General features: G+C 44.5%; 4 protein-coding genes across 8 annotated transcripts; 2 read left to right on the plus strand and 2 right to left on the minus strand.

Annotated features, from left to right (window-relative positions):
• Nucleotides 1-32,807: 32,807 nt before the first annotated feature.
• Nucleotides 32,808-39,359, minus strand: LOC120936245. The gene is made up of 6 exons (XM_040348459.1): nucleotides 38,964-39,359; nucleotides 36,504-36,878; nucleotides 35,342-35,716; nucleotides 34,274-34,660; nucleotides 33,332-33,521; nucleotides 32,808-33,177 (listed from the first exon to the last, which is right to left on the minus strand). Exons 1-6 carry the CDS (start codon nucleotides 39,010-39,012, stop codon nucleotides 33,000-33,002), a joined length of 1,554 nt encoding a protein of 517 aa, XP_040204393.1. The 5' UTR covers nucleotides 39,013-39,359; the 3' UTR covers nucleotides 32,808-32,999.
• Nucleotides 39,360-56,137: 16,778 nt separating this feature from the next.
• PLA2G7 (phospholipase A2 group VII) lies at nucleotides 56,138-168,467 on the minus strand. Of its 4 annotated transcripts, none has more exons than XM_040348464.1 (11): nucleotides 168,349-168,467; nucleotides 118,116-118,268; nucleotides 95,592-95,742; nucleotides 93,086-93,179; nucleotides 92,874-92,942; nucleotides 88,155-88,302; nucleotides 83,430-83,543; nucleotides 75,271-75,362; nucleotides 70,849-71,019; nucleotides 60,827-60,975; nucleotides 56,138-56,967 (listed from the first exon to the last, which is right to left on the minus strand). In XM_040348464.1, the coding sequence occupies exons 2-11, from the start codon at nucleotides 118,212-118,214 to the stop codon at nucleotides 56,855-56,857; spliced, it is 1,200 nt and encodes a 399-aa protein (XP_040204398.1). In that variant the 5' UTR covers nucleotides 118,215-118,268; nucleotides 168,349-168,467; the 3' UTR covers nucleotides 56,138-56,854. The 4 variants fall into 4 exon arrangements, with proteins under 4 accessions (XP_040204398.1, XP_040204395.1, XP_040204396.1 ...); XM_040348461.1 differs by lacking the exon at nucleotides 168,349-168,467 and adding an exon at nucleotides 153,281-153,496; XM_040348462.1 differs by lacking the exon at nucleotides 168,349-168,467 and adding an exon at nucleotides 128,339-128,442.
• Nucleotides 168,468-178,988: 10,521 nt separating this feature from the next.
• Nucleotides 178,989-203,071, plus strand: ANKRD66 (ankyrin repeat domain 66). The gene is made up of 4 exons (XM_040348465.1): nucleotides 178,989-179,141; nucleotides 194,130-194,288; nucleotides 194,733-194,961; nucleotides 202,800-203,071. Exons 2-4 carry the CDS (start codon nucleotides 194,141-194,143, stop codon nucleotides 203,047-203,049), a joined length of 627 nt encoding a protein of 208 aa, XP_040204399.1. The 5' UTR covers nucleotides 178,989-179,141; nucleotides 194,130-194,140; the 3' UTR covers nucleotides 203,050-203,071.
• A 23,505-nt stretch (nucleotides 203,072-226,576) lies between these two features.
• On the plus strand, nucleotides 226,577-268,191 carry MEP1A (meprin A subunit alpha). 2 transcript variants are annotated; one of them, XM_040348466.1, is made up of 14 exons: nucleotides 226,578-226,691; nucleotides 229,169-229,190; nucleotides 230,723-230,770; nucleotides 233,948-233,982; nucleotides 235,707-235,782; nucleotides 244,146-244,263; nucleotides 247,218-247,393; nucleotides 249,289-249,510; nucleotides 251,950-252,099; nucleotides 255,255-255,470; nucleotides 258,322-258,795; nucleotides 261,782-261,952; nucleotides 265,453-265,660; nucleotides 267,958-268,191. In XM_040348466.1, exons 1-14 carry the CDS (start codon nucleotides 226,623-226,625, stop codon nucleotides 268,103-268,105), a joined length of 2,133 nt encoding a protein of 710 aa, XP_040204400.1. In that variant the 5' UTR covers nucleotides 226,578-226,622; the 3' UTR covers nucleotides 268,106-268,191. The 2 variants fall into 2 exon arrangements, with proteins under 2 accessions (XP_040204401.1, XP_040204400.1); XM_040348467.1 differs by lacking the exon at nucleotides 255,255-255,470 and having other exon boundaries at nucleotides 226,577-226,691.
• The last annotated feature ends 7,092 nt before the right edge of the window (nucleotides 268,192-275,283 follow it).

Genomic DNA, 275,283 nt, shown 5'->3' on the forward strand with positions numbered 1-275,283 from the left:
TCTTGGAGCTCAGAGCTGCTCGACTAGCCCTCAGGGCTTGGACGTCAAAATTGCAGGGGTTCCCGGTGAGAATTCAATCAGACAATGCCACGGCCGTGGCATACATAAATCACCAAGGGGGAACCAGGAGTCAAGCCGCTCAGAGAGAGGTGAGCTTGATTCTCCTATGGGCAGAGGCTCATGTGCCCTGCATATCGGCAATATTCATTCCAGGAGTGGACAACTTTCAGGCGGACTTCTTAAGCCGCCAGACTCTATTGCCGGGGGAATGGTCTCTGCATCCACAAACCTTTCAAGCACTCTGCCAAAGATGGGGAGTGCCGGACGTGGATATCATGGCATCGAGACTCAACAAGAAGCTAGACAGGTTCATGTCCCGCTCAAGGGATCCGATGGCCTGCGGAACCGATGCGTTGGTTTGCCCTTGGCATCAGTTCAAACTTCTTTATGCGTTTCCCCCGCTCCAGTTACTACCCCGCCTGCTGCGCAGGATCCGGGTGGAGCACATACCAGTCATCCTGGTAGCTCCAGCATGGCCCAGAAGGGCATGGTACTCACTAATCTTAAGGATGGTAGTGGGAGACCCTTGGACTCTTCCTCTACGGCCAGACCTACTATCGCAAGGTCCGATCCTCCACCCTGCCTTACGGCATCTAAATTTGACGGCCTGGAAGCTGAATCCCTGATTCTCAGGGGTAGAGGTCTGTCTCAGAAAGTAATCTCTACCCTAATCAGAGCCAGGAAACCGGTCTCTAGGGTGATTTATTACAGGGTCTGGAAGGCCTATGTAGGCTGGTGTGAGTCCAAGCGATGGCTTTCTCGCAAATTCACCATTGATAGAGTTTTAAGTTTTCTCCAGCTAGGAGTGGATAAAGGATTGGCATTAAGCACAATCAAAGGACAGATTTCTGCTCTGTCAGTGTGGTTTCAGCGGCCGCTGGCCACCCACTCGCTGGTTAAGACCTTCCTTCAAGGGGTCTTACGTATTAAACCTCCAGTTAAATCCCCGCTTTGCCCGTGGGATTTAAACCTTGTTCTGTCAAGTTTACAGAAACAACCGTTTGAGCCGTTGGCTGAAATTCCTTTGGTTTTACTGACAAGGAAGTTAGTATTTTTGGTCGCCATAGTTTCCGCAAGAAGAGTATCGGAACTGGCGGCCTTATCCTGTAAGGAACCATATCTTATTTTTCACAAGGACAGGGTCGTTCTCCGCCCTCATCCTTCCTTCCTACCGAAGGTTGTATCCAGTTTTCATTTGAACCAGGATTTGGTATTACCATCCTTCTTCCCTAAACCTACTTCCAGAAAGGAAGGGTTGCTGCATACCTTGGATATCGTCAGGGCCATGAAGGCCTATCTTAAAGCTACAAAGAAGATCCGGAAAACAGATGTGCTGTTCATATTACCGGATGGGCCCAAGAAGGGGCAGGCAGCTGCAAAGTCCACCATTTCTAGGTGGATTAAGCAATTAATCACTCAGGCCTACGGCTTGAAAGGGTTGCCTCCTCCAGTATCATTAAAGGCTCATTCTACTAGGGCCATGGGCGCCTCCTGGGCAGCACACCACCAGATCTCTATGGCTCAAGTTTGCAAGGCGGCAACCTGGTCTTCTGTCCACACGTTTACAAAATTCTACCAGTTGGACGTAAGAAGGAATACTGATACAGCCTTTGGGCAGGCAGTGCTGCAGGCTGCAGTTTGAGACCCTCGGATTCCGGGGGCTCCTCTTTTTTGAGTTAAATTTAAAATTTAAGATTATTTTTCTCAACTAAGTTGGATTTATTATGATTTGAGTATTTCTCTAAATTAAATCCTTTTGTCTTGGAGATGTTCTCCCTCCCCTCATTGTGAGCATTGCTTTGGGACATCCCATATAGTAATGAATATGCCGCTCTGTGTCCCGTGATGTACGATAAAGAAAAAGGGATTTTTAATACAGCTTACCTGTAAAATCCTTTTCTTGGAGTACATCACGGGACACAGAGCTCCCACCCCTCTTTTTGGGGACCATTTTGGGAGGCATACTGCTTGCTACAAAACTGAGGTACTCCTCCTATGGGAGGGGGTTATATAGGGAGGGGCATTTCCTGTTTGAGATTGCCAGTGTCAACACCTGAAGGTACTCCATATAACCCATATAGTAATGAATATGCCGCTCTGTGTCCCGTGATGTACTCCAAGAAAAGGATTTTACAGGTAAGCTGTATTAAAAATCCCTTTATTTTTGCCACCCAACTGCATTATTTTAAATTGTTATACATTAAACTTCATTTGCCATGTATTTGCCCACCCTTTTAATTTGTTTAGATCTTTTTACAACTTTTCTACATCCTAGGGAGAAGTTATTGCCCTGCTTAGCTTAGTATCGTCCACAAATACAGAGATTGAACTGTTTACCCCAACCTCCAGGTAGTTTATGAACAAATTAAACAGGATTGGTCCCAGCAGAGAACCCTATTGGGACCCCTCTACCCATCCCTGACCATTCCGAGTACTCCCCATTTATCACCACCCTCTGAACTCACCCAGCCAGTTTTCAATCCATGTACTCACCCTATGGTCCATGCCAATGGACATCATTTTGCACAGTAAAAGTTTATGGGGAACTGTGTCAAATGCTTTTGCAAAATCCAGATACACGTCTACGGGCCTTCCTTTATCTAGATGGCAACTCACCCCCTCATAGAAGGTTAAAGCAAAGGTCCGTTTAAAAAAAAAAAAATTAAAAGTCAGCAGCTATTAACACTGTAGCTTCAGACTTTTAATAAGGAGACTTGCCTGTCCAGGGTGCCCGCGATGACGACAGCCGAGCAAACACCAAGTGTTACTGCAGCGCTGGTTTGACTGCGACCAGGATGTACTTGGCTGCTGGTGCTTGCCAGTTCACCGGAAGGATGAGCTACACTAGCACTGGCTCTCTGCTCCATACGAGAGCCCTGTGGTTCTTGCACCTCAACAATTGAAAAAAACTGATCGGGTACGCCTGATCTTAGCAGGCACCACTACTCCTTCGTCAGAGCTATCTGTCAAGGTGCTGCTGCTCTCTACCGGTTTGTACACTGAGCCTGATTCTGACAGTGAGGTAGCTTTCCCTTCACTCTCATCTGTCATGCTCAGCAACGTGTAGGCCTCTTCACTAGTGTACCTCTGTCTCGACATTTTGACCTCTAAATCTACTGGTACAACTAGTGTGACTCACAGGCAAAAGAGCACCTGGTTGTCAGCGACTGCTTCAATCGCTAATACATTTTTTTTCACTGTTGTGTTTTGTAAGTGGTAGTGATCAATTGATGCTACACTTTAGTGGGCTGGGTGGAGGGGCTAAATGCAGGTGCTAGCAGGTGTCTGGTCCCGCTAACGCTGCGTTTTTGGGAACAACTAAACTACTGTGGACGCTAATATAGTTCTGATCAAATCAAAGATATTGATCCGTGCATGGGTGCTGGCGCTACTGTCACTAATCTGACACTTCCTGTGACTGACGCAGACCCTAACCAACGCAAAAACCTATACGGGGGGGGGGGGGGTTAAACCTTTATTCTGTAATATATGGCAGGTACCCTGATCTGTACACTATATTAGTGACACTGGTGACAGGGGGGTTAATGGGGGGTACCCTAAAGCTACCTGGGTCTACTACTAACTGCCCTAACGCCGTGACACCAGTACAGTGATCAGTAAAAATCTGAAAACTGTACTTGGTGACAGGGAGTGAAGGGGTTAACGGGGGGGGGGGGTGACAAGTCTGCCTACGTGTACTGTGTCAGTGTAGTGTTGGTGCAATTCACTGTTGGGGTTCCACGAGGGGAGTGACATCACTTCCTCTGCCTGTTTTTACATTACACAGGCAGAGGACAGTCTCTCATTCGCCAGAACCGATCACCAGGTCCAGGCCAGAAATCATTGGCCTGGAGACTGATCGGTTCTGAAGCGAATCTGATAGCCGCAGGTGCACCCCCTAGGCGGCCACGCGCCCCACTTCCAATGATGGTGATTCGCTCAGGAGAACCAACTTGCCTCATTAAAACTGCGGCGGGCGGTCTGCAACTAGTTAAAGTGCTTTTATTTATCGCGAATGGGAGATGCCTTGTTTCCTTGCCAACTCTGCAGAAATTGTGATTCCAGTTTCTCAGGGCAAGGGTTCACCACAGTACTTGCTGCATGTGCCTGGTCTTATTTGTCAGGGCTGCTAATGAGGGGTGCCACCAGTTCTGTACAGGGCATGGGCTTTATCAATTCAGCAAATGGTACCCGGGCACCAGGAGGAAAGCAGATCATGGCCAGGAGGGGGTAATTGGTGTGGGGATTAACCACTTCAGCCCTGGACCATTTGGCGGCCTAAAGACCGGAAGACTTTTTACAATTTGGCACTGCGCTGTTTTAACTGATAATTGCACGGTCACGCAATGTTGTACCCAAACAAAATTTTTCAAAACAAATAGAGCTTTCTTTTGATGGTATTTGGTATTTGCTTGCCTCTGCGATATAAATGGAAAATACCAAAAATTTGGAAACCAAATTATATTTTCTACTTTTTGTTATAAGAAAAATCTAAAACTCAATTTTAGTCATACATTTAGGCCAATATGTATTCAGCCACGTCTTTGGTAAAAAAAAAATGTAAATAAGCGTATATTTGTTTACGCAAAAGTTATAGCGTCTACAAACTAGGGTACATTTTCTGGAATTTACACAGCTTTTAGTTTTATGATGCCTATCATTTCTTGAGGTGCTAAAATGGCAGGGCAGTACAAAACCCCTCCAAATGACCCCATTTTGGAAAGTAGACACCCCAAGGAAATGGCTGAGAGGCATGTTGAGCTCATTATATATATATATATATATATATATATATATATATATATATATATATATATTATTATTTTTTTGTCCCAAGTGATTGAATAATGACAAAAATATTTTTTTTTTTTACAAGTTGTCACTAAATGATCTATTGCTCACACGTGCCATGGTTATATGTGAAATTTCACCCCAAATACATTCTGTTGCTTCTCCTGAGTACAGGGATACCACGTGTGGGACTTTTTGGGAGCCTAGCCGCGTACAGGGCCCTGAAAACAAGCACCGCCTTCAGGCTTTCTAAGGGTGTACATTTTTGATTTTTCTCCTCACTTTCTATCAAAGTTTTGAAGGCCATAACATGCCTAAAACAACCCCCCCCCCCCCCCCCCAAATGACCCCGTTTTGTTAACTAGACACCCCAAGCTATTTGCTGAGAGGCATTGTGAGTATTTTGCAGCTCATTTGTTTTTGAAAATGAAGAAAGAAAACCATTTTTTTATTTTTTCAAATTTCAAAACTTTGTGACAAAAAGCGAGATCTGCAAATACTCGCCATACCTCTCAGCAAATAGCTTGGGGTGTCTATTTTCCAAAATGGGGTAATTTGGGGGGGGGGGGGTTGTGCCATCTGGGCATTCCATGGCCTCCAAAACTGTTATAGGCAGTGAGGAGTGAAAAATGTACACCCTTGGAAAGCCTAAAGGCACTGCTTGGTTTTTGTGGTCCCGTACGCTGCTAGGCTCCCAAAAAGTCTCACACGTGGTATCCCCGTACTCAGGAGAAGCAACAGAATGCATTTTGGGGTGTAATTCCACATATGCCCATGGCATGTTTGAGCAATATATAATTTAGTGACAACTTTGCGCAAAAAAAAAAAAATTGTCTTTTTCCCCGCAACTTGTGTCAAAATATAAAATATTCCATGTACTCGACATGCCTCTCGGCAAATAGCTTGGGGTGTCTACTTTCCAAAATGGGGTCATTTGGGGGGGTTTTGAACTGTCCTGGCATTTTATGCACAATATTTAGAAGCTTATGTCACACATCACCCACTCTTCTAACCACTTGAAGACAAAGCCCTTTCTGACACTTTTTTTGTCTACATGAAAACATTTTTTATTTTTTTTTGCAAGAAAATTAGGTTGAAGCCCCAAACATTATTATTTCCTCTTCCCTCAAAGCATGTGACCACACCAAGATCGGTGTGATAAAATGCTTTCCCAATTTCCCAATGGCGCTGTTTATATGCGGGGGGGACATTCCCTCCCAATGCTTGTAAAAGCAGTCTAGAGGCTAATTAGCCGCTAGGATTACTTTTAAATGAAAGCCGACTGCTGGCTGAAAAGAATGATACCAAGATGATACCTAAACCCCGCAGGCATCATTCTGGTATAACCATTCAAAGTCCAGCAACATACCAGTACGTTGTTGGACATGTATTGTAATCCTTCCTTTTTTTTTTTTTTTTTCATGCAAGCCTGTTGGCTGAACGAAAAAAAGAGATTGATCGGTGGGTATGCCCACCATTAGAATACCTCCCTTCATCCACCCACTTCTAATGATGGGCATACATGCACCATTTATATATGCCGAAGCATGGGGGCATCCTCCCGCAAAAAAGTTATGCCGCGTACACGGACTCAACTCTTACAACGGTCAACTTTTCCACGGGAAAGCCTCCGTCGGAATGTCGACCGTATGTACGCGGCATTAGGAGCAAAATCGCTCCTCCACCCCTAATGCCCCCATGCTTCGGCATATATGCTTTTTTTTTAAACTGTGGTGGTGAAATCGCCTCCTACAGCACTGGAGTCATGGCTTTATGTATCATGGGAGCAAACGATGTTGCTGTCAAGATAAATAAATCCGCGCAACAGCTGAATGGCGTACCTGAAAACACAGTAAAGTAAATTACATACCTGAAAAGCAAGCATGATAAAACATAACAAAACATTGTAGAATAGAATACAGTAAAAAAAAAAGAGCAGAACAATAGAGAGAATAGAGAGGGAGAGAACAATAAAATAACAACTATTTTTTTTTTTTAACACTTTTTTTTTGTAACTGTTCAACTTTTCGGTTCCAGGTTTGGGTCTCTCAAATGCGATGGCATCTTGGGAGACCCTGTGTAAGTGTGTCCTAGCCTGTGAAATGCTGTACCATACGCTAAAACTTCACTAGTGTGTGGTAGTGTTCAAAACATTTCCCAATGCAAAGACCAGGATTGTCAGGACAGAGTGGACAATAATAACGGGTGTCACGCCTATATCCGCGCTTTCTACAGACACAACATTTTCTTTGGGTGGCTTGTTGGGTAGGGGACTCTCGTCAAAAGGAAAATGCCTCTCATGCAGTTGGCATACTGCAATTGGTTGGGAATGGTGAGGTGCAGAACTGCCTGGATACAGGAGTTCTATGATGATCTCATCCTGGAATTGAAGGAAGGATCCAGTCCATCCTGAAGCTCTGTATATCACATGAGCGTTAAGCAAAGCCAATTGAAATAAGTATAGAGACACTTTTTTGTACCAGCGTCTCGCCTTACGGGCAATATGATATGCAACAACAACTGGTCGTTGAGGTCCACCCCTCCCTTATTTTGGTTATATTCGTGGACACAGAGGGGTTTCTCCACAACACCAGCCGCCGTACGAATTTGGACTGTCGTGTCTGCGTGAAGGGAGGTAAGAACGAAAACATTCCTATTGTCCCTCCACTTCACAGCGAGCAAATTATTACACCTTGAGCAGGCTCTCTCCCCCAGCCTAAGACAGGAATCTACAAACCTCTGGGGTAAGCCCCGGCGATTAGGTCGCACGGTGCCACATGTTCCAATCTGATGATCAAACAAGTGACTAAAAAGTGGCACGCTCGTGGTAATAATTGTCCACATACAAATGGTACCCCTTTCCGAATAAGGGTGACACCAAGTTCCACACTATCTTGCCAGCGCTCCCTGTAATCTGGGCAGTCTTCCGGCTCTACCTGACTATCTTTTAACTCATAAACCATAAAGCTCCATGTATAGCCTGTTGCCCTGTCACAGAGCTTATAGAGCTTGACCCCGTATCTGGCACGCTTGCTGGGAAGGTACTGTTTGAAAAGCAAGCATCGTGTACTGCACTTGGGTGGGTTGGGCGGAGGGGCAAAACGCAGGTGCTAGCTGGTACCTGGGCTCATCCCGCTAACCATGCGTTTTTGGGAACCCTAAACTGCTGGGTACGCTTTGCGCGTGGGTGTAAGCGTTATTGGCACTAACCTCTGACGCTGCCTGGGGCGACGCAGACCCTGACTGACGCTAAACTGTAATTGATATCACCCGCCGGGCGATCAGGGGGTTAAACCTTTATTGGGTTATATATGGCGGGTGCCCTGATGCTATTATAAAAAGCAAACTAACCAACCAGCGTCACCCGTAACGCTTATACGGTGATCACTGGTGAAAGGGTTAACTAGGGGGCAATCGGAGGGTTAAAACCTTTATTAGAATATATATGGGGGTACCTGGTGGCAAACCTAAAAAAAAATATCTGGCTACCTAGCAACACGAAAACAGCGATCAGAAAAACGATTGCTTAGTGACACTGGCGATGGGGGGCGAAAGGGTTAACTGGGGGGGGGGATCAAGGGGTTAAACCTTTATTAGGGGGGTAGGAGGCTACCCTGGACCTAAAGGGGCATAAGGCTAACTGCCCTAACACTTTTTACAGTCACAAATGACACTAAATGCAGTGATCAGTAAATAAATGATCATTGCAATCAGTGACACTGTGACTGGGGGTAATGGGGGGTGGATTGTGTGCTGGTGTCAGTGTAGTGCTTGTGCAACTTACTTGTGATGTCTTTTCTCCTCGAGCTCTGGTCAAAAAGAGCGCCTCGTGGAGCGTGACATCACTTCCTCCTGCCTGTGTTTACATTACACAGGCAGGGGAAGCATTTAATTCGCCAGGAACAATCGTGAGGGGGTGGCCAGAAACCAATGGCCGCCCCCCTCTTCCCAGATCGCTCCTGAAGGGAAACAGACCACTGGGGGGGGTCCGATCGGACCCGTGGGAAGGCAGGGACGTATATATACGTCCATTAGCCCACCTGTGCTATTCTGTTGACGCATATAGTCGTGCGGCGGTCCTTAAGTGGTTGAAGTTGCACCTCATCTGTTGGGGAGCTCTGCCTGTTTTGGGGTGAAGTTGTTTGTTTTTATTGATACTTTTCCCACCCCTCGTTTTTTTTACACTGCTTGGGGAAGTCCCATATGTCAAGATTTGTGAAGGCTGTGTCCGTCCATGGACGAAAAGAGAAAATAGGATTTTTTATACTCACCATAAAACCCTTTTCTCTGTCGTCCATGGACAGACACAGCACCTCCTTTTTAGGTTTGTACTGCTTGTTATGAGCTGCATGCTGCAGGGCAGAGGGTTATGTCCGGAGTAAAAAAGTAACATGTATTTAAATATCTAACATGTTCTGCCTAGCCCTCTATGAACAGGAACATAACCCATATGTCAAGATTTGTGAAGGCTGTGTCCATCCATGGACGACAGATAAAAGCATTTTCCGGTGAGTACAAAAAATTCTCTTTACAGTACCCAAACCAAACAGGGATGTCTGACCCATTTTGGATCTCAAGGGTCTGAATCGATTTCTAAACATCCGCTCCTTTCGCATGGAATCAATTTGGTCAGTGGTGTCCTACCTTCGGGGAGGGGAGTTCTTAACGTCATAGATCATCAAGGACGTGTATCTACATGTTCCAAGTTGTCCCTGCTCACCAAGAGTTCCTGCGATTCGTGGTAGAGCAGCGACACTTTCAGTTCATGGCCTTGTCCTTGGGGTTGGCCACCGCATCACAAGGGTTTACAAAGGTCCTGGCTCCGTTGTTAGCAAGACTAAGAGCCCAGGGGATAGTGGTAAAGGCTTACCTAGACGACCTATTGCTGATCGATTAGTACATAAAGGGTCTGGATCTGAGTATAACCAGCACGGACGGATATCTGTAACATCTGGGTTGGAGTATCAGGCTTAGAAAAATCATCCTTACGGTCAGTAAAAAGGCTGGAGTTCTTGGGTCTGGTAGTAGACCACAGCCTACAAGAAAGTGTTCTTACCCCAGGCAAAAGTTTGTGCGATAAGAGATCTGGTGCACACGGTCAGGACAAGGGAAGAGCCTCCCATCCGACTCTGATGAGACTGTCAGGGAAGATGGTAGCTTCATTCAAAGCAGTTCCCTATGCACAGTTACATTCAAGACTGGTTGGCAAAACAATATCCTGTCTGCCTGGAGCTGAAGAAGCCAGGGATTTGAATTGTCCCAATAGCGGTTGACTCCAAGGCGTTCGCCAAAGTCTCAAGTAGTGGCTACTAAATGAGAATTTGCAGAAGAGGTAAACCGTCATGTCGATCACTTGGAAAATGGTGAAAACCAATGGGCCAGCCGTTGTAGTTTGGGAGCAGTATCTAGAGAAAAGTACTGTTCAGGGAGAATGGTCAGAGTCCGAGAAGACCTTGCCCATCAACATTTTAGAAATTCGGGCAGTACGCTTGGCCCTAAGGGCCTGTTCAGGCAGACTGCAGGATACCTGTCAGGATTCAGTCTATATCAATCACCAGGGCGGCACCAAGAGTCAGGCAGGCCCAGAAAGGGGTAGACCAGACGTCTGTGGTGGGGCAAGGAACATGCTATATCTTACATGTTATATCTGCGGTGTTCATCCCAGGGGTAGAAAATTGTCAGGCAGACTTCTTAGAGCCGCCAGCCATTGCCCCCAGGGGAGTGGTCCCTACTGCTAGATGTCTTCTGGCCATTTGCCGGAGATGGGGGTACCCCCAACGTGATCTCTTTGCGTCCAGTTCAACACAAAACTGGACAAGTTTGTGTCCTGAACAAGGGACCTGCTCGCTTGCGGGACAGATGCATGCTCTCAAGAAGATTGACAACGATCGAACCGCTTAAGGCATTACGCATACTAGCGGTGAGGCAGGACCAGCCACCTATCTAGCCACCACAGGCTCTATGAACTTTTCCTCTGCCCCTACCTCTTTAAGTGACACAGCTCTGGGGCTATGCTATGAGGAAATCATGCTGAATGCTCACTCTCAATTCGCCTCTCTAGAGGAACTGTCCAAACCCCCGGAACCAAGTCTACTGGTTGCTGTGTGTCCTGGATACTAGCTGATGGCTGCACGTTGTACCCTCCAGCTGGAGGAGTTACCAGGAAATACACAAGCACCTGAATTGAATGCCGATCCCGGGACCTACGGACGGAAGACTGAGTGAGCTTGGTCGAGTTATATTGGGATGTTGTACTTGAACTTTTGGGAGGGTTTACAGATCTATGGTGCCTCCAGCTACCTTTTAGCTCTTCCCTAATTTGCTGTCCGTTACCCTCCACAATTGATTATCCTTGTGGAAGGATCAAGCTATCACAGCAGTGCTAATCCTTGGTCCCATCCTTGGGTTTCTATTGGTTGAACTGGACTTATTTATCCACTCAATGTTTTGTGGATAATACCTTAATGAACTGTCTGCATGTTTTTTCTGGCACTGCACCCATGACTATAGTCAATACAATTTGACCTCTTATTTTTCAAAAGTCCAAAATACATCTATGGACGTGCTTCAATTTCATTACTTGTCCCTGTAGGAAAGTGTGTGGTGAGTTGTATGATCGGTTGTGGTGGCCACCTGACCTCTTTTTTATCGTACATCACGGGACACAGAGTCTAGTAATTACTAAGTGGGTTATATTCCACCTTCAGGTGCTGGACACTGGTGTAATCAATTAGAACAGGAAGTTCCCTCCCTATATAACCCCTCCCATACTGTGAGCACCTCAGTTTTTTCACCAGTGTCTAAGTTGTGGTCGCGATGGGAACATGTGCTCTGAGAAGCTCTACTGGAGGGGATCCATGCTGGATTTAAAAAGCCTCCATAGAAATCCGGGATCCGTCCAAGGTGCTTCATAGCCAAAGTGGACGGTACCCGGGCCTCGGTGACGAAGAACAAGGTTTTGCCTATAATGCTTCTCTCTGAGAGCTAGACCCTGGGTTCCAGTACATTGGTCGATGCCGAAGACCAAATGTTTTTTCTGTTGCCAGGGTGCTATATAGGTCCAGGGGAGAGGTGACCTGCTATGGAACCCAGTCCCTAAAGGCCCACGGTGAGGGGTGAAGGCTGGGCCTCTTGCTTTGCAATACCCCAGCAGCGTGGAAAGGTAAGCGGAGGTACTACGGGACTTGGTCCGACAGTAGGTCTTCCTTTATGGGGGACTATGGGTCTTGCCTATTTTTATGCTTCTATGCATTGGCAACTTAACCACTATGTCTTCTGAGACAGGATGGCCCCTGGCACCCATATACCTCCCCTAGTTGGTTCTAGTCCTCTACTGAAGGGGCTATTGGGTCTTGCCTATAATGCATGTGTGCCTGGGGCTAAGAAACCACTATGTCTGTTGAGACAGGATGGCTGTAGTACCCATAGATCTCCCCTTCAGGAGGCTGGTACCCCTAAGTCCTATGCAAAGGATTGTCATGAGTAGCTGCATGTATTATCTGTTTTCCACCACTAAAGGCGGTAAAAAGACATGCCTGGTGCTTCGTTTACCATGCTTTCCAGGAACGGAAGCTCAAGGTTTGCTGATCTATGATGCGGCTTACTTCCTCCGCTTCAGGCTCTGCCACAAGGCGAGGGTCCCTCGTAGTCCGGGTCCACGGCGCTCCTTGGGGGATCTCCCTCTCCCCATGCCTCCACCATTCCCCTATGCGTGCGCGAGGGGGGGCGCGCTTGTAGGCGGGGGACGATGTGGTTGCCGCTGGCTCACGTGTTCGCCAGCTCATGGTGCAGACGCAGGGCGGCCCCTTCGAAAGGCCCAGACGTCAGAGCTCTGTAAAGCCAGGGGGACACAGTAGCTTGGGGCACGTAAGCACCTCATGGGAAGTTGAATACAGATTTATCTAAGATACCTACTCAGCATCTAGCTGTGCAGATTAGCAGGCATTATTTTGCTAGACTAAGTTCAGCTGTTGATGCTCCATGATGCTTGCATGATACTATCCTCCCCTGTAGAGACTTAAGACAGCTCACATAATGAGCTATCAGCCCTGTCAGGTGTTGCAGCCTCCCCCAACATTGCAGCACTCTGCATATGTTTTGTTGCATTGCATTTATGGGTCTATAAGAGGTTAACTGCTATATTCACAGCATACTCGCAAGCAGAAAACAGGGTGTGTCCCTTTTCCTGCTCTAAATCCTCAAACAAGGGGATTAAAAGACCTGAGGATGAAGGTTCACTGTCAGTGTCATGGTCTTACCTCCTTGCAGGCTTCTTATCACTGACATGTGCTGGCAGCCATCTTGCTTCCTGGGGTTCTTATCACACCCTGCAGCTCCTCCTTCCCACTGGGAGGAGCTGGATGCCTTGTATGTGTGTATGTATGTATATATATGTATATATATATATATATATATATATATATATATATATATGAGGGCTGCTGCTGCATTTCCTTGCTTGGGCCTCTTGTATACACATGCTCCTGAGATTGTGCTGCTGCTCTTGGTTACCGACCCGGCTCCCACGGACGATCCTTCTGGCTCCTGATCCCCGGCTTCGTTTCACCACCTCTCTTGTATATGGACTCCGGCTTGGCTGACTCTCATTCCTGGCTATCGACCCTGGCTCCGGTGGAAGACTCTGCTGACTGTTTGATCATCCGTTTGGACTTTAACCTTGCTGTTTGGTTTTTAATAAAGCCTTCCTATTTCATTTATCTGTTGTACGTCTGATTCATGCTTCCGTGACATTAGGCCCAAGCCATGAATTCTGACGGTACAGGGCCACCTTCGCTGCCTATGCTGGTTGCCAGACTGGATCAGCAGGATCACCTGCTGGGTCAGTTCGCTCAGACGTTGCAAACCCTGCTTGCACGCACGGCTCATCTCGCTCCCATTGCCGATAGGCCGGTTGTCGCTCCTGGGTCCGCTCCTACTGCCGCTCCGGTTGTTGCGCCAGAGTCTACCCCGACACCTGTTGTTGCGCCTGCGGTGTCTCGGGGTATGACCGGCTCTGCCCCCCTTCCGCAGCGCATTGGGGAAGAGCCAACTCAGTGCCGAGGTTTCCTTAACCAAGTGGGCATTTTTTTTCGAGTTGCTGCCTCATGCCTTTCCCACTGAGAGATCGAAGGTGGGCTTCCTGATCTCGCTGCTCTCGGACAAGGCCTTGGCCTGGGCAAGCCCCTTACGGGAGAACAACAATCCGGTGGTTGCCGAGTTTTCCGGTTTTGTTGCTTCTCTTCGGAAGGTGTTCGATGTACCGGCTCGCTCTGCCTCTGCTGCGAAGCTCCTTATGTCCGTCAGACAGGGTTCACGATCGGTAGCCGAATACGCCATTGAGTTTCGTACCCTGGCAGCAGAGGTGGGCTGGAATAATGAGGCTCTGGTCGCTGCTTTCTCCCATGGTCTCTCGGATGCCTTGAAGGATGAGGTTGCGGCGAAGGACCTACCAGTGGAGCTCGAGGCTCTTATTTTCTTTCCTGATATTGATATCCTCCCACGCCTCCTGGGATTGACTTGCCTGGGGGTGAGCCCATGCAGCTTTGGTTTGCTCGCCTGTCCGAGTGGGAGAGGGCATCCCGGAGACGCGAGGGTCGATGCATGTACTGTGGTCTCAGCGGGCATTTTCGGTTGTCATGTCCGAACCGTCCGGGAAACGCTCACACCTGAGATCCTGTCGGGGGCAGATCTTGGGTGGAGTCTCTTCGTCCCCGGTTTCCCGTGCTGATAAACCACTGATCACCGTTGTTCTCTCCTGGGTCGGGGGCTCAGTGACGACCCAGGCGTTGGTGGACTCCGCTGCCGCTAACTCCATTCCTCTGCAGGCTCGAGTTTCCCCGCTGGTTCTCGAGGCGATAGACGGCAGACCCCTCCAGCCGTCGCAGGTGACTCATGAAACCCTTCCAGTGGAGATAGCCATTGGGGCCGTTCACAGGGAGTCGGCCTGCCTTCAGGTCATTTCGTCTCCACACTACTCGGTGGTCCTGGCTCCAGAAGCATAATCCGACTTTCGATTGGAGATCGGCCGAGATCCTCTCGTGGTCACCACAGTGTGGGGCTAGTTGCATCCATGGGCCTGTCAAGTTGTTGTGTACCTCCTCGGACTCTGTGTTGCCTCCTGAATAAGCGGGGTACCGGGATGTATTCGATAAGGTGCGCGCTGGGTTCCTACCCCCGCATCGCCCTTACGATTGTGCCATAGATTTACAACCTGGTGCCGTTCCTCCTCGTGGCAGGGTCTATCCACTGTCGGTTGCAGAGAATGAGGCCATGGAGGAGTACGTGAAAGGAGGCACTTTCCCGGGGCACATTCACAAATCCTCTCTCCCCGGCAGGGGCTGGATTTTTCTTTGTAAAAAAGAAGGGCGGAGAATTGAGGCCTTGCATCGACTATAGGGGCCTAAATCGCATCACGATCAAGAACGCATACCCCGATTCTGTTGATTTCCGAGTTGTTTGATCGCCTGAAGGGGGCCACGGTCTTTACCAAACTCGATCTGAGGGCGGCATATAACCTTTTAAGGATCAAGGCTGGTGACGAGTGGAAGACCGTGTTCAACACCAGGACCGGTCATTATGAATCCCTGGTTATGCCTTTTGGGTTGTGCAATGCGCCCGCAGTCTTTCAGGAATTAATCAACAATGTTTTCCGTGACCTGTTGCAGCAGTGTGTGGTGGTCTATTTGGATGACATCTTGGTATATTCTGAATCCATGGAGGCCCACATTCTGGATGTCAAGCGAGTGTTGCAACGTTTACGAGAGAACAAGCTTTCCGGTAAGCTTGAGAAATGCGAATTTTACCGGTCCCAGGTAACCTTCTTAGGTTACATCATTTCCGCGGAGGGGTTCTCCATGGACCCTGAGAAGGTTTCGGCAGTCTTACAGTGGCCCCAGCCCAGTGGTCTTCATTCCCTGCAGCGCTTTTTGGGCTTCGCCAATTATTATCGGAAGTTCATCAGGGACTTCTCCATGCTGGCCAAGCCTCTCACGGATCTGACCAGGAAGGGCAGTAATTCCCATGTCTGGCCGGCCGAGGCCATCCGGGCTTTTGAGGCTCTAAAATCTGCCTTTGTGTCGGCTCCAATACTGTCTCATCCCAACCCTGGGTTGCCCTTTGTTCTCGAGGTGGACGCGTCTGAGACGGGAGTAGGCGCCCTTCTGTCTCAGCGTCGGACACCAGAGGGTCCTCTGCTTCCCTGTGGGTTTTACTCCTGGAAACTGTCTCCCGCGGAGTGCAACTACCAGATTGGTGACAGAGTTGTTGGCCATCGTGCAGGCTCTCAAAGAGTGGAGGCACTTGCTCGAGGGTTCGGTGGTTCCGGTTCTCATCCTGACGGACCATAAGAATCTGACTTACCTTTCAGAGGCTAAGAGATTGACACCCCGTCAGGCCAGATGGGCTCTGTTTCTGTCACGTTTTAATTATGTGGTCTCCTATTTACCCGGTTCCAAAAATGTCAGGGCGGATGCCTTATCACGTCAATACTCCGAGCTGTCCAGGGAGGAATCTATACCGACTTCGGTCATACCTCCAAATCAGATCCTGGCCACCATTCGCACCAGCCTGACCTCTCCCCTTGGAGAGCAGATTTTGGCGGCCCAATCTGGTGCTCCCTCTGGACACCCAACGGCAGATGTTTCGTGCCTGAGGAGTTGCGCACTCGGTTGTTGCGAACCTACCATAACTCCAAGACCGCGGGGCATCCTGGAAAGAATCAGCTGTCCTGGGCTGTTTCACGTTTGTTCTGGTGGCCTTCTCTACGTTCTGACATTGCCGCATATGTAGCGGCATGCTCTGTTTGTGCCCAGAGTAAGTCCCCTTGGCACCTTCCGTTGGGCCTTCTACAACCCATTACCACTGGGGAGCGCCCATGGTCACACCTTGAGATGGACTTCATTGTGGACCTTCCTGCATCCCGAGGCCATACGGTCATTCTCATGATTGTGGATCGGTTTTCCAAAATGTGCCACTGTGTTCCACTCAAGAAATTACCCTCTGCACAAGAGTTGGCCACGGTTTTTGCCAGGGAGGTCTTCCGGTTGCACGGTTTGCCAAAGGAGATAGTGTCGGATCAGGGAAGTCAGTTTGTGTCCAGGTTCTGGCGCGCCTTTTGCTCCCAGTTGGGGATTCGACTCTCCTTCTCGGCCTACCACCCTCAGTCCAATGGGGCCGCAGAACGGTCCAATCAGGCCCTGGAGCAATTTCTTCGTTGCTATGTCTCCGATCATCAAGACAATTGGGTTGACCTTCTGCCATGGGCTGAGTTTGCCAGGAACACGGCGGTTAACTCTTCCTCTGGGACATCTCCCTTCATGGCCAATTATGGGTTCCAACCTGCCGTGTTACCGGAGTCATTCTCTCCCCAAGATATTCCGGCTGTGGAGGATCACCTTTCTGCTCTACGTGCTTCTTGGGTACAGATCCAGAGGTCCCTCGAGGTCTCTGCGCAGCGCCAGAAACTCCATGCTGATCGCAGACGGGCGCCTGCTCCTTCCTACCAGGTCGGAGACCGTGTATGGTTGTCCACTCGCAACCTCAACCTTCGAGTGCCCACTCCTAAGCTGGCTCCTCGCTTTGTTGGTCCCTTCCGAGTGCTTTGCAGGGTAAACCCGGTTGCCTATGCCCTTGCGCTCCCACCTGGTATGCGGGTCTCCAATGTGTTTCACGTTTCCCTGTTGAAACCACTGGTGTGTAATCGCTTCACCTCCTCGGTTCCTCGGCCTCGTCCGGTCCAGGTGGGCGATCATGAAGAATATGAGGTGAGCGATATCCTGGACTCACGCTTGGTCCGCGGTCGGGTGCAGTTTTTGGTCCACTGGCGTGGTTATGGTCCAGAGGAGCGTTCCTGGGTTCCCTCCGCAGATGTCCATGCTCCTGTCTTGCTCCGAGCCTTCCACGCGCGCTTCCCCCAGAAACCGTTTTTTGCGCCGCGGAGGAGGGGCCCTTGAGGGGGAGGTACTGTCATGGTCTTACCTCCTTGCAGGCTTCTTATCACTGACATGTGCTGGCAGCCATCTTGCTTCCTGGGGTTCTTATAACTTACCACACCCTGCGGCGGCTCCTTCCCACTGGGAGGAGCTGGATGCCTTGTGTGTGTGTGTGTATATATATATATATATAGAGGGCTGCTGCTGCATTTCCTTGCTTGGGCCTCTTGTATACACATGCTCCTGAGATTGTGCTGCTGCTCTTGGTTACCGACCCGGCTCCCACGGACGATCCTTCTGGCTCCTGATCCCCGGCTTCGTTTCACCACCTCTCTCTTGTATACGGACTCCGGCTTGGCTGACTCTCATTCCTGGCTATCGACCCTGGCGCCGGTGGAAGACTCTGCTGACTGTTTGATCATCCGTTTGGACTTTAACCTTGCTGCTTGGTTTTTAATAAAGCCTTCCTATTTCATTTATCTGTTGTTGTACGTCTGATTCATGCTTCCGTGACACAGAGAACAGATAAACAGGTGCGGCCTAATGAGGAGAAACTATCAGAAGCCCCACAAGCTCTAGTTGCAGCTGCAGTCTTTTCAGAGATTCTAGCTGCATATAACTTCCCTCAGCCTAGACGGCCAGAGCCTCTGTCTCTATTAAAGGGTCACTAAAGGATTTTTTTTTTTTTTTAGCTAAATAGCTTCCTTTACGTCCTCATTGTTCGTTTTTGCTTTGATGTTGCTGTAATTCCTCTCTGTTCTGGACACTTCCTGGTTGTCTGTTTCCTAATAACCACAGTACTGGGAGATTTCTCACTGTGGTGACTAATCAAGGAGGTGTGATTACTGTGTGTCAGCACCAATCCAGTTTAGTTTTACAAACCTGATCTGCCCTCTATTGGCTCTCTGGCTCTGTTCATCAGAGAACCAGGAAACAACACCAAAAACGAAACGAAACTGTAGGTACATTATATGATTGTTTTTTTATCTATTTTTAATAATTTTTAAAAGGAATCGGTTAACTATTATGTCTCTATACCCTGTAAACAGTCATTTCAGCAAAAAAATTGTTTTCCTTTAGTGACCCTTGAAGTTCTCATCCTGGTGTTGGCTTCAGGCTAACCGTATGCACAATGGGGGATGCACAGTTGCTGCTGTGCACATGGCTAACGTCGCAGGTTTGCGGAGACGCACATCTGCACAGCAAAACTGCCTCTTTACCAGTCCGCATGTTTGCATGAAGTTTGGAATGTTCAAAATGCATGTGGGGTAAAAACAGGTAACAGAGCATGTTTTATTATGGATCACATAAATATACATGTTTTTTTGTTTGTATGATTTTACATGGTCACATAAGGGTGTTTTAATGACAGCAAAGTGCCTAAAATCGCATAAAAATGCTTAAAGTGCATAAAGATGCGGGATCACACTTGGTTACCTGATAACCCGAGTCCTTAATTATCCAAGGATATTTGGTCACACAGAGAGGCTTGTTTCCACAGGAATGCCTAAAATCGCATATAGTTTCTGGAGTGCATAGAAATGCGGGATCACACATGGTTACCTGATAACCCGAGTCCTTGATTATGAAGGATATTGGGTCACACAGAGAGGCTTGTTTCCACAGGAATGCCTGAAATCGCATAAAGATGCTGGAGTGCATAAAGATGCAGGATCACACATGGTTATCTGATCACCCGAGTCCTGAATTACTCAGGCACATTTGGTCACACAGGTTGTGTCCGTAGAAATGCCAAAAATCGCATTAAAATGCTTAATTGCATAAAAATGCTGGGTCGCACAGGGGTGCTCGAGCATACAAGAATCCTTGGTCACACAAGGGTACTTGTCCGCACGGGAGTGCTTAACCACTTAAGCCCCGGACCAATATGCAGCTAAATGCCCAGAGGTGTTTTTACAATTTGGCACTGCGCTGCTTTAACTGGTAATTGCGCGGTTATGCAATGTTGTAACGAAATTTGCATCCTTTTCTTCCCACAAATAGAGCTTTCTTTTGATGGTATTTGATTGCCTCTGCAATTTTTATTTTTGTGCTTTAAACAAAAATAGTGACAATTTTGAAAAAAATGCAATATTTTTTACTTTTTGCTATAATTAATATCCCCCAAAAATATATAAACATTTTTTTTCCTCAGTTTAGGCCGATACATATTCTTCTACATATTTTTGTTAAAAAAAATCGCAATAAGCGTTTATCGGTTGGTTTGCGTAAAATATATAGCGTTTACAAAATAGGGGATAGTTTTATTGCATTTTTATTATTTTTTTTACTACTAATGGCGGCGATCAGCGATTTTTTTCGTGACTGCGACATTATGGCGGACACTTCGCACAATTTTGACAAATTTTTGGGACCATTGTCATTTTCACAGCAAAAAATGCATTTAAAATGCATTCTTTATTGTGGAAATGACAGTTGCAGTTTGGGAGCTAACCACAGGGGGCGCTGAAGGGGTTATGTTTCACCGAGTGTGTGTGTTTACAACTGTAGGGGGGTGTGGCTGTAGGAGTGACGTCATCGATTGTGTCTCCCTATAAAGGGGATGACGCGATCGATGCAGCCGCCACAGGGAAGCCGTGTTTACACGCGGCTCTCCCCGTTCTTCAGTTCCGGGGACCGATCACGGGGCCCCAGTGGCAATCGGACCGGGGCGCGCGCCCGCGACCCACGGCTGGGTAGATGTAAAGGACGTACCGGTACGTCCATCTGCCCAGCCGTGCCATTCTGTGGACGTATATCTACAGGCGGCGGTCGTTAAGTGGTTAAGATGCATAGATGCTGAATCGCATAAGGATGCATGTTTGCCTAGATTTTGCGTTATGAGGCATGATAATTAGGTTTCCTTAATTATACAGGATTCCTTGACCTTGCATAGGAATACGTGTCTGCAGGGGTACGGGTTGCATAATGCTGCATAACACGTTCATAGCGCATACTTGCTTGCAAGATGCTTGTTCATAGCTCACATGCTACATGTATGCGTATATGCAGCACGCCCCCTGTTTTATGTTTTTTTTGCTGAAAACATATTTGTATGAATTCACGCTTCCATGAACACGCTTCCATAGAGGCATGTGGCTTTAAAGCTGGCCACATGCACATATGGGGAGTTTTTTGCATGTGCGTTTTATTTACAAGGCTGCTAGGGCCCGCCTCTAGCAGGTCTAAAGGCCCAGGGTATAGCAGCAATGGCATACCAAGGCAAAACTCCTGCTGACAGATCAGTCAGTAGCATGACTAGGCCTAGGGGAGTCCAGCATGGTTAAATATCTGGAACTCCTGGGTTAGGATCCCAGTCTGGAGGGAATATGCGGCTTCATTCAAACACAGTTCCCTATGCTCAGTTTTATTCAAAGCTGATATAAACACTATTCTGTCGGCCTGGAACGAATGGATCCTAACCTAGCATTATCCCAGGAGTCTGGTCCCAGGGATATGCTGGAATTTCAGTTGATGGTTCTTACCTGAATGATTAGCAGAAGGGAATATCCTTCATACCCGTTACCTGGGAGCAGGTTGCGAGGGCTGGCCTCTAGGGGTAGAATCCAGGCCTGGAAGAGACCACGGTGCAGGGAAGGTGGTCAAGCGCCAAGGGAGCCTTATCTGCTTGCTTTTTAGAGCCAAGGATGGAGCATCTGGCTTAAGGGCCTGAACGTTTAGGTTACAAGGTTGCTCTGGCTGGATACAATCTGACTATGCTTCTCTAGTGGTTTACCAGGGAGGAGCTTGGGCCTTACCTATTGTCAATTATCATTTCATGGAATACTAGATTGACATGCGATTCGCTGGAGCCGTCAACAATCGTGTCCGGGAGATTGACCTCTACACCCGACTTTTTTCTGACCAAATGTCACAGAAAAACGGTACCCTGTACATAAAGGGTGTTGACATCCAGGTTCAACAAGAAATTGAGCAACTTTGTGTCAAGGACAAAGGATCCACCCGCATGCGGGATAGATGTGTTAGTGATCCTGGGGGACCAGTTGTCGCCGGTTTATGTGTTTCTCCCCCCAGGGCCGCAACTTTCGTGGCTTCCATGCTACATCAGAAGAAAACGGAAGCTGGCCTAATTGCTCCGGCATAGCCCATACGACCTGACTGTGCAGGCAAAGCAGAGGTGATCGTAGAGGAACCAGGGGCCCTTACAGCTTGTCCAGGCCTGCTTCACAGGGTTACATCCTGTCTTGCATACAGGGGTATTAAGGGTCTGGCTGTTTTAGAGTCAGCACCTCGGGCTAATGCACCATAATTCCCTTCATCCTTCTAAGGAGGAAATTGGTGTTCTTGGTTGCGGTTGCCTCCGCAAGAGAGTATTGGCAACTTTCTTTGTTTAGAGCCATACTTAATTATTTTTTCAAGAAGGGTGATGTTAAATCCTCACCCAACCTTATTTACTAGTAGGATCTAGTGTTCATTTGAATCTAGATATTCTTACCTTCCTTTTCTTTTTTCAAGACCTTGGTCCGCGGAAGAAAAGGTTATTGCTTTCTCTCAATAAGATGAGAGCAGTTAAAAATCTATCTGAAGGCTTCAGATATAGAAACCTAACATTTTGATTTGCTGCCAGAAGACCCTAGATGTGGGCGAGCAGTGTTCGGATCAGCTATTAAAATGGCTACACGCTCTCTCGTTCGAGTAAGAGAGATCAAGACCTATCTGAAGCGGCTGCTCGGATATGGAAAACTGATGTTGTTGCTCTACCAGGAGGCCCCAGGAAAAGGCAGGCAGCGTCCAAATCAACTGTTGTCAAATGTTGATTCATCAGGTCGTTATTTAGGCATGTGGTTTAAAGAGAGTGCTTCCCCCTGTTTCTTTTGGGGTGCACCCTACCAGGATAGTAAGCACTTCATGCGTGGTGCATTACCAAGCCTTTATGACTCAGATTTACCAGGCCGCAACTTGGTCGTTTGTGCTTACGTTCACTAATCCCTATCGGGTGAACATAAGACGGCAGGAGGATGCACCTTTTTTGGCGCAGTATGCTGCAGGCAGCATTATAGGTCCTCATGTCTGATGGCAGTCTGCGTTGTTGGTGTCTCCCTTCCCTCAGTAAGCATTGCTTTAGGACATCCCACTTAGTAATTACTAGACTCTGTGTCCCATGATGTACGATAAAGAAAATAGGATTTTTATAACCGCTTACCTGTAAAATCCTTTTCTTGGAGTACATCCTAGGACACAGAGTTCCCACCCCTCTTGTTTGGGGACACTAAGACCCCTTTCACACTGACACGATTTTCAGGTGGTTCAGCGCTAAAAATAGCGCTGCTATACCGCCTGAAAAAATTGTGCCCTGCAGGCTTCAATGTGAAAGCCCGAAGGCTTTCACACTGAAGCAGTGCGCTAGCAGGACCGCTCCAAAAGTCCTGCTAGCTGCATCTTTGGAGCGGTATAGGAGCGGGGTGTTTACCGCTCCTATACCGCTCTTTCCCATTGAAATCAATGGGAAACCGTGGTAATACCGCCCGCAATGCGCCTCTACAGAGGCGCATTGCGGGCGGTATTAACCCTTTTTTGGCCGGTAGCGGGGGTTAAAACCGCACCGCTAGCGACCGAATATCGCGGTAAATACGACAGTATATCGGCGCTAAAAATCGCGCCGCTATACCGTCACCGCACCCCCCACTGCCCCATGTGAAAGGGGCCTTATTGCTTGTGACAAAAACTGAGGCGCTCCCAGTATGGGAGGGGTTATATAGGGAGGTAACTTCCTGTTCTAATTGATTACACCAGTGTCCAGCACCTGAAGGTGGAATATAACCCACTTAGTAATTCCTAGACTGTGTCCCGTGATGTACTCCAAGAAAAGGATTTTACAGGTAAGCTGTTATAAAAATCCTATTTTTAGACTAGTCTAATTTTGGAGAAACTTGTATTCTTCAGAATACATAGAATTTTTTTAAACGTGGATAACTAATTGAATACATTTGCAGTCTTAATCCGAATTCCATTCTAGTTCTTTTGAGACCTTCTCTCCCCCTTTTTTTCATATGCCGTAATAATTTAGAGGAACGGCTACAGTAGTTTAATCCAGTGATAGGTTTACTACTGAAAGCGAATATTTCTATAGTTAAGTGCGACACTTGCTGGATTGCATTTGTCGCCTACTCTATGACTGCGGAGGATGAGTCACAGGTACCTATATTTCTGCGATTTTCTATGTTCAGATGCTCTGGTAACCCCTTGGGATCCGTTTTCTCTGATTTATGCGTTCCCTCCAGTTCAGTTGCTCGTGCGTCAGCTGCACAGGATCAAAGGGGAACGGAAACGGGTGATCCTGGTGGCCCAGGAGGTCCTGGTATGCGGAGATTGTAAAGATGGCAGTGACAGATCCTTGGGTCCTATCAACCTGCCAGGATCTGCTGTTGCAAGGGCCGGTATTCCACTCTGAGGACCTTGTTCTAAAAGATCAGGGGCTTTCAGGCTCAGTGGTAACCACCCTGATTAATGCTAGGAAGCCGGCTTCTAGAGCTATCTACTATAGGGTCTGGAGAGATGGCATCCTCGCAAGTATAGCATAAGCAGGATTCTAGACTTTCTACAGTTGGGGGTAGAAATGAAACTAGCCTTGAGTACCATTAACCACTTAAGACCTGGACCTTTATGCAGCTAAAGGACCCAAGGTGTTTTCACAATTTGGCACTGCGCTGCTTTAACTGGTAATTGCGCGGTCATGCAATGTTGTACCGAAACAAAATTTGCGTCCTTTTCTTCCCACCAATAGAGCTTTCTTTTGATGGTATTTGATTGCCTCTGCAATTTATTTTTTATTTTTTGCGATATAAACGGAAAAAGAACGAAAATTTAAAAAAAAAATGATATTTTCTACTTTTTGTTATAAGAAAAATCGAATAAACTACGTTTTAGTCAAACATTTAGGCCAACATGTATTTAGCCACATGTCTTTAGTAAAAAAAAATCGCAATAAGCGTATATTTATTGGTTTTCGCAAAAGTTATAGCATCTACAAACTAGGGTACATTTTCTGGAATTTACACAGCTTTTAATTTATGACTGCCTATATCATTTCTTGAGGTGCTAAAATGGCAGAGCAGTACAAAACCCCCCCAAATGACCCCATTTTGGAAAGTAGACACCCCAAGGAAACTGCCAAGAGGCATGTTGAGTCTATTGAATATTTTTTTTTTTTTTGTCCCAAGTGATTGAATGACAACAAAAAAAACATGCCATGGTTATATGTGGAATTGCACCCCAAAATACATTCTGCTGCTTCTCCTGAGTTTCGAAGGCCATAAAATGCCAAAATAGCATAAAAACCAGTAGACACCCCAAGCTATTTGCTGAGAGGCATAGTGAGTATTTTACAGCTCATTTGTTTTTGAAAATAAAAATGTATTTCCAAAATGGGGTCATTTGGGGGGGGGGGGGGTTTTGTGCCATCTGGGCATTCCATGGCCTCCGAAACTGATAGGTAGTGAGGAGTGAAATCAAAATTTACACCCTTAGAAAGCCTGAAGGCGGTGATTGGTTTTTGGGGTCCCGTACGCGGCTAGGCTCCAGCAGCAGCAGAATGTATTTTGGGGTGTAATTCCACATATGGCCATGGCATGTTTGAGCAATATATCATTTAGTGACAACTTTGCGCAAAAAAAAAATATATATATATATTTTTCCCGCAACTTGTGTCAAAATATAAAATATTCCATGGACTCGACATGCCTCTCAGCAAATAGCTTGGGGTGTCTACTTTCCAAAATGGGGTCATTTGGGGGGGTTTTGAATTGTCCTGGCATTTTATGCACAACATTTAGAATGTCATACATCACCCGCTCTTCTAACCACTTGAAGACAAAGCCCTTTCTGGCATTGTTTGTTTACATAAAAACATATTTTTTTGCAAGAAAGTTAAATTGAACCCCCAAACATTGTATATTTTTTTAAAGCAAAGGCCCTACTGATTAAAATGGTGGGTGTTGCATTTTTTTTTTCACACAGTATTTGCGCAGCGATTTTTCAAATCCATTTTTTTGGGAAAAAATACACTTTTATTTTTATTTTAAAGCACTAAAACACACTATATTGCCCAAATTATTGATGAAATAAAAAAGATGATCTTAGTCCGAGTACATGGATACCAAACACGACATAATTAAAAATTGCGCACAAACGCGCAGTGGCGACAAACTACATACATTTTTAAAAGCCTTTACAGGTTACCACATTAGATTTACAGAGGAGGTCTATGGCTAAAATGACTGCCCTCGATCTGCCCTTCGTGGTGATACCTCGCATGCATGGTACATATGCTGTTTACATATGACTCCAGACCGACGCTTGCGTTCGCCTTTGCGCAAGAGCAGGTGCTTTTTTTATTTATTTTTTTATCTTTTTTTTTTTATTTGTAAACTGTTCCTTCCATTTTATTTATTTTTTACCATTTTTATTCTTATCTCAGGGAATGTAAATATCCCTTATGATAGCAATAGTTAGTGACAGGTACTCTTTTTTTTTTTTTTTTTTTTTAAATGGGGTCTATTAGACCCTAGATCTTTCCTCTGCCCTCAAAGCATCTGACCACACCAAGATCGGTGTGATAAAATGCTTTCCCAATTTCCCAATGGCGCTGTTTACATTAGGGGGGGGGACATTCCCTCCCACTGAATGTAAAAGCAGTCTAGAAGCTAATTAGCCGCTAGGACTACTTTTACATGAAAGCTGACCGCTGGCTGAAAAGAATGATACCTAAACCTGCAGGCATCATTCTGGTATAACCATTCAAAGTCCAGCAACATACCAGTACGTTGATGGTTCTTGTTGGACATGTATTGTAATCTTTTTTATCATGCAGCCTGTTGGGTGAACGAAAAAAGATTGATTGGTGGGTATGCCCACCATTAGAATACCTCCCTTCATCCACCCACTTCTAATGATGGTCATACATGCACCATTTATATATGCCGAAGCATGGGGGCATCCTCCCGCAAAAAAGTTATGCCGCGTACACACGGTTGGACTTTTCCACGGGCAAGCCTCCGTCGGAATTTCGACCGTATGTACGCGGCATAAAAAGTTATGCCGCGTACACACGGTCTGACTTTTCCAGGGGAAAGCCTCCGTAGGAATGTCGACCGTATGTACGACGCGGCATTAGGAGCAAAATTGCTCCTCCGCCCCTAATGCCCCCATGCTTCGGCATATACTCTTTTTTTTTTTTTTAACTGTGGTGGTGAAATCACCTCCTTCAGCGTTGGAGTCGTGGCTTTATATATCGTGGGAGCAAACGCTGTTGCTGTCACGCTTAATAAAGCCACGCTGCAACTGAATGGCGTACCTGCTAAGCAAATGATGGTTAACATTAAAACAAAGTAACATTACAGTATATCAGTAAGACCATACCATGCCTGCCAAGCAAATGCCAAAAAAAAAAAATAGTAAAGAATAAAAAAAATTTTAACGCAACCTGTGCCTAAAATATATATATATTTGCCGAAGCATGGGGGCATCCTCCCTCAAAAAGTCATGCCGCGTACACACAGTCGGACATTTCCACGGGAAAGCCTCCGTAGGAATGTTGACCGTATGTACGCGGCATTAGGAGCAAAATCGCTCCTCCGCCCCTAATGCCCCCATGCTTTGGCATATATGCTCTTTTTTAAACTGTGGTGGTGAAATCGCCTCCTACAGCACTGGAGTTGCGGCTTTATATATCGTGGGAGCAAACGCTGTTGCTGTCAAGATAAATAAGTCCACGCAACAGGTGAATGGCGTACCTGAAAACAGTAAAGTAAATTACATACCTGAAAAGCAAGCATGAAAAAACATAACAATAAAACTTTGCAGAATAGAATACAGTAAAAAAAGAGCAGAACAATAGAGAGGGAGAGAACAATAAAACGACAACTTTTTTTTTATATTTTTTTTGTGTTTTTTTTTTACCACTTTTTTTTGTAACTGTTCAACTTTTCGGTTCCAGGTTTGGGTCTCTCAAAATGCGATGGCATCTTGGAAGACCCTGTGTAAGTGTGCCTAGCCTGTGAAATGTTTTACCTTACGCTAATACTTCACTCGTGTGTGGAAGCGGTCAAAACATTCACCAATACAAAGACCAGGACAGCGGGGACAAAAATAACGCGTGTCACGCCTAAATCTGCGCTTCCTACAGACACGACATTTTCTTTGGGGGGTTCGTTGGGTAGGGGTACGCTCGAGGGCATACAAAAAATGCCTCTCATGTAGTCGGCTTACTGCATTTGGTAGGGGATAGAGAGGTACAGTACCGCCTGGATACAGGAGTTCTGTGATGATATCCTCCTGGAATTGAAGGAAGGATCCATTCCTTCCTGAAGCTTTGTATAAGACATAAGCATTCAGTAAAGTCAATTGAAATAAATATAGAGACACTTTTTTGTACCAGCGTCTCGCCTTACGGGCAATATGATACGGCGCCATCAACTGGTCGTTGAGGTCCACCCCTCCCATATTTTTGTTATATTCGTGGACACAGAGGGGTTTCTCCACAACACCAGTCGCCATACGAATTTGTACTGTCGTGTCTGCGTGAAGGGTGGTAAGAACGAAAACATTCTTATTGTCCCGCCACTTTACAGCGAGCAAATTATTACACCTGCAACAGGCTCTCGCCCCCAGCCTAAGACGGGAATCTACAAGCCGCTGGGGAAAGCCCCGGCGATTAGGTCGCACGGTGCCACATGCTCCAATCAAACAAGTGACTAAAAAGTGGCACGCTGCTGTAATAATTGTCCACATACAAGTGGTACCCCTTTCCGAATAAGGGTGACACCAAGTCCCACACGATCTTGCCAGCGCGCTCCCCATGTAATCTGGGCATCCTTCCGGCTCTACCTGACTATCTTTGCCCTCATAAACCCTAAAGCTCCATGTGTAGCCTGTTGCCTTGTCACAAAGCTTATAGAGCTTGACCCCGTAACTGGCACGCTTGCTGGGAAGGTACTGCTTGAAAGACAAGCGTCCAGAAAATTTCATTAGGGACTCGTCAACGCATACAACTTGCTGGGGATTAAACAAGGCTGCATAACGTTCGTTGAAATGGTTTATGAGGGGCCGAATTTTGTAGAGCTGGTCAAATTCAGGGCCTCCACGCGGACGACAAAGTGCATTGTCACTGAAATGCAAGAACCGCAGGATCGCCACATCAGAACGGGGTCGGGTACGCCTGGCCTTAGCAGGGACCACAACTTAGTCGTCAGAGCTATCTGGCATGGAGCCGCTGTCATAAATAGGATCGTATTCTGAGCCAGAATCTGACAGATGCGTGACCACCTCTTCATTATCTGTCATGCTCAGAATCCTGACGGCCTCTTCACCAGTGTACATTTGCTTTGCCATTTTGGGCTCTAAATTTAGTCGTACACTGGTGATGATTCACAGGTAAAAAAAGCACCTGACTGTAGAAAAGAAAATGTAGAAAACGCTTCCAAAAAAAACTGTTAGCGATCGCAGGGATCAGGCCTGTCTCTGCGAACGCTGCAGTTATGTGTGTTGTGTTTTTGAAGTGACAGTGATCGATCGATACTGCACTTGGGTGGGTTGGACTGGGCGGAGGGGCAAAACGCAGGTGCTAGCGGGTATCTGGGCTGATTCCGCTAACAATGCGTTTTTGGGTACCCTAAACTGCTGGGTACGCTAGTATAGATCTGATCAGATCAGGTATCGATCCGTTCAGATACTATACCACTAAGGGGGGTGTATGCTTTGCGCGTGGGTGTAAGCGTTACTGGCACTAACCTAACGCAGACCCTGACTGATGCTAAAATTTAATTGATATCACCCGCCGGGCGATCATGGGGTTAAACCTTTATTGGGTTATATACGGCGGGTGCCCTGATGCTATAAACAGCAAACTAACTAACCAGCGTCAACCGTAACACTTATACGGTGATCACTGGTGAAATGGTTAACTAGGGGGCAATCAGGGGGTTAAAACCTTTATTAGGTAATATATGGGGGTACCTGACGCTTTCTAAAAATCTGGCGGCGATCCTAAAATAACTAAATAACTAACTGGCTAACTTGCGTCACCAGTGACACTTATACAGTGATCACTGGTGACAGGGTTAACTCTAGGGGCAATCAGGGGTTAAAACCTTTATTTATGGGGGTACCTAACGCTATAGAAACCTGGCGGCGAACCTCCAAAAAAAAAAATAGCTACCTAGCGGCAACAGTGACACTAATACAGCGATCAGAAAACCGATCGCTTAGTGACACTGGCAATAGGGGGTTAACTAGGGCGGTGATCAAGGGGTTAAAGGCTTTATTGGGGGGGTATGGGGCTACCCTGGACCTAAAGGGGCCTAAAGCTAACTGCCCTAACACTTTTTTCTGTCACAAATGACACTAAATGCAGTGATCAGAAAAAAAATGATCACTGCAATCAGTGACAGGGGGCTGGGGGGGGGGTGATTTGTGTGCCTGTGTGTACTAGTGTTAGTGGTCTGTTGGTGCAACTTACTGTGAGATGTCTTCTCTCAAGCACCGGTCGAAAAGACCGACACGAGGAGAGATGACATCACTTTCCCCTGCCTGTGTTTACACTTACATAGGCAGGACGGGCAGAGGAGGAAGCTGATTCGCTGGGAGCGATCGCGAGGGGGTGGCTACAAACGAATAGCCGTCGCCTCATCCCGGATCGCTCCCAGACGATTACCGACCGCTGCATGTACCAGGGGGGGGGGTCCCGATCGGACCCACGTCTAGGCAGGGACGTATAGGCACGTCCATCTGCCTGTACGTGCCATTCTGCCGACGTATATTTACATGCGGCAGTCGTTAAGTGGTTAATGTTATCTCGGGAAATGTAAATATCCCCTATGGTAGTGACAGGTACTCTTTTTAAAAAAAAAATTGGGTCTATTAGGCCCCAGATCTCTCCTCTGCCCTCAAAGCATCTGACCACACCAAGATCGGTGTGATAAAATGCTTTCCCAATGGCGCTGTTTATATCCGGCGATATCCAAGTCATGAAATGCTTGTAACTTTCGGTTTCTTAGGCCATAGAGATGATTAGAGCCGTTCTGGTCTATGATCAGCTGGCGTAACCACCGGCTGCATTCTCAGGTTCCCTGATGGGACAGGAGAGCCAGAGAAAACCATGGAAGACTGTTCCCTCCCACTGTGCTTGTAAAAGCAGACTAGAGGCTAATTGGCTGCTAGGATTGCTTTTACATGAAAGCCGACCGCTGGCTGAAAAGAATGATACCTAAACCTGCAGGTATCATTCTGGTATAACCACTCAAAGTTCAGCAACATACCAATACAGTGCTGGTCCCTGTTGGGCATATATCGTGCCTGTGGGCAGAACAAAAAAAAAGATTGGGTGGGTATGCCCACCATTAGAATACCACCGCCCTTCATCCACCCACTTCTAATGATGGGCACAGATGCATCATTTATATATGCTGAAGCATGGGGGCATCCTCCCGCAAAAGTTAGGAGCAAATCGCTCCTCCGCCCCTGCTGCCCCCATTCTTCGGCATATATGCTCTTTCTTTTAACTGTGGTGGTGAAATCACCTCCTACAGCGTTGGAGTCATGGCTTTATGTATCGCGGTAGCAAACGCTGTTGCTGTGAAGATAAATAAATCCATGCTGCAGCTGAATGGCGTACCTGCTAAGCAAATGATGGTAACAATATAACAACATTACAGTAGAATGGCAATACATATACCATACCTGCAAAGCAAATACAATAAAACACAGTAAAAATGTAATTTTTTTTTTAATGCAATCTGTGCCTAAAAATATATATCCCGAAGCATGGGGGCAATCCGCCCCTAATATTAGGAGCAAATCGCTCCTCCACCACCTGCCCCCATGCTTTGGCATATATGCTCTTTTTTTTGTTTTTTAACTGTGGTGGTGAAATCACCTCTTACAGTGCTGGAGTCGCTTATTTTCTTATCGTGGGAGCAAACGTCCCCCCCCCCCCCCCGAAAATACACCTAAAACAATTCAGATGACTAAAAAAAAAAAAAAAACTAAGGTTGCCCAGGAGAAAGGGGCAGGACCAGATATATTAGCAGTGCTCTGCTGGTCCCAGCTCTAGAAAATTCACCTGCATCCCAACTACCCCAGCCTTCAACCTCCACTCCTCCCCATCTTGTCCTCACATATCCCCCTACTACTCCCCTACCCTGCCCTCACTTCCCCCTACCCCCCCACTCTGCCCTCTCTTACACCACTACTTCCCCCCTACATTGTCCTCACCTATCCTTTTACTCCCACCCACACCCTGCCCTTACCCCCTACTTTTCTCCCCACCCTGCCCTACTTCCCTACTCCCCCCGCCCTTCATCCTGGCCTAACGTACCCCCCCCCCCCCCCCCCCTAAAATACAACTAAAACAATTCAGGTGACTAAAAAAAACTAAGGTTGCCCAGGAGAAAGGGGTAGGACCAGATATATTGGCAGTGCTCTGCTGGTCCCAGGCTCCCAGCTCTAGAGAATCCACCTGCATGAGAAGCTGCATCCCAACTACCCCAGCCTTCAACCCCCACTCCTCCCCATCTTGTCCTCACGTATCCCCCTACTACTCCCCTACTCTGCCCTCACTTCCCCCTACCCCCCCACACCCTGCTCTCACTCCCCTCCCCCCCCCCACTTTGACCTCTCTAACACCACTACTCCCCCTCACCCACACCCTGTCCTCACTCCCCCTCCCCCCACTCTGCCCTCTCTTACACCACTACTCCCCCCCCCCACCCACACCCTGTCCTCACCTATCCTCTTACTCCCACCCACACCCTGCCTTTACCCCATACTTTTCTCCCCACCCTGCCCTCACTTACTTCCCTACTCCCCCCGCTCTTCATCCTGGCCTAACGTATCCCCCCCCCCTGAAATACAACTAAAACAATTCAGATATTAGCAGTGCTCTGCTGGTCCCAGGCTCCCAGCTCTAGAGGATCCACCTGCATGAGATGCTGCATCCCAACCACCCCAGCCTTGAACCCCCACTCCTCCCCACCATGCCCTCACCCCCCTACTCCCCTACCCTGCCCTCACTTGTCCCCCTACTTTCCCCCTGGAATACTTTTAAGTATTTTTTTTAATTTTACGCAGTCCCTCACTTTTGATCTTACTCGCTTGAGAACTCTTTGTCGTTCTTCAGCTGTCATTAATAGAGGTGGATCCGCCACCTTCACTTGGCTAGATGTAGGGATGGGGTTAGATCCTTCGTGCCAACTCTCTGCAGAGTTAGATCCTTCGTGCCGAGTTAGATCCTTCGTGCCAACTCTCTGCAGAGTTGGATTCTTTGTGCCAATTCTCAGGGATAGATACATAGGTTGTTGGCACTGGTAACCCACACTGTCTTCCCTCTTCCCTTTGTTTTACATCATCCACTGCCTTGTGCTTCAGCTGGCAATATCTACATCTGTGAAAATAGAAAAAGATAAGTTAGATAAGTGTGATTAGGGATTTGAGAAAGGGATGGGTTTGTCTCAATTTAAAATTGGCTCCACCCACCATCTATAGGTGGAAGGGGGAGCCCTGAACTGAGAGCTATAGGAAGTGCTAAATCAACTTACCCAAAGTAGAATATTAGTACCATGCTCAATAGTACTATGAGAAGCAGAACTCCTCCACAGATCTCCAGGATTAAGCTGTAATTGTCTTTTAACCCTTGGAGAACTTCTGCCGTCCTCATGAAGTCCAGATCTTCATTTTCACTGGCTTTCCGTGACTGGGATTCCTCATCATTCATTGGCTGATTAGGGTCTGTATGAAACACATCACAAAAGAAAAAACAGTTATTTTGCAAGGAACATTTACTTATCTGAAATATAAACAGTAGTTCTAAACAAAGCTATACACAAATCTAAATCTATTGTAGAGTCTTCTAGGTATTCAGGTTGTGAAGTCAGACTTTGGATCTGTTTTGTTATGTAGGAAAGCCAGCCTTCATAATTCTATCATCACTGATTTATTGTAAGGCTAGCTTCACACTTCACATGCATGTATTACCACAGTGCACAGTAGTGCACGATGTATGCATTAGGGCATTCATTTTAAACGAGACCTCCAACGTGCTATCACACCTGCATTGCAGTGCACTCTATGACAAGTTGGTGCCAGGGGGAAAACAATGCAGGTACGTTTTCTGGCCCATTGGCATGTAACAAATTAAGGCACTACAACAGAGCCCCGGCCAATCAAATTGCACTCAGGCAGGCAAGCCATCGGAGCTGACACGTTAGGGAACTGATTGCCAAAAGAAGGTCCAGAGCACTAAGGCCATCTACATTCTTGCTAGGATACAACACAAGCTGTCTAGGATACAGGCAGCTCATAGCACCTAGCAACCAATAATCAACATTTGCGCTATAAGCTTGTACGCACAAAACAAACGTTACAAAACATTTACATGCATCCAGCGATAACAATTTGCATCCAGCTTCTGTTAGCAAGATCCAGCATTGATAGGCATGTTTTATTACACTATTACTGTCTTTACAGGCTATAAAACTTACCAGTCTCCTTATCGCTTTGCTTGACGTAAATATTGACCCTTGTGTGGCCTGGGAACTCGTCTCCATTTATAGCAAGGTGGACCACATAGGTGCCGCTATCATTGAGATGAACTGGATTTATCCGAAGGGAACAAATTCCTTGGCGCACTCGTGGCACGTCCACACTTACAGTTCTGGTTGGGTGTTCTAATGGCAGGAGCTTGGTATCGTACACCTTAATGATTGGTTGAAATCTATCTTCTCCTATGGGCCTCATGCTCCATTTCAAGAGGACCAGATTATTGCTGAGGGGTTTATCCACATTGAAATGACATGGGATGATCAGTTGTTGTCCCACTGTAGTATTCAGTTCATGTTGGTAGGTCTGAACGCTTTTTATTTTTACACCTGGAGAAAGAAGGAAACAAAGATTAGATTCACTTTGGACAATTGTAAAGCACAAGTACGCATTTCTAATATTTTCTGCCCAGTATGCGACAGCGGCCGAAGAATCGTGTCATCAAGCATTTTTTAAATTTCCCCTCCCCAGCTATCAATCACTGCGACTGGTATAACAATATAACTTTCTGACAGTTAATAAAGCGAGAGGCAGCAGGGGGCTGACCAGTGTGACACATGTATACGCAGCCTAGAACCAGGACTGCCATTAGAAATCACGTGGGCCCCATACAGCCTACCTGATAGGGCCACCTATCTGGCGCCCTGCATGCAGATTTGGAGCTGGACACATGGTTGGCTGGGGGGCCCTAATGGACCTGCGGCCACTGCATATACTTGGAGCATTTCAATTGAACGTTTGTATGACACTATCGCCGTGGTATATTCGATAATGCCATCAGATATTTGAAAGCACTTAAAAAGCCCACATCATTGCTAGGATGCAGTCGGCACATGACTCCTAGCGACCAATGGTGCACATGCACTATAAGCTTGTATGTATGTAATCGTTGTTGAAACATTTACATACTTTTTGCCCAGGATCTGGCATCCAGCTTCTGGCAGCAAGATCCGGCATTGATGGGAATGTTTTATTACATTTACACTGTCTCTATAGGTTGTAATACTTACGGCTTCCCCTGATGTGAACATCGACTCTTGTGTCTCCTGGGAACACTTCTCCATTTATGGCAATGCGGAGATCGTACGTGCCGCCATCATCGCGATGAACCGGATCAATCGCAAGGGAGCAATCTCCTTGGCGCACATCTGTCCAGTGCATCCTTGCTCTACTGTTGATAGATTTTACTGTCAGCTGTGTGGTATCTTCAAACTGATAAATTGGTTGAAATTCATCTTTGCCTGGTGACTTCACACTCCATTCCAGTTTGATCCTATCACCTTCGAGGGGTTCATCCAATTGGAAATGACATGGGATCAGCAGCTGCTGTCCCACTGTAACATTCAGTTCATGGTGGTAGATCTGAATGCTTTTTATTTGTACACCTGGGGAAAGAAAAAAACATTGATTAGTTTCAGCTTACATTCTAAACTTCGGTCTATTGTAAAAAAAAAAGTACACATTTCTAAAATTTTCTGCCCAGTATATGACAGGGACTGGAGAATGGCGTTGTGAACCATGAGGAATCATTTTCTCAATCTCCCCTCCCCCAGTGATCACTCACTGCAACTGTTAGGCCTCATTTACATGATCCCAACACAACCGTAAACAATGTAATGGTCTTAAAAGCAAGGAACAAAAGTTCCTGGGTTTTGATCAATAAATAGATTAATTTTTTAATGCGTAAATAAACACCCTTTTTTAAAGCTTATTAGAGCCCCTTTATTGGAATCCATATATCTGGCACCCTGCATGCAGATTTGGAGCTGGATGCATGGATTGGGGGGGGGGGGGGGTGGTTGCAGCACCGATGTGCCCCTAATGGACCTGTAGCCACTGCAGATACTTGTAGCATTTCAATTGAACGTTTGTATGACACTATCATCGTGGTATATTTCGATAATGGCCTCAGAAACTTGAAGAAACTCCTTCGAAAGCACATAAAAAGCTCACATCGTTGCTAGGATGCAGTCGGCACATGACTCCTAGCGACCAATGGTGCACAAGCGCACTATAAGCTTGTACGTATTTAATGGTTGCAGAAACGTTTACATGCATGCAGAGTACATACATTTTGCCCAGGATCTTGCATCCAGCTTCTGGCAGCAAGATCCGGCATTGATAGGAATGTTTTATTACATTTACACTGTCTCTATAGGCTGTAATACTTACGGCTTTCCCTGATGTGAACATCGACTCTTGTGTCTTCTGGGAACTCTTCTCCGTTTATGGCAATGCGGAGATCGTACGTTCCGGCATCATCGCGATGAACTGGATCAATCACAAGGGAGCAATCTCCTTGGTGCACATCTGACAAGTGCATCATTGCTCTATTATTATTGAATTTTACTGTCAGCCGTGTGGTATCTTCAGTCTGATAGATTGGTCGAAATTCATCTTCATCTGGTGGCTTCACACTCCATGCCAGTTTGATCTTATTACCTCCGAGAGGTTCATCCAATTGGAAATGACATGGGATCAGCAGCTGCTGTCCCACTGTAACATTCAGTTCATGGTGGTAAGTCTGAATGCTTGTTATTTCTACACCTGGGGAAAGAAGAAAACATTGATTAGTTTCAGTTTATATTCCAAACTTCGGTCAATCATAAAGCACAAGTACACATTTCTAACATTTTCTGCCCGGTATATGACAGGGACTGGAGAATGGCGTTGTGAACCATGAGAAATCATTTTCTCAATCTCCCCTCCCCCAGTGATAACTCACTGCAACCGTTAGGCCTCACATGACCCCAACACAACTGTAAACAATGTAATGATCTTAAAAGCAAGGAACAAATGTTTCCGTGTTTTGATCAATAGATTCATTTTGGAATGTGTAAAAATTGTCATGTTCTTTTTTTCAATGGTGTGCATGTATAGCATGTCTTCAGATGCAGTTTTCTGGGTTTTGTGTTATGGATCTGAAGGCAATCCATTTTTATGCACCTGTGTGAATGCCTCCATTGAAAGTGTTAGAGCTGCATTCATATTTAAATTTAAAATTGTGTTTGCTTATAACATTTGATTTCTGAACTGAGAATGTGCCATCAGAGGTTGGTACTGAGGGTGGTTGAATCTATGGGCACCTGCATTGAGAATATATCAGTAGGGGTGGGTACCTGAGGGTGGTTGGATCTATGGGCATCTGCACTGAGAATATATCAGTAGAGATGGGTACCTGAAGGTGGTTGGATCTATGGGCACCTGCACTGAGAATATATCAGCAGAGGTGGGTACTGAGGGTGGTTGGATCTATCTACCATCCCTACTACACTCCGTACACACATCCCCCACTACACTCCATACACACATCCCTACTACACTCCGTACACACATCCCTATTACACTCCATACACACATCCCTATTACACTCCATACACACATCCCTACTACACTCCATACACACATCCCCCACTACACTCCATACACACATCCCTATTACACTCCATACACACATCCCTACTACACTCCATACACACATCCCCCACTACACTCCATACACACATCCCTATTACACTCCATACACACATCCCTACTACACTCCATACACACATCCCCCACTACACTCCATACACACATCCCTATTACACTCCATACACACATCCCTATTACACTCCATACACACATCCCTATTACACTCCATACACACATCCCTATTACACTCCATACACACATCCCTACTACACTCCATACACACATCCCCCACTACACTCCATACACACATCCCTATTACACTCCATACACACATCCCTATTACACTCCATACACACATCCCTATTACACTCCATACACACATCCCTACTACACTCCATACACACATCCCCCACTACACTCCATACACACATCCCTATTAAACTCCTTACACACATCCCTACTACACTCCATACACACATCCCCCACTACACTCCATACACACATCCCTACTACACTCCATACACACATCCCCCACTACACTCCATACACACATCCCTATTACACTCCATACACACATCCCTATTACACTCCATACACACATCCCTATTACACTCCATACACACATCCCTACTACACTCCATACACACATCCCCCACTACACTCCATACACATATCCCTACTACACTCCATACACACATCCCTACTACACTCCATACACACATCCCTACTACACTCCATACACACATCCCCAACTACACTCCATACACACATCCCTACTACACTCCATACACACATCCCTACTACACTCCATACACACATCCCTATTACACTCCATACACATATCCCTACTACACTCCATACACACATCCCTATTACACTCCATACACACATCCCTATTACACTCCATACACACATCCCTACTACACTCCATACACACATCCCTATTACACTCCATACACATATCCCTACTACACTCCATACACACATCCCTATTACACTCCATACACACATCCCTACTACACTCCATACACACATCCCTACTACACTCCATACACAAAGCATTTCCACAAGGGGAAGGATCTTTATATATCCATGTGACTGCAATGTTCTCATTTCATGAATAAGTGTCACTATCCAGTCCTGGAGAATAAGACTCCTTGTCCTGCGGTGATAGCTGTGTGATTTGTACAGTAAGGTGTAACACTGATCAGTACTTACTTGTCACAAGGTGCAGAAAAAGTAAGAAGATAAAAAGTCTGAAAATCATTCTTCTTCCTCGTCACTAAATGTCTTTACTGACTAAATAACCGAAACTCCTTCAAAATTGGTCTAATTATCTCAATCCGCGAAAAAAATCGATCTCTCTGAGGAGCAAATCAATTGCTGTCTTACTCTGAGAAAAACCAAGACCAACTGACAGCTGTTGGCTGCGAATCTATTTATAGACAGCTGTGTGCTGCAGCTGGTGTTCTGTTTATAGATACGATGATGTCACAGTGACTGTTGCTAGGGGAGCTCTGTCAGGTTTTTTTTCTCTGCTGTAGAAGGCTGCAAAACAAAAACACTTGTCTTTCATCAGGACAATATCAGTTCTGGTGCCTTTACACATGTTTTTGACATGTTCCTATGCATTTTTTCCCTGTGGTTTTTTTTATCTCGACACCTAAAAAATCTTTATTTTCACCAGGACAATGTCAATTTTGGTGCCTTTACACATGTTTTGGACACGTTCCTATGCATTTTTTTCCCTCTTTTTTTATTTTGACATTTGAAAATCTTTATTTTCATTAGAACAATGTGCAGTCTGGTGTGTTCACAGGCTTTTGATGGGTTTTTGACACATTCCTATGCATTTTTTTCCCTCTTTGATTTTGAAACTTGAAGAATCTTTATTTTCACAAGAACAATGTAAGTTTTGGTGCGTTTACACAAGTTTTTGACACTTTCCTGTGCATTCGTTCCTCCTTTTAATTTTTTTTTTATTTCTACAGTTGAAAAATCATTATTTCTATGTGAATTATGTGCAACCTGGTGCGTTTACACTCGTCTTTGAGGCGTTTTTGACACGTTCATGTGCATTTTTTCCTCTTTTTTTTTTTTATTTTGATGCTTGAAAAATCTTTATTTTCATTATTACAGTTTGCATACTGGTGCGTTTACACGCATTTTTGATGCAAGGTTTATGCATTCCTAAGCATTTTTACATCTTTTTTTTATTTTGTCAGTTGAAAAATCTTTATTTTATGTGTATACTTTTGATGTGTTCCTGTGCATTTTTTTTCCTTTTTTTTTTTTTTTTGACGGTTGAAAAATCTTTATTAGGACAATGTTCAATCTGGTGCATTTTGATGAATTTTCAATGCGTACAATGCATTATTTTTCCTCTTTTTCATTGGACACTTGAAAAATCTTTTTTTTTTTTCATCAGGACAAATTCTGGTATGAATAAACACAGGTTTGATAAATTCTAATGTGTTTTTTTTTTCCTCTTTTTTTTATTTTGACACTTGAAACATATTTATTTTTATTAGGACAATGTGCGATTAATCTGGTGCGTTTACACACAAGTTTGTGATGCATTTTCAATGTACTCACATATGGGTGTTTGTCTTTCTCTTTTTTTGACACTTGAAAAATCTTTATTTTCATTAGGACAGTGTGCATTCTGGTGCGTTTACACACATTTTGAAGTGTTCTAGACAAAAAAAATTGCAGCAGGTTGTACTTTTGTTAAAGGCTTTGGAACTTCATGCATTGTTACTGTGTTTTTATGTGGCTTTTTCCTCTCTTATTCTGACACTTGAAATTTTTTTATTTTCATCAGGATGATGTGCATTGTGGTGCGTTTACACGCATTTTTGGTACATTCCGGGCTAAAAAAAAATGCAGCAGGTTGTTCTTTTGTTGAAAGCATTAGTACTTGATTATAAGGGATCAGTTCTCTGTGCTTGCTATCTTGTTGCAGGGATCGCTGGCTTCTTTGATCAAGAATGCAGGGTGTCTCCCATGTGGCTGCCTCTGATTGCTCCACAGCAACTCTGGGATCTAAATTTGTCTCTGTTGGCCCTTTAAAAATCACCTTTTGTACCTTTTAGAAAAATACACCTTTCCACTCTCACAATGTTGCATTCCTTGTTGCTGTCCTCTCTGAGGTAAGTGTCTAAACTGGCGACCTTACCCTTTAACCACTTCAGCTCCTGAAGATTTACCCCCTTCATCACCATTACATTTTTTTGCGATTCAGCACTTCTTCAGTTTAATGACAATTGCGCAGTTGTGCGACGCTAAGTATGTTCCTTTTTTCTCACAAATAGAGCTTTCTTATAGTGGTATTTGATCACCTCTGCAGGTTTTTTTTAACCACTTGCCGACCAGTCACCAGTTTTACTGCGGCAGAATGGCTCGGATGGGCGAAACGACATTATGTTACGTCGCTTTGCCTTTTGGCCACTAGAGGCGCGCCCGCAGCTTGCCCATGGATAGAAGAAGATTCTGGACTGCCGCACTCCTTAAAACTATTTCTTTATTGTACAAATGAAATCCAAAAAAACAACCAAAGCGATGCAGTCAAAATGAAGTGAACAATACTTTACTGCATCCAGCTAGATGAGTATTATTCACAAGAACCCACGTGCATCCCATACTTTTTTTAAGTAAATGTGTTTTTTTCGTATGTGAAAGAAGTGAATGAAGTTTGGTATCATCTTGCATCTCTTCCGAATATGATATTCAACAGGTCTGTCATCACCTCCTGGCTTGTTGTTACCATCTCTGATCCAATTGGCTGTTTGGTCACTGGAGTATCTTGGGGGACCTGAGGGAAGTGTTCCATGGCTATATTAAGACCCCTTTCAAACGAAAGCAGTTTTCAGGCGTTTCAGCACTAACAAAAAGTCCCTGAAAACTGCTTCCCATTCATCTGAATGGGTTCTTTCACACTGGAGCGGTGTGCTTGCGGGGCGGTAGAAAAAGACCCGCAAGCAGCATCTTTGGAGCGCTGTAAAAAGCGCTCCAAAAACGCCCCTGCCCATTGAAGTGAACGCTTCCAAACGCCTTAAAAGTGCTGCGGTTCTTTTGAATGGCAAGAACGCGGTGACGTCATCGCGTACGACGAGCATGCGCTCGTCACATTCAATGCCATCGCTTCCATCTTGCTGCACCCTACCTATGCCTAGGAAGCTACCGCGTATGCGTCAGTCATTTCAAGCATGCGCCGGTTTCCACGGCAACAGTATATACACTCTCGTGTTTCTCAGCAGGAAAACACTGACGAGAAAACTGAAAGCCTCGTACGTACGCACGGTATACTCGGCAAGAAAGCTCTGCCAGCATTTTCTTGCTGGTTCTTGCCAAGTAAACCGAGCGTGTGTACGAGGCTTTACTCCTTGAGTATGTATTAGCCAACCTTGGTATGTGTGTGTAGCTGCTGTCCAGACCTTTGGTTTGTCTTTAACCACTTAAGACCCGGACCAAAATGCAGTTAAAGGACCTTGCCCATTTTTGCGATTCGGCACTGCTTTGCTTTAACTGACAGTTGCACGGTCGTGCGACGTGGCTCCCAAACAAAATTGGCGTCCTTTTTTTTCCACAAATAGAGCTTTCTTTTGGTGGTATTTGATCACCTCTGCGGTTTTTATTTTTTGCGCTATAAACAAAAATAGAGCGACTATTTCAATATTTTTTGCTTTAATAAATATCCCCCAAAAATATATAAAAAAAATATTTTTCCCTCCGTTTAGGCCGATACCTATCCTTCTACATACTTTTGGTAAAAAAAAAATCACAATAAGCGTTTGGTTGGTTTGCGCAAAATTCATAGCGTTTACAAAATAGGGGATAGTTTTATTGCATTTTTATAAAAAAAAAAATTTACTACTAATGGTGGCGATCAGCGATTTTTTTCGTGACTGCGACATTATGGCGGACACTTCGGACAATTTTGACACATTTTTGGGACCATTGTCATTTTCACAGCAAAAAATGCATTTAAAATGCATTGTTTACTGTGAAAATGACAACTGCAGTTTGGGAGTTAACCACAGGGGGCACTGTTGGGCTTATGTGTGACCTGAAGTGTGTTTACAACTGTAGGGGGGTGTGGCTGTAGGTGTGACTTCATCGATTGTGTCCCCCTATAAAAGGGATCACACGATCGATGACGCCGCCACAGTGAAGAACGGGGAAGCCGTGTTTACACACCGCTCTCCCCGTTCTTCAGCTCTGGGGACCGATCGCGGGACTCCAGCGTCGATCGGGTCCTGCGGTCGTGGAGCTTCGGACCGGACCGCGCGCGCCCGTGACCTACGGCTGGGTACTAGTACAGGATGTACCTACATGTGCCCAGCCGTGCCATTCTGCCAACGTAAATGTGCAGGAGGCGGTCCTTAAGTGGTTAATGACATTGATGTTGTTATTTTTTTATTATGGTGAAGGTGGTTTTCTAGCATTTACTGTGCCTAGAGAAGGACACTAATACAGTGGATTGGAAATATCTATCCTCAATGGCTTACTGGAGAAATTTACAGGATTGGAGATCTCTCTTGAATCCTCCAGCAGCTAAAGGTTGCAGAAAGGCAAAATCTTAGGAAGGGGTAATAACTCCTAGAAGCTGGGCCCTCCAGTTCTGTGTGATTAGTATCCACTCTTCCTGTAGTGGCCAATATAACCCATGGTAGAAGTGCTGTGCTCCTCAATGGACAAAGAAAAATTCTTATTTTCAGCAACTTTTAATAACCTACACAATTAAGTAATTGTATACAGTGGGGATCGAAAGTTTGGGCACCCCAGGTAAAAATTTGTATTAATGTGCATAACGAAGCCAAGGAAAGATGGAAAAATCTCCAAAAGGCATCAAATTACAGATTAGACATTCTTATATGTCAAAAAATTTAGATTTTATTTCGAAACCCAAACCCAAACTTTCGAAACCCACTGTATATCAGTGTTGTTAAAAGCAGGGGTCTCTAAGCTTTCTAAACAAAGGGCACTTTTACTGTCTTTAACCACTTACTGACCGCCCACTGTATATGTACGTCCTGTTTTTAAAGCTGGATATCTCGGTAACGGCAGCAGCTGCTGCCACAACCGAGGTATCCATCTTTACAGTGGGTGGCCGTGTAAACGATAATTGTGGTCTCCGCGGCGGATTCGCCACGAGATCGCAGTTATCGGTGGCGGGAGAGAGCCCTCCGCCGCTTACCGGAGCCGTCGGTAGCGGCGGAGGAGATCGGATGCTGCCGCCTGGTGTGTGAGGACTTGAGTGAGGGCAAGATGCCCCCCACCCGTCCTCATAGCTTTGCTGGGCGGAAGTGACGTCAAAACGTCAGTCCCGCCCAGCCTCTTAAAGAGACAATTTTTTTTGTTGTCATTTTTTTTAAATGACAAATTTTCCTTATTTTTTTTTTTTCTTGCATTTAAGTCTAAATATGAGATCTGAGGTCTTTTTGACCCCTGTCATGCTTTTTTCTATTACAAGGGATGTTTACATTCCTTGTAATTGGAATAAAAGTGATAATTTTTTTATTTTTTTTATTTCAGTGTAAAAAATAATAAAATCAATAAAAATAAATAAGAAAACAAAAAAAAAATTTTTTAAAGCGCCCCGTCCCGACGAGCTCACGTGCAGAAGCGAACGCATACGCGAGTAGCGCCCGCATATGAAAACGGTATTCAAACCACACAAGTGAGGTATCGCCGCGATCGTTAGAGCGAGAGCAATAATTATAGCCCTAGAGCTACTCTAGCTCAAAAAATGCAACCTATAGAATTTTTTAAACGTCGCCTATCAAGATTTTTAAGGGTAAAAGTTTGACGCCATGCCACGAGCGGGCGCAATTTTAAAGCGTGACATGTTGGGTATCATTTTACTCTGCGTAACATTATCTTTCACAATATATAAAAAAATTGGGCCAAATTTATTGTTGTCTTATTTTTTAATTAAAAAAAGTGAATTTTTTCCAAAAAAAGTGCGCTTGTAAGACCGCTCCGCAAATACGGTGTGACAAAAAGTATTGCGATGACCGCCATTTTATTTTCTAGGGTGTTAGAAAAAATATATATATAATTTTTGGGGGTTTTAAGTAATTTTCTAGCAAAAAAAACAGTTTTAGTCTTGTAAATGCCGAATCTGAAAAACACCTTCGGTCTGGAAGTGGTTAAGGGGGCCGGACTGTGGCCAGTGAGAGTAGAAAATGCCCTGGCATCAGTGGCAATAAACAATGCCCCGGCATCAGTGGCAATAAACAATGCCCCATCGGTATTTGTAGGAAGAATTTTGCCCCATTGTTGGTTTTAGGGGAAGGAATAATGCCTAATCATTGGTGTAAGTGGGAAGAATAGTGCCCTGTCATTGGTGTCAGTGGGAGGAATGGTGCCCTAGTGCTGGTATCAGTGACAAGAATTATGCCCTGTTTTTGGTGTTACTGGAATGAATAGTGTCCCAAGGGTTGGATAAAGCCAAGCAAAGGGCCACATCTGGCCACCACTGGTTTAAAGTCAACCACTTTGGCCACAGGCAAAGTAGCAGAAAAGTGTGTTGTAAGGATTCCTAGGAACATGTATTTTGACACTACCAATGGTTTTGCCACTAACTCCTTACCAGCAGATTTGAAAGGGATTCAACACATGGGTTTACCTTTAGAAGGAACTTTACCCTACCTATTGTAAATATTGAAAATCCTATCACTCGTGCCTATAAAAAAATAGGATTTTTTGTACTCACCGTAAAATCCTTTTCTCTGAAGTCCATGGACGGACACAGCTCCTTAAATCTTGACAAGTGGGTTATGTTCCCTGTTTACAGGAGAGGACTAGGCAGAAACATGTTAAATACATGTTACATTAACAGAGTTGAACAGCCCCGCCCAGGGGGCGGTCCCTCCAGACATAACCCTCCTCACTGCAGCATGCAGCCTCAGTTCGTAACAAGCAGTACAAACCTAAAAAGGAGGGGTGGGAGCTGTGTCCGTCCATGGACTTCAGAGAAAAGGATTTTACGGTGAGTACAAAAAATCCTATTTTCTCTTCTCTACACAGCTCCTTAAATCTTGACAAGTGGGACGTCCCCAAGCAGTGTCAAAAAACGAGGGGTGGGAAATATATCAGTAAAAACTATTTTTAACTTCACCCCAAAACAAGCAGAGCTCCTCAACGGAGGAGGTGCAACTTTAAACAGCCGCCGGCAAAAACTAGCGGCTGAAAAAAACATCATAAGATGCACTCACAGCAACCATGTAAATTCTGGAAAAAGCCTGAACGGACGAGCAAATCGCCGCCTCGCACACCTGTGAGACCGACGCATGATGTCGGAAAAAAAAAAAAAACCCCAGGAAGCACCAATTGCCCTGGTCGAAAGTGCCGTGACCGGAAAGGGGGGCCCGCCCCTTAGGAGCATAGGCCTGTATGACGGCCTGCCTGATCCACCGAGAAATGGTGGTCGACGAGACCGCCAGGCCCTTTTGTGGACCAGACACTGACACAAAAGAGAGTCAGACGCTCCGAAATGGAGCTGTAGTAGGCTGGCATACCCGCAAAGCGCGTACCACGCCTAAAGTATGAAAGGCCGAAACCTCCTTCGGAAGAAGGGAAGGTCGCGGGCGCACCATCACCTAATCCTTATGGGGGATCAAGCATGGCGGCTTGCAAGACAAGACCGCCAACTCAGAAACCCCTCTAACAGAGGTAAAGGCCACTAAAGGGGCCACCTTCTGAGATAGTGTCAAGAGAAAATCTCTCTGATGTTTCCAAAAGGAAGGTTCCTGAAGAACCGAGAGCACCAGAGTCAAAACTCATGGGGGAAGAGATGGGCCAAGAGGGGAAAGTATATGACAAACCCCTTGCACACAAAAAAAGGGGACCCACCAGGGAACGGGCCGCAAAAAGGCCACTAAAAGAACACAGCCAAGGCTGAAATCTGCCCCCAAACGGTGCTTTAAGCAATTTTTAGATCCAATCCAAGCTTTAAAAACAGCAGGACCCTGGACACCGAGAGTACGCCCGTGGACGTCACTCCATCCCTTCGCACCAAGAGAGGTGCGACGGTAGATCCTCCGGAAGAAGACTACAGTGCCCTGTTGAGATGACCGAGTCAGACAGACCCTGGTCACCTAAAGTCTGGCTTCCAATAACCATGTTGAGCAAGTCAGTGACTGTACAACAGGAGGAAGTATGGGACCTTGAGACAGGAACCTCCTGCCCTGGCAATCACCAGGGTGCCTCCGCTACCAGGCGCCCGATATCAGCGTACCAAGGACGCCAAGGTCAATCTGGAGCGATTAGAATCATCGGGATCTCCTCAGCATCCACTCTGTGGAGCGGCCGAGGAAGCAACTACCATGGAGGAATGGCAAAAAAATCACCGATACAGACAACACAGGGCCTCCAGCGCGACTGACGCGTCTGTACAAGATCACTAGACCTGGCCACTAACTTTGACACCCTTGCGGCGGAGACAAGCTGCCAGGAGATCCATGCCATGTGAGGCTCACCTCCTGCAAGGGAGCCGAAACACCCCAAGCACAAAGACCAGTCGCCCTGGTCCAGCATCTGGCGACTCCAGTAGTCCGCCTGCCGGCATACCTGATGGTAGACTGAAGCCACGACCGTGGCGTTGTCCGGCTGAAACCAGATCGGTCGACCACAAGGAGAAGCATAGCCTGATCGCCTAAAATAGTAGGACAATGAACAGTAGACAGCACCTGGTATTCCCAGGTGGTCTCCCACCAGGCACTAGCCAGGCCCGACCCTGGGTAGCTACCGAGACCAGACACATTCAAGGAGGTGTGGTCATAGGTCCACGCAAGTCCAGCGACTCAGGGCCGACTGGCCCCCCCAGTTTTGTGAACCTCCAGGTTCACAACCCGTGAGCTGGCATCCGTCGTAAACACCGACCACTGGAAGGAAGGAACAACTTCCCGGACCGAAGAGTCGGGAATCTGTCACCAACTCAGAGAGACTCTGACTAGGTGGCGCACAGGAATCTAATGATTTCAGACAGGAGATTTTTACCACCTGGACAGTAGTTCCCCTGGAAAACCAGGGTGTGGAACTGGGCATACAGTACCACCTTGAAGGAGGCTACCCACAGACCCCGAACCAGCAGGCGCCCGGAGAGAAGACCGATTGCGTGATGCCAATACCTTCACCGCAGACTGAAGAGTCTGCAATTTCTCCAGGGGAAGAAGGAACTTTGCCACTGAGGAGTCTGGATCAACACTGGATACTCCAACGCTGAGTCGGAACCTAGCATGCCCATGATTTGAACCCTGGGTCGCACACATGGAGGGCAGGTTTGCTGCCACTGAGCTACACTTTCTGGCCTAAACGTTTAACATCCACCCGAATCTTCGGAGGGTCTGAATGGGAATAACCCATCCACTAGGTCGGAGACAGAAGCTGCTCTCAGAAGAAAGTCGTCCAAGTAGCCAATGAGGCAAAGCCTCGCTGTCCCAACAAAATTCAAATAAGTGCGAGCTCCTAGCTGAAAACCCATGGTGCTGACGCCAGATCAAAAGGGAGGGCCACAGGCTGACAGAGACCCTTCTCTCATCACGAAGCACAGAAAAAAACACTGTGACATGTGCAAAACGGGACATGCATGTATGCGTCCCTGATGTCCGAGGACGTCAGGACATCCCCCGGATGAAGCGCAGCTACCACCAAACAAATGGATTCCATGCGGAACTACCCGACGTTCACAAAGGTATTTAGGGCCTGAGGCCCATAGAAAACCCCAAAACTCTCGTCCTGCAGGAAAGGTAAAATTACCTCACAGCTTAGCAAATCCCACACTGCCCAAGGCAGACCGACGGGCCGGGAGAGGAAGACACAAGGACAGAACTTTGTTCTGTGGATAGTACTAGTACTATCTAGTACTCCGAAGAGACCACCTCGCAGACCCACTAGTCGGAGAGCAGGGAGGTTTCACTGAATTGTGAACCTGCAAGCCGCCCCTCCCACCTAGAGACAGGGAGGGGAGGCTATATACATTGGCAGGATTTGGGTGCCGGCGTGATCGGCTTATGCACCCAGGGACAGATTAGTCCCCCAGCTGGGCCTTTGACGGCCTGGGAGGGTTGCCCCTAAATAATACACACACATAGTGTGTATGTATATTATGTAGGTGTATGCACACATGTCTTTGGAGGAAACCGGAGTACCCGGAGGAAACCCACGCAGACACAGGGAGCGACAATGCAAGCTCCAGGCAGATTGGCGTCAGTGTGCGGATTCGAACCAATGACTCTTTTGCTGCCAAGTAATGGAGTTAAGCACTACACCACCGTGTGCATAAAACCATTCTGAAACAGACACCCTGGATAACAAGGGCGCAGCATTCAATGAAGCATCACAGACCTATATGAGGCCCTGGACCAGCTGGTCCGCTAGGCTAATAACCTCAGGAGAGAGTCGGTGCTCCTCCAGTGTCTGGTGCAAAATGCTCACTCTGTGAGTTGTATACAGCACTAGGGGTCGGGACTACTCCAGGATGGCCGCCGAGCGTTCAGAACGCGGCCACAGGAAAATGGCCCGCACAATGTAAGCTGCGCCATAGCGCGGCTACGACAAAATGGGCGCCAATGGGAGTTTTCAATGTAATTGAAAAACCTCCCAAAAAATGGCGCCAGCGTCGACTGAGACCCCAGTGTAGTGGCCACAATAGGCCCGCAAGCCAGACCCCAGCATGGTAAACATGGAACGGGTCAGTACTTCGGATCTTCTATCAGTCAGATCCATACAAGCGGGGGTTACCGCCCGGCGGTGAGGGACTACAAAAGCCCTCAGCGGCTTTTCTCATTCCGCATCTCAGAAATTATCAAAGAAGGGCACAGAAGGAAAAAACCTACACAGCGGTCTGATTTGTGTGATCCAAAAAAGACCGAGCCCTCGGCGGAAACCCATCTGCACTATGCAGCTTAGGAGAGTCCCTTGCAGCAGTAAAAAGCGCACCCATAAATGCCTTATTCTGCCTTTTTTTTAACTAGGTACCTGGTCCATGGCTCCATAACAGAGCATTCCCCAGGGGATAACGGGGGAAGGGGGCACTCTTTTACCGCCCGCCCGCAGTCCACCCCCACCCTGGCACAAACTGTGTCCAGGACTAACAATAAAAACTCTGTGGGAATCCCAGGTGCTAACACCTGCTGCCACCACCAGCATGTGGGGAAGGACCCAGATACTGACTCCAATTTACATAGTGTGTATTATAATATGCACACCTGTCCATACAAATAGACAAAAGCTCCTAGAGCCCTATTCAGGGCCTCTCACCCACTTGCTGCGCTGACCAGGGGTAACCAGGGGACTCCCTCAGGAGGAGACTGCCTAGCGCTGCCTGTGAGGAAAAGAACCGAGGTAACTTTTGCAGGGACCTGTGTTTAAACAGGAAAAGCCTCCCAGGGCTGTTTTATTTAAGGATAAGACACAGATACAGCATAAAAAGCAAAACCGTTACAGGTGTCACCAATCAGTCAGCGTCTGCTGAAGTATAATCATAAACATCTGTGCTCATCACAGGGCTTTTTACCTCACAGGAAAGCCCAATACAAAAAAGAAAAAACACAGGCCAGATAACACAGTCCCCTCAGGAAGGCCCCCTCCCCCCTGACAGCGGCAATGTTAGCAATGCAGCAAGGGAAAGGAGCAGGGAAGTAAGGGGAAGGGACCCCCGAACCCCAGGAATGCCCAGCCGTACCAACCCACCGAAGCAGGAGGGACTGTACTTACCCGTCCAAGCGAGGACTCGCTGACGCATTCCTGACAGAACTACAACCGCAATGGAGGTAGCTGTCGGCCCGGTCCACTGTGAGTGAGACAACACCACAGCCCAGTCATATGTGGACCTCGGAGCAAAGCTCACCGGCCACCCCAGGAGTCATGGGGTATGGCGTGGCAGACCAAGCCTCTTTGCAAAGGTGTGCCCACGCTTGCTGGTCGGACTGAGTAGACTACAAGGATCTATATTATCCAGCCTGTCTCTCAGCCGACAGTTGAAAGAAGATTCTTCAAGAAAAAGTAAAATAAAATAACATTTCTCCTCAGGGCGCTGGGCCCAAAGGGAGCCATACGTCCTTCTCTTTGCTAGGCAGAACGAAACTGAGGCTGCATGCTGCAGTGAGGAGGGTTATGTCTGGAGGGACCGCCCCCTGGGCGGGGCTGTTCAACTCTGTTAATGTAACATGTATTTAACATGTTTCTGCCTAGTCCTCTCCTGTAAACAGGGAACATAACCCACTTGTCAAGATTTAAGGAGCTGTGTCCGTCCATGGACGATAAGAGAAATACATACTAGTCAATGGAGTCTTGCAAAGTCCCACTTACTGTGCTCTGCTACCACACCAACATATTGAAATGAAAACCAGCAAATGCAGCTGGCAGAGACCTGCTGAATATAAGCAAGATCCAAAGCATTGCCTCCTGAGGTATGTTATATAGACATCCAAGAAAGCAGCGGTGGCCTGCTAAATGAACATGAAAAAAGTGTATTTGAAGTGAAAAAAAAAGGCTGTCTCCTTGCTAGTGCCTTGTGTCGGGTGGCCATGCGCCAAGCATTGGTGCCCTCTCTGACAGCACTGCAAGTGTTTTAAGGCACCCAGGAAGAAGTGGCAAATGCTTGATCAGGAACTAAATAATGTACAAATAAAGTGATCTCTTTTTTAAATGGCACATATAGTTTGACACCATAAATGACCTTTTGCATAGAATCAAATTAAACCAATCATATTGTTACCTTTCAAAAAATACAAGGGCTGTCATTGCTGACCTCCTCCTACTTACCTGGCTATTGACCCAATTTCTTCTACACATTGTCATTACTCCAGAACAAGCATGCAGATCAGTTCAGCCTTCACATGCTGTGTGCTTATTCTGACCAGTGGCTCAGAGTATTGAGACTAGAGGTCGACCGATATATCGGCAGGCCGATATTTGTCCGTTTTATAGAAATCTGCATCGGCCGATTTTTATCCAAATTAGGCCGATATTTAACATGGCCACTAGCGGTGCCACGGATCCGGAGCTAGGCCGAAGCCGCAGCCTTTCCTGATGCTCTGACTGCGGCGGCAATTTGCGGATTGCCGCCACAGTCACAGCATCGGGAAAGGCCGCGGCATCGGCCTAGCTCCGGAGCCGCGGCCATCTTGGTACACCCAGCGCGGGGGCCCTCCTCTCTGTTTACACCCACAGAGGAGGAGGGGCCCGCGCTCGTGGGACACATACCACTCTGGTGTCTGTACTACGGGGGGCAGGGGGGGGTCTGTACTGAGGAGGGAGAGGGGGTCTGTACTGAGGGGGGGTGACACTTTTTTTTTGTGCCAGTGCCACTTGCCGTCCAGTGCCAATAAAAGTGCCACCATCTAGTGCCACCATCTAGTGCCACTTGCCGTCCAGTGCCATCTGCCAATGCCACCATCCAGTGCCAATATCAGTGCCAATTAGTGCCACCTTCCATCCAGTGCGAACTAAAGCCATCAGTGCCACCTGCCAACCAGTGCCACTTGCCAGTGTCACCTGTTAGGGCCACGTGCCAATCTGTGCTATCTGCCAGTGCCATCTGCCATCCAGTGCAACCTGCCAGTGCCAATAAGTGCCACCTGCCAAAAAAAAAAATCGACATCATATATTGGCCACCCCGATTTCTAAATATCGGCATCGGCTAGAGAAAAACCCATATCGGTCGACCTCTAATTGAGACTAGATAACAACCAGGCTTGCTATAAGCAATGTCAGCTTTCATAATTCTCCCATTACAGATTTCCATAAAAGAGGATTAAAAAGAAAGTGGAATTCCAGGCTCTAACTAAGCTTAAAACTGCTCCCATCCACATAACTCCTATTCTAACTACACTGTAGAAGGAAGATGCTTATACTTACCTTTTCTCAGGGCGCTTTGGTCCAGCCACGTGATCTCAACGGCCGGCTTCAGGGGAGAGGAGATATCTTAGACAACGCCTGAATTGCCTGGGTGGTGACATCAACCACTGGCTTACTATGGGGCATCCAATGTCAGTTGTTTCTACTCTCACCTGAAGTTAGCTGCTGGGGGATCACATGCCAGAACCAGAGCACCTTGAGAATAGTTAAGGATAAGCATCTTCCTTTTAAAGCAGGGGTCTCCAAACTGCGGCCCTTTGCTTGCCTATATCCAGCCCTTGGGACACTGTTTTTTCCACTGATATCAAGCACTATTCCTCCTGCTGACACCACTGATGACTATCGTCTTGAAAAAGTGCATGGTTAGATGCACGAAATGCATCAACGGAAAGGACGCTAGACCACCCCTGCTATGTAAGGACTTTTGAGACCTTGGAGCCACCGTACCTGAACAAATCAAACAGCTGAAACAAACCACCTCCACACTTAGCAGAGAAACTACTGACTGCTCTACACAGTTGGACATTGCAATTTGTTCCCCACTTCTGTATCGTCATCATTGCGGGAGGAAGAAAGCATACATAGGTAGCGGAGATCTCTGCACCTGTCAGTGGAAGGGTGAGAGCCTTCGGGCTGTAATTTTATACTTAACGCTCTCCTCCTTCTCCACTCTGCTACCGCAAATGCAGTGAACAGACGGGGAAAACCCTTAGGCCTCGTACACACGACCGAGAAACTCGACGGGGGAAACACATCGAGTTCCTTGTTAGGCTTGTCGAGGAAGCAGGGATTGGTAATAATGCTTCAATGGAGACACCTTTTTCATGATAAATCTTACAGTGAATTTCCCTTCCTCTCACTTCCTGTTGTCTCCCTCCGTTTGTAAGTAGGAGTTGTATCCAAGTCAGATATTTTCTAACTCGGGCACTGCCTGTATATAGTTTTTTTTTCTATTTGCACTCTGATAATTGCTGCAGGTAAAAGGCAGCGTTGATACATGGAGGTACCTATATTGGGTTGTTGGTAGAAAATGTTACTTTTAGGCCTTCTCCTGATAGATTGGGATCCATCAAACCTGGTAAAATAAGGTACCAAAACTTAAGTTCCAGGTCAAAGCTCTGACATCTCTCTGAATTCCATATCATAGTGCATTCCCCTTGCTGAACTATAGAGGGGAACATGTTTTGCATTATGGAAGCCAGGAGGGTGTTTGACCGGGCTCCCACTTTGAGATAAGGTGGCCGATTGCGTATGCAGTCAGTTGAAGACTAAAAGTGACAAAGACATTGGGGGTTATTTACAAAAGGCAAATTGACTTTGCACTACAAGTGCACTGAAAGTGCAGTCACTGTAGCTCTCAGGGGGACATGCAAGGAAAATAAAAAAACATAATTTTTGCTAGCACATGATTGGATGATAAAATCAGCAAAGCTTCCTCCAATTTCAAAAGCTTGCCCACAGATCTACAGCAATCTATAGCGACTGCACTTAAAAGTGCACTTGTAGTGCAAAGTGGCTTTCCCTTTAGTAAATCAACCCCGATGCGCAAACATTTTGATTTTATTCATTTTTTTTAAAGATATATTACAGAAGTAATTATAAAAAAATATCTTGTAATATCACCTGCTTGTGAAGTCAGGTACTGCAGCACAACCATACATATACTGCATATTAGATTTCTGTGAGCTGCACTGTATCTAAACAGAGATCATCTCACTAAGCACTATAACCAGGCCTGAGTATTGTTTACACAGAAGATGGAGATACAGAGCCAGCTATGCAGGTGCATTATGCATTTAAACTGAAAAACCCATCTGAGTTGGCAATGATCAGCCAGATAGACAGATATATACCTCATGTGACAATGATTGATTTACATACTGATTAATCATTAGGAGAATCCATAAGTACAAAGACTAAATCCATTCCCATATGTTTTCCTTTTGCATGCTCTACAACAAACCATTAGTCACCTAATCCATTTACATAAGTATGGCACTTCGACAAATTGATCCACATCTTCACTGTATTCTTATATAAAAAAAATATTTACACAAGCAGCAAGTCTTTATTTTCAAGATTGTAGTGTTGTTGCCGTTGGTTTCCACATTTTACAGTAATACTAAAAGTGTATGTTAAAGTGATTGTAAAGGCACGAGTTGTTTTACCATCATTCATTCTATACATGAAGGTAAATAACCTTCTGTGTGCAGCAGCCACTCCCTCTTGTACTTACCTGAGCCCCTTCTTGATCCAGCGATGTCCACAAGAGCCTTGGCTTTTGGCTGCTGCTGTCAGTCAGAGCAAGTGAGCCAATCGGGAGATGGAGAGGGAAGGGCTTACTATATTGCAGCTTACAAGTTTTTCAGGCCAAGTACATTTTTTTACAAGTACAAAATATATCTCTTGACCTAGCCAGACATCCTGTGTGCTTGCACCTTTTTTGTGCATTGTCATCAGCCTTCTCAGTTCTCTTTTGTGGACAACAAAACAACTTCCCTCTGTGTAACAGAGTTGAGGAGAAGGTGATTGTAGTTGAAATGAGAAATGCAGCCTAGGTTGGCAATGCTGCTTCTCCGCAGAGTACTGTGAAGTAAGTGTTGTTACCCTAGGACAGTGATGGCGAACCTTGGCACCCCAGATGTATTGGAATTGCATTTCCCATGTTGCTCAACTACACTGCAGAGTACATGAGCATCGTTGGAAATGTAGTTCCAAAACATCTGGGGTGCCAAGATTTGCCATCACTGCCCTAGGACAAGAAATGTGTTACTGACAGGATCACCAGACAACAATAAGGGGGGGAAAGCAAGATAAAAAGAAATCAAATGCAGCCACCAGATCTAAGGATTGGTAAGCTGCAGTATATCACTTTATGTTTTTAGGATTAGAAAGGCTTTAACGTGAAACTAAACACATTGGGTTTAACTTTTCAAGTCAGTTTCCTACTGCACATGCGCTAATTGCACTGCGCTCTGTGAATGGGCAAGCTATGGGGGGGCTGAACTTCCAAATCTTTTTGCCACAGCGAATTGAGCCGGAAGTGGGAGTGTGTACCTGTCAAAACCAAGTACATTCTCCTGGCAAGGAGGTGCCAAATGTGGCAGCGGTGGGGAGGAGGCAGACAAGCAGAGCTTCCCTTTTTGGGTGGAGCTCCGCTTTAAATCCCTAAACATGCCAATGTTGTTTTCAACAGGGCTTTCATTTATATACTAGTGCATGTGCAGTGTATGCTACATTTAAGGCATAACTCTCACAGATGCCAATGTCAGCTCTTAACTACATTTTCAAACCCTTAAATGGCTGGTGTCATAGCTGGTCATGTGTGCAGCACCACAGCAACTGCTGATCTAAATAATAGTTAAGATTGTGCTCTTTTTGGCTGCAAAAAGACAGAAGGGTTTTGTCCTGTATGAAATTGCAGTAATGACCCATTCGCCTAAACCAGGGGTCTCAAACTGGTGGCCCTCCAGCTGTTGTGAAACTACAAGTCCCATCATGCCTCTGCCTATGGGACTCATGCTTGTAACTGTTAGCCTCGCAATGTCCCATGGGACTTGTAGTTTCGCAACAGCTGTAGGGCCGCCAGTTTGAGACCGCTGCGCATAAACCCTTTTTGCAATGTAAAGCATTTGGCCAGAACTCATACAGCCAAGAGGACCACAAAACACGTGGGCTAAATTGAAGATAATGCCAGTTTAGTTTCTGTTGCTATGAATACCTGAGAGCTACAAGGGCAGTGTCCAGTTATTTCTTCATCTGAGTTCTGGTCATTTTTACTTTTACAATGCTAAGGAAGGCTGGAGGGAGTCCCAGGAGGACATGGTCTATGTATTCTTTAACTCTGGTGTGTGGAAAACAGCTCATATTTAATAAAAAGCACCATAGAATTATTTTAGGTGGTATAGTTCACACTGGTAAGGCAAAGCAGCATATGGTGTGCCAGCACAGGGCATGGTGCTTGTTGGCCTGTGATGTTGCTGAAAGGCATAATACACCCCTAAAAAGGAGTCCAACACTTACACCACAGCCATCATGTACAAAAGTTAAAATGTAAAAAACAAATGTCCTTCATAACACTAAATCAGACAGAAAGTCTCTCATTCCTGCACAGTAAGTAGTTAGTCACTAGTATTGGGTGTCCGATGGATGAGGCACAGCTCTCTCTGCCATCACAGAGTAGAATGCTCCCATGGTAGGGAGGAGGTAATAGGCTGCGGGTCACTTGTTATCACTGAAGGTCATTTAGAGTTCTCAGTCTGTGCTGGAGGTAGATCAAGGTTGGTTCCTGGGATGACAAATTCTCCTTCACCGTCAATGAGATGATCCCACTGATTGAAGTCCTTATGGAGACCTGTTTAGCAAACAGAAAATCAATAGAGGCCATAAAATTATGTTTTCGCTTCATAAAAAAAATGTGATCTTGTATATGAAAGGCTCTAATTAACCCGTCTATACTGCAATTATTTTATTTTTTCGGTGTCTCTACTGGAGGGATTCCCCACACTACTTTTCATGTTCACATGACTAACCTGAATGGGGTCCTAAACCTAATGCCTCGTACAACGTGATCGGTTGCTTTTCCCTGTGTACACACGGCCGGTTTTCCTGACAGAGAATTTCTTTTATTTGGAGAGGGTGGAAAATTGTTTTGGGATTTTTCCTTAATTTTTCCTTGCTGGCCCCTATTTGGAAAGATTGCCCATCTTGTCCACCTCTCTTACAACAAGAACGCAGATGGCAAAAAATGTTAAGAATCTCTAACCCTTCTCTACTCTATCCAAAACAAAAAATAGTGTCTGTCTGTCTCCAGCCAGAATATTTAAAGGATAATCACCTTTTGTTACATGTTACACCCATATTCAGGGGTCTTCAGAAAGACATGTATAAGAGAGTCAAAAAGAGTACGGAAACTTTTTATAGAACCTTCATATATGGGCAAAAAATGGGCATCCGCTGATTGACAGGGCTATGTACATTGAAATATACAAGGTCCGGCAGCCTTTGCAGATGTCAGCTTGTAGTTTTCAATGAACTACCACAGCGCTGTGGAGCACCATGGTAGTACATTCATGCTTCCTGTCATCTGCTTACCCGCACGGGCTGGACAGGCAAGCAGATACACTGGCAGATCTGCATGGCACCAGCCATTTCCTGATTGCTGGTGCAATGCTTTACAGGCTCCACAAATAAATAAATGTACATTTTTACTACCTGAAAACAAATTTGCATTTATAATTTTTTTCCCAAAAAGTGAACTTATCCTTTAAGAAACTTTAGTGCTGAAATTAAAGCCCATTTGAACCCCTCTGTTTAACTATCTCAGCTCTTTGGACGTACTACAACAGAATAGAAAATTATTATTTAAACATTACCATTCTAAGTCATACAGTGTTCATATTGAAATGTTTTAGAGACGGGGAACCCCAGAGGCTGTACCACTGCCCTTTATGTGGAGGCTCTCTGTGAAGAACACACAGGGCTTAGTGCATTAAGTTATACACCATGATATAATCTTCATCCCATCCATTTCCCTACTCTGGGAAAGGTGTTACCCAGAGACTAGGTCACATCTTTAGACCTGCAGAGTACTCTGCGAATAATTAACACAGGACAGAAGGGACTGGGAAGCACCCCAAGGAGAGCCCTGCTGCCAAAAGTTACGTCCCAGGCAAGCTTTTAATCTTAGATCCAGTGGGTTCCAGGTACAGTCTAAAAGGCTATTTCAAAGATTAATCAAACTTCATGCAGCGTGCTGACACCCGGAAAAAAAAATGCATGTTAAAGCAATAAAGTCGAAATGGGTCCTTGGGGGAAGGTGTGGGAGTGCACCAATGGTCTTTGCAATCAAAGTCAGCAAATAACTGAGCTATTTGGGTCATAACTGCAATAAAAGCCTTAGACCAGAGGGCAGAAAATCCAGCCAAGGGGGACTCACAAGGCCATTAACACTAAAAGCAGAGGGCAACATGACACCAGGCTGTAGACATCTGCAGCATTAGATGTGCTGCAAGTTCCCCCTGACCTGTGAGATGGGGCACCTGGTACAGTGGGGATTCAATAAAAATAAAAAAATCATAATTTCTTGAAAATATGTCTGGCAGTGGGAGGGAGTATACCCTGGGCTCATCTACATTTGGCTGCCAGTGTCCAATCCTCCTGTAGATGCAGTATAACCCAAAGTCCTGTGTCCCTCCGTGGATGCAACAAAAAAAATGTTTAAAACTGATCAAGCTTTTAGTCAAGTTAAAATAGTTTGGAACTTCCCAGCCCATTCCCGGGAACAAAATCGAGTTGGGCTGAGCGCTGCCCAGCCATTCACAGAGAGCTTTGTAGTCTATGAATGAATACAAAGCTTCCTGTGAAAGACAAAGTTGGAGATTGTGAGGTCATCTGCCCACCTCAGCCAATCAGCAGAAGCTCTGATTTTTTTTTTTCATAGAATACGAAGCTCCCTGTAAATGGTTCAGCAGAACTCAGACCAAATTAAATTTGTTTTGGGAGCGGGATGGAAATTTCCATCCTACTGAACGCTGAACACAACATTGTATATTGTATGTAGCTGAGGCTACAGTGCACACAGGGGGGCACATCTAGTAGTCAAGGTAATTTTTTGTTTGGACCAGCTTGGTCTAAACTAACTATTTAAACTTTCCCAAAAGCTGGAGATCGGCTTTAATGTTTTACAGGTAATTATCCCCTTAAAGCAAGCCACAGCATGAGTAGAAAATCCTTGCCTGTGGGGAAGCAGTGGTCTGCTGAATTAGACCTATAGCTCCACAATGCGCAAAGATCATGCTCCAAGCTGATTGGAGAGTTCTGGGTCTGACTCGGCAAGGGGCATGTCACACCTCTGCAGAGACCACTGCTTCCATATAGAGACCAAGGGTCCTTCTGTACAGCAAGCTCAAAGGGGTCATGCTTTTCTAGTCATTATGTGGCTAATTTATAAATAAAACAAACTATGAATGTGGCCATACAGGGATTAAAATGTGGCTGGTTCAGCAGGGATGTATGGGCAGGGTGGTTGTACAGAAGTCAATCTACCAATTCTTCTGTACAACCAGCCTGCCAGGTGTTTCCAGATTGATCAGTGCCGCCGACTATAGCCAGCAGCACTGATCAGTGTATTCTAATGGCGACAGTGTATCCCCGCCGCCAGAGTACAATGACACAGTAAGTGTGTGGATGAGGGAATTGGGTCATTTCTTTTTCGTTCAACCTGTTGCATAGTCTGGTTGAAAAAAGACACAAAGTCCATCTATTTCAACCAATAAAAAGGGGAACAAAACAAAAAATATTCTATATACATAATCCCATACCCACAGTTGATCCAGAGAAAAGCAAAAAAAAAAAAAAACTAGCAAAGCACGATTCAATTTGCTTCAGCAGGGGAAAAAAATCCTTCCTGATACCCCGAGAGGCAATCGGTTTATCCCGAGATACTGAGCTGGCCAGAACCAGGTCTTGAGGGAGTCTTTCCGTAGCCTTTCCATTGAACAAAAAAAATAATAATATAGATAATGTATGGCCAGCCTTAGACTTTGCATATATTTTGTCTGATGTACCTGGAATTTTTTTTTGCAAAATTAAACTAAACGTTCAGTTGGGATTCAACTAATCTTCAGAATATTGGCTTATTCATTTCAAATTAAAGGGGAGTTACACCCAAAAGTGGAACTTCCGCTTTAAGCACTCTTCGCCCCCCTTACATGTCACATTTGCAATGTCATTCCAAATGTGGGGTGGGTACCTGGTTTTGACAGGTACTTCCTGTCCCACTGCCTCCTTCCTTTTCTGGCCGCCTAGGCGACTCCTCCCCCCTAGGTGGCCCCTCCCTGCACAGGTCCCAGAAGATGGCCTGGTCACTAGGAGAGAACAGTGTTACTCGCACGTGCACAGTGCGCACCCGGCTATGAAACTGAAAGCTGTCACAGCCGGGTGCCCACAGTTCAAAGTCGGCGCTGTGGAGAGGAGCGAGCCTTCAGGTGGCCGCATCACTGGACCGTGGGACAGGTGCGTGTCTGTTTATACAAAGTCAGCAGCTATACTTTTTGTAGCTGCTGACTTTTAATAAACTGAAAAACGAGTGGCTTTAAGTCTATGTGAGCCACAGCAACAATCTGATCACAGCTCTTATTATCCAACTTCACACATGTATACAATAGATCATATATATGTACTGTATATATTGTTTCTCTGTGAATACTCACCAAGATGTCTTTGTAGGAAAGCTAAAGTCACGTTGATAATAATGTCCATCCCCACATATGGATCGATTTCTCCCTTTAACTTGAATATTTTCCCTATGAGGTAACCAGTGAGAAATGTGAAGTCGGGGAAGCTCTGGTGTACACTGCCTCTGTACAGGGAAATAGGACAATTCCATCAGACAAACTGAAAGGGAACATCACTGTAATCTGCATAGTATTGTTAAACTGCCCATATATGTAACAACCCGACTGTAAAATCCCTATTAGATTTACTGACAATTATGTAACACAAGGACCTGTCTTCGGAATTCCTTTGACTCCATAGGGCAGATCCCCTTAGTAAATAGTTGTTTGTAAATCTAACACAGATTGTAAAATCCAGAATGTGACATGGTCATTTTAAGGGAAACCTGTAATTAAGACTGTACTATGCTGGTTGCCTGGCACTCTGTTCCTATTACTTTCAGTGACCGAGAACAAGCAAGCAGCTGATAAGTCAGACTGAACTGCACATGATAAACTTTCAGCTTAATTGGTATCTGCCTGGTTACCAAATGGGCAGATACAGTATATGACTAAATCTCACGCCACCTGGCGACCGCACTAGAATAGTCTAAATGCATGGTTCAGTCCGCCATTTACATGCATCGTGAGAATAGACCCATCCAGTATAGCCTCATCTAACTCACAACATTCTGTATATGTCTTGGATAATATTGAATCAAAAGCTTTTTCATGGCCAGGTGTGGGCTACTCCTTCATTTCTTCATCAGTTAAGCAGGTAAAGGGTCTGGAGTTGATTCCAAAGCCTTGTACACACAAGACTTTTGTCCGAAGGCCGTGTGCCTGGATTTTGTCTTGCATACAAACGGCACGCAATTGTCGGCCAACACACGAACGTAGTGACATACTAGACGCATCCTTTGGGCACCTTCTGCTAATGTTGTGTTTGGTGAGCATTGATTCGGAGCATGCATGCTTGTACTTTGGACTTCGAAAATCCGATAACAGACCGTTGTCCACGGAAAATTTTAAAGCCTGCCATCTAACATTTGTCCGCAGAAAATCCAACAATTGTCCGATGGAGCGTACAAACGGTCGGATTTTCCAACAACAGTCTGTCAACACACAATTCCCACTGGAAAATCTGATCGTGTGTAAGAGGCTTAAGTGTGGAATTCACAGCCTCAATACTTTATTGAAGCACCTTTGGCACCAATTACAGCCTCGTCTTTTTTTAGTATGATGCTACAAGCTTGGCACACTTATATTTGGGCAGTTTTTCCCATTCTTCTTTGCAGGACCGCTCAAGCTCCATCAGGTTGGATGGGGAGCATCAATGCACAGCCATTTTTAGGTCTCTCCAGAAATATTCAATTGGTTTCAAGTCTGGGCTGGGCCACTCAAGAACATTCACAGAATCGTCCCATAACCACTCCTTTGTCATCTTGGCTGTGTGCTTAGGGTCGTTGTCCTGTTGGAAGATGAACCTTCGCCCCAGTCTGAGGTCCAGAGCGCTCTGGAGCAGATTTTCATCAAGGGTGTCTGTATATTGCTGCATTCATCTTTCCCTTTCATCCTGACTAGTCTCCCAGTTCCTGCCGCTGAAAATTATATTCATGACTTGGTTTGTGCGTTGACATGCACTGTTAAATGTGGGACCTTATATAGAAAGGTGTGTGCTTTTCCAAATCATGTCCAATCAACAGAATTTACCACAGGTGGACGCCAATAAAGTTGTAGAAACATCTCAAGGATGATCAGTGCAAACAGGATGCACCTGAGCTCAATTGTGATTGTTATGGCAAAGACTGACAACTTATGTACATGTCATTTTTTATTTTTACTAAATCTGCAAAAAAATAAATCTGCAAAGATTTTAACTGCTTTAGTCCCGGGCCATAGTAAAAAGACAGCCTCCAGGTAGCTCTATAAATCCGGGAGGCCGTCTTTTTACGGCCTCGGGTCCTCTGGCCACTGGGGGGCACGCGTCACAGAGATGCCGATGCGTGTGCCTGGCGGCCGCGATGTCCGCCAGGTACCCGCAATTGGCAGGGACGTGGAGCTCTGTGTGTAAACACAGAGCTCCACGTCCTGTCAGGGAGAGGAGACTAAAGCTGTGTCCCTTGTACATAGGGACACAGCATCGGTCACCTCCCTCAGTCAGTCCCCTCCCCCCACAGTAAGAATCACTCCCAGGATACACATTTAACCCCTTCCTCGCCCCCTAGTGTTAACCCCTTCCCTGCCAGTCACATTTATACAGTAATCAGTGCATTTTTTATAGCACTGTTCGCTGTATTAATGTGAATGGTTCCAAAAATGTGTCCGCCATAATATCGCAGTCCTGACAAAATTCGCAGATCGCCGTATTACTAGTAAAAAAAAAAAACAGAATTCTATCCCCTATTTTGTGGCCACTATAACTTTTGCACAAACCAATCACTATTCGCTTGCTTATTGCGATTTTTTTTTTTTTTTTTTTTTTTACCAAAAATATGTTGAATACATATCGGCCTAAACTGAGAAATTTTTTTTTTTTTTTTTTTTAAATGGGTTATTATAGCAAAAAGTAAAAAATATTGTGTTTTTTTCAAAATTGTCGCTCTTTTTTTGTTTATAGCGCGAAAAATAAAAACCGCAGAGGTGATCAAATACCACCAAAATAAAGCTCAATTTGTGGGGAAAAAAAGGCCAATTTTGTTTGGGAGCCACGTCGCACGACCACGCAATTTTAATTGAAAGCGACGCAGTGCCGAAAGCTGAAATTTCGCCTGGGCAGGAAAGGGGTATATGTGCCCAGTAAGCAAGTGGTTAAACAAACTTTTTCACGTTGTCATGATGGGGTATTGTTTGTAGAATTTGGAGTAAAATAATGAATTTAATACATTTTGGAATAAGGCTGTAACAACAAAATGTGGAAAAAGTGGAGGGATGTGAATACTTTCCGTATGCACTGTATACACACCCATATATAGAAACAAATCCAAGGATTGCTACACTTAAAACAATTTATTCAAGTATATTCACATACAGATACATTGCATATTGCATCAGTTACTGGAACAATATGCAATATATCTGTATGTAAATATACTTGAATAAATTATTTTAAGAGTAGCAATTAGGAAGGCCTGATTGCATGCATTGGAAAACTTCTGTAGTGCCATTCGCCTCATAAGCTTTACTTAATAAATATATATATATATATTGTAATGTTGGGGTGATTTAGCATCTGGGTAGAGCATACCAGTGAGCAGCAGAGTCCACGCCAGTTGTGCTTTTTAAGGGTTTGTTGACCCACTTTTATTAAAAGAAAGAAAAACGTCCATCCAGACTTTCCCACGCAGGGGGTTTCAAGTTTCTACAGCAATAAAGAAATGGTCAAACGAAAATGCCAAGCCACATGGCTCTCTTCAGAAATACAGCCCCTAGGCTTACACTTCAGCCCTCTTGGCCACGTACCAAAGTACCTGTACAATCACTGTACCTTCTCTCAGCTTCTGTGCTGCTCAGCCCACAGCTTTGGGTCCTCTGTCTATACCATGCAGACATGCATGCTTCTCCCTTGCTTGCCTGGACTCCTCGGGAGGGTGGAGCCCAGAACACTGGTCTTGATTCTACTATAAGCCCAGGACCCACCTGCTCAATCAACCAGCCAGACTCCTGGCTGTTTCCAAAACCCGGTCCCAGGATTGGAGATTCCTGCCTATTTGAGAGTCCTGGGCGACCATTACCAGGACAGGGAACTGGACTATCACATACCCCCCCCCCCCCTTTGTTTCGATCCAGAGGGAGGAACACCAGCACCCATCATCATGGTTGGGACACCTCTGTGCTGGCTGTCAGCCACATAGGCCCAACCTTTTTTCCGGGTGCGCTTCCAGGTACATCCCACCCTGGATCTTAACCAGCTATATTTCCCTACACTCAGCCTTCTCCCTCTTCTTTTGGGGTTCCATAAGCACTTCCTCTTTTGAAATTTAAACAGGGCACCCCTGGTCTTTCTACCAACCCTTCTGCCTCCACGCTTCAGGTTCCCAGGTTTCCCAATACCTTTGGACACCACACTGTCATGTACCTTTAACAAATTATTTGGTTCATCATTGATATACATATTCAAACCAACTTTACACCTCTCAATGTTGCAAAAGTCACCAATGCCTTTTTTCTCAGTATTTGCTAGGGCAGAGTCTGCAGAGGGCACACATACCAGAGGGTTGCCATCACCCACGGGAACCTCAGAGGACGTCACCTCCCCGGGGTTCACCCTCTCTGCAGGCAGCTGTCCTACCACTTGACTTGTTCTGATGCCATTTGTATTTTTATCCACCTGAAGAGACAAGTTCTCTTCTGATCCACATACAATTTTTACTGCACTTATCTGTTTGTCACCTAAACCAAACATTGGACTGGGGACCCCAGTCTCTTTAACCACCTTCGGTTGGGCCCCAGTTAGGATTTCTGCTGCTTTCTGGTCCACACTTGGCCCTTCCATCTCATGTGATGGTACCACTGGTACAGTATACACGCCCTTCACCGACAACTGACCAGTACTAACTTGAACCATAGCAGCAGAAATGCCTTCTACCTGGCTGTTAGGTGGTGAAACCTCAGGCACTTTCTTTTCGCCAAAGCCTCTCCCATAAACCTCTTGTACAGGAAGTAACCCATCAGCATACCTAGAGGCAACTTTTAACACTAGTAATACAGTCATAAATAAACCATTTTTGTCTTGTCTTCCTTTGTGCTGTACCACCTGCCACTCAGGGGTCCACCTAATGGTACTCCGCAGTACCAGACTGTCTGACTGTGGTGGAGACACCCCAGTATAGACTGGCTGTACATCCCAAAGTGTAAGCATCTCCTTTAACACTTTTGTTAGAAAGCATACCCTTGGCTTCGGATTGAAATCCTTCCTGGGGACTTTCCTGACACTGGGAATGCAGACAGACTCAATTGCTGAGACGCGAGAGGTTGCAAGGTTTAATGAAACCTTCTCCCAGCTGGAGAGGACCACAGCCTGGTGCTCTACCAGAGCGCTGCCAGGTGCTTGACTCACACTCAACTTCTCAGGTTCAGCACCAATGAACTGCTTCACATTACCATTGACAACATCACTTTGACACGCCACGTCAGCATCATTTTTGTAGGTTGCGGACAAAGTGTCTGCTGTGTGCTCGCCCTTATGTGGTCCATATTTCTCACGAGGGTTAACCCCTGCAGCAGCCACCGCGCCCTCAGGTATAAGCTGTTCTGCCATCCCTCCTGCTGGCACAGCAGAAACTTTGTCCACCTTACTTTTATGCATGAAAGCCTCATCTATCAGGGACATTAGATTTTTACCCCAACTATCCCAATCTGTTGTAGCTGTGCTCCATTCATCGGCGCTCCTTAGCCCTGATCCATCCGCCCAAGGACACACATTAGAACAGATGGGTTTAGTTGCAGATTCATTACCCAAATTACAAATCATGGCAGACTTCGGTAACACATGTTCTAGCACCACAGGTTGCAATACACCACAACCACCACCTTGCTCGGGTGGCGCTTCATAAGCCTCACACACCTTTGCATTTTTCACATGTTGTTTTAACCCACCATTTACCTGCACATTTTTAGTACTAGCAGCTTGCACTAACACATTACCATTACACGGTACAGTTCCACTCTGTCCCACCAGAGTGACATACCAGTTGTCCATGGCAACCTCCGACTTCAATACATGAAGTTCCCTGGAGATTTCTGGGGACAACTGTGCGGTCTTACCATCAGTTGCTACAGGCAACGGCCCATTTGTGACAACAGCTTTTGCTCTGAAAGAACCTGGGATTTTTCCAACAGCAGCAAACTTTTCATTAACAATAACACTTATAGCATTTTTCGTTTTTGCAGTCTGTCCTAGCCCACTGCCTACTTGAGACTGGCAGACATTAGACACAACACTTTTAGTCATCAATACAGGTTCTGTTTGGACTTTAACCCCTGCATTCCCACTTTGTAGGGAGAAGTAATCTTCAAGCACACATTTAGTGGCCCCACTAACTGGGGTCACTCTCACATCATCATGGACAGTCTCGTAACCAGTTCTTTTATACCTGCAATCAGCAGTCCCAGACATCATTTCATTAAAGACAGTCTTACCCACCGCAGTAGTTGGGATCACCATCTTCATTTGAGTACGTTGTCTTAAACAGTCCTCAGCCACACATTTACTGGCCAACTCCCCCTGGTGGCCACGGGATGAAATCGCACCCCCTGCAGACACAACAGAAAACTCCTCCTTGTTGCCAGGGGTGACGGCAAATATATTTTTACAGGAAACTGGCTCAACATCATTACCTCCAGGTGCACCCCAGAATCTAGGGCAAGACAACATTTCGTGCCCCAGCTGGCCACATTCCAGACATGGAACAGGGCGACTTTTCTCCAGTGCGTTTCTCTCCTGATGATTCCCAGCTGGCAAGAACGCACAGGGCTCTTTGTGGGGACGTTGAGGCAAATCTCTCCTGCAGCTCCTCTCTCCAGGCACAACTTCCACTCTTGTTGTTATGGGAGATCACACTCTCCCTGCAGAGCTTTGCTGGTTCTCGCCAACATGCTGTATTGACTCCTTCGGAAGCCACTTGTCACGACCCTTGCAGGCAAGCACACCCCATGGTCCACAGACAGCCCAACTGGCCTCCTCTGTGTTGCTATGGGCAACCACTCTCCGTCCTGGCTTTTGGTCAGCCTCTCTTCTGGCACATAACACAGGCTTTGCAGACCTTTGTTTTGCTAGGTAGCTTTGCATTGGAGCCAGGGACAAAGGGCACTTGGAGACTGCATGCCCCCACTCGCTGCACCGCAAACAGCGCACTTGGTTTGCTGTCTTGTCAGGGTTTCCCACACTGCATCTGTTGGACCCTGTCTCAAGCTGTGTCACTTTCACAATTTTCACAACAGCTGCTGGTTTAACTGCAGCAGTGTTGCCAGGGGCAACAACATCCCTCTCCCAGGCATGGACATTTGGCAGATGTCTCTTTTTATCAAAGGTTGGCTTCGCTTCCACTTTAGCTTGGTCCAATCCTGCCAGGTGTCGCTTGCACCAATCCACTGCAGATTCAAACGCTGGTGGATGCTCCACATTAGCCATCTGTGCACTCATTGCACCAGGGTTGCTAGGGACAACAGCAGCCCTCTTTTCCCTTGGAAAACTTTGTTCGGGTATGTATGGGGTTCGATCAGGCGGTAACAACCCCTCCAGCCTCAGAGCTCTATCTATCATCTCAGCCATCCTTGCTTCTTTTTGGCATCTTGATCGCCCCATACTCACAATCACTCCCAAAAGAATGTGCACAGTTCAGCAACAAATTAGAACACTGTCTCTTTAAGGCTAATCACCTTTCTCTTGCAGGTTCTCCTCACCTGCACACACTCAGATTATGCAGTTTCTGGCAATAGCTCACTGGTATTTGCAAGGATCTTCAGTCCATGCCCGCATTCGAGCACCAATTGTAATGTTGGGGTGATTTAGCATCTGGGTAGAGCATACCAGTGAGCAGCAGAGTCCACGCCAGTTGTGATTTTTAAGGGTTTGTTGACCCACTTTTATTAAAAGAAAGAAAAACGTCCATCCAGACTTTCCCACGCAGGGGGTTTCAAGTTTCTACAGCAATAAAAAAATGGTCAAACGAAAATGCCAAGCCACATGGCTCTCTTCAGAAATACAGCCCCCTAGGCTTACACTTCAGCCCTCTTGGCCACGTACCAAAGTACCTGTACAATCACTGTACCTTCTCTCAGCTTCTGTGCTGCTCAGCCCACAGCTTTGGGTCCTCTGTCTATACCATGCAGACATGCATGCTTCTCCCTTGCTTGCCTGGACTCCTCGGGAGGGTGGAGTCCAGAACACTGGTCTTGATTCTACTATAAGCCCAGGACCCACCTGTTCAATCAACCAGCCAGACTCCTGGCTGTTTCCAAAACCCGGTCCCAGGATTGGAGATTCCTGCCTATTGGAGAGTCCTGGGCGACCATTACCAGGACAGGGAACTGGACTATCACAATATATATATATATATATATATATATATTTCCAGTACATGGGCAGCATTAGTTGCCTGACTAACCCTGTGAATATCTTAAGCTATTAAAGAAAACTTGTATTTTAGCAAGGTGGAAGACAAAGAAAATAAAGGCTCCTCCACATATCACTCACATTGAATGACACTTCAGGGACAAAAGATTTGGGGATTTACAACTATCTGCTTTCTATTAGGCTGCATTCACACCTAGGCGTGCAAAATCGCGGCGTTTTGTCCCGCGAATTGCGGCGACAAATTGCGGCGTTTTGTCCCGCGATTTGCGGCGACTGTGAATGCAGCCTCACCCCCTCTATGGAGATGGTTCACATCTCCTATGCCGAACGCCGAAAGCCGCCTGAAAAAAAGGTTCAGGACTTTTTTTTCAGGCGGCAGGCGTGGAGATGTGAACCATCTCCATAGAGGGCAATGTGTTTTCATCCCTCCAGCGTCTCGGGGCTGCTGCGGCGTCACACTACAGGCGACAAAACGCCTAGGTGTGAATGGGGGCTTATACTCCACAGTATTACTCAATACTGAGGCCTGCATTTTGCATGTCGTTCACAAAATGCAGGCTGCGGTATTTAGCCCGAGTTAAAGGCTAGGTTCACCTTTATAAAAAAAAAATGCACGTTAATGCATGTCAGGCTCCTGCAAACTCTTCCTCTAGCTCTTTGCCCATTACCCCTGTATTGGTTGTCGGTTGGCGAGCTGGAGGAAGATAGTGAAAAAAAAATTGAATTTTTAACACAGCAAGCCCGTCATGTGACTGAGATATCACATGTGTCACATGACCAGGCTTTCATCCCCTTTTTTTTTTTAACTCCCAATTGTATTGCAATCTGTTGGATTCAGAAGTTAGTGGAGCACAATGTACATTTATGAGCACAACCCTGGGCTTTATACTATTATCATCAAGGTGCAGTGTATCTCTATATGTGTATTGTTAATCAACCAATACACTGTTCCTAATTTCCCAAATATTACATCAAATTATTTAGAACCTATGTGCTAGAAATTATTTGTAAATATAATTACACTCACATAGGTGGATGTAGTATCGATCTGATAGTGCATCGGTCCCCCTCTGCCTCTACAGTGAGAAGTGAGCAATCAAACACCGCTGATTGCTCAGTTCTCCCCTTCGCTCCGAGCAGAGAGCCGTGACTGTCAGGCCTCGTACACACGACCGAGAATCTCGTCGTAAATGAAACGTTGTTTTCCTCGACGAGTTTCTTGTCAGGCTTGTCGAGAATCTTGTCAAGCTTTCTTTGCGTACACACTGTCAAGACAAAATCTCGTTGTTCTCAAACGCGGTGACGTACAACACGTACGATGGCACTATAAAGGGGAAGTTTGATTCCACTGGCGCCGCCCTTGGGGCTGCTTTTGCTAATCTCATGTTACTGTGTGTTAGGTAAAAGTTTGGTGAGAGACGATTCGCGCTTTTCAGTCTGTTACAGCGTGACGAATGTGCTATCTCCATTACGAACGCTACTTTTACCGAAGGTGCGCTCCCGTCTCATACTTTATTCTAAGCATGTGTGCGTTTCCAAGCATACACACGAATCGTAAACCAGCCCGACGAGGAAATTGAGACTCCCGACGAGAAAAAAAGAGAACATGTTCTCTTTTTTTCTCGTCGAGATCCACGACAGTTTTCTCGATGAAAAACATACACACGACCATTTTCCTCTGCAAAAAAGCTCTGCCAGCATTTTTCATGATGGATTTTGTCGAGGAAAATGGTTGTGTGTACGAGGCCTCAGACTCATTTTGCACAATCACAATACGTATTTGATGAAGACAATTTTGGACTATATTGTTTTGCACATTATTAACACAAGGCATATTTATAGGAGATATTATTCACATACTGGGCTTTAGAACTGTGAAGCTCTTTTTTTGTGACATGACTAAATGCAGGTCAATACCTATCTGCAGTGATTGTCAACATACTTGATGGTAATCATCTTCCTCTCCACGCTGGTAGAATCCATTTTCTTCATTAGCATGACATTTTCCACCCACTGGAACTTCTCTGAGTTGACAAATAAAACTGGCTGATGGATTGTAGTGAAGATTTCATCTCGGAGAGAGAACATCCAGGAATCCAGAGCTACACCACATCTACAACAACAGACAGCAGACAAAATATCAACATGTCACCAGACAACTTCTTGCATTAGGGCCCTTTCACACGGGGCGGATAATGAAAAAAATGTTTTTGCAAACACATAAGAAACCTAGCTGAGCTGCTGTTTAAAACTAAGCAAAATATATAAAATAGTAAAAATAACCCATAAAAGCAAACACTGTATCGGTCATGTACTACAAACAGCGCTAATGTTGAGTGATATTAGGATGTGGCCAACTCCACACAAAAATCTTTAGATAGATGAGCCAAGTGGTAATTCAAACAGTGTCCATAGGTGATCCTAGAGTAATAATAGTGTGCACCTTCAACCGAAATCTCCAAATATACCACGTGAGAACACAGTCCCCTTAAGTGTATACACTCACCAGAACACAATGTATAACACAATGTATAACCAGCATTGAACAGGGAACACTCGTCTGAACCACGGACCACAGTCAGCATCAATCAAGGAGGCACATGGATGATAAAGGAAATGCACCGGGTGTGAAGGGTTTCAAGCGCCCACCGCCCAGTATTAGGGTGAAAGGGTCACAGCAGACATCACGTTGTCATAAAATATAATGTTACGCTGAGTAAACAGATAACCAACATGTCATACTTTAAAATTGAGCACCCTCGTGGAATGCCAACCCCTCCCGCTGCTTCTAAAAACGATCCAGCGGCTAATCAGCCACTCGGATCGCTTTTATGAGAAAGAATTGCCTGCTGGGAAAAAAATAAATAAAGGGTTATGGCCGATAGCTTCATCTCTGGTAAACTACGTATTGTGGTCTTAAAGTGGATAAGAAGACTTCAGTTCCACTTTAATACAAAGATGTTACCCTTCTAGTTGAGGGGCCTACAAGTGGCAAGAAAAATAGAAAAACTATGTGAATCCCTTGGAATTAACTGGCTTTCTGCAGTAATTTACCTTTAAAATGTGATCTGATCCTCATCTAGGTCACAACAATAGAAAAATACAACGTGCTTAAGCTGATAACACACAACCAATTCTAATTGCTTGTGTCTAATATATTCACAGTGCTGAAGATAAAAATAAGTGAACCCCTGAAGTTAATAGATGGCCGGTAGCACTGGATCAGATCTGCACTACATTCAGGAGATTTTTTTTACCATTCTTCTTTACAAAACTACTTCAATTCAGACACATTTGCAGGATGTCTGGTGTGAACGGCTCTCTTGAGGTCATTCCACAGCATCTCTATGGGGTTAAGGTCTGGGCCACTCCAAAAGGCACATTTTCTTTTTCTGAAGCTAGTGTGTTGTGGATTTACTTTGATGCTTGGAATCATTGTCCTGCTGCATCACCCAACTTCTACTAAGCTTCAGCAGGTATACAGACACCATGACATCCTATAGGATATTTTCTTAAACTTGGAAGTTAATTTTCCCCTCGATAATGGCAGGTGGTCCAGGCCCTGAGGCAGTGAAGCAATCACAAATGTTCCCTCCACCATACTTCACAGTTGGGATGATGTTTTGATGTTGGTAAGCTATACCTTTTTTGCTCCATACATAGTGCTGAGTATTCTTCCTGAACAATTCAACTCTTATTTCATCAGTCCACAAAACATTTTTCCAGTAACGGTGTAGTCGGCTAAGGTTCTCTATGGCAAACTTCAGGAGTGCAGCAATGTTTTTTTGGAGGGCAGGCACTTCTTTCGTGGTGTTCTGCGATGGGCACCCTGCCTGTTCAAAGACTTGCATATTGTAGACTCATGAACAGGGATGGTTACCAGTTCCAGTAATGACTTTAGGTCATTAGCTGTTACTCTTGGGTTCTTTTTTACCTCATTGAGGATTCTGCGTTAAGCCTTGGGAGTCATCTTGGCTGGGCGCCCACTTCTAGAAAGAGTACTCCTGATTGTATGAGCTTAAACACACTTACGAACTGATTTCATCATTTGGACTTCAGGTGTGCAAACTACTGACTCCAGTTAGCTTTGGCTGAAATAATTAGTCTATTGGTTCACTTACTTTTTCTTCAATCACTGTGAATGTTTAATGGGTGTGTTCCATAGTGACAAGAGACATTAGATCAACTTAAGCACATTGTGTTATTTTATTTTATTTTTTGTGATTAATTCGCATTTTATGGCAAACCAACCAATTATTGCCAAAGGGGTTCACATACTTTTCTTGCCAGCATTGTCTTAAATATTAAAACTATAAGCCAGCATCCTTCAAAGGGTAAAGTACACACTACCTAGGAATATGGCGCAAAAGGAAGGGCAATCCTATGAGAAGCCTAAAAGTAAAAAAAATTCTCCCAGTAGTTGGAAGTTTATGCCAAAGTGGGGTCTGTAACCAAGGACCTCTAGCCTGTAATCGAGACCGATGACCTAGGGGTGGGGCCTATTAAGGAGTAACCTCCTCCTAAGTATGGCCTATAGCAGTGGTTCTCACCCCTGTTCTCAAGTACCCCCGACAGGCCATGTTTTGGGAATTTCTCTTAGATAAAATAGCTTTCTAAAATACCAAGCCATTGACTCGGATTTAAAAGTCCTGTGCGAGATAAAGGAAAATATGCAAACATGGCCTGTTGGGGGTACTTGAGGATAAGGTTAAGAACCACTGGACTACAGCATCCCTCAAAGCCCTGACAAGTTCCATAAGTGCATAACCCCTCTGTTTCAGGGCCTTCAAAATTGAGGTTGTTAATTGAACATGTGTCACTTAAATCTGTAATTAAAAAAGTATAAAAGCAATACAAGCTTGAGGTTTTTCACTTATGGGGAAAAGTCTTTTGGCTTTGTGCATTTTAATAGCTATTCCTAAATATTAAAATGTGTGTGTGTTAAAGAATAACTTCCCTGAAATTCCAAGGACCAGTGAAGCGATTGCTGGTGTGCTATATGCTTTTTTTTTATCCTGTAGGGGGTGCTATATAATTGTAATACTGGACATATGGGTGGTGATTACTTCACACTACATTGTGCCAGAGTTAACCTAGCAGCTGACCCATACAAGTCCAATTTCAGCTGCCAATGGAGGCCCTGTTTTGTTTGCATTGAATTTGAATAGTTCTCTTCTGGCTGTTCCAATTTTCGTCTATAGCAAAATTTTCATTTTTACCTGCAAACTCTATATAAACATTCCCCAGCAGGATGCCCAACACTTTGTGTGGGTGGTGGTCCTCAGTTTGTGACTTCTTAGCACCATTCAGAGAATACCTTGCATTTTTCTAATGGATGCAAAGTGTTTGCTGATTGGATGAAGTGGAGAGGCAGGGACACTCTTTACCTTGTCTAATCAGAGAATGCTTTGCATTCATCGAGCAAATTCAAAGCGTCCTCTGAATGGTGCACGTGCCCAGCGGCAAACCTGTGTTCAGAGTGCAGCAGGGCAGATGTTCAGCATGAGGCCAGAAAGGCAGTAGAGATCACTGTACTAGTGGTGTCTACTACAGTGATTTCCTGCTTCTAGAGCGATCCCACATGTATGGCACATGCATAGTTACATTGGCCCAAGCTGGATCAGTGTAAATATGTAAACAATACCATACCTGGAATTCTTCTTTAAGACAAATAGAAGCCTGCAGGCTGCAGTGCAATATGTATTTAATGTGTAGTTGTTGGATACAATTATAGTATTAAAAAAATTGTTTTTTTTTTTTTTTATTGTTATACATTTGTCAGCCTGTAATAAAAATAAAGCAGGGTTTTAATGAAACAGAGTACCAGATACAATCCTTATTTTTCTAATTGAAACATGCATACAATGTGCAGCGAAAAAGAGAGAAAGCTAATTCAGTACAGGAAAGGAGCCTGTATAACTGTGCATGAAGGTAAGGTTGGAGTTGTATGCTAGGTACACATCTATGCGTTTTTGTGGGCCACGTCTATGCAGGCACGGCAGTCCATTCAAATAAATGGGCTGTTATGCCTGCGTTTCCACAAAAAAGGTGCATGCACCTTTTCAAAAACGCAGCCGCACGGAAATCGCATGGTATTTTTGACCATGCGATTTCCCTGTGGTTTTGCATATGTGGGGGTGCCATTCAGAATCAATGGCAGCCTTGCTCGTTTTCACTGCTGGTAGTTATGGGAATCTAGGCAATTTTAACATCGAAAGCTACACTCTGAAGTGTGAACCAAGCCTTAAACAACATCCCCCAATAAGTAATGGAGCTCATCTGATGATTGATGTATGTGTGTTCCCTTGTGTTTTTTTTTTAGTTAAAAAAAAAGAAAACTGATAAGACACAGTCATGCTCTTACCTGAATCGTGAATCCCTCCCAAGTGCTTTGATTGCTGTAGCTGCCCCAAAGGAGTGTCCCATTGCTGCCACCCTCTGCAAATCAATTGAATCCTTAAAACGAAAAAAGGTTAAACATAAATAGGGCAACCAGAAAGAATACCACTCTCACTATTGTCTTTATCATGTAGCTGAGGTTTCATCAACCAGCAGCTCTTCAGCTTTGTGGAAACAAGTCCATGTTTTCCCTGCCAGATCACCTATGCACAATGTGGAAGCAGCTTCAGCTACTTTTGGGTAAAAAAAATATGCGCCTAATGCCCTGTGCACGCAATCAGAGTTTCTGTCGGAATAAACTCAGACGGGTTTTTCCAACGGAATTCCGTTCAAGCTGTCTTGCATACACACGGACAAACCAAATTCCGACCGTCAACGCGGTGACGTACAACACTACCACGAGCCTAGAAATATTAAGTTCAATGCTTCCGAGCATGCGTGTTTTTTTCTTCGTCGGTGTTCCATACAGACGAACGGAATTTCCGATGGAATTTTTTCGTCGGATATTCCGACCGTGTGTATGCCTCAAAAAAAATTCTGTCTGACTTTTTCCACCGGAAATTCCGATCGCGTGTACGAGGCTTTAGCCTTATTTCTCACACTCCCCTGCAAAATTTCCAAAACATCACAGTAATGGAAGCTTTTGGCCAATCGTATAGGTTCTTATAGGGTGTGTGTGTGTCAAACTTTGTTTTAGATAAAAGTGTCCAAATCTGACTTGGAGGCCCTAATAACACTGTAATGTTTTTACAAAGCATACGTTTTATGTATTTTAGCGCACTTTAACCAGCTGTGGACGCTGGGTGTACTACACATGGTCAAATAAAAACTTACAGGGTGTGTGTAGTATGCCCTATCTTTTTCTCCCCCCTCCCAACCACACTTGTCTGCAAATCCAAAAACTGTCACAATGACAGCCAGGATTTGTTGTGTAATTACAGTAGCTGTCGATGAGGCCGATAGTTCAATGGGGCTGACGGTGAGGATACATTTTTCCATGTCATAATGCAAAGCATCATAGCATATGTACACCCGTCTGCAGACTTTGCAGTTAAAATGATTGTAAAGGGCATAGATGACGTGTCGTGGCCCGCTCGGTTTTCGGTTCTTCCTTTTCCCTCCCCCCACCCGTCCTTCCCTCCCTCTCCTCTCCCTTCCTTTCTTTTTTTTTTCTCTTCTCTCTCTTTCTCCTAATTTACTTTTTCTCCTTTCTTCCTTCCTAATGTTCAGATGTTGTTCTAATGATTTATTTTTCATCAGCCCTCCTTGTTTTTCCATATCACACATTGTTAGCCACCCGATATGGGAGGCAAACTTATTGGACCCGTGATGGGCTTCCGTTGTTCAGTGTCTTACACAGTTTATATTGATATGTATTATATTGTATTGTAGACATCTGTTAGTTATATGTGTTGTATCATTCTGTTGAAAAGCAATAAATACATATTTACCTCTAAAATTATTGTAAAGGTTATTTTTTTTTTTTAAATAACAAAAAAAATTCATACTTACCTGCTCTGTGCAAGGGTTTTGCACAGAGTGGCTCTGATCCTCCTTTTCTGGGGTCCCATGGCGCTCCTCTTCATCGAGTGCCCCTACGGACAGCCGCTTCCCATAGGGGCACTCATACGGGTGCGCTCCCGAGCCCTGCTGCGTCCATTGACACAATGGACACTGACAGCAAGACTCAACCTGCCCCCTGGCTCCCATGTCACTGGATTTGATTGACAGCAGTGGGAGCCGATTGTTCCTGCTCCCATCAATCTATCCAATGAGGACCCGAGACAGCAGCTGGAGCTGCTTGGCTCATCCTCGTCGCTGGAATGATTGGGCTTGGGTAAGAAAAAGGGTGGCTTTGGGGGGCTGCTGCAGAACAGAAGGGTTTTCACCTTAATGCATAGATGTGTTAAAGGGGTTGTAAAGGTTTGTTTTTTTATTTTCTAAATAGGTTCCTTTAAGCTAGTGCATTGTTGGTTCACTTACCTTTTCCTTTGAATTCCCTTCTAAATGTTTTTTTTCCTTTGTCGGAATTTCTCACTTCCTGTTCCTCCTCAGTAAGCTTGCCCCCATCATCCGAGCCTTTCTGGCTGGGGGTTAGTCAGCATGATCACCCCTCTCCCTGCAGGGATGTAGTCCCAATGGAGGGGGCGAGCATGCTGACAAACCCCTAGCCAGAACGGCTTGGATGACGGGGGCAAGCTTACTGAGGAGAAACAGGAAGTGAGAAATCAGACAAAGAAAAAAACATTTAGAAGGGAAATTCAAAGGAAAAGGTAAGTGAACCAACAATGCACTAGCTTAAAGCAGGGGTCTCCAAACAAAGGGCCGGTTTATTGTCCTTCAGACTCTTGGAGGGTCGGACTTTGGCCAGCGGGGGGTGGAAATTTTCCTGGCATCAGTGGGACTAAACATCTGGTATTAGGGGGAGGAATAGTGCCCCATCGTTGGTATCATAGGGAGGAATAGTGCCCCATTAGTGGTGTTACAGTGGGGATCGAAAGTTTGGGCACTCCAGGTAAAAATTTGTATTGATGTGCATAACGAAGCCAAGGAAAGATGGAAAAATCTCCAAAAGGCATCAAATTACAGATTAGACATTCTTATAATATGTCAAAAAAGTTAGATTTTATTTCCATCATTTACACTTTCAAAATTACAGAAAACAAAAAAATGGTGTCTGCAAAAGTTTGGGCACCCTGCAGAATTTATAGCATGCACTGCCCCCTTTGCAAAGCTGAGACCTGCCAGTGTCATGGATTGTTCTCAATCATCGTCTGGGAAGACCAGGTGATGTCAATATCAAAGGTTTTAAATGCCCAGACTCATCTGACCTTGCCCCAACAATCAGCACCATGGGCTCTTCTAAGCAGTTGTCTAGAAACCTGAAAATAGTTGACGCTCACAAAGCTGGAGAAGGCTATAAGAAGATAGCAAAGCGTTTTCAGACGTCAATATCCTCTGTTCGGAATGCGATTTTTTTTTTTTTTTTTTACCAAAAATATGCAGAAGAATACGTATCGGCCTAGACTGAACATTTTTTTTTTTTTAAATTGTGATATTTATTATAGCAACAAGTAAAAAATTTTGTATTTTTTTTTTCAAAATTGTGGCTCTTTTTTGTTTATAGCGCAAGAGGTGATCAAATACCACCAAAAGAAAGATCTACTTGTGGGGAAAAAAGGACGTCAATTTTAATTGGGAGCCATGTCGCACGACCGCGCAATTGTCAGTTAAAGCGACGCAGTGCCGGAAGCTGAAATTTCACCTGGGCAGGAGGGGGTATATGTGCCCAGTAAGTAAGTGGTTAAAGGAACCTATTTAAAAACACTGTTCAAACCCCAGATAGAGATGCAAAGTAACATGGTTACTTTTGTATCTACTCTGTTTCATTATCTACTGATCAAAGGGATGAGCTTCCATCTGCATATGATGTCAGGTAAAATAACCTGTGGCCACTACCCCTTATCTTGGCTTTCCTATATACTGACCACATATTAGGGTGTGTTTTGCCAATTTGGCGCCTCAGTAAATGGTCATCCTGGAACATTGTGCTGCCTTTTTTCTCAATGTTTGATTTGTGTGGTGTCACTGCTTAGCCGAGCACACACCCCTCAAAAAAGTGTTACATGAGGCCAGTGTGGTTTGCTTTTACGAATTACAAGTTAAAGAAACCTAAAATGTATTTGTTTATTTATTTTTTAATAAAATGTGTTCCTATGTAACCCCTTAGTTTACCCTAATAAGACTTAGTTGACTTGTTGTTCTCCTTCTCCCCTTAACTATTATTCTGCTGAAGATTTTTTTGTATTATTTCTATTTTCTAACCATTAATATGTTATTCTTTTTAGTTTGTATTTCTTTGTTTTTTTGTTTTGTTTTTTATCACATTAAAGCGGTAGTTCCCCCTCCAAAAAAATGTTACCCTTAGATTGATGCTCGTTTTGTCTAGGGGAATCGGCAAGTTGTTTTAAAATCGAAGCTTTACTTACCGTTGTAGAGGGCGATCTTCTCCGCCACTTCCGGGTATGGGTCTTTGGTTCTCGGCGTTCCTTATTGATTGACAGTCTTCCGAGAGGCTTCCGACGGTCACATCTATCGCGTCACGATTTTCCGAAAGTAGCCGAACGTCGGTGCGCAGGCGCCGTATAGAGCCGCACCGACGTTCGGCTACTCGTGACGCCATGGATGCGACCGTCGGAAGCTTGTCGGAAGCCTGTCAATCAAGAAGGAACACCCAGTCCCGAAGACCCATACCCGGAAGCGACGGAGAAGATCGCCCTCTACAACGGTAAGTAAAGCTTCGATTTTAAAACAACTAGCCGATTCCCCTAGACAAAACGAGCATCAATCTAAAGGTAACATTTTTTTGGAGGGGGAACTACCGCTTTAAAAATAAAACCACTAAATTGAAAAAAAAATGTATTTCATTTGTAACTTTGCAACTCTTTGTACCAAGTTCTAAATTGTAGTGTCATTTTAACTGTCTCCGGCCCGTCCTATAGACAAATGACGGCGGGGCGGCTCTTGTTCTGGGATGACATCATATGGTGCCCATTAGCCGCAATCGCACGCCTAAGGGAGTGTGCATCGCGGCGATTGCAGGCGTGCCGTGACCTTGGGCCGCAGCTCTTTACCCATGTGATCGGCTGTGTCCAATCACAGCCGATCAGATGTAAACAAGGAGATTCCGTTTATTGGCTCGCCTCACACTGACAGTGTGAGGCGAGAAGAGCCGATCAAAAGCATCTCCTCACAGGGAAGACATGTATAGGTAATCGGGGCACTGATCATCAGTGCCCTGATTACAGTGCAGCCCCAACAGTGTCCATTAGTGACGGCACTCTGTGTCCATTAGTGACGGCACTCTGTGTCCATCAGTGACGGCACTCTGTGTCCATCAGTGACGGCACTCTGTGTCCATCAGTGACGGCACTCTGTGTCCATCAGTGACGGCACTCTGTGTCCATCAGTGACGGCCCATCAGTGAGGCCCATCAGTGCTGCCTTTCAGTGCCAAATAGTGACACCTATCATTGAACATATGTGCCCACCAGCACTACCTATCAGTGCTGCATATTAGTACCTCCTCGTCAGTGCCACCCCATCAGTGCAGCTTCATCAACACATCAATGAAGGAGAAAAATTACTTATTTACAAACTAAGAAAAAGTTTTATTTTCCAAATTTTTTTTTTTTTTTTTTTTCATTTTTTTTTGCAAAAAATTAAAAACCCAGCAGTGATTAAAAACCACCAAAAGAAAGTTCTGTTTGTATAAAGAAAATGATAAAGAATTAATTTGGATACAGCATTGCCTGACCGCACACTTGTCATTCAAAGTGCGACAGCTCTGAAAGCTGAAAATTGGTCTGGGCAGGAAGGGGGTGAAAGTGCCCGGTATTGAGGTGGTTAAACTAAAATACAGAATAAGATTTATATGGTTTATCGACAGTAACTATATATTTTTTTTAATAATTACTAAAAAAATGTTAAGGTTTGTTTTTTCTTTTATCTACGGGTTGCATATAATAATACTTGTAAGATAATATGACCAGCCTTGTTGTCCTAAAAAAATTATCTATGTAGGGCACTGGATGGTGGATGATGTCAGTAGCTCAGAGGCTGGTGTCGTCAGCAGGGTAGTGGATGGTGCCAGTAGGGCAATGGACTTTGTTAATAGGGCAGAAGACAGTGTCAGTAGGGCAGTGAACGTAGCAGTAGGTCAGAAGTTGGTGTCAGTAGGGCAGTGGATAGTGTGAGTAGTTTTTTTATGAATGTTTTTATTATTTTAAAAAAAATCAGCCCTGTTAGGGGGCTTTGCCGTAATATAAGGGGTCTAAACAGACCCCCTGATGTCTCACTTTTGAGATAAAGAAAGAAGATTGAGGAAACGGCCCTCAGAGTCCATCTCCGCAGCCTCAGTCGTACAGAATGAACGCACAGTAATCGCTCTGAACAGAGCTTCCTGTCCGTTCACAAACTGAACCATTGTAAACACAGTTCCCAAATGATCTTTTGTGTATTATTTGAACTTTACATCATTTAATCGAACAGCAACCAGAACTGATTTGAAATTGTAGTTCATGAAGTTTTAAGGACTTGGTTCCTGTGATACAGAAACTATGAATGTATAAGCTAAAACAGTTCTGAAGTGAAGTGAACAAAAAACCCATAAACAGAGACTCTTATGCCGTCCAATGGACTTTTTTCATCGGAAAACCGATCGTAGAATTTTCCGATGAAAAAAAAAAAACGATGGTAAATTCCGATCGTCTGTGTGGAATCCCATCAGAGAAAAATCCATGCATGCTCAGAATCAAGTCGACGCATGCTCTGAAGCATTGAACTTCATTTTTTTTCGACTCGTCGTAGTGTTTTAATTCACTGCGTTTTGGCACGGTCGGAATTTAGTCTGATAGTGTGCATGCAAGACTGATGAAAGTCGGCTTCATCGGAATTCCGACAAAAAATTCCATCAGATTTGATCCCATCAGAAATCCGATCGTGTGTACACGGCATTTCTCTTCCAATACAGGGGGTGGTGCAGGTGGATGGCGCTGGCGGGGATTCGTAACAGAGGTATTTGCACAGGTAGGAGAAAACCCACCCCCCCCCGCTCAACAACTCTGATCCCCCCCCTCCCGCTCAACAACTTTGACCCCCCCCGCTCAACAACTTTGATCCCCCCCCTCTCAACAAGATGTCCCGCATTGGATTTATTAAATGTTGGGAGGTATGGTAATGTGGTCCAGTGCCCACTCCCCCCAAATACCCTGCTATAACAGTTCATGTTCATGGAATAAAGGGGGGGGTTTCAAAATTGGGACTTTAAATGAGGTAGTTAGTAAACCACCTCCATCCCTGGTTGTATAATAAAAAAGAAAGAGAGAGCGGGACTTTAAATGAAGCATGTGCGGGGATCAGATTACAATGGATAGGGGGAAAATAATAAATATGGAATAAGTTATTAATTTCAAGACTTTCAAATAATGCACCGTCCATGACTATATTGCATTATTAAAGAAATTTTGTAAACAATTATATATATACTTGACAGAAAAAGCTGGGGTATTTAATATAGAAAAAAGGGGGGTTTTTTTTGGGGCTATAAATTAGATGACAAACTCAAATAGAGGTGAAGCAATAAACATTTCTAACCAGGTTCCTCCTTACCATCCAATCAGCAAGCCAAGTACAACGGTCTAACTATACATATTAAAAGCAGAGGATTAGTCGCACACATTTGCAAATATATGTTTTAAGCTGCAGAGCCATCACCAAGGCTCCCTGCGATTCTGCAGTCCTAACTACACACTTTTTAAAGTCTCCTCAATGGAGGCATGTACAAACTGATGGGTGGATGAAGGACAGGTGATTGGGGGGGTGTGTCCCCACCTCACCTATGCCTGGTATGAAATGAAAAAACAAAACCACAAAAAGAAACTGCAGCAATAGCTAAAATCAATGCAGACACCTGATTTAAACAATCGAGTCCCACAACTCACATGCTTCCATCCCTCATTATTTTGGAATAAAGGGGGGGGTTTCAAAATTGGGACTTTAAATGAGGTAGTTAGTAAACCACCTCCATCCCTGGTTGTATAATAAAAAAGAAAGAGAGAGCGGGACTTTAAATGAAGCATGTGCGGGGATCAGATTACAATGGATAGGGGGAAAATAATAAATATGGAATAAGTTATTAATTTCAAGACTTTCAAATAATGCACCGTCCATGACTATATTGCATTATTAAAGAAATTTTGTAAACAATTATATATATACTTGACAGAAAAAGCTGGGGTATTTAATATAGAAAAAAGGGGGGTTTTTTTTGGGGCTTTTCTGATCCCCGCACATGCTTCATTTAAAGTCCCGCTCTCATAGTTCATGTTCATGTTCAGTTCATGTTCCCCAATACTTTTGGTAGTCTATTGAAATGCAAAAACAGCTTGAAGAAGGCAAAATGCAGGTCAGAATGAGGTCAACTACATGCCAAGTGTCGGTGAATAATCTCAAAAGATGTTAAAAGCAGCTGCATTTGTCCATCGAAGCTCATTGACACTGGCCCTAGGTAGGAAGGTGCTTGTACAATTCTTTGCGCAAGTGCCTATGACTTCAATGTACCCACCTTCAATAGAAGCCAGTCAAAATTGGATGGTAATGCGTTGGTTACTGGTTTGCCAGCATTGATATCCAGCACAAGGTCCAGAGCCCTGATGCATTCATCTGCCCTCTTCTGTACCTACAGATATGAAGCAGAGGATAACGATCCACATGAATTCATTTATAAAAGAACACAGCACAGTTATAAAGATATCAATTAGTAAATGATCCTCTCCCTTTCACATTGTAATATATGTAACATTAGCAATGCTCCCAGAAGTATTTAATATAAGTGCATCAATGTCAAATTACTGGCATGGTGTTCTATAACTTAATTTGTGAGGTTTGTCTATGATTGGCTGACTCCTCTCCATTTTACTGATGGCAAGCCAGTTTTTTTGGAACAGGAAGGAGTCGCCTTAAGTGTTCCTTTCACTGGAACTAAAGGGCCAAGCCCAACCCCTGATAAAAAACAACCCCACACCATAATCCCCCCTCCACCAAATGATTTGGACCAGTGCACAAAGCAAGGTCCATAAAGACATGGATGAGTGAGATTGGGGTGGAGGAACTTGACTGGCCTGCACAGAGTCGTGACCTCAACCCGATAGAACACATTTGGGATGAATCAGAGCAGAGACTGCGAGCCAGGCCTTCTTGTCCACATGAGTGCCTGACCTCACAAATGCTCTTCTGGTGTGCATGTGGTGTGAACTGGCCCTTAAAGTTCATGTTCCCCAATACTTTTGGTAATATAGTGATCCACCGCACTTATGCCATCATCTTCCTTTCTTTGTCATCAGGAGGTGGCTGTCTCCTCCTGGTTCTTCAGCCAGCCCCCTGATAACACACAACCAGGTCCTCTCTCCTGGAGAGGCTGTGTGATACCCCAGCTGATGCCCTCTTGAATATCTGATGTGGATATCCCAGGAAGCAGGAGAAGGGTGATATCATACTAGCCTAGACAATGGCAGGCAGGGGATGGGGTGGATTTTTTAGGTTAAAAGGTGACTTTCATCTTTTGTTACATACACGATGTAACATGGTAATGTGCTCCAGTGCCCACTCCCCCCAAATACCCTGCTATAACAGTGGACTGGAGATTCTCTCCCTGCACCCGCTGTCACAATTTTTAAAACAGTGCATCATTCATTCACACAGTTCTGTGAATGAATGAACTACAAGTCCTGTCCTCCACTGCAGCGGATGGCTGGTAGTTCTTAATGAATTTGTGAGGGCACTAATGAGCGCTCTCCTAGTTCATAGATTCTTTCTGCAAAACTGTCTGCTTGTACAGGCAGACTGCTATGAGTGTCTGCAGGAGCCTGACATTGCACCCCTGATCCGTTAATCTTGGGTGCAATGCTTTATTATTATTATTATTATTATACAGGATTTATATAGCGCCAACAGTTTACGCAGCGCTTTACAACATCAGGGAAGACATTATAGTTACAATACAATTTAATACAGGAATGATCAGAGGGCCCTGCTCGTTAGAGCTCACAATCTAGAAGGGAGGGTGAAGTGGATCAGAGGGTAGTAGATGTGGGGGGTGATCAGGTGGGCAAAGTTAAAATACAGTTGTTAGGTGTGGGTAGGATAGGCTTCTCTGAAGAGGAGGGTTTTCAGGGATCCTCGAAAAGCTAAAAGAGAAGGAGATAGACGGATAGTTTGGGGTAAGGAGTTCCATAGGCTTGGAGAGGCTCTGGAAAAGTCCTGTAGACGAGCATGGGAGGAGGTGATGAGAGAGCTAGAGAGCAGGAGGTCTTGAGAAGAACGAAGAGAGCGATTAGGTTGGTATTTGGAGACTAGGTCAGTGATGTAGCAGGGGGCAGAATTGTGGATGGCTTTGAAGGTCATAGTTAGTATTTTGAATTTAATTCGTTGGGCAAGCGGAAGCCAGTGGAGGGATTGACATAGAGGAGTAGCAGAGACAGAGCGGTTGGTAAGGTGGATAAGTCTGGCTGCAGCATTCATGATGGATTGAAGGGGGGTTAGAGTATGCAGCGGTAAGCCAATGAGAAGGGAATTGCAGTAATCAAGGCGAGAGATGACCAGGGAGTGAATTAAGAGCTTTGTGGCGTCATTGGTTAGAAAGGGGCGTACTTTACAAGCTGCATTGTAAAATAAATGCACATTTTTGTACCTGCAAATCATGTGCATTTATTTTTTTACAATGCTAGTTGTTGGCCTTATTCAATACTGTGCAGCTAATACACCAGATGAGGCCACACACACTGATGACGTCAAGCCATATAGTTTATTTAATCACACGCACATAGCCATAACCCTGTGCTGCATTTCACCCCTCTACAACTAAGTTCCATCGGGGGAGAAATGTGTCAAAGGGGTGTGGCTATGGGCAGTGACTGCGAAGATGCCACAGTGATTGAATAAACAATACAGTTTGACATCATTAGTGCCTCGTCTTCTGTATTAGACCCCTTTCACACTGGGGCGTTTTTCCAGGCGCTTTAGTGTTATAAAAAGCGCCTGAAAGAAGCTGCATCTGCAATCCCAATGTGAAAGCCCGAGTGCTTTCACACTGAGGCGCTGCGCTGGAAGGGCGTCAAAAAAAGTCCTGCAAGCGGCTTCTTTGCGGTGCCTTAGGAGCGTTGAATACACAGCTCCTAAAGCCCCCTTCCCAGGGAGCTTTTTTTAACGCCAACGCGCCTGAAAAACGCCCAGTGTGAAAGGGGTCTTAGCGGTGTTTAACTAGCGTTTTTCAGACGCTGGCAGTGTGAAAGGGGCTCTGAAAGCACTCGGGCTTTCACATTGGGATTGCAGATGAGGCTTCTTTGAGGCGCTTTACATGCTTTTTTTAACGCCAAAGCGCCTGAAAAACGCCCCAGTGTGAAAGGGGTCTTAGCTGAGGAGGGAGGAGGATTAATATCTAAAGGGGTATTTTGAAATGGATTTAAAGTTCAGTGTTGAGCCTTATTTAACCACTTCCTGCCGGCCGTACGACTTTGTATGGCCGCAGTGTGGATCCCAATTGCCGGGAGGCCGTCTATATACGGCCTCCAGCCACTGGGGGCGCGCGAGCGCCGACAGCAGCGCGCGGGTGCCCGCCGCATCACTGAGATGCCGATGCGCGTGCCTGGCCGATGCGATGTCCACCAGGCACCCGCGATCGGCGGTTACACAGACAAGGACATGGATCTGTGTGTGTAAACACTGAGATCCACGTCCTGTCAGGGAGAGAGGAGACCGATCTGTGTCCCTTGTACATAGGGACACAGATCGGTCACCTCCCCCAGTCAGTCCCCTTCCCCCACAGTTAGAAACACTATGCAGGGTACACATTTAACCCCTTCCTCACCCCCTAGTGTTAACCCCTTCCCTGCCAGTCACATTTATACAGTAATTAGTGCATATTTATAGCACTGATCGCAGTATAAATGTGAATGGTGCCAAAAAATGTGTCAAAAGTGTCCGATGTGTCCGCCATAATGTCGCAGTCCCAATAAAAATCACAGATTGCCGCCTATTTTGTAGGCGCTATAACTTTTGCGCAAACCAGTCGCTTATTGCGATTTTTTTTTTTTACCAATTTTTTTTTTAATTGGGCTATTTATTATAGCAACAAGTAAAAAATATTGATTTTATTTTCTAAATTGTTGCTCTTTTTTTGTTTATAGCGTAAATAATAAAAACCGCAGAGGTGATCAAATACCACCAAAAGAGAGCTCTACTTGTGGGGAAAAAAGGACGTCAATTTTGTTTGGGAGCCATGTCGCACGCAATTGTCAGTTAAAGCGACGCAGTGCCGGAAGCTGAAATTTCACCTGGGCATGAGGGGGGTATATGTGCCCAGTAAGCAAGTGGTTAAAAAAGCTATCCAGTCAGGTAGAAATTCGTTCCAATCAGCTGAATAACAGGGGTCTGAGGTAGGCAGAGCTTAGGGATTTTACTAAAACTGGAGAGTGCAAAATCTGGTGTAGCTGTGCATGGTAGCCAGCCAATCAGCTTCCAACTTTAGTTTGTTCAGTTAAGCTTTGACAAAAAAAAAATGGAAGCTGATTGATTTGTATGCAGAGCTGCACCAGATTTTGCACTTTACCAGTTTTAGTAAATTAACCCCTGGAGGGTTCCAGCTCACTGTCTTCAAGTTGAAAAACTCTCAAGCAGGCCATACATTATGCAATGTTCTTTTCTTCCACCATGGGTGGAAAGAAAGAAACTTGTTCAAATTCCCCCATCAACACATTCATCCCCCCCCCCATGCTATTGTGTTCTGCCAGCGGGGGAGCCTTCTCTGCTGGCAGAACACAATGATTAGTGTTGCTGACTTATAGCCTGTGGCACTAATTGGGAAAAACTCAACAGGCTGGTTGTACACAAGTTGATTGATTAATCGACTTGTGTACAATCAGGATGTCCATACATGCATCAAGATTAATCTGTTCCCTATGGAGCAGCCAAATTTCTATCCATGTATGGCTGGCTTTACATTTTGGAAAAAAGAAAGATCCTATGAGCTGAACATCACTGCAAGGCCATGCCCCCTGGAGCCAGGGTTGAGGCTATTATACGCACATACGTGGTAGTGATGTGCGGCTTGTAGGACCTTTGATTTTTGCCCATTTGACTATTGGAGCTAGGAACTCCTCTACCTGCACTCCCAGCGGCGTGTTGTAGGAAGAGGACCCAGTGGTGTCTTGGGCAGCACCTGCCATTCGGTTTCGGTCACGGCTTTAGATCTCAACTCTTCTGCATCCTTCTTTCCAACAATCCAATCTCTTACCTGCTCAAATCGGAGTGGGAATTCATCTGAGCCTGGCTTTGGAGCCTTGGTATAAATCCACACCTCCTCCAGAGGGTCACACTCCTCCTCACAAGCATCAGTAGAGGACCTTTCCCGGAGATAAAACGTTGCAGATGCAGACTCATCTCTGTTAAAGGGTAATCCATTCAAAGAAATTATTAATTCAGCAATCTATAATGCTCAGCTAATCTCACTGGCCCGGATTCAGGTAGATTTGCCCCTTATTTACGGAGGCGCAGGGCAGCGTTTTTGCCCTGCGCCCCCGCAAATTTACTGCGCTACCCGCGATTCACTGAGCAGTAGCTCCGTAAATTGCGTGTGCGCTGTGTAAACTTGCCCTGCGTAAGGGCGCCTAATGTAAATGATCCCGTAGGGGGCGGGAATCATTTAAATTAGGCGCGCTCCCGCGCCGAGCGTAGAGCGCATGCTTCGTCGGGAAACTTTCCCGACGTGAATTGTGGCAAATGACGTCGCAAGGACGCCATTTGCTTCAAAGGGAACGTGAATTGCGTCCAGCACCATTCACGAATCACTTACGCAAATTACATAAAATTCGAACGTCGCGACGCGGGAACGACGGGTATACTTTAGCATTGGCTGCCCCTGCTATTAGAAGGGGCAGCCTTACGCTAAACACGCCGTACGGAAACGACGTAAATTGCGTACGCAGGGCTCGCGCAACATTGTGAATCGGTGTTAGTATGCAATTTGCATACTATATGCTGACCACAATGGGAACGCCCCCTAGCGGTCATCGCAAGAATGCAGCCTAGATATGCGTGGCATAAGAGCCTTATGCCACGCAGATTTTAGGCTGCAGTCGGCGTTACGATGTTCCTGAATCAGGAGCATTCGTAACGCCGGGGCAAGTAAGCAATTGCGCTGTGTAACCTATGGTTACACAGGCGCAATTGCTACTTGAATCTGGGCCACTGTTATTTTTTTTTTGTTGCAAAGGCAATAAACACAGGATAATAAATCTAGATATATGTTTTGTGATTAGATACTCCAAGTGATGCTTCCAATGAGGATACGCTTCAAATTAAAAGCGCCAAAAAGTACAATATGAAACCCAATTACTAAAAATATACAGATATTCACCTTATTCACTAGAAGAATGGATTCCCCTGATTAATACCAATCTACTTCTTTATAAATGAATGTATAAGCTTATATAGAGTGTAAACAGTTTAATAAGATCTGGATACATTGATCTCCTCCCTCCACATGCTTCTCCCACTACACCCTGGTGATAAGTCCACGTAAATTTATGTCTTCCTTTTCATCTCTTGTAATGTAATGCACCCCTTTTAAAGACTAAAGGCCCGTACACACGATCCGATTTTCCGACGGGAATTGTGTGATGGCAGGATGTTATCAGATAATCCAACCATCTGTACGCTCCATCAGACAATTGTTGTGGGAATTTCCAACAATGGAGCCGGGTCACAAAGCTGCGTCCTGGATTTGGAAAGGGTCTTTGGCTCTAAATCAGGTGCGAATTCAGGCAGAAATTTGGGCCTGATTTGCACCTGGATCGGAGAACAGGGGCACACCAGGCCCCATACTATGAGCCGCCGCATGTCTGAACCCAGACTAAAGGTGGGTACACACCATAAAAAAAATTGGGTGAATGATCTTCCAGTGTTCCTTGATATTTTACAGCCAGAGTCAGAACCGAGGAAAGAAATAATGGGCTAGATTCAGCAACAACATACGGCGGCGTTTCTCCAGATACGCCGCCGTAATTTCAAATCTGCGCCGTCGTATCTTTACGCCAATTCTCAAAGGCAGATACGTTGAAAAAATAGGCTTCCTCCGCCGACGTAACTTGAATACGGCGGCGTATAACTGTGTGCAATTTTACGCTGGCCGCTAGGGGCGCTTCCGTTGTTTTCGGCGTAGAATATGCAAATGACCTAGATACGCCGATTCACAAACGTACGTACGCCCGGCGCAATTTAGTTACGTCGTTTACGTTAGGCTTTTTCGGCGTAAGGTTACTCCTGCTATTAGGAGGGGCAGCCAATGTTAAGTATGGACGTCGTTCCCGCTTCAAATTTTGAATTTTTTACGTCGTTCGCGAATAGGGCTGGACGTAATTTACATTCACGTCGAAAGCAATGACGATTTGCGGCGGAATTTCGAGCATGCGCACTGGGATTCTTTCACGAACGGCGCATGCGCGGGGTCACCATTAATTTAAATAAAACACGCCCCCCTCATCCTCATTTGAATTAGGCGCGCTTACCCCGGCCCCATTTACGATACGCCGCCGTAAGTTAGGAGGCAAGTGCTTTGTGAATACAGCACTTGCCTCTCTAACTTACGGCGGCGCAGCGTAAATACGATACGCTGAGCCGCCGTAACAATGCGCAAAGCTACCTGAATCTAGCCCAATGTATGAAAATGATCGTACAGCAGTCTTTTTTTGGTTGTTTATGTTTTTTAAAATCATGCGTAGTCTTCGTATCTGTTTTTCTTTTATGAAAATCGGATGAAAAACAGTACACATTACATGAAATTTGTTCGTTGTTTGATGTCGAAAGTTGTGTATGCACTATATGAAAATCGAGCAATCGTGCTTCGTACGAAATTTTTCTTCAAATTTTTTTATAGTGTGTATCCGCCTTAACTCCAGCTACCGATCTTGAAAATCAGGGGAGCAGCACACAGGAATCTAAAGGCTTAAGTGGCAGGGTCTCCCATTTTTTGTCTGATGTTTAGCTACTCTATACCAATGTAATTATGACAAAAAATGTGAGGCTTTAGTACTGCTTTAAAAAATGATCGCTTCTTCATTCATATAGCCATTGGTCAGCACATCCATTTTCTAACAATGAAAAATAAGAAAAGCTGCCCATAAAGACAGGTAACATATCAGACAGATTACTGCTATACGACTAACTGACCATCATATAGGTAACTCTGTTCCCTAATGACGTAAGCCTGTCTGACCAATCATTCTTCTGAGAGTAGGTGGACAGCAGATGTCTTATGCCGCGTACACACGATCGGTTCGTCTGATGAAAACGGTCTGATGGACCGTTTTCATCAGACAAACTGATCGTGTGTGGGCCCCATCGTTTTTTTTCCCCATCGGTGAAAAAACTTAGAACCCGTTTTAAAATTATCTGATGGTTAAAAAACCGATAAAAAAAACGATCGTCTGTGGGGAAATCCATCGGTTAAAAATCAACGCATGCTCAGAATCAAGTCGACGCATTCTCGGAAGCATTGAACTTCATTTTTCTCAGCACGTCGTTGTGTTTTACATCACCGCATTCTGACACGATCAGATTTTTAACCGATGGTGTGTAGGCAAGACTGATGAAAGTCAGCTTCATCGGGTATCTGATGAAAAAATCCATCGGACCGTTTCATCGGATGAACCGATTGTGTGTACAGGGCATTAGATTTCACAAAGTAAAAAACATTCGTATTTACCAAGTGCATAGCAAGTGTATTTAATTATTTAATCATTCTTTTCTTTTTTTCTTTTTTTTTTTACGTAGACCTAAAGTCAGATTTTTTTTATATTTTGGATACACCCCTTTTAATTTTTTCTGCCATCAGTTTCCCGATGGGGAGATTTCCCTTCACTTCCTGTCCCACAAATAGAGCTTTCTTTTGGTGGTATTTGATTACCTCTGCGGTTTTCATTTTTTGCGCTATAACCAAAAAAAGACCAATCATTTTGAAATAAAGACTAAAATAAAAAACAATATTTACTTTTTGCTATAATAAATATCCCCAAAAAAAGTCTTTATCAGTTTAGGCCAATATGTATTCTCAACATATTTTTGGTAAAAAAAAAAAAAAAAAATCCAATAAGCGTATATTTATTGGTTAGCGCAAAAGTTATCACGTCTACAAAATAGAGGATAGATTTATGGCATTTTTATTATAATTTTTTTTTTTTTTTACTAGTAATGGTGGTGATCAGCGATTTTTAACAAAACTGCAACATTGCGGTGGACAGATCGGACACTTTTTTGAGACCAGTGACATTTATACAGCAATCAGTGTTATAAAAATGCATCACTAGGAACAGACCATCTCTCTCTACTCCCTTGTCAGAATAGAGATCTGTTTGTTTACATTGACAGATCCCCGTTCTGACTCTCTGTGGAGTGCCCGCGGGTGGCCGGCAGACATTGTGGCCGCTGACCACGTGTATCCGCTTCCCCCCCGCCGTGCTGCCGCCTGCTATAGCTGTAAAACAGATTGACGTACAGCTACAGCGATTCGCGGGAACCTGCCGACCTGCCGGGAAGTCAGGAAAAACCCGTCTTTTGCCCGTGACATGTGGCCGGAAGTGGGTGCAAATACCTGTCTTTAGACAGGTATCTGCACCCCCCTCCCCCCTGAAAGGTGTCAAATGTGACACCGGAGGGGGGAGGGGGCCGATCAGCGCGACTTCACTTTAGGGTGGAGATCTGCTTTAAGGTTATAAAATAAAGTTTATCCCAGAAGGTTATGGTAAGGGGGGGGGGGGGATAACAGGTACCAAAAGCCCCCCATTAAACTAGTGCAAAGCACACTGGAGCCTTTTTAGAACAGAAAGTATTCACGTGTTTCTATCCATAAGAAGAAGGAAACTATTCCTGTAGGTTCAGAATATGCAATAGTCATAAACACTTTTTTCCAAAAGCTATTGTAATCCATCTATAGTACCTTCTAAGTGCATCCACTTACCTGTGTTCAACTGCGGCAACTATAAAGCCTTGCGATGCCAACCCGATACAGACAGCTGAATACAACGTTCTGTAAAGATAAACCAAATTTTAGTTGTTTTTATTAGTACAGACACCTTTTTTTAACAGAATTAACAGAAAAAATGTAATACAGTGAGTGTATAGTGTTACTAGATTTTCTACATGTTGATGATCTGATGTAGTGGAAGGTACCTGAAAGCTCCAAGCCCATGAGAGAATATAAGCAGGGGGTATCTTTCTCCTGGTTTGAATGGTGCGTTCAGCTTTGCCGGACATTTCACAGAACCTGCATATAAGGGACAAAGTACATCAATGCTATGTGACCATAAACAAAAAAATGGCCATTTTTGAAGTTTATTAAAAAAAAAAAAAGAGTACAAAAGATTAAGCACTAAATGTAAAAAGTGCATCAAGCAGTACGCAGGTTGCATTGCTTTATTGAATGAACCTTTATGTGCCAACTTCATTCACATTCATAGCGCACACTATTGATAAAGTACAATTTTACAGTACATTGTTAGATTTTATTATTCAGCCCATGGGCTGAATGGAGGCTCCACTATCCATGATTGAAATTAGGCCTGCCCCTGCTGAACCAGCCAAATTTCGATCAGTATATGGCCATTTTTAAGAGAGGTTTTATCAGAAAAAAGGTCTTTATTTTTCTACTGTGTGAGCCACATACTGCGATTTCACGATAGTATCTGCTATGCGTTTTTAGATGCATGGGGTGTGGGTGTCAAAAACTGCAAGAATGTATGGCAGCCACTCATGTTTTTAAAGAGCAGTGCGTTTTGGCTGCAGGTGGTTGCGGGTGCTGGAATAGGTGCGATCCCGCACCCCGCAATAGTATGCACCTAGGCTAAGACACATTTTTTGAAAAACTTGATCAACCACTTCAATACCGTGCTGCAGCTGGAAGACCGCTACAGCACAGCTCTGTTGTTTTGGAAGGGTGTCCATGGATGTCCTCCCAGAGCCACGCCCCCCTTGAGCATGCATCCAGCATGCTCTGTGAGCGCTGTTTATCACAGATCAAGGTCACAGTGGCCCTTTACCATGTGATCAGCTGTGTGCAATCACAGCTGATCACATGTAAACAAACTTGCCGGTTGTCAACATTCCTGTCCTCATGCGCTGTCACAGCACGAGGAAAGGATAGCCAGTAACCAGCAAGTGTCACAGGGGAAATTTACACTAACAATCAGGTTACTGATCATCGTGCCCTGATTATGAGTGCAACTTGTTGATGCAGATTATCAGTGCCACCTCATCAGTGCCCACCAGTGCAGCTCTTTAGTGTCCATCAATGCAGCTTCACCAGTGCCCTTCAGTGCAGCCTCACCAGTGCACCTCATCAGTGCACATCAGTGCAGCTTCATCAACGCACATCAGTGAAGAAGAAAAATGTCTTATTTGCTCAATTTTATAACAGAAACTAAGAAAAATAAATAAAACATTTCCGGTCTCTTGTTTAGCAAAAAATGAAAAACCCAGTGGTGATTAACCACTTCAATACCAGGCAACATATGAAATTTTGATAAAAAAAATTTCCCCACGAATAGATCTTTCTTTTGGTGGTATTTGATCACCTCTGCGGTTTTTATTTTTTGTGGTATAAACAAAAAAAGAGCGACAATTTTGAAAAAAAAAAATATATATATATATTTTTTACTTTTTTGGTATAATCCCATTAAAAAAAATGTTTTCCTCAATTTAGGCCAATATGTATTCTACATATTTTTGTTAACAAGCGTATATTGATTGGTTTGCGCCTACAAAATAGGGGATACATTTATGGCATTTTTACATTTTTTTTTCTAGTAATGGTGGCAATCTGTGATTTTTATTGCGACTGCGATATTGCAGCGAACACACCGGACACTTTTGACACTATTTTTGGACCATTCACATTTATACAGCGATCAGTGCTATAAAAATGCACCGATTACTGTGTAAATGTGACTGGCAGGGAAGGGGTTAACACTAGGGGAAGAGGAAGTGGTTAAATGTGTATCCTAGGGAGTAATTCTAACTGTAGGGGGGGGGACGACTCACAAGAGGAGGAGACCGATTGGTGTTCCACTGTATTGGGAACACACATCGGTCTCCTCTCCTCTGACAGGACGTTGATCTGTGTGTTTACAGTCCTGCTGTGTTCACGGGCAATCGCGGGTGCCCGGTGGACATCGCGGCTGCTGGGCACGTGCATCGGGTGCCGAGTTACGCGGCGCACACTCCCTAGAGGCTTGGAAAGTAAAAGACGTCATATGAGAGCAGCCTGGAGGGACAAAGGGTTCCTGCTGCCGTCATATGTCTATGTGTGGTAGGGAAGCAGTTAAATACTATCAAAAGAAAGCGCTATCTGTCTCCAAAAATTATAAAAAGGTCATTTTGGTACAGTGCTGCATGACCGTGCAATTGTCATGTAACGTACGACACCGCTGAAAGCAGAAAACTTGCCTGGGCAGGAAGGGGGTGAAAGTGCCTGGTACTGAAGTGGTTAAAGATATTACATATGGGGGCAGGTGCTTGTTTTTTCATTTTGGTTCAGAGATTTCCAATTCTGGACAGAGCTGTAAGGCCTCAGATATCTTTTTTTTACAGTGTAATGTTATGAGAACCTTCTTTGTATGAAAGTATTGCACAAGATTGTATCCTTTTGACACTTGAGTGTTGACTGTTCTTACACACTTACCAAAGTAATGGCTAAAAATGTAATCAATTAGAGTCCTATTCAGCTTCAGAGTGTCTGCGAGTCCTGAGTAATATTCTTTGCGGGGAATCCATACAGCGTCTGCATATTCCTCGCTATCCACACAAGGGTAGAAGAGTCGAAGAAAACTGCCCTGCACAGAAGAAAAACACTCATCAGTATAATACTGTATAGAACTATAAGGGGAGAGCACAGACAATGTTTATGTAAAACCTTTATCACAAAATAAAAAAAAACTGTTGCTGTAAATGCGCTGTGAGCTGGAGTGTGGCATCCATTTGTTAGTGTATCTAAATCTGCTAACACTCCCCTCAGACTTACAATGCTGCTGTCCAACGATGTCCCTTCTGTTTCCTCATCCAGAGTGGAGGCCTGAGTCACACCTATGCAATATTACTGCTTTTTGCATTTTGCAGATTTGCACTACAGTCCATTTAACATGGTTTCCTATAAAACACGTTGTGTAGTGCATATCTGAAAAATGCAAAAAGCAATAAAAATGCATAGGTGTGAATCAGGCCTAATACAGGGGGTGTGTTACTGGCCAGAATACCAGGTGAAAACAGAAGGAAAAAATAAATAAAAAAGAAAAACTAATACAGCCACCTCATTTATAGATTAAGGCCCAGATTCACGTAGGAGAGCGCATCTTTGTGCGGGCGCAACGTATCCTATTTACGTTACGCCTCTGCAACTTTGACAGGCAAGTGCTGTATTTACAAAGCAAAGTTGCGGCGGCGTAGCGTAAATAGGCTGGCGTAAGCCTAGTTCAAATGTGGAAGATGTGGGCGTGTGTTATGTAAATTTAATGTGACCCCACGTAAATGACGCTTTTTACAAACGGCGCATGCGCCGTCCGTGAAAGTATCCCAGTGCGCATGCTCCAAATTAACCCGCAAAAAGCCAATGCTTTCGACGTGAACGTAAATGACGCCCAGCCCTATTCGCTAACGACTTACGCAAACAACGTAAAACGTGAAAAATTGGTACGCCTCATAGAGCAGGGGTAACTTTACGCCGGGAAAAAACCTTACGTAAACGGCGTATCTGGACTGCGACGGCCTGGGCGTACGTTCGTGAATCGGCGTATCTAGCTGATTTACATATTTCTAGGCATAAATCAGCGTACACGCCCATAGCGGCCAGCGTAAATATGCAGTTAAGATATGACGGCGTAGGAGACTTACGCTGGTCGTATCTTATACAAATTCTGGCGTATCTGATTCTTTGAATCAGGCGCCAAGATATGACGCCTCAGACTCAGAGATATGATGGCGTATCTGGAGATACGCCATCGTATCTCCTACATGAATCTGGGCCTGCCATATATAAAATTTAGGGTTTTGTGTTTAATACCACTTTAATGTAGTTTGACTAGTCACTAATGTCTACAGGCCCCTTAACAAATTATATGGTGGACTGTGTTGTCAGTAATCCCTGGCATTTTGCCATGTACTTCAATATACACTATATTACCAAAAGTATTGGGACACCTGCCTTTACACACACAAACCTTAATGGCATCACAGTCTTAGTCTGTAGGGTCCAATATTTCATTGGCCCACCCTTTGCAGCTATAACAGCTTCAACTCTTCTGGGAAGGCTGTCCACAAGGTTTAACCACTTACCCCCCGGAACATATTGCTGCCTAAAGACCAGAGTACTTTTTGCGATTCGGGACTGCGTCGCTTTAACAGACAATTGCGCGGTCGTGCGACGTGGCTCCCAAACAAAATTGGCGTCCTTTTTTTCCCACAAATAGAGCTTTCTTTTGGTGGTATTTGATCACCTCTGCGTTTTTTATTTTTTGCGCTATAAACAAAAATAGAGCGACAATTTTGAAAAAAATGAATATTTTTTACTTTTTGCTGTAATAAATATCCCCCAAAAATATATAAAAAAACATTTTTTTTCCTCAGTTTAGGCCGATACGTATTCTTCTACATATTTTTCGTAAAAAAAATCGCAATAAGCGTTTATTGATTGGTTTGCGCAAAAGTTATAGCGTTTACAAAATAGGGGGTATTTTTATGGCATTTTTATTAATATTTTTTTTACTAGTAATGGCGGCGATCAGCGATTTTTTTTTTCGGTATTGCGACATTATGGCGGACACTTCGGACATGTTTGACACATTTTTGGGACCATTGGCATTTTTATAGCGATCAGTGCTATAAAAATGCATTAGATTACTATAAAAATGCCACTGGCAGTGAAGGGGTTAACACTAGGGGGCGGGGAAGGGGTTAAGTATGCCTGGGTGTGTTCTTACTGTGGGGGGGGGGGTGGCCTCACTAGGGGAAACACTGATTTTCTGTTCATACAGTGTATGAACAGAAAATCAGCATTTCCCCTGCTGACAGGAACGAGAGCTGTGTGTTTACACACACAGCTCCCGTTCCCCGCTCTGTACCGAGCGATCGCGTGTGCCCGGCGGCGATCGCGCCCGCCGGGCACACGCACGGGAGTCGGGGGCGAGCGGGGAGCGCGCGCGCGCGCCTCCGGCGGCGCGCGCGCGCCCCCTAGTGGCGGCTATACGATAGGACGTATAGCTACGGGCTCTCGCCCAGGAGAGCCGACCTGCCGCCGTATAATGACGGTGGCTGGTCGGCTACTAGTTAAGAGTGTCTATGGGAATGTTTGACCATTCTTCCAGAAGCACATTTGTGAGGTCAGGCACTGATGTTGGACAAGAAGACCTGGCTCACAGTCTCCAATCTAATTCATCCCAAAGGTGTTTTATGTGGTTGAGGCCGAGACTCTGTGAAGGCCAGTCAAGTTCCTCCACCCCAAACTCACTCATCCATGTCTTTATGGACTTTGCTTTGTGCACTGGTGCGCAGTCATGTTGGAACAGAAAGATGCCATCCCAAAACTGTTTGAAAAACAACCCCAAACCATAATCCTCCCGCCACCAAATGATTTGGACCAGTGCACAAAGCAAGGTTCATAAAGACATCGATGAGTGAGTTTGGGGTGGAGGAACTTGACTGGCCTGCACAAAGTCCTGACCTCAACCCGATAGAACACCTTTGGGATGAATTAGAATGGAAACTGCAAGATAACTTTTCCCGTCCAACACCAGTGCCTAACCTCACAAATGCGCTTCTGGAAGAATGGTAAAACATTCCCATAGACACACTCCTAAACCTTGTGGACAGCCTTCCAAGAAGAGTTGAAGCTGTTATAGCTGCAAAGGGTGAGCCAACTCAATATTGTACCCTACGGACTAAGACTGGGATGCCATTAAAGTTCATGTGCATGTAAAGGCAGGTTGTTCCATTACTTTTGACAATATAGTGTTTATCCTCCCTTTCAGAACTAGTAGCCAGTATATCATGCAGATTCTAGCTCTGAAACCCAGCTCTCTCAGACAGCTCGGGTCCCCACTAAGGATTGGGAACCAAATAGCGTGGTTCCTGATCCTGTGATCACTATGCCAGGTATGACATAATAATTACATGCAGGCTGGAGGCTTCAATGACAAATAAAGCCTTCAGCCTGCTGATGGCACTGCAGCCTGAAAATGGCAGTGTGCATCTGTGTATCTGTTTAATACTGTAATTTTGGGACACACTTACAGTATTAAAAAAAAACATTAAGCATTGTCAGCTTATAATAAAAAAACTGGGTTTTTATTGAAAAAAACAGCATACCAAATAAAAGACTTACGTCCTTAAACATGTATAATTTTAGGTATGCAAATTTGTCAGTTAAAGCGGAGTTCCACTTAACTTTACAAGGTGGTCTTAAACTAAAGACCACCCCTCATTTTTGGATATATTATTATTATTTTTTCCTACCGTTTCAGAAGTTTAAAGGTGTACTTCTGTCCCAGCCAGCCTCCTTCTCCACACCTGCCTTCTGGGACCTGTGTGTGCCTCAGAAGACGAGGTGGCCATTCAGAAAGTGCCGCACAACTTGAGCTCTGAGGAAGGGGGACTCGTCTCCCAAAACATGTCAGTTTCCAACTACAGTGATCTGGTATTTCTTCATTTTCCTAATTTTTTGTGAGTATATTTTTGGCTACGCAATAAAATGTTATGGCGTTGGAGGTAATGCACTGGGTGTTTGCGCCCTCCTTTTTTTCCTCACGGTGCTTTGAAGTTTCCCCGCTCGAGGAGGGCAGCATCGATTGGAATGTTACCTTTGTACTGTGGGATGTGAGCGCTGAGGCCTGACTGTTCTGGAGAATTTTCACTGAAAATTCTGCCCAGGGTCCAATCAATATTAAAGACGGCCCCAATCACAGGAAGTGTTATCATCCGTAACCAGTTCCCTTCTAGTAGAAAAGAAGAAACGGCTGCACATCCGTAGGTACCAATTGCCATTTAATGATCACCGTAGTGACAACGAAGACACCAGCATGCAGTCACGTAGACAGGTTTCTCACATCCATCTTCTGCTTAATCATAATTAAGCAGAAGATGTATTTGTGAAACGTGTCTAAGTGACTGAATGCTGGTGTCTTCGGTGTCCCTACGGGAGGGGTGTCAAACTCAATTTTATCATGGGCCGCATGAGCATTATAATTGCCCTCAAAAGGGCCAGTTGTATCTGTAAGATTAGATGTCCAGCGCATCCTCTCCCCATATCTTAGATGTCAAGAGCATCATCAGAAGTTGGGTCCCCAACTCTCCCTTACATCACAGTGCACCCCCCTTTCCCTATGCTGCTGCTGGGAAAAAGCTGGATGCATTGCTTAAAGGCAGAACGTAAGGGTCTGGAGAAGGACCAGAGGAGGGCTGGAGAACTCCTGCAGCTGCAGGAGAGGTGCAAGGGCAACATGAAATGGCCTGGAGGGCCGGATTTGGCCCGCGGGCCTTGTATTTGACACCTCTGTCCTACGGTGATCAATAAAAGGCAATTGGTACATATGGATGTGCAGCCGTTTCTTTTTTTACTTCAAGTTTACCATGGAGGTGGGCTGGGGCTGGCACTCCGAGAGAGGTTCCAACTTGGGTTTAATTCAAGCACCTGGAGCAGCGGGTTCTTCTTTCCTGGATTTTCCCTTCTAGTAGACTATAAAACACCATCCCTTGGAATTCTATGGCCGATAACCTTTGCAAATGCAATAGAGCCATCTCATTTAGAGAAACCCCCAACTAAAATCTTCTCCCGTTGGTACCTTACTCCCTCTAGAATACATTCTTTCTATCCCTCAGCCTCTCCTGCTTGTTACAGAGGCTGCCCAGAACATGGTACATTTTTACACATGTTTTGGAACTGCCCTCACCTTGACCAGATATGGCAGTTGGCTATCGACAGATTTGAGAAATCCTCTAAGCACAGAATAGTTCCCACTCCCCAAATCTGCCTTCTTTATGCTAAACTTCCCGACGTTCCATTTCCTTGCTCTAGACTTTTTCATTCGTTATGTAGCTTTATACAATGGATGGTAGCCTTTAATTGGAAATCTAAAAATGTTATATGGTCTCAGGTTCTGGATAGGATGGAGATGCTCAAACTTTCAGAAAGAATCTTCCACACCCTACAAGACCGCCTCCAGGTTTATAATGCTAAATGGTCCTACTGGAACCTCACTTAAAATGTTATACTATTAACAATAATGTAATAATGTTATGCCATTCCTATGTTCAAATTATTTATCCTTGCCTCCTGGGCCTTTATTTTTTTTCTTTTCACTATTTTTCATTTAAGGCTATACAGTATAGTATGCTACTGTACTACCTCATGTTCTTTGATGTAATGCCTATACTACCGCTGACTTAATGTCAAACCTTTCCTTAACCACTTTATGTAACTGACTGTTCGTACTTCCAATAAACGTTTGTAAACAAAAAAAATAAAACACCATCCCTCTCATCTTCATAACAGAGAGAGTAAGGCCCCATGCACACGAGAAGCAAATGCAAACTCATCTAAACACAAGTTTTCAAACGCAAAAACCGGCGTTTAAAACGCCCGTTTTTGCCGCAAATATTGCGGCGTTTTACCGCGATTTACCGCGTTTGCGTTTATAAGCATTTGGTTAAGAAACATCATAAGACCCTCCCTAAGCTCAAAAGACAATATTATTTAACCATTTCAGCTATTTTGTGAGACCAGAGCAGCTGAGAGAGCAGCAGTGTACGTGTATTTAGCGTGTCACTTGCCACGTCACCTGGCCACGTCACCTGCCACGTCACCTGGCCACGTCACCTGCCACAAGTTGTGGATTGTCCACTGGCCACGTCACCTGCCACATCAACTGGCCACGTCACCTGCCAAGTTGTGAATTGTCCACTTGCCACATCACCTGGCCACGCCACCTGCCACAAGTTGTGGATTGTCCACTGGCCACGTCACCTGGCTATGTCACCTGCCACGTCACCTGGCCACGTCACCTGGCCACGTCACCTGCCACAAGTTGTGGATTGTCCACTGGCCACGCCACCTGCCACGTCACCTGCCATGTCACCTGGCCACAAGTTGTGGATTGTCCACTTGCCATGTCACCTGGCCACGTCACCTGGCCACGTCACCTGCCACAAGTTGTGGATTGTCCACTGGCCACGTCACCTGCCACATCAACTGGCCATGTCACCTGCCAAGTTGTGAATTGTCCACTTGCCACATCACCTGGCCACGCCACCTGCCACAAGTTGTGGATTGTCCACTGGCCACGTCACCTGGCTATGTCACCTGCCACGTCACCTGGCCACGTCACCTGGCCACGTCACCTGCCACAAGTTGTGGATTGTCCACTGGCCACGCCACCTGCCACATCACCTGCCATGTCACCTGGCCATGTCACCTGGCCATGTCACCTGGCCACGTCACCTGGCCACGTCACCTGGCCACGTCACCTGCCACAAGTTGTGGATTGTCCACTGGCCACGTCACCTGCCACATCAACTGGCCACGTCACCTGCCAAGTTTTGAATTGTCCACTTGCCACGTCACCTGGCCACGTCACCTGCCACAAGTTGTGGATTGTCCACGTCACCTGGCCACGTCACCTGCCACAAGTTGTGGATTGTCCACTGGCCACGTCACCTGCCACATCAACTGGCCACGTCACCTGCCAAGTTGTGAATTGTCCACTTGCCACGTCACCTGGCCACGCCACCTGCCACAAGTTGTGGATTGTCCACTGGCCACACCACCTGCCACGTCACCTGCCATGTCACCTGGCCACGTCACCTGCCACAAGTTGTGGATTGTCCACTTGCCACGTCACCTGGCCACGCCACCTGCCACAAGTTGTGGATTGTCCACTGGCCACGCCACCTGCCACGTCACCTGGCCACGTCACCTGCCACAAGTTGTGGATTGTCCACTTGCCACGTCACCTGGCCACGCCACCTGCCACAAGTTGTGGATTGTCCACTGGCCACGCCACCTGCCACGTCACCTGCCATGTCACCTGGCCACGTCACCTGCCACAAGTTGTGGATTGTCCACCTGCCATGTCACCTGCCCACGTCACCTGCCACGTCACCTGGCCACATGACCTGCCACGTCACCTGGCCACGTCACCTGCCACAAGTTGTGGATTGTCCACTGGCCACGTCACCTGCCACATCAACTGGCCACGTCACCTGCCAAGTTGTGAATTGTCCACTTGCCACGTCACCTGGCCACGCCACCCTGCCACAAGTTGTGGATTGTCCACTGGCCACGGCACCTGGCCACGTCACCTGCCACATCACCTGGCCACGTCACCTACAACAAGTTGTGGATTGTCCACTTGCCACGTCACCTGCCTCAAGTTGTGTATTGTCCACTTGCCACGTCATCTGCCATGTCACCTGGCCACCCCACCTGCCACAAGTTGTGGATTGTCCACTTGCCATGTCACCTGGCCACGTCACCTGCCACAAGTTGTGGATTGTCCACTGGCCACGTCACCTGCCACGTTAACTGGCCACGTCACCTGCCACAAGTTGTGGATTGTCCACGTCACCAAGCCACGTCACCTGCCATGTCACCTGGCCACGTCACCTGCCACAAGTTGTGGATTGTCCACTTGCCATGTCACCTGGCTACGTCACCTGCCACGTCACCTGGCCACATCACCTGCCACGTCACCTGGCCACGTCACCTACCACAAGTTGTGGATTGTACACTTGCCACGTCACCTGCCACAAGTTGTGGATTGTCCACTGGCCACGTGACCTGGCCACGTCACCTGCCACATCACCTGGCCACGTCACCTACAACAAGTTGTGGGTTGTCCACTTGCCACGTCACCTGGCCATGTCACCTGCCACAAGTTGTGGATTGTCCACTGGCCACGTCACCTGCCACAAGTTGTGGATTGTCCACAATGCAATGCAAGCAATTAAATTTTTTATGGGTTTTTTTATGGTTTTTCATCATTTGCCATCATTTTTGAGATTTCTAATGTAAAAAAATAGGTCACCTTTAAAAACGCCTATAAACGAAATCGCGGCAAAACGCCGGTACCGCGATTTGCCGCGATTTGCGTCTAAAACGCAAAAGCTGAAAGCGTCTGAACCCAAAATTTTGGGTTTGGAAAAACGGCCCTAAACCCAACTGCTTTGAAACGCCAAAAAACGTGATTGTGTGCATGGACACATAGGATAACATTAAATGTGTTCAGGGGCAGTTGAAAAAAATGCCCAAATGCCTCTGAACTCGAGTTTAGCAGCGTCTCGTGTGCATGGGGCCTAAAACTTTTTCCGATTAGGTGGCTGCAGCTCATACGATAACTAGTGTATTCTGACAGCGTAGTCCCTCTATCAGAATACAATTGCACAGCAGGGAGGATTCCTCCATCCAACTTGCATGTGTGGATGGGGAATTCATTTGTTTTAATTCAGTCATCCCACATCTATGGCCAACCTTAACCACTTAACCCCCGGACCTTTAGGCAGCTAAATGCCCAGGCCAGGTTTTGCGATTCGGCACTGCGTCGCTTTAACAGACAATTGCGCGGTCGTGCGACGTGGCTCCCAAACAAAATTGGCGTCCTTTTTTCCCCACAAATAGAGCTTTCTTTTGGTGGTATTTGATCACCTCTGGGGTTTTATTTTTTTGCGCTATAAACAAAAATAGAGCGACAATTTTGAAAAAAAATGCAATATTTTTTACTTTTTGCTGCAATAAATATCCCCCAAAAACATATATAACATTTCTTTTCCCTCAGTTTAGGCCGATACGTATTCTTCTACCTATTTTTGGTAAAAAAAAAATCGCAATAAGCGTTTATCGATTGGTTTGCGCAAAATTTATAGCGTTTACAAAATAGGGGATATTTTTATTGCATTTTTATAAAAAAAATATTTTTTACTACTAATGGCGGCGATCAGCGATTTTTCGTGACTGCGACATTATGGCAGACACTTCGGACAATTTTGACAAATTTTTGGGACTATTGTCATTTTCACAGCAAAAAATGCATTTAAATTGCATTCTTTATTGTGAAAATGACAGTTGCAGTTTGGGAGTTAACCACAGGGGGCGCTGAACATGTTAGGCTTCACCTAGTGTGTGTTTACAACAGTAGGGGGGTGTGGCTGTAGGTCTGATGTCATCGATTGTGTCTCCCCTATAAAAGGGATCACACGATCGATGCGCCGCCACAGTGAAGCACGGGGAAGCCGTGTTTACATACGGCTCTCCCCGTTCTTCAGCTCCGGGAAGCGATCGCGACGGAGCAGCTATAAACGAATAGCCGCGCCGTCGTCCCGGATCGCTCCCCGAGGTAAGCCTCCCGCAGCGGAGGGGGTCCCGATCGGACCCCCGACCCGCGGAAAGGCAAGGACGTATATATACGCCCATCTGCCTGTCCGTGCCATTTTGCGGACGTAAATAGTCGTGCGGCGGGCGTTAAGTGGTTAATCAGAAGTTAGAGTGCATTTGTGAGTTTACAGGCACAATTTTCCAAATTAGCGCATTGTGATAATAAAGTTCTGAAACGTTGTCTGAGGCCCCGTACACACGGCCGAGGAACTCGACGTGCCAAGCACGTCGAGTTCCTCGTCGAGTTCTGGGATGAAGCCGCCGAGGAGCTCGGCGGGCCGCCTTCTCCCATTAATATAAATAGGGTAAACTCCTGCGCTGTCTGAAAAGTGAAGGGAAAGGACAAACTAAAAATACTGCTGCAAATATAAAAGTCTACCTCGATAGACTGAAGTGAAGCAGAAAGATTAAATTACAATACTTGCGCTGTAAGGTGTGGGACAGGGAGTATGTAATGGACAGTAATAATTTGTGAGTGACTGGTGAAAATATTATTAGTGAAAACAATATTATAAAACATATAACAGTGAAACCAATACAAGGACAGTCCTTGATGAGCAGGTCTACACTCCAGGAAGGTCCGGATCCAGTGCAGTTCTGCCGTGCAGTAATGTGCTCCAAACGGAGATAAATCCTAATCTCCAGTGTAAAAATAAAATTAAAAATAAAAATAAAAATGCAATCAAAAAGTAAATAAAGATACGAAAAATACACGGAAAACAGTCCTGAAGGAAGTATATATATGAGACCCTTAGATCCGTAATATAGGTGGGAATAGGATAGTTGAGCCAACACCAAAGTTATATGTAAACACCTTTGGTGAACCCAGCTGCTCACCTCGAGTTAGCCACAATATGTCCAGGTTAAAATGGTCTAGATGGTTACAATCCACAAATAACACATGTAAGTCTCCATCCGATGTTTAACATGAAAAAACAGAGTAAAAAAGACAAAAGAAAGGCTGATGGTGAAATACCGTCACAAAAAAGATATTAGCAAATGGGATCTTGACGAATGGAAATGCACTCACATGTGAGTGAGAGATCTCAGACTCATATCCACGAGTACCGCACTCGTCGGTCCCTCTATCTTTCCTCTGCTTTTTTTCCCCCTAATTCTCAGGGTTCAGATGCTGGCTGTTTAGATCTCCCCGGGGTTTCTCAATGTGTAACACTGTCTCAGCTGATGTGGGCTTGTAGTAACTCCTATCCCTCTCTCATTAGCTCAGATGCAGCGCTCAGATGGCGTTTGCAATGTGAAAAGGGGTGAGAGAAAACATACCCATAGTATAGCCCAGTCAGCAATATAAACCGAGTTTATTAAAAGCAACAGTTAAAACTCACATAACAATGCGGGAACTCAGCAACAATCCTTACGAGCGGCGAACTCGTATGTCCGTTCGTCAGATGTTTGTGGTGTGTCCTGCCTACCAATCCCGACGCGTATCGTCACAGTCACGTGACTTCATCAGGGACACATGGACAGACATTTATAGTCTGTGTTAATGAGCACCCGGCGGCCATTTTGTCGGAGCTCATAGAGAATGACTACGCTGCCTGTGTTCTAATCGCGCCATGCTGTGTAGTGCAAGCCGCGCTCGTGGACAAATCAGAGAACAGGGGTACAGATCGCACAGATGGCGTCTCATGCGATCGGATCAGCAATGGGATGTCACGATGGACAAACCAATATAAGGACATAAAAGCACAGAGGAGGGTCTGAGGCTATAAAAGCGACATATCCTGATACTATGTGGAGCCATGATAAAAACAGTCAAAATTATTAAAAAATATATATATGTATATGGCCCGAGTCTATATTATATTTATATACAGAAAAAATTATATAAGGGGATATTGGAGCTAATTAGAAGGGAAAAGGTGGTGGGTAAAGCAAAGGGAGGGGCGGAAGGGAATAGGGATATGGAGAATGTCTCCCTAGGTGAAACATCTTCAAAAATCCATATGTGCCAGATAGCCAGTTTAGAGAGAAGTGACCAAAATAATGTCAAGTATAAATATACTCAGACATGAGGGTATGTCAAGGGGTGTCGGACATAACGATGTGTGATATAAGATATGTATTCATGTAGCACTCATGCTGCATGGATACGGGTGATACAGTGACAGTGACTGCATATGCAGTCAGCAACTAAGCTCACAGCGGGGGGCCTAACTAGGGGGACCTGGTGGCGTGATAAGGAAGTGAAAAGAGATAGGGCATGTGGAATATATGTGCCAGTGGGTAAGTGGCCATACATATAAATGATGAAGTAACATTTACTGGTTGTATGGTAATGGTAGCTCTGTTACATAGGCCAATATATAAACAAATACTGTAATATAATTTTTAAAATTAAATTAAAAATTAAAAATTAGTTTGGAAGACGTGGAAGCTATAAGGGGGACATCCTCAGATGCCAGAAAAAACAAGACCGTATCGAAAAAGATGGGGCATGATGTACCACAACATATGACGTACAGCCAAATATCATCTATAACATATATAGTAAGAGAGACCATCTACAAAGTAAAACTAAAAGTTACTGAGAAAACAATTGAGGTCAAATTCTATATTTAAACCTTTGGGTGCAAAAGTGTCCATGGAGAATATGTACTTCGACTCTATTTGACTCAGTGTTCTGACTTTATGGCCGCCACGCCAAGGTCGGGAGTAGGGCACTATCCCCCAAAACCTTAAGTGTGTAGGATCTTTCTGATGTACTTCGGCGAAATGGCGGGATACACTGTGTTTTGGGAAGCCGCTTTCGATATTTTTAACGTGCTCTTTAATGCGGACTCTCAAGAGCCTTTTGGTGCGCCCAATGTATTGGAGGCCACAGCTGCACTCCAAACAATAGACTGCACCCTCAGTGTGGCACCCAATGAATTCTTTGACCTCATATTGACTCCCATTACTATTGGACTGAAACTTGGTTACTTTTAGGTTGGGTATACGGGTATGAGTGCATGAATAGCATCTCTTACAGGGATAAAACCCTTTTCCTGTAAAAAAGGAGAATGCTTTTTTCGGGGGGTCAATCACATTTTTGACCAGTTGGTCGCGCAAAGTAGGCGCACGTGTGTATATAAACCTTGGTTTATTGGGCAATATCTCCTTTAGACCCGAATCTGATTTTAGAATATGCCAGTGGCGTAGAATGATTTTCTCTATTTTTTTATGCTGTACATTAAACTCTAAAATAATGGGAACCTGGTCTTTCCTGCTAGCAGGCCTACGGGTTTCTAGAAGTTGACTTCTTTGTAACTCAGTTACTTCTCTTATTTTGTCTTGGATAAATGTTCCTTCATATCCCTTCTCTATAAACCTATCGCCTATTTTGTTGGCCTGAGTCTGAAATTCCTCAATGGTCGTGCAGTTCCGCCTTAGCCGTACCAGCTGCCCTTTGGGTATGTTAAACAGCCAATTCTTGTGGTGGCAGCTGGTGATGGGGAGGTAGCTATTACGGTCAACGTTTTTAAAAAATGTTCTCGTGCTGAACATATTGTTCGTCCGGCTGATTTCCAAGTCTAAGAATGGTATCACTTTCTCTTCGATTTTATCCAAGACAAAATAAGAGAAGTAACTGAGTTACAAAGAAGTCAACTTCTAGAAACCCGTAGGCCTGCTAGCAGGAAAGACCAGGTTCCCATTATTTTAGAGTTTAATGTACAGCATAAAAAAATAGAGAAAATCATTCTACGCCACTGGCATATTCTAAAATCAGATTCGGGTCTAAAGGAGATATTGCCCAATAAACCAAGGTTTATATACACACGTGCGCCTACTTTGCGCGACCAACTGGTCAAAAATGTGATTGACCCCCCGAAAAAAGCATTCTCCTTTTTTACGGGAAAAGGGTTTTATCCCTGTAAGAGATGCTATTCATGCACTCATACCCGTATACCCAACCTAAAAGTAACCAAGTTTCAGTCCAATAGTAATGGGAGTCAATATGAGGTCAAAGAATTCATTGGGTGCCACACTGAGGGTGCAGTCTATTGTTTGGAGTGCAGCTGTGGCCTCCAATACATTGGGCGCACCAAAAGGCTCTTGAGAGTCCGCATTAAAGAGCACGTTAAAAATATCGAAAGCGGCTTCCCAAAACACAGTGTATCCCGCCATTTCGCCGAAGTACATCAGAAAGACCCTACACACTTAAGGTTTTGGGGGATAGTGCCCTACTCCCGACCTTGGCGTGGCGGCCATAAAGTCAGAACACTGAGTCAAATAGAGTCGAAGTACATATTCTCCATGGACACTTTTGCACCCAAAGGTTTAAATATAGAATTTGACCTCAATTGTTTTCTCAGTAACTTTTAGTTTTACTTTGTAGATGGTCTCTCTTACTATATATGTTATAGATGATATTTGGCTGTACGTCATATGTTGTGGTACATCATGCCCCATCTTTTTCGATACGGTCTTGTTTTTTCTGGCATCTGAGGATGTCCCCCTTATAGCTTCCACGTCTTCCAAACTAATTTTTAATTTTTAATTTAATTTTAAAAATTATATTACAGTATTTGTTTATATATTGGCCTATGTAACAGAGCTACCATTACCATACAACCAGTAAATGTTACTTCATCATTTATATGTATGGCCACTTACCCACTGGCACATATATTCCACATGCCCTATCTCTTTTCACTTCCTTATCACGCCACCAGGTCCCCCTAGTTAGGCCCCCCGCTGTGAGCTTAGTTGCTGACTGCATATGCAGTCACTGTCACTGTATCACCCGTATCCATGCAGCATGAGTGCTACATGAATACATATCTTATATCACACATCGTTATGTCCGACACCCCTTGACATACCCTCATGTCTGAGTATATTTATACTTGACATTATTTTGGTCACTTCTCTCTAAACTGGCTATCTGGCACATATGGATTTTTGAAGATGTTTCACCTAGGGAGACATTCTCCATATCCCTATTCCCTTCCGCCCCTCCCTTTGCTTTACCCACCACCTTTTCCCTTCTAATTAGCTCCAATATCCCCTTATATAATTTTTTCTGTATATAAATATAATATAGACTCGGGCCATATACATATATATATTTTTTAATAATTTTGACTGTTTTTATCATGGCTCCACATAGTATCAGGATATGTCGCTTTTATAGCCTCAGACCCTCCTCTGTGCTTTTATGTCCTTATATTGGTTTGTCCATCGTGACATCCCATTGCTGATCCGATCGCATGAGACGCCATCTGTGCGATCTGTACCCCTGTTCTCTGATTTGTCCACGAGCGCGGCTTGCACTACACAGCATGGCGCGATTAGAACACAGGCAGCGTAGTCATTCTCTATGAGCTCCGACAAAATGGCCGCCGGGTGCTCATTAACACAGACTATAAATGTCTGTCCATGTGTCCCCTACATCATCCCCTGATGAAGTCACGTGACTGTGACGATACGCGTCGGGATTGGTAGGCAGGACACACCACAAACATCTGACGAACGGACATACGAGTTCGCCGCTCGTAAGGATTGTTGCTGAGTTCCCGCATTGTTATGTGAGTTTTAACTGTTGCTTTTAATAAACTCGGTTTATATTGCTGACTGGGCTATACTATGGGTATGTTTTCTCTCACCCCTTTTCACATTGCAAACGCCATCTGAGCGCTGCATCTGAGCTAATGAGAGAGGGATAGGAGTTACTACAAGCCCACATCAGCTGAGACAGTGTTACACATTGAGAAACCCCGGGGAGATCTAAACAGCCAGCATCTGAACCCTGAGAATTAGGGGGAAAAAAAGCAGAGGAAAGATAGAGGGACCGACGAGTGCGGTACTCGTGGATATGAGTCTGAGATCTCTCACTCACATGTGAGTGCATTTCCATTCGTCAAGATCCCATTTGCTAATATCTTTTTTGTGACGGTATTTCACCATCAGCCTTTCTTTTGTCTTTTTTACTCTGTTTTTTCATGTTAAACATCGGATGGAGACTTACATGTGTTATTTGTGGATTGTAACCATCTAGACCATTTTAACCTGGACATATTGTGGCTAACTCGAGGTGAGCAGCTGGGTTCACCAAAGGTGTTTACATATAACTTTGGTGTTGGCTCAACTATCCTATTCCCACCTATATTACGGATCTAAGGGTCTCATATATATACTTCCTTCAGGACTGTTTTCCGTGTATTTTTCGTATCTTTATTTACTTTTTGATTGCATTTTTATTTTTATTTTTAATTTTATTTTTACACTGGAGATTAGGATTTATCTCCGTTTGGAGCACATTACTGCACGGCAGAACTGCACTGGATCCGGACCTTCCTGGAGTGTAGACCTGCTCATCAAGGACTGTCCTTGTATTGGTTTCACTGTTATATGTTTTATAATATTGTTTTCACTAATAATATTTTCACCAGTCACTCACAAATTATTACTGTCCATTACATACTCCCTGTCCCACACCTTACAGCGCAAGTATTGTAATTTAATCTTTCTGCTTCACTTCAGTCTATCGAGGTAGACTTTTATATTTGCAGCAGTATTTTTAGTTTGTCCTTTCCCTTCACTTTTCAGACAGCGCAGGAGTTTACCCTATTTATATTTTACTCACCTTGTTTTATCACTCCAGCAGCAGTCATGGATCTCTTCACCTTTGTTGAACAGCGAGAAGTCGATTTAGACCTTGTGTTCAACGATGAAGACCCCCCCCCCAAAGACCCCAGCAATGTCCAACACTTGATACGCAAGTTGGGACATGGTCTGGAAAAGAAGATCAATACCTGGTGGGACATCACCACCTTTGACCGGTACATTAAAGCCAACATTGTGCCGAGACGTCTCAGGTGGGATGTACCCCCCAATGATGGTCTATGTGACCAGGAGTCAATTGACGAATGGTTTAGGTTTTTCAACCTTAAAGGGATGGAGCTTCTACATCTTTTATTGAAGAGGAAGCAAAAGAAGCTTCGCAAGATAGACGCTACACTAGCCACTTTGAAAACACAATTAGATACACATAAAGATACGGCAGAATTTACACGACTAACCACCCAATTAAACAAAGACCTAGTGACTAAGGACACGGAAGTCAAACTGAGAAAAAGTAAAAAATACACCAGAGACATCACTGATTACAAAAACGATGTAGTCTTCAAGTGGCAAAATAAGGCTAAACCACTGGAACCCACGGATCCTAGTTCCACCTTTTCCACACCAGAAAGGGGAGTTCCACCTCAAATAAGGCCACAGATGAATCCTATTCCACCACTTTTGGGAATAGACCATAGAGATAGGAGAGAAGAAAGATCAAGGGATGACTACCCTAGACACCAATATGGTGACGAAAGGAATGGATACCCAAGAAATATCTCCCCTCGTACCCCTTGGAGGCAACCACAACCGAATGGATATACACCACAACAAGGCTGGAAAAAACCCAAAAGAAAAAATAAAAACAAAAAACCATATAACAATTGGAATAAAACAAACCCAGGAGTAAGGGACGACAGAGAACCATCTGATGTACCCTACTACCATACTAGAAGTCCTGTGTATCCCAGTGGATACTATAACAACAGAGAACACAGAGGAGATTACCATTATGGAGATCAGCCATATAGGAGGACTCCAAATCATAGGCACGAACCACCACCCCAAATGAGGCCTAGGGAAAGAAGTCCGTTACATACTAACAACTACTATGCCCCCTTGAGGGATTTGCGTGATACCCATAGAGATGGAAGACGAGATTTAGATCTTCGTCAAGAACAAGGATATAATTATCCATCGGCTTTTTTAGATCGAGGAACAGTATATCATCCTCCAAGGAGACAGGAAGAATCGAAACAAAAAAGTCCCACAAGAAAAGAGGCTGCAGAGCAGGGAAGAGAAAACAGAAGAAGAGATTAATAGGGGAAGGGATCTTCAACCTCACTGACACACCACTCACAGCTGAAGAAATTGCAGTACTGGACAAAGGTTTGAAGTATGCACCAGTGAGGAATTTGGATAAATTCCAAACTTATATCGGCATACAAAAATATGTTCGCAAACTAAATATTAAAAAGTATATGTTAGAGAAACCCTTTGTGACCCAGACCTGCGATAATCAACAAGTGGTGCATAGTCATCTGAGGAATAGGTCTACCTTTAACCCCAAATTAAAAGATGGGAAACATATTGAGGTTTTTAAACAAATGGTAACTGAAGAAATCAAGAACCTGAATCTCAAAAAAGTGGAAGAACCTATTTCCATAAAAACTGGCATTAGTAGACTCACAAAAAGAAAAAATCTCGTAATAAGACCTTCGGATAAGGGAGGAGGGATCGTCATCCAAACAACTGAACAATATCATACTGGAATGATGAAACTATTAGAGGATTCTGATACATATAGTGTACTATCTAAAAATCCCATCCATAAATGGAAAAAGGATCTAGAACAGGTAGTCCAACTAGGCATTAGGAAAAATATCCTAGATAAAAGGGAGGCGAAATATCTTGTCCCAGAAGCCTGTAGGACGCCTATTATTTACGCACTGCCTAAAATACACAAGGATCCACTAACCCCACCTTTCCGCCCGATAGTGAACGGGATTGAATCTATTACTGCCAGACTTGGCCAATATATAGATCGATATCTGCAATCGGCCGTGCAGAAAACCCGTGCGTATCTGAAAGATACAAAAGAGATGCTGAAACTCCTGGATGGTACAGATATTAATGGTCCACTTTTGATGGCAACAGCAGACGTATCCTCTTTGTATACGATCATTCCCCACCATCTGGCATGTGATGCTACAAAGTGGGGCCTCCGTAAATACACTAAGCTCCCATGCCTCCAGAGGAAATATCTGGTTAAGTGTCTGGACTTCTGTCTGAAACACAGTCACTTTTGGTACGGGAACAAGTATTACTCACAACGAACTGGGGTTGCTATGGGGGCCAAGTTCGCACCTAGCGTAGCAGGACTCTTCATGTCCAAATGGGAAGAAGAGGTCGTCTTTCAAGATCCCCCATCAGATCTTCTATTGTACAAGAGGTACATAGACGATATTTTTGTTCTATGGAAAGGCGATTGCCAGTCGCTTATATCGTTTTTTGAAAAACTAAACGACAACTATGTTAATATCGTTCTGACTTGGCAAATCGAAGAGAAAGTGATACCATTCTTAGACTTGGAAATCAGCCGGACGAACAATATGTTCAGCACGAGAACATTTTTTAAAAACGTTGACCGTAATAGCTACCTCCCCATCACCAGCTGCCACCACAAGAATTGGCTGTTTAACATACCCAAAGGGCAGCTGGTACGGCTAAGGCGGAACTGCACGACCATTGAGGAATTTCAGACTCAGGCCAACAAAATAGGCGATAGGTTTATAGAGAAGGGATATGAAGGAACATTTATCCAAGACAAAATAAGAGAAGTAACTGAGTTACAAAGAAGTCAACTTCTAGAAACCCGTAGGCCTGCTAGCAGGAAAGACCAGGTTCCCATTATTTTAGAGTTTAATGTACAGCATAAAAAAATAGAGAAAATCATTCTACGCCACTGGCATATTCTAAAATCAGATTCGGGTCTAAAGGAGATATTGCCCAATAAACCAAGGTTTATATACACACGTGCGCCTACTTTGCGCGACCAACTGGTCAAAAATGTGATTGACCCCCCGAAAAAAGCATTCTCCTTTTTTACGGGAAAAGGGTTTTATCCCTGTAAGAGATGCTATTCATGCACTCATACCCGTATACCCAACCTAAAAGTAACCAAGTTTCAGTCCAATAGTAATGGGAGTCAATATGAGGTCAAAGAATTCATTGGGTGCCACACTGAGGGTGCAGTCTATTGTTTGGAGTGCAGCTGTGGCCTCCAATACATTGGGCGCACCAAAAGGCTCTTGAGAGTCCGCATTAAAGAGCACGTTAAAAATATCGAAAGCGGCTTCCCAAAACACAGTGTATCCCGCCATTTCGCCGAAGTACATCAGAAAGATCCTACACACTTAAGGTTTTGGGGGATAGTGCCCTACTCCCGACCTTGGCGTGGCGGCCATAAAGTCAGAACACTGAGTCAAATAGAGTCGAAGTACATATTCTCCATGGACACTTTTGCACCCAAAGGTTTAAATATAGAATTTGACCTCAATTGTTTTCTCAGTAACTTTTAGTTTTACTTTGTAGATGGTCTCTCTTACTATATATGTTATAGATGATATTTGGCTGTACGTCATATGTTGTGGTACATCATGCCCCATCTTTTTCGATACGGTCTTGTTTTTTCTGGCATCTGAGGATGTCCCCCTTATAGCTTCCACGTCTTCCAAACTAATTTTTAATTTTTAATTTAATTTTAAAAATTATATTACAGTATTTGTTTATATATTGGCCTATGTAACAGAGCTACCATTACCATACAACCAGTAAATGTTACTTCATCATTTATATGTATGGCCACTTACCCACTGGCACATATATTCCACATGCCCTATCTCTTTTCACTTCCTTATCACGCCACCAGGTCCCCCTAGTTAGGCCCCCCGCTGTGAGCTTAGTTGCTGACTGCATATGCAGTCACTGTCACTGTATCACCCGTATCCATGCAGCATGAGTGCTACATGAATACATATCTTATATCACACATCGTTATGTCCGACACCCCTTGACATACCCTCATGTCTGAGTATATTTATACTTGACATTATTTTGGTCACTTCTCTCTAAACTGGCTATCTGGCACATATGGATTTTTGAAGATGTTTCACCTAGGGAGACATTCTCCATATCCCTATTCCCTTCCGCCCCTCCCTTTGCTTTACCCACCACCTTTTCCCTTCTAATTAGCTCCAATATCCCCTTATATAATTTTTTCTGTATATAAATATAATATAGACTCGGGCCATATACATATATATATTTTTTAATAATTTTGACTGTTTTTATCATGGCTCCACATAGTATCAGGATATGTCGCTTTTATAGCCTCAGACCCTCCTCTGTGCTTTTATGTCCTTATATTGGTTTGTCCATCGTGACATCCCATTGCTGATCCGATCGCATGAGACGCCATCTGTGCGATCTGTACCCCTGTTCTCTGATTTGTCCACGAGCGCGGCTTGCACTACACAGCATGGCGCGATTAGAACACAGGCAGCGTAGTCATTCTCTATGAGCTCCGACAAAATGGCCGCCGGGTGCTCATTAACACAGACTATAAATGTCTGTCCATGTGTCCCCTACATCATCCCCTGATGAAGTCACGTGACTGTGACGATACGCGTCGGGATTGGTAGGCAGGACACACCACAAACATCTGACGAACGGACATACGAGTTCGCCGCTCGTAAGGATTGTTGCTGAGTTCCCGCATTGTTATGTGAGTTTTAACTGTTGCTTTTAATAAACTCGGTTTATATTGCTGACTGGGCTATACTATGGGTATGTTTTCTCTCACCCCTTTTCACATTGCAAACGCCATCTGAGCGCTGCATCTGAGCTAATGAGAGAGGGATAGGAGTTACTACAAGCCCACATCAGCTGAGACAGTGTTACACATTGAGAAACCCCGGGGAGATCTAAACAGCCAGCATCTGAACCCTGAGAATTAGGGGGAAAAAAAGCAGAGGAAAGATAGAGGGACCGACGAGTGCGGTACTCGTGGATATGAGTCTGAGATCTCTCACTCACATGTGAGTGCATTTCCATTCGTCAAGATCCCATTTGCTAATATCTTTTTTGTGACGGTATTTCACCATCAGCCTTTCTTTTGTCTTTTTTACTCTGTTTTTTCATGTTAAACATCGGATGGAGACTTACATGTGTTATTTGTGGATTGTAACCATCTAGACCATTTTAACCTGGACATATTGTGGCTAACTCGAGGTGAGCAGCTGGGTTCACCAAAGGTGTTTACATATAACTTTGGTGTTGGCTCAACTATCCTATTCCCACCTATATTACGGATCTAAGGGTCTCATATATATACTTCCTTCAGGACTGTTTTCCGTGTATTTTTCGTATCTTTATTTACTTTTTGATTGCATTTTTATTTTTATTTTTAATTTTATTTTTACACTGGAGATTAGGATTTATCTCCGTTTGGAGCACATTACTGCACGGCAGAACTGCACTGGATCCGGACCTTCCTGGAGTGTAGACCTGCTCATCAAGGACTGTCCTTGTATTGGTTTCACTGTTATATGTTTTATAATATTGTTTTCACTAATAATATTTTCACCAGTCACTCACAAATTATTACTGTCCATTACATACTCCCTGTCCCACACCTTACAGCGCAAGTATTGTAATTTAATCTTTCGCCTTCTCCCATTGAACAACGAGAAAATAGAGAACATGTTCTCTATTTTCTCGACGAGCTCCTCGGCGGCTCCATCGAGCCAAAAGTGTACAGACGACAGAGTTTCTCGGCAGAATCCGAGTTTTGACCGAGTTTCTCGGTGAATTCTGCCGAGAAACTCTGTCGTGTGTACGAGGCCTTATAGATCCCAAACATTCCCATATTTACAGGTTTATACTATTTGTTATACCTGAAGGGTTCCACATGTACTGGCACTTTAAGGCTGGCTCCACCCAGCAGTGATGACAAGGGGCATAGTAGCCATCTTGGAGAGCACATGTAGGAAGCAGATAAGATGTACTGTCCCGAGATGCATGTTGCAGTGTACAGATGACCTGAAATAAACATCCATTGTTCCAGACCAGAGTCTTGTGTCTCTCCCAACACAGAGGATACAACACTATTACAGGCTGATTTTTGTCTTTAACCATTTAGAAAGAAATATTCATAACAATGTTAAATACCTGAATGGTGTGATCACTCATCAGGTCCGTACAGCCCACTGCATGGGGTCCCTTCCCCTTTGGTATCCCGCAGAAATGGACACTACTGTTACTTCCCATCCTCACTACTGCTCTGGAGTCTTCCAAGTGTCTGACGGGAAAGCTCTTCAGAGCCTGCAACAAAACAAGAGACACATGAATATGTCTGCAGAGATAGACAAGTGAAAACATTTTAGCTTAAAGGGTATCTAAACCCCCCAAAAAAAAAATGTAATATATTTCAGTTTATCAGTCCTTAGATGTGGTGGCTGCATTCGTTTTATTTTTTCAACCATACATCTTCCTTTATTTCACCTGGTAACCCCATGAATAACACTTCCTATCCCGGGGGGTAACTACACTTACTCCTCCACTGCATCTATGGAAGGAGCCATAGTTTCCACCCAGGCTGGAGTTGAAATATGTCTGCCTTTGTCTCCATTAAATGGGGGATGGCGAGCGAGCTGCCTGCTAGGGGGGTACTTGTGCATGCTTGTCCATAAGACACACAAGACGGGGCTTGGCCCTGCCCGCTCCCTCCTCTCTGGCTGTGATTGACATTGGCACTTACTACTGTCTCTCAGTCAATGAGGAAGCAGATGACCCGGGAGAGCAGCTGCACTTGTGCACATCGTTGGATTGCGATCGGGCTCTGGTAAATATTAGGGGGTGGGCTGCGAGGGGAGCTGCACACAGAACCCTTTTTCCTAACTGCATAGAATGCATGAAGAACAAATAAAGTCCAACCACTTTAAACATAAAAAAAAAACATTATTGAAATTACTAGCTATGAAAAAATTTATGAAAATCCATTACCCCCCATGAAAGTTAAAGTGGATGTAAACCCACTCTCATCCTCCTGCATGTATCCTTACCTGTCAAATGTCTCCCCTCTGTCTGTTCTGAAAACTGAAAAACTGCAGATTCTGTGGTTGGGTCTGTTGTCTGGAGCTCGGTGGGTGGAGTCGTGATGTCAGTAGACTCCCCGCCCTCCTCTACACTCTCCTTGTCAACATGCATTTTTTCCTGTGTATTCCTTACACTAAATTCTGCTATGATCACTAACATCCAGTCAAAATCCAGAAAACGTAACTTACACACAGCCCTATTCAAGTACGACTTACGCAAACGACGTAAAAATATACGTTTGTTCAGACGTCCATACTTTGCATGGGCTGCGCCACCTAGATACCTGCTTTATCTTTACGCCGGCGTATGTCTTACGTAAACGGTGTAACTAAATGCGAGGGGCGCATGTACGTTCGTGAATCGGCGTATCTAGCTCATTTGCATATTCGATGCGGAAATCAACGAAAGCGCCACCTAGCGGCCAGCGTAAATATGCACCCAAGATACGACGGCGTAGGAGACTTACGCCGCTCGTATCTTGGCAGAGTTAATGCGTAACTGATTCTATGAATCAGGCACATACATACGACGGCGCTCATTCAGAGTTATACAGTATAACATGGGGTCATCTGGCATATGTAACATACAGTATAACATGGGGTCATCTGGCATATGTAACATACAGTATAACATGGGGTCATCTGGCATATGTAACATACAGTATAACATGGGGTCAGCTGGCATATGTAACATACAGTATAACATGGGGTCATCTGGCATATGTAACATACAGTATAACATGGGGTCAGCTGGCATATGTAACATACAGTATAACATGGGGTCATCTGGCATATGTAACATACAGTATAACATGGGGTCAGCTGGCATATGTAACATACAGTATAACATGGGGTCATCTGGCATATGTAACATACAGTATAACATGGGGTCATCTGGCATATGTAACATACAGTGAAAAGAGATCACAAGACTAAAGTATGTAATGTATAGCTTAGCATGGAGGGCTGTGGTCCATAGTATGTAACTTGTCCCCCAAGACATATGTCAAGCTTTGGTTCTAGCTATTGACCTACTGAGAGACAAACCTCTGGTCCAGGGCGTAGAGTGGTAGGAGCAGCCGGACCATCTTCTATCTAGACCATGGGTGTCTAACCTTCGACCCTCCAGCTGTTGTGGAACTACAAGTCCCATGAGGCATTGCAAGGCTAACATTTGCAAGCAGAACTCCCAAAGGCATGATGGGAGTTCCATAACAGCTTGAGGGCCACAGGTTGGACACTAATGATGTAGACGGTCCTCCATTCAGCAGAGTGTCAGTGGCTATGCAATCATTGTGGGCTCCATTATGTTATTTACCCCCTGTTGCCCATTCGTGTTGTGTTATAAAGCTTTGGTCTCACTTGACAGCCACAAGCCTAAGTAGCCATGTCCTGTCTTCACAGTAAGTTTTCTTGCAGAATCGGTATTTGCCATGTGGCACAATATATAGCAGTAAAATATAAGCATTAAAGTTAGGATCTCTCCAGAGCTTGGTAACATCAGCCGACAGCAGGCTAAAGTCCACAGTTGGCTGCAAAACGGGGTCACAGGACTGCAGAACTAAGTGCCCTCCTGTGTTCTCTTGGAGAAGCAGGGTCCAAAGAGCCTTGGCCCTACATGGTAAAACGTGTTTAAAGGCTCCAGTAAAATTTGTTTCATTTTCAGATCTGAACAGAGTGGAGCAGAGTTAAAAAATACTGTCAGATCTTTATTTCTGTCTGTTGCCTCACTTCTTACCCATGTGACTTGTCTACATAAAGCTCAGCTCACAGACCGCTGGTCTCAAGGACAGGCTGTACAGCAAAAAAAGCCAATCAAATACCCAGGGCTTTTTTTCAGGGGGAACTTGGTGGAACTCAGTTCCACCACCTTTGGCTCAGACCCTTTGGTGCCTGCTCACCACAATCACTTGTAAACACAGAAGTCTGGTTTCTGTTTTTACAAGTGACAGCTCTGCACTCGGTGTGCATCCCTCCTTAACTTTGCACTCTGTCTGTAATGCAATCCTGATATTTAATGCCCCTTTAAGACCCTCCTACTGTTTGTGAGGTGTGTGTGGGGGCAGATGTTTTGGGGGGGTTCGTGTTTGAGTTCCAGCACCTATTGTTTGAGAAGCAAAGCCCTGCAAATACCAATGCTTCCAATACTCAAACATTTTAGTAGATTTGTATTAAGAATTTACAATAGAAGGTTGTCCCTCCCCCTCAAGCTAGGTTTAGATGGCACGAGATGATGAGATGATACCCCAATTATCAGCGTCAGATTAGGGAATCCTACGTATATGACCTCAGTGATATCCTCTAAGGACAGACTCATTCAGCCTAAATAATATCACCAAATATATTATACACCTCGTTGTTTATCAAACGTAACCTCAGAGAATCTTCACTATGCTCTCGCCTCTGTGGCCTAGAGATGGAGCTTTACCATTGTGGCTTGGTCCTTGTATACACAGCCATCATGGTCACAAGTATAAACTCACCTTCACTATCAGAGGCTCCTCTAAACAATCCAATAACATATGGGGTCCTTGGAATAACTGCCTGTTTACTGTTTGATCCATCTTAGTTCCTCGTAGACGACGGCGTATATTTTATTTTGCATCTGCTTTCTTTTTCCCTTATTTATATCTTGTGAAGGTTTCTGTATGTAATACTCATACGTCACATATTACTTGGGATGCTGTTGTGATAACACAGCTTTATTGTACTTTTTTACATTGGAAAAGTTAATAAAAAGTATATTTTTACTTTATACACTAGGCTGTATTCCTCTATTAAAGCGTAGTTCCAGGCACGAGTCGCGCTGCGCTCTCGGAGTGGATCTTCTGGGATCTGTTACATGTCCCAGGAGATCGCCTAGAGGGAGGGGCCGCCTTGGTGGAGAGGAGGAGTCTACTAGGCGGCCCATAGGCGGAAGGAGGAAGTGGGACATTAAGCCCTACTCCTAATGAAGCCCCCACGCCCCCCCAAAAAAAATGACATGACAAATGTGGCATGTAAGGGGGAAAGGAGTGCTTAAAGCGGAAGTTTTACTTTTGGGTGGAACTCCGCTTTAAGCCTGCAAGCTGTATGAAAATGGTATCCTGCCTATGTGCATTTATAGCTCAGGGCTTTAACAAAGAGTCATACAATGTGGACTTTTATAGGCAAAGGAAACGTCAACTGTTCCTGTCTGCATATTTTTTCAAGCTGCCTTAGGATTATGTGAATAAATTCCTTTCTTTTCTAGAGTTCTGCTTTGCAGTAATAACAAACACCATTGTTCAGCTATACAGTGAAAAGCGAGCTGCCTATAGAGAAATACAAGCGTTCTTCCTAATAAAGCAAAACAGCCAGCTCACAGCATGTACAATATTTATACAAAAATATGCGGCTAGGTCTTCCTAATGTAATTAGAACTACAAGCTTATTTTGCATTCTATGTTAAATAACGGAAATCATGGAAAACTGACTTTACACAGGCTACGGTCCCAATGGATGCCCTTACATATTCATAAAATTTCCTGTCACAGACCCAGTAAGAATCCGTATTTATTCCCTGGAAAAATCTCTCATCCAGGGTTCCTTAGAAGCTTAGGGTTCCTCCAGTGGTTCCCATAGGATTGGGGTATTTAATTTAAATTCACAGAGGTCCGGTCTGTAAAAAATTCTTCCAGCAGAGGTCTGAATATCATGTTGGTACCTATGGCATATTTTTGCCTGTGCCAAACCGTATGTTGCTGGAGCACCATGTGGCTTGGTGCGGCGTGATTAAAAAAAAAAAGGGTCAAGGACTTCTTTCTCTGTGTTTCTTGCAGGTAGTGCAGCCCACTAAAATGGGCTGTCCTTCCCACAACATGTGCATCTAATACAAATGCACAGATCTGAACCCATTCTTACATCAGTGTCCTCGGTCCCCACTGCACATCAAAGTCCCCTCCCCCTTCACATCAAGATCCCCTCTTGATGAGTGTCCTCAGCTCCCCCTTTACATCACCCCCTCCCCCTTTCACAGTAGTGTTCTCACACTTCCTTGACATCAACCCCCCCCCCCCCCAACAGTACTGTCCTCTGCCCCTATTTACATCATTCCCCCACATTACTGTCCTCAGTTCCCCCACACATTAGTCGTCAGTCCTCACAATACAGTCCTCAGCCCCCTTAACATCACTGTCCCCAGCCTCTCACATCACAGTCCTCAGGCTCCTTTCAGTCCTCAGCTCCTTTTCAACCGCCCTCTACACTAGTGTCCTCAACCCCTTTAGACCCCTTTCACACTGGGGAATTTTTACAGGCGCTTTTATCCTAAAAAATATCACCTGTAAAGCACCTACCCTGCAGCCCCATTGTGAGAGCCTGAGTGCTTTTTCACAACGGGGCGGTGTGCTTGCAGGACTTTAGAAAAAGCAAAGGTTATACCGCCTCTGCCAATCAATGGGCACCGCTGCCGAAGTGCCCCGCTAGCATCCAAAAAGTGCCGCTATAACAGCGTTAAAGCGCCGCTAAAATTAGCAGCACTTTAGCGCTAAAGCTCCCCCCCCAGTATGAAACTAGTCTTAACTTTGCCCCCTCGCTGTCTTACCTTACACAGACAGATCGAAGAGAGGCACAACATATCTAGATCAAGGGTGGGAGTTGCAAGATAGTAATTGGTTGCTAGGACCATCATTCATTCTAGCAGCCAATCACCTGCTTGTTAACCTTGGGCAGCTCCTGTCCTCCATCCAGAACTGTCCTGCCTTCCGCTGTCAGCTCTGTGAGGATTACAAAGTGACGGCAGAGGGTAGAAAAGGCTCCTAAATGGCGGGACCACGAGAGTCTGAATGGGATGATCTCCTGCCTATGCTGGCAACTACTGTAAGGGATTACTTTTACAATCACCTCCAATGTAATGGGGTACAACCATTTTTACTGTCTGTTTCTTTTTTTGCCATTATGAATATTTGTTTCATTTTATAATTATTTAATAAATCCCATTCTTTATTCCCTTGACAACCTACTGATCACACTAATGTACCATGAGATGCAGGTCTAATAATTTTAGTGCGGGTTCCCTGAGGCATAATAACTATTCCAAGGGTTCCCCTGTGGCAGAAAGGTTGAGAAAGGCTGCCCCGGAAGGTGATAATTAATGAGCATTCATCAGCTATTTTTTAATTGTGTTATGGATTCAACTAATATTACCAGTAGCATTGCGCCTGCCCATGAAAATTGTTCTCTATATGCCTGTTACTGTTGATGCTCATTTTTCCAGGATAAAAACGATTTACGAGCCCAGTGAATCCTGCATTGTCCTTTCCTCACCACGCTTTTCCTCAGCACGTCCCTTTCTGCCATCTATGTTTTCCTTGTCATCAGGCGCCAAGTCTCTCTTCCTGCTTCTTGCATCTGACCCCCTGATGATGCTGCGCCACATCCCATACATACAGTACAATACCGGAGATCTGGCACCGTGACTTTTAGATCACTTGTTGCCACGGAGTCGGGAGATCTCGTAGGAGTTTACCACCTAAAACCCTACAGTCTTCTAGGGTGCGATACGCTGGGGGTGAAAAAACGGGCTACATCACCCTTGCCTGGGGGTGGAGGAAGAAGACCGCAAAATCAGGAGGAATAAAAAAAAAAAAAAAAAGAAGGTATTTCCTAAAAAAAAAAAAAATAATGATATGCAATTATTTAAAATGGAGGTGGAGGAAAGAAAGGGGACCGAGTTCTAAATTTAGTGAAAGGTCCGTTTTAAGGAACAGAAATGCCCTGCCTTCAAAGTTTAGTTTGCTGTACGATCTTCAGCACCCGTCACACCTCTGGGAGTGCTAGATGCCTGGTCCCTCCTCTGCAATCTATTGCCTTGTTTCCACTGCACGGAACGGTTCGGGTCAGTAAGAATGGAGCGGTTAGAATGGGACCGGTCTATTCTCGTGAGCGTTTCCACTGCAAATCGGACGGTCAGGGACGATTCAGGGTTTAGAAAAATGCCTAGCACGTCCACCAATCAGTGGAATGTATTGTATCTCCGCCCTAATGGAACCGTTCCATTTCCTATGGCCCCACATCTGAAGCAGGACCCAGAATGGTCCGGTACGGTTCGGTTTATCGGCACACTTTCATCATGGAAACACCCAAAATAGCGAACCGTACCGAACCGATCCGCTCAGTGGAAACGAGGCATATGGTTCCATTCACCGGCCATATGTCACTACCTGACACAGCTTTGAGGTATGGGCCTGTGGAAAGAACCACAGAGCGGGACCAGGCATCTAAACTTCTGGAAGAGTGTTGGATGCAGAAGATTCTACAGAAAGCTATATTTTGAAGGCAGGGCATTTCTGTTTCATAAAAAGCAACAGAGGCTCTTTAAAGCAGACCTTTCATTGAATGTAGAATGCTTTTCTTTCCTCCACCTCCCTCTAAAAGCAAAACTTCACCCAAAAGGTGAAGTTCCTCTTGTCGGCATCCTCCTCACCCTCCACTGCCACATTTGCCACTTTATGGGGGGAGTGGGTACCTGGTTTTGACAGGTACCCGCTCCCACTTCTGGTCAGATGAGCCGCAGTGATCTGAGTCAAAAGTTCAGCCCCTCCTTTCCCGTCAGCCTTCTAGAACCATTCACAAAGCACAGTGTAGCTCGCGGATGCACAGTAGGAAATCGGTGGTTTCCCTTGCGTACGATGCCGACGCCTGCACCAGAAACAGACTGAAGAATCGGCTCGGGTGAGGACATCTCTGGATCCCCGGACCGGTAAGTGTCCTAATATTAAAAGTCAGCAGCTACAGTATTTAAGAGGATCAAAGGCATAGGCGACCTGATTTTTTTTTTTTTTTTAAATAATAAAATAACCAAATACCTAAGCGCCAAAGGAAACCAAATATTGAAAAATAAGTGATACACCAAATGATTAGCAGCTGCAGTAATAAATGTGCTGTGCAAATAAATAAACAAATAAAATACAAAAAAAAAACACGCTCTGTGCTACAAGTGTATATAACCATAAATTATGTTGTGTTATGGAAACCTAAAAAGGACGCTACAATTACAAAGTCAAAAAAAATAATAAGATTCGTCTCCAATTAATTATACAAGACAATCACAGAAACTAAGTCCCAAATAAAGTGCTCTATGCAAAATGTTAATAACCCTATATATCTTTAATCCGGGACATCAGGCATTGAATGGGTTTAAAAACCAAAGAGGACCGTGAGCCCTCTAGGGGGAGATCCAATAAGTCAAGCCCCATATTTGTATCTACTGCATCAGTGTTTGGCAGTAAATACAGGTTTAGGAGCCATCTATTTTAGTATTATTTAGTAACTATTTTAGTTAATTCCACAAGTTTTTTCTGTCACATCTATCTATATGAGGAACACTTATCCCAGGAAACTCCAGTCTTAAAGAGATCCACAGGGCCTACCCCACATGCGTATCTGACCACAATAGAGATAGTTGGTCCACTCTGAGGGGTGAGTTTACATCTATGTGGGGGCACCTTGTCTGAGCACTTATAGAACATGGATTCTTGAACCGTGAAATGTTAAAGAACATTGCTTTCTATTGTGTCTGTTCACATACACCATATTATCAAAAGTATTGGGACACCTGCCTTTACACTAGGGCTGCAACTAACGATTATTTTCATAATCGATTAGTTGGCCGATTATTGTTTCGATTAATCGGATAATAGCCTTAAAAAAAAGGCCAATTTGTTGTTGGGCAGATTACAAAACACAAATTGCCGCAAAAACACATTACCGTATTTATCGGCGTATACCGCACACTTTTTTCCCCCTTAAAATCAGGGGAAAATCGTGGGTGCGTGATATACGCCGATGCAGATCTTCCCGAGCGCCGCCGAAATAGACAGTGCCGAGCCGAGTGTACTGCGCACTCGGGTATGCTCGGACACGCTCTTCTCCGTCCGCAGCCACGCGAGAGGAGCCGAGACAAGCCGAGAGCCGCAGCCTAGAGCCGAGCCGAGTGTACTGCGCACTCGGCTAGGCTCGGCCACACTAGGCTCCGCCCGCAGCCACGCGAGAGGAGCCGAACACACAGGAAATCCAGCTCCTCTCAGCTCGGCGCCTAATTCAAAAACAAACACCGCTGCAACCCCGGGCAAGGTGCGGATGGACTGGACAGACCCCGCGAGGAAGCTGCAGACGACACCTGGACGGACCCCGCGCAAGGAAGCCACAGACGGACACCCACAAGGCTGGACGGACCCAGCGCAAGGCCGCAGACGGACGCCGGACAAGGCCGCCGATGGACAAAAATGTAAGTTTTTTTTTTCCCTTAAACTACTTTTTTTCCTTAAACTACCTTCCTAAGTTTGGGGTGCGCGTTATACGCCGGCGCGCGGTATACCCCGATAAATACGGTACATGCTTTTCTGCAGCTTCTCCATTGAAGTATATTGAACCAAAAAAAAAAAGCACCAATAAACAGAGGTGTGACCCAGGCCTGAGAGGTTTAGTAACATAGTGGGGTTAAAAAAAAACAAAAATAAGTACAAAAAGAGCAAATAATCGCTACTGTAAGGGGTTCATTTTTTTTACTGTGGGACAGTGAAAGTAATATTTACAGTAGCGATTTGCTTTTTTGTACTATAAAGGGCTAATTTTAGTAGTTTTAATACCATTATGTTACTGGCCCATTAATCGATTATGAAAATTGTAATCGATTAATTTCATAATCGATTAGTTGTTTCGGCCCTACTTTACACACACATGAACTTTAATGGCATCCCAGTCTTAGTCAGTAGGGTTCAATATTGAGTTGGCCCCCCTTTGCAGCTATAACATCTTCAACTCTTCTGGGAAGGCTGTCCACAAGGTTTAGGAGTGTGTCTATGGGAATGTTTGACCATTCAAGTCAAGTCATGCTTTGTCATTCTACTACACGTGAGGACATACAGTAGAATTACATTTCTTATCTCACAGGGCCACGATGCTACATACAAATGAAACATAATTATAAATAATTATACAAAGAATAAAAACACAGTGGAAAAATAAATAAATAAAAGGACCTGATGTGAAAGAGAAAGCCTGGTATGCAGTCTCTGCTCTAATTTATTGGGTTGAGGTCAGAACTCTGTTCAGGCCAGTCAAGTTCCTCCACCCCAAATATGCTCATCCATGTCTTTATGTACAAGCTTATTTTTCACCATACATTTTTTTTTTTACACAACTTCAGAATGAGATCAGACAGGCATTGCATAACCTTCTAATTTTTTGTAAATAGTGGAGTATGTAAAATGAATTGAGTTGTGAAAGACCCTTTAATGCTACAGTACAAAGGTTAAAAGAAAAAAGCATTCTCACCCAATGCAGACAGTGGTTAAGACCAAACAAATGTCTCGAAAACCTTATGACAGGAGGCATCCCAGTCACTCTTCACCCAGCGTATGCTCACTGAGAGTGCTGAGATCAAGTATGAGTCCTTGTACTACAGAAACAAAGTCATGTATCAGTTATCATTGATTAGAACCATTATCATTGTTACAAAAAAAAGAAGAAATGTCAAACGCCAACTACTACTGCTGCTGCCAAACATGAGGGAGGGCGGATGAAAGTTTAAAGGGGCTGTAAAGGTACAATTTGTTTTTCCTAAATAGCTTCCTTTACCTTAGTGCAGTCCTCCTTCACTTACCTCATCCTTCCATTTTGCTTTTAAATGTCCTTATTTTTTCTGAGAAATCCTCACTTCCTGTTCTTCTGTCTGTAACTCCACACAGTAATGTGAGGCTTTCTCCCTGGTGTGGAGAAAGCCTCTTGACGGAGGAGGGGGCGAACAGGAGTGTCAGGACGCCCACTAACACACAGCTCTTTTCTCTATCTGAAAAGTAGAGTGTCCTGACACTCCTGCTCGCCCCCTCAAGAGGCTTTCTCTACACCAGGTAGAAAGCCTCCCATTACTGTGTGGAGTTACAGACAGAAGAACAGGAAGTGAGGATTTCTCAGAAGAAATAAGGACATTTAAAAGCAAAATGGAAGGATGAGGTAAGTGAAGGAGGACCGCACTAAGGTAAAGGAAGCTATTTAGGGGGAATTTTTTTTACCCTTACGACCCCTTTAGGTCAGAGAGCAAGCCATAAACATAACAAGAAGAGACACTTCATGCGAAGTATGAAACATTGCCTTCACATCCAACCAAGCTTCTCTTAAAAAGAAAACACCAATTAAAAGTGAAAATAATCTGTGATCTGCTAATGCAATCAAGCCAGACAGCCAATCCAATTTACTTTACAGTGAACCTGCGATTGCCCCATGCAAAGCAAAACACCAGGTTCAATCTTCTGAGAGAATAACGTACAAAGTGTAAAAAGTCACATCAATGTTGGACTCCAAAGTTGCACAGAAAGTCGCGTGACTTTGGAGCTGGGCTAGTGTAAAGTGAGCCTTGCAGCATGTTTGCTCTAGGTTTCTGACTCAAAAGTACTAAAGTCAGACACAGCCAGGCATCTAGCATTTTCAGAAGGAGCCCAGCAATGGCAGCCCCCACACTTTTCACAAGACAGGGTCACATTAATTATGCTCTCCCCCGCAGTACATACCATCTTTTGCTCCGCCGTTGCTACATTTGGCTGCCAAGGCTAGTCAACAGCGTACACAGGAACGCTCTTTATGGGACAGCACTGCGCCAATCACCAAGTACTGCCACATGAGAGGCATTGGAGTGAGCTACTTCTAGATGTAGTACTTCCCTAATCAAAGTGACTGCCAAACATGCGTTAGCAGCTTACAGAATGTGAGCAAGCATGCATTCATACTCGGCACTGGTATAGGCGCCAAAGGGTCTATACCAGGGCTGGGCAAACTACGGCCCGGCGGACCTTTTAATCCGGCCCCCGGGCGGATCGCTAGCAACAGCATTGTAGTGGATGGCCACCGGGCGCAACGTCTCCTCCTGTATAATGAGTGGCTGGGCCGGTCAGCAGCTAGTGGGGAGGTGGGAGGGGGGCAGGCCGTGGGCAGAGTACAGCTTGAGCCGTACGTGCTGGCGCAGACAGGGAGCTGACGTTGCGTCAGATGACGTCAACTTCTTTCCGCGCACCTGTGAGGAGCGGTCCATGCGGCGTGGATGGGAGCAGTGACTGGCCCTCCTAGGTGCAGGAAAGAGAATATAGTCTGCGAGCTGTCACTTGCAGGTTAGTGAAATCAGTTGAATGAATGAATGAATGAAAAACTTATATAGCGCGGCACATGCGAACTGAATCGCCTCTGGGCGCTGGTTGTTAGTGTCTCATGCCATCAGAATAGCAGGGTTTTGATCTGCCTTCTGAAAGACAGGTGGTTTTGCTCCAACCGAATGCTGGTTGGTAAAGCATTCCAAAGCCTGGGGCCCTGGAAAGCAAACCTTCTTTCTCCTTTGGACTTGTATTTGGTTTTTGGAACCATGACCAGATTTTGGTCGGTGGATCGCAGAATGCGGTTGCAATTGTGCGGTTTGATCTTGTCGCATAGATATCTTGGAGCCTTCCCATGGATGCACTTATGTGTCAAGCAGAGTGCTTTGAATGCAATTCTGTCTTTCACTGGCAACCAGTGAAGGGATCTCAATGAAGGTGAGATTGATTCCCAAGATTTTTTCCCAGTCACCAGTCTTGCGGCCGTATTCTGTACGACTTGAAGACGAGCGATTTGGTACTTGGGGAGCCCGAGGTAAAGGGCATTTGCATAGTCCAGTCTGGAATTCACGATTGTTCCCACCACGACTGCTACGTCTTCTTTGGGGATAAATGGAATAAGTCTGCGTAGTAGGCGCATCAAATGGTGCGCCCCGCTGACTACTGACCCTATTTGTGCGTCCATTGTCATGAAGGTGTCAAACGTGACTCCTAGACTTTTGACTTTGGAGCTAGGGGAGATGATTTGTCCCAGAATGGGCGATGGTGTCCAGTTTGTTGCCAGTTGACTCTTTCGACTGGCATCAAACATAAAGAGTTCTGTTTTCGCGCTATTGAGTTTAAGATAACTCTTAGTCATCCAGTTTTCTATTGAAGAGAGACAATTCTCTAATCTGAGATGATGATGCTTTTTGTGGCAGATGCGAAAATACAGCTGCGTATCGTCTGCATAAGAGTGATAGAGTAGTTTTTGGCTACTGATAATATCAAAGAGAGGACGAAGATAGATATTAAACAGCACCGGTGATAGGGGGGATCCTTGGGGGACCCCACATGGCACCGTGCGTTTTTCTGACGTGAAAGATCCCAGTTTCACTGTTTGTGATCGGTTTCCGAGAAAGGAGGAGAACCATGGTAAAGCATCTTCTGTGACTCCGGCGACTTCTGCTAGTCGTCTCAGTAGCAATTTATGGTCTACTGTGTCGAAGGCTGCGCTTAGGTCCAGCAGAACCAGGAGACACGATTCTCCTTCGTCTGCGGCCTCGAGCGCATCGTCCCATATTTTCAGTAAGGCCGTTTCTGTCCCGTGTCCGGGACGGAACCCGGATTGAAATGGATCCAGTAGGTTGTGGGTATCCAGATGCTGTTGCAGCTGTTTTACCACCACTTTCTCCATTATCTTGGACAGAGCATTTAGACCTGTTATGGGACGGCGGTGAGTTGGGTCCATAGGATCCAAATTAGGTTTTTTCAAGATCGGCAGGATTGTGCCCTCTTTCAGCAGGGAAGGGACTGTATTGATTGTTTTTTTTCTTTTCGTTCATGGTGATTGCAGGATATATGTTAAGCAATGATCAGATGGATTTACAATGTAAATCCATCTGATCATTGCTTAACATAGATCCTGCAATCACCATGAACGAAAAGAAAAAAAACAATTCAGAATCTTATCAACGTGTGCTCATCTTTTAAAGCCCCTTGTTTCTATATATAGTTGGTAATTTTTTTTTTGGACATGTGTACTATGCCCAGTATCCTCAACTAGTTAAAAAAATCCCACAATGTAAAATTTACATTGTGAGATTTTAACTAGTTGAGGATACTGGGCATAGTACACATGTCCAAAAAAATGTAATCAAAGTACACAGGTTGTGTCTGCCCTGTCCTGCTGCTGCTCACACCTCCCACTGGCAATTCTCCGCTCCCAAGTGTATTTTAAAAGCCATAAACACACTTCATTACAAGTACATATATAAATAAAAAACAGTTTATTGTGTATTGTCCCTCTCAGTTTATTAACTCTATATTAGGAGTAATATACTCAAAGTAGACCCCAGGGTCCCCTAAGCTTGGAGTTCTGTGTTAGGAAACCACTGAGATAAAATGTTTTTAATGAGCAATGATGCACAACTGTGTAAGGCACTGCAAAGTAGAAGCACAGCCTGTGTGTATAACAAACATGTCTCTCCCCCTCCCTCCCCTTGTCTCTCTCCCCCTCCCTCTCTCCCTCCCCCTCTCTCTCTCCCCCCTCCCCCTCTACCTCCCTCTCTCTCCCTCCCCCCTCCCTCCCCTTGTCTCTCTCCCTCCCCCCCCCTCCCTCTCTCTCCCTCCCCCCCTCCCTCCCTCTCTCTCCCTCCCCCCCCCCTCCCTCTCTCTCCCCTCCCTCCCTCTCTCTCCCCTCCCTCCCCTCCCTCTCTCCCCTCCCTCTCTCCCCTCCCTCTCTCCCTCCCTCTTCTGGAAGGATTAAGATTTTTTAATAGAAGTAATTTACAAATCCGTCTAACTTTCTGTCACCAGTTGAAAATAAATATTTTCCAGTTGACTACCCCTTTAAGATTTGGAGTGTCTTTGCATTATGTCTTGAGAATTCTAAGAACCTCTTTCCAACAGTAAATGAAACTCAAAATGTGTTTGAGTGAACGTGATTGGAAATTTTCACTAATACGAGTCACAAATAGTGAAAAATGTTCATTGTTTTGGGAAATTTTGTTTAATAAATTAACATTTTTTTCTTGTAAGGCAACCTCACTTTTTCATTGTTTAACTATAACAAGTACTCGTACCAGTTGTCCAACAATGATATTTACTGCTTTTTATAAAGAAATACAATTGATTTTATGCAGTATTGAGTTTAGCCTTTTGGCCCGGCCCTCCAAAATATTTTTAGTTTCTCATGTGGCCCCATCGAAAAAATAATTGCCCACCCCTGCTCTATACAGACTGCAGCCCTGCAGAGAGACATTGCTGAGTGCTTGTCAGCTAGTGTGTAATTACGTTCCACCTGACCTGCTAATTCTGCCTTCCTGTTTAAGATCGAGCTTGCCTTCTGATCTGCCTCTGAACTATCTGTTGACCTTGGCCTGCCTATTGAACTCTGCCTAGTGCCTTCTGTCTTGTACCTCTGCTGCCCGGCTGTCACTAACCTTGGCTTGTATCCTCAACGCTGTTTCTGCTTTCTGATTTGGTACCTCACTGCCCGGCTGTTACCCACCTCGGCTACTACCTTGGCTATGCTCCTGTCACCTGCTCTGGTATCACGGTATTCTTGCCTTTGGTTCCTGCCCGGTGGTCTAGAGTTGTTTCATCCACACACCCGACAAACACAGATCCGGTACTGCCTACAACACTAGAATTTGTGGCATCCCTCACATTACCGGTCACCGGGAGATACATAAAAAGCCCCCTCGTCAGCTTGGCCTCCACCACGTATGTGACAAGCAGCAGATGGGCCTACCACCACACTTCACCATGTTGCCTGGCTTTCTTCAGAAAAGAGAGGCCACCTTTAGAAATGTACTGGCTTTCTAAGCAGTTTGTGTTGTGCAGATACAAACCAGACTTGGAAATTCATTCAAAAGCAACTGGTCTCCAAAGAAGATCTAAGAAAATCAAGCCATTGTAAACAATGGTAGCCTGAGAACTATCTGTCAAGGTACACCCCCACCAATTAACATGGAAAGCCTCTTTAAAGGGGTGTTCCGGGCAAAAAAATAAATAAAGAATTAAAAGCCAGCAGCTACACATACTGCAGCTGCTGGCTTTTAATAAATGGAGACTTACCTGTCCAGGTGTCCCTCGATGTCGGCACCGCAGCTGATGTTTCCCACCAGCTGTCAGGTGCTGCCGACGCCATTGCGGGTAAGGAAACCCGGCAGTGTAGCCTTTCGGCTTCACGCTGGGAACCCTACTGCGCATGCGCGAGGCCCCGCTCCTCTCTCCAATTAGCCCGACGGCCAGGGGAGGAGGGAGCCCCACGGTGCCATCACGACCGTGGCCGAACTCCCGGAAGTGGGGAAGGATACCTGTTATTTTCTGGTATTCTGTACACCCTCCCCCAACCAAAAGGGGGTAGGGTTTTATCCGATGAGCGGAAATTCCACTTTAGGGTGGAACTCCGCTTTAAGTCTCATTTAGACCTCCATTGTTTAGTAACACACATCAAAGTGCCTACTGCTTTAACATGCATGTTTGATGATTTTCTGATGCTTTTTTGAAGCTTTAATGAAGCTTGGCATACCCCCTGTGTGTGTTAGTTTTCTGTTTTAAATGGATAAGTTCACCTTCTGGAGCATGTTACATGTTACACCCATATTTATGGAGTAACATGCTGCAGAGCTGCCCCCTCTCTTTGATAGTGTGCAGGGGATCCTCGTGTCACTGTTTGAAAACAGTACAGCTGTGCAAGGCTCCACCAACACAGCTGCGTCATTCATTCACAGGAATCTGTGAATAAGAAAACTACAAGTCTCATATTCCACTGAAGAGGATGGACTTGTAGCTTGAATGAGCCGCAAGAGTAATGATTAGTATGCTCGTAGTCCATTCATGCTCCCTCCAGGGGAAGTGATGTCAAATGAGAAGTGATGATGAGGAAGTTGTCAGATCTGAGACATGTTTAGGTGTAGGTGTAGTATTTGATCATTTTTATTTTTGGTGTATTTGATGGCTCAGTAGAACCCCTGCTCATCATTTTCCTGGCTTATTAGTACCTCCACTCAGCAGACCTCCAGTTTGTCAGTTTCCCGCCTCAGTAAATCCCCATGTCAGTAAAGCCACATTTTTGCCACTGCTTAACCGCCCACCCTGCTGCTGCTCACACAGCGGCCAGGGGTGTACACATGCCGTGGTCGCAATGTAATGCTTCACAGACGTGGCAGGATTTATAGCCCCTGTTGTGCATTCAAGTAAATTATGCTACAATGATTGTCCGATAATTAGGGGGTTAACGCAGACAGTGAGGAAACGCAACACCGCCTCACCGTCTGTCTATTGCGGCCAGAAAAGTGACCCAAAAGCGTATAACACTTCAGACAACAAAGCAAGTCTAAATGAGGCCACAGAGATGCTGCAAACCAGGATGAAGGGTGAGGCCTCGTACACACGACAGAGTTTCTCGGCAAAAACCAGCAAGAAACTTGCTGTTTTGTTTTTATTTGCAGAGGAAACCGGTCGTGTGTACACTTTTCGACGAGGAAACTGTCGAGGATCTTGTCGAGCCAAAAAGAGAGCATGTCTTCTTTTTCCTCGATGGCAATGGAGAAATTTGGCTCGCCGAGATCCTCGACAGCCTAACAAGGAACTCGACGAGCAAAACGATGTGTTTCGCCCGTCGAGTTTCTCGGTCGTGTGTACGAGGCTTCACATGGGCTATAAATTCTGAAGCAAAGCAAAAACAACAGTGTGTACAGGACTGTAACAAACGGATTTTACTTAAGCCGCATTCACACCTGAGCGTTTTGTCACCTGAAGCGTGAAGCTCCAAAACGCTAGAGGGGAAAAAATACATTATTCTCTATGGAGATGGTTCGATTGGACGGATTTGGGCGTTTTAGAACGTTTGTATTCCCATAGAAAGTAATGGAAACGCTCGATTCAATCGTCTAGCGCAACAATGAGCGTTTCTACGGGCGTTTTGTCGCTTAAATCAATAGAACATTTCACCCAGGCAGAAGATAAAAAAAATCTACAAACATAGCAACAAGTGATCATTTTTCCTATTGGCTAAAATAAAAAACGTTGAAGTTCAAAAACGTCAGACGACGCTGTATGTGAATACGCGCGACAAAACGCCAGAAAAAACGACCGTAAACGATACGCTCAGGTGTGAATGCAGCCTTAGAAAGAGCTGCTGTGATTGGCATTTAAAGTGCTTAAAAAAACTAAGGTCAAATACCACATTTTAAAACAAGTGGAAATAAGGCCCCCACACACACCCCCAGAGAATATAAACAAATGATTGCAGCGCTAGTGAAATATACATGAATTATAATTAGTGTCCACAAAATCTCTCTCTCTCTCAAGGTGGGGGGGTGCCGGAGCCGTTTGGGTCGCCGTTCGGAAAAACGCAGAAATATTCAGTTTCCGAGGTCAGCCGAGCTGTCCTCGGGCCTGCCTGTTTCCGAGGCTCTCCGGTGCCCCCCCCCCCACCTCTGGCTGCATGCGGTAATGCATGCCATTGAAGACAATGCAGAACAAATTATTTTTGTTTCCAGTGGCCCAGATTCAAGAAGCTATTGCGCCCGCGCAACCATAGGTTGCGCGGCGCAATAGCTGTTTTGCTCCCGCGTAGCGAATGCCCCTGATTCAGGAACATCGCTACGCTGACCGCAACCTAGGATATGACAGACATAAGCCTCCTTATGCCTTCATATCTCAGGCTGCATTCTTGCGTTGGCCGCTAGGGGGCGCGGCCATTGTGATCGGCGTATAGTATGCAAATTGCATACTACCACCGATTCACAAAAGTTGCGCGGGCCCTGCGCACACAAGGTACGGAGTTTCCGTACGGCGACTTTAGCGCAAGGCTGCTCCTGCTAATAGTAGGGGCAGCCAATGCTAAAGTATAGCTGCCCTTCACGCTCGTGAAATTTAAATTTCACGTCGTTTACGTAAGTGATTCGTGAATGGCGCTGGACGCCATTCACGTTCACTTAGAAGCAAATGACGTCCTTGCGACGTCATTTGACGCAATGCACGTCGGGAAAGTTTCCCGACGGAGCATGCGCTGTTCGCTCAGTGCGGGAGCGCGCCTAATTTAAATGATTCCCGCCCCCGGCGGGATCATTTACATTAGGCGCCCTTACGCCGGGCTAATTAGCATAGCGCCCGCGCAATTTACGGAGCTACTGCTCCGTGAATCGCGGGCAAATCGAAATATTTGCGTGGGGGCAGAGCAAAAATCGTTGCCCTTTGCCCACGCAAATATTGTGCGGATCTACCTGAATCTGGGCCATTGACTTTAATGGGGAAACTCGCTTTGATATCCAAGTACTTTGGTTTACAAGCATTCTCCTGGAACGGATTATGCTCGTAATCCGAGGTTCCACTGTATGATTATTTGTGGACAATTTTAATTCACGTATATTATATTGAGCATTACAATCATTTGTTTATATCATTTAAATAATGTTTATCTTATTGGCGTACATTTATTTTAATTTATTAAACACACACGGGGCTGGTATGTATTTAACACCCAATAAAATGATAGATCACACAAATGAAAACACCAATAAGACTGAGCTCTCATGGATAGGGTAAGCTCATCATAAAGCTGGAACTAAATGTAATTGTGCTTTGCCAGAAAGAACATTATAGACATCCAGCACAATCACAGTGATGTCTGCTTTGCATTCACACAGAACAAAACCCCCTGTACAGCTGAACAGCACAAAAGCTTTGAAAACAGGATGGGGAGCCGGCCGGCGCTGCGTGCTGGACCTCTTCAGCTCTTAGTGTCGCAAACATTCTCAGCAGAAAAAAAATCATTTAATCAATAACGTATAAGTATGTATCCATTTACTATAATAAGAATGGACCTAAACTCACAAGTGAGGCCGCGTACACACGGTCGTTCCAAACCGATGAGAATGGTCCGACGGGCCATTTCCATCGGTTCACCGCTGAAGTGGCCTGATGGTCTGATGTGCGTACACACCATCGTTCCAAAAACCGATCGTGTCAGAACGCGGTGACGTCAAACACACGACGTGCTGGATAAAACGAAGTTCAATGCTTCCAAGCATGCGTCGACTTGATTCTGAGCATGCGCGGGTTTTGAACCGATGCTTTATGTACTAACCATCGGTTTGGACCGATCATTTTTTTATGTCATTAAAAACGATCGTGTGTGGGCTCCGGAGCATTTTTCACGATCTAAAAAATGGGCACATTTTTTTTCAAACCTGCTCTATTTTTTTCACTACGTTTTTAATGTTGTCGTTTTTAATGTTGTAAAAAAAATGATCGTGTGTGGGCTTTAACAACGTGAAAAAAACGTGCATGCTCAGAAGCAAGTTATGAGATGGGAGCGCTCGTTCTGGTAAAACTAGCGTTCGTAATGGAGTAAGCACATTCATCACACTGTAACAGACAGAAAAGCGCAAATCGTCTTTTACTAACACAAAATCAGCTAAAGCAGCCCAAAGGGTGGCACCATCTGAATGGAACTTCCCCTATAATGCCGTTGTACGTCACCACGCTTTGCTAGAGCATTTTGTTTTCCACGATCGTGTGTAGGCAAGGCCGTTTTAATGAAAACGTAGTTTTTTCTAGAACCTTAAAAACTTAATTTTTTAGAACCCGAAAAACAGACATGTGTACGCGGCATAAGAGCCGGTTCACACACAGGCGGTACGACTTTGGGGGCGACTCGGCAAGGCGATCTCAAGGCGACTTGAGAGGCAACTTGCAAAATGACTTCTGTATTGAAGTCAATGCAAGTCGCCTCGAGTCGCCCCCAAAGTCATACAGGAACCTTTTTCTAAGTCGGAGCGACTTGCGTCACTCCTATTAGAACGGTTCCATTGAATAGAGCGGACCGCGACTTGTCAGGCGGCTGAGTCGCCTGACAGGTCGCCCCTGTGTGAACCGGCTCTAAAGGTGCTATTGACATGACAACCCATACAATCCATACATACAAAGAAACTAGGGTTGTCCCGATACCGATACTAGTATCAGTATCGGGACCAATACTGAGCATTTGCGCGAGTACTTGTACTTGCGCAAATGTTCCCGATGCTTCTGTCGATGCTTTTTTTTTTAGGTGACGAGCGGGCTGAGAAGGGGCGGAGAGCTAGCTGAGATCGTGCTAACTGCTAAGAGGGGCGGAGAGTGTGCTAAGAGTGGGCGCAGAGCGAGCTGAGATGGGCGGAGAGCAGGACGGACATCATAGCAGCCCTCGGCAAGTAAAATAGATTATGTGAACAACGCTGAATGAATACTGTCACTAGTACACAGTTGTACACAGTACACACTATCACAGTTGCATAAGTGCCAGCCACCTGTCAGTGCCAGCAGTGCCCATAAGTGCCGCCTATTAGTGCCATCTAACAGTGCCAGCCACCTATCAGTGCCCATAACTGCTGCCTATCAGTGCCAGACACCTGTCAGTGCCATCAGTGCCCATAACTGCCGCCTATCAGTGCCATTAGTGCCACCTGTCAGTGCCAGTGCTCATAGGTGCCACCTATCAGTGCCCAGTTAGTGCCATCACTTGGCATTAAAAAAAGTATCGGCAATCGGTATCGGGGAGTACATGAAAAAAAAGTATCGGTACTTGTACTTGGTCATAAAAAAGTGGTATCGGGACAACCCTAAAAGAAACCAAAACAAATTTCAGAAACTAAGTTATATGTAATAAAATGGAATGGCACAGGCAAAGGCTTCATGCACACAGGACATTTTTACAGCTGCTCCTAGGGGCGTCAGGCGTTTTTTTTTTTTTTTTACAGCTTAAAAACGCCTCTCCATGTTATTCTAGGTGTCCATGCACACAAAGGCTTTTAAGAGCTGTAAGTGGCAGGTGTTTTCAAGCTGCAAAAAAAACACATGGCCAGTGCGTCCTGGAGCAGCAGCGTTATAGCTGTAAAAACGCCTGACGCAGCTAAACGCGTGTTAACGCTGTATACAACATTAGGTCGTGTCAAGCACTTTTAAGCTGTAGTAGTTGGATTTGGGAGTGGAAAACAGAAAAGGGCAGAGAAACACTGCTAAACGCTAACGCAGCTAGACGCGCATTAACGCCAATGCAAAACAATTCAAGCTCGTTTTTACAGCCACTTTTTCCTGGCATCGGTACTGGCTTTGCAGCCCAATTTTTTTTAACGCCCTGTGTGCATGAGGCCTGAACACAAGGAGGACTGGCAGATCATAACCATGACATTATCTAAGTCGGGGGGTCAGCAACCTGTAGATCGTGATCTACCAGTAGATCACAGGCAGGTGACTGGTGGATCTCGGTCTGGGCTTGCTGACCCGCCATCCCAGATTATCAAACAGAGTGCAATTCAGAGGGACTACTTGTAAAGTTGGAGCTGTAGTAGGAAGCAAGCGCCGCATAAGCCGATGCCTCCGCTGTAGTGCTGGCTCATGTCCCATGCAGAGTGATACCAACTGCACTCTACGGACCGCTAGGCGGGATAAGAGGTGGAGTGGTGCCAACAGCAGAAAAGAGATCTTCAGGTCAGTGTGGTGCAATACACTGCATAATAGTATAGGGCTGCTTTCACATTGATGTGCTACGGTTTGCCCACACCACCGGTGCAGTGCAGGGTACCTGCAGGTTTGCTTTACTTAGTCATAGACTTCTTTATATCCTCCAGGTGTGGTGCACTTTCTGAAAGCGCACCAAAATTCCTGAATGCGGGAGTTTTGGTGAGCTTTCAGAAAGTGCACCACACCTGGAGGATATAATAGAAGTCTATGGCAAAGTGCAGGTAACCCAGGAAATTTGCAGATGCAGCCTTATAGGGCACTCAGAAAAGTAAGGGTTTGTTTAGATTTGTAGTTTGAGGGGTGGTAAAACCCCATATCTTTACGTTCTCCCATGTTGTTCAGCTAGATCTCCACCTCTTTAACCACTTAAGGACCGCCTCCTGCACATATACATCGGCAGAATGGCACGGCTGGGCACAAGCACGTACCTGTACGTCCTCTTTAAGTGCCCAGCCGTGGGTCGCAGGTGCGTGACCCGGTCTAAAGCTCCATGACCACGGCCGCGGGACGCGCGGACCCGATCGCCGCCGGAGTCCCGCGATCGGTCCCCGGAGCTGAAGAACGGGGAGAGCTGTGTGTAAACACATCTTCCCCGTTCTTCACTGTGGTGCTTTAATTGATCGTCTGTTCCCTAATATAGGGAAAGACGATCAATGACGTCACATGTCCAGCCCAGCCCCCCTACAGTTAGAAACACATATGAGGTCACACTTAACCCCTTCAGCGCCCCCTAGTGGTTAACTCCCAAACTGCAATTGTCATTTTCACAGTAATCAGTGCATTTTTATAGCATTTTTTGCTGGTCCCAAAAATGTGTCAAAATTGTCCGATGTGTCCGCCATAATGTCGCAGTCACAAAAAAAAAATCGCTGATCGCCGCCATTAGTAGTAAAAAATGAATAAAAATGCAATAAACCTATCCCTATTTTGTAAACGCTACAAATTTTGCGCAAACCAATCGATAAACGCTTATTGCAATTTTTTTTTACCAAAAATAGCTAGAAGAATACGTATCAGCCTAAACTGAAGAAAAATGTTTTTTTTATATATTTTTGGGGGATATTTATTATAGCAAAAAGTAAAAAAATACTGAATTTTTTTCAAAATTGTCGCTCTATTTTTGTTTATAGCGCAAAAAATAAAAACCGCAGAGGTGATCAAATACCACCAAATAAAAGCTCTATTTGTGGGGAAAAAAAGGACGCCAATTTTGTTTGGGAGCCACATCGCACGACCGCGCAATTGTCAGTTAAAGCGACGCAGTGCCGAAACTTTACCTGCATTTTGGTCCGGGTCTTAAAGAGGAGTTCCACCCTAAAAATTGACCTCCGCTTAACCCACTCCTCGCCCCCTTACATGCCACATTTGGCATGTAATTTTTTTTGGGGGGGGTGGGGGCTTCAGGAGAAGGGGACTTCCTGTCCCACTTCCTCCTTCCGCCGAGGGGCTGCAAAGACGATACGTCATATCGCCTTTTGGCAGCCCCTCCCTGTAGGCGATCGCCTAGGACACGTGACAGGTCCTAGGCGATCGCCTGTCCAATCAAACAGTGCAGCGCCGGGGCGCGCCGCGCGCGCAGTGCCGCTCACGCATGCGCAGTGGGTGCCCGGTCGTGAAGCCGAAAGCCGCCACGGCCGGGTGCCCACAGTGACAATGAAGATGCCGGGAAGGGGGGGAGAGGAGCGGAGCCCCGGCCGGCGCGTCGCTGGAACGCTGAGCAGGTAAGTGTCAGTTTATTAAAAGCCAGCAGCTACACTTTTTGTAGCTGCTGACTTTTAATAAACTTAAAAAATAAGTGGTTAAGGTTGCCTACCCCTGATCCAAGTGCTCATCTTAGAAAATGAATATGCGATTTTGTACAGATGATATTACATACCGGCTAGGCTTGCACGTTTTATCCCTGCATACCCGCCAAATTGTTTCCGAGGATGCTCACACTCACATGTGGGAACGATGACACATATCTGGTGGTCTTTCCTGAAGGTGTGCAGACTTTGGGTCAGAGAGTATGCCCTTTGCCCTTTACGCACTTTGCCGATTACGGACCTCAAACAGAATCCATAAAAGGCGGTTCTCTGCAAACCAAATGAATAATTACTTCACACAGAATGACATTTGGCATTACACCTTTTTACTGCAACTAAATTGTCCACAGCAAGGGCTTGGAAAACCCCAATTCTTCGTTTTGAAGCTGTCAAAAACCAAAGGAACGTCATCCTGGTCAACGAAAAACAGCCATGCTGTCAGACACTCGTAGGAAATTTCTCCGGGCATGGTAACCCCCGGATTGCCTATACCCAGCCGTCTCGGTTTGATAGAGCTCTTCTGTCACTTTAACAGCCATGCGTCTGTACTCCCTGGGACTCCTCTTCTTTTTCTGCTCTCTCTCTCTCTCTCTTCTGTTTCTAGCTCTTGCTGTCTTTCCCCTTCGTTTCCTGTTTTCTTATCTTTTGCTCAGTTACAAAGAATATCTTGCCGCCTGGCTCAGATGGTTACCATAAGCACAAACTTTATATTTGGAACGGAAATGAGCCTTAATCTTTTCACTGCCAGAGCCATTTTTGTGTTTTTTGCACAAAAATCATTTTAAAACCCCCAAAACATGATATATTTTCTGAAAGCAGACACCCTAGAAAATAAAATCGTGGCAATTCCAATGTTTTATGTCACACGACATTACCACAAAGGTTTACCACAAAAACATTCTGTAAAAAAACACACTAAAGTGAATATTAAGGCAAATAAACGGATACCCAACGGAGATATGTAAACATGTACACATCGTATCACAAACCAAATTTTCATGCCTAGGCACCCCCGACGCATGCGTTTTCGTCCGTATGTGCATAGAGGTGGAGGGGGGGCTTAATTTTTTTTTGGGGGGGGGGTTGGATTTTTTTTTTGTGCTTGGGTGGAACTTAATTAAAAAAAAATATATTTATCACATAGGGGACAAAAAGTTTTAAAAAACTGTTTTAACACCAAATCTCAGAAAGAGGCTCGGTCCTTAACCACTTAAGACCCGGACCATTATGCAGGTAAAGGACCTGGCCCCTTTTTGCGATTTGGCACTGCGTCGCTTTAACTGACAATTGCGCGGTCGTGCGACGTGGCTCCCAAACAAAATTGGCGTTTTTTTCCCACAAATAGAGCTTTCTTTTGGTGGTATTTGATCACCTCTGCGGTTTACAAAATCGGGGATAGTTTTATGGCATTTTGGCATATGGCATAAAAGAAAAAAAATGCGAAGGCTTTTTAGTTTTGCCATGCTTTGCACCAAGAACCTAATTGTACTGTCATTTTAAACCAGACAAAATATAGAATAAAATGTATACTTTTTTTTTATACAGTAAAAAAATTCTTTTTAAAAACTATCAAAATAGAAAAAAATAACCCCTGTTTTTAGGCCGGGTTCACATATGTGCAAGCAGGTCATGCCTGGGGTTCGGTGCGTATCTGTTCACCAGTTCAGGTGCGATTCAGGACCAGATTTTTGCCTGAATTCGCACCTGAACTGGAACCGGACCTAGACACGCACCGGACCTTTCTGCAATCTGGACCGCGGCCGCCCCGGTCCTGTGTGAACTCGCTCCATTGAGAGCAGGTCACACTCGCTCGTCATGCGAATTGGATGCAAGGAAATTCGCATCCAATTCACACATATGTGAACCCAGCCTCAGTGTTTTTAATTTTGTCTGTAGATTACTTCGAAAATCAAATAACTTTTGCACGACAGGAAAACCAAAAGCCCAACCCATTCTACAAAAGTCAGGGGAATTTAGAAAGAATGCCTAAGGCGCTCTTTAGAATTCCGTCACGCCTAAAAAAGACAAATGTTGGTGGGAGCGACAGATTCCTGTACCTGTTGTAGTGGAGTGCGGAGGCGCGATGAGATCTCGGCATCCATACAGAAACGCAGCACCTGTCACACAGAGTCACTCCCTCCAATGTATGTCATCATGTTATGACAAAGGCATTGCTCCATAAGCAGGCCACAGAGGAAATGTAAAACATGGCCTGGTACATAATCAGGTACAAGAGCTGAAGTGGTTAAGAAAAGGGGAAGTCTGTGGTATGCCAGTATTATAATGTGGTTGTTTCTTTGATCCTGGAACAATTCAGCAACCCTTGACATCATGTTACAAGATCCATTTAACCACTTAACCCCCGGACCATATTGCTGGTCAAAGACCAGAGCACTTTTTGCGATTCGGCACTGCGTCGCTTTAACTGACAATTGCGCGGTCGTGCGACGTGGCTCCCAAACAAAATTGGCGTCCTTTTTTTCCCACAAAATAGAGCTTTCTTTTGGTGGTATTTGATCACCTCTGCGGTTTTTAGTTTTTGCGCTATAAACAAGAATAGAGCGACAATTTTGAAAAAAAATTATATTTTTTACTTTTTGCTATAATAAATATCCCCCGAAAATATATAAAAAAACATTTTTTTCCTCAGTTTAGGCCGATACGTATTCTTCTACATATTTTCCGTAAAAAAAAATCGCAATAAGCGTTTATTGATTGGTTTGCGCAAAAGTTATAGCGTTTACAAAATAGGGGATATTTTTATGGCATTTTTATTATTATTATTTTTTACTAGTAATGGCAGCGATCAGCATTTTTTTTCTCGGTACTGCGACATTATGGCGGACACTTCGGACACTTTTGACACATTTTTGGGACCTATGGCATTTTTATAGTGATCAGTGCTAATGCTGTTAATTGGATTTTGAATGGATTTGTTGGAACTCCTATGATTGATGGATTAAAATGGAAGTAAACCCTCCATTACAACTTTCACCTACAGGTAAGTCTATATTAAGGCTTACCTGTGGGTGTTTGCTAGGGATGAGCTCCGGCGTGTTCGCACAGTCCGCGTGCAGAGCCCGCCAGGAAGTCGGCGCTGCGCTAACCACAGGCAGGGAGACATTTCCCGATCTCTGCAGCCGTGCATCGGTACAATGTCTCCCTGCCTGTGATCAGCGCAGCGCCGTGCCGACTTCTTGGCGGGCTCTGCACGTGGACTGTGCGAACACGCCGGAGCTCATCCCTAGTGTTTGCAATATCTCCTAAACCTACACGGTTTGGAAGTTATTTGCCAAAAATAATGCACCATTGTCTACGGCGCATGCGCACTGAGAATGACGGTTTTCTGAATGAATAATGCCGGCTTTGACGGCTCCCACACGCATGCGCGGAGTGACATCATCGCTGCTCCGGCCAATCACAGCGCCTGAGCGGCGATACTCGGAAGTAACCTCCTGGAGATATGTCTGCGGCTGTAGGGGGAGACGAGGACGGCTTCGGGGCTTCAATCTAAGGTAAGTAATGCATAATGAGCTAGAATGCTAGTCATACTAGCTCATTATGCCTTTGTCTTGCAGGTTTTTTTGGTTTTTTTGGGGGGGGGGGGGGGTTTACAACCACTTTAATTAAATTGTTTATTTCTCTGTATGTATGACAATTAAAAAAAGAGAGAAGTATGGACTTTACAGAAAAACACACTTAGGCTGGGTTCACACTTAATTCGCATGCGGCTGACAGCAGGGGCCGGTGCATCCCTGTTCTCTGTTTCAGGGACGAATCAGGACTTAATTTTTGCCTGAATTCAGACCTGAAACAAAACCAAAGACACACAGGACCCCTTGTGCAATTCGCTCCACAGCCGCAATTGAGATATGTCAACCGGCTCCATTGAGAAACGGTCACAGTCTCCTGTAATGCGAATTGGATGCAGGGGAAACCCACATCCAATTTGCACTAGTGTGAACCCAGCCTCATACTCGCCTGGGTAGCTGATGCAGCTTGGATCCGATGCTGCATCTATCACCCGCCAGCTCTGCACTGAGAACTGAGCGATCAAACACTGCTGATTGCTTGATTCTCAGCATTCTGTAAGCAGACAACCATCTCTCTGCTCTCCCCTCCAGTGCTCATTGGAGTGCTCGGCTGTGGAGGGGGGCTGATGGATCATCCTCCCTGCAGATTACTCCCTGCAGTGGCTAGCTGCCTGTCCAGGAATCTGGGTGGATCCTGACACTAAAGTCAGAGGGCCAGATTCTCAAAAGAGATACGCCGGCGTATCTCTGAGTCCGCCCGTCGTATCTATGCGCCTGATTCATAGAATCAGTTACGCATAGATAAGCATTAGATCCGACAGGCGTAAGGCTCTTAAATGCAATTTTTTTTTTTGCCGCTAGGTGTCGCCGACGTCGTTTTCCCAGTCGAGTATGCAAATTAGCAAAATACGCGAATTCCCGAACGTACGCGTGGTCGACGCAGTGAAGTTACAACATTTACGTTAGATTTGCGACGCGTAAAGTTGCCCCTGGGTATATGAGGCGCAGTCAATGTTAAGTATGGCCGTCGTTCCCGCGTCGAAATTTGAAAATTTACGTTGTTTGTTTAAGTCGTCCGTGAATAGGGCTGGACGCCATTTACGTTCACGTCGAAAACCAATGACGTCCTTGCAACGTCATTTAACGCAATGCACGTCGGGAAATTTTAGGGACGGCGCATGCGCAGTACGTTCGGCGCGGGAACGCGCCTAAAGTAAATGATCCATGCCCCCTACCCGGATCATTTGAATTAGGCGGGCTTGCGCCGGGGGGATTTACGCTACGCCGCCGCAACTTTACAGGCAAGTGCTTTGTGAATCAAGCACTTGCCCGTAAAACTTGCGACGGCGTAACATAAATGAGATACGTTACGCCGCCGCAGAGATGCAGCGATCTACGAGAATCTGGCCCAGAATCCCTCCAGATTCGACCAGCTGAGTGACATGAGCTGACAGAGAACTTAGCCGGCTGTCGGCTCAATCTGGGACACAGGAGTGCCAAACGAATTGCACTCCTGGGAACTTCAGTACTGGAGAAATATAGCCAAAAGGACTTCTCCTTTAATGGTATATTTACAGACCAAATATGAGCAAATAAGTAAAGTTTATATACTTTATTACTGGATCAGCTGTAAGGTCCCAGTCCTGACCTGGTCAGGAGGGGGGGTAAATCTTCGGGAGGTCAAGTGGTTACTGGATCAGCTGTAATTTTCCAGTCACATATGCGCGTTTATTCTGCAGGACAACACAGGGGTGCTATTAACACTTAATGACACCGTTCCAGAAACACATGTGGAGACCTGCATTTCTGCGTGTGTTCCCGGAACACACAGGTGTAAATGGGGTCTGAGAGCTCATTTCACACCAGGTGTGTTGAGCTACTTTAATCAGCATGAATCAGCACAAGGGCTCATAGAAAGCAGCCGATCTCTATGTACCCTGCTCACACAATACATGTGCATTGCAACATGCTGCTCTGAACTGTTTTCGCAGTGCATAAAAATAAAGACCTTCCTATTGCACTACAGCACATCGCAATTCACTGCAGCACAGAATGGTCAATAACATTTTCTTTTGTAATTTTAACCACTTCTATACTGAGCCATTCCATTCCTACATGTAAAAATCAAATCATAATTTATTTTGCTATAAAATTACTCAGAGCCCCCAAATATATATATATATATATATATATATATATATATATATTAGCAGAGACCCTAGAGAATAAAATGCCAATAGTTGCAATTTGTTATGTCACACGATATTTACAAAGCAATTTTTCAAATGCTATTAAAAAAAAATACACTTTAATGAATAAAAAATTAAAAAACTCAATATTTTCCTCAATTTGATAAGATGATGTTATGCGCCCCACGCTCGAGATCCCGCTGCCTGTTGACATCGTTCTGGGCTCGGACCCCAAGAGACTGATTTCCCAATTGTATTCCTACCTACTGGCGCCTTCGGCGACTACCACTCTCCAGCAGGTAAAGTCCCGTTGGGAGCCTGATCTGGGGGTGGTGTCGACGGAGGACTGGGAAGAGGCCCTTATTAATTGCAGATTAGTCTCTCCCAAACTTTCAGACCGCCTTACTCAACTATATATCCTGCATCGGTCATACCTGACACCACACCGCATCTCAAAGTTTAAGCCAGGTAGCAACCCCAACTGCCCGGGCTGTGGCCATCCTAACGCCTCCTTTTACCACCTCATCTGGGAATGCCCCTGTGTGCAAGGTTTCTGGACTCAGGTGGTCCGGTTCCTTCACGACCGCATGGGATCACCACTGTCCTTGAGCCCTCGCCAATGCTTGCTTGGGCTCCTCTCACTGTCTGAAGCAGAGAAATATCTCAATACCTTTTTGCAAGAGACGTTATTCCTTGCTAGGCTTCAGATAGCTAGAACTTGGATGAGGGGACCCCCCCCCCCTACAATGCAGCAATGGATCAGAGCTGTCAATGCAACCCTACCCTTCAAAAAGTTGCTCTATGTTCACAGGGGCTGCCCCAATAAATACCATAAGGTCTGGGATAGATGGTTAGGGGAGGCTTCCACCTGTGTTGCTCCTGATGAATAAGGTTCCTCGTGGTGCCCTTCTGATGCTCCCGACTATAGGTCTAACTTTGTTCTCTCCCCACATGTTGCTCTACATATGTAGCCCGCTCTTCCCTCAATGTGTCCGTTATGTCTGTGTACTTGACATTACACTGTTTCCTTGCATGTTGCACCGATTATTCATATGTCTGTAATTCTTTACCTTTATACTCAATAAACGTCGTTTTGATTTAAAAAAAAAAAGATGATGTTATGCGGGTAAATTGATACCTAACATGTCACACTTTGAAACCACGCACACTTGTGGAATGGCGTCAAACTTCAGTACTTAAAAATCTCCATAGGCTACACTAGCGCTCTCGCTCTAACATTTGTGGCGTAAGCTCATATGTGTGGTTCGATCGCCATTTACATATGAGGACGCAGCCTACGTATGTGTTTGTTTCTGTGTGCAAGCACGCACGGATGGGGGGGGGGGGGCACTTTACATTTTTATTTTATTCTTTTTTATTATTTACACTGCCTCTTTAATTATTTCATCACTTTTATTCATATTACAAGAAATGTAAACATCCCTTTTAATAGGAATAAGGCATGACAGGTCCTCTTTATGGGGACATCTAGGGTCAATAAGACCCCAGATCTCTCCTCTACCCCTGGAAAGCATGAGGTTAAAAAAAAAAAACATTGATCTCTGCCTTTCAGAAAAAAATGTTTATATCTGCCAGTGCCGGAAACAACATTGTGACCTCCCAGGGTCATAAAGATGGTGGTCCATGGCTAGCTCGATGGTAATCCGGCGGCACCGTTGGATCTTTAATCAGGCTTCCTGATCACAGGGGAGAGACATAAAATGCATCGAAGGAAGGAGGGAGGGAGGGGGGGGGGGTGATGTCCCCTCACGCTGCCTGTAAAAGCAATCCAGCAGCTGAATAGCCACTGGGGTGGATTTTACATTACAGGGAATTGCCAGCGGAAAGCAAAGTTGCCTGTAGCTGCACCCATCATCCAAATATCTCTACTTCAACCTAAGAACATCATATGACATCCTACGGGTTAAATAAAGTTAAAGTATAACTAAAAGGCAAAACACTTTTTTTCAGTTTACAATGTAGAGGGATTAGAAGAACCCCTGTGCTGTCTGTGCCCCCTATTACTAAAAGTGAAAGAAAATCCCAAATTTTGGGTGGTTACCAGAACAGGAAAAGAGGGTAAATCTTCGTTCTAATAACAACCAGGGGTTTCCTCTCACTTCCTGCTTTGGCTGTGGGACAAGAAGTGATGGGAAAGCACCCCAATGGGACATAGATGGCAAAAAATAAATAAAAAAACCTTGCTCTATTTAAAATGAAAAAAAGGTTACATCGCAATATTTTTTAACATCACGCTTCCCCTATATAATGCTGACCAGTGTGTACAGGTTATACGGAGTGTAATGCACACCGGCTCGTGTAAAGGGGCCCTAACAGTGGCAGTGCGTCTATAGAGGGCCCCCGGAGCGCCGCCCCCTCTGGCTCTCGCACCGCCACTGATTACAATAACATAGATACATGCATTGCATGAATCTATGTTATTGTTGTCGCTGCCGCCGACTATTCAGATGGCCGGATGGTGAGCGCTGGCCACCTGAATAACGGCAGCTGGTTGGCTGTGTGGAAGTGCCTATCAGAGCCAGCAGATAGGCTTTCCGAGTACAGCCCTCAGGCTGTATTCGGCTTTCGGAAACTTATCTAAGGGATGTACAGGGGTTGCGTTCCTTGGATAAGACTGACAGGCGTCTCAGCCAATCAGGTTCACCGGTTCTGGTTACTGGTAACCTGATTGGCTGAAGCGTCATCGAGGGCGGGAGAAGACATCGAGGGACGTGGAATGAGGATGGCTGACCCCCAGAAAGGTAAGTGCCGGGCGGGGGGAGGGGCATTTTACAGGGCACAGCGGCATCAATGGGCACAGTGGCGACAATGGACACAGTGGCGACAATTAAAGGGCACAGTGGCATCAATTGGCACAGTGGTGACAATTAAAGGGCACAGTGGCGACAATTGGCACAGTGGCGACAGTTGATGGGCACAGTGGCTGCGTTTGATGGCATGGCACAGTGGCTGCGTTTGATGGCATTGCACAGTGGTGACAATTGATGGCACAGTGGCTGCGTTTGATGGCATGGCACAGTGGTGACAATTGATGGCACAGTGGCTGCATTTGATGGCATGGCACAGAGGTGACAATTGATGGCACAGTGGCTGTGTTTGATGGCATGGCACAGTGGTGACGATGGCATGGCACAGTGGCTGTGTTTGATGAAATGGCACAGTGGTGACAATTGATGGCACAGTGGTTGTGTTTGATAGCATGGCACAGTGAATGCGTTTTATGGCATGGCACAGTGGTGACAATTGATGGCACAGTGGCTGCGTTTGATGGCATGGCACAGTGGCTGCGTTTGATGGCATGGCACAGTGGAGACAATTGATGGCACAGTGGCTGCGTTTGATGGCATGGCACAGTAGCTGCGTTTGATGGCATGGCACAGTGGTGACAATTGATGGGCCCAGTGGCTGCATTTGATGGGCCCAGTGGCTGCATTTGATGGGCACAGTGGCTGCATTTGATGGGCACAGTGAGGCTGTAATTGTTTTTTTTATTTATTTTTCGTTTGCGCCCCCCCAAAGATTTTGAGCACCAGCCGCCACTGGGCCCTAAGGCTCCATTCACACTAATGCGTTTTTTTCATGCCTTTTGCAGAAATGTAGGACATTTTTTTTAAACATGGGTTCCTATGGAACAAGTTCACATCAACGCATTTTTGTGTCTCTGCGTTTTTGGAAAGGTCAGGAACTTTTTTTTAAATGCAAAACGCTGCTTTTTTGTTTCAATAGACTTCAATGGAGACGCTGCAGAAAAGCATGGTGTGCATTTTTGACGCGTTTTGCATTATTTATTCTGCCGAACAACAAATTGGCCATGTAAAAATAAAAAACATGTGCCTGAAAACATGAAAAGCACAGCAAAAAGCACTGTAGAAAGGCTCAAAAGCAACCTGCATAGGTGTGACTGGAGCCTAAGGGCTCAGTCATACGTGTATAGAGGCCCATACAGCGTGAGGCGCAGACCTGTTTATGGGTCTGGAGCAACGTGAAGGCGGTCTGTGGAGACAGAGGCCCGGATTCAGAAAGATCTGCCTATCTTTAGGCGGGCGTAGCGTATCTCAGATACACAAGCCGCCGTAACTTAGAGCGGCAGGTCCCGTATTCAGAAACAACTTGCGCTCCAAGTTACGGCGGCGTAGTGTATCTGACACGGCGTAAGCCCGCTAAATTCAAACTAGGCTGGTAGGGGGCGTGTTGTATTTAAATGTTTCGTGACCCCACGTAAATTACGCTCTTTTTGAACGGCGCATGCGCGCGCATGCTCAGTATCACGTCGAATTTTCAAAGTAAATTACGCCCGCTCAATGCTTAGTCGACGTGAACGTAACCTACGCCCAGCCCTATTCACCGACGACTTACGCAAACGACGCAAAATTCAACGCTGGCCCGGCGTCCATACTTAACATTGGCTACGCCTCATATAGCAGGGGTAACTTTACGCCGGAAAAAGCCTTACGTAAATGACTTAAATCAATGCGCCGGGCGAACGTACGTTTCTGAATTGGCGTATCTATCTCATTTGCATATTCTACGCAGAAATCTACGGAAGCGCCCCTAGCAGTCAGCGTAAATATGCAGCCTAAGATACGACGGCGTAGGAGACTTACGCCGCTCGTATCTAGGCAACATCGAGGCGTATCTGATTCTATGACTCAGGCGCCGAGATGCGATGGCTCGCATTCGGAGTTACAACGGCATATCTGGAGATACGCCTTTGTAACTCCTTTCTGAATCCGGGCCAGAGTGGTTGTAAATAAACTCATACTCATATCTGAGATTGGTAGGTGTGCAGAGGTGGGTGCGTGGCCCTGAACGCAGTGTGTGTCTGGTGTTACACACCCGTCCTACTCGGTGGGGCAGGTGAGTATATACAGACTCTCCATCTCCACACATAAACAGGCATGCTCTCCGCACTGTACGGGCCCCTGCGCCTGTGTTAATGAGCCCCAAGTCTTCTTTCTATGACCAAGTCTTTCAACACAGCATTCCTCATGTCCCAACTCTGTGTCTGGAGAGCAAGCACTAAAACCAAGATGGAGGCACAGTTGTTCCTGGAAGGCTGTCTGGGTTGCACAGGGAGAGAAGAAAGAAGACAGACAAGAATATTGATAGAACTACCCACACACTTCACAGACAAGATCACCCTTTTATTCAAAGCTTGGAGACAGTAGCATGCAGCATTAGTTGTCAGTGGCATGCTGGGACATGTAGTTATACAGCAGAAGGTGAAAGGTTAGCTGTCTGTTAGTAATAAATGGAGGTTTGTCTGACCCAGCACAAGCTCCCCAGCTAAAGCCCTATAAAGAAGCAGCGCCTCGTGTTGCCATGGTAACGGCGTCCGGATATGTTCCCCGCCTAAACCTCCCAGTGCTCCTACCTTATCTGAGGGGTGACCTCCTGTGTGGGGCGACCGGGCAGGCCCCTGTGTATTAACAGGGCGGCTCCTGAGCTGTGTGGGAAGTGTGTGTGAAAGCTGTTTCCGTGTGCTGCACGTTGTGCCTGCCCACTGCTGCAATACACAGTACAGCCATACACAGTGCTGGGGACAAGCACAGTCCAGTTCCCGAACAGTAGTCATTAGTGCACCTGTTATGTATAATGCAGTCCCCAGTAAAATTCATGCAATGGCTGAAGAGTAAAGAGACCCGGTCATCACGTTTTACATCTGTATTTACCTTACGTTCACACCTATGTGTTGTTTTAGTGCGTTTTGCAGAAATGCACTACAATCCATTTAACATGGTTTCCTGTGGTACACGTTCACAACTGTTTTGCAGCCAGTGCATTTTTAGAAAATGGTTGGGACCTATTTTTCCACGTTTTGCGTGTTGTAGACTTCAATGAAGTCACACCAGAAATGCAAGCGTTGAGCTTGTAATGCGATTTTGATGTGTTTTTCATTTTCTTGCCCTTTAAAAACACTGGGCTAGATTCAGGCAGGGGCGCGCATAGTTACGGCGACGCAGCGTAACGTATTTACGCTACGCTGCCGCAACTTACAGGAGCAAGTGCAGTATTCACAAAGCACTTGCTCCGTAAGTTGCGGCGGCGTATCGTAAATTGGGCCGGCGTAAGCGCGTGTAATTCAAATGTGGAAGGGGGGGCGTGTTTTATGTTAATCTATGATGACCTGACGTGATTGACGTTTTGTACGAACGGCGCATGTGCCGTCTGTGTACATATCCCAGTGTGCATTGCTCCCAAGTACGCCGCAACGACGTATTGGTTTCAACGTGAACATAAATTACATCCAGCCCTATTCGCGAACGACTTACGCAAACAACGTAAAAAATTCAAATTTCGAAGCGGGAACGACGTCTATACTTAACATTGGCTGCGCCTCCTAATAGCAGGAGTAACCTTACGCCGAAAAAGCCTAACGTAAACGATGTAACAAAATTGCGCACGTACGTTTGTGAATCGGCATATCTAGGTCATTTGCATATTCTACGCCGAAAACAACGGAATCGCCCCTAGCGGCCAGCGTAAAAATGCACACAATCATACGCCGCCGCATTCAAGATACGTCGGCGGAGGAAGCCAATTTTTCGACGTATCTGCCTTGGAGAAGCGCCGTAAAGATACGCCGGCGCAGATTTGAATCTACTTGAATCTAGCCCACTGTATATAGCTGGTTGCTAAGGAGCGGGCCGGGAAACCGGCTGCCTCCTCCTTCAAAACCGATGAGTCATCAGCTGTCAGCAGGATTTCCCCGCTGACAGCTGAATGTAAAAATAGCAAACATTGCAAATTGCACTTGCATGACATAAAACATTTACATTTTTGTTATTGCATTTTAGTCTAAATATGAGATGTGAGATCTTTTTGACCCCCAGATCTCATATTTAAGAGGACCTGTCATGCTTTTTTGTATAACAAGGGATATTTACATTCCTTGTAATAGGAATAAAAGTGACCCAAATAAAAAAAAACAAATAAAAACTGTCAAAATAAAAAAATTAAGTTAAATACATAAGAAACATTTTTTTTTAACGCGCCCCGTGCTGACGAGCTCGCACGCAGAAGCAAACGCACACATGAGCAGCGCCCGCATATGAAAATGGTGTTCAAACCACACATTTGAGGTATCGCCGCGATCGTTAGAGCGAGAGAAATAATTCTAGCACTAGACCTCCTCAGTAACACAAAACATGCAACCTGTAGAATTTTTTAAGGGTAAAAGGTTGTCGCCATTCCACGAGCGGGCGCAACTTTGAAGCGTGACATGTTGGGTATCAATTTACTCAGCGTAACATTATCTAAAGTGATTTTTATCCAAAAAAACTGCGCTTGTAAGACCGCTGCACAAATACGGTGTAACAAAAAGTATTACAACGACCACCATTTTATTCTCTAGGGCAGGGGTCTCCAAACTGCGGCCCGAGGGCCAGATGTGGCCCTTTGCTAGCCTTTATCCGGCCCCTAGGGCTTTATTCCTCCCACTGACATGAGGCACCATTCTTCCCACTGACGCCAACAAGGGGGCACAATTTCTTCCACTGATACCAATGATGAGATACAATTACTCCTACTAATAGGGGCACTACTCCTTATCCTACTGACTGCCAACTCTGAGGCCATATTTACTCTCACCAATGCTGGGCCAGGACATTTTTTACCCCCGCTGGCCACAATCTGGCCCTCCTAAAGTCTGAAGGACAATAAACTGGCCCTTTGTTTGAAAAGTTCGGAGACCCCTGCTCTAGGGTGTTAGAAAAATATATATATAATGTTTGAGGGTTCTAAGTAACTTTCTAGCAAAAAAAAATGTTTTTAACTTTAAAAAAAAAATTTTATGCTACGTTTCCGCTGTGTTTTGCACCTGTGAAAAAAGGACACATGACTCAAAAAATGCACCAAAAACACAACCGCGGGTGCATTTGGATGCGTTTTCTATTCATTTCAATAGGGAGGTGCATTTTTGATGCAGTTCTTTTACGGCACCAAACATTCACCAAAAATGCAGCTTGCAGGACTGTGAAAAACGCAACTGACTGGTGTGTAGAGAATGTTGTACGTATGTTACCTACTGGCTTTATCATCTTTGGACAGTTCCCATATGTTATGGACAGACAATACAAAAGCAAAACTGAAAGCAGCCTTACCACTGAGGACAAAACAACAGTTTTCACAATCTTGAAAAATCTGAAAAGTGTCAATAAGCTACTTCTTTCTTTTTTTTTCACAGGGTTATTCAAATTGCAAAACAACGTTATGGGTAAAGTCAGTTTATGAAAATACTTGGCACAGCCAGGGGAGGGCTGGCAGGGGGGGGCATGGTGGAAATCTCCCCCTGGGCTGGTGACACTATGCACAGCCACCGGCTGCCACTACCAAATGCTGTTTTTGCAGAGCAGGAATAGACCTGCTGGAGCTCTGTTAACACAGGTCATGGCCGCTGCTCACCTCCCACTGTGCAGCCGTGCCTGTGTCAGCTCCGAGGTAGATGACTGCAGAGCTGAGCTATGTCTCCTTTCACACACAGCTCAGCCTCAGCGCACACCAGCACTGACATCCCCTTCTCTCTCTGCACAGACACAAGGACTCTGATGTAAGAGGGGCCTCTGTGTGGACTCTGATGTAAGGGGGGCCTCTGTGCAGACTCTGATGTAAGGGGGGCCTCTGTGCGCACTCTGATGTAAGGGGGGTCTCTGTGCGCACTCTGATGTAAGGGGGGCCTCTGTGCGGACTCTGAGGTAAGGGGGGCCTCTGTGCGGACTCTGAGGTAAGGGGGGCCTCTGTGCGGACTCTGATGTAAGGGGGGCCTCTGTGTGGACTCTGATGTAAGGGGGGCCTCTGTGCGGACTCTGATGTGAGGGGAGGCTCTGTGTGGACTCTGATGTAAGGGGGGCCTCTGTGCGGACTCTGATGTGAGGGGAGGCTCTGAGCGAACTCTAATGTAAGGGGGGCCTCTGTGTGGACTCTGATGTAAGGGGGGCCTCGGTGTGTACTCTGATGTAAGGGGAGGCTCTGTGCGGACTCTGATGTAAGGGGGGCCTCTGTGCGGACTCTGATGTAAGGGGAGGCCCTGTGCGGACTCTGATGTAAGGGGGGCCTTTGTGCGGACTCTGATGTAAGGGGGGCCTCTGTGCGGACTCTGATGTAAGGGGAGGCTCTGTGATCATGAAAAATCTTAGACTGTTTTCCTCGATCCATCACTTTTCCACACTCTATGGGCCACTTGACTGGACTTGCCCCCCAGGCCTAAGGCTGCCAGCCCTCCCCTGGGCACAGCACATAACAACCTCACAAAAAACTGACTACTAAAAACCTTCTACTGACAGCAGAGGACAGACAGACAGAGAGAGCTTATCTAAAACAGCTACTGCATGTAATAATTTGTCAGTATGTAACTATCTCAGTACCTGTACAAACCTAGGAAGCTAAAGCATTTCAGCTTACAAAGCCTTACTCATAGCTATGAGTATGGCTTTTTAGGGCGAAACGCATTAACTTTCTGCTGTAAACTGGATCACTTGATTCTTAATAAATAAACTCTGCGGAAAAAGTATGGACTCCAGCATTGAATTTTCCGAGCACCAAGTGAATGGTGGGTATTTGTTTGGTGAGACAAATTTAGGAATATCTCATTCTGTATTTACATTTGGCAAACTGTTTACTGCAATCTAATGTAATGCAATGTTATTAGAAAAGATAGAGTAAGGAAGGGTTATAAACCTTGTCGGTGTAGCACTCTGTGGTGCAGGGGTAGGCAACCTGTGGCCCTCCATCTGTTGTGGAACCACATTTTGCAATAGGCATTGCAAGGCTGGCAGTTACAATTACTCCCAGAGGCATGATGGGACTTGTAGTTCTGCAACAGCTGGAGGGCCCCAGGTTGCCTACCCCTGCCCTAGTGTGTGCTACAAGTAGAGTAGGTAAATTATAGTTGAGCTCCGAGCTAAGCCTGAGCTATGGAATCTGGGTCAGGGTTCAGTACACAAGAACAAAATAAAAAGGAAGGCACCTAGTGCATTACCAAAAGACATTTATTCAATGATACAATCAATAAAAAATGGTACTCACAAGGTGGCAAATAGTAGTAAGTCATAAAAACACACAGTGCTGAGCAGTGTGGACACACATATACCGTAATCATATCACAGGGTATATGTGTGTCCACAATGCTCAGCACTTTTTTATGGCTTACTACTATTTGCCACCTTGTGAGTACCAATTTTTTTTTATTTTATCATTGAATAAATGTATTTTGGTATAGCACTAGGTGTGTGCGCCTTCCATTTTATTTTGTTCTTGTAGTATCAATAGGATTACCCCATCTGAGAAGGGCAACATTCGCTCAGTTTTTGGAATTACCGTTGTCCCTACTGTTCTACACTACAGAAGACCTCATAGCGCTGGAAGTGACTGCTTGCCTTTTACAGGGTTCAGTACAGTTCAGGGCTGGATGACTCATCCTGGCAGCTCTCTGGAGCCTCCCCGATGTCTAGAAAGTTGGAGAATCCTCTAGAATTAGAGGGTGGAGGTAAGGAGGAGCTGTGCATATCTATGAGGCTTCAGCCAATACCCAGTAGTGAGCTGGCAGGGGGCAGAGCTTACCTTATAAATGGTCATGGGCCATGCCAGCAGAGGCTGTGGGGTGGAAGATGGAGATACAGTGTTGAGGAGGCTGTCGGTGGCCCTCAGTTACCCTTTGTCTGGGGGAGAGGAGGAGTCCTGCCTTGGGCTTGGGTGCTGGAAGGATTCTGCCATAACTCACAGGAGGAAGTCTTTCCTGGAGGCACGGGAGCAAGAGAAATGACAGAGTGAGTAGTAGCAGTAGTAGTCAAAACTGTGGGGACTAACAAAGAGGGGGGGCTGCCACATGTAGCCAATCTCCCTTGAAGACTGGCTACTGGTGTGTGTAAGGCCCCATACACACGATAGAATTTATCTGCGAATACGGTCCAGCGGACCGTATCCGCGGATAAATCCTCTCGAGGATTTCAGCAGATTTCTATGCGATGGCGTGTACACACCATCGCATTGAAATCCGCGCCGAAATCCTCTGGCGATGACGTGTCGCGCCGTCGCCGCGATTATGACGCGGCGACGGGCGCGACGCTGTCATATAAGGAATTCCACGCATGCGTCAAATCATTACGACGCGTGCGGGGAATCCCTTTGGACGGATGGATCCGGTGAGTCTGTACAGACGAGCGGATCCATCCGTTGGGATGGACTTCAGCAGATGGATTTGTTGAGCATGTCAGCAAATATTCATCTTCTGGAAATCCATCCCAGGGGAGATTTACCCGCGGATAAATATCCGCCGGAGTGTACACACCATAGAATCTATCCGCTGAAACCCATTCGATGGGATTTATCTGCGGATAGATTCTATGGTGTGTACGGGGCCTAAGTCTTCAGCCTTTTCCTAGAGATCTCCTGAGAGTCAGCTGGGTGGGCTGGTGAAGAGTCAGCTGGGTGGGCTGGTGAAGAGTAAGGATGAGCCCCCCAGTTCGGTTCGCATCAGAACCTTCGAACGGACCGAATGTTCGCGCGAACTTCAGAATCTCATTGAAGTTTATGGGACTCGAACGTTCAAAATCAAAAGTGCTAATTTTATAGGCTAATATGCAAGTTTTTGTCCTAAAACAGGTTTGGGGACCCAGGTATTTCCCCAGGGAACATGTATCAATGCAAAAAAAGTTTTAAATACAATTGTTTTTTCGGGAGCAGTGATTTTAATGATGCTTAAAGTGAAAAAATAAAAGTGAAATATTCCTTTAAATTTTGTACCTGGGGGGGATGTGAAGTATGCCTGTGAAGTAGCGCTTGTTTCCCGTGCTTAGAACTGTCCCTGCACAAATACTGACAATACTTACTGATCAGTCACTGCCTGTCGTATTAATATGAGAACACCAGCAAATGTATTCACATAGCTTTAGGTGCACACTGTGCAGAGGACACAGTATACCAAGTGAGAATACTTGCTGATCAGTCACTGCCTGTGGTATTAATATGAGAACACCAGTAAATGTATTCACCTAAGGTTTAGGTGCACACTGTGCAGAGGACACAGTACACCAAGTGAGAATACTTGCTGATCAGTCACCGCCTGTGGTATTAATATGAAAACACCAGCAAATGTATTCACGTAGCTTTAGGTGCACACTGTGCAGAGGACACAGTACACCAAGTGAGAATACTTGGTGATCAGTCACTGCCTGTGGTATTAATATGAGAACACCAGCAATTGTATTCACGTAGCTTTAGGTGCACACTCTGCAGAGGACACAGTACACCAAGTGAAAATACTGCAGCTAGCACAATCACCTGCCTGCCTGTCAGTATGTTAGGAAGAGCATACAGGAATGGATCTATCTAACTGATGTGGAGAGTTAGCCTGGAGGGCTAGTGAAAGGGGCAACTGCCAGGTGGGTTGGCATTGCCTTAAGAGGGGGTGCGAGGATCAGTAGCCACAGAGGAGGAATCACAAGATGTTTCACTACAACTGTGCTACACAAAAAGGGGCTACAAGTTCCTGCCTGTAATGGGCTATTGCTAATCTGACTGAGAGCCTCTCAAATAAATTAAAGCAATTCAGCTGATGCAAGCAAGCAAGTGCTGTACAGGAGGAATGTGAAGGAAACTGTAGATAGCTGTATATAGGAAGATGTCCCTGATGTTTTGCTGAAGTCAAGTGTGCATCCCATAACCTCCCATCCCTATCCAAGATATTAACGCTCAATAAATGACAAGAACACGAACTGTTCTCTGACTCTGGAGTGCCTGTGAAAATTTGATGTGCCTGGCTGTGCAGGAGTAGGGGATCCAGTTCTTCAGCAGTCCCTACGGGGGTTTGCTACATCTGTTTTCTGCTATTTATGTTCCTTTGGGTAAATTTCCCTTCACTTCCTGTCCCATAGTCAAAAGGAAGTTGGAGGAAATCCCTCCATTCCCCATTAGAAGATTACCCCTAATACCAGTTTTGGGGACAACCCAGATTTTATTTTTCTGTCACTTTTACTCTGAGTAATAACAATAAACAGGACAAATAGAGGGTGAATTACCCTAACAGGGGCACAGACAGCAATAAAAACATGGCAGGTGTTCTAATCCCTTTCCGCTCTATCCAAAATAAATGAATACAAATTCTGCCCTTAGTTACACATTAACCAATTTGATTAAAGCTTAACTCTGGGATATATGGAAGATGAAAGCCCTGTGTAAGCTCTAAAATGATCCATCAGAGCTTACGCAGGGCTATGGATCCTTTTCTCATCCTTCTTAGACAGTGCTAGGCCAATCACAAGACCCAGTGCTTTCACACTGTGGGGTGAGTGACATGCTCACCCTTACCCCATATTTCAATACTCCCAGCAGCTGAATAGGTCACCACAATAACGCTCCCGACCTCTTTATAGACAGAATTCTGCATGGAATTTGCATGTTCTCTGTCCTCTGTTCATGTGGGTTTCCTCCCACGCTCCAAAGACATGCTGGTAGGTAGGTTAATTGGTGCCTGTCTAAAATTGACCCTAATATGAATGTACAAATTTGCTATGCACATGTGTATCAAATTCTGCCTGCTAATCCCAAGCAATTGGGGGGGGGGGGGGGGGGTTGAGGAAAGACCTGGTGATCTACCTTGTAAAATTTCCATCAAGAAAGTTCTATGGAAATTGGCTTAAACATACCAGACATAGTGCCCAGAGAGCTGACCCGCAGAATTGCCTAGAGTTGGATACGACTAAATGGATTTATACACACTATGATAGTCTGATGCCCGGTCGAGGTGTTAGAAGAGGCAAGTTTCTTACCCATATAGGTTGAGGGTCTCTAGGATGTGTTTTTGGTAGTTCAGCATTCTCTAGGATTGGATGTGCTGCAAAGTTCGGGCAAAGTCACAAGAGTTTTTGATTGTAGACTTTGTGTCCCTAATTAAAAAATATAGGTCAATGGTGGATTCTGCAGCAACATTTCCAGCACTTAGTGTGCATTCACACCTGAGCGTTTTGTAGCCTGAAGCATGAAGCTCCAAAACGCTAGAGGGAAAAAAATCCATTATTCTCAATGGAGATGGTTCACATCTCCACTCCAAAATGTCTGAAGCTCAAACAAGTTCTGGACCCTTTTTTGTCGCTCGAATCTGGCTGATTTGGGCGTTTTTGAACGTTTGTATTCCCATAGAAACTAATGGAAACGCTCAATTCAAGCATCAGTCAAGACAACGAGCATTTCTATGGGTGTTTTGTCGCTTTAATCTGTTCTGTGAAATAGAATATTTACCCAGGAAGAAGATAAAAAAAATCTAAAAACATAGCAACAAATGATGAAAGAGATAATCATTTTTCCTATTGGCGAAAATAAAAAACGACGAAGTTCAAAAACGTCGGAAAACGCTGTATGCAAACGTGCGAATACGTATGAATACGCGCGACAAAACGCCAGAAAAAAGGCTCAAAAACGCTACACTCAGGTGTGAATGCAGCCTCAGGCCCCGTTCACATTGTCACATAGTGGGAACGAGTGTTCCAGCTTCACGATTTTGACAGCACAATTCATGTGATTCACTTGAATGTTCTGCCCTATGTGCGTTTGTCATCCCCAAAAAAAACTCCTGCTCATTTTTGGGTGACAAGCTTCAAGGGCGTGGTTTGGCGCGATTGTTGGGCTATCCTGTCTCGTGACAATTGTGACAGAATCACATCGTGCATGGGGTGCCAGGATAATGTGTGCAGGGTGCTGTGCTGCGATTGCCACACGATTTTGTGATTCCAAATCATGAAGTGTGAATGATAGTACACACTAACAGTTTTTTTTTGTTCAACCCCCCGCTTCGGTCAGCTCCGGTCAGAGCTGCTGTACTAACCATGCAAGGTAGGTTCAATGATCTCTCCTGCTGAGCTGTTTTGTTCTGACATCCCCCCCCATCCCCCAAGAGAACACTCTGATCAGCAATCTCTGCCATTGGCTGAGAGTGCTGATCAGAAGTCGGTCGGCTGCTGGTTTTCCGACTTTCGGCCCATGTGTATGGGCTTTAGAAAGAGCTAAATGTAAACATAGTTAAAGTGGTTGACAACAAGTACATATACCTAGTAAAGTGACTGGCCTCAGGTAATACACAGGGATTAAACAAATCCACCTACATAAGTTGTGCCCATGTATCTGCAGTCTTCTCTTCTCTACATCTGTTCAAAGTGTTGAATCAATATAGCTTGTCCGAGAGTTCAGAAAAAAGGGGGCGGAGAGCTGAAGTCGCACACTGCAGAGCTCAGTGAGGAGAGCTCTGAGAGCTGATTGTAGGGAAGGGACACACCCTTCCACACAGCACACAGGAACCAATCTGAGGCTGTCAATCAGCTGGAGCTCCTTCCCCTGTCACCATTTTTCTCTTATGCCGCGTACACACGACCGTTTTTCGGGTTGTAAAAAATTACGTTTTTAAGGGTCTAGAAAAACGAATTTATTTTTCAACTCAATCATTAAAAACGGCCTTGCCTACACACGATCGTGAAAAAACAGCGTGTGACGTACGACGGCACTATAAAGGGGAAGTTCCATGCGGATTGCGCCACCCTTTGGGCTGCTTTTTCTGATTTTGTGTTAGTAAAAGACAATTCGCGCTTTTCAGTCTGTTACAGCGTGATGAATGTGCTTACTCCATTATGAACGCTAGTTTTACCAGAATGAGCGCTCCCGTCTCATAACTTGCTTTTGAGCATGCACGTTTTTTTCACATCGTTAAAGCTCACACACGCCCATTTTTTACAACCTTAAAAACGACAACGTTAAAAATGTCGTGAAAAAATAGAGCATGTTCGAAAATTTTAATGCCCATTTTTTACATCGTGAAAAATGCTTTGGAGCCCACACACAATCGTTTTTAATGACATTAAAAAAAAAACGTCATTTTTAGAACACGAAAAACGGTCGTGTGTATGTGGCATAAGTGTCAGGAAAACTTGCTGATAGCAGAGGAAGAAAGCAGCAGACATAAATTACACTTTTGCTCTTAGAAAAGAGGGATATGCTTTGTTCATATTTCATGGCTCAATATTTACAACCACTTTCATTTTGTACTTGTACTATCAAAATTTAGGGGGCTGTTCACACCAGCAGCTACCTTAACATAGCCATTGGTGTGCTCTAGAATGACAATGATGCCAATGCATTGTTCATGGTGCGTCACACTCTTTAATTCGTTTTTTTTGTTTAAGCAAACGTTATTGAATGTCAAAGAGGCCATAGCATAGCGTGAGGCGATGGATTGTGTCGTTCTGTGCTGCGCTGAAAAAAAGTGCTGCATGCTGTACTTATTTCAGTGCACACCAATACAACTCAGTGGTATGAACTGGTCAGGTAGGAGACAAGGCATTTTGCAATGATGATGATGGGACTGCACTGGAATGGCTGCCCAGTGCAGTCTTACAGCACCTGATGTCAGGCCCGTCGCTACAAGGCAGGCAGACCAAGCAATTGCTTGGGGCCCCGATCTTGCCTGGGGCCCCAAGCAGGGCCCTTGCTGTGCTTCCTATATGCTGCAGCCGCCTGAGCGCTCTATAGAGAGCCTGCAGCAGGGCTGCCTTGAGTCGTCACTTCCCCTTCTCTGTAGCGTGGTCGAGCTCCTCTTCCTTCCTCCTGTGAGTCTGGACTCCAGCCAGGTACCCCGCGGTACAAGAGATTCAACTTCCTGTTCCCGGAAGGACTGACAGGAAGTGCACACTGAGTGCTCATTTCCTTTCAATCTGGCCGGGAACAGGAAACTGAATCTCCTGCCGCACGATACAGACCCGGTAGGGAGTGGGGACCCAGGTGGTGTAAAAAGAATAAAATTATATATAAACAGCGCTAGTGTGTGTATGACCCACACAAATAAATATTAGAGAGTGTATAAGCAAATAAGATAAATAAACAAATGAGCAGAACCCGTGAATGAAAGTGTTCATAAGCAAAAATAGTTCATAGGTGTTAGAAGAAGCAAGGACAAACACTCTCTCTTTCTCAAATGTGAAATCTTCAAAATAAATCTTCAAAGAAATCTTCCACCACACCCGATGTGTAAAGTGAATCCTCCACCAATAAAATTGGCCACTCACCAGAACGATTTGTCTGACACTCTCTTGTTTCGGCACAATAGCATGTAATAGTTGTTCAAACCATTAAGTGAGCTTCCATATCCAACCATGAGATGAATAAGATCCTCATAAATAATGAAGAAAGCATATGATAGTGTGATAACGTAAAAATAGTTTTAATAACACACCACATAAAAAATCTGCAAAGGTTGCACTCACAAAAAATCAAAATCAAACTCGTGAATCAAAACAAAGCAGAACTCCTTCAATATTCGTATGGCTGATGAACTATGGTCACGGCGGACCTATGTAAACAACCAAGTGTTTCTCACCACTCGATCCGCACTGTGCTGGTTACCCACGTTGATGGAACAAAGCAAAATTCAATCGCTGGTCACTAGCGAAATATACCACTGCAAAGGCCTCTCACGTTCAGTTCAAATGGTCAGAAGTCAAACTGTAGCCACGCCCCCGACATGTTTCGTCATACAATTGACTTAATCATGGGAATCCCATGATTAAGTCAATTGTATGGATATGGAAGCTCACTTAATGGTTTGAACAACTATTACATGCTATTGTGCCGAAACACGAGAGTGTCAGGCAAATCGTTCTGGTGAGTGGCCAATTTTATTGGTGGAGGATTCACTTTACACATCGGGTGTGGTGGAAGATTTCTTTGAAGAAAGGATGCATTAAGGTGAAAAAAAAACAGAAGGTTTACAAGCCCTTTAATTGAACAAGTTGAAGTTAGAAGCCGGTTGGCTACCATGCAGAGCTGCACCAGATTTTGCACTCTCGAGTTTTAGTAAATAAACCCTATATTTATTTTTTTATTTTTGAAAATACATTTTTATTAAAGCGGGGGTTCAACCTAAAAAAAAATTCTAACATTACATCCAGCTCACTACCGACATTGACAGTATGCAGATCTTTTTATTTTTTTGCTGTACACCTCGTAAAGCAATTTTCTTAGACGGCTACCGGGTAGTGAATCCCACGGGAGTGGGCGTTCCTATGCCGCAGTTAGTGATTGACATGATGACAAACACCACCCCCCCGTCGCATAAGGAGCGTCACGAGTTGCCGAAAGAAGCCGAACGTCGAGTCGGCGCTATACGGCATACTGATAATGTCGGTAGTGAGCTGGATGTAATGTTAGAAATTTGTTTTTAGGGTGAACCCCCGCTTTAAACATGATTTGTATAGGTACAGAACATAGCCTTTGGACATTCCCCAGCTAACAAATACAGATTATTAATTATTAGTACTATTATGCAGGGTTTATATAGCGCCAACAGTTTGCGCAGCGCTTTACAACATGGGGGCAAACAGTACACTTTCAATACAATTCAATACAGGAGGAATGAGAGGGCCCTGCTCCTTAGAGCTTACAGTCTAGAAGGGAGGGTCAAGTGGAAAAAGAGGTAACAGCCATGGGGGATGATCAGATAGGGAAAATTAAAATAAAGTTGTTGGGTGTGGGTAGGATAGGCTTCTCTGAAGAGAAGGGTTTTCAGGGATCGTCTAAAAGCTAATAGAGTAGGAGATAATCAGACATATTGGGGTAAGGAGTTTCATAGGATTGGAGAGGCTCTGGAAAAGTCCTGAAGGCAGGCATGGGAGGAGGTATTGAGGGAGCTAAAGAGCAGGAGGTCTTGGGAAGAACAATAACACAAACTGCTAAATAATACAACTTAAAAACATTCCATACACTGCTTTCGGCCGTTCTAATATTTTATTTCAAGGATTAATGAATTACAAGAAGATTCCTGCTCCCTCTCAACCAACAGAGTGATACATCAGGAGAACATTTACTTATAGTTGGATTTATACCCGAACTAATGAACCGTGAGTCACTGCAAAGGAGTAAAACCATATATATCTTAGACTAAACCATATCAGGGGTGAAAAGATTCAGTCAATGGACTCCTGATCATCATCTGTATAGTCTGTCCACAAGTGCCAGACCTTCTCAATTTTTTTTTTTTAGGGCAACCCCTGAGGCCTCGTACACACGACCGAGTTTCTCGGCAAAAACCAGCAAGAAACTTGCTGGGAGATATTTTTGTTGCCGAGGAAACCGGTCGTGTGTACATTTTCGTCGAAGAAACTGTCGAGAAACTCGACGAGCCAAAAAGAGAGCATGTTCTCTATTTCCTTGACGGGAATGGAGAAAATTGGCTTGTCGAGTTCCTCGACAGCCTAACAAAGAACTCGACGAGGAAAACGATGTGTTTCGCCCTTCGAGTTCCTTGGTTGTGTGTACCAGGCTTCAGACAAATAGGTAGCTTTATATAGGGGTACAACCAGGGGTCAAGTCCTGGGGAAAAAAGTGTGGGAACTCCCACCCAAGATCCACTCCCCCACCAAAAAAAAAGAAAATGATACGCTCATATGCATAATTTCTAAACCGAATGTTTTTTTTTCGATCCACTGTACCTTAGTAATCCTTTATGTTACTGGCCGCTTCCTGTATATGGATTCATCGGGTAGTGTGCAGGTATTCCAAAACTTCCTCAATGCCGCAATGTCTTCTGGAAGCTTTTGTCATTGTTCCCAGGAGACATTGCGGAGGTCTGCCGCGAGTTATCACGGGAACTTTAAGCAAGTTCTTTCTAAATCCTGCGATAACCCGCGGCAGACCTCCGCAATGTCTCCTGGGAACAATGACAAAAGCTCCCAGGAGACATTGCGGCATCGAGGAAGTGACGGAATACCCGCACACTACCCAATGAATCCATATACAGGAAGCGGCCAGTAACATAAAGGATTACTAAGGTTCGCCTGCCCCTGACAGTGACTCGAGCTGGGCATCGCCCCTTAGTGAAGGATTGGCTCGGGCGGCTCGGCTGCTCTAGTCCTGCAAAGGGAACTGCGTTCCTGCTGTGAAAAAAGTGCAGGAACTCCGTTCCCACGCGTTCCCGCAGGACTTGAGCCCTGGGTACAACCCTATTGATTTGATGCTTCCAGAAGGGGCCGTGGCTGTTTTCTACTTGAGCACTATCGCCTCCCTGACATAAAATAATAAGAGACCATGTATATCCATTGAAAGCTAACATATTTCCCTAGATTAGGCTGGTGAAGGAATAATGGAAATTCCCTTTGAGTATGAACTTTAGAGAAAGCCTAAAAACCGAAAAAAAGGCGACTAGTGAATATGTAACAAAAAAGAAACAGAGAGGGGCAATTAATCGCATTCTCTGCTATAGAAGTAATCACCATCAATTCCCCTGATGGAGATCGTTGCATAACCTTTGCGTCAACGTCAGTAGGAAATCGCTGATTCCACACACGTTGGCTGTAGATGCGAAATTGCAGGAATTAAAAGTTCAGTGAAAGTTATTTATGGATGTCAGCCCAGTGGCAGATCTCTCAAAAAATAAATGCCATTATTAGACGGTATTCACAAGCTGCTTACCTCGAGGCTGCGGTAGTAAATTTCCTGGTCTGGATCCCTCACTGGAGCATTGTGTTCCAAGCCTCAGCTGACACACACACACAGCTCTGACCTGCCCTGTATACAGCTATGTGTTCATGGGATGGGACTGAGCCTCTTTCCTGACATTTGTTCAGGGCATGTAGGGAGGAGCTGCACTTTGTCTTACTTTTTTTTTCTTTGTCACAGATTACGATACTACATAGAAGTACAGTAAAGCTGAACATGAACATGAACAGTTTTTATTTTCTAACAGATCCCTCCAGTCACACCTTACAGCACAGATGGACATATATCCCACTACGGTTATTGTAATCTGACAGCTGGCGCTGGTGGTTGTCAGAATACCTGAACAGTGCCTGCAGCTTATGCCTAGTACACACGATCAGATAATCGGATGCCAAAAGTGATCGTACGACAATCTGATCGTTGGTGCACAGCTTTCGAGAGCTGATCACTACAATTCATCCAACACTATCCGAAGGGACAAGTGCGAAAACTGTTTTCATATAATAACAGGTTGTACGATATAGACGTGCGCACGACGGAAAATGTAGTTTCGTTTCTGGGCTAAAGGTGCAAAAATCATCAGATATGAAACAATATACATTTCATATTTTATTTAAACAAACATATTAAAATGTATTATATTAAAGGAATCATGCGGTTGCAGTACAAAAGTTGGTTGCCTCTTGGATGTTTCAAATCTGATGAGTTTTGCACCTTTAAACTCCCATTTTTCTTCCTACATATCCTTTATCCATTATGGGGAGGTAGTGCTTGTATTAAAACCTCTCATCCCTTGTATCAAATAAAATTTTCCCGATTCGTATAATTGCTTAATTGTTTTCTGATAATTCAGTATTTACGTATGTGTATATATATATATATATATATATATATATATATATATATATATATTCGTGATAACGATTCCTAGTTCGGAAAGTTTGTTTATTAAATCCATTAACACGCACAATGACAATATGGGGGTTATTTACGAAAAGGCAAATCCAGTTTTCACTACAAGTGGACTGCAAGTGCAGTCGCTCTAAATCTAATGGGTAGATCTGAAATGAGGGGAAGCTCTGCTAACTTTATCATCCAATCATGTGCAAGCTTAAATGCTGTTTTTAATTTTCCTTGCATGTCCCCCTTGTATCTACAGCGACTTTACTTTCAAGTGCACTTGCAGTGCACTTGTAATGCAAAGTGGATTTGCCTTTAGTAAATAGCCCACTATCTCTTCTCCTATGCTCAAATACAATACAACACCCTTCGCACTCAGTTCTCAGGAATGCACTTTGCCAGTAATCCAACCTCCAGCACAAAATGAATCAGCTTATTGGACTGTAAGGTTTACTCCAAGTTGACCTTTTGTTCCATTAGACCTTTAACAAATTAACATATCATGCTAAATTCATTAGTTATTTTCATTATAATTTCTTTCGTATTAGTTGAAATTCGTTATTTTTTTCTTTAGACATTTGGATGCTTCCAAATGTCCGAAAGATGCAAAATTTTGCCGAATTTCGATTTGTTACGAAATGAATTGCATATGCTGTCTAGTACGATATTCATTTAATCGGTACAGTATTTCGTCCGAAAAAAAATCAGAAGACCAAGACTGCACATGCTCATAAACAGGAATACATTACAGTAATATACAATACATTATATCACTTCTGAACTTGTATTCTGTTGTACGAGAATTTTCATAAGTTTAGCAACCTCTTCATTTTTGATATGAGACTAGCTTGCAAAAAAAAACAGACGATCATTCGTCTGATATTCTCATCCTGTGTACGAGGCTTACTTGTATGCAGTCACTATTTGGTTGGCAATTTTTCATATGGTTCCTTCAATTTTTTTTAATCAAAGGATGTCAGGCAGGAGGAGGTGACAAGGCCGCCCATGGAGTGAAATTTGCATAGTGTACGACCACTTAATATTATAGGAATTAATCACTTCAGATCCGTAGGACGTCCTGGGACGTCCTGGACTTTGAGTGGTGATATCTGAATGATGCCTGCAGCTGCAGGCATCATTCAGATATCTCTGTCTTCAGCCGGCGATTCTGTGCACCAGAAGAACGATCAAAGCGGCGGTTCCGCCGCTCGATCGTTCTTCTAGGCAGCGGGAGGGGACGTCCCCCCCTCCCGCTGCCATCCGGTGCTTCTCCGGGCTCTCCCGTGCCATCGGGGGCCCCGAGAGCGGACCGGCCGGCGCGCGTTGCTGAACCATAGAGATGACTGGTGACCAGACGGGTCACAGTCATCTCTATGACCGTCGGAGGGCCGGGCGCGACGTTATGACGTCACGCCCGGTACCCGGAAGTAAACAAAGCCGCAATCGCGGCTGTCGGCATGTAATCGGTGAAATGTTTTTCACCGATTTCATGCTTGTAAGCCTGTAGGAGAGATGTGGGGTCTTATTGACCCCACATCTCTCCATAAAGAGGACCTGTCACAGTGATTCCTATTACAAGGGATGTGTACATTCCTTGTAATAGGAATAAAAGTGATCAAAAAAAAAAAATGTCAAAAAAAGTGTAAAAAAAAAAAATGAAGTAAAAAAATAAAATAAAATAATAATTTTTTTTTTTAAAAACGCCCCTGTCCCGGTCGCTCGCGTGCAGAAGCGAACGCGCATGCAAGTCCCGCCCACATATGTAAACACCGTTCAAACCCCACATGTGAGGTATCATCGCGTGCGTTAGAGCGTGTGCAACAATTCTATCACTAGAGCTACTCTGTAACTCAAAAATAGTAACCTGTAAAAAAAATTAAAGCGTCGCCTATGGAGATTTTTAAGTACCGAAGTTTGGCGCCATTCCATGAGTGTGCGCAATTTTAAAGCGTGACATGTTAGGTATCTATTTACTCGGCGTAACATCGTCTTTCACATTATACAAAAAAATTGGGCTAACTTTACTGTTTTGTTATTTTTTAATTCATGAAACAGTTTTTTTCCCTAAAAAAAGGCGTTTGAAAAATTATTGCGCAAATACCGTGCGAGAAAAAAAGTTGCAATGACCGCCATTTTATTCCCTAGGGTGTCTGCTAAAAAAAAATATATAATGTTTGGGGGTTCTGATTAATTTTCTAGCAAAAAAATTGTGATTTTTACATAAAGGAGAACAGTGCCAAAATAGGCCCGGTAACGAAGTGGTTAATATATTAATTGTTGCAGCGTTAATTTTACCCGCCAGCTCATAACATAAAAATAAAAAAAACATCAAAAGTCCATAAAACAGACATAAAGTGACCTAAGGAAATGTTAACTATAGTGATTATCTCTGAACCTGATCATCACAACCGTAAAAAAGCATCAAAAGCACATAAAACAGACATCCATAAAGTGACATATAGACATAGCAACTATCAACAGTCTAAAATGTCCACTCATGGACTTGGACACACATTCTCAAATGGAACTTAAATAAATAATATTAGCAATGTCAGACATGGTTGTTACCCATTTAAAGTTTAGTTATCCTTGTAGGTACAATTATAACTCACGTTTTATATCTCCAAGTTTCAAATCCCATAAGGAAAGAACACAAAGCAGCACAAAGGGGAAATCGGTTTAAGTGATTTGTTTTAAAAAACGTTTTGGAACTCTTTGAAAGAAGTGCATCAAAATCTTGCATCAGACAAAACACTTGCTGCTTCCATGATATCAGCCAAGCTCAGCCTCTGGGTACCCTACTCACCATGTGCACTTATGTCACCAGATTCCTCCCCGTAAGTGACAACCACAGGTCCTTGTCAGAGGCACACTGTGGTTGCCTAATACAAGCCTGAAAATAGTAGGGTAGGGGTGTCTGATCTTTGTCTGAAGAGGTAGGGGTGTCTGAACCATTCCTAAAAATGCCTGGAGTCGGGAGTACCCTACCAATACCTGAAAAAGCCAGGTTTGCCTGATCCATGTCTGAAAGGGCCAGAGGTGTTCAAATTATGTCTGAAAAGGTCAGGGGTACCTGATCCATCTCTAAAAAAGACCAATGGTACCCGATCCATGTAAGAAAAAAATAAGGGTACCCGATCCATGTCTAAAAAGGGCAGGGGTACCCAATCCACGCTTGAACAGACCACGGGTACGTGATCCATGTCTGAAAAGTGTAAAGGAACCCGATCCACATCCTGAAAAGACCCAGGGTACCTGATCCATGTCTGAAAATGAAACTGTTACCTAATCCATATCTGACATACAGCTATAATAAAAATTATTTCATATAATATACAGTATCTGGCATCTCTCTCCCTCTAGCTCTCTCTCTCTCTCTCTCTCCCTCTCCCTCGCTCTCTCTCCCTCTCCCTCCCTCTCTCTCTTCCTCTCTCTCCTCTAGATAACAATACAAACTCAACAAAGGGTTCTAATCCTTTCCTGATCTATCTACCGTATATACTCGAGTATAAGCCGAGTTTTTCAGCACATTTTTTTGTGCTGAAAATGCCTCCCCCTGGCTTATACTCGAGTCACCTTTTTGCGCCTGATCTCCTGTATTTGGGGACCCGGTACTAGCCGGCCCCAAACTTGGCACACGTGTAGCCCCACCCTTCCTCTACAAGTGTGCAAAGCTTGTTGTCTAGGCACCCGGGCACCCCTTCCATAGACTCCCATGTTAAATGGTAATTTCTTTGGTGAATTTGGGGACCCAGTTCCAGCCGGTCGTAGGTCCCCTGGACCCAGGACTTGGCACACATGTAGCCCCATTTGTCATATACAAGTGTACAAAGTTTGTTGTCTAGGGGACCTATGGCTGGGGAGCACTGATTTTTCAAAGCCAGGCACCCCTTCCATAGACTCCCATGTTAAACATCAGTCTAGTCATGACACAGTGAAGCATGGGCACAGTGAGGCATGCACATGAACACGGTGAGGCAAAGTGAGGCATGCAGATGGACACCCTAGGCTTATACTCGAGTCAATACGCTTTCCCATTTTTTTGTGGGAAAATTAGGTGCCTTGGCTTATAGTCGAGTTGGCTTATACTCGAGTATACACAGTGGGCCAGATTCACAGCCGAGATACGACGGAGTATCTCAGATACTCCATCGTATCTCTCAAGAGTATCTATGCGGCTGATTCATAGAATCAGTTACGCATAGATATCCCTAAGATCTGACAGGTGTAATTGTTTTACACTGTCGGATCTTAGGATGCAGTACCGCGGCCGTCGCTGGGGGGAGTTCGCGTCGTAAACCAGCGTCGGGTATGCAAATTAGGAGTTACGGCGATCCACGACGGTTTTTCGCGTTCGCTACGTCGCCGCTAGTCTAGTTTCCCGTCGCAAAGTTAGTCGTCGTTTTGGGTGCCTTAACTTTACACAGCACACGTATGTGCTGTATAAAGTATGGCCGTCGTTCCCGCGTCAAAATTTAAAAATTCACGTAGTTTGCGTAAGACGTCCGGGAATCTGGAAGTATGCTACGCACGACGCCGTTCGAAAAAATGACGTCACTTCGCGCAAAGCACAGTGGGAATTTCGAAATAGAGCATGCGCAGTAGGTCCGGCGCGGGAGCGCGCCTAATTTAAATGGCACACGCCCATTTAAATTACGCGGGCTTACGCCGGAGGCCGCCGACGTAGGTTTTCATTGCAAGTGCTCTGTGAATCAGGCACTTGCGATGAAAACTTGCGGCGGTGTAACGTATCTACAATAAGTTACGCCGCCGCACTTCTACCTGAATCTGGCCCAGTATATCTAAAAAAGGTTTTGGTTGGACACATTAATTTGACATTTTTATTCTGGTGACAGGTTCACTTTAATTTGTATTCTTTTAACCTGTACTCTTAAATTTGAGTATACATTGCACAATACAGAATATTGGATCCTGTGTACCAGCAGAGCATGTTCCAATCTCTTTTCCTATTTTTTTTTTTCATTCTATGAGAAATTGTAATTTAGATAACATAGGGAAAGAGGAACTGGAGCTATGGTGACCCCAGGCAACAGTTGCAAAAGACTTTCGGTACTTTGTACTTCAGATGGAATTGATACAGTATTTATCCTGCCAAATATTTACTTGCTGGAGACAAGATTTATATATACACAAGAAAAAATGCCAAGTAATGCAGTTTAGAACTTCCTCAAGGAGTTACAAGGACATTTTTGCATACTCATTTTAGTCATATGACCATAAACCTTGTCATAGTTTCTATGTCTGTGTGTCACCCAGATCTGCCGCGTGTTATTCAGAGAACAGATACCAGCTGCTACAATGTCACAATTGTTATAACAGGTATTGAGGGTTATATTGCACAATGTTTCAACAGATGGCTTTTATATAAGTTAAAAGTTTATACCCAGCCATTATTTGGGAAATACTAGGAAACAGCTAAGGGCTAAGCTAAGGACCCTTTCAGTCCTGTTGGGGGATCTCCCTTTACTTCCTATTCTGGTGACAACTTTGTCACTATGGGCCCTTTCACACGGGCTAATCAGTAATGATCCGCCTCCGTGTGTCCGCTTTGCTCAGCGGGGATCCTCCGTAAAATCCCTGCTGAGCCGTCGGCTGACAGGGCGGTCCCCGCACACTGTGCAGGGACCGCCCTGCCCTGTCTTTCCTCCGCTCTCCCCTATGGGGGATCAGATGAACACGGACCGTATGTCTGTGTTCACCCGATGCAGGGACCGCCCTGTCTTTCCTCCGCTCTCCCCTATGGGGGAACAGATGAACACGGACCGTATGTCCGTGTTCACCCGATCCGATCCGCCAGACGGAAGAAAAATAGGATTTTCTTCCATGCGAAAAATCGGATCATTGCGGAGGCGGGTGATTACGGGTGTCACCGGATGGTCATCCGCTGACACCCGCAATCACATAGGGACCAATGTATGTCCCGTTTTCATCCGCAACGGATGGATGAAAATGCGGACATACGGTCTGCACATGTGAAAGGGGCCTAAGGGTTGAAATGAACAGAAATATTTAATAAGGACACAGCAATAAAAAGATTACAGGGGTTAGGCTAATGTTGGGAGCATCTAGTGCTCCTGCTCCTCATTCCAGCATCTGGGTTTTGCTACGGCATTTTCCTTGTCTGTCTGTCCACCATGTGGCCAGACTCTGGCTAGAAACCAAACCTGTTATAAGCCAACCAAAAACACACTCACATGCTTATGATAGAGAGTGATACATGTGTAATTCCTGATCAGGCCCCGTGACTGTCTGCCTTGCTCTGCTAGATTGTATTTCCCTGTGTATGACCTTGGACCGGATTTTGGACTATTCCCTGAACTTAGCCTGCCTTTTACCCGGACTGTTATAGAACCACTCTGCCTGTCTGCCAACCGCAAGTACCTGTTTGCTTTGCTCAGTTTGTGCCTGCCCTGGCATGGTGGCCAGGCACTGTAGCATTGTGTATAAGACCAACCACAAGTACCTGTTTGCTTTGCTCAGTTCGCGCCTGCCCTGAAGTGGTGGCCAGGCACTATAGCATTGTGTATAAGACCAACCACAAGTACCTGTTTGCTTTGCTCAGTTCGCGCCTGCCCTGAAGTGGTGGCCAGGCACTATAGCATTGTGTATAAGACCAACCACAAGTACCTGTTTGCTTTGCTCAGTTCGCGCCTGCCCTGAAGTGGTGGCCAGGCACTGTAGCATTGTGTATAAGACCAACCACAAGTACCTGTTTGCTTTGCTCAGTTTGCGCCTGCCCTGAAGTGGTGGCCAGGCACTATAGCATTGTGTATAAGACCTGGGGGAAGCCAAGTACCAGTAGGTGTGCTTGCCTTATAGAAAATGGGGCTGCTGTAGGTGAAGAACACAGTAACCAGCTATAGTGCCTGACCACCTGCGTTGGGGTAGACGTGACAGCTAAACTCACATTTGGTAATTATCTGAAAGACTATCTGCAGTGGATTTTCAATGGGACTAATGACTTGCATTGCAGCATGGCCCCATTGACATGAATGGGCGAGTTTGACAGGCAGTGCCACCTGTCAACTTGACATAGCACATTAAGTTTTCTTTGGGGCAATTTATTATGGCTTTGGCATGTGAACAGCCCCTTCCAACTATATGGTAGTCTGTATGTTCGCTAAGCTGCCTGTTTTTACCTCCCCCTGGCCACCCCTTTGTTCACTAGCAGAGACAAAGTTCCAAAAATGGCAAGCATTTTTTGTCTTCATACATGGCAGAGGAGATTGGGGAACAGATCTCTACAGCCATCCAGATCAATTTTGCATTAAAGGGGTTGTAAATGTAGCGCTTACCCCCGAAGGAGCGGCTAATTGTTTTGGGCCTGCACTCTGCTTTATTACCCCCCCCCCAGTATTCTGGGTCTCACTCCCCTGGTCACAGCTGTGGTGCAAACTGACACAATAGTTTATGAGCGACAAAGGAACCGTTTAGACACAAGTTAAAACTTAAATAATCATTGACTTTACTAGAACAGTTGTTGTAATACACAATCGGAACATAAGTGGTGCACATACAGTATTGCGAAAGGCTGTGCGCAACAATTTCTTTACACCCCCCCTACGGCCGCAGGTATTTTGGTGTCTCCAAGTGGGACTAGCGCGCAGGCCTTACTTCAAGCTGCGCGCCTTCCCACTTCCAGTACACAACCACACAGTATGCGCCACGCAACACCCAACAGAATAAAACACAACCGTAACGGGTAATCACTCAGTAACTTCCCTATGACAGTATCTGTCTAACAGTAACAGCGCTGCAAGGCCTTGCCAATAAAATGTAGTAGTATTAGTCCTTGATCTTCTTTCTTCGCTAGCAATGTGAACTCAATTTGTAATCCACAGGTATTTTAATAGTAGTTTGATGCAAACAGGGACTGCGGATTAAACGTGGATGGTGACTGCGCACTCTTTCCTGGTTAATACACAATATTCAATGGCCGGCCATTGAACAGTTGATTAAGGCTTTCAGGTCCTGGCACATGTGGCTTAGGGAAACACACTGGCAGCGTGGAACTAACGGTCCCAGCAGCACTCCCCGGCAGTCTAAGTGTGTGTGTGTGTAAACAGTACAAAGCTTTGGGCCCGAGCCCTCTCACCACACGAGGCCCAGATGACTGGATGCTCTCACCACACACGGCCTCCACCTGGTCTCTGCACTCGTCTGGTTGTCCAGTTCCCACTTTCAGAGACGATCGGGAACCCTCCAACACTTGCCTGGATACCGATGGCTTGCTTCCGCACGAGGTAGGCCAGAACTCCACCAAACACACTGTGAAAGGGTTCCTCCAGGATGTGGGTCCCGAGGCCGAGAGAGCTAAAAATGGCCACACAAGGTCTTTTATATCTTCCCAGCATGCCTTGCAGCCCTGAGTGTTCCTGGGTAATTATTCATATCCCTTCTGGATGTTCTGAAAAAAACAAACCTTGAACACGCCGTTCCATTTCTTCGCCAGTAGATGGCATCAGACGCTTATTTACATTATAAGACTATCAATTCTACTACTTCAGATCTGAGCATTCTTAATAGCAAAAATTGCCCCCGCTACATAAAGGTAAAAGTTTTTCCACCTTAATGCATTCTATGCATTAAAGTGAAATAACTTCCGACAATACTGGCCTCCCCGGCCCCCCGTTATACTTACCTGACCCCTCGAAAGTCCCGCGCTTGGCCCTGACACTTGGCCCTGACCTCCTCTTCGCTGCTCAGCCTGGCTGTTGATTGGCTAGAGCGGATGGAATGAAAGCAGCGCAGCCATTGGCTGGCGCTGCTGTCAATCACATCCAATGACGCGGCGTGCCGAGGGGGCAGGGCCGAGTGATACAGTGATCGGAGAAACTAGCCAAGTGAAGACAGGATCCTGGGACAGCCCTCCTGCCTAGTCTGGAGAAAGCTGTACCAATGAGGAGACTCAGGAAAGGCCCCTTCCTGGAGAGAGCCACGAAGAAGGCAAGTCTCTCAGAAGGGCCTGATGCCTCACTTAGTGGACGCACTGAAATTTGAGAAATATCCTACAGTGTTGTCAGGTCAGCTCAAAGGTTCTGACACTGTGAAGCTGGACATTGATCTTGATCTGGAGAGTCTGTAAGCGATCTGCTACTGTATCTGGGACCCCTAACCCTCACCTCCTTAACCATTTCCAATAAAACTTTAAAAAGACTAAAGTGACTATCGCCCCAAATCCTCTCTCTTTTCCCCCTCATTTTAGCCATGAACAGGATGGACTATGCCCTGGGGTGAAATGCTAGCCTGACACTGGTCTTTGGAGGTGCTATCCTACCTTTGGGGTATCAGAGGGGTGCTACACGTAGAATCCTGATTGGGAATGACTGCTATTAGCAATAGGCACCTCTCACACATATTTCTGTTTGTTTCTATGTGAGGGGGAGGAGAGGAGGAACTGAGGAGAGTAAGATCAGAACATCTTCCGGCCCATAACCTGACTGAAGCCATGTTCACATCCTCCGACAGTAGCACTGCATTCAAATGCAAACGCCAGCATTCATCAGCAACGCACGTCTACGTGCATTAAAGAACACCACTGTACACTCCCTTTAATTTCCTTTACCACTGAAAGTATTTCTAGTTATTATCATGTTTAGGTTCTTAGAGAGTGAGTAGGCGGTCTACATGTGTTGTCTTGAATGTCTGGAGATTTCTGCAAGTGATGGACAAAAGCCTGACATGCCCAGTGACGCAATACAAAAAGATGGGAGGGGCTGGTCTCCATAGCAGCCTGTGACAACAGAACACCTCCATTCCTGCTAATGTCTTTGCTCAGCGTTCTGTTCCTCCTGTGAAGACTGGAAGCCCCGCAGGCTTTCTACGCCTCCCAGACAATGACAAAGGTACGACATTCCATCTATCAATGCAGAAAATGTCATGTTTTAACCCAAGAGTGCTGTGGTGTTTTATTCTGTCCATACACTGTTAGATGTTTGTGCAAATATATGCACGTGAAGTTCGTTCTTCAGAACATTCGATTAACACCATCCGTAACTATATAAAGTTTGTATGAAAAAATAAATGTCAACCAATTGTCATGACAATGTTACAAATGTTAACATTCAATTTCAGAATAGATGGAAGTAAATGTAATCTCGAACAAAGGTTAGCTTCACGATTAGAATTACATTCTGGCATTTAAACAACACAAACATTTTTCCATCCCTCTCCTTTAATTTTCTCATCACTGCAGTCAAAAACAATTGTCAGTTTGACCACACTAACCAGTAGAAAAATCAAATCAATGTTTACAAAATGATAGTTTTCAAACAAAATTCTACCAGTGTATGGCCAGCTTAACGGCTTCAATACCGGGCACTTTTACCCCCTTCTTGCCCAGCCAATTTTCAGCTCTATCACACTTTGAATGACAATTGCGCGGTCATGCAACTCTGTACCCAAATAAAATTCTTATCATTTTTTTTCATACAAATAGAGCTTTCTTTTGGCAGTATTAAAGATCAATTAAGAAAACTTCTTAGTTTCTGTCAGAAAATGTGTAAATAAGTAATTTTTCTCCTTTACTGATGTGCGCTGATGAGGTGACACTGATGGGCACTGATGAAGCGGCACTGATGGGCACTGATGAGATGGCATTGAAGCGCAATGATGAGGTGGCACTGATCAGGAGGCACTAATATGCAGCACCGATGGGCACTCAGAGGCATCAATGAGAAGTAGCATTGATGAGCACTGATAGGTAGCACTGATGGGCACTGATAGGTGGCACTTATGGGTACTGATATGCAACACTTATTGGCAATGATATGCGGCACTGATGGGCACTGGGTGGCACTGATGGACAGGCACTGATGACCACCGAAAGGCAGCACTGACTGGCATCACTGATGGGCACAGATTGACTTTACTGATAGGCACAAACTGGCATCACTGATGGGTACAGATCGGCATCACTGTTGGGGCTACACTGATCATTAGGGCACTGATAATCAGTGCCCTGATTATCTGTACAGGTCTCCCCTGTAAGGAGATGCCGCTGAATGGCTCTCCTCTCCTCACACTCTATCAGTGTGAGGCGAGGAGAACCGATAACTGGCATTTCCTTGTTTACATGTGATTAGCTGTGATTGGACACAGCTGATCACATGGGTAAAGAACTGTGCCATTGGCTCTTCAGCGAGATTAGGGTTGCTCCATGTCCCAGGGACACAGCATGATTGCCACACTGCTCGCCCCCATGGGCGCGCAAGCATGGGGAGACTGAGGCAACGTTATATGACATCATCCCAGAACATGAGGGCACCCCGCCCTCTGGCATTTGTCTATATGGTGGGCGGGAGGTGGTTAAAGTGATTGCAAACAATAACCTTGTAAAACAACCCATTCAGTTTAAAATAGAAATGAAAGGCAAAACAAAGGGAAAACTGGACGTGTGTATGCTCCATTGCAGTTTTTCCGGACAGGAAAACTGCTGGGGAAAAAAGAGAACCAGCTCTATTTTTCCCACCAGGATTCGGGAAACCCTGTCGTGTGTAGGGGGAAAAAGTTACCAAGCAGGTTCTTGGTTTTATCCTCGGGTTTCCCAGCAGTAAAAAGTCCGCCGAGAAACTCGTCTGTGTGTATGAAGCTTGTCTGTCACTTTTGACACTTTTTGGGGACTAGTGACACTAATACAGTGATCAGTGCTAAAAAATATGCAATGTCACTGTACTAATGACACTGGCAGGGAAGGGGTTAACATCAGGGGCGATCAAAGGGTTAAATGTGTTCCTAGAGAGTGCTTTCTAACTGTGTGGGGGAGGTGATTTTACTGTGGGAAAGCAGAGATCCATGTTCCTGCTTAGCAGGAAGACAGGATCACAGCCTTCCCTTGTCACAGAATGGTGACCTGCCTTGTTTACATAGGCAGATCTCCATTCTGTCTCTCTCCCGAACAATCTGCAGGCCCCGGCGGACGCATGTGTACGCCCCAGACCCAGAAGTGCAGAATCTCGTACAGGTATGTGATTCTGCCCTGCCACAGTAAATGTACGTGGGGCGGTCGGCATCTGGCTAGACATAAATGCACAGTTAACCCTTGCAGTGCAGGAGCAGTCCTACGGTCGGCAAGGGAGGATTTTTAGGTTTCCTGGAGTTCAACTTTAAAGTAATGTCCACTCAATCATTACAATCTCATATACGTTTTAATAAACGTGTTTTCCGTCGGAATGTTGGCTCAAACTTGTCTTGAATACACGCGGTCACACAAATATTGTTGGAAATTCCGAACGTCAAGAACGCAGTGACGTACAACACTACGACGAGCCGAGAAAAACGAAGTTTAATAAATCCGAGCATGAGTAGAATTTTTGTGCGTTGAGTTGTGTACACACGGTCAGAATTTCCGCCAGCAACTTTTGCTGTCGGAAAATTTGAAAACCAGCTCTCAAAATGTTTGTTGTTGGAAATTCCGACAGCAAATGTCCGATGGAACACACCATCAGTTTTTCCAACCGGGTGTATGCGGCATATGGACTCTTTCACACGGGCGGACTGTATGTCCGCTTTTTCATCCATCCGCGTACGGATGAAAAAGGGACATACATTGGTCCCTATGAGATTGCGGGTGTCAGCGGATGAACATCCTCCGATTCTGCAGACAGAAGAAAACCCTATTTTTCCATCCGTCTGCGGATTGGATGAACACGGACAGACGGTCCGTGTTCATCTGATCTCTCCATTGGGGAGAGCGGAGATCTGACAGGGCGGTCCCTGCACAGTGTGCGGGGACCGCCTTGTCATCCGGCGGCTCAGCGGAGATCAACGGAGCGATCCCCGCTGAGCAAGCGGAGGTTCACAGGGCGGATCATCACGGATCTGTCCCGTGTGAAAGAGGCCTGAGGCCGCGTACACACGGTCGAACGTGTCCGCTGAAACTGGTCCGCGGACCAGTTTCCGCGGACATGTCCGACCGTGTGTACGGCCTAGCGGACAGGTTTCCAGTGGACAAAAGTTTCTTAGCAAGCTAAGAAACTTGTCCGCTGGAAACATGTCCGTCGGACATGTCCGATGGTTAGTACACCTAATCGGACATGTCCGCTGGTTATGACGTGTAACCAGCGTCCCGAAATCCCGCGCATGCGTCGAATTGATTCGACGCATGCGTGGAAGCATTGCACTTCCGTGTTTGAGAACGTCAGTGTCTTCTACGTCACCGCGTTCTCTGTCCGCAGGGATTTTGGTCTGATGGTGTGTACACACATCAGACCAAAAGCTCCCAGCAGACATGTCCGATGAAAACGGTCCGCGGACCGTTTTCATTGGACATGGTGTACGGGGCCTAAGAGGTTTTCTTTACCCCCAGTCACAATAGTAAAAACCAAACAAGGGCAAAGAGCAATGATGATATTGAACAGCCCCATCAATGTTATTTTAGGGAGGTGGTGTTGAGGTTGGTGGGTCCTTTGCTCCTTGGCTTTGAGCTCATCATCACCTAAACAGGAGCCGACATGAGGAGAGTTACCATGCCTAAGCCAAAATGATATGAATTAAATTAATTTTAAAGTAAATAAAAGATAATGCATGGGTAACCTAAGTCCTTTAGGTGTAAAGTGGTGTGATGATTTGTAATATTTCTGGTGTGCGTGATGAATAGGCTGCTGTCTTCAGTGCTTAGTAAATGGCTAATTGCAGATAACAGCTTGGCTGGATGGGGGAATGTGTATTTTTTTTTTATTATCAGCTTACTGGCTGATCAAAAATAGAACAACCCATCTATGGACAGTTTAAGGAAGTGACAATGAATTGCTGGATCACAAGCTTGAGATAACCCCCTCTCCCCACCATAGTTCAAGCATCATCACTCCAAGCTACATAATTGAAATGCCATTCGCCCATTCCCCACCACAAAAATCCTTTTTCCTTTCAGGTAATTTTAACTGAGGCCCCGTACACACATCCGAGAAACTCGACGAGCAAAACACATCGTTTTGCTCGTCGAGTTCCTTGTGAAGCCGCCGAGGATCTCGGCGAGCCAAGTTTCCCCATTGACTAACGAGGAAATAGAGAACATGTTCTCTATTTGGCCCGACGAGATCCTCGTCGGTTTCCTCGGCCAAAAGTGTACACACGACCGGTTTCCTCGGCAGAATTCAGCTCCCATCGAGTTTCTGGCTGAATTCTGCCGAGAAACTCGGTCGTGTGTACGGGGCCTCACTCTTTTGCTGTAAGCACCTCATTAGTTCTTATTAATGATGATAAGCCTGTACAAAGTGTAGGTTTGAGGAAATTGACATAGGGGGATGTAACAGAGGGCAGTAAACTAAGCTCCACCAAGGTCGTTGCTCCACTGGGAAGGTTATGCTCTTACTGCACAGGTACCGCCGGCGCCATCCTAAAATAGGCCAGTTCAGATGATACATCAGCACTTTAGAAAATTGTAGAGCTTTTTGCTAAACTTGCATAGGTTTCTGAGCTAAGGTATTTGTGATCAGTGACCCAGAATATTCTATGGATACGATTAGCCTAACAGGTCAGGGGTCAAACCATCAGGGGTCACCAGCAGCTAAGGCCGAATGCCTATCCAGCAGGACCTACATTTTTTTTTCAAAGCTTTTACTTAGAAAAACCTGACTTACCTAAGACTTACAAAAAAACATGAAACTTTATAGTATGGTTACCATTTCATAATTTTCCCACATGCTAATGAATTGTGATTCCATGAGGCCAGCCATGTTAGCTATTCTGTATCACTATATGTACACATTTTTCAATGCATGTCGTCCAATGCATTCACTGAGTGATGTTGGGTTGCAGCTGCAGGTATATATGGTGGTATATGTTTGCATGAACACAACGTTACATGTGTCTATTTATGACAATAATCAAAAGTGGAGCATTTTATAATATGGATATTTGAATACTACAAAAAGTGTGTAGGGATTTCAGCCTAGCTGTATCTCAATGGAGGTGATCTCTAAACTTGGAGTGTATTTTTTCTGCCTCATGTTGTTTGACCTTGCTCCAGCAGTGTTCTAGAGATACCATAGTGTTATGGATCATTCATAGCCAGTCAGTGGGCCTGAAGAACCTACTTAGGCACGCTGGGAGAACTATTACATTTCTGAGACACTTCGGCCCGGATTCACAGAGAGCAGGCGCACATTACGCCGCCGTAGCGCAAATAATATACGCTACGCCGACGCAGCACAGAAAGGGAAGCATGGAATTCACAAAGCCAATGCTGCCAAAACTGCGCTGGGTTTCGAAGGTGTAAGTCGGCGTAGGCGGAAGTGGGCGTGTCCCCATGCAAATGATGGTCCGAGCGCCAGACAAGTACGTTTAATGAACTGCGCATGCGTCATGCTGTGGACGCATCCCCCTGCGCATGCTCACAACCACGTCGGAACAACTGCCTAAGATACGCCGGATCACTGCCTATGCCATGAACGTATCCTACGCCCAGCCAGACTCGCGTCCAACGTAAACTACGTAGAATACGCTGGCTTGTATTCCTTGGTGCAGACCTTTGCATGTCTGCTGCTGGGTTACACCTCCTTTATGTGGCTTAACTTTACGCCGGACGTACAACTTACGCGCACATCGCGTAGCCTGCGTCGGAAACACTTACGTTCGTGATTTGCCGTATTTCCCTCATTTGCATATTTGAATAGAAAATCAATGGGAGCACCACATGCGTCCAGCCTAAATATGCGCCCACGCTACGCCGGCAGAGGCAAGTTATGTCAGCGGGATGAAGCCTATTTTTAGGCGTATCTTAGTTTGTGGGTCCGGCGCACAGATACAACGGCGCATATTTGCACTTACTTAGGCAAGTTATGTCAGCGGGATGAAGCCTATTTTTAGGCGTATCTTAGTTTGTGGGTCCGGCGCACAGATACAACGGCGCATATTTGCACTTACGCGGCGTTACCGATACATCGGTGCAAGTGCTTTGTGAATCCGGGCCTTCCTGTTCTTCTTCCCTCCTGAGCTTTTGTCATGTGAGGATGCCAGTGTTTAACCAGTTCCCGACCCCCGCATGTACATGTACGTCCACAATATGGCACGTACAGGCACATGGGCGTACACGTACGTCCTCGCCTATTAGCGGGTGGGGGGTCCGATCGGGACCCCCCCCGCTACATGCGGAGGTCGGGTCCGCTCGGGGAGCGATCCGGGACCACGGCGCGGCTATTTGTTTATAGCCGCTCCGTCGCGATCGCTCCCCGGAGCTGAAGAACGGGGAGAGACGTGTGTAAACACGGCTTCCCCGTCCTTCACTATGGCGGCGCATCGATCGCGTCATTCCCTTTATAGGGAAGACACGATCGATGACGTCATTCCTACAGCCACACCCCCAAACAGTTGTAAACACATACTAGGTGCACCCTAACTCCTACAGCGCCACCTGTGGTTAACTCCCAAACTGCAACTGTCATTTTCACAATAAAGAATGCAATTTAAATGCATTTTTTGCTGTGAAAATGACAATGGTCCCAAAAATGTGTCAAAATTGTCCGAAGTGTCCGCCATAATGTCGCAGTCACGAAAAAAATTGCTGATCGCCGCCATTAGTAGTAAAAAAAAATAAAATAATAAAAATGCAATAAAACTATCCCCTATTTTGTAAACACTATAAATTTTGCGCAAACCAATCGATAAATGCTTATTGCGATTTTTTTTACTAAAAATAGGTAGAAGAATACGTATCGGCCTAAACTGAGGAAAAAAAATGTTTTTATATATGTTTTTGGGGGATATTTATTACAGCAAAAAGTAAAAAATATTGCTTTTTTTTCAAAATTGTCGCTCTATTTTTGTTTATAGCGCAAAAACTAAAAACCGCAGATGTGATCAAATACCACCAAAAGAAAGCTCTATTTGTGGGGAAAAAAGGACGCCAATTTTGTTTGGGAGCCACGTCGCACGACCGCGCAATTGTCTGTTAAAGCGACGCAGTCCCGAACTGTAAAAACACCTTGGGTCTTTAGGCTGCATATTGGTCCGGGGCTTAAGTGGTTAATAGGCCTTGGGCCCAGGGCCGTCTTAATAGCATCATGGGCCCATGGGCCCCTGGGCAAAGTAATGCTCTGGGGCCCCTACAATAGAGGCAATGCAGGTAAACAGACATCAAATAGGTAGGAGGCAGACAAGTGGGTGCCTTCCACCTTTTGGGTGGAGCGCTGCATCAACTACATGAACAATCATTCTGTACAGCAAAGAAACAGTGGGGAAAATACTACATACTGACAAAGCTGTTCTGTGCATATAATATATCTGCTAGATTAATGCCTCCCCAGCACTCTGACCCCTCTACACCCCAGATATCCCCCCAGCACCATTGGGCCCCCAAATTTCTGGGCAGCGTGGGCTCAAGAACCAGCTGCTTTGGAGAAAGTGTAGGGGCCCCCCATGCAGCTGGGGCCCCTGGGCAGTGCCCAGGTGTGCCCACTCATTAAGACAGCCCTGCTTGGGCCTAACAAATAGAAGGATGCAGAAACGTCCCCCCCCCAGGAGGAACTTCTGAAGGTGTTGGCTGCTACAGAAAAGAATATATGGCCTGGAGAAAATCTGCAACTGTCCTCACATATGGAAATGTGTTGATTGACTGGTTGAGTGAAAAGTTAAAGATTAAACCTCAATTGTCAAAGAACCTGAATTCTGAAGTGGTCTAGCCAACCCGGTCTGTGATTTAGAAGGCAATTATGAGATACTTTAGGGAAATCTCAAGAAGAGATTGAGCCTAGTCCAATGTCTGAGATCCAGTGTATTAGGAGATATCCCGATTTGTACCTCACCCTCCTTCTCACATTGCCATGTGCAATTAACTTGTTTTTTTATTTAAAATCAACTAAAGAAGTAACTGACACCCATTTCTGCTCATTCTGAGCAAACGACCACACCTGAGTGTTAATGCTTAATATTATTATAGTATCATACAGACCCTCAAACTGGTCCCCCTATTTGTCCCATGTTTTATTCCCTGGGTAGTAGGTGCAAACAGCCAGGCACATGGTAGCTCCCCAGACTCGCCTCACAAGAACCAGACAGATAGTGTATTTTGTAGATTTACTGCTTATTAAACTTGGGTGGGGTGTAGGGTGAGCCTTATGCCGCGTACACACGATCATTTTTCGGGTTGTAAAAAAACAACGTTTTTTAAAAATGTAATTTAAAACGATCGTGTGTGGGCTTCAGAGCATTTTTCAGGTTCTGAATTTTTTTTCCGAACATGCTCTATTTTTTCACGACGTTTTAAACAATGTCGTTTTTCGGGTTGTAAAAAATGATCGTGTGTGGGATTTAACGACGTGAAAAACCTGCGCATGTTCAGAAGCAAGTTATGAGACGGGAGCGCTCGTTCTGGTAAAACTACCGTTCGTAATGGAGTAAGCACATTCATCACGCTGTAACAGACAGAAAATCGGGAATCGTCTTTTACTAACACAAAATCAGCTAAAGCAGCCCAAAGGGTGGCGTCATCTGAATGGAACTTCCCCTTTATAGTGCCGTCGTACGTGTTGTACGTCACCGCGCTTTGCTAGAGCATTTTTTTTAAATGATCGTTTGTAGGCAAGGCCGTTTTAATGATGAAGTTGAAAAAAACTTATTTTCTACAGCCTGAAAAACTTTGTTTTTTACAACCCGAAAAATTATCGCGTGTACGCGGCATCAGGATACTCTAAGGCCTCGTACACACGACCGTTTTCCTCGACAGAATCCATCAAGAAACTTGGTGGCAGAGCTTTTTTGCCGAGGAAAACGGTCGTGTGTATGTTTTTCATCGAGGAAACTGTCGAGGAACTCGACGAGGAAAAAAGAGAACAAGTTCTTTTTTTCCTCGTCGGGAGTCTCAATTTCCTCATCGGGCTGGTTTTCGACGAGAAACACGATAGTGTGCATGCTAAGAAACCCGCGCATGCTCAGAATAAAGTATGAGACGGGAGCGCACCTTTGGTAAAAATAGCGTTTGTAATGGAGATAGCACATTTTTCACTCTGTAACAGACTGAAAAGTGCAAATCGTCTCTTACCAAACTTTTACTTATCACGCAGTAACATGAGATTGGCAAAAGCAGCCCCAAGAGTTTAGCCAGTGGAATCGAACTTCCCCTGCCATTGTATGTGTTGTACGTCACCGCGTTTGAGAACGACGAGATTTGGTCTTGACCGTGTGTACGCAAAGCAAGCTTGTCGAGTTCCTCGACAAGCCTAACAAGGAACTCGTCGAGGAAAACGATGTGTCTTTTCCGACGAGTTCCTCGGTCGTGTGTACGAGGCCTAACTATAACTGTAGTGGAGGACACTATAACCGTGCTGTCTCTTTAGGGTGCAAACACCCTCTTGAATTTAGTAATTAGTGAACTACAGCTCGGGGGACTCCATTGCAAAAAGGTATAGCCTGAGCCAGTAATTTGAATGAGCTTTCCCAAAGGTTGACATCAGTGGCGGCTGGTGAAGTTTTAGGATGGGGGGGCGCCAGACCCCGCCCTTGCTTTTTGACCCCTCCCACTTGGTGGAAATGGGCGTGGTTTCATCAAAATAGTGGGCGTAGCTCTAAGGTGGTGTGATTAGCATCCGAGATGAACGAGGGTTGGAGGGAGAGAGAGGGAGAGCAGGCCCAGATTCTACACAACAATAGAAATATGTGCATTCTAGAAAGTTTAACAATCAGCAGATTAAGATACTTCAATCATCCCGGCACCATTGTTGTTATGGTGTCAGGATGATTGAAGCGCATTATTTCTATTATTACATTGTAATATAAAATGAAACCATTCAACTCACCATAATGCAGAATCAGTGGGAGCCCCGAGCGTGTCGCCTGCCACCAGATGCCATCAGGTGTCCCAAGCGGAGTCCCTCCTTACCTCACGTGTCTTCAGCGGAGTCCCTCCTTACATGCAGCCCTGAGTCACATCAAATGCAGCCTCTCTCCCTATCACTTGCAGCCAGTGCCTGTCCCCATCAATAGCAGCCTCTGCCCCTATCAATAGCAGCCTCTGCCCCTATCAATAGCAGCCTCTGCCCCTATCAATAGCAGCCTCTGCCCCTATCAATTGCAGCCTCTGCCCCTATCAATTGCAGCCTTTGCCCCTATCAATTGCAGCCTTTGCCCCTATCAATTGCAGCGACTGCCCCTATCAATTGCAGCGACTGCCCCTATCAATTGCAGCGACTGCCCCTATCAATTGCAGCGACTGCCCCTATCAATTGCAGCGACTGCCCCATCAATTGCATCAGCTTTCCCATCAATTACAGCGACTGCCCCATCAATTACAGCGACTGCCCCATCAATTACAGCGACTGCCCCATCAATTGCATCAGCTGTCCCATCAATTGCAGTAACTGCCCCATCAATTGCATCAGCTGTCCCATCAATTACAGCGACTGCCCCATCAATTACAGCGACTGCCCCATCAATTACAGCGACTGCCCCATCAATTACAGCGACTGCCCCATCAATTACAGCGACTGTCCCATCAATTACAGCGACTGCCCCATCAATTACAGCGACTGTCCCATCAATTACAGCGACTGCCCCATCAATTACATCAGCTGTCCCATCAATTGCAGTTACTGCCCCATCAATTGCATCAGCTGTCCCATCAATTACAGCGACTGCCCCATCAATTACAGCGACTGTCCCATCAATTACAGCGACTGCCCCATCAATTACAGCGACTGCCCCATCAATTACAGCGACTACCCCATCAATTACAGCGACTGTCCCATCAATTACAGCGACTGCCCCATCAATTACAGCGACTGCCCCATCAATTACAGCGACTGCCCCATCAATTACATCAGCTGTCCCATCAATTGCAGTGACTGCCCCATCAATTGCATCAGCTGTCCCATCAATTACAGCGACTGCCCCATCAATTACAGCGACTGCCCCATCAATTACAGCGACTGCCCCATCAATTACAGCGACTGCCCCATCAATTACAGCGACTGTCCCATCAATTACAGCGACTGCCCCATCAATTACAGCGACTGCCCCATCAATTACAGCGACTGCCCCATCAATTACAGCGACTGCCCCATCAATTCAATTGCAGCGACTGCCCCATCAATTGCAGCGACTGCCCCATCAATTGCAGCGACTGCCCCATCAATTACAGCGACTGCCCCATCAATTACAGCGACTGTCCCATCAATTACAGCGACTGCCCCATCAATTACAGCGACTGCCCCATCAATTACAGCGACTGCCCCATCAATTACATCCTCTCTCCTATCAATGGCACCCTCTGCCCCATCAATAGCAGCGCCTGTCCCATCAATCCATCAATTGCGGTGCCGCTGAGAGGGGGGGTTTGTGCCGCCGAAATTCCCCCCAAAAATTAAATTTTTCTTAAAGATGATAAGGGGGGGGGGGGGATATTGCCACCGAAATTCCCCCTGAAAGTGACATTATTTTTCAAGCTGACAAACGGCTGACATTCTCCCTGAAAATGACATTCTTTTTTATAATGATAAGGGGGGGGGGGGGTTGCTGCGAAATTCCCCCTAAAAATGACATTCTTTGTTAAGATAATATGCGGGGGGGGGGATGCAGCCGACGATCTCTACGTAGAGATGAAAATACAACAGAGGGGCAGCAGCAGCACTTACTATTTTGGTGGGGCCATGGCTGTGGAGGAGTCTGCTCCTCATACTTCCTGTCTTCTCTCTCGGGCGCAGGAGAGAGACACAACAGGAAGTGACATCATGGCCCTAGATGTCAATCAATCTGCCCGGCTATAGTAACAGATACTATAAGCGCCGGGCAGACACTGTGGCTACCCGGTAAGCGCCACAAGGCGGTACTAAAGCCCGCAAATGAAGCGCCGCGTCTGCAATCTTTTGATTGCATGGACGTGGCACTTCCCATAATGCACGTGGCCGGCGCCACATAGTGCATTTGGTAAAGGATTTTTTGATATTTTAATTTTTTTTTTTCTTAAAGGGGCCGTTTTAAAAAAAAAAAAAAAAATTTTTTTTTTTTTTTTTTTTTTTTTTGTGACTACAGGAGGGGGGGCGGCGCCCGGGCGCCCCCTATGGACGGGCCGCCACTGGTTGACATAGACCGTCTCTTATGTATTTTCAGGCTTGTACTCACTGTGCCCTGGGTACTTGAATGCTTTTCTGCAGTACTAGCCAGCTTTTGTACAGGGTGCCTCTAGGCCGGATTCTCTGAGGACTTCCAGTAACTGCTTTCAGGAGCACTGGACATGGGTCCCCTAGCTCTAATTGGAGCTGGAATCCAGATGGCCTTGTTCTTAACTACAGCTGTGCCCCAGGGAGCAAGAGCCCCGGGGCTGGGTCTTCTCCCCCAGGACAAGGACCCTGCTGTTTCAGGCCCCAGCCTATTTATACCCACCTCAGCCCCCTACTGCCTATTCTTCCTGCCAGGAATTGGCTGAGGCTGCATGAATATGCAGGTGAATGTCTGTTTTCTCCACTCACTAAATTCTGGAACCTTCCAGGATTCAGGGGAAAACAGAAAAACCTGCAACTGGCAGATCCCGGAACAGCCAAAAGCAATTAAACTCTTCTCCTCTGCCACAGGGTAGCCAAAAACGAAATTTACCTCAACGGTAGTATCCTAGCTAAGAGGGTGCTGCAATATTATTATTATTATACAGGATTTATATAGCACCAACAGTTTGCACAACGCTTTACAAAATGAAGGCAGACGTTACAGTTACAATAGGAATCAGGAGGCCCTGCTCATGGGGCTTTACTCTAATCAAGAGCAGCAAGGACATTGGTAATGTTTCTGCTTGGGAGCTGAAGATCAATATTCACGTGTAATTATTGAAGGTCAGTACAAACAGTGCTACAGTTGTATTTAAACTGACTTGGGGGACAAAGTTTACTTACAATTGTAATCCTGATATCTCCTGTAGCTGGTTTTCCTGATAGAAGTTGCTACACTTGTGAAATCCTCACAAACTAATATAAATGTATGCTACCAAAATGTTTTAATAATTTTTTAAAGAATATATTTTTTTTTTAGTAAAGAAAAATTAAACACATTGGGCCAGATCCACAAAGAGCCGCCGTAACTTAAAGCGGTTCTCCACCCTAAAGTGGAGTCCCGCTGATCGGAACCCTCCCCCCCTCCGGTGTCACATTTGACACCTTTCAGGGGGGAGGGGGGTGCAGACACCTGTCTAAAGACAGGTATTTGCATCCACTTCCGGCCACACGCTACGGGCGAAAGACGGGCATTCCGTCACATCCCGTCTGTCGCCCGTTGTGTGCTGGGAATACTCGGCTCCCAGCACACAGCGTGTGAGCCAATCGGCGGGCGCAGCGCGACTCGCGCATGCGCCGTAGGGAACCGGGCAGTGAAGCCGCAGCGCTTCACTTCCTGGTTCCCTGAGCGTGGATGGAGGGGGGAGCAGCAGAGAGACGAGCGATCGCTCGTGCTCTGCTGCGATCGGCGCTGGACTCCAGGACAGGTAAGTGTCCTAATATTAAAAGTCAGCAGCTGCAGTATTTGTAGCTGCTGGCTTTTAATATTTTTTCCCCGTGGCACATCCGCTTTAAATATTCTGATTTAAGTTACACTGCAGCAAAATTTCTACCTAAGTGCCCGATCCACAAAGCACTTACCTAGAAATTTTCGGCTGTGTAACTTAAATTCGTCCGGCGCAAGGCGTTCCTATTTTCATGGGGCGAGTCCCATTTAAATTAGGCGCGCTCCCGTGCCGGACGTACTGCGCATGCTCACGATGTCATTTTCCCGACGTGCATAGCGCGGTTTTACGTTACGCCGAGTTTTGTGAATCGCGCCGGGTAAAAAAAGTTGCGTCTGGAAAAAAAAAAGATACGGCGGGATTTTTTTTTAAAAAAAAATAAAAATAACAGCGTCGCGGGTAAGAATGGTCTACTTTTACAAGGTGTAAACAGTTTACACTTTGTAAAAGCAGCCCTAATTTTACACATGCAACTTAATACTTACGGAGAAAAAACGAAGCGTAAAAGCTTCGTGGATCTCCGTAAGTGCTAATTTGCATACCCGAAGCGGCATTTCGACTCGAAATGCCCCCAGCGGCGGATGCGGTACTGCATCCTAAGATCCGGCAGTGTAAGTCCCTTACACATGTCGGATCTTCTGCCTATCTATTGGAAACTGATTCTGTGGATCAGCTCCAAAGATAGAAACAGGGATACGACGGCGTATCAGTAGATACGCCGGCGTATCCCTTTTGAGGATCTGGCCCATTGCATATAAAGATTCTGTATTTTCATATGTAGTCAGCAGATGGGGCTGTCAATACATTTTCACATTTCCAGGCTATCTGTCCTATTAAAAAAAAAAAAAAAAAACAACAAAGAAACTGTTTTGCTTTAACTTTTCCTCCCCAGGATTATTTTATTTTGCTCCTCTACTGCCATACTTGGCTACCAATAGGGGTTATCGAGCTATAGAGTACACCAAACTATGGACTTTCCTTGTCACAGTGCTGATGGACCCAGCATTGTCCAATGAAGTGAGTTGCATGCTCTTTCATACTCCAAAGTACTGGCTATTATTTTAACCCCCCCCCCCCTTCCTAGCTGAGCAGACTGATGTGAAAATGATGGAAAGGTATATGCTGTGGATCTAATGGGGAGATTACAGCAAATCTGTTGGTTTGCCGTGATTGGGCAATGTGCAAGCTTTAGAAGTTTGATATACAGTATGTGTGTGTATTGTGTGTGTATATATATATATATATATATATATATATATATAATGTATGTGTGTGTGTGTATATATATATATGTGTGTATATATATATATATATATATATATATATATATATATATATATATATATATATATATTTATATATATAATCAGTTATCCAAAAATAGTAAGAAAAAGTCTTTAAACCTCTATTTTGACAGAAAACTTCAAGATGGCTGATGTGACTGAACTCCATCAAGCAGCAGCTCTTGGGGATTATGACTTGGTGTCTGAGATCCTGAAGAAGGATCTGTATGATCCGAATTATAAGGACATTGACTGGAATGACCGGACCGCGTTGCACTGGGCTGCAGCTAAAGGTACTGGACATATATCTTGACATTGCTTGTTTCAATACATATTTTGAATTCCTATACTTTTACTGTATGATTATATACCTTTTTTATTTTTTGGGCCATGAAAGGTTTTGGAAGAATTTACCAGGCCTTGGTCCTAAGAAGGCTGAGAATCACTAATACAGTATAGCCCCCCATACTGTATTAGTAATTCTCAACCTTATTAGGACCAAGGCCTGGTAAATTCTTCCAAAACCTTCCATGGCTCAAAAAATAAAAAAAGGTATATAATCATACAGTAAAAGTGGGTATGAATATAAAGTATTAGGTTGTCAGGTCCTGGGCTGCCTATTAATCGCTATTAGTGATTTTAAAACCCTCTAAGCATGATTGTGTGTCTCAGGGTAGACAGGAGATCTATTATCACTGTTTGCTTATTTCAGAAAACATTATTTTTGCATCCACCAGGCCAATCTGATACGGTGAAGCTACTGATAGATTATGGTGCCCGGGCTTGTCTCAGGACCGACATTGGTTGGACTCCAACACACTTTGCAGCAGAATCGGGAAAGCTGAACGTTCTCCGTACTCTCCATTCACTGCACGCTCCCATTGATACTACAGACATACATGGCGACACCCCTCGTAGAATTGCAGAGATATACGGTCATAGAGACTGTGTGAAGTTCCTGGAGACGTAAGTTTGATGTGCTATATCCATGCTTATTATATGTAGGTGAATTATGGGACTGTAATGGATAATAAAATAAGGTTGGATCCTTAAAGCAGTAGTAAACATTTTGCTTTTTTTCTTTAAACACTGCAAGGCAATTTCATAATGTGCTAGCATGCATGTGCTGGTGACGTCACTGGCTGCATGTACAGTAAATATCTCTTAAACTTTAGGAGATATTTACAATACATATAGGTAAGAATTATTATAGACTTACCTATAGGTAAAAATCATGCATGGGAGTTTACCCCCACTTTAAAGTGTAACTAAAGGCAAAATAAAAATAAAAAGATCCTTTGTACTGTGATGAATGTGTGGCTGTACAACAGGCATTGGTGGAAAAGCAATTAAGAGCTTGTTAACACTTCTGTGTTTCCCCCAAAAATAAGACCTATTCCGAAAATAAAACCCATTGTTATTTTCCAGGAGGGCTGCAATATAAGCCCTACCCCGAAAATAAGCCCTAGTTTAAAATTCTTGTACAATCCTATAATCCACTCTATCACAGTACTATATAATGTACAATGTGTGTGTTTCTGTAATATAATTGTGCCAAATACCTTTGGTACAGCACCACTCGGCGCTCAGCTGACCTCCTGCTGCTCTCATCCTCTTCTCCCAGCTGTCAGTGGGAGATCTCGGCCCCTCCTCTGCAGTACAAAGAGCGGGGAAGAGAGCGCCGGAGGGTCACGAATCGCCGAGCGGTGCTGTAACAAAGGTATTTGGCAAACTTATATTACAGAAACACACACTTGTACATTATATAATACTGTAATAGAGTGAATTATAGGATTTTACAAGCATTTTAACTCTGTTCACACTGGGGATTCCTGACAGGCAGGGAGGCAGAGGGGAGAGAAGACAGCACATTACATGGTAAGACCTACCCCGAAAAGAAGCCCTACTTCTTTTGTTGCCAAAATTAATATAAGACCTGGTCTTATTTTCAGGGAAACGTGGTAGTGTCATTCCACAGCGTGGAGTGTGAAAGGAGTGGTGCTGAAGCATCATAAATGCTGTGCCCAGCGGTGAGAGGAGGTCCGGGATGCTGCTGCGCCGGATGGATGGATCTTCACATCGCCGGAGCGGAGATCACCCGACGCTGGATCTTCTCATCGCGGGAGATCACCCGCACCCGTCGCTGGATCAGGACAACGCAGGAAGCCGGGAACGAGTGGATTTTTCAGCGCTGGAGTTTTTTTTTTTTTTTTTTAATAAAGGACTTTATTCTTTTGTGTCAGTGTGTTTTTTTTACAATACTTTTTACTTCCTTCGTGAAATGGTAGAGGTACAGTGTACCCCATTACCATTTCACACAGGGGGGGGTCAGGATCTGGGGGTCCCCTTTGTTAAAGGGGTCTTCCAGATTCTGATAAACCTCCCGCCCGCAGACCCCCACAACCACCGGGCAAGGGTTGTGGGGATGAGACCCTTGTCCCCATCAACATGGGGACATCCTCCCCATGTTGAGGGCATGTGGCCTGGTGCGGTTCAGGAGAGAGGGGGGGCCGCACTCTGTCCCCCCCTCTTTTCTGCGGCCGGCCAGGTCAACGTGCTCGGATAATGGGTCTGGTTATGGATATTTAGGGGGAACCGCACGTCATTTTTGTTTTAAATTGACGGCGGGGTTCCCCTGAATATCCATACCAGACCTGAAGGGTCTGGTTATGGATATTTACCGGGAACCGCACGTCACTTTTGTTTTAAATTGACGACGGGGTTCCCCTGAATATCCATACGACTTCTGGAGCTGGACTTCAAGAAAGGGTGAAATGTTTTTTATTAACGGACGTTAGAAAGGAATGATATAACGGATGTATACGGATATATACGGATAAACATTATCCGTTTTCAATAAAGGAAGAGTGGTAAAATATTTATCCGTATGTATCCGTTATTAAATCCGTTAATAAACGTCCGTTAATAGGTGTAATACGGATATTATAAAACGGACATACAATCCATAGTGTGAAAGAAGCCTAAGCAACAATTTGGGTCCTAACAAGCTACATCTTTGGGAATGTCTACTAAAGAAAGATACATTTTCAGGCTCAATACTGACCTCTGCTGGATGAAGGTTTGTCCCACCAGTATATGTTTATTAAAGGAGTATTAAACTCGCACTTGCTTTTTTTTTTTTTTAAATGGGCCCCAGGTGGTCAATGCCATAATGTGCTAGTATAAACCACATACTAGCACATTGTGACAGATTTACCAGTGAAACAAAGCCCTCCAGTGCTGAGCTGTCACCGCTCCTGATGCTTCTATCCTGATCCTTCTATCTGAGTTTGCGCTCTCTAAATGCTTTATTGGCTGGGCTGCGACAACGTCACTCCCGCGTATATGCAAAGGAGTCAAAATTTTGGCATGCCACTTTCAAGCAGTGTGCCATGAATGCAAAGTTAACTGCTCATGCATGAGTGCTGTCATTGGCCAGAGCCAACAAGAATATCTCATTAAGGGAGCAGTTTCAGAACATTTTAAGGGAATGAAGCAGCAGTATGTATTAAATTCCTAAATAAAATAGAAACGTATGCCGCGTACACACGATCATTTTTTTCACGTCGAATAAGCCCACACACAATAATTTTTTACAACCGTAAAAACGACATCATTTAAAACGTTGTTAAAAAATGCAGCATGTTCAAATTTTTTTTTTAAATGACATTTTTTTAAAACTTAGTATTTTACATGCCGAAAAATGATCGTGTGTACGCGGCATCAGGATGCATGCACAAAAAAACAAAAGAACAAAAGCTGGACAGCCGCACTCCAAAATTTTTCTTTAAAAGAGATGTCTTTATTTTCAACTGTGCATACAGTCACTGCAAGCCCACAAAAATCAGTATGGCCAACGTTTCGCACTGGCGTCAGTGCTTAGTCATGGCTAGCAAGGTTCACACTACAAATGAAATATATACACAAAACATACAATCATGTGATGAAAAGCCCTGCCTACAGCAGGGAGGAATCAATTAAGTTAATCAAGCAGTAAATCAAACGGCACTTTAAACAGCTGAAATATGGGTTAAACCTCCCTCAAGTGTGTCCCTTTGTAAAAAAGGGAGAAAGCGTGAAAAACACATATTGATTTGTGAAAAACCTGTGTATAAATGAAAATCAAAATGAAATGACAATGAAGATAAACAAATATATAAAAATAGAAATACCCATAAAATTACTTATAAAGTTTCTCAAAATCAGACCACAACATATATGTATAGGTATAGTCTCACTTAAAAAATAAGAAATAATTATAATAATAAAAAAATTCTCTATTATGTGTATACATGTACATATATATATATATAGAAGCGCTCTCACCCGTGGTCATTTAGTGACTCAAAAATGCATAAGTTATTGGAATAAATTAATTAGTGAAGCCAAAATAGACCTATTTTAGGGAATAAACTGTGAAATAGCAAAATCAAATAATAAATTGATGGGAGAATCGCTACATGAATGGACATTAAGTTAAAGTTCAATAGTGAGTAAGACCTTATAATGAATGAGTCAGTGAAAACAAAATCATATGGATATGATGTGCGTGAACATCATGCAGGTAATGACAACATCTGTTAAGGTGCCTTACCCAATAAATGTGATCGTGATGAACATGGTAACGGTTATTTTACCATTAGGTAGATGATGATCTAGTGCAAAAGTCTGAGGTCAAGTGTGGTAATGTGCAATCGATCTGTCTAAATATTTATCCATTCAGAGGTCTAATACATGAATGTAAGAGTATACATAATAAAGAAGCTGGTTATGCTCTGAAAGAGCAGACCAGCGACCATATACATATAAGTGTTGGTTTTTTTTTTTTTTTTTTTTTTTTTATATATATATTTTTTTATTTATTATCCGGTTAAGGAACTGTGTGAGTGACCTCGCACAAGTAAAGAGTGTGAATAGACATCTCTATACGTTAAAAAGACATAATAGTCGCGAGGGCAAATGTAAATAAGAATAAAAGCAAGTATGGATATGATCCTGCATGAAAGTCCGGTGTCAATCATCGATATTAAAAATAAAAAAAAAAGATTATTATACCGAACCGGACAATCAATTGGATCTTATAAGGAACGGGGCTAGCACATGAATAGAAAAGAAATTCAAACAGATAAATAAACAAGTGCGCAAAAAGCCCGAGAACCTGTGCAATGGTGTGGCACCTGGTTATATATGACAAGGGACAAGGGTCGACATAAGTCAAACTGTCTATAATGGTACCTCATCAGCCATACAATGAAACCAGTATAGCGTACTGCTCCTAAAACCCAGGGGAAAAATAAAGAAAAAGGAAACAAAGATTAAAAAGGTATAAAAACGCAAAATTGCGAATAGGTATATCTAAAATAGGTTTTTATATAGTATATGTATAATGAGGGACGAATACAATACCCATATGAATATGGGATGTGTAACATAGATTGTATAGAAATGTGTATGCTTCATAATGAAGCGCTAATTGAACCTAGGGGTGGGGGGGGGATATATTATGAGAGGTAGATGAAAAATGATGCAGGATGCACTAATAATATTGGTGAAGGTGAAGCTGTGTAATGTGTCTCCAATTACAGTAGAAGAAGACTTGTATATGTTATCACCTCCAGATATGGCATCAATCCAACCGCTAATGCCTGATTAAAAATAATGTTTAATGCATAACCTGCATGTTCACCCGACAAAAAAAACCCCCCTCCCAAAACCCCCGTAGAGCCCTCGTACCCTGTATATTAACAGGCCACACGAGAACCCATATATTAATTTATGGTGTCTTGATAAAAATTATTACCAAGAGCCATATGGTGACCCGCCTGTTCGTGAATGAGATATGCAAAGTATGGACAGTGCAAAGGTGAGCAAAATTGCATAATTATGTAAATATGAATGTAGTCTCAAACTTAAATTGGGGAAGTTACACTGAAACCCGTATGGTAGCCCACCTGCCGAAATAAACAGCAGGTGAGCAGCAAGTGGGTAATGTAAATGAGTTTACCATTAACAACTTGGGTGTAAACCATAGGAACAAGTAATAGAGCCTCAACAAATCAAAAAAGACACTTTGTGTTCCCACAAGATGACAAGTATAATATTGGGTGTGGGAACATGGTTATGTACGTGTGATGATAAATACATTAGAAAAAGAGGACAAAAACAGTGAGTATGCCAAGCAGAGGGGAGGGGGGGGGGAGAGAGATGTTACTCTCAATCATGGAAATGGGAAACATCCCAATCAAAGTTGAGGCCCCAAGGCTGTCTAGAATTGAGGTGAAATATCCAATATACCTCCCGTTTACAAAGAAGTTTGAATCTGTCCCCCCCTCTAACCGGACACACAATCCTCTCAATACCCTGTATGGACAGGCTGGAAATGTTTTTGTCATGTACGTTGTTCCAGTGCCTGGCTACATTGGTATTGTGATTTTTGTCAATGTCGTACAGATGGTCACTGAGTCTGTCACGTAGTCTTCTAATGGTCCTACCAACATATTGGACATTGCAGATGTTGCAAGTAATTACATAAACCACAAACTTAGTGTTGCAGTTTATGTATTGCTTAATGTAAAAATTTCTGCCACTGGAGCATGACCGTATAACTTTACCAGCTCCCATTAGGGGGCAGTATCTGCACCCATTGGTGCCGCACTTGAAGGTGCCCACAAAGTCCAACCAAGTTGAAGAAGTGGGTTTGGACTCAAAGAGACTAGGTGAGAGAACCCCCCCCAATGTGGGGGCTCGACGACTGACCGTCTTAATACCCTTCGACAGAATGGATGTGTAAGACGCATCACTATACAGTACAGGCAAATATTTGATAATGATCTGCTTAATTTTGTAAAATTCCATACTGTAAGAGGTAGAAAAGATCGGAGCTGGCTCATTGTTCATGGAGTTGGGAGATCTAGATCTAGATCTCCTGTTGTCCAAAAGTGAGTCTCTTGGAATGGCATTAACCCTACGAAGGGCATTGTTGACCACAGTGGCAGAGTATCCCCTGTCTTTAAACCTATGAGCCATTTCAAGAGCTTCACTCGTAAAATCCACAGGTGAGGTGCAAAGTCTTTTCAGGCGAAGGAACTGCCCATAGGGGATACTATTAATAGTATGCGGAGGGTGAGATGAGTCAGCTCGTAGCAGAGCATTACCTGCAGTACTCTTTCTGAATAAACTTGTGGAAATAATACCATCAGCCCCAGTGAGTTTTAGATCTAAGAATTCAATGGTAGTAGGTTGTAGGTTACCTGTAAACCGAAGATTGAGCTCATTGTCATTGAGATAAACTAGCCACTCATCTAGATCTGCAGACTCGTCGGAAATGACGAGGAGCAGATCGTCGATGTAGCGACAGTAGATGACTGTATCTGAACGACGGGGGCTGGTACCCCCAAAGATGCGGGACTTTTCCCACCATCCCATGTACAAATTGGCCAGGGAAGGTGAGAACTTAGCCCCCATGGAAGCCCCGCACCTCTGGAGGTAGAAGACCCCGTCGAACATAAAGAAATTGTGCGTTAACAAATATTTAAGAGCCAAAACAATGAACTCCTGTAAGACTAATGAATAGTGACCCGACTCTTTCAAAAAGTGAGATACTGCCTGTAAACCTAGATCATGCGGGATGCTAGAGTAGAGACTGCATACATCGTAACTCATCCATCTGTAACCATTGATTTTGCTATTTCACAGTTTATTCCCTAAAATAGGTCTATTTTGGCTTCACTAATTAATTTATTCCAATAACTTATGCATTTTTGAGTCACTAAATGACCACGGGTGAGAGCGCTTCTATATATATATATATGTACATGTATACACATAATAGAGAATTTTTTTATTATTATAATTATTTCTTATTTTTTAAGTGAGACTATACCTATACATATATGTTGTGGTCTGATTTTGAGAAACTTTATAAGTAATTTTATGGGTATTTCTATTTTTATATATTTGTTTATCTTCATTGTCATTTCATTTTGATTTTCATTTATACACAGGTTTTTCACAAATCAATATGTGTTTTTCACGCTTTCTCCCTTTTTTACAAAGGGACACACTTGAGGGAGGTTTAACCCATATTTCAGCTGTTTAAAGTGCCGTTTGATTTACTGCTTGATTAACTTAATTGATTCCTCCCTGCTGTAGGCAGGGCTTTTCATCACATGATTGTATGTTTTGTGTATATATTTCATTTGTAGTGTGAACCTTGCTAGCCATGACTAAGCACTGACGCCAGTGCGAAACGTTGGCCATACTGATTTTTGTGGGCTTGCAGTGACTGTATGCACAGTTGAAAATAAAGACATCTCTTTTAAAGAAAAAAAAAAAAAAAAAAAAAAAAAAAATTTTGGAGTGCGGCTGTCCAGCTTTTGTTCTTTTGTTTTTTTGCTATTACCGCATTGCCAGCACCCTGGTGGTTCAACAACCCCTGATCATCACGAGGCTCACCTGGAGCGGTGAGAATTCTGTCAGGATGCATGCACACTGGCATAAAATAATAAAAATAAACGCCAGTGTTCTTGGCAGAAAAAAAGATGCAAATTTTGAGCGGTTTTTGTACTAGTGTTTAGGAGTGTTTAGCATTTTTTTTGTCAGAAAACTGCTCTCAAAAATGCCTCTAAATACTGAGCTTAAAATATGTCTCTAAATGACCTAATGTGCATGATGGACACATAGGGTAACATTAGTTGCTTCTACAGACAAAACGCTAAATCAGTGTGCATGGACCCTAAAAAGTTTTAATTTTTATGATTTAATCCCACTTTAATAATACATTCATGTAATATTTTTACTTTCAGAGCAGAGGTGGAATGCAGAGATTATCGCTTGGCTGCAGAGCTGGAAGGAAGTCCCTTGGACGAAGTGGATGAGGACTGGGAGGCGAAGAAACCTGAACTTTTCACTTCACCCAGCAAAACGATGAAGAATCGCACAACTAAGTCAGAGAAATATTCCAATCGGCCTATCTTTGTTCAAAAGTCCTGCCAAGCACAGATCAGAAAAACAATAACTTATACACAATCACGTGATCAAAGAAATACTAAATAACACGACATTACTATTACACAGAGTACCGTGTCACTCTGCTCTTCTCCACAAGGTGGAGCTGTGATGCTTTCTGATTCTTTGCTTAGTATAGTGTTTGTTTTAAGGCCCATACACACGATTAAAAAATCGGATCGAAAAATCCGTACAACGAGCTGTCTGCCAATTTTCGGATCCTTAGTACGGTGCTTTTCGACAGCCGATTTTTCTTTTTCGTCACACAAAAGCTGCATGTGCAGACTATAAATGTGTTGTCGGGTCAACGTACTATTTTCGTTTTATTAGTAAGGTTTTCGTACAAAAAAAATCATAAGAGCTAGACTACGCATGCTCAGAAACGAAAGAATACATACAAAACTATTACATCACTTCTGACATTGTATTCTGTCGTACGGAAATTTTCGTATTGTGAGTAACCTCTTCACTTTCGACTTGAGTCAAGCATGCCACAAAAAACTGAAGTACAGTTGTTCGAAAATATAAGTGTGTGTATGAGGCTTTAGGGCCCTTTCACACGGGCAGGGATGGACTGGCCATTGGGACTACAGGGAGTTTCCCGGTGGGCCGATGGCTCAGTGGGCCGGCTTCAGTGACAGCAGACCGCCGCCCCCTCCGCTCCTCTGTCTCTCCCTTCCCACAGCGCTCACCTCCTCTCCCTCCCCGTAGCATTTACCTGGGGGGGGGACAGAGAAGCAGGGGGGGGACCAGAGGGGACGACAGAGGAGCATGGGGGAGGGGACAGACAGCTGACTCAACAGCTATGGCCTGGGAGTTTCTCATTTCTGCCTAATCTTGTCCCATAAGGGGGGCACAGAACTGATTCTTTCCCCCGGGTGAAATAATGTCTAGCTTCCCCAGTGGTACTGCCTATAAGAGTACCAGTACCAGCCGTTCTACTCTAATAAAAGTAGAACGGCTAGTAGCTAGTGAAGGGGGAGAGGGGGCTTGGGTGGGCTGGGGTGCGGGAATTGCCCGGCTGCCATGGGAGAGACCTGTTAAAGTGGGCCAGTCTGGATGAAGTCCAAGGCCAAATTTCTGTCCCAGTCCAGCCCTGCACACGGGCAGACCCTGTTCGCCTGTTAGTTTTTTTAGGCGGACCTGAATAGGACGCTCCGTGCACCTGCTGACATCCAACCCGCACCGATCCGCCAAATTGTGACGGATGGAAACCCTACTTTCCATCCTTCTGGCGGATCGGATCGGATGAAAACGGACTCTACGGTCCGTCTTCATCCGATCCCCCATAGGGGATAGCGGTGCTCTGACAGGTCGGTCCCCGCACAGTGTGCAGAGACCGACCTGTTATCTGCCTGCTCATCTGGGATCGACGGAGCGATCCCCCCTGAGCAAAGCGGAGCCGCACACGGACACGTCTGTGTGAAAGGGGCCCTTACTCTTCACTCCTTGAAGATGATTGTAACAGTGATAATTGTAATGTTTACATACAGATTTAGTGGGCATATACACATCAATACCAAATGGCGACTTCACGCGTTTAAAACTTTTATGATTCTTATCGCTTAATGGCTGTAAGCTCACACAAGCCAGGCCCTTTGAACCCTTCTGTATTGAATTGTATCTGTCTTGTATCCCTTTATTTTTTACAAGTGTTGCTTAAAATGTTGGCACCATATAAATCCTGTAAAATAATAACCTGAAGTAAAATGTTGGTCATTTTGTAATGATAGATTATAAATGTTTAATGCCACATATACACGACTGTTTTTCATGACGAGAAAAATGCATTTTTTTAAATTGGTCATTAAAAACGACGGGCCAGATTCAGAAAGAAGTTACGCTGGCGTATCTATTGATACGCCGCGTAACTTCTAGGATGCTCCGGCGTATCTTTTTTCAGTTTTTAGAAAACAAGATACGCCTGAATTTAGCTAAGACCCGACTGGCGTAAGTCTCCTACGCCATCGTATCTTAGTTGCATATTTACGCTGGCTGCTAGGTGGCACTTCCGTCGATTTACGCAAGGAATATGCAAATTAGGTAGATACGCCGATTCAGAAACGTACGTCCGCCCGGCGCATTTTTTACGTCGTTTACGCAAGGCTTTTTCTGGCGTAAAGTTACCCCTGCTATATGAGGTGTATCCTATGTTAAGTATGGACGTCGGGCCAGCGTCGAATTTTCCGTTGATTACGTCTTTGCGTAAGTCGTTCGCGAATAGGGCTGTACGTAAGTTACGTTCACTTTAAAAGCATTGACAGTTTGCGGCGGAATTTGGAGCATCCGCACTTGGAAACGTTCACGGACGGCGCATGCGCCGTTCGTAAGAAACGTCAATTACGTGGGGTCACAAGTAATTTACATAAAACATGCCCACATCATCCACATTTGAATTAGGCGGGCTTACGCCGACACATTTACACTACGCCGTCGTAACTTAGGGCGCAAGTTCTTTCTGAATACGGAACTTGCGCCCTAAGTTACGGCGGCGTAGTGTATCTGAGATACGCTACGCCCGCCGAAAGATACGAAAATGTATCTGAATCCGGGCCACAGTGTGTAGGCTCCAGAGCATTTTTCTCGACGTGAAAAATGGGCATTAAAGATTTAGAACCTGCTCTATTTTTTCTCGCCGTTTTTCACATCGTGAAAAACAGTCGTGTGTAGGCTTTAACGATGGGGAAAAAAATGCGCATGCTCAGAAGCAGGTTAGGAGTAGGGAAATTTGAATAATCAGTCCAAACGGTGTTGCCAATCGAATGGAACTTCCCCTCTATAGTGCCGTCGCACGTGTTGTACGTCACGCGCTTTGCTCAAGCATTTTTTACGATCGTGTGTAGGCAAGGCAGGCTTGACAAGAATCACGTCGAGAAAAACTTTGTTTTTTCCATGACATTAAAAACGGTCGTGTGTACGCGGCATTAGAATTATGAATGTGAAGCTAGAATTATTGCTGGGATAAGTGACTGATTTTGAGGTTCAGGGTTGAGGATGCTGGTTGGCTTAAAGTGTTACAAAACGCATTCTCCTCTGACTGTCCTATGAAACAACAGGACCCCTGACCCTCTGTCTGGACAGTGCTGATTGGCGCTGTGCTGATCACATGCACTCTCCCGTACAGTCCAGTGCAGAAAAAATGCAGCATATTCTACTTTTTTTTTCTGGAACTGGAAAGCCCTGGAACTGACTGCACTGATGTGAACTATGCCGTTGGAAACCATATAACCTACTTTCCATGCGTTTTGATTCAGAAAAAAACGCACTGGACTGCATGTGTTGTGAACTGGCCCTTAGGGTGGAACATGTAACATGTTCCCTGTGCTGAAGCCTCTGCCCGGTCCCCTCCACACCCCTCCCTGTGGCAGCAGTAGGGATAGAAATTCTCTCTACTAGCTGTCACTTTGTGAAAGCAGCGTGGCCGTGTGGGCGGAGTCCCGCACAGCCGCACTACTTTCACAAAGTGAGAGCTAGTACCACACGGCTCCGTCATTCACACACAGAGCTCTGAGGGTCAATGAATTATAACACTATGTGGGTTATTTACTAAAGGCAAAAAGGAGAGTATCTCCCCCTGGGTGGGACTTTAACCACTTAAGCCCCGGACCATTTTGTTGCTAAATGCCCAGGCCAGGTTTTGCGATTCATCACGGCGTCGCTTTAACAGATAATTGCGCGGTCGTGTGACGTGGCTCCCAAACAAAATTGGCGTCCTTTTTTCCCCACAAATAGAGCTCTCTTTTGGTGGTATTTGATCACCTCTGCGGTTTTTCTTTTCTGCGCTATAAACAAAAATAGAGCGACAATTTTGAAAAAAATGCAATATTTTTTACTTTTTGCTATAATAAATATCCCCCAAAAACATATATAAAAAAAATTGTTTTCCTCGGTTTAGGCCGATACGTATTCTTCTACCTATTTTTGGTAAAAAAAATCGCAATAAGCGTTTATCGATTGGTTTGCGCAAAATTTATAGCGTTTACAAAATAGGGGATAGTTTTATTGCATTTTTATTATTTTTTTTTTTTTACTACTAATGGCGGCGATCAGCGATTTTTTTCGTGACTGCGACATTATGGCGGACCCTTCAGACAATTTTGACACATTTTTGGGACCATTGTCATTTTCACAGCAAAAAATGCATTTAAATTGCATTGTTTATTGTGAAAATGACAGTTGCAGTTTGGGAGTTAACCACAGGGGGCGCTGTAGGATTTAGTGTTCACCTAGTGTGTGTTTACAACTGTAGGGGGTGTGGCTGTAGGACTGACGTCATCGATCGAGTCTCCCTATAAAAAGGATCACTCGATCGATACGCCGCCACAGTGAAGCACGGGGAAGCCGTGTTTACATACGGCTCTCCCCGTTCTTCAGCTCCGGGGAGCGATCGCGACGGAGCGGCTATAAACGAATAGCCGCGCCGTCGTCGCACATCGCTCCCCGCGGGTATCCGACCGCCGCATGTAGCGGGGGGGTCCCAAACGGACCCCCGACCCGCGGAAAGGCGGGGACGTACATGTACGCCTATATGCCTGTACGTGCCATTCTGTGGACGTACATGTACATGCGGCGGTCGGCAACTGGTTAAAGGCCAGGCAAAGTGTTGAAGTAAAAAATGGTTTAATAGAAATAGGTACACAAAATGGCACTTAAAGGGTTTGTAAAGGATTTTTTTTTTTTATCTTAATAGCTTCCTTTACCTTAATGCAGTGCTGTTTTCATGTCCTCATTGTTCATTTTTGCTCTCAAGTTGCTGTAATTCTTCTCTGATCTCCACACTTCCTGGTTGTCTGTTTCCTGATAACCACAGTACTGGGAGCTTTCTCTCTGTGGTCACTAATCAAGGAGGTGTGATTACTGTGTGTCTAAAACCCCACAGCACCAATCAGTTTCGTTTTCCAAACCATCACTGCCCTGTATTGGCTCTGTGGCTCTGTACATCACAGAACCAGGAAACAACATGCAAAAACAAAACTAGAAACTGCAGGTACATTATATGATTGATTTTTATCTATTTTTAATCGGATGCATTAAGGTAAAAAAACATTTACCTTTACAACCCCTTTAAGATAGAAGGACAATCTTATCCTTCTGTAGGAAGAGTTCCCTACAGAATAGGCCGCTTATTCAGAGAAATGTAATGCAGAGATGACATCCACAAGGAAGGCAACTTTATGAGTGAGTGAGAGAGAACAGAAAATACCCCTATAGGACCCAAAGGGAGATTTCTGATTAACCAATAAAACAAAGTGAAGGTCCCACAGTGTCACAACATTTTTAATGGTAGTCTCACTCCATGCAAAGTAGGCCTTCCAGGTATGATGATAGACTAAACCGTGTACACACGATCAGATTTCTGATGGAATCAAATCCGATGGATTTTTTCGTCGGATTTCTGATAAAGCTGACTTTCATCAGTCTTGCATACACACTATCAGACTAAATTCAGACCGTGCCAAAACGCGGTGACGTAAAACACTACGACGAGCTGGAAAAATGAAGTTCAATGCTTCCGAGCATGCGTCAACTTGATTCTGAGCATGCATGAATTTTTCTCCGATGGAGTTCCACACAGACGATCGGAATTTCCTATCGGATTTTTATCCATAGGAAAAATTTAAAACATGTTCTGTTTTTTTTACACCGATGAAAAAAAAAAACATGGGGCCCACACACGATCGGTTTGTCCAATGAAAACAGTCCATCTGTATTTTTTCATTGGACGATCGTGTGTACACAGCTTTAGTGAGAAGTTAATTTCCTAGCTTTCAGGAGCATAGGGAAGACTGAGTTAGATAGGCCCCTGTCTCTCAGGATTTAGGGCCTAACAGTCCTGGGAACAGGGAACAAGAATCAGTGCCGGTTGACCTGCCTCTGGGACAGATTTTCTGACTGATTTGATATGGTTCATTATACATCTGCAAGGAATGTGATGAGTTAGGCCTTGTACACACGACCGAACATGTCCGCTGAAACTGGTCCGTCAGACCTGTTTCCGCGGACATGTCCGACCGTGTGTAGGGCCTACCGGACAGTTTCCCGGCCTAGCGGACAGGTTTCCGCATGCTAAGAAACTTGTCCGCTGGAAGCCTGTCCGTCGGACATGTCCGATGGTTAGTACGACTCATCGGACATGTCCGCTGGCCCGAAATCCCGCGCATGCGTCAAATTGATTCGACGCATGCGTAGAAGCATTGACCTTCCGTGTCAGAGAACGTCGGTGTCGTCTACGTCACTGTGTTCTCTGTCCGCGGGGATTTTGGTCTGATGGTGTGTACACACATTTGACCAAAACCTCCCAGCAGACATGTCCGATGAAAACGGTCCACAGACCGTTTTCATCGGACATGTCTGCTCGTCTGTACAAGGCCTTACAGGCACCGCATTCTCCTGGGCCAGTCTGGTGCAATGAGGATTATCAAAACACCCTCCCTTTCAATCCTGTAATGCCTATGAGAAAGAATATTGTCCAGCTTGTTGTTAAACCTGGATGCCAGAAAATCCACATCTGGAGTCAGGCCCCGTACACACGACCAGTTTCCTCGGCAGAATTCAGCTTCCGACCGAGTTTCTGGCTGAATTCTGCCGAGAAACCCGGCCGTGTGTACACTTTCAGCCGAGGAAGCCGACGAGGACCTCGGCGAGGAAATAGAGAACATGTTCTCTATTTCCTCGTTGTTCTATGGGAGCTCTAGTCCCGCCGAGCTCCTCGGCGGCTTCAGGGCTGAACTGGCCGAGAAACTCGATGTGTTTGGCACGTCGAGTTCCTCGGCCGTGTGTACGAGGCCTCACTCATCTGTGGCAGAGGTCTTGAGACACCTCTGGGTAAAGAGAAACACTGATGACTGAGAAAGTCTGGAAAAACAAAAAACCGCGCTTCACACACAAAGTCTATAGGCAGCAGCTGACGTTGGAAAAACAAAGCAATATATAATATAAATAGCCGCGCCAATCGAAATACAAAATAAATGTCAATCAATGAATGAAAATTGGTATAATCTCCTTGAAGACAATAATATCGGATAGAGCCTTTGGTTTGCTTGATGAATGACACTAAGTTCTTAAATTTGGTCAAACCACGAACACCCAGGTGACATGCATGCTTTTAGTGCAAATCCTCCACCGTAAGAATAAGCTGCTTACCACACGGCAAGCCTTTATTGCATTTGGCTATAGCCCAGCCACGGCCTTTCAATCCTCTGGATACTCAGGGTGGAAACACTTGTATTTAAGCAGCGAGATCCAAGCCTCAGCATTGCGGTTCACTCTCGTTACCCCCCGCTCCGGACAATAGCAATCAAGCGATCCAGACACATATATCAAAGATAAAGAAGGGGCACAATAGCGTAATACCGCAGGATAAGAATATTTATTTAAAAGTAATGTACTTACATCAGTACGAATAAAAACAGCGTGTGACAGTAAAAGTAAAGCCGGCCGGCTTGAGGAGCCCTCCTCCTTGGCGTGGTGACGTCACTGACGCAGCCTCCCAGACACGTTTCGTCACTAATGGACGTTTTCAATGGGGGTAGGGCTAGCAGCAGTGAGACACCTTCATATAGCAGCCACTCAATGTAAACGGCGATCCATGGGAACAGACTCCGCCATTTTTGTTGAGGGTAAATTTGCCCATACCACCGCGCTTGACGTGCGCGGCTTAGAGCAGAGAATGTAAATCTTCTTTGATGTTAGTACCCCATTGCCGCAGAGTGAACTTCCCACTCGCCGCAAAAAAGGTCAAAAAAGTTTTAAATGTTGTAAAACCTCCGTGGAGACTAATTGAAATTAGCACACAGACAAATCAGGGAAGCACAAAGTTCATATCCGGCACAGAATAATTCAACTCGGTGCTCACCGTGGCCATCTTGTGGGCAAACTGAAAATCTCTTGTTAAATTAAACCTAATGGTGTTTAAACCTAGGAAGAATACAGGCCTCCATGTCTATACAAGACAAGGGTTATTAAAAGGTATTGTCCTAAGTACTAAAAAATGTGATGGGAAGACACATTCTTGTACAAAAACAAGATCAAAAAAAAAAAAAAAAACACTTCAAGTGATAAAGGTGAAATGTAAATTTTTAAATTTTAAATATGCTGATTGGTTTTAGATCTATTAAGTGATAATAAGCCAAACAATATGCTATACCAATTTTTAAATATTTATATAGATTAAGTTGGTATATTTAAATAAATTTACAAAAATTATATTTAATAAGTCCCAACTCAGTCGGGAAATATGATATTGTGAGAAATTGCAATACGTGCTACCCCACACCCTCAAGGGTAAACATACCTCAAAAAGGGGGGGGGGGGAGGAAGGGGGGGAAAAAGAGAACACAAAATTGTGTCCATGGTGAAAAAAGAAAAAATAAAAAGATGAAAATTGTGTGAAAAAATTCTACTAAAAATTAGCATTTCCACATAGGTGGAAAATGCATGAAAATTTATTTATTTTTATTAAAAAATAAAATTAAATCAATTGTGTATATATATATACTAAATAAGTGAAAGCAAAACAAAACTTAGTTATGTTTAAGAAATAAAAATGCTGAAACCCGTGTCTGTTCCCATAGAGCCCTTTACAGAGGTTCACATCAGGCATTATTAATAAAAGCATTTATATCCGTTTCAATATTGAGGCCATGGGGGCTGTATGATTTCAACCGATGGATCCACCCCATTTCCATTTGGGAAATCTCCCTAACTAAATTACTACCCCTCCAATGCGCCTTGAATTTATCAATTCCGAGAAAAAGGGTATTGGAGGGGTCCTTATGATGTTTAAGTCTGTAATGGTTAGACACAGAGTGATTTCTAAAACCTGCAAGGATATTTGTGATGTGTTCATTAACCCTTACTTGAAAGGACCTCTTAGTACGACCTATGTATTGTAGCCCACACGGGCATTGAACCAAATACACAACCCCAGTAGAGGCACAGGTAACGCATGGCACAATTTTAAACTCCTTCTGGGTAACTGTAGAAATGAAGGTGGTAACACATCTCCGTTGATTGCTGCTGAGGGCACACACACGACACCTGTTACATTTATAGTAGCCCCTAAGTTGGTCGAAGAAGCCAATGCCCCTAAGGGGAGGGTCAATAACATTGACAGAAATTTTATTCCTAAGGGACTGTACTCCCTTAAAGATCACCTTCGGTTTTATTGGCAAAATTTCTCTCAGCACCGGGTCGCTCCTGGCAATATGCCAATGCTTCTGAATCAGATGTGAAATGGACCGGTGCTGGATGGAATAGGAGGTAATGAAAGGCACGCCCTCAAGGAATTGATTTCCTTCAGCTTGTTCCCTTTCACGCAAAAGTTCATCCCTATCCATAGCTGCAATATGGTCAAGGGTGTCTTTTAAAGTGCTCTCATTGTAACCCTTTTCTAGGAAACGCTCTGTAAGGACCCCAGCCTGATTTAAAAACTCTTGGCGGTCCGAGCAATTCCTCCTGAGCCTGAGATATTGACTCTTAGGGACTCCCTTGAGCCAAGGGGCATGATGGCAGCTATCGATAGGGATGAAAGCATTGCGGTCGGTGTCCTTAAAATAAGTGGAAGTGGCAAAGGAACCGTCGTTGACACTTATATTTAAATCCAGATAATGGACACTGGTTTGGCTGGCCTCGTATTTTAACTCAATCCCTCTGTTGTTGGAATTGAGGTCATTGATAAAACCAACGAGGTCCTCATATTCACCAGCCCACAGGAGGAGGATGTCATCAATGTACCGTGCCCAAAGAGCAACTTGAGATACATTTCGCGAATAGATGACATCCTCCTCCCACCTGGCCATAAATAAATTGGCCAGGCTTGGGGCATACTTAGCCCCCATGGCCACCCCAGTGTCCTGTTTATAGAACACATTATCAAACCAGAAATAGTTTGATCCAGCAGCGAACTTTAACAAGGCCATAATGAACTCCACCTGTTTATTGCAGAGCCCAGATTCTTTAGAGAGGAAATAAAGGACTGCCTCCATACCCAAGGTGTGGGGTATGATGGTATACAACGACTTTACGTCGATAGTAACCATCCACATCCCTGAGGCTGCTGTACAACTGGCTAGTATGTTCATAATGTGCCTTGAGTCCTTAACATAGGAAGGTACCTTTTTTACTAAGGGCTGTAAATAAAAATCGATATATCTGCCCACCCGGGACGTAATGGAATCAATCCCACTTACTATGGGACGTCCCGGGGGGCAGACTGGATCCTTGTGCAGTTTCGGGAGATAATATATAGTGGGAGTCCGGGGGGCTTTAGGGATAAGAAAAAGTTTCTCCTTGATAGTCAATATACCTTCAAATAATCCCCTCTCCACTAAAATTTCTAATTCCCTTTTATATTTAAGTTTGGGGTCATTAGGGAGAACAGAGTAAGTGTCAGTGTCGTCGACAATATTGTGCATCTCCTTTAAATAATCCACCTTGTCCAAGACGACAATACCTCCCCCCTTGTCCGCCGGTCGGATAACTAAATCCTTATTTTTGCAAAGAGAATCTAGACCCTCTTGTAAATTTTTACTAAGTTTGGCCTTCTTAATTTCCATACCCTCTAGGTCTCTTAATAGGACATCCCTAAAAGTTTTCAAGGATGGTGCCATTCCACCAGGAGGGTTGAACAAAGAAGAATTGGATAGGCCTGAATGAACAAAGCCATTGGTTAGGTGTCGATCAGACGGAGTTATTCCAGCCATGTACCTTTTTATATGAATCTTCCTAACGAATTTGTGTATATCCATGTAGGTACCAAACCTGTTAAGGCTCTGTGGGGGTGCGAACTTTAACCCCTTATCCAGTAGAGATTTTTCAGAGTCTGTCAAGGTTTTGGTACTTAAATTAAAGATACCCCTCCCAACTACGTTTTGGGGCGTTTGGACCCTGTGCTTCCTCCCCCCTCTGTTTCCTCTCCTCTTTCTACTAACCTTTTTGTGCCCTGGCCTGGCCTGTGAAAACCCCAATTATAGGATCCACTGGGGGCGACAGATGCACCAGACAGAGTGGGAGCGTCATGGTATTGAGAGGGGGGTGGTGCAAACCACATGCCCTCTGCTGGCCCATTGTAGTTAGATACGTCAGGGGCCAAATGCCGTTCAGGACCGTCTCTATCACTTAATGGGAAGAATGCATTTGCGACCGGTACATTGTAATCCCAACCTAGTCCCGATTCAGGCTGAAAATAAGCAGGGGAGGGGTATTCAGACTCACCTAAGGGACCTTGACGCCAGTTATTACTGTTGTCCGAGGTGTAGCCTCTGCCCCTAGGGCCCCCTACAACCCAACCCCTACCACGGTTACCTGGCCCTGATGGTCTAGGGGCCATAGTTTGATAGTAACTCCCAGGAAAGGGAGGGGCCAAATTCTGAGGGAATGTGTAACCCGAAGGGCCCTGTTGGGGACCCCCGGTGTGTTGGGACCCTGAAAAGGGTCTGAATGAGCCCTGTGGGCGACTCTGATTTTTAAATGTTGGGCCTTTAGACTGTCCTTGGCCCCTCCTAGGGGATGCCCTCCCAGGATTTGCCTTTAGATGCTGGAAGCTTTTCTTAGGCACTAAAGAAATAATAGGTTGTTCCCCAGAGACTGGATTCGAGACTTCCATCTCGATCGGATTTTGTTTGTTTAATTCTTCAAGCAATTTTTTTTGCCAATTGAAGACCAAACCGTTCTGATAGTCCTCTAGGTCCCTGTTAAATTTCTTTTTCTTTTTGTTTCTCTGGTCCCTATCTTCCTTTTCTAAATAGTTAAGAAGACTCAAAGATTTATCCTTATATTCTTCACTCTCCTTGGAGGGGTCTAGTTTAATTTTTAAGGCCTTGATTTCCTCATCTAGTCTCTCCAATTTAGTGGTTTTCTTATCAACCAAAAATTTCAGAAAGGAAATGCCAGCGGTGTTAAAATACTTGAACCATTCATCCAGGTCAAGTTCACCTTTCTGGGGGGGTACCTCCCATCTAAGGCTTCTAGGTACCATGCCCAACTTCATATAAGATTCTAGGTAGGCAATGTCCCATTTAGTGTGATTTTCAGAGATAAGAACATTTTTGAGCCTTATGAATATACCACTTAAATCCCCCTCGTCCTCTTTATAGGACTCAAAAACACCTTCAGTGTTCAGCAATTGTTTGGCACGAAATTCAAAAATATCCATCTCAAATAAAATCTGTGTATCAGATCGAGTCGTGTAGCAGCGGTAATAATATCAGAAAAAATATGGAAAAACAAAAAACCGCGCTTCACACACAAAGTCTATAGGCAGCAGCTGACGTTGGAAAAACAAAGCAATATATAATATAAATAGCCGCGCCAATCGAAATACAAAATAAATGTCAATCAATGAATGAAAATTGGTATAATCTCCTTGAAGACAATAATATCGGATAGAGCCTTTGGTTTGCTTGATGAATTACACTAAGTTCTTAAATTTGGTCAAACCACGAACACCCAGGTGACATGCATGCTTTTAGTGCAAATCCTCCACCGTAAGAATAAGCTGCTTACCACACGGCAAGCCTTTATTGCATTTGGCTATAGCCCAGCCACGGCCTTTCAATCCTCTGGATACTCAGGGTGGAAACACTTGTATTTAAGCAGCGAGATCCAAGCCTCAGCATTGGGTTGGAAAGGAGTTGCGGTTCACTCTCGTTACCCCCCGCTCCGGACAATAGCAATCAAGCGATCCAGACACATATATCAAAGATAAAGAAGGGGCACAATAGCGTAATACCGCAGGATAAGAATATTTATTTAAAAGTAATGTACTTACATCAGTACGAATAAAAACAGCGTGTGACAGTAAAAGTAAAGCCGGCCGGCTTGAGGAGCCCTCCTCCTTGGCGTGGTGACGTCACTGACGCAGCCTCCCAGACGCGTTTCGTCACTAATGGACGTTTTCAATGGGGGTAGGGCTAGCAGCAGTGAGACACCTTCATATAGCAGCCACTCAATGTAAACGGCGATCCATGGGAACAGACTCCGCCATTTTTGTTGAGGGTAAATTTGCCCATACCACCGCGCTTGACGTGCGCGGCTTAGAGCAGAGAATGTAAATCTTCTTTGATGTTAGTACCCCATTGCCGCAGAGTGAACTTCCCACTCGCCGCAAAAAAGGTCAAAAAAGTTTTAAATGTTGTAAAACCTCCGTGGAGACTAATTGAAATTAGCACACAGACAAATCAGGGAAGCACAAAGTTCATATCCGGCACAGAATAATTCAACTCGGTGCTCACCATGGCCATCTTGTGGGCAAACTGAAAATCTCTTGTTAAATTAAACCTAATGGTGTTTAAACCTAGGAAGAATACAGGCCTCCATGTCTATACAAGACAAGGGTTATTAAAAGGTATTGTCCTAAGTACTAAAAAATGTGATGGGAAGACACATTCTTGTACAAAAACAAGATCAAAAAAAAAAAAAACACTTCAAGTGATAAAGGTGAAATGTAAATTTTTAAATTTTAAATATGCTGATTGGTTTTAGATCTATTAAGTGATAATAAGCCAAACAATATGCTATACCAATTTTTAAATATTTATATAGATTAAGTTGGTATATTTAAATAAATTTACAAAAATTATATTTAATAAGTCCCAACTCAGTCGGGAAATATGATATTGTGAGAAATCGCAATACGTGCTACCCCACACCCTCAAGGGTAAACATACCTCAAAAAGGGGGGGGGAAGGAAGGGGGGGAAAAAGAGAACACAAAATTGTGTCCATGGTGAAAAAAGAAAAAATAAAAAGATGAAAATTGTGTGAAAAAATTCTACTAAAAATTAGCATTTCCACATAGGTGGAAAATGCATGAAAATTTATTTATTTTTATTAAAAAATAAAATTAAATCAATTGTGTATATATATATACTAAATAAGTGAAAGCAAAACAAAACTTAGTTATGTTTAAGAAATAAAAATGCTGAAACCCGTGTCTGTTCCCATAGAGCCCTTTACAGAGGTTCACATCAGGCATTATTAATAAAAGCATTTATATCCGTTTCAATATTGAGGCCATGGGGGCTGTATGATTTCAACCGATGGATCCACCCCATTTCCATTTGGGAAATCTCCCTAACTAAATTACTACCCCTCCAATGCGCCTTGAATTTATCAATTCCGAGAAAAAGGGTATTGGAGGGGTCCTTATGATGTTTAAGTCTGTAATGGTTAGACACAGAGTGATTTCTAAAACCTGCAAGGATATTTGTGATGTGTTCATTAACCCTTACTTGAAAGGACCTCTTAGTACGACCTATGTATTGTAGCCCACACGGGCATTGAACCAAATACACAACCCCAGTAGAGGCACAGGTAACGCATGGCACAATTTTAAACTCCTTCTGGGTAACTGTAGAAATGAAGGTGGTAACACATCTCCGTTGATTGCTGCTGAGGGCACACACACGACACCTGTTACATTTATAGTAGCCCCTAAGTTGGTCGAAGAAGCCAATGCCCCTAAGGGGAGGGTCAATAACATTGACAGAAATTTTATTCCTAAGGGACTGTACTCCCTTAAAGATCACCTTCGGTTTTATTGGCTCAAGGGAGTCCCTAAGAGTCAATATCTCAGGCTCAGGAGGAATTGCTCGGACCGCCAAGAGTTTTTAAATCAGGCTGGGGTCCTTACAGAGCGTTTCCTAGAAAAGGGTTACAATGAGAGCACTTTAAAAGACACCCTTGACCATATTGCAGCTATGGATAGGGATGAACTTTTGCGTGAAAGGGAACAAGCTGAAGGAAATCAATTCCTTGAGGGCGTGCCTTTCATTACCTCCTATTCCATCCAGCACCGGTCCATTTCACATCTGATTCAGAAGCATTGGCATATTGCCAGGAGCGACCCGGTGCTGAGAGAAATTTTGCCAATAAAACCGAAGGTGATCTTTAAGGGAGTACAGTCCCTTAGGAATAAAATTTCTGTCAATGTTATTGACCCTCCCCTTAGGGGCATTGGCTTCTTCGACCAACTTAGGGGCTACTATAAATGTAACAGGTGTCGTGTGTGTGCCCTCAGCAGCAATCAACGGAGATGTGTTACCACCTTCATTTCTACAGTTACCCAGAAGGAGTTTAAAATTGTGCCATGCGTTACCTGTGCCTCTACTGAGGTTGTGTATTTGGTTCAATGCCCGTGTGGGCTACAATACATAGGTCGTACTAAGAGGTCCTTTCAAGTAAGGGTTAATGAACACATCACAAATATCCTTGCAGGTTTTAGAAATCACTCTGTGTCTAACCATTACAGACTTAAACATCATAAGGACCCCTCCAATACCCTTTTTCTCGGAATTGATAAATTCAAGGCGCATTGGAGGGGTAGTAATTTAGTTAGGGAGATTTCCCAAATGGAAATGGGGTGGATCCATCGGTTGAAATCATACAGCCCCCATGGCCTCAATATTGAAACGGATATAAATGCTTTTATTAATAATGCCTGATGTGAACCTCTGTAAAGGGCTCTATGGGAACAGACACGGGTTTCAGCATTTTTATTTCTTAAACATAACTAAGTTTTGTTTTGCTTTCACTTATTTAGTATATATATATACACAATTGATTTAATTTTATTTTTTAATAAAAATAAATACATTTTCATGCATTTTCCACCTATGTGGAAATGCTAATTTTTAGTAGAATTTTTTCACACAATTTTCATCTTTTTATTTTTTCTTTTTTCACCATGGACACAATTTTGTGTTCTCTTTTTCCCCCCCTTCCTTCCCCCCCCCTTTTTGAGGTATGTTTACCCTTGAGGGTGTGGGGTAGCACGTATTGCGATTTCTCACAATATCATATTTCCCGACTGAGTTGGGACTTATTAAATATAATTTTTGTAAATTTATTTAAATATACCAACTTAATCTATATAAATATTTAAAAATTGGTATAGCATATTGTTTGGCTTATTATCACTTAATAGATCTAAAACCAATCAGCATATTTAAAATTTAAAAATTTACATTTCACCTTTATCACTTGAAGTGTTTTTTTTTTTTTTTATCTTGTTTTTGTACAAGAATGTGTCTTCCCATCACATTTTTTAGTACTTAGGACAATACCTTTTAATAACCCTTGTCTTGTATAGACATGGAGGCCTGTATTCTTCCTAGGTTTAAACACCATTAGGTTTAATTTAACAAGAGATTTTCAGTTTGCCCACAAGATGGCCACGGTGAGCACCGAGTTGAATTATTCTGTGCCGGATATGAACTTTGTGCTTCCCTGATTTGTCTGTGTGCTAATTTCAATTAGTCTCCACGGAGGTTTTACAACATTTAAAACTTTTTTGACCTTTTTTGCGGCGAGTGGGAAGTTCACTCTGCGGCAATGGGGTACTAACATCAAAGAAGATTTACATTCTCTGCTCTAAGCCGCGCACGTCAAGCGCGGTGGTATGGGCAAATTTACCCTCAACAAAAATGGCGGAGTCTGTTCCCATGGAATCGCCGTTTACATTGAGTGGCTGCTATATGAAGGTGTCTCACTGCTGCTAGCCCTACCCCCATTGAAAACGTCCATTAGTGACGAAACGCGTCTGGGAGGCTGCGTCAGTGACGTCACCACGCCAAGGAGGAGGGCTCCTCAAGCCGGCCGGCTTTACTTTTACTGTCACACGCTGTTTTTATTCGTACTGATGTAAGTACATTACTTTTAAATAAATATTCTTATCCTGCGGTATTACGCTATTGTGCCCCTTCTTTATCTTTGATATATGTGTCTGGATCGCTTGATTGCTATTGTCCGGAGCGGGGGGTAACGAGAGTGAACCGCAACTCCTTTCCAACCCAATGCTGAGGCTTGGATCTCGCTGCTTAAATACAAGTGTTTCCACCCTGAGTATCCAGAGGATTGAAAGGCCGTGGCTGGGCTATAGCCAAATGCAATAAAGGCTTGCCGTGTGGTAAGCAGCTTATTCTTACGGTGGAGGATTTGCACTAAAAGCATGCATGTCACCTGGGTGTTCGTGGTTTGACCAAATTTAAGAACTTAGTGTCATTCATCAAGCAAACCAAAGGCTCTATCCGATATTATTGTCTTCAAGGAGATTATACCAATTTTCATTCATTGATTGACATTTATTTTGTATTTCGATTGGCGCGGCTATTTATATTATAGACTGAGAAAGTCTACCTGCCAATTTTCCAAAACTGGAATCCAGACAGTGCTGGAACATTGAGTTCAGCCCAAGCTAGAATGGGGGTTGCTTCCCTTTGAGCTGTGTGACTTTTTGTGCCCTCGTGATGGTTGATATGATCCACTGCTGTGGCCTACATCCAACTGAATCCTCATCCGATTTCCTCATGGGCGGGCGAGATAAGCAGAGCTTCAGGAACAACCGAATCACCCTGAGCTCCAGGATGTTGATCAGGAGTTGGGCTTTTGCCAGAAGAGAGGGCACCCAGGACTCCACCAACAGGCTGGCGTTCAATGTAAGCACCTTCCAAGACTTCAGGGGAAATTCTAGCACAGGTGTCTGACAGTGTCCAATGCAACCAGAGTGTTCAGCTGCAAAGTACAGGAGTAAAACTGAGCATATGGTATTACCTTGAAGGACCCACTGTTTCTTCAGAGCTGCTGCGTCAGGGTAGAGAAAGTGCATGTGAGGGGTTTAAATCTGAGAAAGAGCTCACTCCTGTGATGGTGAACAGTAAGAGCTAGGAGCAGTGCTGACAACCGCCAGTATTTTCTCCAGCCAGTAAATGCCAGTAAAAGAAAAAGGTTGCCAGTAAAAACATATGGCTGTGACGCTTGGCCGAGACCATCCGAGTGCCTGCTACAGTGTGTTCAGACCGTGCCGGTGATCTGACGATCTGGTTCCGGCTAAGGAGCTGGTTCCTGTAAGGACTGCGCAGGCGCAATCCTTGCCGACGGAAATCTCCGAACCTTGGCCGGCATCCAGGGCGACGTGGAATTTGAGGAAAGTGGCCAATCGTCCTCATGTCCTCGCTTCCCTCGGACGGCTCGTTCCGCTCGCTCGGCCTCCTGGCTCTTTTTTTAACATCCTCCAATCCACGGGAATGTTAAAGAATGAGCCTGGATGCCGACCGAGGTTCGGAGATTTCCGTCGGCAAGGATTGCGCCTGCGCAGTCCTTACAGGAACCAGCTTGTTAGGGGAACTTTAACGACAAGTCACCGGCAGTGTGTCACGTGAAGTCATGGTGCAAGGGAATAGAGCAGCCAGAGCCTTATGTACAGGTCTGCAGGACAGGAAGAATGAAAGCCGTTAGTGGACAGAAGGGACCACATGCAATAGAAAGAGAGGGTCACTGTAACTCAGCAGGGGACATGTCATGTTGGTGAGGTGCCATCATCATCATCTGTGCTGCTGCACACTGCTGTCAGTGTCACTGTGAGAGTCAATTTCATGTGTGTGTGCCGCTCATTCTAATTTCTTGCCCTCTCGATTCCTGTCCCTGAGCTACTTATTTACTATATAGAAAATAAAATAAGAAAAATGTTTTTGCCTTAATATCGACCTTAAATAACTTTGCTAATTGCATATTGTAACTTGTTGTAGCCTAAATACAAAAATTTGCACTTAAAACTGTAATTTTGTAACTTTTGAATATGCCAGTAAAAACGTAGCCGTGCCAGTAAGTTTTGGGTGTCGTGTCAGTAAATTTTAATCTGGTAGGTTGGTAACACTGGCTAGGAGCAATGTCCTTCAGCATCAGGCTTCAGGAGGTATGTAAATGACCTACGCCTATAGCAAGGGCATTAATACATTTTGGTCAAAGCTGTATAGTTTGTTTGCAGGTGCCCCCCTACCCGCAAATGCTTTTTTTTTTGGAAAAGGTAAATTATGGGAGTTATTTACTAAAGGAAAATACACTTTGCACTGAAAGTGCCCTTGGAAATGCAGTCGCTGTAGATGCAAGGAAAATAAAAAACAGCATTTTATCTTGCACATGATTGGATAATAAAATCAGCAGAGCTTCCCATCATTTCAGATCTACCCCCAGTGATGTATTATGGCCTAGGCCGACAAGGCCCAGGCCTAGGGCGGCACTTTGCGGGGGGCGGCAAAATCCCATCCCGTCCCCCTGTGCTCATCCCATCCTGTCCCCCTGTGCTCATCCCATCCTGTCCCCCTGTGCTCATCCCATCCTGTCCCCCTGTGCTCATCCCATCCTGTCACCCTGTCCTCATCCCACCCTGTCACCCTGTCCTCATCCCACCCTGTCACCCTGTCCTCATCCCACCCTGTCACCCTGTCCTCATCCCACCCTGTCCTCATCCCACCCTGTCACCCTGTCCTCATCCCACCCTGTCACCCTGTGCTCATCCCACCCTGTCCCCCTGTGCTCATCCCATCCTGTCCCCCTGTGCTCATTCCATCCTGTCCCCATGTCCTCATTCCATCCTGTCCCCATGTCCTCATTCCATCCTGTCCCCATGTCCTCATCCCATCCTGTCCCTCTGTCCTCATCCCATCCTGTCCCTCTGTCCTCATCCCATCCTGTCCCTCTGTCCTCATCCCATCCTGTCCCTCTGTCCTCATCCTATCCTGTCCCACTGTCCTCATTCCATCCTGTCCCTCTGTCCTCATCCCATGAAAATGACAGGGCGGGTCTTAAAAAGGAAGGGGTGCGTCATATATAAAGTAGGGGGTGCGCGAGTTTCACCAGGCCTAGGGCGGCACAAAACCTAAATACACCCCTGTCTACCCCTCAGATTTACAGCGACAGCACATCCAAGTGTACTTGTAGTGCAAAGTGGATTTGCCTTTCGTAAATAACCCCCTATGTCTTTAAGCAATACCCTCCTATCACGCAAGCCAGTTATGAGGTGCATTTACTGTTACACACGTTTTCTATAACATACAGAATATTTGTATATGACCTGCATGCAGTTTATCTCTAAGTAATTGTTTTTATTTTTTTAGTTCCAGTTATTACCACAGTCCTGATGATTTTCGATTATAGGATCAGCTATAAAGTGACTCTTTTCCTATAGTTTAGGTATACCCATTTTCCCTCCCCTACTCTGCATTCCTTTCTTCAAATCCTGTGATATATTACAACTATGTGAACTCATGCATACAGATCATAGTGCAAACAGGTACAATAAAGTACACATATCATTTAAAATAAACATATGCAGCTTTCTCAGAACATGGACTTCAATTTTAAAGTAGACTTGGGGCAAGCAATAAAATACACAGTTGAGTACTTTGGTCTATTGCTCGAGTTGAACTGAGTTTATCTTTGACCCTCATATGTTAGCACACTTTGAAAGTCAGGATGTGACCGCTTATTTTGAACTGACAACATCAGAGGTCTATGTCTGTGTATCTTTTTTGGTGTTAAAGTGTCATACTTACCGTATTTTCTGGCGTATAAGACGACTTTTCAACACAAGAAATTCTTCTTAAAAGTCAGGGGTTGTCTTATACGCCGGTACCTAACATGCAGACTTGCAGGCAGCCCGCCGCTGCCGTCCACTTTTCAAAAGCCACGCCTCTTCCTCATGCTGTTCCATGATAGGCGGAACACTCAGCTTCCCAGCAGAGCCTCTGTTCAGTATTCCGCCTATCACGGATGCCCTCTTTACCTCGTTCTTGGACGAGAGGGCATTCGTGATAGGCAGAACACTGAACACAGTGTCTGCTGGGAAGCCGAGTGTTTCGCCTATCACAGAACAGCACGAGGAGGAGGCGCGGCTTTTGAAAAATGGATGCCCGCGGTCTGACTGACATTCTGCATGTTATGGATAAGGTAAGGGATCGTCGAGGCATGTAATGGTGGCACAGCGAGGCATGTAATGGTGGCACAGCGAGGCATGTAATGGTGGCACAGTCTGGCATGTAATGGTGACACAGTGAGGCATGTAATGGTGGCACAGTGAGGCATGTAATGGTGGCACAGTGAGACATGTAATGGTGGCACAGTGAGGCATGTAATGGTGGCACAGTGAGGCATGTAATGGTGGCACAGTCTGGCATGTAATGGTGGCACAGTGAGGCATGTAATGGCACAGTGAGGCATGTAATGGCACAGTGAGGCATGTAATGGCACAGTGAGGCATGTAATGGCACAGTGAGGTGAGGCGAGGCATGACTAGTAGGAAGGGAGTCGTCTTATATGGCGAGTATATCCCAAAACCAACATTTTAGCTGGAAAATTAGGGGGTCGTCTTATACGCCCAGTCGTCTTATACGCCGGCAAATACGGTAATCTTTTTATTGCCTTATCCTATATACTTATGTATGCTTGGACTGCAAAAAGTGAGCTATGCACACCGTGGGTGTATCTTTTTTTCTAAAATATTTAATAAAAATGTTAATTAATAAAAAAGAAAACTACACGGTTAAAATATGTGCATGGGGACGGTTTTGCCAGAGGGTATGTGATTCTGTGCAGCAAGTTTTGTAATTCATGCACCCTAACCACACAGCATAGCTAGATTCTAAACGTCTTTAAAGCAGTGCAGCAGTCAAGTGGCCCATTGAACCGCTGAATCAGCTCACCATCCATGGCCCATCTAGTTTTTCAATGCAGCCTCACCAGTGCCCATCAGTGCAGCCAACTCCAGTGCCCATCAATGCAGCCTAATCACTAGGGCAGGTTACATAGGGTGTATGGGGGGGGGAGATGAGGGTCAGCTAGGGTTGTCAGGGTCTCTCACCTCAGTGATCTCAGCTCAGTAGGTCCTTGCATGCCACGGCCTCCTGGGGGGGGTAATGCCCCTGGTCCTGGAGTCAAGTTGCAGCCAGCGCCCAGCCCTGCAGCCCTGTGTCCCGACTCCCTGGCATGCCCTGCCTCTGCCTGCTTCCAAGAATCCAATGCCAGGGAGTTGCAGTTTCCTCTGCGCTGCTCTGTTTTTCACCCACCAGGAGCTTTAAGCGTGGACTACAACTCCTGGAATGCAACGGCTAGTGGTCCGTCCGACTTCTAAGACCAGAATAAAAAATTAAATGGCAGCGGGCATTTTGAATATAAGTTAGGGCGGCCTGGGAGGCAATTGCCACCCTGCCCCCCGGCCCAGCCCTCCCCTGCTCCCCAGCCTACCAATTACATAGTAAAGCAGCAGAAGCACACTGACAAGTCATTGACAGACATTAAATGATGCCCCCATTATTCATTTTACACAGGGCTTTGCTTCTCAAACAATAAGTGCTGGAACTCAAACACAAACCCCCCCAAAACATCTGCCCCCACACACACCTCACAAACAGTAGGAGGGTCTTAAAGGGGCATTAAATATCAGGATTGCATTACATACAGAGTGCAAAGTTCAGGAGGGATGCACACCGAGTGCAGAGCTGTCACTTGTAAAAACAGAAACCAGACTTCTGTGTTTACAAGTGATTGTGGTGAGCAGGCACCAACGGGTCTGAGCCAGAGGTGGTGGAACTGAGTTCCACCAAGTTCCACCTGAAAAAAAGCCCTGATTCTACATTCTACAACTACAAATCATATACTATATTTTACTCAAATAGAATTTTTACATTTTGACTACAATGTTGTGTTTTCATGACCACATGACCACATTTAATCTATCATCTAGAGACAAAATTGTGTGCCATGAAAATCAACCTGTCAGGGTGGAAACATGCAAATTACCATTGTTTTTAGGAGGTGCAATTTACAAGGCTCTGTTACATAAGTACAATCTGGGTGGCAACCATGGCTCTCTATAGATTCAGTGTAGGAAGAAGGGTAGCCACCCTAATACAGGAAGTGTGTTATTCACAGGATTACCAGTTGAAAATAAAGAGAAATAAAGGGAAAAACTTGGAGATGAATACACATTGAAGACATTATTTACACACAGATAATTACATTCAGATCAACATCTAGAGAACAATTGGGGTTATTTACGAAAGGCAAATCCACTTTGTCCATTTATTGGAAGATATTGGGGGTTATTTACGAAAGGCAAATACACTACAAGTGCAAACTACAAGTGCAAAGTGCACTGGGAATTGCACTGAAAGTGCCCTTGGAAGTGCAGTCGCTGTAGATCAGAGGGAGACATGCAAGGAAAATAAAAAACAGCATTTTAGCTGGCACATTTGCACTTGTACAGGGATTTGCCTTTCGTAAATGACCCCCGTTATGTCATTGGAAGTAAGAGTGGTAATCGGATATTTTGTATAGGAGGTTTCCAACATTATTCACGTATCAGTAAAGGAGTTACTCACAATCAGGAGGTTTCCACCACTATTCACACATATTGGAAAAATTTAGGAAAAATGGAAAAATTTAGGTAGTGCTACACTTTTTTGTATTATTTAGTTGTCAACCTGTTGTTTTGCCCTGCATGAACAAAGCATAGGTTCCTTTTAATGAACAATCTTCATGTTTGACTGTAATTCTATTGCAGAATTCTAAGTTAATATGTAGAGATATGTGTTAAATTGTCAGTCTTGACCGAAATAAAAGTTAATCCCCCAGCAGGTAAAGAAGTGTCAATGATCAGTTTATGACTACTGTAATTAACTGGCTTAAGATAAAGGTATCATCCCGTACTCTTAGCAGCTATTATAATTCCTCAGATAACAGTAAAGACTGGTTGACATGAACTTGATAAGTCGTGCAAAGTCCATATTACCAATATAAGTTTGGGGAGACCAGGAGGGCACTGTCAGTGAGTTTCCACCACTGAGCAACATGGTGGCCCGGGCACTCCTCGTCCTCTGCTGCCTCACACTTGTCTTTGTGAATGTGGCACCTTTTGCGGTAAGTAAGGCTTCAACAGGTGATTTATTAAAAATTATTCATTCGTTTAGTGAAGCAGTTGGTTAAATCAGTTTAAATCACAACTATGTTTTTTTACTAATTATATTTTAATGCAAGATGTTTAAGATCACACCTTGTTTTTCATATGTGAACCAATTTTCTCTAACTAAAAATAATCACATTGAATAAAGTCTATGACAAATTATCATTTGTGATGAGAACAGCCAGCAGGGATCAAAGCAGTTTTTGTCCTAAATTACTTCAATGGGCGTTTGTTAAGAATCTAAAAGTCATGAGGGGATTAGGGCATGGCTAGAGGATGGGGGCTCACCTTTTTTTTTTTTTGGGTGGGCTGGATGGGGAAGTAAGGGAAAGAGGAGTTATAGTAAGTTAAGTAGCAACAGAATGCATAACATTTTTAGGATGCAATATAATTGTGAAATTGAGAATATGTATGATTTTCTGGAAATATTAAGAGAAACTTAAGAGAAACTTATGAAAAATACTTTATAAAAAAAAAGAATCTAAAAGTCAGACTGTGTAGCTACTAGCTTTGTAGAGCCAGGAGGCCTTGTTCACACGGGGTTCAACTTGCATGGTAGCACAGCATATCTCTAGCTTTCACAAAGCATTTGCTCTTTCTTGGAGTCTTTATTTTAACTTTTACTGAGCCTTTAAGCATCCTTTGGCTTTAAGTTGGGAATGGTGACCACAGATCAAGCCCATCTCTGGGCAACTAAAAAATGATTCATTGCAGTGTGGCTATGGAACCTGATTTGGTCTTGATGGCATAAAGACCTTAGGCCTCGTACACATGACCGAGTTTCTCGGCAAAAACCAGCAAGAAACTTGCTGGGAGATATTTTTTTGCAGAGGAAACCGGTCGTGTGTACATTTTCGTCGAGGAAACTGTCGAGAAACTCGACGAGCCAAAAAGAAAGCATGTTCTCTATTTCCTTGACGGGAATGGAGAAAATTGGCTTGCCATTTTTCTCGATGGCTTCATAAGGAACTCGACGAGCAAAACGATGTGTTTCGCCCGTCGAGTTTCTCGGTCGTGTGTGTACGAGGCCTAAGACTGCTAGAGTGAGGGAGAAGAAGCTACTAGCACCGTTCTTAGCAAGCTTTAAGGGCCTGTTCACTTCAGCCCATTGGTTCGTTTTATTGGGCTGCCCAAAACCCCATGACAAACCAAAAATCTTTTATGCAGCGCTATCTGCAGTGCGCACAATGCATGTAGAAGCGCTGAGAAGGTGCATTGGGATGCTATTCAGAACAAACTAAGCTTATAATATGCCCCTATGAATGCCTGCTGATGCTTCTTGAATCTGAAGTCGGTAAGGCTTCTTTCAGACTTGTGGTACTGCTTACCGCCCTCTGAAAAGCAATCCATGGTGGATCAGATTATGTGTACAGCCCTGTCTAGCTGTATTGCTACAATGCAGATGGTCAGCCAGAGGGTGGAAAAACTGTTTTTACAGCACGCCCCCCCCCCCCCCCCCCCCATCATCATGTTGCTCCTCTTAAAGAGACCTAAAACTACAGTTTTTGCAAGCCAAGATTAAAAAATGCCTTTGTTTATAGTTAGCCAAGGCTACCCATAGTCAGGCCAATTCCACATTAAAGTGGAACATTATATAGAAAATTAAGTCCTGCTAGATCACTTCAGGCTGGCCCCTTTTGCAGGTATAGCTATGTAAAACATTAAAATGTAGGTGCTCAGGGGCTCTGGGCTTCAGCAAAATGGCAGCCTCCAGCAAGAAGAAATATGAGCAATGTTGGAGGCAATTTACAGCATACACTAATTTTGGTAGCATAATTATTAATGCTTAATGAATGTTTCTTGCTAAAGAACATTATTTTTATTAAGTTGTTATAGGTTCCACTTTAACAATTATATTAAATATTTGAGACATACTCACTCTGAGCTGTTATGAAGGTGCATTTAAGATCATTCATGGCATGGATTTTCCTGTGGTTGAAAGATGTAGTTAGTCGCTGACCTTGCCCCCCAACTTCAGTTGCCCCCCAACTCTGGCTCACATGCGGAATGCAGTTCAATATTTCAATACAAATGATCTTCAATTTAATAAGCATTTAGAAGTGGTGAGTGGCAGAGTGCAGTATCCTTTACCAACCAGCATCAGATAGCAGTATACTGTAATCTAATTGGTTTTAGCGCTCTTTGTAAATCACCAGTCCACCTTGCACTGTTTATTGAATAAGCCTATTGAAGAAGGAACAGAACAATCCTAAAAATTTCCCATTCCTTATGTGCAATAAGGATCACATCTGATGCTCGCTATCAGTTGTTAACCCTTGTACTGAATGATTATGATCGATTGTTACATGGATTGTGGATATTAGACTACACGTGACCTCAGATCCCCTCAGCAGACTACCAGTTAGGGAAACATTGTTCTACAAGTGATTTCCATCGCATTTAATAATTATTTTAATGCCATTTTGTTTTTCAGATAAATCACCAAACCAACCTGGGTAAGAGCAAAAATCTGTAAAATTTGGAATTGCTTTCTGTTCCACTTATACTTGAATATTCTACTTACAATGAGGGATTGGATTGTCTTAACTGCCCCTATTGATTTAGGCCTTGTACACACGATAGGATAGCCAGAGGACAATGGTCTGAAGGACCGTTTTCATCAGTTCAAACCGATCGTGTGTAGGCCCCATAGGTTAGTTAACCTTAGGTTAAAAAAATGAGAACTTGCTTTAAAATTTAACCGATGGACAGGTGAAAACCGATCGTTAGTATGCAAAAGCATTGGTTAAAAAACGCGCGCATGCTCAGAATCAAGTCGACGCATGCTTGGAAGCATTGAACTTCATTTTTTTCAGCACCTCGTTGTGTTTTACGTCACCGTGTTCTGACACGATCGTTTTTTTAACTGATGGTGTGTACACACGACGGACCATCAGTCAGCTTCATAGGTTAACCTAATGACCGTTGTCCTCTGGCTATCCTATCGTGTGTACAAGGCCTTAGTGGTATCTTGTAACAATATAAGATAGGTGGCATTTAGATCCCTTTCACACTTACCTGATGAGTTGTGTTGTGATACCGTAAGCATGTTATTGTGCAAAATCCTAAATTTAAATTTAAGCGTATTCTGGAAACCAGATACACTTAAATTAGGCTAAGATACGAGCGGCGTAAGTCTCCTACGTGTCGTAACTTAGGGTGCAATATTTACGCTGGTCGCTAGGTGGCGCTTCCGTTGAGTTTGGCGTAGAATATGCAAATGACTAGATACGCCGATTCAGAAACGTACGTGCGCCCAGCGCATTTTTTTTACATAGTTTACGTACGGCTTTTTCTGGCGTAAAGTTAGTCGAACAAATAGCTGGCCTAGTCAATGTTAAGTATGGCCGTCGTTCCCGCGTCAAAATTTTAAATTTTTACGTCGTTTGCGTAAGTCGTCCGTGAATGGGTCTGGACGTAATTTACGTTCACGTCGAAACCAATACATCCTTGCGGCGTACTTTGGAGCAATGCACACTGGGATATGTACGCGGACGGTGCATGCGCCGTTCGTAAAAAAACGTCAATCACGTCGGGTCACCAATCATTTGCATAAAACACGCCCCCCTCATCCTCATTTGAATTAGGCGCGCTTACACCGGCCCCATTTACGCTACGCCGCCGTAACTTAGGATGCAAGTGCTTTGTGAATACAACACTTGCCTCTCTGACTTACGGCGGTGTAGCGTAAATACGATACGCTACGCCGCCTGAAAGATGCAGCGCCCTACCTGAATCTAGCTATTTATATGTACCAAAATGTATTGCATATTTTTTCCTGTTGCTGTTCTGAAGAAATAAATGAAGGTATTACCAAACCCATTGTTGGAGAGTCTACCTCCATTATCGTGATAATAAAATTCAGGTACCTTGAATTTGAATTAAATAAAGATTATAGAAAAAAAACACAGATTGACTTGTATAGCACTTTTTTTTCAGCGTATTTTCCCTTTAAAATTTCATTTGTTGCAAATGACCTTTTTTACAGAAAATGAAGAAGCGGAAGAATTCAAAGACATCCCTGAATTAAATGTGGGTAAGTAATCATTCTGGTATTGCAAAAATAAAGATAGATCTGAACTCCAGGAAAAAGAATGCTAAATACACAAATGCAAATGCGGTATGTAAAGAGTTGTTTATCTATTCAGACTGGGTTCACACTTATGAAAATTGGATGAGGGGTTCCCCGCATCCAATTCGCATGACAGGAGAGTATGACCGCCTCTTTACACATCTTTGGGGCGGCCACAGAGCACATTGAACTGGAGTTCTGTGCATCTTTGGCTCCGTATTAGGTTCGAATTCAGGCAAAAACTTGGGCCTGATTTGTTCCTGAAATGAAGAACAGGGATGCACCGCCCTCCTGCTGTGAGCCGTGTCCTCACGCAGTGTGAGTCCAGCCTAAAAGATTTGTATTTCTGTCCATCCAAGATTTACATAGCTCTGCCACACAGCACAGCCCTGTCTGGCAGGGAAAGGAACCTAAACTTTCCCTGCTGCAAGTTTACTTTCATGAACAAATCTTCTCCACACCCTACCCTGTGCCTTGACAGTAAAAGGAGAAACAGAAATCTAATATACTCCTCTCTCTGTCACTTTGTCCTGTGCTCTGTTGGGTATATTCACACTTGCGAATGCACCCACAGTGCGATTGGATGCAAGAAATCCAGCGGGGGTTCCAGTGATTAGCCGATAGAGGCATTGGGAGGTTGCTGGCTAATCACAGGCAATCTACTGAGGACACAGGGGAATGGCCAGTACTCTGAGATCCTATGAGATCCTATGAGATCCATCTCAGGCCATCACTGGTACTTAAGTCCCAAATCACACAGTCACCAGGGATCACAGTGTCAGTATCCACAAGTCCCAGGACAGCTGCACACCTTCCAGCTTCCACCAGACATATCTCAACGAGGGTGAGGTCAGCTTCTCAGATAGATTGCTTCATGTTCTCAGTGTTGCCACCGCTAAGACCTCAAATTATAGCTATGCAGTCAACAGGCTGCTTCAAGGGTCAGCAGCCCCAGAGGCTTTGGACTTCTCCCTGATGAGAAAAAAAAAACACATCCAGGGCTTCAAGCTATTTATTACCTTCCCAGCCACATTCTGTACACTCCTGTCCAGGGATTGGCTAGTGCATGATACATTTTCAGGTTGGTCATTTGACTCCCCCAGCCCTATATTGTGGAAACTTCTTCCAGGGGCAGGGAGAAGCAGTCAAACTGCCAGCCTGTGAAACAGACCAAATGAAACAATAACTGCTCCCTTGACTACAAAAGAAGCCAAAAACGATTTTTTTTTTACCAAGTATGGAAGTAGGAGCATTTCGTAATTTGAAGGAAAAAGGAGTTTCCCAGGTGTCGCACTTTTTACAATCAGGAACTTGGCCGAATGTGGACTTGCTGACAAAACAAAGAGGGCCCTTTGAATTCGATTTTTGGCAGGCAATTCAAGTAAGTCATTTTTTGAGATCTCTGGGGCCGTCAATGGATTTTCATCGGCAATTGACAACTCTGGAAGCTCTCTGTGAGGAGGAGGAACCACTCTCACGAGTGGTTTCTAAGATGTATGATTTGCTGAATGCGCCACCAAAGGATTTTGTGATGCCAGGCATTAGTAAATGGGAAAGAGACTTGGATAGGACTTTCACCCCAGTCCAGCGTAAACATATTATTGAATTGGCAATGAACTCCTCGATCTGCACGCGGATCCAGGAGTTCAATTATAAACTCCTGACACAATGGTATTACACACTAGCAAAGCTTCACAAATTTTCCATTGAAAACTCGGAATACTGTTGGAGGTGTGGGATAGAGCGTGGAACTCTATTGCATATATTTTGGACGTGTGGAAAGATACAGCAATACTGGACAGAGATTCAGAGAATGGTGGTGCAGTGAGTAGCACTTTCACCTAGCAGCAAAAGGTTCGCTGGTTCAAATCCCAACCACGACACCATCTGCCTGGAGTTTGCATGTTCTCCCTGTGTCTGCGTGGGTTTCCTCCGGGTACTCCGGTTTACTCCCACACTCCAAAGACATGCTGGTAGGTAAATTGGATCTCGTCCAAATTGGCCCAGTATATATGTGTGTATGACTGTGTGTCCTTAGCGTGTCATGATCCTCCGGGGTAAAAATGACCGCACCAGCCAAGTAGATACTGGCTGGAAAAAGCGCCCAGAGGCGATTCAGTTCGCATGCGTTGCGCTATACAAGTCATTCATTCATCTCTTAGGGATTCACAGAATTCCGGATACCAGACGATCCCGCTTTTTTTTCTGCTTCATTGCTCCCAGATCTCGGTTCAGACATATAAAAGATCGGTGCTATGTCATTTAATTAACGCAGCTAAAATGGAGGTGACCTTAAGATGGAGGGACCCTAGACCACCCTCAGTTGCAGGTTGGCTAAATAGAGTAAGAGATATAAGAGCAATTGAGGACCTGGTCCTCTCACCTCAAAATAAAAGAGAACAATATACCCAAACATAAACAGGGTGGAATTTATTTATGAATTCAGAAGAGGGGAAGTTGCTGTCAGAGGAGATAGGCGAGGAATGAGGGGTGGGGGTATCCCAGTACGAGTTGCGTACCTGCACGGAAGGCAAAAATAAAACATTGACATATCCGTCTCTTTCGGGGAGAAAAGGGGGAGTTATTAAAAGGGAGGGTTATGTTTTTTTTTGTATGGGGGGGAGAAAGAAAAGGGGGGAGGAAGGAATAGAGAAATGTGGATGACATATCTTTTGTTTTAATGATTAACACAAAAGTAGAATGAGAAATAAAGGAAAACAGGTAAATATACACTGTGAAACGGGATGGAATATTGAGTAAATGTATGGATATATAGATTAGGTGACGATGGATGTATGTGTATTTATAGGAGGTGGGAAGAAATGTGAATATGAATATGTATCTTCCCCTTAATTTCTTGTTTTCTTTCCATCCTGTTTTGTTTTTGGAATGTTTTCTTCCTTGTCTTTTTATATAAAATAAAAGTAATAAATACTAAAAAAAAAAACACAAAAAAAACGAAATTTGCCTAGCATCCTACGCAAGCAGGATGCTACATTTTATTCTATATCATAACACATTACATACAGTAATCTAATGCTAGTATGACAACACACATTTATAGCACAATACTAATATGGTACATTCTGAAGCCCATTGCAATCTTAGTGACTGTCCTTTGTATTTTATTTTGATTTCCAGGTCAGAGACTCTTCCAAGGTGATATCATGCTTCCGGTGAGTATTGACTTTATGAATGGTAGAACCTGGTGTCATTGTTAATGGTTGTGAATGGTGGTTACCAGGCTGGACTACTAAAGGGAAATGATTACATAAGGAAAACCTTCACAGTTTTGAAATATCACTTTGTGTGCCAATAGGGAGACTTTAGTGCAAACCTGTATTTGCCCAATTAGAGCAAAGGAACAGATTTGGTTTGATGTTTCCCTCCCCGGTGGTATATAGCAACAGTTCTATTCTGCTATTCATAATATAGAACATACCCCATACTTTGAAATATGGAGAAGCATATGTCTGACTCCATTGACATCATGGATGTTTGGTGATTGGCTCAGTGCTGTCACATGGAGGCAGAAAACAGTCCTTAGCCCAGCTGGAGGAGGTTGGTAGGGGTCTTTAACCCCTTTGCACCGACCACCTACCAGACCTTTGAGGCCGCGTACACACGATCAGTCCAAACCGATGAAAACGGACTGAAGTTCAGTTTCATCGGTCCAAACCGTCTGTGTGTACGCCCCATCAGTCAGTTGTCCTTCGGTCCAAAAAAAGAGAACTTGCTTTAAAATCGAACCGATGGACGCCTGACCGATAGGTCAAAACCGATGGTTAGTATGCAAAAGCATCGGTTCAAAACCCGCGCATGCTCAGAATCAAGTCGACGCATGCTTGGAAGCATTGAACTTCGTTTTTTTCAGCACGTCGTGTGTTTTACGTCACCGCGTTCTGACCCGATCGGTTTTGGAAACGATGGTGTGTACGCACATCAGGCCATCAGTCTGCTTCAGCGGTGAACTGATCGGATGGACTGATCGTGTGTACGCGGCCTGAGGCCTCGTACACACGACCGAGTTTCTCGGCAAAAAACAGCAAGAAACTTGCTGGTTTTTGCCGAGACCAGCAAGAAACTTGCTAATCTCTCTATAGGCCTCCTTCACACAGATGAAATCCATGCTTCCAGGGCCCTGCATGTAGATTAGTGGCTGGACGCATGGATAATCGGCAGCGCTCGTACGCCCCTAATGGATGGGCCCTGACTACTGTAACTTAGTTAACAGAGTATTTTACTGAGTATTATCACAATGTATAGACCAGACTCACACCCTGCATTGCATTACTGCAATGTGTTTTTGTACATTACGGTGCACTGTGTAACAGAAGAAGTCTTGATTTTATTAATGTGTTCTCTTACCCAGGTACTACATGTACCATAGTACATGTAGTACCTTGTCTTATCTCCCTATGTTTTGTCTAAGACCCTTTTCACACTGAGGCAGTTTTTATGCGTTTTAGCGCTAGATATAGTACCTTTATAGCGCTTGAAAACTTGCCATGCCGCCGGAGTGTGAAAGTCACACTGAGGCGGTGCGCTTGCGGGACATTAAAAAACGTCCTGCAAGCAACATCTTTGGGGTTGTTTAGGAGCGCTCCTAAAACGCCTCTGCCCATTGCAATGAATGGGCAGCAGCGCCTCTGAAGCGCCTTAAAAGCGATTTGGAAGCGCCGCAACACAGGAGTTTTTAACCCGTTCTTTGGGGTTAAAAGTACCCCGCTAGCAGCTGAAAAGCGCCGCTTAAACAGCGCTAAAGTGCTCACGCTTTACCGCTAATGCACGGGCGATCCCAGGCGATCCCAGTGTGAAAGGGCTCTAAGGCTAGCTGTGAGGTTGGACAGTGGCCTAGGAAATAATGCATGAATCATCTTAAAGTTTTTATTTCTTCCAGAATGATAGGAATGCGCTGCGGAATGAAACCTATCGGTGGAAGTTCCCCATTCCATACATATTGGCCGATAATCTGGGTAATCTCTTAGTTTATCTTTATTTCTTGTCTATGTTGCTAATCTCTCTATAGGCCTCCTTTGCACAGATGAAATCCATGCTTCCAGCGCCCTGCATGTAGATTAGTGGCTGGACGCATGGATAAGGGGCAGCGCTCGTACGCCCCTAATGGACGGGCCGCCACTGCTCAAATCCTTAACTACTGTCACAAAAAAGCACGAGAAGCTGGGTAGTGCCAAGGAGAACATGTACCAATGGAATATTTATTATTATTATTATTATTTATTTTAGTGGTGTTAATGGAACAGCACAATTTTCATGTACAGTCTCAACAGTCTCAACAACAGTGTACACTGGAAGCACATATTTGGCTGTGGAATTACTTTTTTTCTTTACAATTAGCTAGACTTAGATACAGCAACAGTACTCCAATCTAATTAATTTCAGTTTGTAAAAAATTTGTTTCAGGTAGTAGTAGAAGCTTTTTCATCAATAGGCCAGCTTTGATCAGCAGATAGAAATGGGACAGGAGTATGTCGATGTTCTTGCTGATGCAAAACTGTCCTGCAGTTGGTCAGTTTGTATCAAAGCGGGTACTTTTTTTTAGACCTGCAAGGTTAAGGCACAATGTGCTAGTCAGGGCCGGACTGGCCTACCGGGATAGCGGGAAAATTCCCGGTAGGCCGCCTGCTGCCAGTAAAATGTATTAGCTGTTGGCCACGGCGGCGGCCGCCGGACGCCATTGCGGCCGCCATCGCGGCCGCACTTTGCAATTATGCAGGGGTGGTGGACGCCTGCCCTATGACAGGCAGTCACTCCAGTGTCATGCGTGCAGCGTGTGTCACAAATATAAAGCAGCGGCGGGCCGGCCGCGGCGGGTTGCGGCCGCCATGCTCGCCGCCGCACTGTCCTTTGCATCTAACCCGGCGCTGTGTGGGTGGACTCACTGGGACTGGAGGCGGAGCGATCATGTGACTGAGGGAGGGGAGGAGCCGAAGGGAAAGAGAACCGAACGTCAGATCGGTTCCATCGTCCTGTGCGGCGCCAGCACCGCCCACTATTTCTCCTGCAGGGTCACATGGCAGAGGAGGCAGAGAGGACAAGAAATTAACGGCGCCCGCCACCCTTGGAGCACAAGGTGACCAAATATATTTTAATGAAATGCTGACCTGTATATGTATCTCTCTCTCACCATATAACGGTGCACCCCCCGGCCCCCCCCTCCTCTCTCTGTCACCTACCTTTGCTTCCCCTGAAAACTGTAAACTGTATAATAATCTCAGAGAGGGGGGGGGGGGTGCACCGTGCAATGGTGTGAGAGAGATTATACAGATTACAATTTGCAGGGGCAGAAAAGGTAGGTGACAGAGGGGGGGGGGTTGCATGGTGCACCCCCCTCTCTCTGTCACCTTTGCTGCCCCAGCAAATTGTAATCTGGACTGTATAATATCTCTCTCACCATTCAGTGGTCAACCCCCCCCCCCCCCCCCCCCGTCTCTGCACCTACCTTTTAAATGCAAAAAAAAAAAAAATATGTAATTTGAAAAAATAAAAAACAATAATCTGCCTGCGCTTAGGACCGTGAATTGGGCTGCTGCCCCCCTGGAAACCCAACCCCTAAGGCCTCATTCACACGAGGCGGACTCCGTCGCTACGGAGTCCGCCTGCTCCCGTCAGTTTAGCGGGAGATCAGTCCGCAGATGACAAGCTCCTCTCTGCTCACTGAGCGGGGAGGGGCTTGTCGGGCACCGCTGTGTCCCTATGGAGCGATCTGATGAAAACGGACAGCATGTCCGTTTTCATCAGATCTTACCCGATCCGATCCGATCCGCATGGATGGATGGGGACGTGGCCCCCATACGTCTGATTTTAGCGGATCGGATAGGGTCGGATGTCAGCGGACAAGTCTCCACTGACATCCAACGCTCCATAGAGATGCATGGAGCGGCCGTTCAGGTCCGCCGTCAAAACTGACATGCGGACCCAAACGGTCCGTCCGTGTGAATGAGGCCTTAAAGGGGTAGGTGAATGTGATAGAAAATGTGTGAGGATTGGGGTGATGGCGCTGCCTGTGCCTTATCCCTTTATACCAGGGGTATTGAATTACAATTCGCCGAGGTCCGGTCAGTAACATTTTCTTCTAGCAGAGGTCCGAATATCATGTTGGACCTCTGTTGCTGCAGCACAATGCAGCTTGGTGCGGTGCAATTTTTTTTTTTTTAAAAAGGTCAAGGACTTCTTTGTCTCTGTTTCTTGTGGGTAGTGCAGCCCATTAAAATAGGCTAATCCACCCACAACGTGTGCACCTAATGCACATGCACAGATCTTAACCCATTATTATATCAGCGCCCTTAGTCCCCAGTGCACATCACAGTCCTTAACCCCCTTCACACCAAGATCCCCTCTTAAAGAGTTTCCTCAGCTCCCCCTTTACATCACCCCCTCCACTCTTTCCACAGTAATGTTCTCACACTCCCTTAACATCAACCCCCATTACCAGTACTGTCCTCTGCCCCTATTTATATCATAACCCCACATTACAGTCCTCAACCCCTCCACATCACTGTCCTCAGTCCCTCACATCACAGTCCTCAGCCTACCCCCTACATTACATTCCCAACCTCCACTTTAATATCCTTAGCCCCCCTCACATGACAGTTCTTGGTGACCCCAATTTAACTTCTTCAGGCTCCCCCCACATTACAGTCCTCGGCTCCCCCCACCTTACAGTCCTCGGCTCCCCCCACATTACAGTCCTTAGCTTCGCCCACATTACAGTCTTCAGCTCCCCCCACATTACTGTCCTCAGCTCCCCCCACATCACTGTCCTTCTTGGTCACCCCAATTTAACTTCTTCAAGCCCCCCCACATTACAGTCCTCAGCTCCCCCCACATTACAGTCCTCAGCTCCCCCCACATTACAGTCCTCAGCTCCCCCCACATTAAAGTCCTCAGCTCCCCCCACATTACAGTCCTCAGCTCCCCCCACATTACAGTCCTCAGCTCCCCCCACATCACTGTCCTCAGCTCCCCCCACATTACAGTCCTTGGTCACCCCAATTTAACTTCTTCAAGCCCCCCCACCTTACAGTCCTTGGCTCCCCCCACATTACAGTCCTCAGCTCCCCCCACATTACAGTCCTCAGCTCCCCCCACATTACAGTCCTCAGCTCCCCCCACACTCCCCAGTCCTCAGTCCCCCCACACTCCAGTCCTCAGTCCCCCCCCACACTCCAGTCCTCAGTCCCCCCACACTCCAGTCCTCAGTCCCCCCACACTCCAGTCCTCAGTCCCCCCCCACACTCCAGTCCTCAGTCCCCCCCCACACTCCAGTCCTCAGTCCCCCCACACTCCAGTCCTCAGTCCCCCCACACTCCAGTCCTCAGTCCCCCCCCCCACTCCAGTCCTCAGTCCCCCCCCACACTCCAGTCCTCAGTCCCCCCCCCCCACACTCCAGTCCTCAGTCCCCCCCCCCCCACACTTCAGTGCTTAGCTCCCCCTCTTTGATGTCCTTAGCCCCTTTCCCCACATCACTGCAATCCTGAGGCTTGGAATCCTCCCCCCACATTCAGATGTTAGCTCTTTACTTCACCCCCTCACTGTCCTACCTTACACAGACAGATCGGAGGGAGGCACAGCATGTCTGGATAGGGACAGGAGAGGAGTTGCAGGAAGGGAGGCGGGACAGTTCTGGATGGAGGGCCGAGGTAACAAACAGGTGATTGGCTGCTAGGATGAAGGACAGTCCTAGCAGCCAATCGCCTGTTTGATAACCTCGGGCAGCTCCGCCCTCCACCCAGAATTGTTCCGCCTCCCGCTGTCGGCTCTGTGAGGATTACAGAGCGATGGCAGGAGGAAGAAAAGGCTCCTACATCGCAGTACTGAAGCGGTCCGAATGGCAGAGTGCCGCGGGCCGCATGTGGCCCGCGGGCCGCCATTTAGTGATGCCCGCTTTATACCATAAAGGGTGAGAAAAGGACCAGTGGTCCCCACTCACCAGATCCAACTCCCCGCCAGGGGTACACAGCATGTAGTATAGGCTTCCCAGTTTTCCACTATACCTACATATACCTACTACTTTCATATCTGTCTTCCATATATATATATATATATATATATATAATACATTCTTCAAATGTGCTTTAAAATGTATGGTTTTCCCTTTCATGAACAAGAAAATAATGACGTTTGCTGTTGGGCTGGTATAATAATGCTATGGGGCTGGTATGAAATTTTTTCCAGGGCTGGATTTTATTCCCAGTCCGGCCCTGGTGCTAGTATGCATCATAATACTAGCACATTATGTGAAACTTACCTGAAAACGAAGCATTCCAATGATGCAATTTCATCCCTGGAGACCGCTTCCATCTTCCATTTTCTTGGAAAGAAACAAAAAGTTCTTGCACTTTTTTTTTCTTTCCAATGATGCAGTTCGCAATGGATGGAACAGCAGCTATAAATAACCACTGAATATGGACAAAAGAGTGCAGCGCTCTGATACAATCAAATGTGACAATAAAGTCAAAAATTTGCATAAACAAAAATATATATAAAATGCACATGAAAAGGAAAAGAAACCACATCAAGCAATGCACATATAGGGCCAGATTCACGTAGATCAGCGGATCTTTAGATCCGCTCGATCTACCTGATTTAAGATCCGATCCCGCAAGTTTGCGAGGCAAGTGTGTAATTCACAAACCACTTACCTCCAAACTTGCGGCGGCGGATCGTAAATCCCCCAGCGGAATTCAAAGTCCGCGGCTAGGGGGAGTGTACTATTTAAATCAGGCGCGTTCCCAGAATTTCCCGGCGTGCATTGCTCCCACTGACGTCACTAGGACGTCAGTGGTTTCGACGTGAGCGTAACTAGCGACGCGCGGGTTTCTGAATCGGCGTACGCAAACGACGTAAAAAAATGTAAAAGCGACGCGGGAACAACGGCTATACTTAACATTGGCTGCGCCTCATAGAAGCAGGGGTAAGTATACGCCGGGAAAGCCGCTACGGAAACGTCGTAAGAACACTGCGTCGGGTCCGTGTACGTTCGTGAATTTGCGTATCTCGCTGATTTACATATTATTCAACGTAAATCAGCGGGAACGCCCCCGGCGCCATTTTCAAATTGAAAATAAGATCCGACAGTGTAACACAGTGTAACACTGTCGGATCTTAGCCATATCTATGCGTAACTGATTCTATGAATCAGACGCATAGATAGGACCAGTTTAAGTCAGAGATACGATGGTGTATCAGGAGATACACCGTCGTATCTCTTTGTGAATCTGGCCCATAGAGTCCAAATAGTGCCAAGTGATAAGTGAATATCACAAAGTCCAAAAACAAACGACTCAAACTGGAATTGAGTGAATTAAAATAGTAACTTTCAGTGATGAAATGAGTGTGAATGGAATAAGAGTCCCAAATGTAAAGAGAAGTCCCACCACCGGTATAGATGCAGGCTTACCAGAATGTGTGGACTCTGTGAAAATTAAATTTCCAGAGTCAATCAGGCTTGATAAGTCCTTGGACACTGGGTGTGGAGTCTCTGCAGGATGGGAGTTTGGGCAGATGGCTGTGAAGCAAAATTCCGGGAACATGGAACCAGACTGGAAAATCTTTCACTCAGGAAGTGCAGGGGATAAACATCCGTATTAAAGATCCCACATAGATGTAAAAAAGAGAAGGGGGGACGCCATAGTGTAACACCGTAAAAATCAGTCAAAATTTAATAAAAAATTGCACTTACATATCGGATAAGGAAACAGCGCATATCAGTAAAAACGATGGCAACAATGAGGTCATCCCTGATGCATTTCGTGTCAACACACGTTTTCAAAGGGGTATCTCTCTCTTGTGGCCAGCAACAATATTTATACTAGTCCCCCACAATGCAACTCACCATCTGGGAGGAGGCAATCAGCTTTCTCACTTCCGCATATGGGCCTAATGGCATCCTTGCGTGTTCTCCGAATGTCATATAAATATGTGCCCCACGTCCGGTTTACAGACATAATCCAAAAAAAACATAAATAACTAATAACCTGAAGCGAGGAAGGGCTTGGTTAACGCGCTTCCGGGATATAGCAAGATGGCGACGGAGCGTGCGCTCCGCGCCTCGTTTTGGAACCGGGCTCTGATAGGGAGTCTGTGCAGTGAGGTATGGCAAGCGGATAGGTACATGTGACTGTAGTGTGATGTGAGTGTCAAAGGAAGTGGGGGCAGTCTAAAATGGAACAGCTGTGCGGTCCAGACCTCTCTGTGGGCACCGCTATGCGTTCCACAGGAGCTAAATAAAAAAATAAGGATCCGCAACTGTAAAATACAAATTAATACACCGTAACAGGCAATACAAACTGCATGGATAAGAACCACTAAAACTCCAGAGGGATGATACAAGTGGAGTTAGTGTGTGTGTAGAGAACTAGAAATCAAATCATTAAAAAATATAGTTAAACAGGGTCAGACCTGAGGAATAAGCGCCTATGACCTAGTTACTATAAATGGGAAGTTTAAAAAAACTTGTAAATGAATTAAATCGAGAATAATATATATTAACCACTGACCTCAAATTATTCATAAATAGACACACAAAAAAATAAAAATAAAAAAAGAACATAAATAAAAACAAAAGAAACAGCAAAGAGGGTTTTCCCAAAGGGGTTGATTTCCCAAAGTGCTAGCTATTAGAATTCAAGTACAATTTCATCACTGAACCTAACCTCTCACTGTACGGTTTGTCACTTTTTCCCTATCCTTTTCCTACAGCAGCTTCTTATCACTGACAATATGGCTGCTCTGTACCCCACACACACACCTTTTATAATAATGAGATTATTTAAAAGCCCCCTCATTTACCTGTCATGGTTCAAAATTTCAAAATATTTAAAAATTAAATCAGTAAATTCATTGGGACCACACATCTCAAATCTGCAGGATTAATTTCAAACTCATGGTAGCGGTGAACCTGAGCTGCCTACAGCCTTATAGCTGTCTATGTGCAGTTTGAGACCTAATGCCGCATACACACGATCGTTTTTCGGCATGTAAAAAAAAGAGTTTTTTCAGCCTCTAGAAAAAACAATGTTTTTTACAACTTCATCATTAAAACGACGTTGCCCACACACGATCGTGGAAAAAAAAATGCTCTAGCAAAGCGCGGTGACGTACAACGCGTACAACGGCACTATTAATTGGAAGTTCCATTCGGATGATGCCACCCTTGGGGCTGCTTTAGCTGATTTAGTGTTAGTAAAAGACGATTCACGATTTTCTGTCTGTTACAGCTTGATGAATGTGCTTACTCCATTACGAACGGTAGTTTTACCAGAACGAGCGCTCCCGTCTCATTACTTGCTTCTGAGCATGCGCAGGTTTTTCACGTCGTCTAAGCCCACACACGATCATTTTTTACAACCCGAAAAACAACATAGTTTAAAACGTTGTTAAAAAATGCAGCATGTTCGAAAAAAAAATTGTCGTTTTTCAGAACCCCAAAAATTACATTTTTTTAAAACGTCGTTTTTTTACATGCCGAAAAACGATCGTGTATACGCGGCATAAAGCTCTGCTGCTTTTGACTGCTGTAATAAAATCACATTAATAAAACATGACTACATGTGTAGAAAGCGAATGGGGAAAATTACCCCTCATAAGGAAAATATGTATAAGATCCATATCATGTTTGAGGTCTATCAATTTGTGATTTTATTCTGTACCATAATATGTTGGTTGTTAAAATGTAAAATATGGTCATCTGAAAATAATTATATAGTTAGAAAATTCAACATTGAGGGTGTGTCTGCTGTAGCATCATAAAACATGGAAAAATGGAAGAGTGATGGCAGAAAAAAAATCAAGATCAATATCGAGTCTGCCCCTATTCTATGACTTGTAATATATTTTTCGTACATATTTTTTCTGCACTCTTTTTTAATTAAAGGGTATTTAAGAAATGCTAAGCTGAATCTCTGAATCCTTTAAATAAAAAAATAAAAAACCCTTGCTTCTTTGAAGAAAGCTACTATATGTAACCTCTGTTTCATTCCTGTCTGTGTGTGGCAGTGAGTGTCACAGATATTTCATACAGATCAGAACTGCTACAGCAAATGCAATGATCGTTGCATGTTTCGGTCAAAACATATGGTGGTGGCTACTGTGTGCAAGAGTTACCGTAACTGTGGGGTTACCCACCCCAGTGACCATCACTCTCAGTTTGCTGGAGCTTAGATTGTTGTCCCACAAGCTAGAAAATCTCTCAGATCTGGTGGCAGTGGCAGGATCTGAGACTACTGCCAAACTGGTGACTAGCCCTTCACTCTCTCTCGAGTTCAGACTGTCTTTCATAAACTGAATCTCATGTATGCTTTATTTTTCATTTCAGACCTAAATGCCAAGGGAGCTATTCTGAAGGTTTTTGAGATGTTCCGTCTGAAGTCTTGTGTAGATTTTAAACCCTATGAAGGAGAACACACATTTCTTCATTTCCAGAAATTTGGAGGGTAAATTATATTTTTGTAATTCACTTTTTTATTTTTAATACCCATTTCCTCTTTCGCTGTACAAATCCCTAAGTAATGCTGAACTTATTTATGTTTTACTCTTGTCCTTTTCCTCATTTGCTGTATATTCCCAAACAGTCTTTTTCAATCTTCGGGAAATAAATTGAACAATCATGTGCAGGTTTTCAAGAGTATGGCAGTATATATACATATAATGTATATTATACCGAGTGTGTAATATATATATATATATATATATATATATATATATATATATATATATATATATATATATATATATATATATATATATATAATGTACAAACTTACACAGTGCCTTGAAAAAGTACCCCTTGATATTTTCCTTGGCCTTCGTGATGCTGTTATTTCACTAATATTCTCTAACAAACCTCTGGGGGCTTCACAGAACAGCTGTATTTATACTGAGATTAAATTACACACAGGTGGACTCTATTTACTAATTAGGTGACTTCTGAAGGCAATTGTTTCCACTAGAGTTTAGTTAGGGGTATCAGAGTAAAGGTGGCTGAATACAAATGCACCACAAACACTTTTCACATATTTATTTGTAAACAAAATTGAAAACCATTTATTATGTCCCTTCCACTTCACAATTATGTGCCACTTTGTGTTGGTCTATCACATAAAATCCCAATAAAATACATTTACGTTTTTGGTTGTGACATGATAAAATGTGGAAAATTTCAAGGAGTATGAATACTATTTCGTCTGTATTTAGATGTTTGAAGCTCGGGTTTAAACTAAATATTTGCATGAGATTATGCCACAAATGCCAACCCATGCTTGCTGGTTTCTCTGTTTGTTTGTTTGACCTCATGGTTACTGTACCAATAAAAAGTCAAAAAGCCCCAGGAACATTCTTTCCAACTTTGATTACTGTCAGATATAGATATGTAACTTGTATTCCCCTAGTGCTAGCATCATAGACATGTGCACAGGGTGTGTTGAATGTGCCTGGGCACACCCTAATCACCCCGTGCAGCACAGATTCCCCCTGCTACTGACACCATCCACTGCTCTACTGACGCCAACCTATGCCCTATTGACACGTCCACTGCTCTACTGACTGACACCATTTACTGTCCTACTGACACCGTCCACTGCTCTACTGACACCGTCCATGGTTTTATACATTTTAAATTGTTTGCTTACATTTATTGATAAGTGTGTGTGCGTGTGTATATGTGTATATATGTGTGTGTATGTACGTACAGTATCTCACAAAAGTGAGTACACCCCTCACATTTTTGTAAATATTTTATTATATCTTTTCATGTGACAACACTTAAAAAATTACACTTTGCTACAATGTAAAGTAGTGAGTGTACAGCTTATATAATGGTGTAAATTTGCTGTCCCATCAAAATACTCAATACACAGCCATTAATGTCTAAACCGATGGCAACAAAAGTGAGTACACACCTAAGTAAAAATGTCCAAATTGGGCCCAATTAGCCACCCCCGGTGTCATGTGACTTGTTAGAGTTACAAGGTCTCAGGTGTGAATGGGGAGCAGGTGGGTTATCTTTGGTGTTATCGCTCTCACTCTCTCATACTGGTCACTGGAAGTTCAACATGGCACCTCATGGCAAAGAAATCTATGAGGATCTAAAAAAAAAAATTGTTGCTCTACATAAAGATGGCCTAGGCTTTAAGAAGATTGCCAAGACCCTGGAACTGAGCTGCAGCATGGTGGCCAAGACCATACAGTGGTTTAACAAAACAGGTTCCACTCCACGCCATGGTCGACCAAAGAAGTTGAGTGCACGTGCTCAGAATCAACTGCAGAGGTTGTCTTTGGGAAAAAGACGTATGAGTGCTGCCAGCATTCCTGCAGAGGTTGAAGGGGTGGGGGGACAGCCTGTCAGTGCTCAGACTATACGCTGCACACTGCATCAAATTGGTCTGCATGGCTGTCGTCCCAGAAGGAAGCCTCTTCTAAAGATAATGTGCAAGTAAGCCCGCAAACAGTTTGCTGAAGGCAAGCAGACTAAGGACATGGATTACTGGAACCATGTTCTGTTGTCTGATGAGACCAAGAACAACTTATTTGGTTTATATGGTGTCAAGCGCGTTTGGCGGCAACCAGGTAAGGAGTACAAAGACAAGTGTGTCTTGCCTTCAGTCAAGCATGGTGGTGGGAGTGTCATGGTCTGGGGATGCAGACAATTCATTGAGGGAACCATGAATGCCAACATGTACTGTGACATACTGAAGCAGAGCATGATCCCCTTCCTTCGGAGACTGGGCCGCAAGGCAGTATTCCAACATGATAACGACCTCCAAGACAACCACTGCCTTGCTAAAGAAGCTGAGGATAAAGTTGATGGACTGGCTAAGCATGTTTCCAGACCTAAACCCTATTGAGCATCTGTGGGGCATCCTCAAATGGACTGTGGAGGAGCGCAAGGTCTCTAACATTCACCAGCTCCGTGTGATGTCATCATGGAGGAGTGGAAGAGGACTCCAGTGGCAACCTGTGAAGCCCTGGTGAACGCCATACCCAAGAGGGTTAAGGCTGTGCTGGAAAATAATGGTGGCCACACAAAATATTGACACTTTGGGCCCAATTTGGACTTTTTCACTTAGGGGTGTCCTCACTTTTGTTGCCAGCAGTTTAGACATTAATGGCTGTGTGTTGAGTTATTTTGAAGGGACAGCACATTTACACTGTTATAAAAGCTGTACACTCAATACTTTACATTGTAGAAAAGTGTAATTTCTTCAGTGTTGTCACATTAAAATATATATTAAAATATTTACAAAAATGTGAGAGGTGTACTCACTTTTGTGAGTGTGTATATATACATACATTTTCACACGCATGTGTGTTTGTGCTTTGGGATGCACACCCTAATGCAATAGGCTGCGCACACCTATGGCAAGCATGTAAATGATATTTCCGCCCCTAGATGCTGGTCCTACGTCGGTGACTTCGGAGTAGGTCAGAACGTTTCTATTGGAAGTGGATGTGACCATAAGGCCGTTATAGAACACGAGATCTTACATGCACTGGGATTCTACCATGAGCAGTCCAGAACCGATCGAGATGATTATGTAGAGATCTGGTGGGATGAAATCACTGAAGGTCAGTTTAAATATACTATGATGTTTACAAAAAAGGAAAACTATATCCTCCTCTCTCTACAAAAAAATAATTAAGTAGAATATGTGAAAAAAGGCTTTATAAGGCTTTATAATACTTACAACTACATTTCTTCCTCACAGGTTCATGCCCTAAACTTTTTTTGGTGTAGGTTAGGCCGCGTACACACGGTCGTTCCAAACCGATGAGAATGGTCCAACGGGCCATTTCCATCGCTTCCCCGCTGAAGTGGCCTGATGGTCTGATGTGCGTACACACCATCGCTCCAAAAACCGATCGGGTCAGAACGCGGTGACGTCAAACACACGACGTGCTGAATAAAACGAAGTTCAATGCTTCCAAGCATGCGTCGACTTGATTCTGAGCATGCGCGGGTTTTGAACCGATGCTTTCTGTACTAACCATCGGTTTGGACCGATCGGCAGCAGGCCATCGGTTCGATTTTGAAGCATGTTTTAAAATTTTGGACCGAAGGACAACAGACCGATGGGCTATACACACGGTCGGTTTGGACCGATGAAACTGAACCTCTGTCCATTCTCATCGGTTTTGTCCGACCGTGTGTACGCGGCCTTAGGGAACAGTTAGAAACCCTTTTAGCTTTTTTGTTTTTGTGTTTTTTGTTTTTTATGTGGTCTTTTTTTTATAGTCAGACAGGACAGCAGATATGGGTCAAATCTCCCAACAGGATAATAATGGTAAAGCACTTTGGGGTACATTTATATAAAAAAAAATTTGGTTCAGTATTTAGAGATCCATTGCAAATAATTACCATAATGCGTCTGTTATATGCGTTCCTAAGATGATCAATTCAATTTAGTGGCAATAATGTGGGATTTTTCTGGTTGAGGTATTTCAGGAAAATACCACATTATAGTCACCAGATAGAGGTGACGATCATGGAAAATACACATTTTAGACACATTACGGGGTTATTCACAACGGCTGTGTGAATACTGAGGCATTCACGCAGCAAATATTTTCATAAATGGACATCTTTTTATTGGTAGGGTAGGAAAATGTTACAACCTTTGGTTTCTGTGTCCCCATTTGCAAGATTTTCTCTTACTTCATGCCACAGAGACCATGTTGATACCAGCACAGCAAGTGAAATCTCCCCAATGAGGATAATGGCTTCCTATTTTGCAATGCTGCAAAATGTTTGTTCCTTCTCACAATGTCTATTGTTAAAAAACAATTCTCTCCCTATGTGGCTGATTATCTTAAGTTGTTAAGCAGTTGACTTGAGTAAATCCGGGTACACACTGTCAGCTCGGGCTGGAGCCGCTGTACTAATCATGCAAGGTTAGTTTAGCAATCTCCCCCGCTGAGCTGTTGTGTTCTGACAGGGGGACGACCTAAAAAATAGAGAGGGTAGATTGATGTCACCACGAACCAAGATTTGTGTGTGAGCCACTCAGACTGTATGGAAATGAAGTACTGTGCCCGCTGCTGTGAGTGTTGGCCAGGGAGGGAGCTTGTCTATGCTCCAGGCAATGGTAGAGAATGATAGGTGTCCCAGGAGACCCACATCAGGTCAAAACCTGCTGTGTGATAGTGAATGACAGTCTCAGCTTGGACCCCCACCAGGCCACGATCCCAATGCGATGTGTAAGCTCCGGTGGGTGGCGTGAAACGCGCTGGGAGCGTGGCCTGGTGGAGGTCCAGGCTGAGTTTGCCATTCACTATCACACAGCAGGCTTTGATGCGTGGCTCTCGGGACACCAATCAATCTCTAGATTGATATCACCACCCATGTTTCTGGCTCAACCCCTTTTTACAATTTAATTGGCTAATGCCAATAAACTTTTTTCAAAATTTGGTCTCTTCTTTCATTCTGTTCATTTTTCTGTTAATTCCAATATTGTCTTTTTTAGGAATGGGACACAACTTCAACACATACGATGACAATTACATCACTGACCTGAACACTCCATATGACTATGAGTCCGTTATGCATTACGGTCCGTTCTCTTTCAACAAAAATGCCAGTGTTCCGACTATTACTGCCAAAATCCCAGCCTTCAATAACATTATAGGACAACGCCTGGACTTCTCACTGATAGACCTGGAACGCCTCAACCGCATGTACCACTGCAGTACGTAGCAATAATATATAAAAATCTGTATGAATATAATATTTCAAATTGTGTTCTGGGACATCTTACCACAAAGAACTTGACTAGGGGTTAGAAGGGATTGACATCAAGCTAAATTACCACAAGCCAGTTCGTTTTTCCTTTTTTTTCCATTATCTGGATATTTGTGAAGGAATTAACTAAAAGCAAAACAGTAGGTGAAGGTGTCTGCTAAGAGGAGTCAAAGATTCTCTTCTCATTATCCACATTTTCTTTATATGGACTATGAGGCTAAATGATACTTCACATATAGCAGAGAACATGCAGTAATGCCTTCTCACTTTACCTTTTTAGTCATGTACATCATATAGGTTTTCCTTGAGCATCAAGATGTCCAAATACAGACATAAAGTGGAGTTCGGCCTGTTTTTTTTTTAACTTGGGATCAATCCAATGTCCATCCTCCTCTATATTTAAAAAGGCAAATATATATACCGGTATATATTTTTTAAAGTACCTTTTTTTCCTTGTAGTATGTAGCACATCTGGCTCTTTCCACCTAGGCGATGACATAACTATGGGTAAACGATAGGGGGCGCTAATAATTAATAAAAATAACAATGAAAATCATAGGACTGCACTCCTGAAGTCACTAATCCTTATCAAATAAACAAATGTGCACAAAACATTATCAAACAACATATGATTAAAAAATATTGTGAAATATCAACTAGTGCAAATAATATTCAGTCCCAATCTTAAAGCGGAGGTTCACCCGTACATGACTCTTTTTCCCCTTAGCTTCATGCTCGTTTTGTCTAGGGGAATCGGCTAGTTGTTTTAAAATATGATCTGTACTTACCGTTTACGAGATGCATCTTCTCCGCCGCTTCCGGGTATGGGCTGTGGGACTGGGCGTTCCTATTTTGATTGACAGTCTTCCGAGAGGCTTCTGACGGTCGCATCCATCGCGTCACGATTTTCCGAAAGAAGCCGAACGTCGGTGCGCAGGCGCAGTATAGAGCCGCACCGACGTTTGGCTTATTTCGGCTACTAGTGACGCAATTGATGCGACCGTCGGAAGCCTCTCGGAAGACTGTCAATCAAGAAGGAACGCCCGCTCCCGAAGACCCATACCCAGAAGCGACGGAGAAGATGCATCTCGAAAACGGTAAGTACAGCTCATATTTTAAAACAACTAGCCGATTCCCCTAGACAAAACGAGCATTAATCTAAGGGGATTGTTTGAAAAAATAGTTTAATGGGTGAACTCCCGCTTTAAGCACAAAAAAATATTATGATAATAAATCAAAGTCCATAAAACACCAAACGTCCATTCCGTGCTTGTTGTGATATACTGATAGAGAAGTGATCCTTCACCAAACTTGAATAAACACTGAAAGTGACTGGATAAGTAATCTGCTTACCAAAGCACATTGACTCCTTATGATGATATAACTAGGCGATTCCAATGGACTCCTGGGATATCATTGTCAACTATCCCAGGAGTCCACGGGAATCGCCTACTGATTTACAGACCGGAATTTTCTTTGATTGACAGTTTGCTATAGCAATGGGACGGGAACTTCTGCTGACGCCTCCATTGCTATAGCAACCTGTCAGGATGAAAGAGCGCCATGCAGTGGCATTACTGCGCAGGCGCGAGATCAGATGCCCACAGCAGATATGGACCCTGCCTGCTTCTGAGATAAGGTTAGTTTTTAACCATTTAAACACTAACTAAAAGGAGAGCATTAATATCATTATCTAAATGTTGCATTTAAAGTGGACCCAATTGCGGTGGAGTATTTGAAAAAAAATAAAAAAATAACAAGCTTGGGGTATGCCTTAAAGTTGTATGTGGTATTACAGAACAGTTTGTTTTTCATGGACAGTCTAACTAACATCATACACTGGCTGCACATATTTGGCATTGAGCTCCCTTACAATAAACACCTCAATCTGCTTAATTTCAGTTTTAAATGAAAAGCTTTTATTCAGATTACTTTAGCAGTGACACTGTAAAATTGTCCAACAGCAGGACATTTAAAAAAGAAGGATTGGCCAAAATGTGCATCGTATTAGAGGGAAGATTATAGGCAGATTTTTACTTCACGAATTATCAGACAGCAGATGATACAGCAGTGTATAATTGGCCAGCAGAAAGACAATTTTAAATAGCAAGGCTAGGCCTAAATGTACTAGGGACAAAAGCATTTAGGGGTTATAAAACTATTTATTTATTGTAAAAATTGATTGCATACATTAGTGATATTTGTTTTTGTGAACTGACCATTTTCATCACAAAATGATCATGTGATAAAATGGCAGCAAAGATTAAAAAAGTCCTACGTCTTAATGGGTGAATACCGATATTGATAATTACACTGTTGCAGGTATTGGAGAAATGTATAACAAACACAGAATTGATTCCCATTAATGTGTATTGTTCCCTTACAGCTGCCCCGCTCATTCTCCTTGATCAGTGCTCCTTTGAATTCATCAACATCTGTGGAATGGTCCAGGGTATCACGGACGATGCAGACTGGGTCCATGAACTCAGTGTTCCTGGGGTTTCTGGGGACCATACCTTGGTAGGACGCTGTAGAGGTAATAAATTCCAGTAGAAAACTGCTGACATTACCTTGTGTGCCCCACAAGAGCATGGTCCTTGTGCAAAGGCCACGTGTTATGGTTTAACAGCAGGCATAAACACAGATTCTGCATTGATTGCTGTTGACAAGGGTCAATTACCTCGTTTGTTCCGGTTATGTAATTAGAAGAAAGAATGTACTATGATTTTCCCCAAACTGGATCTAAGTTTGTTTACACTTGTGTCACTTGAAAGTGAACTATGAACTTGCCTGTGATACTGAACACAAGATAATTTACTAGAAGGAGATAAGTGTTTAAGTGTACTTTGGTAAAATCTGAACTCATGCAAGCTATAGAATAGACATATTAATGCAGTTCTGTTCACTGACACATCATTACATAGTTACATAGTTAGGTTGAAAAAAAGACACAAGTCCATCTAGTTCAACCAATAAGAAACAAGCAAAAAACAAACAGACAAGAAAAAAAAAACATACAATCCCATATACACTATCCTATACCCACAGTTGATTCAAAGGTAGGCGAAAAACCCCAGCAAAGCATGATCCAATTTGCTACAACTGGGGAGAGGCAATCGGATTTTCCCTGGATCAACTTTACCTATAAATGTTAATATCTGCTTATATTATGCACATTTAGGAAATAATCCAGGCCTTTTTAAATGCAATCTACTGAGCCGGCCAGAACCACCTCTGCAGGGAGTCTATTCCACATTTTCACAGCTCTTACTGTGAAGAAACCTTTCGGTACTTGGAGATTAAATCTATTTTTTTCTCTAAACATAAAGAGTGCCCCCTTTTCTTCTGCGATGACCTTAAAATTAATAACTCAACACCAAGTTCACTATATGGACCCCTTATGTATTTGTAAATGTTCATCATACCCCCCCCCCCCTCTTAATCTCCTCTTCTCATGAGAGAATAAATTCAGTTCCTCTTAACTTTCCTCATAGCTGAGCTCCTCCATGCCTCTTATCAGTTTGGTTGCCCTTCTCTGCACTTTCTCCAGTTCCCTGTTTTCCTTTTTGAGAACTGGTGCCCAAAACTGAACTGTAAATTCCAGATGAGGTCTTACTAATGATTTGAACAGGGGCAAAATATCATACTCTCTGGAGTCCATACCTCTCTTAATTCAAGAAAAACCACAGCTTGGCATTGCATGCTATTATTAAGCTTATGATCTACCAAAACAGAGATCCTTCTCCACTACGGATTCCCCCAGTTGTACTCCCCCCTAGTATGTATGATGCATATTCTTAGCCCCCAAGTGCATAACTTCACATTTATCAACATTAAACCTCATTTGCTACCTAGTTGCTCAATTAAACAGTGCATTAAAGTGGTTGTACATGTACAACCACTTTTACTTACAGGTAAGCCTAGATTAAGGCTTACATGTGGGTACAGAATTAAATATACCCCCCTGCAACAACACTCCAGTCAGTCCTCTCCACGCTCTCTCGGGAGCCTGACAGCTGCTGGTTTTCCAGCATGCTTGTCCGACAGAAGCTTGTCAAACGGGCCCAATGTCGGTCAGTTTTTATTGAACCTAAATAGACCCCAATAAATACAATTTATGTAGTGCTATGAAATGTAACAACCTCGTGGAAAACATTTTTGTATGATAATGACCACTTCTTAAATTCTAAAGCATGTGTTACTAAATTCCTAGGAAGCCCAATCTTTGCTCTAAATGATCGTATTGCTTTGTGTTATTATGTCAAAATAGCTAGCCATGTCTACAGGACATACATTTGCTAATCTCTAATGTTTATAGCGGGCCAGAAGAGTCATGGAGTAGCTTGCTTATTTCTGTAGATGCAAGACTGGAGACTATTGTCATTGGGCAATCCATAATTCTGAGTTGTCCCTGGAACAAGAATTGGAGGAAAGTCTTCCAACGGGGACACATTTTGTGATATCTGCCTACGTGTAGACTTACCCTAACTTAGAAGAGATTTATACTCATTACCTGTTCTTTCTATGGGACAGAAATTGAAGGCAACCTCCCTAATTGGACAAAGGTGATAAATATAAACCTAGAAGGGTTTTAGCCATTGCCTGCTCTATGCTAAAAAAAAAAAAAAAGGTTTTGGCTTCAGATACAGTTTTGTGTAAATCTTCTCAAATCAGTTTCAAGAGGGGAGATAGTTTTTTGGTGAATCGTGCTTGTAGTCATGAGTAAGACTGTTATGGCAGAAACGTGTTGACTGTTTGTGCTGCACACACCGATGTTCCAGTAAAGTTGCTGTCCTGCTGCATTTGACTATGATTCCGTCAAACTTCTTTGTCTACAGTGCTTGTAAGATGAGGTGTAAGTTGAATGGCAAAGTAATGGATATACTTGTGCCCTATTTGAATTGAAATAGGCTGTAACACTTAGGCCTCGTACACACGACCGAACATGTCTGCTGAGACCTTTTTTCCGCGGACATGTTCGGTCGTGTGTAGGGCCGACTGGACAATTTTCCGGCGGATCGGACAGGTTTCCAGCGGACAACTGTTTCTTAGCATGCTAAGAAACATGTCCGCTGGAACCATGTCCGCCGGATATGTCTGATGGTCAGTATGACTCATCGGACATGTCCGCTGGCCCGAGAACCCACGCATGACGTCGAATTGATTTGACGCATGCGTGGAAGCTTTGAACTTCCGCGTCAGAGAACGTCGGTGTCGTATACGTCACCGTGTTCTCTGTCCGTGGGGATTTTGGTTTGATGGTGTGTACAACCATCAGACCAAAATCTCCGAGCGGACATGTCCGATGAAAACGGTCCGTGGACTGTTTTCATCGGACAGGTGCGCTCGTCTGTACGCGGCCTAAGTGACTGGTTTTCACTAATGGAAGGTGCACCACATGGAGTCACGTAATGGCAAATTTAGATAGGTAAAGGGCATTAAGTAATTACTAGGGATGGAAGACCAGGAAAGTCTCCCACACAGAAGAAGACTTTAGATTTCTTTGACGGATATTTATTAAACATCTAATTTAAAAAGTAATTTAGAACTGTTTTTAGAATGGCAATCAAACACTACTAGAATATTGTTTTAGAACAAAAAAAAGTATTTCTTGTTTTAATCTAATTTCTATTAGCAGATGTTATACTTGAGTACTCAATAATGGGTAATCATACAATCTTCTTCCTGCAGAGGCTGGTTATTTTATGTCCTTTAACACCCATGGAGGAAGTGTTGGAAAAACTGCCGTGCTGGAGTCCAGGATCCTCTATCCTAAGAGGACAGAGCAGTGTCTGCAGTTCTTCTACAAGATGGATGGCAGCCCGAAGGACAAACTCACCATCTGGGTTCGCCTTGATGATGGCACTGGGAATGTGAGAAGGATGAGGAAAATTAAGTCAATTAATGGTATATATTTTATTTTGCGTTATTTTCAGCCAAGAGGGGCAAAGGAGGATCTAGGAAGGGTACACAAAGCCACATATTTAGGGTGAGGTGTTATTGGTTTGGCTATCACTACCTCATGCATTAGGATATTCCATGGCTCTTGGTATAAATAACCCTTTTATATTCTGATCGAGAAACCATTATTTTTCTATATGCAACTTATGTCTAAGCAACAAAAAATAACAAATATCACTACCTGGAACACAGACAGCAGTAAAAAAACATTTTAAGAAGAGTTAAGAAAGACTAGAATCACTCTCAGGTTCCACAATCTTTAATAATGTGAAACACAAAGTTCCTGGTAGCCAGTTCATACGTGAAGCTTGCCTAGGTAGCCGAGGTGGATCAGATGCTAATATATATTTTTTTTGGTTAATGGGAAGATGAAAGTATTTATTTATTTAAAAAATAATGTTAATAATATGTTAACTTTAAAGTTGGCATTGCAATCAGGCTAGTTCAGTTTAGCCAAAAACAATAAGGCTCCATGCACACTGAGGCCGGGTTCACACCTATGCGAATTGGTTGGTTAATTTTATTAACACTAAAAAACGCCCAGGGCTAACATAGAGTTCAGTTTATGGGCTTTAAAAAAAAAATGCCAAAACGCCAATAAACTGCAGTTTATCAGCTTCAGTGTGCATGGAGCCTAATGCTTTGCAAGTGCATTTCAATTTTCATATAAAAATTTCAGTAGAGTGAACAGTGAAGCCTCGTACACATGTTCAGGTTTCCCGTCAGACTTTTTACCGCCGAGAAACCAGAGTGGAAAACTGAGAACCTGCTTGGTAACTTTTTCCCCCTACACGACCGGGTTTCCCGACAGGAAAACTGCCATGAGAGCTTTGGTCGGGAATCCCGGCCGTGTGTGTACGCTCCATCGCAGTGGTTCCCATAGGAAAACTGCTGGGTTAAAAACCGCCGGGAAATCCAGCGGGAAAAAAGAGAGCTGGTTCTCTTTTTTTTCCCCGGCAGTTTTCCTTTTGGGAAAACTGAGATGGAGCATACAGACGGCCGGTTTTCCCGGCCAAAAGCTCTCATGGCAGTTTTCCCGGAGGGAAAACCGGTCGTGTACGAGGCTTTAAATGCTTTTGCTGGGTTGCTCTAAGTTAATAGGCCTTGCTCTTTGCTTTTTAAAAACAACCCCCTAGATCGGCAAAATTAAGATTATGATTATGGAAAATATAAAATGTGTTTTTTTTTTATTTAAAGAAGATCTAGTACTTTATCCCATGATGTTAAGTGTTTTCTTACCCTAGTTACAAGGTCTGATCTTCCCCCTCCCCTCCTGCTGTCAACTATCTGACAACAGATTTAGAGGACTTTTTGAGTGTAGCTTTGTTTATTTAATAGAGTTGTTTAGTTTATTTCATCGAGTATTATTTGTCTTTTTTGTGGGATCATTGTTAAATTTATTCAAATCTGTGTACTGTTATTTTTCTTTTACAGTTTTTTTTCTCAGGGAAAAAAAAATAAAATAATAATGCTAATTATGGGGCAATTTTTTGGTACAACTGCAGGTCCTGGATAGTTGGAAGGAACTTATGTAATGCTCAGGAGTTTTTTATAGCCCTTTGCATCCTTAAAAAACACCTACATTTCATATTTCTTTTTGATGCCAATGCATTTTGCCAAAATAATGAATTTCACTACTATGGGGTAGATTCAGGTAGGGAGCGCGTATTTTTGTGCGGGCGTAACGTATCCTATTTACGTTACGCCTCCGCAGCTTTGACAGGCAAGTGCAGTATTCACAAAGCAAAGTTGCGGCTGCGTAGCGTAAATAGGCCGGCGTAAGCCTGCCTAATTCAAATGTGGAAGATGTGGGCGTGTATTATGTAAATGTATTGTGACCCCACGTAAATGCGCCGTCCGTGACAGTATCCCAGTGCGCATGCTGCAAATTAACCCGCAAAAAGACAATGCTTTTGACATGAACGTAAATTACGCACAGCCCTATTCGCGAACGACTTACGCAAACAACGTAATCGACGGAAAAATCGACGCTGGCCCGACGTCCATACTTAACATTGGCTGCGCCTCATATAGCAGGGGTAACTTTACGCCGGAAAAAGCCTTACGTAAACGGTGTATCTGTACTGCGACGGCCGGGCGTACGTTCGTGAATAGGCGTATCTAGCTGATTTACATATTCTAGGAGTAAATCAGCGTACACGCCCCTAGCGGCCAGCGTAAATATGCAGTTAAGATACGACGGCGTTGGAGACTTACGCCGGTCGTATCTTAGCAACATTTAAGCGTATCTCACTTTGAGCATACGCTTAAAGTTGCGACGGCGCGGATTCGGACTTACGACGGCATATCTACAGATACACCCGTTGTAAGTCTTTCTGAATACGGGCCTTAATCTCTATTTTCGCTGACATTTTGAGGACACAAAATCTCTCGATTTCGCTCATCCCTACTAATGAGCAGAAGTCTTGCAGGCTGTCTCTCTCTATGGGACTCCACATACAGTATAGTCACCTCATATAGCTTTTTCTCTCTGAAACTCCACATGTAGCCATATAAAATATAGACATGGAGTGCACTGCTGTCATCCCGATCAGCAGGCGATCACGTTATACCCTCTTTACAGCAAAGTTGTAAAGCACTGCAAAAGACTTGCAGTCAGCAGGGTCTTCTGCTCCATCTGCTGGCTGGATACTGTTATATGGTAAAGTCAGTCATAAGCAATATGTTATATTAGCCTGGATAAAAATAACTTATCCTTCAACAAAATTAAAATGATGTATACAAAGACACTTCTTTTTCTTTAACCTGATCCAAAGCCTCTTTGTATTTTGCACAGCTGACAATGACCACAACTGGAAACTCACCCATGTGACACTGAACGCTGATAAAAAGTTCCGTTACGTCTTCCAAGGTATTCAGGGAGATACCACAACAACCAGCGGTGGCATTGTCCTTGATGACATCACTTTGTCGGAACTGCCCTGCCCCAATGGAGTCTGGACCATCCGCAACTTTAGCCAGATCCTTGCTAATACTGTTAAAGGAGAACGTATTGTCAGCCGTTGTTTCTATTCCCCTGAAGGCTATGGTTATGGTGTGGGTTTATACCCTCATGGGCAAAATGGATCCACTTACACTGGTTACACTGGTATATCTTTCCACCTGTGCAGTGGGGAGGATGATGCTGTATTGGACTGGCCCGTATTGAACCATCAGTTTATTATAACAGTGTTTGACCAGGATCCGGACATTCGTCTAAGGATGTCTTCAAGCAGAAGCTATACCACATCCACTGATCAAGTTATTCCACGTAAGTACCGTGACTGGCACAAACACAGGTAAACTATGGCACTTTCCAGATATTTGTATTTAAAAGGAGAGTCCTCTTGTAAAGTTTAAATACTGTCAGTCAAATGAGAAGGGAGAAAACAGGACTGGACTGACAGAAGTCGCACTGTTCTGTGCAATGATGGTATCTGCCCCTTATGGAAATATAGAAGAATGATGACACACTGAGGCCGCGTACACACGGTCAGACAAAACCGATGAGAATGGACCGAGGTTCAGTTTCATCGGTCCAAACCAACCGTGTGTATAGCCCATCGGTCTGTTTTCCTTCGCTCCAAAATTTTAAAACATGCTTCAAAATCGAACCGATGGACCGCTACCCGATCGGTCCGAACCGATGGTTAGTACACAAAAGCATCGGTTCAAAACCCGTGCATGCTCAGAATCAAGTTGACGCATGCTTGGAAGCATTGAACTTCGTTTTTTTCAGCACGTCGTGTGTTTGACGTCACCGCGTTCTGACCCGATCGGATTTTGAACTGATGGTGTGTACACCCATCAGACCATCAGGCCACTTCATCGGTGAACCGATGAAAACGGTCCGTCGGACCATTCTCATCGGTTTTGTCCGACCGTGTGTACGCGGCCTAAGGGGGAAGTGTGGAAAGCCTTGGGCTTTTGAGCTGTTCAGGCAGCAGAGCTGAAACCAAGAAGTCATAGAGAATCCTGGGTTCTTCACTATACCTACACAGCAGCTGGGAGGCCTTCTGGAAAGCCTCAAGACCATAAGCGTGCGAACATGGTGTGCCAGGTGTGCCTGTGCACACCCTAATCACCCTGTGCTGCACAGATTGCCCCTGCTGCTTTGCTGCAGAGGAAGGGACTGGGGAATCTCTGTCCTCAGCCCCTTTCTTTTTCTCCAAAGTGGGACATCAGGGGTCTGTTTAGACTCCTGATATTTCACCAATGGGGCTCATAAAATAATTGTAAAAAACAAAATAATTAAAATATTATTGTAATTTTTTTCTTTGAAAAAAGGTAATACATTTTTTTTACTGACACCAACCTCTGCCCTACTGACACCATCCACTGCTCTACTGACACCAACCTTTATAAATTTACACACATGCATGTATGTTTGAGCTTTGGGGTGCACACCCTAATGCAATAGGCTGCGCACACCTATGCTCAAGACACTAATGCCACGTACACACGATCGGTTCATCCGATGAAAACGGACCGATGGATTTTTTCATCAGATATCCAATGAAGCTGACTTTCATCAGTCTTGCCTACACACCATCAGTTAAAAATCTGATCGTGTCCAACGCGGTGACGTAAAACACAACAAAGTGTAGAGAAAAATGAAGTTCAATGCTTCCGAGCATGCGTCGACTTGATTCTGAGCATACATGGATTTTTGACCGATGGATTTCCCCACGATCGTTTTTTTAACCTTTAGAAAATTTTAAAACAGGTTCTATTTTTTTTCACCGATGGGAAAAAAAACGATGGGGCCCACACACGATCGGTTCGTCCCATTGAAAACAGTCCATCTGACCGTTTTTATCAGACGAACCGATCGTGTGTACAGGGCATTAGGGGCATATATATAAAGCAACGCATCTGACATTCACCAAACATTCACTGCAGGTGAATCTTCCTGGTGTAAGTGTTTCAAAAGGTAGTGATTACAGCTTTAAATATGCCCCATGCATGCATTATTTTTAAATTGCTATTTCAAAGTGTTAGCATAAAAAATAAAGTAAGTTTAGTTTGGCTTTAAGCCTCTTCCACGCGGGGTGGGCTCTGCTACGAGTCCGCTTGCTCAGTGGGGAATCTGCTGATCTCTGCTGAGCAGGCAGATGGCTGGTCAATGTGCGCTCCACTTATGCAGCGAGGACACAGACACAACCTGCTCTCTTTTATGGGTGAACGGATGTAAACAGACCGCCTGTCCGTTTACACCCGACTGTCATCTGATCCATTAGACAGAAGATATGGTTCCGGCTAATGAGATGGTTCCTGTAAGGACTGCGCAGGCGCAATCCTTGCCGACGGAAATCTCCGAACCTCGGCCGGCATCCAGGGCGACGTGGAATTTGAGGAAAGTGGCCAGTCGGCCTCACGTTCTCGCTTTGCTCAGACGGCTCGCTCCGCTTGCTCGGCCTCCTGTCTCTTTTTTTAACATCCTCCAATCCACGGGGATGTTAAAGAATGAGCCTGGATGCCGGCTGAGGTTCGGAAATTTCCGTTGGCAAGGATTGCACCTGCACAGTCCTTACAGGAACAATCTCGATAGGGGAACCTTAACGACAAGTCACTGACCAATCGGAAGCAGGTGTGAGACCCGTTTTCTGATTGGCCAAAAAGAGAAGACTCCTGATTGGCTGCCGAGGAGGAGGGAGGAAATGGAAGCCGCCGCAAAGACCCATGGAGAGCAAGAAAACGATAGGCTGCCGCCGAGCAGGGGTGATGGGGTAAGTGCTACCGACTGGCGAGGGGGGTTGGGTGGCATACTGTTTGCCGCCCCCCCAAAAAAATTCCACCGTCCGCCACTGACTGGGTCCCATATATTATTATTTGTCTGGTTAGGTATGCTTATTTGCCAAACTCTTAATAGGTAGAGACAGGAACTGTATATAACGTTTGTTGTATGTATCTTCTTCACAGTCAGAATGAAAATTTGATGTATATACTCTAATAGCTACTGCTCCTATATCATCAGTGCCCACTAGTGGTCATAATGTGTTTCTATTTCCTGGCTGAAATATGGCCACTACATGGCACTGATGGTATAGGCACTCCACCTTTCAGAGAAAATACAACAAATATTTGTATTGACTGTGTGGATGTTTCTCACATTCGTACCCAAAGGAAAACCACATGAGACAACACACAAATTCTGTACAGATTGTGTCCCTAGTGAAAGCTGAACCCAGGATCCCAGTGCAGGAAAGCTGCAGGGCTAACTACAATTACATAACTTTTGTTTTGTATTTTAACAGCTCAGAATATATCTCGCTGGGAAAGACCCTCTAAGATTGGTACCTTCGACCCCTCTTGTGACTGCTATCGGACTACTGATTTTGGATGGTACACCTTCATAACTCACTCCAGTCTACACCGCAGGAGCTTCCTGAAAAATGATGATCTTATCCTGTTTGTGGACTTCGTCGGTAAGTTAGATGCTTTCAAGTCTCATAGTTTAATGGCTATAAGATATACACCGATTAGTCATAATTTTATGAACACCTACCTAATATTGAGTAGGTCCCCCTTTTGCTACCAAAACTGCCCTGGCCCATCAAGGCATGGACTCCACTAGACCTCTGAAAGTATGCTGTGGTATCTGGCCCCAAGCCTTCAGTAGCAGATCCTTAAAGTCCTGTAAAGCCTCGTACACACGGGCGGGTTTTCCGACGGGAAAACTGCCCAAAAACCGCCAGACGAAAAAATAGAGAACCTGCTCTCTTTTTTCCCGCCGGATTCCTAGCTGACTTTTTCCCGGCAGTTTTTGGCAGTTTTCTTATGGGAAAAACTGCGATGGAGCATACACACGGTCGGGATTCCAGACCAAAGCTCTCATCAGAGTTTTCCTGACGGGAAAACCTCTCGTGTGTACAGGGGAAAAGTTACCGAGCAGGTTCTCGGTTTCCCCCTAGGATTTTCGACGGATCTTTTCGGGAATCCCAGTCGTGTGAACTAGGCATAAGTTGCAAGGTGGGGGCTTCATGGACCTCATTGTTTTTTTTCAGCACATCCAACAGATCCCGAGACTATGGAAGTCAACACCTCAAACTCATTGTTATATACCTTAAAGGGTTAGTAAAGGAAAAATAATTTTCCTTTAAAATAACAAACATGTTATACTTACCTCCACTGTGCAGTTAGTTTTACACAGAGTGGCCCCGATCCACGTCTTCTGGGGTCCCACGGCGGCTATCTCTGGTCCTCCCCGCAAGTACTGACCACAGTCATGCGAGAGAGTTCGCATGGTGGTGAGTAATTGCGGGCACGCTCCCGTGATACAGCGAGCGGCCATAGCCCCTCAGCCCCGCCCCTCGGCCTATCACTCGGCCCTGCCTATCCCGTTGCGTCACTGGATGTGATTGACAGCAGTGCCAGCCAATGGCTGCGCTGCTCTCAATCCATCAGCTCTAGCCAATCAGCGGCCAGGCTGAGTGGCAAAGAGGATCTCGGGACTGAGCGCGGGACTTTCGAGGGGACAGGTAAGTATAATGGGGGCTCGGGGGGGGGGGGGGCGGCAGCATCAGTTGTTTTTTCACCTTAATGCATAGATTGCATTAAGGTGAATTTTTTTTTTCTTTACAACTCCTTTAAACCAGTGTTTCTCAACCTTTTTTCAGTCAAGGCGCCCTTTAAAATTCTACACAATCTCAAGACACCCTATTCTAAAATTTTAGAAACTAAACTTAGGCCTAGTACACACTAGAGGATTTATCCGCGGATACGGTCCACCGGACCGTTTCCGCGGATAAATCCTCTCGAGGATTTCCGCGGATTTGGATCCGATGGAGTGTACTCACCATCGGATCGAAATCCGCGCCGAAATCCCATCGCGATGACGTGTCGCGCCGTCGCCGCGATGATGACGCGGCGACGTGCGCGACGCTGTCATATAAGGAATTCCACGCATGCGTCGAATCATTACGACGCATGCGGGGGATCCATTCGGACGGATTGATCCGGTGAGTCTGTACAGACCAGCGGATCAATCCGTTGGGATGGATTCAAGCGGATAGATTTTAAAGCATGTCTTCAAATTTTTATCTTATTTTAAATCCATCCCAGGGGATAAAAATCCGCGGAAACAGATCCGCTGGATTGTACACACCAGGGGATCTATCCGCTGGAGCCGGTCCGTGGATCAATTCCAGCGGATGGATCCTCTCGTGTGTACGGGGCCTAATAGTTTTGCATAATGTAGCAACATCCACATTCATAGAACATTAGCAGTGATTTATTCTTCCAAAGCAAATACACCTTTGCACACTGGTACTGATTAGTATTCCAATGTTTCTCTTGACCGTTGGTTTCTCTCCCTTACTCAACTAATGTGACCCTGGTGCTGAAGTAGAGGGACAAGTGCCCGATGTCCTCCTTATCAACCGATGACATCATTGGTTGTTAGGATGCTGGCAGGTGGAAGACTGTAATGGTGCGCAATGAAATACGGTGGCTTTGTGTAACTAATAGGCAGGCTTGTATACAGGTTTTGGGCAATTTTGGGGTATTTTGCCAAGGCACCCCAGAAGACACTGGAAGGCACCCTGGTTGAAATAGGCTGCCTTAAACCATCCTTGAACCATGTTTGCAGTGTGGCAGGGCGCATTATCCTGCTGCAAGAGGCCACTGCCATTAGGGAATACTGTTTCCATGAAGGGATGTACTGTACTTGATCAGCAACAGTGTTTATGTATGTGGAACATGTCAAATAACCTCCAGATAATTGTCAGGACCCAAGGTTTCAAAGCAGAACATTACCCAAAGCAAAGCATTACCCAAAGCATACCCAAACATTACCCAAAGTCTCTGCCTTGGCTTGCCTTTCTAATTATATTTTCTGGAGCTCCCCATTAACCTCACGATAAAGTAAACCTTAACCGCTTAACGACCGCCGCATGCAAATATACGTCCACAGAATGGCACGTACAGGCATATGGGCGTACATGTACGTCCCCGCCTTTCCGCAGGTCGGGGGTCCGATCGGGACCCCCCCCGCTACATGTGGCGGTCGGAAGCCCGCGGGGAGCGATCCGGGACGAGGGCGCGGCTATTTGTTTATAGCCGCTCCGTCGCAATCGCTCCCCAGAGCTGAAGAACAGGGAGAGCCGTATGTAAACACGGCTTCCCCGTGCTTCACTGTGGCGGCTGCATCGATCAAGTCATCCCTTTTATAGGGAGACTCGATCGATGACGTCAGTCCTACAGCCACACCCCCCTACAGTTGTAATCACACACTAGGTGAACCCTAACTCCTACAGCGCCCCCTGTGGTTAACTCCCAAACTGCAACTGTCATTTTCACAATAAACAATGCAATTTAAATGCATTTTTTACTGTGAAAATGACAAAGGTCCCAAAAATGTGTCAAAATTGTCCGAAGTGTCCGCCATAATGTCGCAGTCACGAAAAAAATCGCTGATCGCCGCCATTAGTAGTAAAAAAAATAATAATTAATAAAAATGCAATAAAACTATCCCCTATTTTGTAAACGCTATAAATTGTGCGAAAATCAATCGATAAACGCTTATTGTGATTTTTTTTAACAAAAAAAGGTAGAAGAATACGTATCGGCCTAAACTGAGGGAAAAAAACATTTTTATATATGTTTTTGGGGGATATGTATTATAGCAAAAAGTTAAAAATATTGCATTTTTTTCAAAATTGTCGCTCTATTTTTGTTTATAGCGCAAAAAATAAAAATCGCAAAGGTGATCAAATACCACCAAAAGTAAGCTCTATTTGTGGGGAAAAAAGGACGCCAATTTTGTTTGGGAGCCACGTTGCACGACCGCGCAATTGTCTGTTTAAGCGACGCAGTGCCGAATTGTAAAAACGCCTTTGGGCATTTAGCAGCATATTGGTCCGGGGCTTAAGTGGTTAATTATAAAGCCAGCCTTATAAAGTGAAACTGTATTCCTCCTGCTTTTTAGATTTGACTCATCTAATAAAGTCTGAAGTTCCCATTCGGCCAGCTGTTCAGGTATATGAAGAAGAGGAAGTGCTTGATAGGAAGAAGCGATCCCTGGAAAGCCCAGCAGATTCCAAAGATTATGATGCCCAACCAATGGCAATGTGTGATGACAATCCTTGCCTGAATGGTGGAGCGTGCGTGAATGAGAATGGCAGAGCAAGCTGCAGGTACAGTGTATCTTATTGTTAGCCATGAAAGTTTTGCCATGGTACCTTTGGGCTCAATCTATGGTAGCTACCTGGTGAAATTCACACTTTAATTTATGGGGGACTATACTTTTGTATAGGAACATAGTGGGGAAAAGAGGAGATGACTTTAAAGGATTATGGGCCAGATTCACAGAAGAGATACGACGGCGTATCTCTGATACTCCGTCGTATCTCTCAGAGTATCTATGCGACTGATTCATAGAATCAGTTCCGCATAGATAGCCCTAAGATCCGACAGGTGTAATTGACTTACACCGTTGGATCTTAGGATGCAGTACCTTGGCCGCCGCTGGGTGGAGTTTGCGTCGTTTTCCAGCGTCGGGTATGCAAATTAGCAGTTACGGCGATCCACAAAGGTTTTCGCGTTCGTTACGTCGGCGCAAGTCTTAGTTTTCCGTCGCAAAGTTAAGCAATCTTTTTCATTGCTTAACTTTACACCAGCCATGTTAAAGTATGGCCGTCGTTCCCGCATCGATTTTGATTTTTTTTTTTCGGCGTAAGTACCTTACGCACGTCGCGATTTACAAACACGTCATGCCGCCGTAATTTCGCGCAAAGCACGTCAGGAAAATTGCGAACGGAGCATGTGCAGAACGGGAGCGCGGGAGCGCGCCTAATTTAAATGGTACACGCCCCATTTGAATTGGAAGTTTACAGGTAAGTGCTTTGTGGATCAGGCACTAACACTGAAAACTTGCGGCGGTGTAATGTAAACGGGTTAAGTTGCGCCGCCGCAATTGTACCTGAATCTGGCCCTATGTTTTTTAGAGGCTATGCTCAGGTTAAAGGGTCACTAAAGGAAACATTTTTTTTTAGCTAAATAGCTTCCTTTACCTTACTGCAGTCCTGGTTTCATGTCCTCATTGTTCGTTTTTGCTCTGATGTTGCTGTAATTCTTCTCTGTTCTGGACACTTCCTGGTTGTCTGTTTCCTGATCACCACAGTACTGGGAGATTTCTCACTGTGGTGACTAATCAAGGAGGTGTGATTAAAACCCCTCAGCACCAATCCAGTTTCGTTTTGCAAAACCTTTACTGCCATCTATTGGCTCTCTGGCTCTGTACATCAGAGAACCAGGAAACAACAGCAAAAACGAAACTAAACTGCAGGCACATTATATGATTGGTTTTTATCTATTTTTAATTATTTTTAAAAGGAATCAGTTAACTATTATGTCTCTATACCCTGTAAACAGTAATTTCAGGAAAACATTTTTTTTTCCTTTAGTGACCCTTTAAAGTTAGTCGTATACTTTACATTGTAATTTTGCAATTAACTTTAAGTATGTCAAAATTATGTAGTGTGATTTCCTAAACTAGGGGTCTCCAAACTTTCTAAATAAAGAGCCAGTTTACTGTGCTTCAGATTTTAGGGGGCTGGACCATGGCCAGTGGCAGTAGAAAATGTCACAGCATCAGTGGAAGTAAACGATGCCCCATCTTTGGTATTAGGGGAATTATTAGTGCCCCATCATTGGTGTGAGTGGAAGGAATAGTGTTTTGTATCAGTGAGAGGAACAATGCTCAAAAGCCCTTAAAGTGGATGTCACAATGTAGAGAATACGATTTCCTATCATCTGTGCCCAGTCTTGCCACACAGAGTTAATCCAGCTCTGAGCAATCCTCTTTTATTGCTCAGTGAAATACAACAGACTTTCAGATAAAAACCAAAGTCCTTGCTTCTGAAAAAAATGAACAATTCACATCCCCTCCCCTGTGTTTTGATTAAATGTTTTCAAAATATGGGGTGAGTCACAGTTCAGTGCCATGAGAAAATGCAACAGCCATGAGAATATACATAGAGCTCCAGGAAGAGGGGAGGGGGATGTAAATTGATCACATTTTACAGAAGCTGTGCATGTCTGCAAGCAGTGCACGAGATATGTAAATAACCTGTCACTCAAGCAAGGACATTGGTTTTTATCTGGAAGTCTGTTTTATTTCCCTGAACAATAAAAAGAGGATTGCTCAGAGCTGGATTAACTCTGTGTGGCAAGACTGGGCACAGATGATAGGAAATCTTATTCTCTACATTGTGACATAAAATTTTTTTTTTACATCCACTATAAAAGCAAAGGGCCATAGTTTGGAGACCACTGCTACAGACCATCAATAGATAAATAGTCTTCTATTTAACCCTTTAGTTTTGGTATCATTTTTGTTGATGAAATTCATGTAGGCCTCTATCAGAAACTGTCACTATGTGAAACCCTTTCATGATGTTCAAATATATACTTTTTTGACCTATCTTTGTAGATGTGCACCAAGCCAGGCATTTATGTACACGGGTCAATTCTGTGAGACGGCGCAGCTTCACGGGAATGTCCTCGGAATGATGATTGGAGGAGTGGCTGGAATCATTGCTATGACTATTGTCGTTCTCTCTGTCATGGGCAGAAAATAAATTCACTGTATACAATCAAATGAAAATCTGTACGATCTGCCTACAGAAACATCACTCATATTATTAAAATATATGAATAACACAAATGGTCGTCTGATGTTCCACTGGTGTTTAAAACGGATACAGTACAGTATATGCTAAACCTAAACATTAAGGGCCCTTTCACACTGGTGCGTTTTTGGCGCTTTTTCGCTCCCCATGCCCCTCTCCATTGAAATGAATTAAAAACGCGGTAAAGGAATCAAGGAATCAGTTAACTATTATGGTGTTTTACCACGATTTTAACGCTCCGTTTTTACCGCGTTTTTACAGCGTTTTTACAGCGGTTTTTAATTCATTTCAATGGAGGGGGCATGGGGCCAACTTTCATGAAACTTTTTGGTTTTTATGCTCTTTAGCACCACCCTTTGGGCAATTTCTGATAATGTTGTCTTATGGTTAGCATTGGTTTGGAGCATGCGTGTTTGTACTTTGGATTTTAGTCTGACAGACTTGTGTTCACACAATCAGATAATCCAACGGAACACATTTGTTGTCGGACACTTTGAGAGCATGACCATCCAACATTTGTTGTCGGAAATTCCGACAACAATTGTCTGATGGAGCATACAGACGGTCGGATTATACGCCAAAACACGTTCATCGGACAATTGTTGTTGGAATGTCCGATCGTGTGTACGGGCCTTAAGACTGCACACTGTGTGTATATAAAGCCTCATACACACGATCGGACTTCCATCAGACAAATCCGGGGATTTTTGTCCGAAGGACGTTGTCCGTGAACTTTTTCTGCATACAAACATTTTCAGCCAACATAAACCAAACCACATAGATTTTCAGCTCTTTACCGCCACCCTTTGGGAAACCTCTGCTATTGTTGTCTGATGTTCAGCATTGGTTCTGAGCATTCGTGTTTGTACTTTGGATTTTAGTCCAACGGATTTGTGTACACAAGATCGGATAATTCGACGGAACACATTTGTTGGACAATTCCCACAACAATTGTCTGATGGAGCATACAGACGGTTGGATTATGCAACAAAAACACGCCCGTTGGACAATTGTTGTAGGAATATCCGATCGTGTGTACTGGTGCGCAGTCATGTTGGAACAGGAAGGGGCCACCCCCAAACTGTTCCCATGAAATTGTCCAAAATGTCTTGGTATGCTGACGCTTTAAGAGTTCCCTTCACTGGAACTAAGGGGCCAAGCCCAACCCCTGAAAAACAACCCCTCACCATAATCCCCCCTCCACCAAATGATTTGTACCAGTGCACAAAGCAAGGTCCTTAAAGACATGGATGAGCGAGTTTGGGGCGGAGGAACTTGATTGGCCTGCACAGAGTCCTGACCTCAACCTGATAGAACTGACTGCGAGCCAGGCCTTCTTGTCCAACCTCAGTGCCTGACCTCCCAAATGGGCTTCTGTAAGAATAGTAAAACATTCCCATAGACACACTCCTAAACCTTGTGGACAGCCTTCCCAGAAGAGTTGAAGCTGTTATAGCTGCAAAGGGTGGGCCAACTCAATATTGAACATTACGGACTAAGACTGGGATCCCATTAAAGTTCATGTGCGTGTAAAGGCAGGTGTCCCAATACTTTTGGTAATATAGTGTACTTCAGGGATCCTTGTTTTGCGTTACAGGAACAACATTGCTAATGGAAACCAACACAAGTGTTACGTGACAGGCACCTATCAGTATGCAAAAATATTTAAAGTGAATCATATAACAAATGTTTGCAGGGCAGCCCAGGATGGAAGGTGATTTTTCATAGACTAACATAAGGTAGAATGACAGTCATCTAGAATAAAATCAGGTATATTTACACAAGCTGAAGACAAACAGTGTTTATCCTGCATTGAAATAAGATGTGAAGTAGAGAGAAGCAGCCAATAGCATCTATTGTTAGGGAATGCAACTCCGAGATCCCAGCTTCTTCCATTTGATGCGGCTCTCACAAGGTGATCTTACTTAGCCCCCGCTTAATGAAAATAATTTATAATATATTATAGATCTATATATATATATATATATATATATATACGGTATATATATATATATAATATTAAATTAATTATATTTATAATATATTATGCTAAAATAAAAGGTTCACACCATGTGCTAACCACGCTACTTCAATTAAATGAAAGTAATCACCAAAACAACTTCTTTAACCACTTAAGACCCAGACCTTTAGGCAGCTAAAGGACCCGGACAGTTTTTGCGATTCGGTACTGCGTTGCTGTAACTGACAATTGCGCGGTCGTGCGACGTGGCTCCCAAACAAAATAGGCGTCCTTTTTTTCCCACAAATAGAGCTTTCTTTTGGTGGTATTTGATCACCTCTGCGGTTTTTATTTTTTGCGCTATAAACAAAAATAGAGCGACACTTTTGAAAAAAATGCAATATTTTTTACTTTTTGCTATAATAAATATCCCCCAAAAATATATAAAAAAAATTTTTTCCCTCAGTTTAGGCCGATACTTATTCTTCTACATATTTTTGGTAAAAAAAATCGCAATAAGCGTTTATCGGTTGGTTTGCGCAAAATGTATAGCGTTTACAAAATAGGGGATAGTTTTATTGCATTTTTATTATTTTTTTTTTTACTACTAATGGCGGCGATCAGCGATTTTTTTCGTGACTGCGACATTATGGCAGACACATCGGACAATTTTGACACATTTTTGGGACCATTGTCATTTTCGCAGCAAAAAATGCATTGTTTACTGTGAAAATGACAATTGCAGTTTGGGAGTTAGTCACAAGGGGGCTCTGATGGGGTTATGTATGACCTCATCTGTGTTTCTAACTGTAGGGGTGTGTGGCTGTAGGTGTGACGTCATCGATTGTGATTCCCTATATTAGGGAACACACGATCGATGACGGCGCCACAGTGAAGAACGGGGAAGCTGTGTTTACACACAGCTCTCCCCGATCTTCAGCTCCGGGGACAGATCGCGAGACTCCAGCGGCGATTGGATCCGCGAATCCCGCGGTCACGGAGCTTCGGACCGGGTCAGGTGCACGCGCCCGCGACCCCACAGCTGGGCTTAAAGGGCAACGTACAGGTACGTTGATGTGCCCAGCCGTGCTATTCGGCCGACGTATATCGGCGTGAAGGGGTCCTTAAGTGGTTAAACTGGTTGGCACCATATTGGATTATTCCTCATTTTAATAAAGAACAGATAAAAGATCTCCTTCCTTCTTATGCCGCGTACACACGACCGTTTCTTCATGACGTGAAAAATTCAACTTTTTAAATTGGTCATTAAAAACGACCGTGTGTAGGCTCCAGAGCACTTTTCTCTACGTGAAAAATGGGCATTAAAAATTTAGAACATGCTCTAATTTTTCACGTCGTTTTTCACGTCGTGAAAAACACAGTCGTGTGTAGGCTTTAATGATGGGATAAAAACGCGCATGCTCAGAAGCAAGTTATGAGACGGGAGCACTCATTCTGGTAAAACTAGCGTTTGTAATGGAGATAGCACATTCGTCACGCTGTAACAGATTGAAAAGCACGAATCGTCTCTCACCAAGCTTTTACTTACACAAAATCAGCAAAAGCAGCCCAAAGAGTGGCGCCATCTGAATGGAACTTCCCCTTTATAGTGCCGTCGTACGTGTTGTACATCACCGCGCTTTGCTCGAGCATTTTTTTTTCACAATTGTGTGTAAGCAAGGCAGGCTTGAGAGGAATCACGTCGAAAAAAACATGGGGCCAGATCCACAAAAGGGATACGCAGGCGTATCTACTGATACGCCGTCGTATCCCTGTTTCTATCTATGCGGCTGATTCATAGAATCAGTTACGCATAGATATTTCTTAAGATCCGGCAGGTGTAATAGTTTTAAACTGTCGGATCTTAGGATGCAATACCGCGGCCGCCGCTGGGGGGAGTTTGCGTCGAAATTCCGCGTCAGGTATGCAAATTAGCACTTACGGAGATCCACAAAGCTTTTTCCCTTCTTTTTTTTTCCGTAAGTGTTAGTTTGCCGTCGCAAAATTAGGGCTGCTTTTACAAAGTGTAAACTTAGTACACCTTGTAAAAGTAGACCCTTCTTTCCCGCGTCGCTGTCAATTTTTTTTAAAAAAATTTTTTTTCCCGCCGCAACTTTTTTTTTCTTTTACACCCGTCGCGATTCTCAAAACTCGGCGCAACGTAAATCCGTGCAAAGCGCGTCGGGAGCATGCGCAGTACGTCCGGCGCGGGAGCGCGCCTAATTTAAATGGGACTCGCCCCATTAGATTGGGCACGCCTTGCGCCGGACGGATTTAAGTTACACAGCTGCAAATTTCTTGGTAAGTGCTTTGTGGATCGGGCACTTAGGTAGAAATTTTGCGGCGGCGTAACTTAAATAGGAACATTTAAGTTAAGCCCGCTGGCTGTGGATCTGGCCCATAGTTTTTTCTAGGATATTAAAAATGGTCGTGTATACGCAGCTATAGAGATGCCAGCCAATTGATACTGAAATTAGCAACAACCTTCTAGTATCTTTTCACTTCTGCCAATTGAAATATTTGCATTCAATATTTGCACTTAGAGCAGACAGCACTGGCACTTTGTGTATTTGGAATTGGAAGAACTATCATTTTATTGTTGATTTGGGTTTATTGGATTTGGGTTTTGATATGTGTAACATTGTTTGCACAGAATAGTGAATGTACTATATTTGCTCATTACTTATGCACTTCATGCTTTGCAGAGATACACAATAGTATAATTTCTATTGCTCCTCCGTACAACGCAAGCCTGTTAATCAGCAGAATAATTGAAAACGATGCACTACCTACAGTATACTGTACCTGCCTATGTACCATGTGGTTTATAGCACTTTATTGTTAAAAACTATTGGAGATTTGAGTCACAATGTACACATTTTGATATACTATTTCTCTTCAGATATATAGGTGGTGTGTAGCAGCTTAACCACTTGCTTACTGGGCACATAAACCCCCTTCGTTCCCAGGCGAAATTTCAGCTTCCGGCACTGCGTCGCTTTAACTGACATTTGCGCGATCGTGCGACGTGGCTCCCAAACAAAATTGGCGTCCTTTTTTCCCCACAAATAGAGCTTTATTTTGGTGGTATTTGATCACCTCTGCGGTTTTTATTTTTTGCGCTATAAACAAAAAAAGAGCGACAATTTAAAAAAAATATATATTTTTTTTACTTGTTGCTATAATAAATATCCCATTTTTTTAAAACTAAAAAAATATTTTTTTTCTCAGTTAAGGCCGATACGTATTTTTCGACGTATTTTTGAAAAAAAAAAAAAAAATCGCAATAAGCGCAAAAGTTATAGCGCCTACAAAATGGGGAACAGAATTATGATTTTTTTTTCATTATTTTTTTTTTACTAGTAATGGCGGCGATCTGCGATTTTTATTGGGACTGCGATATTGCGACGGACGTATCGGACACTTTTGACACAATTTTGGGACCATTCACATTTATTCAGCGATCAGTGCTATAAAAATGCACTAATTACTGTATAAATGTGACTGGCAGTGAAGGGGTTAACACTAGGGGGTGAGGAAGGGGTTAAATGTGTAGCCTGGGTGTGTTCTAACTGTGTGGGGGGAGGGGGGTGACTGGGGGAGGTGACCGATGCTGTGTCTCTATGTACAAGGGACACAGATCGGTCTCCTCTCCTCTGACAGCACGTGGAGCTCTGTGTTTACACACAGAGCTCCACGTCCCTGCTGTCACCTGCTGTGTCACCGGCGATCGCGTGTACCCGGCGGACATCGCGGCCGCCAGGTACACGCATCGGGTGGTTACCCACGGCGCGCGCCCCAGTGGCGCGCGGGTACTGCTTTCAAATGACGTCCAAAGACGTCCACTTGGCACCTGAGAACCGCGCTGTTGACGTCTTTTGTCAATAGCGTGGGTCTCAAGTGGTTAAAGTGATATTAAAGCAAGCTTTTTTTTGTTTTGTTTTTAAATAACAAACATGTTATACTTACCTGCTCTGTGCAGTGGTTTTGCACAGAGCAGCCCTGATCCTCCTCTTTTTGGGTCCCCCGCCAGTGCCCCTCGCTCCTGCTGAGCAAGCAGCTCGCTATAGGGGCACCCAAGTAGGCTCGCGCCGGAGCCACTGCTCTGCTTGTCCATTCACACACAGAGAGGGCTTTGTCCCCTCTCTCTACCCATTGGCTCACTGGCTGTGAGTGACAGCAGCGGGAGCCAATGACTCCCGCTGCTGTCTCAGCCAATGAGTAGGGAGAGTCCTTGGAGTGCCGAGGCTCTTGTGCACATCACTGGATCGCGATGGGGCTCAGGTAAGTAAGTATTAGAGGGAGCTGACGGTTTTTCACTTTCATGCACATTACTGGATCGTGATGGGGCTCAGGTAAGCATTAGAGGGAGCTACACACAGAAGGTTTTTCGCTTTTATGCACAAAGGCAAAAAACCTTGAGCCTTTACAACCACTTTAAGGAAGGAAGCTTAAAGCGGAGGTTCACCCTAAAAAACAACTTTCTACCATGCCATCCAGCATACTAGCATCAGCTACAGTATGCCTTTATTTTATTTTTTTGCGCCGTACTCACAGTTTAATCCATTTGTTTCATTTCAGACTCCCACGGGGAAAGGAGTTCCTATGAAGAGGGGAACATAATTGACGGCCGGCTATGTCGCGTCACGCGTTCCGAAAATAGCCGGAGTAGGACTCGGCTCTTCACGGCGCTATACGGCGCCTGCGCACAGACTAGGAGCTGACTGCGCAGGCGCCGTGAAGAGCCGAGTCCTATTTCGACTATTTTCGGAACGCGTGATGCGCCATAGCCGGCCGTCAATCATGTTTCCCTCTTCATATGAACGCCTACTCCCCGCGGGAGTCTGAAACTAAACTAATGGATTAAACTGTGAGTACAGCGAAAAAAATAAAAATAAAGGCATACTGTAGCTGACGCTAGTATGCTGGATGGCATGGTAGACAAAGAATTTTTTTTTTTTTACGGTGAACTCCCGCTTTAAGTAATATTACCTGAGTTCAGAGATCTAATATTTATTAATAAGCAAATATGCTTGCCGCCATGTACATCCAGAGCCAATGACTCCTGCTGCTGTCTCAGCCAATGAGGAGAGAGAGTCCTCTGAGTGCCCAGGCTCTCGTGCACATCACTGGATCGCAATGGGGCTCAGGCTCCGGTAAGTAAGTA

This window comes from Rana temporaria, chromosome 4, assembly GCF_905171775.1.
Source record: "Rana temporaria chromosome 4, aRanTem1.1, whole genome shotgun sequence".
Classification (NCBI taxonomy): Eukaryota; Metazoa; Chordata; class Amphibia; order Anura; family Ranidae; genus Rana; species Rana temporaria.

Bases quoted from the DNA above. Each gene is read 5' to 3' on its own strand.
- LOC120936245 (XM_040348459.1), bottom strand. From the start codon at position 39,012: ATGATTTTCAGACTTTTTATCTTCTTACTTTTTCTGCACCTTGTGACA. The intron at 36,879-38,963 runs GTAAGTACTGAT...TTCTTTCCCCAG, and splicing joins TTTTCTGCACCTTGTGACAA to GTGTAGAAATAACAAGCATT. The intron at 35,717-36,503 runs GTAAGTATTACA...TTCTTTCCCCAG, and splicing joins TGTTCACATCAGGGAAAGCC to GTGTACAAATAAAAAGCATT.
- PLA2G7 (XM_040348461.1), bottom strand. From the start codon at position 153,481: ATGACTACTGTTCGGGAACTGGACTGTGCTTGTCCCCAGCACTGTGTA. The intron at 93,180-95,591 runs GTAAGTGTGTAA...CCTTATATGCAG, and splicing joins CATTTTTAGCCATTACTTTG to GTTCTGTGAAATGTCCGGCA. The intron at 92,943-93,085 runs GTACCTTCCACT...TTATCTTTACAG, and splicing joins CATGGGCTTGGAGCTTTCAG to AACGTTGTATTCAGCTGTCT.
- ANKRD66 (XM_040348465.1), top strand. From the start codon at position 194,141: ATGGCTGATGTGACTGAACTCCATCAAGCAGCAGCTCTTGGGGATTAT. The intron at 194,289-194,732 runs GTACTGGACATA...TGCATCCACCAG, and splicing joins GCACTGGGCTGCAGCTAAAG to GCCAATCTGATACGGTGAAG. The intron at 194,962-202,799 runs GTAAGTTTGATG...TTTTACTTTCAG, and splicing joins TGTGTGAAGTTCCTGGAGAC to AGCAGAGGTGGAATGCAGAG.
- MEP1A (XM_040348466.1), top strand. From the start codon at position 226,623: ATGGTGGCCCGGGCACTCCTCGTCCTCTGCTGCCTCACACTTGTCTTT. The intron at 230,771-233,947 runs GTAAGTAATCAT...TTTGATTTCCAG, and splicing joins CATCCCTGAATTAAATGTGG to GTCAGAGACTCTTCCAAGGT. The intron at 244,264-247,217 runs GTAAATTATATT...TTCCGCCCCTAG, and splicing joins CATTTCCAGAAATTTGGAGG to ATGCTGGTCCTACGTCGGTG.